General features: G+C 39.7%; 1 protein-coding gene and 1 long non-coding RNA gene across 10 annotated transcripts; one reads left to right on the top strand and one right to left on the bottom strand.

The window, feature by feature from the left end:
* Positions 1 to 4,297: 4,297 nt before the first annotated feature.
* NEO1 (neogenin 1) lies at positions 4,298 to 215,202 on the bottom strand. 9 transcript variants are annotated; one of them, XM_074837258.1, is made up of 29 exons: positions 214,808 to 215,202; positions 150,141 to 150,458; positions 129,414 to 129,689; positions 125,389 to 125,542; positions 118,149 to 118,285; positions 81,915 to 82,069; positions 80,960 to 81,080; positions 56,857 to 57,076; positions 50,661 to 50,815; positions 49,965 to 50,113; positions 48,848 to 48,986; positions 44,492 to 44,541; positions 43,498 to 43,642; positions 41,987 to 42,097; positions 38,194 to 38,388; positions 37,298 to 37,393; positions 35,919 to 36,142; positions 32,094 to 32,232; positions 29,228 to 29,335; positions 26,106 to 26,300; positions 25,398 to 25,430; positions 21,143 to 21,211; positions 20,153 to 20,300; positions 18,127 to 18,365; positions 17,327 to 17,419; positions 11,676 to 11,834; positions 10,070 to 10,324; positions 9,602 to 9,742; positions 4,298 to 7,141 (listed from the first exon to the last, which is right to left on the bottom strand). In XM_074837258.1, exons 1-29 carry the CDS (start codon positions 214,920 to 214,922, stop codon positions 7,125 to 7,127), a joined length of 4,356 nt encoding a protein of 1,451 aa, XP_074693359.1. In that variant the 5' UTR covers positions 214,923 to 215,202; the 3' UTR covers positions 4,298 to 7,124. The 9 variants fall into 9 exon arrangements, with proteins under 9 accessions (XP_074693359.1, XP_074693354.1, XP_074693356.1 ...); XM_074837253.1 differs by having other exon boundaries at positions 9,606 to 9,742; positions 214,808 to 215,201; XM_074837255.1 differs by having other exon boundaries at positions 9,606 to 9,742; positions 35,919 to 36,094; positions 214,808 to 215,201.
* On the top strand, positions 32,212 to 38,558 carry LOC141928664 (uncharacterized). The gene is made up of 3 exons (XR_012624824.1): positions 32,212 to 32,305; positions 35,939 to 36,101; positions 38,311 to 38,558. It is a non-coding gene; the product is annotated as an uncharacterized LOC141928664 (long non-coding RNA).
* Positions 215,203 to 226,190: the final 10,988 nt, after the last annotated feature.

Below are 226,190 nucleotides of genomic sequence, written 5' to 3'. Positions count from 1 at the left end.
TCAGTGTTGGCAGCCCTGTGTCTGTGGGTACCTTGTCCTTTTGGCTCCATCACGTTCCCTGCACACCCAGCCCCACTCTGCAGGCACCAGCAGGTTTTTTTTCCCCTTCCAGCTCTGGCTGATCCTGCATGGGGCTGAGGTGGCCTCAGCTCAGTAACCCTGCGTGTCGCTGAGCCTGTCACAGCATTTGGCTGCTGGAGCTCACTGGAAGGGCAGCACTAGGGACTAGGGAAATGCTGCAAGCCAGGTAGTACCTGCTCAGGGAGCCCAGGCAGGTTGGGCTGGGAAGAACCACCCTGGTTATTTGTGCTGGTGCCTAGAGCTGGGCGGGGGAGGACAGCAAATGCTGTAGGGGTTTGGGAGGGAATGCAGCCAAGGGAGCCCCTGTGAAGCACCTCCTCATGCAGCTGTGCCTCTAGCCTTGTCTCCGGGCCATGGGGATGTTGTGAGGGCTACGTGTCTCTTCAGAAGAGGATGGAAAAATACCATAACCTTTGGTTTGCTCCAGAGGAGCAAGAGCAGCCAGGCAGAGACAGGGAGATGAAAGGGGGAGGGTGAGATCCTGAGGATCCTGCTCCCTGGGCTTGGCAGTGTGGCTTTTCCTGGGGCACAGCAGTGACACCCCCGGCCAGGATAACACAGGGGCAGCCCTCGAGGTTGAGGGGAGCCAGCAGAGGTTTTATGGATGGCACTGGGAAGTTGTGTAGAGCCCCGGGGGAAGGCTTCCCTGGAAGCTGCTCACTGCCAATATCTCAGTGCCCTTCTCCAGTGACAGGGGTTTTTTTGTCATAAGGCTCCAAATCCTCACCGCAGACAGTGAGGAGATCGATAGGAGCAGTGCAGGACCCGGGCTGTGCCTCATAAAACAGCAGCAGCTGCCAGGGAAACCCCTGTGCAGGCAGGAAGCTGCCCCGGCCTCGCCATCCTCAGCGCAGAGCTTGGTCAGATTAAGTGGATGCTGTTGCCATGGTGACGGTGCCCACAGAGGAGAAATGGGGTCTGGTGTTTTCCTTGCGTACAAGGATGCTGGGATCTGGGAGGATGCTGGCTGGGACGGGGTTGTCAGGCACGCAGCCACCCCTGGTTTCTCGTTCCACCAGGGAAACACCTCCCTGGGCTCCCAGGGCATCTGTCTGATAACAGCTGGGCTCTAGGGAGCCCAAGGACAAACCTCTGTGCCCTGCAACCCCCCCGGATGGTGCTGTGGCCCCAGAGCTGGGTGCCCCCACCCCAGTCCCCCTGTCCTGCTGCAAGATGGGACCTGGGTGTCTCCGTTAGCCGTGCCATTGGGACGGTAGTGGTCTTATGCTCCCTGTGACAGGGTCCTAAGGGGGGCCTGAGGTAAGGTCAGGGCTTTCCAAAACATCCCAGTTCTGTCTGCAGAGGCCCTGCCAGCCAGGGACACTGACTGAGGTTACAAATGGGGGGATGCTCTTTCTTTTCTCCTCAGGTTTGCAGCCCAGGACAGAAGACCTCACGCCCTCATTACAGAATGATGAAATCCTAGGAGATGGAGGCACTGACAGCCAGCATAAAAGGAAAGACGGGAAAAAGGGACATGGCAAAACCTCCAGGTAGAGGAGCCTGCGACAGTCCAGGGTTTTGTTGCCCAGCACCCGCTAAGGGTGAGTGCTACTGATTTGGATTAAGTTAATGTGTGATGACTTTATTGGTACATCTCTAGCACGTCTCATTTAATTCTCCCAGCCTTTGCAGTGATGGGGTTGCAGCAGGATATTGTAACCAGCGCTATCCTGTGTCTGGTTCGGGTGGATTTGCAGATACTAGAGCAGCACTACATCATGTTTCTAAGGCTGGCAGTGGTGTTACTGGTGCATTTGTGTGTCGAACAAAAAGGCTGTGGTCAAACTGCCACCATGACCAAATCCCTGTGGGCAGAACACCCTGTAGAATCCCCTCAGCCGGCTTGGCAGCTGACTGAGGGTGGGGTGTCCCAAGACAGCTGGGTTGGGGAACTGAATTTCCTCCTAAGAAATTACCAAGGATAACTAGCCTTTGCTCTAAATTGCATCCCTATAGGAACCAGCTGTCTTGGCCCCTGTCCCTACAGAGAGGAAAGACAGTGTGTGCTGGAAGAAGGTTGGGAAACAGGAGCTGAAATTGGAAAGTAACTGGAAAAAGTTGATTCTTAATTACTAAAGGACAGGGAATAGGTCATTGTCCTTGTGCAATTGCTACCAGCCCTGCCTGTGCATGTAGGGAGCCCTGGTCAGAGCCTCCCTCAGCTGGTGGAGAACACTTTCCCCCACAGCAAGGTGGCCCAGCAGCACTCAGAGGGGGCTGAATCCTCCTTTGCTCCCCCCCCCCCCCACTGCATTTTAGTGTGTTTCCCTGGCACTCTGGCACATTGAGGCTTTTCCTGCCTTTTGAAAAGGCAGGTGTACAGGCTGGATCTGTGGGAGTTTGCCACCCCTTCACTCTCACGCTCGTGTTCTCATTGCCACTTTTCTACATCGCCCCTGCCAAGGGTTGGCTTTCATTTTCCAGACCTGCTGGCCCTGTCTGCTGCCTCTGCCCCTGTCAGATCTGCATGCCTGCCTGCTTGGATGATTGTACCCTTGACTTTCAGGCTGTCCATCACACTGGAGAGCTGGCAAGCGTTTTTGGAGGCAAGAGTTTTGCTGTGTTTGCTGTGTGAGGCTCTAGAGGAGTCACACCACAGCTCAGCATTTGGCTTTTAAGAGTCACAGGGGCTCTCTGTGTTCACACCCCTGTGGAGTAAAGGGAGATGTGGAACCTGGCTGAAGCCTGTGTTGGGTTAGGAGAGACCTGGCCCCACAGAAAAGTTGTCGTACTTTAACATTTCAGGTCAAAGGTGGTTTAGTTAAATCATGTTGAGCCCCTACTGGAATGCTTTTATTTGAGATGAACTGTGATTTGCTGTGAGATAGCTGAAATCCAGTCTCAAGTCATCTGAAGACAGGCGGCTGTTCTTAACGGGGAAAAGCCTGCAAGTGTTGTACCAATTTATCCAAGGTGTTTGAGGCAACCCCTTGCTTCTGTGTTGGAAGCCAAAGGGCTACCAAGGAAAACCACAGCTAGCAGTGAAAAAAAAGTAGTTTGCAGCTTGAGTTCTTTACTGAACTGCTACTAAGAAGACAGCACCACTAATGTTAGTCCCCTTAATCTAGGCTGAAGAGAAGCAATTTATTCTCTACTAGGTGGATGCAAAACTGGTGTGGGCGGTGGGTTTGCTGTGCAACTTTATTTACCAGCGAGTCACCGCTGCCCTCTAGTGTCCCCGGCGGCGCAGGAGGTGGCAACTCCCCGCAGGTATTTTCTGTTACTTCTACCAGCCTGAAAAGCGGCTGCACACCTCCTAGAGAACTGCCACGCTTTCGGCTGGCTTGAGGTGCAAAGCAAGTAGCACAGCAAATTATCCGCACTAACTTAGCAAGAAATACTCTTAAAGCTGGAGATTAGTAAGTAGAGGGCAGGGTGTTTTGTGTTGTGGTTGGTTTTTTTTTTTTCCTTCTGTATCTACTCTGCCTGTCTCTGTCATGGATGTGCCTTGTGACACTCAACTTGATTAATGCCTTTGGTCCCCATTTCTCCTGTCCTGTACACGTATACATGAGAAGCCCCTGACCAGCTAGAGGGTCCTGGCATCCCCTCAGGAGAATTTCAGGGTCCAGTTCCCACCTGAGGCCTCAGTGTGGAGTAACCAGAAGGATCTGACTAGCAAAATAGGGGGTCAGGGGGTGTAAAACAAGGCAGTAGCCTGTAGTCCTGTTTGCAGAGGTGAGGATGAGGAATGGGCTAATGATCCCAAGAACATGAGACACACAACTGGGGAGGGGCTGGCTTGCAGAGAAGAGGCTGATCAGTGGGAGTCTTGAGTAGTGACAGGAGTCTGGACTTAGCATAACAATAAGGATATCAGTTACTGCACTCTAAAATCTATAGCCAGAAAGTGCTATATTCAAAGAATTATAGTATTATATTTCTGTGATTTGTGGGTTTACTGTTAGATGTTCTTTCACTGATTTGAAACCCTTTGTTCTGATGCTTGTTTGTTAGAAGGTGATACTTCTGCTACTGAGCTCTGAGATGGAGGGGAGTTAACCAGAAAGACACTATGAGCTCAGTATCTGCACAAAGATGGGGCAGGGTAGAACAACAGTTCCTCTTCTTTCTCTAGAGGGCACAACCTACCAAACCACAACAAAAAAAAAAGAGGCGAGTAAAACTCCAAACCTGGTCACCATACTAATTAAGGAAAAAAAAAGATATAGGAATAATTAAAAAGAGAACAAACTCTTCAAGCAGACCAGAATTTGATTGGATTAAAAAAAGTGTATTGGACGTCCAATACAAAATAATAAACATGAAGTTATTAAAAAAAGCCATAGAGTATACAGCAAATACTACAGAAAAGCAAAAAAATTGTACAGAAAGGTAGACGTCTACAGCAGTCCTCAAAATTATTCTACATGAGAATCATAAAACAATATACAGGTTTGGTTTTTTCCCCAAATGTCGCTGAGGGAAGCTGTCACTTAACAGCTTGACTATGACACTACAAGGATACACAATGTTCCAAATTTAAAATCACAGGATATGTAAGAAAACGTAGCATTAAAATGTGAAAAAGTGCAATACAGATTGTACACTGAATTGAATAAATGTTTTTTTTTAGTTTAACCTTAAAAAACCAACTTTGAACAGTTGTTTTATCATTAAAAATATTCCCCCTCCCCAAATTCAATGACAATATTAACATTCATGGTGTTATACATAAGTAATATTCACAAAGACCCACCAGCTAAGAATACTGTGTATGTATGATGGTATTTCTTTGGGTATAGGTAAAAAATAGGCAAAGGAAAACATACACCCTCTCTTTCAGGACGGGGGGTGTGTATTTTATTATTTAAATACTTATTCTGTAGCTTATTTTGCCCTGAATTGTATTAAGAATCCAAATGTCAATTATCTGAGTGGCCCACGGTGCTCCAATTTAATTTGATTCCCTCTCCCCCTCAAATAATAAATAAACCCAGCAAATGTCCTAGAAATGGCAACACAAGGAGTCCAGGAAAAGGAAGTAAAACTACACCCCAACCCCCTGCTGCTCCCCAGGATGATTCATTGGCTTGCCCTTCTCTTGGTGACAGGGACTGTGAAAATGGGCCCAGAGCTTTAGTCAAATGGATGAAAGAAGGTAAATGAAGCAAATATAGTGTTGTCTGGGTTGTTTTTTTTTTTTTTTAAATTTAAGCAGGTTACAGTTTCCTCTTAATGTTCCAAGAGGTGCAGCCGTGCAGCAGAGGCACTGCGGACTGGAGCAGCGGCGCCCCGCACCTGAAACGCCTGTTACCTGCGTGTCCTCCACTGTCACCACCGAGATCACTGATTGCTGGGGAGGAACAGATTCTCTATCTGAATCACCAGTAAGTTTTGAGTTTCCTTTCATCTTGAAAGTGAAATGGCACGAGTTTGTTAGGCAGCTGGATATTGGCTTTTTTTTTTTTTTTACTAAAATACAGTCCTTCTTTTTATGCCATTCCTCCTCACAGAACAGGGCAGAGGCAGGCAATCATACAAGGAGAGAAGAAAAAACCCTTTTCCTTCCCTTCATATAGGAATTCCCTTTTAACTTTCCTTCCTTTGCAGACAGATATGTGAACAGCACCTGAGTCGCTAATACTGTCTTTCTTTCCAAATGGTTTCAAAAGTGTAAAAAAATACATTTTTGCCTTGCTTATGTCTCTGAAGAATCCCCAAGAGAAGGATTCTTGTTTAAATGGCCTGGGATAGAGAAATTGCACTGGGGTTGGACTTGCTGCTGAAGGATCCTGTGGACATGTAGTGTGATGGGGTTCGTTGGTGATGAGAAGAGGTCCACAGTTCTCTGCCTCTGGGAGGTCCAGGTAGCTCAAACCTAAGCCCCGCCAGCAGAGAAGCGCCGTGCGCTGCTGCCTGTGCTAAGCTCTCCGTGCTGAACAAACTAACAACAACAAAACAGAGCACTGTTGCCAAAATAAGCTGTAGTGTCATCTAAACATAAGGAACCCTACTTTACAGGAGGAATTTTTTTTTTTAATGTTTCTAAATGAGACTCCCACTGTAATTCGGTAACCAGAGACACAGTATGCTGAAGTTACAAGGAAGGACGTTACAGAAGATGCTTTCATTTTCTTCAGTCTTTTGAGTCAATGTAGAAAGACAGGAAAACAACAATAATGAAACCTCCCACTGGATCCCCTCCCCTTCCCCATCTACTTTTCCCCACTCAAAATATTGAAACTGCACAAAAAGCGACAAACAAGCCTTTCAAATTACATTTCAATTCAAACAGACCGGTAATCTCACAGTGATGAGAGGAGAAAGTCAGGCTTTTAATAATTATAATATAAAAATAATAAAAAAGCTTACAAATAGCAGTGCAGCATCCCAAAAGGCCATGGATTAACTGCCAGAAGGGGACATAATTATACGCAGAATAAAAAACAAAACAGAACAACCCACGCTGGCAATGAATTTTCATACACAATAGAACAAGCAGTCAAACGTCAGTCTAGGCTGTGGAAAACAACAGTTTCTCCTTTTTTTTTTTTTATTACAGTATTTTTTCCTTTTTATAAAAAAAGATAAAATAAAAACACAAATAAAATTGTACATAAATGCGAATGTCCAACACTGAAAAGGCAGGGCAATCACACCACTGAGACAAAACCTGACCAGAAAAAAAAATAAAATATGTGAAGTCCACTTTTTTTCCTTTTGTCTGGATGCTAGATTTCAGCCTGATGCGTCCCATCCTGAACGGTCTCAGCAGGTAAAAGGAATTCAACTTGGCAATGACTTCATTGCAGGACGATGACAGGAAAGGTCAGCTCTTTTTGACCAGCTGTAGCACAAATGCACTGGTTGGTTCGTTTGCTTTCTGTGTATGCTCTCATGTGCTGTCCCTCTTTTCTTTTTTTTTTTTCCTTTTTAAAATTTTTTTTCTTCCTCTGTACAATTCCTTGTGTTCCAAGGCTGAGTCCCAAGACTTGTGAAATTGTTTGGAGTCATGTCCTGGTGAAGGTGGTCATGCTGTAGTGATGGCATTAAGGTCCTTCATAAGTCCTTCCAGGTGGGCCATCTCTTTGGTCAGCTCATCCGGTTCGTAATTCTGTGGGAGATGTAAAGAGTTACTGACAAGGTGACTTGCTCTTTTTAGAGGAGAACAGAAGAAGAACGGGGAAGAAATGGTCAGTGATTCTGGTGTAGACTGTGACCCTGACACATGAATAAGCAGAAGCAGATTTACTGACAGTTACCGGAATTAATAACTTGAAACAACTTTCTATTTTAAGTGCAGATCTTTTTGCAATAGTGATTCATAGTTTCACATTTTTAAGGCTGTGATCATCTTATCTGTTTTTCTTGTATCAATTCCTGCTTCAAGATAACAGCTTCCTTTGAACCAAAGTAGATATTTTAGAAAAATCTTCCCAGCTTAATTGGAAAAAAAGGTCAAAGGAATCACTTCAATAAAACTGTTTTGAGAATAATTATGCTTGCTAAAAACACAGTCCATTTTTAGCCTCAATTGTCTAGCTTCAGCTATATTGAACAGCTATCCTCACTCTTGTTACCAGTGCAGGTATGTAGATAGATAGATACCATGAACTAGTTAGAAAAGGTTTTGAGATGAAGCTGACCAAGTCGTTCCCAGTACTGTGCCATTTTCAACCCCTTGTGTTCTTGGAGCATTCTCCAACCCCTCTCTGCGCTCTCAACGTCATTTTCACAGAAGGCAAGCCAGGCTGCACGTGGTACTGCAATACCAGCTCTGCTACTGCCAGATTAGAAGCAACAGAACTCCCATTTGATAGTTTCTGCTCTATATATTTAAGGTCCATTATTAGACCTTCTGGCTAGAGTCTAATATTAAAGCTGCTGCTCAGCTGACTGTGTACCATAAAACTGAAGGCCTTCCCAGAGTGGAACCCTCAACCCTGACTGTGATCTCACTTCTTTGCTTCCAGATACAAACCTTTTCTTTCATTTAAATAGAAATGAATGCAGCAGGCACTTTCCAGTTTACCAAGCAATCTAGATTGTACCAGAAAAGTCATCTCTGTCCAACACATTATCTGCCAACTGCTGACAATGTTAAAGAGCAGCAAGCTGGAAGTACTCAGACTCATTCCTCCGGGCTCTCATAAAAAAGCTGAATCAATTCAAATCACTACCTAATCCTCATTTTTAGAACTCATAATTTAACCAGTATTTAGTGTGCTGTAGTGACTTTATGTTGTACTAATTTATTAATGAAGAAATTTAAATATGATAAACTTGTTGATGAACAAACTAATGAGTATATTTTTGGTACCAACCAAAAAAAAAAAAAAAAAAAAAAAGTAGTAGTGACAACTTGGCAGAAGGGCAGAAGCATGCATACAGTTTCTGGACCAGTGCATACAGAAATAAAATCAAGAGGGTGACAAAAGGAAACGACAATAAGGAAACAAGGAAAAAAAAGAAAAGTTCTTCATACTGCAGCAGTAATACAATGGCTAATACAATAACTTCTTGGCTTGCAATCTGAAAGGAAAACAGCTCTTCCAGTGCCTGACACCCAAGACATCCTCACTTCTTAAAAGCTGTTTCCAAAGAAGCCCAACAGTTGGTTGCATTTTTCCCTGAAAGTGTTCTGACTTTCCTATGAGTTTAGATAACATATTAGGGATGATGACTTTAAACATTTTGGCATTAATGCTACATTTTCCATTTGCAATGACACTTTGGATGCTCTGCAGCAGCACAGGAAGCTGCAGCTGCATGACTTTAATAGGATCCAGGCACAGTACGCTTGCAAACCAGACAGAAATAAATGACATCTCAAAGCGAGCATGAGAACACAACATCTTAAGCTGTACAGAAGAGCACACGGCACTGTTGGAGGCCTCAGCTCTGTGAACAGAGCTGCTCTTTACATCGAGATAAGCAGGCAAAACACAGATGTGCAGGGCCCTTCTACAGCTCCCGTACAGAAGCCTGCGTATAGAAGCCCAAGTCATAAACCAGAGCTCCATTAGGCACTACGTACTGTAAAGAAAAGACTAGCACTATAGATGGTATCTGTCTTTACTCTCCTCCTCTTGTAATTGTGGTAGGCTAGCAGAAACCAGAAGCACTGAGCATGAGTCGAGAAAGGAAATCTCAGAGAACGTTACTCTATGTTCAGCTAACAGCCTCGGTTCAGCTAAAATGCTGTGGAAGGTTTTTGACTGAGTGGGCCTTGTGGTGGGACTGGAATAGATGGAAGCACTGCATCTGTTTATAGTGTCGTGTAATTAGGAATGAAGGTATGCTCTTAAGAAATTTTCAGATTTAGAAAGCATTACTTGTACTTGCAATTTAAGTGCTTTTTCTCTGAACTTACTGCCTTGCATAGAAGGTATTTGCACTACATTTTTTATGTGGGTTAACAGGCACTTGGTGGAAGTCAGAAGCCTCATTATCCTCTGCCTTTGAAAGTCTCGGTGCAAACATTACTAAAGAGGTTTACAAGTATCATATAAAGAGAGGTTCACCACAGTTTGATAAGCACTGCCAAAGCAAGCCACTGGCAGTGTAAGAGTACCTACGCTTTCCGAGTCCTCAAGCATCCTGGTGGTCTCCTGCACGTCAGGGGCACTGGGAACTACCACTGGCATTGGAGGCCGGGTTCTTCCTAAAGTCCCAATTGACGCAGTCTTCACCGAGTGAACTGGATGGTTAGGAGCTTAAAATAAGTTGTTATATAGTTATGGCTCAGTTAATTAGTTCTTTTGCCTGTCAGAAAACTCTTGAAAGTAGGAGAATAAAAAGGATTCTAGTAGAGGAAAATGAACACTTCAAATTATGGCGTGCTGAATTTGAATTTCTGTCTAGTTTATCTATGTACGTAAGAGAAAAGAGCCTTGAAAATTATACCAACCAAATTCACTCCAGCCTCTGACATATTTGCTTTGATGCCCAACTCTACCCCCCACCCCTTAAGGAGCTTCTCTCATTTTCTTCTTAAAATCTCCTTTTTCCCAAGCGTGTCTTGCCACCCTTCCCCGCTCACCTTGCTGAGTCAGCAGTGGCGTGCTGGGCAATGCAGGGTCGTAGGTGGAGCCAGCGGGTGGAACTGCTGGCACCGCAAAGCTCTTCAGCGGGTGGGAAGGACGGACGTGCGCCGTCGGGAGGTTCTGAGCCGAGTCCTCCTCTTGGGCATTAGCCAGGTAAGCCCCTGGGGTGCTTTCAGGATCCTGGTGGTCAGCACACGTCTGAGACGAGGAAGCCGGCATGGTGTCCGTGCTAGGTGTGTTTCGAACAGATTCTACAACGGACCAAAAGAACCAAAAAGTTTATCTTCTTTAACAGAAATGTCCTCTGGTCAGATGGAAACAAAACTGGTTGCAAGCACCTTTTCCAAGATCACTGTTACAAGCCAAGAAGTGAATTCACAGATTCACTACCTGTGTAGCAAATAACACCAATTCTGTGTAACTGTGCTGTTTTAAGGTGAATGGCAATGGCTGTCTAATAACAAAATAAGCTTGAGAACTGAATGATTCCACAGGCATAATGCCAAATCAAGAGTTCTGCACTGAAACAGCTACGTGTCACGAGACCTCAGATAAACAGCATGGAACACAAATCTTCATTCTCATTTTACCCTTGAGTGTTTCACAGTATTGGCATTCTTAAATAGGTATAGATTAAGCATGTATCACTGCAGTGCACGCAGAAGAGCCAATTTTTTTTTTCTGAGATAGACTTGAAAACCCTTTGCTTGCTGAAAGCTAAAATGAAATCAGAGGCTTCATGTGTTTGTCTGCAGCAGGCTCCACCCTGATCCAGGAGAACAATGAGATGGTACCTTGAATTTAGGGCATCGTGATCCTACTCAGAGACCACATGCAGGAAAAGATGTGGATTGTGAGAGCTGTCACTTCAGCAGTATAAACAGAACAAGAGAAACCTCTGCCTCTAACATACCAACTGCCTGTACATTTGCAGCCTCACGAATTGTTTTCATAAGGAAACAGCGCTGTTGGCTGTAGGACCTTAATTAAAATGTAGACCTTAAACTAGAGAAGCTCAGAATTCACTACAAGATGTCACCTACGTGCAATTTAGCAATGCTTTGCTTCAGAATTTTTCAGGGCACTGGAGACATTACAAAAACTATTGCAAATGATTGTGCTTCAAGCCTGAAAATGCTGCACAGAACTCACCACAGTTTTCCAAGTGCTTCAGGAAGATTAACTGATGTCAGCTCTCAGTAGCAAAGTCTAGAATTTTGTCCTCACTGTTTTAAATACAACTAATTAGGAAAGAAGTTATCACATTAAGTAGCTCAAATTAGATTTAATCTAAATGTTTCAGACTCCAGGGCTGGCGCCTTTAGAATAAGGAATCTTCCTAGTTGAAGTTGTATATAAAACATTAAGCCTCCTTTTCCAAGGACATCATCACATATCTTGAGGATCGATATCTGATCTACATAAGAAACTGTTTACAGAAAACTCAACCTATCAAGGATTTTGTCTGTACTTAAACCCACCGCTCTGCCTCTCATGGAACACCACAATGGAGACTGACCAAGTTAAGTTTCAGGCTCTGATTTCCACGTTTCACTCATTGTTCCATTACAAGCACAATCTACCTGATTGTTTATATCTCACCTGTGGAATTGGCCCTGTCTGAATGGGACATGGATGTGCCAATCGGCCACGGGCTGACCTGGTGATGGAGATAGCTGCGAGTTGGAGAAGCGAGGCTGCCGGAGTGGAAATGATGGTGAGGGTTATCGAGTGAATGGATGGGATGAGCACTAATCACAGCTGTGAATGAACATAAGACAGAAAAATGCTTAACATACAGACAAGCATGCACATGTACTGAAATGCACCATATCCCTCCCGTCTCCCACAAAGCCACTGAACGGGGGAGCAGGTTTACAACACCACCAAGATGACGTGTTTCAATACCAACTTTCCAACTCTGCTTCAGCACTTTAGCTCCCTCCATGCCAAGAGACAAGACCCCCAAAAGAAGCAGAGCTCTCCATTTTCCTGTGCAGAAAGCGCATCTCTCTTGGCTGTATCTGTCAAGAACTTTCTGTTACGCTTGAGAAAAACTTAAGTTCAGCTCCCTTTAGAACTTCCATGTACTTCAGGCTGTGCTATAAATGTCAGACCTGATACGGAGACACATGAGCTTGAATTCCAAAATAATTTCTGGCTGTCGTTGAATTTCTTAACATTTTCACGAAACGTGGCATCTTTGGTTAATTAAATAATGCAAGACCAATGATAACAGCAGGGCAAGAGACCAAAGGCTCCATTCATTCCCTCTGTGCAGACTTAGTAAAGCTCTGCTCTGGCACACTCAAACCAAAAGCCTGTTTTTCCCCTCTTTTTATATCTTGCTTTTTTCTTTTTCCTGTTTGAGACACATGAATGTTATACTTAACATAAATCATCCTTTGCCCTCACCCTTTTGTGGTGACAGCAAAACAAACTCACTACTCGCCAGCTGACAGGAAAGGTGTGTGCAGAATTTAGTTCTTACAGCAGAATAAAATACTGAATTGCTTAAAATCATCCAAAAGAAAGAGTCTCAACACAAAAACCAGGAGAGAAATGCTACCACTAACACCATAAGGAAGAAAAAAGGTTGTGGTTGGTTATTTTCTTTTGAACCTTTTCTGGAAATTCTCCAGATGTGCTGCATGTGAAAGTTACTTTCTAGGAATGACATGATGCAGAAATCCATCATTATAATGGTGAGTTAAGACTTCTTGCATTGATGCATGTGGTTTGACCTCAGAGGCTGCCTAAAGAAATCTGAACCCTCTGACTTCCTCATTTCCTGGAAAACTGCCTGTCAGCAGGACAGGATATGTGAATTGATCAGTGGAGGCAATATACCAAGAGACTTTCAGCTATTGCTAATAAACAATTTCTCTCTCCCATTGAGTTATGTCAACAGAAAGCTAGTGTCATTATCAACCTCTTGTAAATGAAGAGTAACTAAACTCTAATACTGAGCAATCAGCAGGTTCTAGATTTAAGTCCTGGGAGACAGCTGTCAAGGGGATGTGCAAAGTCAGATATTCTCACTAAGAGCTTCAAGCAAGATTAAAATGCCACTTTGTCTTGCAGGGAACTGGCAAATGGGGGAATAACAACAAAAGCTTGGCAATCAGAAATCTGGGCAGAGGCAACAGTCATCAGAGACACCAGGAGTTCTCTTATGTGTCAGCAAGGTAGGAGGCAAAGATTTTAAGGCATAAAATTTTACAGGCATAAACATTTAAATTACTTCTATTTATAGAAACCACTGTCTACACCTGTGTTTCAGCAAGCATCTCAATCACTATCAAGCATAATGCACGTTAGTGTAAGAGACTGCCTATATGTTTTTGCAACCACAATAAAAAAATCATGCACATATCCTACACCTCTCAAGACATTTCCTAAAAGCTTAGAGACAAGAAGAACACAAAATCATAGTGGCTCTGAAACACTATCCAAAGCAGAATCCAGTGAGCAAGTGGGGAAAACCTGACCCAGTGAAAAGCCACGTCCCCAGAAAGTTTACCCTGCCACCTAGCCATCCAGCTTAAACTGCTGGGGTTTTGCTGGGTTATCAGACCTAAACCACATATAGCTTTACAGGTCTAAAAGCAGTACGTCGTGCCACCAGCTCTTAATGAAGATCATGATGCACTGTTTAATTTCAAGGAAGATAAAAGTTCAGATGAAGAACTGGATAAAGAAAAATGTGATGCATTGAGAAAGAACTAGTCCTTTGCTTCCTAATATCCGTTCAGGGTTTTTGTATTCCAGTTGTCAAAGAAGAACTAACTAGGCACACACCATTATTGTAAATTACACTAAAATGGCACATATGGAATTATCCTAATTTAGTATTTAAGAGCTTAATAACTACATTTGAATGCTACAGGGCTGGGGGGAAATCATAGGAAGGTATCTGCAGGCACAGACTCAAGCACACTAAATGGTCCTGCCCTCTGTATTGCTTTCAGAGAAAGGGCCTCACGTACCAGTGTCAGTTTTCTGTGTAGCTTCTGCAAAAACATATCTAAAGACATTACATTAATGTGTCCACTTACTATAAAATAGAAACCTACAGCTGGAAGCCCTTAGAGCTTTGGCAAACAAGATAAAAAGTCAAAGTCACAAAACCAATCTCAAGCCCTAAGGCACCAGAAGACCTTACATATCCTTCCTGACATTTAGTGCAGGATGCTAACCTGTCCCACCGAGCCAGCTGCGTCTGTCTCTGGTTGGTTCTTTCTGGGCAAGGCAGTTTCTAATAAAGGGGGGGAAACAGACAGGCCTTTCAAGCAAACACAGCAGGACTGGTATCAAAAAGGGATGTCACAGCTGGGTTTAGAGCTGCAAGGAAAAATCATACCCACAACTACATCTGCCAGCATTAGCACATCAGCTTGAATACAATCAAAAGGTAGAACTGGAACATACTACCTCCCTCAAATATGTATCACCACTGTATCACTGGTGTCAACTGTACAGCTTTTCATCCTGTGTGGGACTGACCACGCATCTTTCTCACTGAATAACACAGTATGAGGGGTACTTTGCTACGCTGCTTCTGTGGAGCACTCGGCACACTCCAGCACGGGCTCCTACACGAGTTTGTCTTATACTCCATACATCTAATGCTGCATCCCATTTAGAGGAAAAAAAAAACCTGTAACAGTGCAAGGTAAAACTTACTGCAGTCTGAATTTGTTATGGGGTCACACAAGCCTGAAATTCATCATGTTCTAGCACCTGGCATGGGACAGGACATCAGAATCCAACAGCTGCAATGTCCATTGTCAGACACCCATATTTGACAGCAGACAAACTAATCAGAGTAAAGATTATTAGTGTAAAACTGCATCCTCCACTCCTTCCTCACACATGTAAAACCGGGATAAAACAAGGAGTGTCAGATTACTTTTTTTAAAAACCAAGAAAAAAGATACTACTCTTGTAAAAAGGTTGTAAAACAAGGAAATAGTCAAAAATTCACAAAGTCAGCTGATCAGGTCATCAGGACACTTGAAAAGAATGCAGAGGCCAAGAAAACCAAGCACTCCCTTCAGGTAAATAAAGCAAAAAGTTAGAAAGTTGAAATGTAATGGACTGGCCTGAAATCATTCCATAAAACACAAGAGATTGTGGTAGCAATTACTTGGCTATGGTGCTCAGGGAAGTCTAAAGCTCAGACCAGATAAGCACTGTATAATTTTGCCTCACAGTTCTGTCACTGCATGTTAACTTTTGTACTTTTTACTTGTGTGCTCAAGTCAGGGTTTCAGTCTAGTTGTCAGAGGTTTAGCCAAGTCCCATTCCATCTCAGAGTCATAACTTGAAAACTAGATACATTGTTTAAATTCTTAAAATATTTCATAATAATAATTAAAATATATTTCTACTGCCGCAACGAAAGTTCAGTTCAGCACTTTTGCTCAAATCATTAACTGACAAGGAAATGACAAACCAGACATCCTCCTCGTTTGAAGAGTCTGCTCTGCCAGACTTGCAAAACCTCAGCCCGTATCAGTGCTCTATCCACGTTCTAATAAATTTGTATAATAGACACAGTGTAAAGTAAAGCTGCTGTACATATTTTGCAGGTTTTTGGTATCTTTTGCAAAAGATGAGCAGCGTTACTCCTTCAGAGCCTTTTCTTCTGCTCAGTAAATTAGGGGACAGCTCACAAGTGGGGATGTCTTGCCCCAGCTCTCTAATCCTCTCCTACTGGATAAGCAGCTGATTCGTTCCTGAAGCTGCTCCTGAGCCACTATCACATTTTAGCATAAATCCATAACGAGTATGGTTTGCTGTAGAAGGGTGGACTGTAAGCTGCAGCTGGTCAAGAACCGCTTCACAAATAGCTGTCCATGCAGTTATGTTTAATGTTTCGGTATAAGAGTAAGGTCACTGCAGAAATGGGTAAACGTGGTCATTTTAAAAAGAGCAAGCATGACTTCTGTAAAAGTAAATCCTGCTTCACTAATCTGTTTCAAGGCAGTAAATATGTCAATAAAGGGAACCGGCAAATATGATAGAGCTAAATTTTCAAAAAGGCTCTGACAAGACTCCACTCCAAAGTTAAAACACTAAGTTGCTGCTGAGGGAAAGCTCTTTTATGGATGGAAAGCTGCTTACAGATACGAAGCCAAGGGAGGGACTTGATGATCAATTTTCGAGACAGATGAGAGTAAGCAGGAGATTCCCCAGGTATCAGCGCTGGGACTGGTTTCAATCAATTATCTTTCTCAGTGACCCAGACATGGAAGCCATCAGAGAAATCTTCAAGTTTGTCAATAACATTAAGGTCTCTGGGGTAGTTAAATGCTATTCTGATGGCAAGAAAGTCCAGAAGGGCCTCACAAGACCGAGCAAGCGGGTAAAGAGATGGCAGGTGAAGTTCAGCATCGCTTCAATGTACAGTAATACACTGAGGGAAGAATAATCCAAACAGTACTTATATGATGCTGAACTTGGAGCTGGTAGTTACAATTCAGCAAAGAGTTTCTGGAGATATGGTTGTCAGATCTCTGGTATCATTAGCTCAATATGCAATGGCAGCCAAAAAAGCCAACAGAATGTTGTACCTCGTGCAGCAAGGAGGGTGTTGAGAACAAGGCAGAGGACTGTTTCTTGCTCTGTAAGACCCTGGTGGTACTATGTGCAGCTCTGGCCTCTGTGAATCTCAAGCAGCATGTAGTAAAATTAAAGAAGGTTCTGAGAATGGCAACTAAAGTGATAAAGGGGTGGAACACCTGCCTCATGAGGGGAGGCTAAAAAGGCCACGACTGTTTGGTCTGGGGAGGAGAAAACTAACCGAGGAGAACCACTTGACAGAGATTTACCAACTCGCTACAGTTCCTACGTAACAGCTGGATACTGGCAGAGCACAACGGGAGTGGACTATAAAAAGCAGCCAGGCTCGTAGGCTCTCCCTAAAAAGCACCTGCAGTTGCTGCTGCTGGAGACTGGGACAGACAGACTGTTGGACACATTCCTAACTCTTCCCACTTTTGCAGCATGCCTCCTGCTCACTGAAATACAGCTATTCGGTTTCTCTCCTTTTAACTTGATCTGTCTTCAGGATAAGGGATTCAGGATGCTGCCTTTGATCTGTTCCCGTGGCAGATATGACAGAATTACTTGGGAGAAGTAAGTAGGAGAGCAGTATGTGAGGGTGTGTGCCTGTGCATACAGTATCAACACGGCTTGTTTGGGTGCTCCCAATTTCACACCAGCTGGTAGGTGGGCTGTTGACTTACGCTGAGGTGGTTGAGAATCAAAAGGCATCATCATCTTGGGCCTCATCCCCCTTCTTCCTGCCAGTGTGGACATGCTATCCTCTGACTCATGCCCTGAAGGAAAAATACTGAAGGTTATTTACCATTGCAGCAAGGTTTCTGTGATACCGTACCAGATGATTTCAATCCTCCTCTATTTCTGGGCTGTCCTGTTTGTAAGCAGTTCTGTGACTCATAATTGATAAAAACAGCTCTTTCATCCTTTGCTAGAAGGGAGAAAAGAGGACAGTTAGGGTAAAGATTACTGGGCACCACAGAAACTCCCCAGGCCATAATGCAAACACAAAGTTCTGGCAGTGCAGCTCTGGGCAGTGAGTGGCAGCACAACGAGTCACGTGTGTGGGTAAGAGATGCTGGATTAACAAGTTAACCACTCACCAAGTGAAAACTCTCCCTCAAGAGCTGAGCAGTAGCTGGTTAAAGCACCAACACCTGATTGTGTGTTTGACTGCTGAAAGAACACACGTCTCTCAGCAGTTTAGTATGAAACACTTGCTAGATAATCTTCTGATTACTAACCGGTATTTGCCAAGGGAAAGTCATGATTTAACTCTTGGGCACGCATTTTCTCACTACAACATGTGATCCATCCTTTTCAGAGAGTCTTATAAACTAGGCACAAAACCAATTCACTAGTTGGAAAAGAACAACCAAAAAAGATAAGGGTAACTGAATAATATGACAATAAAGTGATTTCACCAGATACAGTAAAGTGTATTTAATTTTAAACATCAGGGTCAAAGTACCCATTGAAACCTCACCTCTGTAGGAATTCCGTCTTTGATGGATATTGCTGTCCATGGAATTATCAACTGGGGTGATGTCTTGGGAGTTGCGAGGGATTGGGGTATCTGTCATGATTGGATTGGGATCTGGAGATTTATCAATGGGTTTTAGCTCCAGCCTTTCATGATGGATCCAAAGGTCGGGAGGTTTGACATCTTTGGAGTTTCCTTTGTACTTATGGGACCCATTCACTGATTTGCAGGCAGCTCGTTTCCTTGGGAATGAAAACAAATGAAATGTTCTCAGATGCAGGCTTCCTTTCACTTGTTGAAAAAGGCAAATTTGCACTGAGATTTCCTTTAGATCTTGTATCCAGCTGAGCAAAAACTACCCACTGAGCAGGACGCTTTGAATTCTACATATAAGCACATCTGACATCTCAAAGCATATTCTGCAGCTCCGATGCCATGAAATTTGTCTCAAATGCTACCACATGCTGCAGAACCGTGCTCTACAGTCTAAGCTTTCATTAACAAAAATTAAGTTTCCAGTACTTATGGTTATTAAGAGAATATTCTAAACGTGAAGTGTATGTACATCATGCTGTGTCTGTACTCCAGGGCTTACAAACAACCTCAAACAACAGCTGTAGAAGGAGTCTGCAAATAGCCGATTATCCCTATAGGATGGTTAACTCTTAAGATTAATGACAGGAACATTCATTTTACCACTGCTCAGGTTAGACACATCTAACTGATGTGCTTTTTCATCACTGTTGAACAGCAGCAAACTGATTGTGAGGCAGACATTTGACATGATGGAATTTTTGAGAAGTAAAATGTAGAGTTTCAGCAGTGTCCTCCACACACACCCCTCACTTTGGACCCTGGCAATGATGGAGGAAGGTGTCCCTTCTGGGTAGCACACTTCCTAGAAAGGGATAAGATATGAATAAATACAATTTTGAAAATATCAATGAACAGAGCCTCTGGTGTAGGTGATTTGCAGCCAGAGGTGCTCCCGGCACCCTGCTTTGAGCACTGTAGCTGAATGAGTAAAACAGAACAGAAGGTTATTCACTGGTTGTGGGCTGCTGCAGGTAAGAGAGGTGACATTTAGAAACTGGGAAAACAAAGGCAAGATTTCACAGGGTTATTTCCGCTCTTGCAAAATAAAATACGTCTCTTGGGCACAGGCCCATGAATTTTGCCCTCTCCCAAGCATATCCCCCAGTTGTTAGACCATTGCTCATACATCCTTGCTCTCCTCTCCTCAATAACTTGCATTTTTGTAGGATGGTTCAGCTTCAACAAAGCAAGTGGAGATTATCTTCTAACTCTGGCTTTTAATCACTTTCTTAAAACTATTTTGCATAACAGTCTGTTCAAACGTAAAAAAAGGCTTTCAGCTCTGTTCAGTTCTTTCAAAGAACATGCAGAAACAGCCTTCAGGAGCCTATAAACGGAAGCATCGCTGCTGTAGTCTTAATCCAGATGCTCTAAATGAGCGAAGAATTGAGATGCACACCTATATTTTGGATTTTGGAGCACTCTTCTAAGGAGTCCAGCACCAGACTCAGATTACACTCCAGTAATCTATCTCCAAATTGGATATTATCATGCACAGCTTATAAACCCACTCCACGCAGTGAAGTACACGCTAGGAACAGAAGCGAGAATCTGCCTGAGCTGTTGAGCTCTCACAGCTCTAACCAGATGTATTGGCTCGAGCTTGGAAATAGTATGTTAAATAATTTCTCCTCAGAGAGGGCCAAGCGTAGGTATGCACGAAAGCACTGCCCCAGTTTGCCTGTAAACTCTTGATGGTTTGTAAACTCTGAAACACTAATTAGGAAAAACAGATCATCATCATCATCACATGCATGATAGCTGTATGGATGCGTGTTATCTTCTGAACACAAGAATTCAAACTGCATTACTGATCTGTTGTCAGAGGAGAATTTCTACTTAAAAGTAATAAACTCTAAAGCATCATAAAGATTAAATAACAGAATTAAGTAAGACTGGTAGGACAGGGCAAGGTGCCACCCAGACATCTTACTTTTTTTGGTGAGAAGTTGTACGACGGGTGCAGAAGACAGCGACTATCACCACTATCACAATGGTGATCACTCCAACAGACACTATGATTACAAGGAGCATGTTGCTGTCCAAGGGAGAAGTAGGGCTTCCATGGGGGCTGTTACTGCCTGAAAGAGTTTGAGATGGGAGAAACGCGTTATTTATTACACAGAAAAAAATCGCCATCAAAAGCAAGCAGTGCCCATCAAAGACTTCCAGAACCACACAAATTAGCAGAATGAGAAAGATGGTTTGTCTGCCAGGATTTCAAGGGGAGTGCTGCTTGCTTATATTTTTGTTATTTGCCAATTGTGTTTCTGTACAATTGTTAAATCTGTAAGATGCTTTATAGATCCATTTCCAACTAACAGTCTATAAAAATTTATGCTCACCCTACTCAAATAGTTATCATAAAAAAATTCAATAGTTTTAAGAGTCTAAGGAGAGTTAACCTGGGACCTTGCTAAAACTAAAGCACTACAGGCATCCCCTTGGACCCAACAATCAGATGAATCGGTATCAGTATTCTACAGTGGTCACTTTCCTCTGAAAGAAACACATTTTATGTAACAGTAATGAGTGTTACCTTAGGGCAAGGCTTCCGCAGTGCACAGTGCTAATAACGAAAAGGAGTTAGGATTATTTTTTTTTCCTCCTAGTATGTTCTTACTGAATTAATTTCACACTTGTGCACTATAGCAGCCATTTAAAACTGAACTGGGAACAAGATCTGCTTATCAAGACTGAAATGTAAATGCATGCGGTGGTATTTTTTCCATATACCCCACGCATTAGGCACACAGAACACTATGACAGAAGTATGATACAATTTCTTAAGTGGGAACAACTATCATCATGGAGAGAAAGTTACTGGAACAGATGTAATCAGTATTTTCAGTCGGATATAGCATCACTTGGTGAAACACCAAGACACTGCATTCAAATTGAGAAGCTTTAAAACAAGACTTACCACCAAGTGGTGGTTTGTAATCTGGTCCTATGTCCACTGGGCGGCTTCCTTTCCCTGCGGATCCTGAAGCTGAAAAGGTTGTATATGTGGTGATTTTATATATATATATGTACACACAGAACACACACTTTATCATTTCTAAGGTAGCTCTTTCGGAACTTCTCTGAACCACTGTGAGCATTTTTTTTTCTCTCCTTTTCTCTCCCATACAACATGATTTGGCTTTGAACAGCAACTGTGTTTCTCCAAGAAGAGAACTGCTTCTCCAAAAGAGCTGTTTAAAAATTTGTTTCCTGCGTTACTATTTTCCTAAGTAAGCTACTAGTATTCGTTTTAAAAAATATAAAAATTATTTGCAGTAATACACAGGTATATATTGAAGCAAATGGCTTTGCCACACTTGTGCAGACAGTTAACCACCTTGAAACAGTAATTATACAGGTTTCTTTTCCTAATACCTAATTACAGTAAGTGTGGAAGACTGTGGAGGATCAAAATCACAGTAAACATAATATTCAGTCCCTGCCTATCCATAAAAACTTGCTTTCAGCTTCTCCCCACTCTTGTCTGTTTGTTCCACCTTCGCCACAAGTGACAATGAGATATCACAAAAATTGTTTTTTTGTGAAACCTGGGAAAACAAATTAATTAATTCCCAAGCTTTACATTTATAGGCTGACAATGGAAGTAAACGTATCTGTACCTCAGTTATTACAAACTGAGGCAAATTACCCAGCCCCTCCTGAACCTTAGCTACTGCTAGTGGGCTCCTAGGGGCTAACTGCAAGAGCTGCCCTACCGACTGAAATCCCGTCATCTTTTCACTCTAGCATGTACTTCTCCTTGCATAATTCAGGTCTCATTTAGATCACTTGCTGCCACAGCAAGACGCATGAAGTCACAAGTTCACCTCTAATGTTAAGACCTCTCCTGAGTTAGCAGAATGCTTCCCGCAGATAAAGATATCCAAAACCCTGGTTCTGTCACTTCTCTTTTCATTAAAATAGACTAATGCAAAATTACTGTGAATGATAAACATACTGTAGTAAGGGAAACATAGCAAGATGCAAAGAACAACATTCCTCTCGCTATAGGAATCCATAATACTTTGCACATTTTTACACTGTTACGTGCAAAAAGCCAAAACCACAAAAACCCAAAAGTCTGCATAACTGGCAGTTTCACGATCAGAAGGAGGATTTTCTCAGTTAAAAATTCACTCCAATCGAGAAGTAATAAGTGTTAAAGGATGTGTAACAAATGGAAATTGTGAACCTAATGTGAACCTAATGTTAAAGCCTGTAAATTAGTCACTGTGAAATAAAGACAACTGGTAAAACCAGCAAAAGGTACCAGCCAGAATGCCGACTAAACCCTGAGAAGGGTAAGAAGGAATGTTATGCTTATACAGTGAGGAGTTAGACGTAGTCTAAAATAATGGAAAAGATGTATTGCAGGACAAATCTATAACGAAAAAGACATACTGCACCTGCCAGTCTAAAGAGAACACTGAATTCAGTGAAAATGTCTCTTTTTGAAGTACTGGACTAATAATTTTGCAGCAGCAGTGAAATAATTTAACAGAATTTTAAACAGCTTGTATTTAATATATTGACATCTGTATGACCAGATAACTTCACTGAGAAGACGTGAAAAAACCCCAGATCACTGAACCTGGCGCTGAAGATATGTTGGAGCACCAGAGAAGCTGCAGGAGAAGGAGGGAATAAAAATAACTGACAATACTGTAAAAGGGCAAATAGACACCCTATGCTTTTTTAGTGCAGCAGTTGGAGCCTTAACATAGGCAAGATCATGGGAAAGGTGATAGCCAGATAGGAAATGGTGGCCCATCTTTCCGCTTTATTGAAAACAAGTATTTTCAAACAAACTAAATGTCAGACTATAAATTTGGTTGGTAACAGTAACTATGCAGACATACTATATTTAACTTCCATAAAACATTTTACTGAGTACTGTACGATGCTTTGTTAAAAAGACCATAATAAAAAAGCAATGTGGCACATATTAACAAGATTAACAACTAATTAACTGATAAGAATAAGAATTATAATTGCAGGCTCATTATTCACAAGGGGTATTTCTAATGAGTTCTGCAAAGACCCGTGCCAGGCCAAGTGTAATTCAATATCCTTAATAACACCGTGAGAGAAAATTAAAATAATTGCTACTGAAGTTAACAGATGACATAAAATAATGGAGTAGATAATACGATATACACAGTCACCTGCACAGACCAACAGGGATCATGTGGTACGTGTGGGTGTAACACACGGAGTTGGTGTGGTTTATCATGGGGTCTGCACTCCCTCAACAACATATATACTCACACAGCCAACTGCAGATTTTATATACATGTGTGCATGTGACAAAGCAGATAAATCAAATTTAGATGATAAAAATGTTGAAAGGCAGCAATAGGGAGGAAGCAGCATTCTGGCAAGCAGTCATATTTCCAAAGGGTTTAGACATCCTTGGGAATAACTACCTGCACATGATCCTCGTGGAGCTCAGGGACGCCTGGTGCTGGCACTGACTGCGTGGTGCCAGTGTCTGTACATTTCCAAAAATGCAAAGGTAACTACAAGATGTAAAGTCTGGTTTTCAAAATATGATGAAATTTAGGTACCTCAGCAAGATGCTTCTCAGTATCTAATTCTTGAAACCAAGGATCAAGTTTAGCCTTTTGGGCATTTAGCTTTGTGTTACTTTAGGATAGTTTTAGTAGGATTAGATATCTTAACCTTTTCTTTTGTACTTGACCAGTGCAACTCCTTGAAGCCTGACAGCAACAGCCACTAACTCCTCCTAATACAAGCTCTGTGCTAGAGAAGTGTGTGGAAGAACAATACAGTGTACTTAATACAGAAGAGAAACATTAAAGTAGGGGGGAGAAAAAAAAGACAGAACCACTAAGGCCAGAGAGTCAATCCCATTGTAGCTTTGTTCCTTCCCAGTCTCAAATAACTTGCCTAGTATTTCCTGAAAGACACAATTCTGCAATTCAGTGATATTGTCACAGAGCAGGCTCTTCTGCTCTTCAGCTTGTCTTCTCCTTTTCTACATTTAACCTACTGCCATGATTTATAATCTCCGAGTATTCTTATAGGAATTCTGAAACAAAACTCTCTTGGATTTTATGTAGGGTTTTATGATTTATAAGTTATATAATTTGATTAAAATGAATCAAATTGTTACCAGAAGAACATGTTACTTTAGGATGAGAAGATTTAGTTATCTGCTGATATGAGGTTAGAATAATGCAGAACAGAAAAGAGCAACTTTTACATAAACCCTTTTAATCTTCCCCTATTCCCTTCCACTTGCATTGAGCACTAATGGTGACACGCTGAGCATCTGCTTCCCTGCAGACAAGCCTGAATCTCAGCTAGCATCTTGCTTACACAAGTCTGGATATGAATTTACTCCATAACCACCAAGTATCAGCGTTATTTGGTACACAAAAGGTAAAAGCATTTTTAATAAATTACTTCAAAGTAACAAGTTGAAAAGCAAGTAAAAAAAAGCTGATCCCTTTAGGATCTATTTAATCGAATGTCTGATCTGCTTGCCAATGTCCTTTAGACTAATTCTTCCCCTTTTTATTGGGCTTGTAGGTTATTTGGAAGAAAGCAAAAATAGCCCTGGGACATTCAGCTTATAATTCAATGTAGTAAATTCAAAGCTACTATTTTTCAAGCTAGCATTTTAAAACCTTAAGGCTTTTAGTAGCTAATGCTGTGCTCTTCAGGAGAGTCTGGGGTCTAAATGAGCTGACAAGCAGAATCTCTCTTGCAAAAAAGCCTTCTAGAGCAGGCATACTTTCCTTTATTATGAAAATAATTATAGATATAGAGATCACAAAACAGCACTTGTGCTAATTAGATAACTGTTGGATCTTCCACCTCTACATACTGAGATCTTGCATCAGTGGTCAGAGCCTGGCTGGAGTATCACTTAATCCAAATTCATTTTGACAGAATGATTCAGCTCTGGCACAACCCACTTGTTCCTGCATGTGACATCTGACTACAGAGATCACTTTATATTCCTAGCACCCAAACCACAAATAGGACTTTCAGTTCTTTCACTATTAAAAGCACAACAGGAACTTGCTCATTTACAGTTAGAGCAGCAGATACTTGTTTCATTTAGGAAATGCAACAGCACATGGACAGGAAAAACAAAACGTGTGGAGGATGGAATGAAGGAGAAAGCGTGGCTATTCATTTACCTTGATCATTAGGCATTTTATCTGAGGATTCGGCTAGTGGGACAAGCACAGGGAAGGAAAAAACAAGAGAGAGATCACAAGGCTTGAAGGAGCGAGAGACAGAATTCAAAGTTTCACACAGCGTAAGCAGACTAGCTTGAGCTCTCATTTCTAACCACCAATACTCAAATGGAAAAAGTACTGTTAAAAAATCTACTCATAACTTTATTTGTCACCTCTCCTTAGGGTACTTTTTTCCCAAGCTATCATGCATTCGTACTATTTCACTAGTTACCCATTACCCAGCAGTTCTTGATTTAAGAGCCTGTTGTGTCACACTAGTTCCCATTATATCATCCAAGTCACTAGCGAGCAGCCTGCTGCTGCTTTCATCGGGAGTAGACGTGACACACAAGACCTAGAATCTTAAAGCAACTAAAACCTTCTTTTCTAAAAGTACATTTAGGACACAGACCCTCAGCATTAACAACTTAAGTGCCCACCAGTAATTTTGAAACAACACAATTAATCAAACAGCTGAGCGACATCTGCATATGTCTTAACTACATGCAAAAGCAATCCAATAGAAAATTTCATTCTAGTCAAACTCCATTGTCTTCCTGTCTCTTCCAGTCTAAGATACCAGTAGCATACATTTTATATTTAACCTTACAGAGGTTGTATTCAGAAAACGAGGAGGAAGATACTGAGATATACACGATAGTTCACCTTTTGGGGTTCTGAACTGAACTGCCTCAGACATCGGCCCCATGCCCTTCGAGTTGCGGGCCTGAATCTTGAAATAATACGGCGTATCAAGGGTCAATTCTTGTATCTGATGGGTCAGTCTGTTTCCCACAACAGGTTCAATAACCCAATCATGTATTTCAGCATTCACATCCGTACTGTAGTAAATGATGTATCCTATTCAAAGGGAAAAGCAAAAGAACTTTATGCATAAAACAACAGGATAGTGTAAGATCTCACAGAAAATGTTCTATTGACTTTTAATGATACTTGCACAGCTAAATGGGTTTTCTGAAAGAGTATTCTTATTTTTTCAAAGACTAAGAATGCATTCAAATATTAGACAGCCTTCCCATCTTAAATTTTTAAACTGTTCAAAAGTATACATTAAGAGGAAAAAAGCCATTTAAAATATCAAAATTCTTTTTGATCACTGTTCATTGAATATGGAGAAATTCCTCACTTCCATCTCATTACCTGTTTATAGACCAAATAATATAAAATAACATAAAGCTGTTATTATCAAAACATCCTCAAAGTATTAATATTTATAGAAAGCAGTTAACGTTAAAACAGCAAAACATCTTCATGCACAGCTAAAGAATGCGTGTTCAGTGGTTTAGTTTATTATTTTTCAGTTTATTAACAAAGATGACAACAATCTGAAGAGAACTGAAGTTATCCTGCATGTCACAGAAAAAAAATGTATGGGAAGAGTTTATGTTCTGTTACTAAAATACACTTCAATTACAACCAATACAAAGTAAAAGCTTTCTAACCTTTTATCGAAGAAACACGGAGCCCCAGCCTAAAATAAATACTTGCACCAGCATAGGGTTGGGTTATCAGCCCTTGTCCCACAGCCCACCCACCTGGGGATCACGGTAGGGAAGGGGAGACGTTCTCCAGAGTGACTTCTGGTTCTTAAAGAACCCCGATACCCCAAATTCACATAATTCACAGTAACCAGTACGGCACAGAGCGTAGCGCTTCAGATGCCAGTTGTAGGTCTGGCGTGCTTAATTTCTTCCCTCAGTGGCATTAACTACCAGGGAGTAGATTTAATACTTTGCTATTTGTACAGGTCACAAAGCAACATAACTGTAACTTGTCTAAGAAGGGGCAACATATAGTGACAGTTAAAAGCACTATATAAAGTATAGTGACACAAGACTACTGAGTTAACTTATGACTGTACTAATTAGTCAGCAACTATAATGATGCACAAGCATCTGGAATCCAGACTAGCACAGTTCAGTATTTCACATCCACCCTACCCACATCAAAAGGAGATTAGAGCTGAAAGGACGAGTACTCCACAGACATGCTACCCAGTGCGTGGAATGACATCATCACTTAGTTTTTACTTAATGCACAGAAAGAACCGAGCTGAGTTAATGAGTAGTTACGGGAGTAATGAGCTGCTTCTCCCGCTGTTGGTGGCTCTTCCCACCAGAGGGCACTCAGCCCACACCCTGCTCCCCTGTCAAATGGAATCTAATGTTTGGTGGACTCAGACTTAACCACAGAAGGATTTATTTTATTTTTCAGCTGTTAACTACCGCTTAAGCAAAAATTAATAAATACTATACGTTTTCATTCTACACGTATGAATAAATGTAAAGCACTCCTTCACAGTACAGACCCTGCAAGGAGATTTTTCATCCGGAAAATTGAATGTGTGTGGTAATTTTGCTAACCACATTGTGCAAGTAAATGCTGATCTCTTCGTACATTGTCTTCCCTTTCTCATGTATGCACTTGATGTAAGATGATAGGCTTATCTTTTCAGGACCGTATATAACCTGGGGATACTTGTGCCTGAACATTTCACACCTGTCTGAATGACCCTCACTGACGCTAGCAAGTAAGTGCTTTAACCTGCAGCTAAGATAAAGGCTCTTCTTTCTTCAGTCAAACCTTCTTTCCCATAAAGAAGAAACATCTTGCTGATAATAAAACAACACAGAATTGGCTTTATAGCCAATATAAAAAAATACATATACAACATATAAACAGCTATATGCATGCAGAGACACACCAACAGCTCCAACAGGCGTTGTGGTGCAGAACAAGCTGCCGTCTGTCAGAGCTGCATCCTTACAGCTCCACTTGTGAGACACCCTGGGCACCCGACCGGACAGAAAAGCCGCGCACTGGTGTTTCACAGCCCCTCCTGCCCTCTTGTTTTAGCACTGACACCAGCAAGACAGACCTGTTACAGCCACGCCGTCTGACCTGCAGCCTTTGCTTAGTGCCTCTTTGCCTTTTAGGGGTCTGTCTTAGGGCTTACTTAAAAGTTTCCTGTAATTACTCAAGAGTCTCCAGTATTCTGTCTTTAGTTTTCGTCTCCTGTCTAGAAACTGGGCTACAGTATTGCCTCATCAGATGCCTGTTGGTGACAGGTTTCAAAGGTTTGATTCTCCACCATAGTTAATTCTGAGAACAAAAGCAAAATCATACACTGCAAACTACGTGCCAATAAAATCAGCTTAAAGCCTGAGGTAAAAAAAAAGGAAAACTGAAGTGAATTGTTTCAGAACGCCTTTAGAAATGGGAATCCAAACAGAAATTATGGAAGAGAAACAGCAACTATTATTTTCTGTAAAATGATTTATCCTGCGTGGAAGTGATGCAGTTACAAAGGCAAATAACAGTTTACTCCTAATGGTTATGTCAGGGGACTAATAAACAGACTTGAAGTCTGTTCCGTGCCACAAAAATGACAAAGAGCACTGGGATGGATTCTTCTAAATAAAATACTGATGGGCCAGAGGCATTACAGATGTATTTCTGGAGGCACGCTATTAGAATAGCACAAGCTGATGAAGGCAAAGGTTATTGAGATATTTAAACTTTCAATTATATTTCTGGTTATACTCCAATTTCACACTGCAGTTAATTTATATCTTAATATATTTTTACTAGGTACAAAAGTAAATAATTAATCTGAGCTACTAAAAAGATTGACAAAGAAGATACGAGTCCTCTTGGCTAGCTCTAGGCTAAATGAAGTATGGAACACATTCACACAGTTATGCAGATCACATTTTGCTGTTAACCAGGCGTCTTATATCTGCCTTTATTGCTCATGCAAACTGCACCTGTAATTTTGCCATTGGCTTCGGATGGAGGCTGCCAGTTAACAATTATTGTCCGAGGTTTTCCCTCTTTGCTCACCACAGTCACGTCTTTGGGAGGAGAAGTAGGAACTGCAAACAAACAAAAACCAGACTATCAGAAACAGCTTGCCCAATTTCACTGGATATAAACAAGTAACCTCAGCACCTTCGCTTTTTGTTTGTTCTACCATTGAAAAAAGGCACGTACAATAATAACTCTGAATGTTCGATCTTCAAATAAATCTACCAGCCTAGTGTAGTGGTCTTACTGATTTACTCCATTCAACTGGCAAATGCCATCTGGCGTGCAGCGTCTCCTTTCTGTACGGAGTTACCCGTCTCTAAAGCACTTCTGTCAACAGATGCTGTGATTCATGACTGAGTGAGCCCATGTGTCTTCAAAGCCATGGCATCTTTGTACAACTAACAGTTGGGGGTCAATGACTTCTAACCTGAATTTCTTCAGGCATCAGAAAAATTACACAAACTTGTGAAAGAAATACTTTTTATATGCACAGGCATATGAAATATCTCCATATTTACAGGTTTATGGTGGGACCAAGACCTAGTAATGCTATTTCGCCAGCAAACAGCAAATCAGCAAAGTAAATTCACCAGAGATTTACAATTATTATCTGTAATTACTGATTTACTTTATTGAAGACTGATTTGTGATTTGCAGGGAAATCTGCACCACAGAAGCATTTGAAATCAAGAAATATTTGCTGAACACAAGCATCCAATCATTTTTCCTGGGTTGCCAGAGAGTAAGATTGAGAGAGAGGGGGAGAGCACTTCCTTCTGCCATCAGCCTCCTCCTGCCTAAAGTTCAGGAAATGGCACAAGTTGCTCCAGCAAAAGACTGAAATCCGAGACCCTTCTTGCTGTGAAGTAAAATATCCAGCTGGGGCCTAGATTAATGGCTTTCAAATGCACAGAGCCAATGTCTCCAAAGGTGCATTAACCAGCCACAGTTTGCAATGCCACATTATGAAAAACATGAGACTTCTAATTAGGTAACTTTTAGCAAAGTAAATCCGCCTTGGATATTTAATACCATAATAGTAACATTTAGTGCTTACACAGTGCTTTCTGCATTTAAAGAGCTTTATGTATATTACCTATTAGAAATTAATCTGTCCATCCTCTGAGACAGCCTGCCTGTTATTCCTGTGCAGAATAACAGTTGGAAACCAGGGACAGCAAAAGCTCAAAAGTTACTGTAACTATTACCCCAAATACTTAAAAACAACAGAATACTCAAAACAACAGAAACATAGAGATGTAAAGCACGATTCAAGGCCCTACAGTAAGGTTCAGAGAAGAAAAAATAAAAATCAGGACTAGCCCACAAGAGATTACAAATTCACAGACCAACACTGAACCCAGTATCCTGTATTTTTCTTCAGCATTAGTTGAGGAGCAAGTCCTATACAACGCTGCTACTCAGGATTATTCAAAAATAATGAGTCACACACTCAGGAATTTGGCGAGTAATATAAATCACAAGATCTGTTATGAGAAAATATATTTTTGTTTTGGGTTTGTTTTTTTTTTTTTTTCATTTGCTTCTCAGTTCCCAAGCTTTTAGGTCATATTTGCAAATACTCTTTACAACCACCCCAACTAGAAATTTACTTTCTATTTAAATGAAATGAGACCTCCTGTATCTCACCCTCGCTCCTGTACTTTTTTGAGTTTCAAATTCTCTTTTAAGAACTGTATTTGTGAAACTTTCACAGTGCCTGCTCTTCAAGTTACGGATGAGAACTGCACGTGTGTCAGCAAAAATGAAGTGTTTTACATGGGATGGGCATAGTAATTGGAATGGGAAAAGAGCCTCAGTCCAGACCTGTGCTGTCAGAACGGTAGCTGGCTCCACATCACGGAATTCCCACCAAAATCTAAGACAATGTTTTCAAAAGCAACTGAAGCTCGCTAAGGGTTTATGGGACTTCAAAGTTAGGAGATTCCTGATTTTATCCTGGTTTTGTTTTTTTGCTTTTCCTTGCTCCTTGTTATAGAATATTTGGATGATCTCACTAATTCTTTGCATGCTTGATTTTTTTTGCTGTGTTTTTATTTAGCATGAGAACTCCAGGGTAATTTGGATAGGCTCTTTTTTTGTCCTTACAGTTTATATGAAGAGAAACCTAAGCATAATAAGCAGTAAATTTAATTGCACAAAGATCATTTGATACTGCAGGATAAAAAGAGCTAATGAGGGACAGGTCAGGGGAGAAAGAGGTTCTGGACCTCATGGTCACTCAGTGGGCCCAAGTTCCTCCTGGCAGCTACAAACCCTCTTCTGTCTGTACTTTGAGAGCACGTCATTTCTACAGCACTGAGGACTGCAATGGCAACTCCTGTGGAAGAACAAGAATTAAGGGCTGATTTGGATGTCTTAATTTCTACTGAGATTTTTTTTAAGTTCATTGGCCTCATACACTTCCTCACTCTAATAATTATCATCATAATTATAGTAAATTTTAATTATTATTTGCTAAAGTATTTTCTTTGTATTTGCTATTAACGTGCTCTTTCTTAGATGCTTCAAGCATATGCTTCTTTATTCTCTCCTGTCCATGAACTGTGGTACATTATTCATTACTTCTCTGTAATTTGATGTAAATTCTTTTGCATGCAATCATCCCTTTGAATTTTGAAGTATGTTGTTGTTTTTTAATCAGAATTTCTGACTAAACTGTAAAGAAAAGAACCCCCCAGCAAGTATTCATCAGCATAATAATTTTAAATACATGCTTTCCCTCCTCCAGAATTCTGGCAGGCTTGACTTTATTCATCTCATCAGGAATGTTGGCCCTTCCAGAAAGACACGAAGGAGTACCTAATTCAAAAGTTGTTCCATGTGCTGTCATACTCCAAGTACTTGATCTTCGACCTTTAGTCACCATCACGGAGAATTCATACAAGGTATTTGGTTTCAACCCAGTCACTAAATAGCTCAAAGTGGTTGCATTTGCAGTCTGAAAGAAAAACAAAAAAGTCAGTAACTTCTGAACTGAAAACCATCAATCACCAGCTCTCAAACACTCTCAGGTAAGTGTTTAAAACATTTTAGCATCGCTACGTTTTCATAACCACAGTCATTAATTCTGTAGCGTTTTCGCTCTGTCATGCAAATTCATTAATCAAGTATTAATGTGCAGTTGTTTTATCCTAAACTAGAAATTCATTCTGCAATTGGCAAGAGCATTTAATAGCAGTCAATTATAAATTAAAAAAAAAAAAAAAGGCAATAGAAGGTCCAGGGCACACTTGTTATGCAGCAGGCTAAATCACTGTCTACTTGGGGGGTTTAATTTACAGCATTTCATTAACTGATCTGGCTAGGGAAAACAATGAAGTACAGCTAACAGTAACAGTCCTTCTTGAAATCTATTATCTGCCTTCCAAACTCCTGTTAGAATTTTCAGTAAATTTTTAACATCCTTAAAAAAAACCAAAACCAGCTGAAGGTACAGGTACTGAAACTTGAAGCTCTACTAATATGTAGATTTTTTTCAGAAAAAACAGTTATCTAGGATTGCACACTGAGACTACACATGGTTTATAGAGGAATTTGTAACTCAGCCATTTAGCTAGAATTTCCGACCTTTTGGTTAACATAGCTGATATTTGTTATACATGACTTGAACACGAACAGAATGTACTTGAGGCCTATAAAAAAAAAAGATGTATCTACACACATGTATATTCCTTACCTTGACCTACAGCGATCTAAACACAGAATTAAAGAGTTATGTCAATATTTGACAGGGCCATACAACAACTGTATGCAACTACTGTCTTCAGAAAACAACTGTTTTCAGCTAATAAATTTTCAAGGAAAAGGGACATTTCTTGAAGACTCTATGAATAACATAGTCCAAATTCTGCAAAGAAAACCCTTATTTCTCAAGTATTAGCGACAGCTTTTTTTCTTACACCAGGTGGAAGTTCAGAAAACTGTTAGCCAAGTGATAGATTTGTACAAAGTATGTTGCTGTTCACAGATACGCGTTTTGCCAGTTAGACATCACAGGGGTGGACAGACAACAAAGACATCATTAAACTAATTAAAATAAAATCCTCTATTAACTTTAAACCTTCACTTGATACAAACTCAGTGTAGTCTCAAAGAAAATGTGATTGTGGCTGAATGGTTCAAACAGTTAAGTGGAGAGCAGGACATTTCTTACATTAGTTCAGTGACAAAGCTTGATTGAGCACAATCTCCCTAGTAAAGGAGGACCTTTGGCCAGGACAATTATATAATGGCAAGTCCAAAGGAGAAATCTTTTCCTAGCATCTTGCATCACGAGCTGAGTTACCCCAAGAAGCACACCATTTCTTCCTCTTTAGAACACCTATGGAAATCCTAAACAGCGTTTAAGCCTTCGACTCTGTTTATAGTCTTTTCACTCCTAGCTGCAGTCACGTGTGGCAGACGGAGCCCTTTTTACAGGTTAAAGTTGTATTTTTCATCTATGGCTTTGAAACTTGGTATCTTTTAGCTTCACTGCATATCATGTTGAATGTAAATGACACACGAAAGGCTGTATTGGAGTGTTGGACTTCCCTTCATTTTCATTTTTTAACACCACTTACTGGTTTTAAGATCACAACATATCCCATGGTACCAAACCCTGCTCACCGACTAGAAATAGACTTCATAAATATCACCCTGTAAAATTTATTTTCCTTTTATACAGTCCTAAAAGATCTAAGTTAAGATTTAATATTTTAGCTTATGCTTGAGAGCACACTGGTAAATCACAGGTAGCCTGTGAGTAGGACAACTCTGCTCCACCAACAAAGATCCTTTGAAAAATGCTCTCCGATCCACATTAGTGAAACTACATGGTTCAAAGCACAGTGGAGTCTTTTAGCTCCAGGAACTGTATCACATCTGTTCCTGTGTTTATATGCTCTAGATTGACATGACTCCTCTACAAATTTAAGAAAATAAGGCTCCTTAAGGTGGAAGCATGTAGCCTCTTCTTTAATAATAGTTTGCGAATGTCAGCGTAGAAGCGGGGAGCAAATGTAGAAAATATGAATGAACTGTATCAACAACCAATTTACTGACGAGAGGGATGGATGAAACAACACTGTGTGAAACAGATGTAGCTTTGGATACTAGAGAGCTGACACAAAGATAAAATTTCTGTGTGCAAGGCTGCGTAACAGAGAAGCACTGATGCAACTGGATGAACGGCCTCAAAACACACAATAAATAACAAAGCTTCTAGAGACGGCCATGACAAACTACATACTAACTCATAATAAAGTTATCAAAGACCTGACTGAAATGAAGCAGCTCATTGAACAGCACTGCTGAAAAGAGGTTTTGCCTTTCTTAGAATTAGCAATTGCTGTTGTTCAGAGTAGTACAGAATTAACGATTGAAACAAAGAAAGAAAGGATGCGAGTTCTCCAAACATCATGGGTTAAAAATGATTAGAGCAAATGTTCTCAAACTTATGTCCTTTCAGGCAAATGCTTTTTACAATGAGTAATTTTGAACTATATTCCATCATTACATGTTATTTTTGGTCCACAGTAAAACTTCTTGACCACTGGCCACCAGCACTGAGAACAGTGGGAGTATTTCATTTACCACCGAGGGTGGTTTTTTCTAAGCATTTAACTAATGAAACTGCAGCATTATATAAATCACTCCCAAGATATCCTCTGCACATGACTCAGGAATGTGGGTTCATAAATAACTTGCCTTTAGAGGAAGAACATACAAGTATACATCTTTTCATTTCAATAAAAAAAGAAAAATCTGGTTTGTAACAAGATTGCTCTGCAAGAGCATAAAGGGAGCTCCACTAGCAGGGTATTTTAACAACCATTTCCTCTGAGTCTCATTTCAAATGTGAAATTTGCAGTCAGCATTTTTGAGGCCTCCAGATAACTCTGAAAATTAAAAAAATCCAACCAACCAACTAAACAAATACAAACCAACAAACCAAACCCTGAATCTAGTCTCCAAATCAAAACAGCAGATGAAAATCAAGAAAGGCAGGGATATCATGAAGTTATTGTTATATATTGTGCACACATTCAGTTCCCAAAGGAAAGGTTCATTATCAACTTCATATGAACAGAAAAGGTTGTAAAAGGAAACTGAAAACTGTCAGGGTAAATATTTTCCCTGCATGACTCACCGCACAAATTCAGGTTCTTCTGCTAAGTGGAGAGAAGCCATTAGTGACACATACCTTATTACTGCATTATTGGCTCCTCTAAAGGTAAGCCCACATCTGTCGTACAAAGCCATCATGTTAGGGTGAAGTAGAAAGGATAAAATTGTCAGCGTGTCCACGGTTCCACAGCAGAACGGCCTTCGCCTTCCTTCCCCGAGCCAGCTCTTCCACTCGCTCACACACGACACCCCACCGCAATCTCTTTCACACAAATACACAAAACACCACAAAACTAACTACTTCCACTAAATCTAGGAGCATCTTTGAAGTGATGATTTAATTGAGCAGCACTGATATGAACTCAGTCCAGGCCTCTCAAATAAAAGTGAGCACACCTCTATACCATTTTCTAAGTGCTTGTCTTTACTCTCATTTTCACTGAACCCTGACTTGAACATAAAACTTCTTCTCACTGAAATAACACAGCTGTGTTAGTGTTGTTGAAACTCCAATACCTTGTACTTTGTATTTGCAGGAATATTGGTTTTCCAGCGAACTGTGTAGTAGCGAGCATCTGTGATCTTCTGGTTCTTTGGCAGAGAGTTGTCTGCCCAAGTGATCCGTATGGTGTCATGACTCAGGATGGAAGCCTGAACTCCCACCGGTGGCATCATGGGAGACGGATCTGGCACTGGAGTGTATGGAGCATTAATAACAAACAAATCAACCTCGGAAGTGTCTAGGGAATTGATGGGTAAAAAGTAGTGTATTATAATTAAAAAGGGAGAAGGTGGCATTTTAATGTAAACAAAAACAAAAAAGGGGAAATGCAGGGTAGTACAATGAAATGAAAGGTGAGAAATGGAGAAAAAGAGAGAAAATCCAGAGTTAATAGGTGACATAAGACTGGCTAATAAAATTACTTTTGCATCGTGTTCCCTTCTTAAGACAGTAAGATAACATATATACACACCTAATTATCTTAGTGTTCAGTACATTCAGCCATGGCCTAAGAACCCCAAACACACAGTAATTTTTAACTTTGACTTTATTTGCCTCAGAATGTCCACTGATTCCTCTTCCAGAAAACAATAAGGAGGAAAGAGAGCTGGACATCGAGATGGGTAAATGTCACTTCATAAAAATTACAGGCAACTCCCATCACCTTTTAAAGAGTATTAATGGCAGTCAAGTTCCAATTGTCATATAAATTTGCAGTAACTGAAGAAACTGCAGTCCCAGTGTCCTCTATAAAATCTATAAGAATTCCTGCTCTTCAGAAGACTAGAACAAACAGAAGTGTTAACATCTACATAAAATAACTACATCATGTCAACAGTCTAGGAGGGAACACAGTGAACCATAGCATAGTAATAGCTCACTTACAAACAAATTTCTGTGCTGAAAATCTTTTATTAATGTATTACAGGACAAAAAAAAAAAAAAAAAGCCAAGAATTTGTTTAGTGTGACAGAAGACCGAGACTTAGACAAAGAAAATGCAGGCAGCATATTCAAAATCTCAGTGTAAAAGACCAAAAAAAAAAAAATCCATACTTGTCCCTAAAAAACAGAATAAGGGACATGCCTTTAGAACTGCACCCACACACACTTGTGCTAATGTGATGGTAACTTTGAATAAGAACATCTATAAGTAGTTGAAAGGTAAGTTTTGTAATTTAATGACACCAATTTTAGGTGGTTTAATAAATGGATGGAACATGCGAGGCAATCACTGAACTAGTAAGGCCAATCAGTTAAAGAAATGGAGTGTCCTTGATGGCACTGATAAGCAACACTCTTATAGGACATATCATCACATTTCCAGCTGCTGTGCAGAGGTGTGTTAACAATTTTCAGCTGTGCAGAACTTAAAAGCAGCCCCTTGCATTTACCTGAGTGAGGCCTGGTCACTGCGCTCTCATAGAGAGGGATTCCTTCACCAACATTGTTAAAGGCTTTCAGAGTTATGACATAGTGGGAGCTTGGGTCTAAAGGGGAAAAAAAATTAAATAGAATTTTAGTGCAAACTGTTAATGAATCCTATTTTCTGCTTCTCCATTTTCTCTTTGTTCAGTAATTTTTTTTTAACTGAAATACATGACTAGACTAAATTTGAGTTGAGAATGGGTCCGTACAGACCTCGTGTTCAAGAGTTCTCATACAGCAGGAGTTTATAGTCACAGCAAACCCACCTTAAGTACAGTCAAAATAGCAGGAAGGAAAAACATTTTTAAATGAACATTTTAACTCGCTCTACTATAATATTACTCCAATTTAATGGAACTTTTCAACAGTTCAGAATACTAATATTTATTTTGCTTTCAGGATATCTTACCTACCACAGAGAATTCTGTGGAGGAACGATTCTATATTTTTCTTTTAAAGTAGATGCCACTGTATCTTGGTGACATTTCAGTTTCTTTTTTGCCTGAAGCCACCTGTTCTGCAGCTCCAGAAGGAGAATAAGGGAATGCTGCTGAGCACGAAACATTTTGTAATAAGCGTTGAAGGCAAAGCATCAAATCAAAATGCACTATGCTTCAAACTCAGTGCATTTAGGATTCTGGGTTTGGGTATTTTTATTCCTCTGCCTCTTTCTCTGTCATCAGAAAATTGGGTTTATTTGAAATTTAGCAACAGTTTGGCATCTGTTATAATACCTGAATAAGGAAAAGGATCCTCTTAAAACCATGCATGTAGTTTTATTTATTTATAATACCACAATTAGGAAACAGTAACATAAATGAGAGGTAAAACTTGGGGACTGACGTTAACTCCCTTTCCTTACCTAAGTTTTCAATGGTATAGTATCTCTGTTTATAGTCCACCTTGATGGTCTGTGCGTGAGGACTGCCAATGCCATACCCTATAGCGTAGCCTCTCACCACGATGTTCTGGTTTTCAGGCGGAGTCCAGCTTACTACGATACTGGTGACAAGTGGACGGACATGTAAGGAACTTGGAACTTCAGGAACACGAGTTTCTAGTAAAGAAAAATGATGGATTTAAAGGATTTTGCTAAAATAAAACTAATTACATGAAGAGTTATGAGCTAGTAAAGTCAAGTGTAGCACTTCTACTCTGCATCTGTATTGACATGAGTACGCTCCAAAGGAGAGCGCCTTGTTGGACAAGAGAGAGTAAAGAACTCTAATAAGCAGAAGAAAATCAACCTAGTTTCGTATACTAATGTATTTTAATAGATACTCTCTTTAAAGAGAGGACAGTCGCACTGAAGAAAAGCATCAGGTCTGTTTCAAGGCAGACTTTTTTGATGTTTGTGCATGTTCTTTCCAATTTGTAATTGTTCAAAATATGCATTAAATTTATCACATCCTTCCTCTCCACAAAGCAATCTACTTCTAGTTCCATCATATTACTTGTAGGCATTAAAATAATTATATTGAAAACAGACTGAGGATGAAAGGTTCCCGAGCTTGTTGTAGGATTAAATACAATATTCCAAAGCACTAAAAATTGTCAGTAAACTGGATATTGCACATGCTGCAAAGGTTTCTTCTGATTTGTCCAATGCTTATCGCTGTTTAAATCCTTGGGTCTCTTTAGCATAACTCACAAAATATATGCAGGGACTACACAGCCAGATCAAAAAATACTCATAGATTCCGTATCAAATGTTCAAACCCTACCCGCACAAGCAACACGAATCTCATCACAACCCAACAGAGAGATGGAACGTGGATCCTTAAAAACAGGACTTCCCCAATATGTCACTGTAATCCCCTAATATTTTTAATAAAAGGTTTTTTCCCCCCACTGTTGATCAGAACTTAAAAGCAATCTAAAAGCACAACACTACTAGTGTCCATACCTTTGTTTTAACTTCTCAAAAATTAAATAAGTACTTTTGTCAGGCCACAGGAGCCTGCTGTATGTTGATGGATTATAAATAATTCTGTGCAATAGTAGGCTGAGTTCCCCACTCTATAATAAAATCAGTTCAGAGAGTTCTGCTTCCTGCAGGGATTTCATTTTAATGAAACATGCTGCATTTATCTAAAAACATTTAATAAAGCACCACAACAGGATTATTTGGATCATAATATGCCATTGGCCTGCTAGCCCAGGGAGTTTATGGTCTCCAGCTGACACAGCTGATCAATTAAAGTTCACAACTATTAAATACAGAAAAGCTACAGAATTGCAATATAAGAGATGACATTTTTAACTGCACAGAAGTTAGTGCACTGGGGATAAACTTTGCAGAACGGTTTAACACCTCTTGCATATGCACTCCTGGTGGGACTTGCACCAACTCTGCAAAATTACACAGCCCTACTAACACAAAATTGCAACAGTCTGGCTCTCATTACATTGATGACACTATAAAGTGAATTATTTTCCATTTAAATTCAAAATGCAGCCATGGAATAAAAAGGAATTATGCCTTCCATATCTATTGAACCTGAGAAATTAAAGATTAGCTGTAAATACATTTGCATGGTATTAAAATTATCCACATGAGCTTACCAAAGAACAAAAAGCAAAAAATACACATCTTCTTTCCAGTATGCACATAGACAAACCTCTCGCACAGGTATACAGAATATGAATACCATGTTACATTGTCTTAACTGTGAATTTTTATTACTTCATTCATTGTAAAGCCTATGCATAAAGGTAGATTTCCTGCAAGATTCCAATTTGAAAAAAATTAAAATTATAAAATCAACACAGAATGAAGAGTTCTTTTCTTCTCCCTCCTTCTGCCCTATTTGAATTTAATCCTGATGCTATCCTCTGGCAAAGTATTGTTAACTCTAATTCCAAAGCAGAGTACATTTTCACCACCTTGTCCAAGTGCTGCCCACTTACAGAGCTCTAGTTCAGCCCAGGGAACTAGTGGTTTCTCAAAGCTGCAAGGTTGTGTCATACCCAGTTAGAGGAAGACAGACACACAGATGAAAGCAATTTCAACTCTAAAAAGCAATTTTAAATAACTACAAAACTGAACTCTACTGTTAACATTGGGTTTTGCACTGTTCTTGATTAAGCGAAGGAGACCAAGCAGTAAGAGGACAAGTATTAAGTTGGAGCATCAACTTTGCATAACACAAAGACCGAAGCACGGGCTCTCAAGGGCTTTAAGCGGCCGACTGTTGAAGCAATCTTCCAGCGGTGTAGAGCAAATATTGAAGCTCCCTTATTATTCTGTCTTCCAGCTGCCAGTATAACTGAAGCTCAAGCCACACAGATGTGAGGGACGTTACTGGATCCTGCAGCATTAAGCTAGATTGACCCTCCAGCTACTTTAACAAAGCCAAGAGGGAGACTGGCCCGCAAGGAGCGCAAGGTAACTTGTGTGAAAGAGCACTAATTAAACGCTTTTCTGAAAATCACCAGCTCCAGAGAGATCCGCCCCAGCCATCCTTTTAAAAATGGCACTTCTTCAACTTCAATTGCTTTTAGTCTGATTCTGAGAGATGCTCCCAAATCTGCTCATTTGAATTCTGCAAGAATCAGGTTCCCACTTGCAAATTATTCTAGCACAGTAAATACCAATCATCTGGACCAACTATCAAAGGTCAAAATTTTTTGCAGAACGTTTCTACTTGTATTGTTAAACTCTACACTGGAAAAACAAGAGGTTAACATGGTTCTGTACACCACCGATCATGAATACATGGCTTTGGTGGAAACGACTTCGTTTTTGATGGGAGATACGGTCTATACTCATCTATCAGTATGGCAAATATAATCAATCTCCCTTTTCTACTAAGGTGGCAAAATAACAATTACTGGGGGTCAAATGTTCTTTTTAGAAAATGAATCTAAGCAAAACATAATAAATTCAGGAAAAATCTTTTAAGAGAGCATGGTACCAATGAAGCATACTGGTAAGACTGCAAAGGTCTATGGGTGACAACAACGTTTTCCACCATTTCTTTCCTACTGTGGCGCATCTCCCACATTCAACAAAGTTTACAACTCCGAGTGTGCAACCACAGCACAGGCACTAGTACTACAGACTGCAGCCAACAGGACTACACCTAGTTGCTCAGCACACGGTATCTCCGAACATCAAATCACCGCTCTGAACGCTTTGAGGTATACTTCAACGGTTTCATTAGCATAACTTCGGCACTACAGAAGTGCATAACCACTATTTTACTTCCCTCGAGGAAAACAGTCCTCCTACCTCTGTTTCATAGCATATAAACCCCTGCATAATTAACAAGATGAATTTTATTATAATAAAAAAATCGAGCCATCATTACATAAATCTTATAACATATTATTATTTAAATATTGAAACATTGACATTTTAATTCATAATTAGGTATTTCTTAGTAGCAAAAAAAATAGTGCCAACACACAGCACTGAAAAGTGTAGAAGCAGGGTTTAATTTCAAGCCATTTAATTGACTTGGCAAGAATTTTGTGTTAAAACAGAAATTAATTTCACTTAATAATACAGTGCATTGTATAAGTAGAATACAGTAAAAACAATTGAACAAAATCAAGTTTGCCTTTAAAAAAGGCAATCAAACTTTACTGTGCCCTCTCCACAAATTCTAATGTTTCTGAGGTCACAACTACGTTCACAATTATGATCTTACCATCTAGATCACTCTCAAACGTTTCTGCTGATATCCAGTCAGTAGCTGGTCCAGTACCATTAACAGTCAAGGCTGCTACTCGGAAGCTGTATTCTGTACCTCGTTCAAGACCTAAGAGACAAAGAGTATCCAAGATATCAATATAGGAATTCCAGCTGTGAGCACAGGAATCACAGTTCCTAATTAAAATACAGGTATAACCTGACAGTAAAAAGCTTTTCACCCCTCTGCTGCCACTTGAGCACAATGTGAGGTCAGGAATGGAAACAGCACTACCCACAGTGCAGGTCCGGTAAGGAAGCTGACACCAATTAGGATGTAAGAGCTAAACTGTGACCGGAGTCACCCAGGGCTGACACACACTACAGACTGTCCCTGCAGGCCACTGGGAGAGACTGTCTTTGCAGCCAGCTTGAATTTCTGGCTATTAATTAGTTTTACATACAGAACCACCCACATCCATAACTAAATCTAGGTGTAGAGTACAGACAGCGAGGGACTAAACTGGGCAAACAGTTTGTCTACTGTATATAAGAGTGTATAATCAAAACAGTACGAAAACGCACTCAAAGGTTGATATATGGAACTTCTTAAACAGGCTTTGTTGGTGGCAAAAATATACTCGAGTTACAGGCACATATCAACTCCTACTCTGTGAAAGTTTCAGTTTTCTCACGGTTTCTCACTTTGAGTCATAGCTGGAGTTTCTGAGAACAAATCAAAACATCTTGTTAAAAGTGCATATTCATTTTTTAGAGGGGCACAATTTCTTCTCTTTAGACCAACTGTTCATTTACAGAGATTTAAAAAAATGAACAAAATGTAGTCTTGCTCCTGTTCTCATGTACTGTTTCTTTCTGCTAAACAATATTCTAGTTCTGGTAACAATATATAACTTACACTAAGTCATGCAAGAATGGATTTTTTAAGAACAAAATAAGGAGAGGATACATTACATTCATGCCAGAAAGAGGAAAAAGGCTGATGTCAGTGAAATTAGGTGGGATGATCTGCACAGATGCCTGAGGTAAGAAGTTCATAGGACTCTGAGCTGGGCTTGTTGGTGAGTGTTGTGAGCCAGAGCACACCTACATTACATCCACATGCAAACAGGCGAGTCTGCCAAACACCCAGCCAGACTGCACTTCTTTGGCATCCTCCTTCTTCTCCATACGTTTATTTCTGGCATTCAGGCAGACACAATGAGCTCAGGACCATCTTCTCCATGCAACCCTTATGTCTTTTATAAAGGTGTAAAAAGGACTCGTCCAGTCCACTTAGAAAATCAATGGAAAATGTAGGGCTAGAAAACAGGTCGCTAGACTTTGGTTATGAACAGCCAGCCCACACTACCTTTTCAAAACCTACAAACACTCATTTTAAGTGTTTCCTTTTTTTTTTTTTTTTCCCCCCAAGGCAAGAACCCTACATAAACATGTGTCTCAGCCTCAGCCTCCTAAAAGCATCTAAAAACCCCCTTCTGATAATAAAGCTTGCAAATAATAGCTCACCTTCAATTAGTTGGAAAAGCTGGGTCCCACCAATGCTCTCTGTTACATCACTCTTGCGGGACATTTTACGGTAGCGAATTTTGTAGCCGGTGATTTGTCCGCTGTGCGTCCCTGCAGGAGGCGGCTGCCAGTGCAGCATGATGCTCTGTGGAAGGCAGGTCATTACAAAGTCATTGCCTCCCACACAGCCAGAGAAAATAATCTAGTGCTCATACTTCATGAAACAAGACAAAAACATGCATACAGAAAATACTGCATTTTCATATAGTACCCCATAGGCTATATTGAAAAGCAAAGAACCTATGACTCAGCAGCAGCCCAGGTCACCTCAAAGCACTCTGATCCTATTAGACCTTCTGATTCCAATTTCACAAATGGCTTCTTAGGTTTCCCTTTCATTTTCTTCAGGTTATCTTGAGATATGGTTTACTTGAGGATCTATCTTTAAGAACTGGTATTTCCTCTAAAAGGTACATGCTGTCTGAACTATCACTTACGTGCATGAAGTTACTTATTTTTAATCATACAGGCAGTAGAAGGTGATATTTGGAAAACAGTTTTTAAAAAAGGCTTTTTAAAAAATATCCAATCATAACCACTAAAGTCATAATGACTAAGTACATAATTTTCTCTTGTGAAGTGTCCAGGACACTATAAATGGGTGTATGTGTGCACACACTGTAAATAGCAGTTATTCAACAGGAACACATTCAAGCTCCGGTGCTTCGGGCTTCTGTGCCTGATTAAGCCTCTTTCATAATTAGCCTCCATGCTTTGGTGCATTGTTACTGCCTTCACTGCATTCCATTATGTACAATCCACAACTGTATCGGAGTTTCTAATGCTTCGAGCCCCAGTTGGGCAACTCATACACAAATAGCTGAAAAGCAGCCCAGTAGAAAAAAAGACCCAAAGCAGCTCTAAAATTTGGTCGATCTAACACCCACCAACCTTTTATTTACCCATTACGAAGAGGAAATTCTCAACATCTTACCTTGGAATTCCGTACCTCCAGTGTTAGATTCTGCGGTGGAGCACTGGGGACTAGAGACATTAAAGGCATTACAACTCCAAAATGTCCATATACTGCATCAAATACTGTATTTCCATACACAACTACTCTCTGTTATCGTTCATTATGAAAGTACAAACCATTCTGGGTTAAGACATGTTATAAAGTAACTACAAAATTCTACCAGAGGTACCTTATGACATACAGTGACGGGCTTAGGAAGTTTATGTATTTCCATCACAAAGAACATACTTGCTTTTTATTCAGGTCTTTACTTATCACAGGTATCTAACCAAAAATGTTTTATATTTAAAGGTAGTTCCCATAAATTCTAAGGAAAAAGATCACATTCAATACTTTTCAAAATCAATCCTTTAATTTACATGCTTGATTCTGGGAACCCACATTTAGAATTCTAGCCATGGTTTCTGTTATCGTGATTTTCTCTAACAGGAAAACCTCAACAGTCAACACATCTCTGAAGAGCAAAGATAGTTTTTGCTTTTAAACTTCCACTTGTTGTTAGTTCTTTACTAGCTGTAGCAACTTGCTGGTCATGACCATGAAACTCCATTAGGCAAAAAGACAACGTAAGAGAGAACCTGAGACCCAGGAAAATCCTCACTGGGGCACTTCAGACTCACAAACATTATCTCAAAGGCAGAGATAAGGGTTCCCTGACAGGAAGGTGAGGCTCCAGCAAAGCACAAGGACAGGGAAATAGCACAACAGCAGTAAAGATTGTTCCGGCCTGAATAACGTATTTTTCAAATAACTCACACCAGCCACCACAATACCTAAGAAAACACTCCTGAGTGCATAAAGTGAAAGTAGCCCTGTGATAAGTGAAAGGTACACTGGGGTGTGGTTAAAAAAATACCCCTCTTCCACTATCCCACAATGGAGACAACAAGGATTTGTTTTTTCTTCTCTCTTGCCAACTGAACTGAGTCTGAAATCACCAGCATTTGGGATTAAGTGCTATGTCTTTTAAAAGCAACACAGGTTAAGAGGAGGAAATGAAATGAAATGAAACTAAGCTTTTTTTGCTGTTTGTTTTATGCAGTTGGTGTCTACTTGCAGAACAACCTTAAAAAAAGTCATGGGTTTCACAAGAAGTGATTAATAATTAATGCATATATATTGCAAACTTGGTGAGAGAGAGACAATCAGCAGGACACAGGAAAGGATACATGCATGTAAATATATACACATATCTCACCACGTGCACAGTTCATTTTCACAGAATCACAGAATCATCTCGGTTGGAAGGGACCTTGAAGATCATCTAGTCCAACCGTTAACCCAGCTCTGACAGATCCCAACTACACCAGATCCCTCAGCGCTATGTCGACCCGCCTCTTGATCACCTCCAGGGATGGGGACTCCACCACCTCCCTGGGCAGCCCATTCCAATGCCTGACTACCCGTTCTGTAAAGAAATACTTCCTAATATCTAGTCTAAGATTTTATGTCAAAGCAAGCTTAGACTCAGACCAGATTAAGAATTTAACCAGGCCAACAAATAAAATGGATTTCTATATGGACCAATACTCCACACTTCGACAGGAAAGGCACAGCCTAGTCTGGTAAGTTGTGCAGTGACCACCCAGGCAGGAGGAGCACAACATGCTGCTGGTTCAGAGCCTGCAAGGACCAGCTGGGAAGGGAAATGCCCTCGATCGGGGTGTGATGCAGAGATTACATTTCTAGCTGTGACACATGATCGCTTCCTGTAGATCAGGAATACCATGAGAGAGAAGTAACCCTTATGAGCAGCACTTAAACCTTGGTTCAAATTGTAATACCTGAAGAGATATCCTGCAACAAACCACCGTAACAGATTCGGAGCAGAAACCTACATAAAAATGCAGAAGCTTGTTAAATAGAAGCTAAAGGAAGCTTAGAAAGAAATCCCTACAAGAAACATGGAGATTGCTTACAGACACCACAATAAGAAAATACAAGAAGAAAATGTGCATCATTCATGTGGAAGGATTTGAGAGATTGAAGGGGGAGAAGAGCATGGTTAAGCAGCAGGGTTATAAAACGGTAAGAAGCAAGATGACATCCTTCAGGAAGTTTTAGAAAATAAATTTCTGTAGGTTAAATGTGAAAATGTAAGGTGGGCCAGAAAGAACTTCAGGAAAACTTGAAAATGACATTGCAACTAATAATAAATTCTTCTTCAAACAAATAAGGAACTGGAAGCCCTTTAGAGAAACTGTAGAGTTAGCAAATGGTCAGGGTATGACACACAACTATCTTCTTTGCATTTGACTGAGTGAAAGGAAGAGGAGAGGTTTCCGTGACACCCTTTACAAGGGACTTACAGGATCTCTCAAACTGAAACGTCAATATAAGGGATTACGGAAGAGTCAGACATAATGAACAGCAGCATGTTGCCAGGGTTAGATGCTATTCATCCAGGATTTCTCAAGGAATTTGGGAATGAAATGGTTGCATGACTTGTATGTAACCTCTCACAAGCTAGCTTGATACTGGGAGATGGCAAATTTGGCGCCAGTATTTCAAAGGGGTTCCACTTGAGAAACGTCAAGTAGTAAGTCAGAAACCTGTATTAGGCAAATAAACTGAAGCTACAATAAAGCATGAAATTAATAGATACATGGAGTAATAATACTTATTTATCACTTTTTAAAGGGAAATCCTGCATTGCAAACCTGCTGGAGAGCTCTTAAGAAACAAAGCAACAAGCAGATAGAAGTTCTCATCTGAGTGAACAACTGGTTAAAAGAAAGGGAAGAGAAGGTAGGAACATACATGGTGGGAGATGACCTGCGGAGCTCCACATGGTACGTGCCGAGACCCCTGTTGCTCAACACATTCACAAGTGATGAGAGGGGGATGAGCAGCAAGGTGACAAATATTAGTAGGGACAAGATCTGATGGTAAAGAACTGCAGAAAGGCCTCAGGTCATTTTGCACCTGGATATTAAAGTGGCAGATGAAATTCACGGTAGATAAAGTTACACACATGGGAAAAATGATCCTACCTCTACATGCAAAATGTTGGCTCTAAGCAGATCGATTCCACCAAGATCCATTTACCCCCAAAATGTCACCTCAGTGCTCAGAATGAGCCAAAAACATCAGTCAAATGCTAGTAATTACATACTTGCACCTTGATAAAATTTTAGTCTCCTCTATCTCCATTTTTGAAAGCACGTAGGAGAAAAGAAACCTAGAAAAAAGTTCAGAAAAGGGCACTGATGGTTGAAACAGCTTCCACAAAAGAAAAGGCTAACTATTTATGTGACTCTGGAATCTGGAAAAGAGATGAGTGAGTAAGAATACAGCAAAGGTCTGCAAAATGAGGACTGGGACAGACACCACTGGAAGACACCGACTATCCACTCTTTCAGGCAGTATGGCTACAGGCAACAAATGATGCTAACGTATGACAGGTTCAAAATAGACAAAAAGGGGTGATTTTTCACAGAAAATTTATTTGTAGAATCTTTGCCCACTTGATGTTGTGGATGATAAAAGCCTGATGTGCGTCAAAGAGGATGCTGACAGGGTTTGATGGAAGAGAAACTGACTTAGTAAATACACAGAAACCACTGCAGAATCAAGAAGTCCCCCAGAAACACTTTTGGACACAGAGAATTTGGGCTAGTACTCCTCTCTGCTCGTCTATTCTGCTTTTGGTCACTCCTGGAAAGAGGATTCCAGACTAGGCTCACTTTTGCTCTGACTGTTCTAATATATAAGCAAATTTCTCTATTAAAAAAAAGTTAACATTAATCATTCTACAATGTGCTTCCATTACCTCTTTGTTCGACTTATAGAAAATACTGTCACCAACTCCTGCTTTCATTATTACATGCAAGTGATTTAATAGTATCTGTGCTGGCAAAGAAAGACATGCAACATTCTCCCACAGGACCACAATTAAAATAAAAACACTCCAAAAGCAGAAAGAAGCAGAAAGTCTTGCTCATATGTAAAAATATTACAGAACCTAAAAACTAATTTAGAGTTGCTGCATTCAACATAGTTGTTTTCCTGTTTGCTTTTAATACTTTGTAGACTCAATAACCCATGAAATAAACTACTGATGTTGAAATGAAGGACACTGTTATTTCATAATCAGAATACCAGATACTTTTGCAGGTACAGTAATTTTCTTTCATCCAATTTGGAAAGCCTCCAGGGGAACTTTCACCATGTATGGCCATTCGCAACAATGACATTATTAATAAAACAGGGCAACAATGAACAAAAAATGGTAGAAGTCTGGTTAAAAATTCACTTAAAGGAAGTTACCAGATAATTCCTGGGGCGGGGGGGGGAAGGAATAAAGCAGCTTACCATCTGACAACGTTTGTACAACAACATCTTGGGTTGAGACTCCAGGACCGTGTTTATTGTAAGCTACCACTCGGAAACTATACTCTGTGTATTTCTTTAATCCGTTAATGGTGTAGGAGAGTCCTCCTACATCAACATCCTGTTCATAAAGAAACATATATACAAGTCAAGTTCAGTATCAGGTGTGCAACTATTATAAATGTCTTAAGAATTTCAGTACAGTAATACTGTCAAAAGCAGGAAAACACCTTTCTGTAGCACCTGCAGATCAAACTCACAGTTTATGTACAGCCAGGACATGTAAAGATGCTAATGACAAGCTTGCAAGAGAAAATTCTACTGATCTGATTTAAATTATAACATGGATGCTGCTTCTGTAAATGAAAAGGGATCTGGCAAACTTGCCCATTAGTAAAAATTATTACTATATTTTGAATAGTGGGAGGCAGTAGTAGAAAAAGATCATTTTATCTGAGGAATACAATATTCCTATTTAAAAACAGATGTAAAAAAATATTTTAGAAGCTAACAAAAATATTCTTCCCTTAGCTTTTTAAAGTTGGCATCATACCCACATGCAATCAGATGGGAAATTAAATGACTGGGATTAATCCAGAACATACTGGATTCTTCCAGTAGAAAATATAATCAATTAGACACTCAGCAGTATCAAAAAATATCAATCACCGGATCAAAGAACTCCAGAAGTAAAACCAAATCAAGGATCATACTAAATTCAGTAGTTAGCTTACTTTACAAAAAACCAGACAGCCTAGAAAAGCTATGCAAACATCCTTTGCACTATCTGAACCAGAACTGTTAACTGATGATATAGCTATTATTTGCGTTCTCCTCTCGTGATACAGACTTCCCCAAAAGCTACTTGATGCTGATGAATATCTAAATAAATCATCACAAAAAAACCCCTGGTTTAATTCCAAGACATATATATTTCATGATGGAATTTTTATTTTAAGTATTTCTGTTAGGCTAAAGGATCCAGTCTACCAGAAAAATGAACACAAGGTGTTTCTAGAAATTTAAGGTAAAAACATAATAAAAGAAAAAAGGCTGTTAATGGCATTGCATGTCACACAGGAAGAGCCAGGCTCTGTACCTGTTCGGTGTCCTGCCCCTTCTCCATGTAATAGAGCTTGTAGTTCTGGATCTCTCCATTGCCAGACAACGGCGTTTCCCAGGTGACAGTAACGGAGGTGGGTGAACTGGCGTACGCTCGGATATTGGGTGCTGGACCAGGGAGCTGAACTGAAATGGAAGCATGAAACTCTGCTAGTCACCAAGCCTAACCATTAACATTCTCCGTAGCTAATTATTTTGGCGTCAACTTCACTATCAATCAACTCCAGGTAAAAGATGGATATTTTCTCACATTTCAGCATTTCACGTGGATTCATTGGGGGGTGTAAAGGTGAGACCAAATTTCTGAAAGATGTCAGATATCCTGCTCCCTGGGTCAGATTCTTTTTGTCCTGAATGATCCTAACAAGTGACAGACTTTGTATTTTCTTAAAGTTTTCCTTTTTTTTCTTTCAGTTAATGACAATTTAGAAGTATTCCTCATACAACAGAAGGTTTTGAGAATTTAATGAGGAATGTATTATCAGTTCTTCTGAACTGTGAAAAAAATATCATAAAGCACATCAACTTGGAAAATAATTTTGAAACTATGGTCTGCAAGTGCGACTTTGAAGAGTATCAACTTATTCTGGGAAAAGTCATGGATAGGGAAAACAAAAACAAACAAACAAAATGGATCCCAAAGACAAGAAGACTCAAAACATCCACAGCTTACCCTCAGGCTGAGTTGCCACCTTCAGTGGTACTGAGCTCTCTCCAGGGCCATGCTTGTTCTGAGCCACAACTCGAAAGACATAAACCGTTTCTGGCATCAGGTTTTGGATCGTCACTTGTGTCTCTCCGGGACGACTCGTATTTTCAACGCGTTCCCTTTAGGAAACAAAAAGGTTTGGGCACAGAAACAATCCCTGATTAGTAAGAGGGTTTTTGAGGGGTAAATAAAGGAATAGTTGCTACTGAGATGTATCCTGTATTAATGTATCTAACGTGTTAATGGTGTGGTTATTTATACTGCATTGGCTACACAATAAAACAATTACATGGCAAAATTGCCGGTGACTAACAGCTTCTAAATTTGTAACTTCTTTGAAAAAAATATGCACTGAAGTAAAAGAATAAATTATACTCCACATCACAAAATCCTAAGTAGTTTCTTTGTTATTCTTCTAACAGCATTCAATAATTCATAGTGACAGTTTATCCTACTACTCTGAAGCCAGAAGAAAAAATATTTAAGCAGCATATGTAGAGTCTGGTGAGATTTAAGACATTATTGTTAATATTGTGAGCTGCTTTTTGTGTGTTTTTCAAAGCAGCTGTTCTAATGTATTCTTCTACCTCCAAACTTTACTTAGTTCCTCCCTAATATTTAGATTTTTTTTAACATCCCCAGGCTCTGACTCGCATACACCCAGGCAGACAGCTGTGGCATTTACGCTATTACCACACAAGTAGTGGAGTCAACAAAAGGCAGCGTCTGCCCGTGTCTCCGCTGCTCTCATTCAGCCTGACATGCCAGCAGTAACCATCCCTCAGCAGCACTTTACACTCGTATGGTGCAGAAGCCATCCCTCAGCAGCCATCTCTGCCCGTGCTGTGCACCGGGAATCAGGCAGGTGAGAGGGCCTTCTATCTGCCTGGTGTGAAGATGCTCACCTCCAGCAATGCCGAGGAGGCACCTCCGGGCTGCTGGACCCCCCAGTTTATCTGCCAGCGCCCGAAGAAAGAGTGTGCTGTGTGGGAACGAGCATTTATGTTAGGCTCAGGACAAAGGCTGATGTTTTGCACGCTGAAAGCCCTAATCCGGTTGGGAGAATACACTTGGTGTAGCGAGGCAGCCAGAAGGATTATTGTCTGCATTTAGTGAACCTCCACTGCACCCCCCAGGCATGGGGAAACCTGCTGCCTCACCCCGGTGGAAGCACGGTCTTGTGCTGGACATAGCTCAGGAAACTTGATCGCTTCTTATCAAGCTCAGGATTGAGGGGAAGATTAAAAGATTAATCATCAACTAACTACAGCCTTTATTTCCAACACACTGCTGTTGCCATGTGAACTTTCACAGAGCTACGTTTGGGTAACAACATCTACATACCGTCCTTTGAAAAGAAGCTACCTAGTCCCTGTAAATACAAATAAAAGCTATTACAAAAGAAGAAATAAAAACCTTCCCCACTGAGAAAATAAAGGTAAAATGTGACTGCTTTGAATATAATTCTTTCCCTTTTGTCTGCTAGACTTTGTTTAGCTCTACAGTAGAGGGCAGACAATTCTCATCCCGATGATAAGCTGCTATTAAATCATTTTTAATGCAGAAGCCCAGGCAAAATTATTTCAGAGTCTCTCCTCTCCTACCTTCCAGCCATTATGCTTTAGTTTATATCATGGAAATACGATGCCAAAATCCCCGGTTTTTATTTATTTATTTTACAATCCACTGGTACAGTTGATTTAACGTAACTTGGTTGAAAACATATTGAAATCCCAGTTGATTTCTGCACTATTACACTGTACTTACAGAGGGAAACAATACACTTACTGTAACTAAAGATCTATTTAGACACATTTTCCAGAATATTCTCCTTCATGAAAGTTGAGCTAAAATGGCATTGCATGAACATCTTAATTTATTTCAGGTTTTTATTATTTTCCATTGTTTCATTGATTGTTGACTGAGCAGTGTTATTACAGCATATCTGAATTAAAAATATTTACAGAAGATTTTTCTTCTTTTAATGTTTATAAAGTATTTTTTGCAAGAAAGAAGCTGACAATGAAGTGAGACACACACACTAAAGAAATACCATACCCACCACAGAATGAAACTGGGGGGACACGATAAAAGAGAAATATTTTCCCTCACTAACTTTTCCAGTTATAGCCAGTGCAAAATGTTTGCTTGAAAATGCATTTTCAAATGGATAGTTTCCTTTAAGACGTGTCTTAGATACAATGATGGTATTTGAAAACCCAGAATAAGTGCCAACTGATTCACAGCTGTAGAATAACAGTTGTCTCCCACCGACATGCAAAATATATTGTATTTTCTGCCTCAAGTGTAAATTCACACACTGATTTTATCTAGAAAAAAAAAATTAGCAATCTAAGGTTATTATTTAAAATTACAAAAAAGTAAAAATTATTTTAATAGAACAACAACGGTTATCACAAAATAAATAGACACGTCAAAGTACTGCAGTTTTCAGTAATGACTAGGAACTGTGCCTTCCCTCACAATAGTTTCTTAAAAATATGTTGAGATTAATCTAATTAAGTGCTACATGAATCTCTCATTTATGTCCTTTCTTAGGGAGCCTTGAGCACCTTTTACGAGCTCTGATGTGTTTAGGTAGGCATAATAGGTAACAAAACAGATGGTCTATATGAATAACTATATTACCCTACAGAACATTATGACTATTCTAACTCATTCCAGTTTAATCCCCAATTAAAGAGCTTTGTAAACTAGAGTTAAGGTTTAAAATAGCTATCAAGTACCTAAGGGAAAAAGCCTACAGTTCAAAACCAGAAATAAGTGTTAATCTGGAAATGTGAAGTTTAAAGTTACATTTATATTTAAAAAACAACCTTCAGGGAATTAAAAAGCGGATATAGTCTGTGCCAGCCATGTCAGCTGTAGAGCCTGGCAGTGAGCTCAGAGAGACATTTTGACAGTGTGATTACACACAATTAAACTCCATTTTCTGTGTTTGAAGCACACTACACTGAACCATGGGTTTAATATAATTCGAATATCTCACACGTGTAATTTACCATCTTGTACCAGCAACATACTAGCTATTTCTTTTATTTTTGTCCAAATCTTGAAAGTTTGGAGTTCTTCTGCCTGAGTGCTCATCTGAAGTTTCATAGACTCAAACCTCCCTTTGCCCCGCCAACACATTTGGACTTTCATACCCTTTTCAGGGGGACTGTCTTCAGTTTTGCATACCTAGCACAAGGATGAAACAACCGTGGAACTATACAATCCATAAGGAAGACAGTAATTTCTACCTGATCAGATTGCTTCAGTTCTTCTAGAGGTGTGACAATAAAGCCACAAGACACCCACTTCATTCATATATAACTGCCTCGATAAAAGCCTCTCTGACATCATCAAGCCAACGCGAAGACATGCCACCAGCTGGTGACATTCTGCAGCCAGTGAAACAAGCTGCCTTCACAGCTGACTTCCATGCTTTGAAATGCTCCTCTTCCATGGATAGCTTCAGTTTCTCTGTTAAGAGTGACCTCCAAGTCTTACAGATCTTTATTCTCTCTCACTTACTCCCCCTCAGCAGACACTACATACTATCAAACGTAGCTTTAATCATTCACAAGTGATAAAAGCAACCACTACAACTTTGGCAGCAGTTGCATTTTTGCTGTAATTGCTTGTTTGCTGCTGCTTACAAATCTTCTGTAACATTCAACTTAGGGGCCAACATTTTTCTGCAAGCAGACATTGAGTTTAAAACATGAAACACAATTTCTCTGGGGGCAGGGGCAGAAGGCACCTCTTGGCAGCTGAAGCAGTTGGTGGCATAAAGCTGACATGGGGCACAGGAAGAGACTTTCCCAGGAGCACCCCATGATTTTGGGGGGAAACCACGTTCCAGTCATCTTGCAGTCCTCTAAATAAGTTCAAAGGGCAAAGTTAAGGAACACCTCACCACGATTCTGTGTGTATCTCCTTTCACTGAACAGATAAAAATAAAAGCAACGTAAATCAGCAGTGGTTGAGGCAGCTGATACCTCAGGAACCACACACCTCACGTACTGCAGAGAGATTTAAGTGCTCCTACAACTCACAATATGAAGATGACTCTCTACAGCCCTTTAAAGATGGTTTAGAGATTTCAGAATATCTAGCTAACCTATTCCACGTTACACATAATTTCTTCATTTTTCACAAGCCTGATTTAAAAGGTAAATAAATCAAATACTAGTTTGATCACTGCTCAAATACAAGCAAGGAAGAGACAACACTTAGGTTACTAAAAGGATCCAGTAAATGCATGCAATGAAAATGGCACATGTAGGCAAAAATGTAATAGTATGAGGAGATGGTACATATGCACTTAAAACTGCAGCAAAGATATCGGATCATGTATAATTCAAGGACTACAAAGCTATCATTTAAGTAACAAAAAATGAGATTGCACATCTAAACTTGACTTCAAAATTTTCTGATTTCCAACTGCTTAGGTGTGTGTGTGTCACAACCATCTATTTTTTTACTCAATAACCAACCAACGTTTCCACAAGGCCCAACCAACTGGTCAAAAAGTGCCATGTAACATTAAAATGGTAAAGAGAACTTTTTTTTTTTTTTTTTAAATTTTATAATTCTCATTCTCTAAATCCAGGTTGAAAGGCAGGATTTCACAGTATTTTCATGCCAACTGTCTTTAGGAGGCATAAGAAAAAAACACTTCCAAAAAGCAAAGGAGTAGTAAAGTTGAGAAAATTGTGAGTATGTGCTAATAAAACGCTTTCAGAGCCTACTTTGAACCCTGATCCAGAAGGACACTTAAGCAAACAAAGATGTCATTGAAGTCAGTGAAACCACCTGCTTGCATATAAGCACCAGCTTAAGTACTTTGCTGTGTAAACTTTCTATGGACTACATTAACTCAAGCCTGGAGGGTTGCTGTGCAAGAACTGGAAACAGCAGTTTCTGCAGATTGTCCTGTGATTTCCTAATTTATTCACCGCAAATTATGAGATTCCTCTTACTCTTTGTTCTACAAATGCTTTTGGCCCAAGAGGAATATTTTCTATATTTCTATAGTCTTGTATGTAGTGGAAGGGGATGCATTTTGTTTTCTCAAAAACAGTACAGGGAGAAGCATGAAGCCCTCTCCAGCAAATTACTTTCTAAAAACCCAGCAGGTAGAGCAGTTAAACCAGGAATGTGAAGGTGGAGAGGCATGAAGCAAGAATGGCTGGCAAGATCCCACCTTTAATCCCGCCTCACTTAAAATATCTCCAGTATAGTAAAGAGAGTAAGGAAGTAGTAGAAAAACAACATTTGTGAGGCAAAGAAAATTTTACTAATGGCCTCAATCATCATGAGACTGGACAAGATGTCTAATCCACAGAATTAGGAGTGGCAATTCACTGTGAGTAGTAGTGCATTTTATATTCTCTTCAAATTACCTTCTTGAGTCTCACGCTCCAGTCAGTAAGTAGACAGATAATTTTCTCTTAAGTAATAAATCTATTAATCAAGCTAATTTGCAATTAATTCACTATTGCTCAAAATGATTGTTAGCTTCAACTTCTTCAAACTTATCACGATTTGACACTGTAATTCTGAGCAGTAGACCCCATCAGGAAGAAAAACAGGTAGATTGAACTAAATCATTGGAGGAACAGGTCAAACTCACAAATGCCTCACATTGATGAAGTTTCTACTTACAGGGATTACTAGGAGAGAATGAACAATTAACCAACACCTACCACACAGCCCTCTCTAGAATCAGACTACATTTACAGCATTTTAAAGCATGAAGAGACCGCTCGCTCTCAATAGCACACTGGAGGATGTTTCTGTGCCTGCTATGGATGGTATTTATAGCAGTGTCAGTGTTCCTGAAGAGGTGTTACAGTCTATGCTTGCTCTCAGCTTCTAAGCAGTCTGCTAAAAGCAGGTAGCAACTGTTTGCAGTCAATCAAAAACATGCACAAGCACTGCCCAGAAGAATACGTATATGCAGCAATGAAGCAAATGAAAATGCACTTTCTCTAATCAGGGTGCAGGAGGGAAGGGAACACACCCCCTCAGACTCCGCAGCCTGTAAGACTTGGAGCATTGAAGACTTAAGGTTTATAGTGCTTCTAAGCAAAGCTAGCAGGAGGAAGAGTCATGAAAGAGCACACCCCATTTTACACGTCGAGATCTTTACCTGTTTATACCTTCCTTGGTATAGAAGATTGAATAGGTGAGGTTGTCTCCTTGAGGGTCCGATACAGGCGTCCGCCACGTCAGTCTGATGAAGCGAGTGGAGACGAGGGTGGCCACGACATCCCGTGGGGCTGAAGGCAATGGTCCTGTTGTAGCTGGTGCTAGATGGTCATTAGTGGCACTGGTCAGTGAAGTGGGAGGTAATGTTGGGATGGCAACATCTTGTCATGTGCAAACATTGGGGAATATGAAGGGCAAACATCACCACGGTTTAAAAAAAGAAAACAGAAAAAAAACACAAAAGAAATAAACAAAACCACGATGGGAAACAAAAGAAAATGAACACACACAAAAAAGGCCATTAAACTGAAGGCTGACATGCAGGCAAAGGTAACTACTGAAAACTAATGGGAAATATTAAAGGACACATCACTGTCGTGCAAGCAGACCAAATCTCCATTGTAATGGAAGTGGCAAGGGAAAGGGAAGGGTGAAAACTGAGGATAAAATATGACCTCCTAAGAGGACGTACCAGCGGTAAACAATATTTTCATTTCTTTGCGAACCAGATGTAATACCAAACGTTTACCAATAAAAACCCCCAACTTGTATAATTTAATCAAGAATACATCCAGACCAAATTTTCTACTTTATTTCATTAACATGCAGAATTAACTTATACTATTCTCAACCATTTAAAAAAAAAAAAAAAAGGACAGATGAATACACAAAATTCATTTAAGAAGTGCAAACTCATCCATGTTGTGCAATTAAACGCTGAAGTCAATTCACATGATAACTGCTTTCTGAACTGGTTGGGTTCTACTACTGCCAATGGTAAGATGTGGTGACGAACTTGGTATGGCAGTGGAAATACAGACTTCTTCCTAACTTGCACTAAGGTCACCGTTTTCTTTCCATTGATGCTCTTCCTCCCTCTCATAACATATATTACATCATTTTACAAAGATACCAACAAGCATAAACAACTCTTGCTTCATATTATACGAAGACTTTACAAAATTTTTTGTGGTAAGTCATGTACATCTTCCTGTATTACTACTTTAAAGCTAGGATAAATCTCTGGGATTATTGTATTAAAAGGTTGGCAAGTTAACAGCACAAGCTGTAACGTACAAATAGCTGTTCTCCAAATCCTATTAAAGCAATCCATCCAGTAAATCTAACAGTAATATTCTGAGCAGCTGGACCCCAATTACCACAGAGTATTACAGGAAGCACAATTAGTAACAAAACCCTAAAGCTCAGGATACTCTGAATTTTTCTGGATTCTTAACTATTTACCAAGCTTAAGTCACCCGATGACATTTCCCACATGGGAATCCATGCTGCCAAATACATTTATTCACTTGTTAATTATGGAAACGAACTAAAATGGCTCAGATTTTCCCCAGAAAGAAGTTCAGGACTAGTACAGCTTCTGTTGAGAATAACAGACTACGTGGACTTGTATCTCAATAGACACGGAGAAAACTGCACACAAAAAGCCTAAACCAGAAAATCTTATCTGAACAATCAAACCTTCAGGCAGACACACTGAGAACGTCTATCACCAACAACAACCTGATTCTAAATTCTAAAAAAACCTCGTCAACAAAAGCATCATCTCACACACAGGTCTCAAATTGGCAGAACTCTCATTTTGTCACTTCTAGTTCTTAGGCAACTACTGACAAGGGTGGAAGACCATTTGCTTGTATCACATTTGCACAATAATAGAATTACGTGGGTACAACTAAGAGACACTTCATGGTTTCACATGAAACACTACTGTACACAACACCACAAAGACAGGGGTGTACTTCTTGGGACCAACGACCACCACAAACGAGGCCCAGCTCCATGGGGACACTGGCAATGGCTTCCCTCCCTTCCCACGTGCCAGTGTGCCTGTTACCACCCCATCGCGGCTTCCACCTTTCCTGAAGCTCTCATTCATGTTTTACCTCCTCTCTCAGATACTGCCCATCCTGTCAACTGGGAAAAGTTTCACTCCCCCAACAAGTACTGGTGTAAATACCATCACCAATTTAATTACATTTCAATTACATGTTTCTTCTTGATTTCATGCTAAAATCAAAACCTTTCAGTTCAATACCTGTATCTTTACAGGACTCTGCAAGACCCCGAGAGCCTGGAACATACATATTTTGGTATTGAAGATACAGATCACAGAAAGCCAAGTACTCAGAAATATCTTCTTAATTATCCTTTCAACACTGTAATAGCTACAGATCACAATTAAGTATTCTTCAGCATCCCCCTCCCGATCAATAGATTAGACCATTAATTTCACATTCATTGCAAAATCTAAACTATTTTTATGTCCCCATAATTAGATTTCTTACAGAAATGCACCACGTTTTAGCTCTTCTTCCGGACTCAGACAGGGCCCCTATGCCCCCAAGGATAACTCTGCTATTGCAGACTACAGCATATTTCATTACACAGCTTCACCCCTTGCTCGATGGTACAGCACAATATGCCAAGGAGCAACAGCAGCATCTCAGGGCACAAAAGGTTCCAGCTAAAGTTATCAGCACTTACCTCTATAACCTTATTCCAACCTACAACATCACCATTTCTCAAAGCAGTGAACACCCAAGTGTGTTGTGGACAACTCGACCCAGCAGGAGAGATGCTCTCCCTACATTTGCTATTTATAAATAAGGAAAATTGGTTCAGAGGTTTGACAGTCGTGCGTTCTTAGCTGGAATGACCCTCAGATGGCAGAATTTAAGATTCTGAGGAAACTGAGGAAGGCGTTTGGCATAATCAAGACACTCAACTACAGGAGAAGAAACTTGAGCATGGTCACAGGACACATGCAATCCCACGGACAGCTGCCCTTATGGGCAATTGGGAGCAGGAGAGCTTGCTGATCTTCAGGGACAAACTGCTCACAACCCCAGAACAATCCATTTTCCTACATGCAAGAAAACAAATGGGCATGGCAAGAAGGCAGCTTGGCCGAACAGGGAACTCCTGGCCCAGCTTAAGCACAGAAAGTGTAAAGGAAGCAAGACCAGAGACTAAAATGTGTAACCAAAAGAAACAGAGAAACACCATCCAGTCATGCAGAGGTGGAACCAGGAATGCCAGATCTGGATTGCACACAGGGGTGGTGGGGTGTGTGGGGAGCTGGCTGGCCCAGCAGGCTCCCAGCATCGTGGTCAATGGGGTGAAGACTAACCGGTAGCCCAGGTAATGAGTGGCGTTACCCGGGGCTTGACACTGGGACAGAGAGGGTTTCGTATCTGCACCGGTGACCTGGATGACAGGACAGAGAGCATCCGTAGCGGGTTTGCAGGTTATACTGGGTTGGAAGGAGCAGCAGATACGCTGGTAGAGAGAGGGACCCGACAGGCTGGAGAAAGGGGGTTGGTGGGAACCTCTAGAGTTCAACACTGACAAATGAGGAGACCTGCAACGGGGTCAGGAGATCCTCCCACCTACCATCTCTCTGCTCCTAAATGACAATTAGAGTGCCAATTCAGTGTCACATTTATGGCCCTGGATACATCAGTCAGACTTCTCCCCATGTTTAAATTTGAGCCCATGTTAATAGTGCCCTTGGACTGGAGACTCACTCACTGCACCTATATTTACTCCTTCCACATCATGTTGCCACTGTGAAACAAGGTACAGTACTCTGCAAAAACCTCCACGGTGCCCACAGTTTTCAGCAACTTTCCCAGAGTGCCTACTTGACTGACTCCCATTTCATTTCAAATTTCACTTTACACTTCAATTGAATATTTTTCTCTTGCAGAGAGCTTTAATTTCCTACCCTTGTATTAGCTAATTACATTAATAATATTATTTAAAACCATGAAACAGTTTGAGGAATAATCTGTAGGGAAACTGCAGCAGCCAAATGCCTTCTGAAGTAGCATCTTCTGAACCATTCTGGTAAACTCTTCGACTGATTGCTTCACACATTTATTTAAACTACTTAACATATGAAGCGCCTCCATTTTTTAAAAAGAAAGTTAAAAACTTCATATCCAGCACAACAGGCAGTTGCTACATCAACACAGAAATTCCATATAACCACCATTTCAGTTGTTTATTTTAACTCTAGGAAGACTGCAGGAGATGAATTTCTACTGTATGAACTTAGAAAGAACAAAACTCCAAAGAAGAGTATGAGACTGCCATTGTCCAGTACAGCAGTTGTTTTTATAAAGCTGGGATACCTATTCACACTAGAAACGCAAACCATGTGTCTTCCACTACCTTACATTAACACTTTGGTTTTTCTTACGTGTCTTGGTAATATTGTCGGGTGATCTGCTTCAAATTACACGCTCTTGACACAAAGGATGCATTCTGCCTATCTTTAAAAATCATTCTATTTAATTAAAATGTAATACAAATATTTTCTAAATAATTAAATTGAAACAAAATGCTGAAATTTCTCTAAGGAAAATTATTCCCGATAAATTTTTAAAATTCATCTGCTTAATCCAAAACACATCTCACATACTTATGTATTTGTCTTCCTATATCATGTAAAAGATCCATCTTTTACTTAAGTGATCTGCACACAGTGCTTGAAGAACCTGCAGGCCTCAAGATGAAGACTCTGGGAGAGCTGCCAAGATTTCCTAGATTAACAGAAACCCAGTTTTATCCTTGTGCAAGACTCAAACCCAGAAATATTTCTTCTGACAGCATTATAGGTAGATCGGTCAAACACAACAAAAAACTAGTGGCGTCTGAAAAATAAACTGTGAACAAAATAAAAGCACAAAGGACTTGTAAATTGTACAAGTAAGGTAAGCAATGAATAGGCAAGAAAACTCACCCACCGAAAGCTGCAATTAAATACCAGCTTGGTAGCAATTTGGTACTGTTGATAGCTGTGGAACGTATTTAGAAGACTAGGTTATTTCCTTCCCTTTTTTCCCCCATCCTTCCTCAGAAGCCTTGAGTGCCATTACAAACTGATTTGTACACAGCCATGTGAGCAGAATGCTCAGCAGTGCCGAGCTGTGTTAATGAGTAATTACACTAAAATTGGTTTTAATGCCAATGAGGGAGCAGCTTTATTACTTCAAGCTTTTAAGCATGGTCTAACAAGTAACATGCAAAACAAGTCTCTTCTTTCTAACATATATTTAATCACTTTTTAAAAAGTAACTATGCTCTGGAACATTCTTTGCAGGCCTATTCCTACACAGTTTCACATTAACCTAATTTAAAAAAAAAAAAAGCATATTCAGCGTGACATGCTAAGAACATTGAAAAAGAATGTTGCTGTTGCATGCCAAACATACATACAACAGATTTATCTTTTCAACCACTGCTGATATATCAGTTTTTCTGAGATTATGTTTTTCTAAGGGATCAAGAATAAGCCTTTGCTCAATTTGGCATCACACAAAGGCTGTACAGTTTCGTATAGAACGTTGTCTTGAACAGTATTTGAAAGAAATCATTCAACAAAACAGACGACATAAAACAAATCACTCCTTAAACAGTGGTTCCACTGCAGTCAGAGGCTGAGAGGGGGAGACCGAGGTTAAACAAATGCTGCTGATAGGACAAACTAAAACTGTCGCAATACAATTTTAATTCTGGATCAATAGACAAGGAAAGTCAGTTGATTTATGTGTCTGCATCTAACGAAGTTAAAAGATAATGAACATAAGTTATAAACAAAGCAAAATATTTCAAGTAGTCCTTTTTTTGCTTCGCACAATAATTTTTCTAATGCTTCTGTAGTAACCTGGGCAACAGAACGATGTCTAAACTACTAAACAAATACAGATAATGTTCCACTGCTGAAACCCAGACACTGCAGGACATCCAGCAATTCACCAACAGGGGGGCAGAAAAAGGAGGGAGTAGGATTTTCTTAACTTTCCACTAGAAATTATTTCTATGCACAGTACATATACGGGATTCCAACAGGTAGTGTTGTGCATTTGTGCTGCCCAGGTGCCACACCAAGACTTCCAGCTAAGACAACCCTAGCACGAATCCCACTGTCCCAGCAGAGAAAATTCCTCTTCTCTCTCCCTACAGACCCACATTTTGCAAACCATACGGTTCCCAGCTCGTTTTGTTGTGCAGAAAGAAGATGTGGGGACATGCATCTGGATTGCTAATTGCTCAAGTCCCTTCTGTCGAGTTGCTTTTTCTGAGGGTTTCTTCTGAGCAGGCATCACCTGTTGCAGCTATTTTATCAAAATGTTCTGGGGAGCACACAAATACCCATAAGGAGATGGACTCAAACAAACGAATAACCAGCAGTAACTTCTAGAACTCAAATCCTTCATCGGCAAAAGCACAATATTTTAATTTTACCAACATTAGGCAAAAGCTACGAGCATCTATCAGTTTGCTACACTAAAGTGGTATCCAGCTTTTAATCATGTACAAAAAATGACCCCCACTGCTATTAGTGTAATTCACTGCAGCAAGGTAACAAACAATCTGAACGCCTGCCTGTGGTGCTATTGTATTATCATCATTTCAGGATGCTGATGAGATCTTTTAAAAACAACTCTGTCAAACATGCCACACCTGAAAACTAGTAATTGAAATGCTCTACTTGTTAGCTAATTATTAGAAATATTTTCCACATTGTCCAGCCCCTCCGGTTTGGATTTCCTCCTTCTGCTCTTTTTACTCCTGTGGCACATTATTGGCATATTCATGGCTTCCTCCTGCTTTGGGCAATAACATTCCAATTATACCATCGGATATACTACACAAAGGAAAGGTGGAATAGGAACGTTATCTGCTTCAGCTTTGCTGCTGTTATCTGAATGACCTGGGACAAGTCCAATTCCCTTGGCTACCCCAATCGTATAATGAGTACGCCACTGCTACAACCTACCTCATGAAGGTAATATTGAAATTTATGAAATTAAGATACATAAAGACTTTAAGAACTAGTTAGTGGCCATTTTCTTGGCCATATTTAACTGCTCACAAAGTCACAGTTACAGTGCCTGCCAAATGAGAGCGACAGGGATTTCTGATCCATGTTTGAGGCCACATCTACATCGGAAGGCCGGAGGAGAGGCACCAGAGTATGAACCAGCTGCTTCTGAGAACCCAGCACCCACACTGTATGGACTCTCTAGGTTTCACTTTGGATTAGCTCTTACCCTGAACACCCAACAGGGACCAGAGTGCATCTTTCAGTTCCATTTCATTCCAAAGACACTGAGATCCAAGATTACTCTGAGATGTAATTCAATGGGCAAGAAGAAGGCATGGATGGGAAATTTCATGAGTGCTCTCCTGATGGAAATGAAAACTTTCAGGTGGATGCACCCTCAGAGGACAGAGGTAATGCAGCAAGTGGACAACAAGACAGACCTGGCCAACAGGAATCAGTTACGGGGACAACTGAGGAATCTGGGGCATCAGAGGGTAGTTAATATATACTACTCCAGAAGAAAATAAAGTCCTCTTTATAAGGACCTCAGAGTGGATTTTATAGCTTTTAAATGTAAATAAATCTTTGGTTTCAGCAACAGAGACCTACTACAACTAAAAAAGGCAAATTACTCTTTTGCCAAAAAGCCTGTTGGAAAAAACATGACCTAGGACATTCAGATATCTAAACACCTTTAATACTTTAACTGTGTAAGAAAAAAATACCCCAGATGTACCAATATCTTTAATTTTGACTTGGGTATTCAGATAACACTGTTTACTTGATAAATAATATTTTTCACACAAATCACTGTTTAACTGATTCCGGAAAGGTAATCAAGACTTTCAAACATTTTTCTTTCTTTTACCTAATGCACTGTTTTCCTAAATTTGAGCGTTAGTATATACCACTCCTTCTGCTTTGGAACAGGAAGATTCAACTCTGATCAGGAATAAGAAGCTGTGATACTTCAAAGGGTCATAGTCAAAACCCATTGATTTTCTTCTGTAAACTTTTGCTCATAGTATTCAAAAAATACAGCAGTAACTAGTTGCAACATAGTAAGTATGAAATAATAAAATGAGTAAGTCTATGCTATACAACTATCCCTTAAAATTTTGCTTTCTCTCCTATTTTTTTTCCCCTGTGTTTTTACTCATATCAAATTGTCATCCTTCTTCAAATGCTTAATTCATAAATTTATGACAGAAGGGACATCATCTTGTAATTCCTAGTAGTTCCCTGCATGATACCATAATCAAAGAAAAAGATGTTAACTGGCCCTAATAAGTTCTTTTAGGACAAATGGCCACAATGCTGAAGTTGGTACTTCGTCTCAGTAGATCAGTTATTATAACTGAATTACTTCCTTCCTTTGGAAAAATTAATTAAAAGAAATCTGTCAGACTCCTGCTCTTCTACTTGGAAGTGCTTTCATGCAAAACTGAAAAAGTGAATAAACACACATGGAGAGAAGAGGGTATTAAACTAATTTCTGCTGTATATAATGAACATACATTTCCTGAATCTCCTGGATTTCATAACAACCATCAGCACCTCCGTCTACCAGGTGTAAGACACAGATCTATGTCTGCTTGATGTGACCATAAATAATTCAGTATTTCAGAGACAATTCAAAATTATATCAATAGTTGTATACAAAGTTGTGCTTAGTGACATAATTTAAACTGCAGAACTTTGTGTGTGATTTCACCATATAAAGAAATTTGTCAGAAAAAGAAAATACACGAGAACAGTCAGACCAACACCTACAAGAAAGCACAACTGTGGCCAGCTGGACATAAAGTCTACTAACCTTGAAATTACTTCTAGAATTAAAATTGCACGAATCATTCAGAAACGCGAAGCACATCTGCTGAGGAACTGACCCCATAAAGGCTGCCTCATGCCTGCACGACTGTGTAACAGTGGTGTATTAGAGATCAGGGACAACGGGCTCAGAAATTAAAACATACAGAGTTTTTATGGTTTATATTGCAATGTTTTATACATTAGCTGCTGTGATTCACCAAAAACCCATCAGTGATGCTTACCATCGCATGTGAAAGATGTGTGGTACTAAAGTGAACAGAAAGATAGTAGAATCTTTGATAAAGGTATTTTTCCAGTGATTTTTTTTTTTTTTTTTAAACAACATGTTCACATGGCAACAGCATCTTAGTGTCTCTTTGTTTCACCACTCTACCTGGCCAAAGAAACCTCCAAGTTGCCAGCAATTTTCAAGCCCAGGCATTTTTTCAATGCACATATACGCTGGTCTTACTAAGGCCAATGCTTTTAAGTTCTGTAGTATTTTAACTACTTTTAGTAGTACTTTAGTAGTACTTTTAGTTAATATACAATCAGTGACTGATGGGAAATCGAGGTGATGTTGTCTGGCAGTTTACATCTGCTGAATGGGAGAGATTCCCCTCTCCCACTTGCCCCTCGCACGTTGTAGAACTGTCTGTACTTACATACATAAAGCCCCTTATTGGCTTTAAGACCAGACCCCCAAGCCAATTTGCCTCGTTAGTCCAGAAAAAAAAGAGCATACAACTTTCTGTGCAGGCTACAAGAGAGCTGAAGGTGTTGAAAGGGAATGACAGACACCAGAACTGGTTCAAAGGAGGTGGCAGAAATACAGACTTTCCTTTTGGGATGTAAAGAGCCATTAGATGGTCTCAGCTGCAAATGAAACTGTTGCCTGAAACAAAGAAGAGTTTAAAGTGAGCTGCCCAAGGGGACACAGACAACATCAACCACTGTGGGTGCAGCCAGAGGACTGAGCTCAGCTGAGGAGCACACAGGTCCCACCAGAGCGTCTCCCACTCCCACCCTGGGAGGTGGGTATTGACCTGAACCTGTGGGGAAGCCACTTCAAGGAGTTAAACCTGGACATAATTACCCTCTTCTTTTCAGTACTATAAAACATCTTGCTGCTTTATCATCCTGAATCAACTAACTACTTTTTCACACAGGAATTTCCCTAGATCATCTCAAAGAAGGAAGAGGACTGAGAACAAGAACCCAACACAGCTCTCAATCAACTGTCTCTAGCAGACTTAAGACGACATGCAATCCCCCATCCTGAGGAACAGACCCTCCCCCAAGCAAAAGCAACCCTCATTTTCTTCATAAAATGAAATGGAGATGCTCGCTTACTTATTTCTCTTATGCTGACATTTTTTGCCTAAAGCAGGCAGGCAAAATGCCTTTTTTTTTTTTTTTTAATTGCCTTAGCTTAATTTACATTACCACTGGGAACGAGAACTGTTATTTACTCTTCACTCAATGCATACTACTTGCAAAAAGCCCACCAAAAATACATAACAAGCAAATTCCTAAATAATACCCACTGATTGTGATTTTTAAGCATTCATTTGGTTCTATGTTGTAATGTAAAATGGACACTGATGGGCACTGAATAAATTGTGACTATATAAATATACTGATAAACACATTCTGACCACGAGCCTGTTTTTTAAAGGAAGTCATAAAATCCATTCTGATAAAAAACACTCCTCCCATTTGCATTTCACAATGAAATGCTCTGGTGTAGAGGAAACAATTTGATTTTTTTCCTGTCTCATAAAACAAGCATTAAAAAGGTGTGACAGACCTTATTGACGCATTACACGCAGCGGTGAGTCCGCAGAGGAAGGCAGCCGCTCCTACAGACCTAAGCAGGAGCCCCACGGTTTAGATCAGATACCAGTGTTTCAGGGGAGGAGGTAAAGAAAAAACCACCCTGCATGCATTTTGATCATGAGACTCACACCATAAAAAAAGGAGGAAAAAAGCCAAACATATCTCTACCTATCCCTGAGGAGTTTAAAGCTAACTAATTCTAAACAGATTTTGTTATTGGAAAGCAATTCAAACCATAACTACCTATTGCAAAATGATGGACATAATCTTAAAATTCAGTAGTGAATATTTCATTTTTTAAGAAGATTTTTAAACCACTCCTTGAGAAAAGAGTCAGAAACCCTAAACAGAATGCACATATAGAATTCACGGCAGTAAAAATGCACATAAATGCGCCAGAAGAACCTTGTACAGGTGATCCTCTTAATGTAAATATTCATAAACTGAACTCTTACGCAGAATAAAAATCTCTCAAGAACAATAGAGCCTGCAACAATATGTTGTAATTTGACTTTAATAATAACAGGAAAGCAATAACTTTGTTTCAAAAGCAGATGTGCTACATTTGAGCAAAGCTCTTTATGGAATAGTCACTAATAAAAATACTGTGTATTTTTGGAAAGTGTTAGTTTTCACAGGATGTGGAGCCATTTGCATATTTGAGGAGTTAGGCAAGATTGCTCCCTCAGTCTAAAGTTTCACTGGGACTCCGCCAATAACTCATTTTATCACCTTGAGCAAATCACTTCCCCATGCCTTTATTTCCAATCTCACCTTTTGTGGGTTTTGCAGTGTTTTTCAGTTTTCACCCACTGTTTGCACATCTAAGGTAACAGAGCCACAGATGCTGTCAGTTCTGTAAACACTACAAATAATTAACAAAACCAATTTCAGCCAGCCAGGTTTAGGATTAAATCACTGCTTTGATAGCAGTGCAGTACCAGTTCACCCGTACCATGATCAAACCACACTACTTGACTATTTAAGGATGTATTTTCAAAGAAACACCACAGGGTAATTGCTCCTTTTCTCTCTTTTCTCAGCAACAGCCTAAACTGAAATAAATTAACCCATCCTTGAGCTGCAGTTAATCCACCAGGTGCAATTCCTGCTACTGTCCAATGCTGCTTCTTGTAGATAATTTTGATAACCCTTGATTTTAAACCAAAATACTTTATTTAAATGACCGTAAGGCTCCTCAAAGTTCCCGCTGGATTAAATGTGCATCTTCTCATTTAGGATATCTGCAGGTGTTGTGCGCCAAGCCAGAGGTGGCTGCAGTACACACAGGATTTATCTGAATGTTAGCCTACATAGTCTTCTCTGAGAAATAATTTGGAAGTGAAAGCTAATTTCCCTCTGTCTGGGATCTGCTGACACTTCAAACAATGCCGCAGCAACAACTCTGGCAAGCTGAAGCTGCAACAGATGAGACTGAACAAGCTGTTTGTGGTTCAAAATTGTACTCATTTCTGCTAATATCTTTATCAAACATCTACTCATTTAGCTACTTGTTTCTTATACATATCTAGTGCATTCTTATTTTTCTTTCATTTAGGTTGATACATACAATTTCTTTATTTTTTAAAGGGAGAGAAGATAGCAAGCAAACCCCACCTTTCCTCTTTTAGGCTATAACTATGTCTACAGCAACACTATCAGATGTAGTATTGGGTTTTTATACTCATTTCCACTGGACTTCTCAGTTAAAGACCATACACATCTGCTGTTTGCTGAGTGCTGACAGGCTACCTCAGACCCACTGTGTTTACAGAAACTAGATGAGACATCAGGATGTTTGGGAATTCACAGAAAGGACACAAAAGCCCATCTTATGAACGCTTAAGATTTTTTTTTTTACTTTCCGTTTTTAGAGTCGGGTAATGTTCTTTTGCATCTTCACATTTCTGATTCTAAAAGAAATAGCAAACCTCATCAGCATTTTAAAATATAACTTTTTTGACCAGCACAGAGGCTTGGGAATTTGGTATGCAGATCACAGCACACAAGAATGTGAAGTTATTCCCCAAATGTACATGATGGAGTCTATAACAACAGATGCAGCATTTTAAATATGGATCACTCAGGTCATTGACCACTGTTAAAACCTCCCGACCAATGAGATTAAAAAGCAGTTATATGTAAAACAGTGCTGACGAAGAGAATGAGAGAGGACACTGACTCTAGTCCCAAGGTGAAATGTCCTTTGCTGAGACACCGTAGCCCCCATTAGCTCTGACCTGGACTCAGAAAAGCAGACCCAGATACAACTTTCCTATTTTTCCTTATTTTCCTTTAGCACCTTCAATAATAATGTGTCAAAAGGAAAAACCATGCAGAATCCATTTGTCTTTTAAAGACTTTGGCTCCACAATTATTCATTTCTTTTTTGGGGGAAGAGAGGTGATATGAGAGGGGAAACAATCATGAAAATCAGAAAATAGCACACCAGGATATTTCTAATGCAGTGAGAACAGTGATAATTTGCAGTTAGTTTCAATACTGAAACTAGGCAAATGCGAATGCACATTATTAAAAATGAGTATTAGATTAGTTAGATTGATTTGATTTCTTTATGATATAAAACCCATAAGCCTATTTAGGTTATCTTCTCAAGACTGCTGGAAAAATACCTGACATCAGAGGTAAGAGAGTGTCTTCTCCCAGATTCAGATACTCAATTGTACGAATCCTATTACATATGCAACCAAACTGTAAACCAATCCTTCTTCTTTTTCTCCAAATGGCATTCAGCTGTCTCTGATATTACTGTATAATTTAGCAACTTTGAAATATAAGCAACCAATTAAGACCATATCCACACGTTTGTTCCCCCCTCTGGTGCGAGACTGACAAAATATGATATTTTCCTTTACAACATGAGGCTAGGATCAATTACAAATTAAGGCCACTTCTGTCAATCTTCACAACCGTGTTTATGAATAATAAAAGCAGAGGAAATGCCTTCGGTAGTCATGACAGATATCAAGCTAAAGCTAATCCTGCCATTATACTCTTCATCTAAACAAGAAACCAACAAAAACCACTACAAACACCCATTGTGACACAACGAATGCATCCTATACTTACAGCTGATGTTCTTCACCCTGATTATTTTTATTTTCACCTGTAACTAGAAGCCATATATAGGCAGAGGAACAATCAACCATCACTCAACAACTGGAGCTGGTCACACTGAACGCACTCGCATTTGCTTAATATCGTTACAGAGATGGACAGCTTTGGTTCCTTGTAATAACCATTGCTGACAATATATTATCTAGTAAGGCAGTAGTCAAGTTGCCAGAAACAACAATTATATAAAATGTAATAGGATAAATGGAAAATTATATTGGTGGATTTAGTAAGTGATACTATGGTAAGCATATTTGCTTTCATTAGACTTTCTGGTGGCAAAGAGACTTTCATTGGGCTGAGAAACTCTATGGGGAGCTCAGGATAACCCAGAAGAGATGATGTAAAACAGGGACTCAAAGCCTTTGAACTTGTTTCACAATCGTCATGCAGTGTATACACATCCTATTCCATTTTTGCTTTGGTACAATAAATCTAGAATAAATACAGGTGAAGGACAGAAAGCATGTATTAATGTGTTGCATGTTTCTCAAAATACACTGAAGTTTCTTGCTCCTACAAGTTCTTTCCCTACCTCCACTTAACATTCATTACGTATTATTCCTCTTTACAACATGACATATAATTTCTTTAAATACAAATACCTTTCAACCATGAATTTCACTCATGAAAACCAAAATTAAACAGGTGACACAGTCCAACTGTTTCCAAGTATAACTGCATAAGTAGCAATCACCGTAACTCGTATTTGCGCTGAGCAGACTTAAATTTAAGTCATGGTGCACACAATCCGATGAGTACCTTCATGAGGTTTCAGATTTCTTTGGCAAGTCAACTGTAAATACAGTCATAAAACAAGAAATGAAAACTAATAAGCACAATCAAAGCATCCTATAAATTTTGTTATGCCTTCCTGCAATTCACTGCGCACTGGCAAACATTAATCTATTACTAATTTAATCTAAATTAGAGCAATTTATTTAAAGCGCATGCCAACTTCAAACATGAATAGTCTATTGAACGCAGAATATGAGAACAGTTTAGCTCCCAATCTCATGAAGTTAAAATTCAAGAACTTTTGAGATCTAGTGTGGTTTAGTTTAATCAGTTTGACTTCTCAGTAAGACTCTATATAAGCAGGGCCATGAAGAGGGAATAACTAAAGGCCATTTTTTAAACAGGGACTGAGTCAAGAAATGAAGCTAACTGAATTAAAAGAGCCTTCTGGCAATTTTGAACATACATGAAGCCCTGAGAAACACAAATGCTGACTTTCACTGAGTAATAATAGCTAAGTAATGTAAATTAAAATCAAAATTAAATCAAAAAAAGAAGTCTTTCAGCATTAAAGAGGAGAACATACTGTTATGTTTACAGAAAATTAGCAATGAAGTGTACACAACCAGTAACAAAATATTCTGAGAGTTTGGCTTTGGTTTTACAAAACACTGTTTGAAGTCAGTTTGTGATTTCAGATTCTGTTTATGTTCCTAAAACACAACTTTGAGAATGAGACTTACAAGCTGTTCATCTATCATTCATATGAAGCCATTTTGATAGTATAAGACAGTGATTGAGGCAGCGAGTTTGGAAAAGCTTTCGCCTACATATGACACAAGTGCTGTCATTATTTTTTAAAAACTTCATTATGCCATCAGTATTGAGGCTGTAGTTGTTACATTCGTTGCTTTTAAAGTTTTTCACAGAACTGTAGTATCTACAGCATCCTAGAACTCTTTTATTTTAAAAGATGAGTATTTATGCATGCACATCTTTTTATACATGTGAATATGTGTGTGCACGCAGAAGAGCAGAAAGCTTATGTGAGTGTAGTGGTGAATGAGGAAATTACTTGGATTTTATAATACAGTAACTGCTCCAAATAGCCAAACTATTTTAAATGGCATGTATCATATAGAAAATATTTGGCTCAAATATCACAGTCCCATAACCTTCAGCATCATTCTAAATTTGAGAAACAGTTTTGACAAACTGTGACAAACACTGCATGAGTAGCATGTTTTAATAAGGCAACTGGTTGCTTACATTAAACAAAGCCTTAAGTCTGTGAGTTAAAAACCCACATGGATATATGTTGATATATGATAGACAAAAGGGGGGACACTTCTCACAGGGAGAGGAAATTCTGCTGCTAGTCTTGTCTCTGAAGACACTCATCATAGGGGATTTTCCATCCTCCTACTTTTGGATCTTCTCCCCATATGAGACCAGACGGGATCTCTCACATCTCACCAGGTTTCCAATCCCAGCAGAGTCGGGTGCCCTTTGCACAGACCTGCTGTCAGGTTCATTACTATTTCCTGCTCCCCTGAGATTCACAATTCATTTCTTTTGAGTACTTTTTCTTCTTTACAGAAAATTTGAATTCTTGGCTGCAAGGGTTTGTAGCCTTACTATTCAGTTCTAATCTACAAATCATTTCTTCTCTGGTGGACACTAAGACTTCTGAAAGCCACTCACGTAAAACACAGGGACCTCTTTCGATTTTCCTTGCATTAAGATATATAAAATTGTGTAAGACAGAAGAAACATGAAGACACTTTTGTTTGAGTGAAGAAACAGAACAGTCTTCAGGAGGAATACCCAACAGAGTCCTTCTCTTTTATTCAGTGAACATTTTTTCATCGTGCTCTGACATTTCAACCACAATACCCCGCATATTTTTCAAGTACTTCCGTAGTCTCCAAGAGCTCTACAGGATTCCATGGACTAAGAAAATATTCACTGTACTAGCTTGACAACAACACAAAACGTTCTTGATTCACAGTTATGTGACTGCATACAAAATACTCTAAAAAATTACCTTTGTAAGATGCGAGAGCGCCTTACATTTGCTATCTGTGAAATCATCCAAAATAGGTCCTGAAGTAACATGCAAATTGTCTGCCTCAGGGCTTGAACCAGACAAGGGTAGGAGTTAAATTTATGCAAATTTTTTACATACGGAAAATACCCCAAAGTGCAACAGTTTTTCAAATCAGAGCACAAGCCTGTTAGTGCCAACTTTTGTATTTCTTTCGTCAGAAGCCAAAATTTGTCAAAAGGAACTTGTATGTTCCTCCTACAACACAATAGTGGAACTTCAGATATGGAAAACACAGAGTATTTCATGTATCTTGATTTAAATAAGGCTTTTGATATTGCCTTGCATGACATTTCCAAAAGCAAACATGTATCTTCTAGATAAGGCTACTACAAAAGTGGGTTCATAACTGGCTGGAAAATCACATGCAGAGTAGTTCAGTGCTTCGGTGTCAGAAACAAAGGCGATATTGAAGTGGGGTATACAGGAGGAGATGCCGAGTTCCATATGATTCAATATATTTTTTAACAATCCAGACGATGAAGCAGAGAAAAGGCTCATAAGGTTTAATCAAATGCAAAGTCAGGAGGGCTGCAAGCGCAACAAAGGGTGCATTCAGAATTTCAAAGTGTGTTGTCAAAGTGGAGAAACAGCCTGAAGGGCCAAGGTTCGACAGACTATAAGTTAAGCAAAAAGGGTCCAAGGTCTGAGTAACAAGAAATTGGAAATCCAAATATAGCTGGGAATGTTTTTGATTGGCATCAGTCTGGGGGAGCTGAAATAGCTTCTAAGAGTGGAACAGGATCCACTGAAATCTCCGGGTCTGTGTCAGCCTGAAGTAACCTCAAACAATCGAATACCACTTGCAGTATAGAAACGCCAGATTTTCAGCACAATCTTAGCTGAAATGTGCTGTCTCCAGAAAACTTTCATCAGACTTCTGATGTTCTCCACCCTGCTGCGGGTCAGGGAAGCCCCCACCCTACCCTACCAGGAGTCCTGTCCACCTCACTTCACTGCTATAAGACGTGAGATAGCTCATGGCCAAACTCCGGCAGAGAAGCACCAACATAAAATGAAATTATTCATGCAGCAATAGTCCTGGACAGAATTCAATTACACAAAGAAATCACCAATTTAGGTCAATAAATGATGTCTTTAAAACTCTCTCGGAATTAGGCTTCACATAATGCAATTCAGCAGAGGAATTAATATCATACAGTGCAACTGAAGTGGTGTTATACTTTAATCAAATTTGGTTTGTAATGTCAAACTGTCACCAATACCAGACATTTATGTTTCTCCCAAGGAGATCAGCAGGGAAATACATACCACAAAATTGTCGTAATTTGGCTATTACATTAAGACTGCACAAAGAGATAAATGGGGTCCACTCACACCTCTCAGACAGACAGTCTTTCTGAATTATACAATACTACTAGTTAGGAGGGATCTCAGGTCATCTATAAAACCCCTCGTTTGAGCAGAGCCACCTTTGACCAGGTTGCTCAGGGCCTTGTCTAGGTGTGTCTTGACAATCTCCAAAACCAGAGATTTCATAACCTCCTTGGGCAACCTGTTCTGACTGCAACTATCCTCACTGTGAAACTGTTTTCTCTTATCTGATCAGAAATTCCCTTTTTGCAGGCTTTTCCTGTTATCTCCATCTGCTCTATGACCTCCATCAGCTGGTTCAGCAATAACATGTTGTTAGGCTTCCATTCTTCAGGATTAATCAAATTCATTTCTCTCAGAGTCACAGTACATCTCAGTATACCACATGCTCCACCTCCCTAATTATCTTGGTAGGTCTCCACTGGGGCTCCACTATGTCAATGTCTGTCTTGTGTTGGGAAGCTCAAAACTGTCCTAATGTGGTCAAGCCAGCAGCCAAGTAGGGGGAAGCAATCACATCCCTTGACCTCTTGCCTATCCCACCAAATCCTTTTCTGCAAAGCTGCTTGCTTAGCCGGTGCCCAGCCTCTAGTGCATGGAGGCACTCTGGCTCTGATGCAGGACTCCACACTCGTCAGTGTTGAACTCTAGAGGTTCCCACCAACCCCCTTTCTCCAGCCCGTCGGGTCCCTCTCTCTACCAGCGTATCTGCTGCTCCTCCCAACCCAGTATAACCTGCAAACCCGCTACGGATGCTCTCTGTCCTGTCATCCAGGTCACCGGTGCAGATACGAAACCCTCTCTGTCCCAGTGTCAAGCCCCGGGTAACGCCACTCATTACCTGGGCTACCGGTTAGTCTTCACCCCATTGACCACGATGCTGGGAGCCTGCTGGGCCAGCCAGCTCCCCACACACCCCACCACCCACCTGTCCAGTCTGTATTTCCCCAGTTAAACTTCAGGGATACTACTGGAGATGGTATCAAAGGCCTTGCTAAAGGCAAAGTAAACAGTATTCACTTCTCTCCTCTTGACCAAGGGGCCAACCATTTAATCTCAGAAGGCTACTGGGATAGCTGGGCACAATTTGTCCTTGGTAAACCCATGCTTGATTTTCCCAGTCATCATCATCTCTTTCATGTACCTATAACATGGATTCCAGAGGGATTTGCTCCATAACCTTCCTTGAAATGGTTCCAGCTCCAGCTGAGCTTTGATCCTGGTTCCATCCCTGCACATCCAGGCAATATCCATCACTTTTCAGCATTTGCTTCCAAATTCTATGTACTTGCTTTCTGTGTTGGAGCCAAGTCAGGAGCTCCTTCTTTATCCCTACTGGTCTCCTGGACACGCATGCTCAAATTCCTGCACTTTGAAATAGACCATTCTTGTGCTTTGAGAAGACTGTCCTTCAGGATCAAACAGTTTGCCTCTTGGCCATCAACACAATCTCCCATAGGAACCTGTCAAAAAGATCCCTGAACAAGTCAAAATCTCCTCTCTTGAAGTTCAAGGCTGTAATTCTCTTATTTGTTTTGCTCAGTTCTCTTAGAAGCCTAAATTCAAGCATCTCATGACCACTGCTGCCAAGGCTGCTCTGACCTTTATATATCTGATCAGTTCTTTTCTATTCCTGTATAGCAGGTCCAACACACCACCTCCACTGGTATCCAGCAGCATACTCAATTCATTCACTTGAAGATCTCACTCCTATACAACTCACAAATACGGCACAGAATGGCAAACATTAACTTTTGCAGCATAAAAGTACAAGAATCATGCAGTATACTATACTACACTTTGGAATTTTGAAGGTGATACAGTGCGTCTCAAATAATGTTTTGAAACTGTTCTCTAAATAACATGACATATTTGTTTACAGTCTATGATTTTTCTTTATACAGCATTCAAGAATCACTCCTTTTTTTTTTGTGCCTGAGTACTTGTCAAATGCCTATCACACAGGGGTGACAGGGAACCATCTGCCTCCCTCCCCCAAAGGCACCTCCTTTTACTTATTACCACCTGTTCTTTTTTCAGTCCCCAAATGGCAATTCTGAGCAATGCCAGATAAACTGGAAAAGGCCGGGCCTTTTACAGGTCCTGGCTGAATTTTTCAGTCTTGTCACTAGCATTTAACCTCCATGAAGAAAACCCAAATGTATCCATTACTGAGGTCTTCACAGACCACACAAAATAATGATGTAAAAACAATGACAAGAAATAGCTTTGTTATAATTGACCATACTAGTATATCTGATCTGTAATTGAGATGGTCAGAGGCTGACCCATCAGGATCTAATTGTGAATAAAAAAGATTGGTTTTGTGTAAAAAAGGAGGGGGAGAGATTTTGAGGTTGCTGAGAAAGTAATTTGCAAGGCACAACTAAGGTCCCTCCTTCTCACTGGGCTATGCAGGAGTCCTCTGTGGTGGCATTTGCAGGATATAAGAAAAGATCACCTATCTTCTAACCAACGAGGCACAGAGAGGAGCATGGAGACTGCCAAACGCTGGCAGAGGGCAAGGGCAGAGCAATGCCATTTAGGTAGTTCTTCAAGTCTCCCTAAAAGGCAGACCAGGCAGCAGAGCCACAACCCCAGTGAAATTCCCAAAGGTACTTAACCTCCAGGGGTAGGACACTACCTGAGAAATAGGGACACAATTTCAAATCTCGAAGTATTTGGAAAGCAGATGGGATGCTTTTCAACTCTGTTGCAGAATTCTACACCTGAAGAGAAGTACAATGGAAATTGGTAGAAGAGTATTTAACTCAGACCATTTACTGGAACCCCACTCCCTCTCCTCCCCCTTTCAACCTTCTCAATTATGAACACTTGTCCTAAAAATCTCCTCTCTCAATGCCACAATTCTTTTATAAATTCCACAAAAAGCAAAAGTTGTGGACTCTGTACAGCCAATCCATTTCCAAGTACAGTCTTCTTTTCTAAATTATTAACAGAGAATTACACAATTTGAAAATAAAAAGCTACTCCAATAAGCCTTCAAATGATTCTAACTTTTTTAGCCAGTCAATTTTTTAATATTTTCCACAAATAACTTCTGTATATACCGCAAGCTTTTCAGAATTCACCCCAAATACAAAGAAGACCAAGCCAAAAGAAACTTATGTCTGATCAACAATTATATTAAGCTTATTCTAGCAGATGAGAGTCTACAAATACACCGGTCTGTGTGGCTATGCACAACTTACACTCACGCGCAACATACACTCACACACATTCACACACCAAAACTGTCACTGTGCAGAAGACAAGGTGAATCACCAAACTACTGCTTCCTGTGAAGTCAAAAATCTATGTTCAAATACAGAAAACCTTTTGTTGCAGCAGACAGTCACACCATATACTCTATGCCTATTGTATTTAAAAATCATGCCACCTTCTAAGACAGAAGAAAATACAGATGTGGTGTTTTACTTCTAGACCATTCAGAAACCCTTACAGTACACCTTAATAAAGCTATGGATAAAGCAGCAATGTTCTAGGCAGCAAACCCCAACCCACTGGAAGATTTCCATATGAAGGGTTTAGATTGAAACAAGCTAATGTACAGAAGAGGCAACTAAGTTCTGATCTAATATGCAAAGTACCAACAGTTTTATTGGTTTATTTCTATTCAACCTTTTTCAGCATATCTCCCTCAAAGTCTGAGTAACTCTGCCTTTTCCAGCTACTCAAACTTGCCTCTGATGTCAGCCAACTACCTCCTTCCTTGTTGTGAGTTATATCACAATCAATGCTGCAGCCCATTTACAGATGCCCACAGAATAGTCTTGATCCATTTCTTCCATACTGGCCCATAAAGAATGTGTGCAGCCTCTCTGAGAAACTCCATCAGGCTCCTGCTTTCTAATTTAAATTTAATTTATTAAAGATCAATTTGATATGATAAGCAAAAGGGCTAATGGGAAATAGTTTGTAAATAGCCAGATGTTTGCCAATTCCATTTAGGAAGGAGAAAACAGAACAGCAATGAAAGGGACACACTGCTAATTGGGAAGAACTTTGATGAACATGTAATCAACATTTCTTCACTGAAATTACTTTTCAAATTGGCAAAGGAGGTATTTCTCATCATCAGGTATGAAAAAAAATAAAAGGTCTCTGAATTATTGACCAAAGTGTTCAGAATAGTTTTTGCTCAAATTAGTGTTTTTAATTTTCATACCAAGATAGCGGTCACGAAAGAACTACTATATATGATACCTTCACCCTCTTTCCCTGAATATTGTTTCCTTCTTTGCTGTTCATATGTTGTGAGAAGGTATTAAAATACCAAACATCTGTATTTTCTTCGACTGTGTATACCAGTTTTCATATATCACAACTAAGACATAGTACATTCATTCCTAATTGCACTACCTGTTATGCCACTACTCAACAACAACAAAATGTACTTCCAGTGATGTACCATGTGGTTATCTCTACTGCTGGAAAACAACAACTAAAATGCATCAGCGTTACACAGGGAGTGCATTGTTAAAAACACTGCAGGCCATGTAACAGAATGATACGACTTCGGGAGTGTATCTTTACACCCGAAATGAGACTCCATCAACACTGCATCCATAATCCTTTGGCAGCATGCAAAAGAAAAAGGACAGCATTATAAGGCAAAGTCCTTTAGTATAACAGGACAGGTTGCCAGAGTAGAACAGGAAAGAGAAACCACTGGGCAAACAACAGGAGAGGGAAAGGAAGAAGAGTGAGACCACAGGAACTAAAATAATAACAGTAATAGTAATTTATAAACCACTACTGGGAACTGGGTGAAAGTACAAACTCGGGCAGGGCTTCAAAACCCAAGTACATTAATTATTCAGTATTTTTCAAATGTGGAAAATATGGAATAATGCTTCCGCTCGAAAGATTTGGAAACTACTCAGGTGATTCATGCATATAGCAGAAATAAAATTACTTCTAATAGTTTTTCTGGCAACCTGATGACAGTAAGCCATTGCTGGATCCAGATGCCTAACACAACTTGGAGGTTGAAATCCCACGGCTCTATAGCATTAAAGCTGCTGAATCCAGTAGAGGGCACCTTTCATTCCCCAAATAATTGTGGAAAGTACATGCAGCTCTTCAGCCAGCAATGAAACATACCCATATCCAAACGAGAATTCAGAAGTTAAGCACACAACTACTCTACAAAACAATCAGAAAATAAATGGAAAATCTCTCTCTTTATGGCACGCTCATAACAGTTTTCTCTCTGTATGTTGAACACCAAAACCATGTCTAGCAGATTCACATCTGTTAAAATTGTAAGTGTGAAGTTACATCATGCCTCTGACCATACATAAGACTGTTTCTCCTAAATCCTCTCTATCCAAATAAAACAGAAATTAGAATTCTGATCAATACCCCAAAAAGACAGTCAACACAAAAGCCCCCAAAAGTACAGAGTTAATATTTTCTGGTCTGACTTATCTGTCCCCTCATCCCTCTTACTATTGGTTTTCTTCCTTGTGCTCTTAGAAATTATTTTTAAGAACTGTGTGACCTGAAAAAGCAAAACAAGCTGATGTCTTAGCAATGACATTTATACTACCTTTTTTTCTGGAAGATAGTAGGTCTTTAATCGTAACAGCGATTATTCTCTTTTAACATCCAAAATATGTAGTGCAGGACATTGCAAGAAAGTGAGCACTGTTAGTAATTCCACTGACTAGAGCACAATAACAAATATTTATCTTAAACTGCAGCTGTAACAAAAAAAAATGTTGCAACTGCAGTTTGCAGAAATGACAAATCTTACTACTTTTTAAACTAATAGAAAAAAAGCTTCTGACACTGGAATGAATGACTTGGGTGTAAAATACTTCATTTGCAGTGTGCTCCATAATTGCTTATTTTTCACTTTTGTAATTTCAGTGATTGCTTTCATTTCGGCTATCCTGTTATTTTTTTAAAATCTCACAGCATGCAACATTTCAGATTTCTGGCTGTGGTTTATTATTGCACTAAATATTTTCTACATAATTTCCAAAATACAAGGTGAATCCTACAGAACTCCTTAACTTCTCTTAAGTAACTTTAAGTGTACAGAAGACAACACTGAACCACTCATATGATTTTAAAAGAACATCCTACTCTAGCTATATCTAACTATAGATATAACACATCATCTGGAAATGGTCCCTCGAAATTGTTCCTCCCCATCTTCTGGCACTCTACTGTCATGGTTTATCTTACCAAGGTCAAGTATTATCAGCTGGGCTCCAGCCTGTGCATTTCCAACATCATTTTCTGCAATGCACTGATAGAATCCTTCATCTGATTTCACCAGACCCAAAACTTGCAGATTATGTTCTTTCTGAAGAGTAAAGGAAAAATGCAACACTTAAAAATGGGTTGCAATTGCAAAAACAATGGTATTATTATGGCACGTTACGATGACAGGAGAAACTTCTGAACAGTAACATGGAAAAATGTATTTGGAGTTCCCGTCAGATTTCATCTCTCTTGCACTGAATCCTCAAATTATACAGTATCAAAAAGCAGCAGAAGCTCTTACTAATGGCTATCATTTTCTAGCATCACATATCAGTGGCAAGTCATAACATCTCCACAGCCATTTTTACGATATTTTAAGCACTGAATATAACCGTGTAGCTCACTGTTACAATCCTACAACCTCAGGTATACCCAATTATACAACCATTAAGTTCTCAACCATGCCTCAATAATGACTTTCACTTACATCTAAAATTTCCCACTAGAAGTACCGGTTTGCCAAAACTCATGATCCACAACTCAGTTATATTTATATTTAAACTCCTGTTTGAAATTGTAATTTTCATTGATCACAGACGGCTGCAGAAAACAGTCAGTCAGTGTTCACGGTGAGCCTGCACTCTAACAGGTTCAGCAAATACAGTGCGTTTTGTCATTGTGTGTGCATCTGTCTCTCATGGAAAATCTAGGCTACAAAGAAATCAATTCATACAATATAAGCAACGTGCCTTAGTGGTTCAGTAAAACAACTGAATTACAGAGCATTAAAGGTTTCAAGAAACCATTTCTCTTCCAGACCCCCAACATCAATAGTACAAAACCAGGAAGCTGGTCCTATAAAAGAACTTAGCTTCCATGCTATGTGTTAGAGGACCAACAGCTTAAAAATCTGCAAAATGGACAATATACTTACAACAATTTTGAAATAGTCACTCGGGATCACCATGTCGCCATTCTTGATCCATTTCACAGTTGGAGTGGGTTTTCCAGTCACCTCACACTCAAACACAATGTCCATAGATTCATGAGCATAAATATTTGCAGGCCGCTTCAGGAATTCAGGAGGAACTTCAAATAAAATGGAAAAAAGACAAAAGATGGTGTTAGCGTCCACAAAAACATACCAATTGTGCTTGAACTCAAAACTACAGTAAGATTCAACACACAAAAAGATGGCTTCAGGGACTCCAGCACGAACAGTAGCAATATTGGCAGAAATTTTCAGATCAGGGTTTGACAGAAGCTGATGCAAGCTCTGTGTTATTTCAAAATTACATCTGGGCCAGTTAAACAGCCAGCCATTTTAATTTGAAACGACCTCTTGAGGATACATGAAAGAACAAATCGAACCAAGATATAAAAAGTGTAAAGTTAAAAAGTATTTTAAAATCAAGACACATATATGCCATTTGGAAAGAAATATTTCTGTGGTTGAAGAACACGCTGCAGTCTCTTATCTGCCGTAGGCATGTTGCTGCATGCTAAAAAGACCACAGCAGGCAGTGGTTTGCAGACATTATTCACACTCTTCCTTTACCAACTCAGAGTTCATCTGGGCAAATCATTCAGTGCTTAATTGTTCAACAGTTTGATGCCCCTTTCACAAATAAAAGAATCTTGTGGGATAGGCTGCCCAGCAAGACAATGAAAGGTTATACAAAAGCCTTCACCCCCTCCTGCAGCAAAGTTTATTAAATTATAAAATGGAAAGATAGTAAGTTAGATCTGAAATTTAAAAGTCAGGCTATGATGAAAATGGCTGTCTAGAACTTTTTCAGTAATCTACACTTTGATGCCCGGTAAGTCCATCTGAGGCTCCATAAAGCACAGACCAGTGGGAAGTGCAGTCAGGCAACGTTATACAAAGGCATATCGTGATTAGCAATAATTTGTTTATTCACAAAAACTCTGCAGTTTATACAACAGAAATTTTTCAGAGAGTTCTCTGTATTCAATACTTGAAGTCAGCAGGTAACCAAAAGCTAAAATTACATAAAAAAAGACTTTTTAAAATGAATGGACATAAAACTAAGAGGAAACTTTCCTACGGTACCATTGTCTTGTGTTTCTGCGAAGAAACTCAGCTTACCAAGGAGGCAGGGCTGTACTGATCCAAAGATTTTCTTTTCTGGTTTGTGGAAGCCCAAGAAACACTACGTACAGCACTACACACACACCCCTTTGCATCACAGTGATACTGTATTACAGGTATGTATGACCGAAGATGGGTACTGCACAACACAGCAAAACAGACAGGTTCTTCATTTAAGACATGTACCAAAGTTGTTATTGCTGGCTCTTGGCTGCTTTTTTAAATGTCCTTATATACTCAGAGTAAGATTAATTAAAGATATTTAAAATCCACAAAATTTCAGAGACGTAGAATTTTTTGGCAATACAAGCCCTAAACTGTCTAACATACAGACATGTCAAAAATCTTCTGTCAACAGATGGGCCACTAAGAAGCATCCAGCTGCGTACTAAGACTCTCTGCTTCTTTAGCTCAGCAGCAGAAAGCGCCGCTGTTTGCAGGTACATACAATTTGACTGTCATCTATTATGAAGAACATTCAGCTATTTATTTGTTTTTACTACACTCACCGACACAAGGGCGATTTGCTTACTTATGTTGGCAGTTCTGATTGTTCAAGTTCCAGGAAAGTCAAAAGTGACCTTCTGCCCTTTAATATTTATCAAAAAGTCAATATGGAAGGGCTACAGAGTTTAGGCAAACATTTTACACGCTTCACCTATCAATGAGATTTATTTCATGCTAGGGAATAAGGAATACTAGATTATGTTTTCCTTCTTCCTGTGAAATGATTGTAAATGTTTGTAGGTGGATTTGACGCTTTTAAAAACAGATAGCTGCAGACAAGCAGCTCTCCAAAAACTCCTCAAGTTTCAGATTATAAATTAGAGAATATTAACATATGGAAATATTTATTTATAGAGTAAGAAGATGGCTTAACTCTCAGACAAGCACGTAAACCTATACCACAAAGTACATGAAGATGTACCTATATATTCACTTTTCGAACTCATGTAGGAGAAAAATCTGGATGGGGCTGAGTCCAGCTGCCTACAACTTCAGACATCCACTTCATATAAACTTTCCATAAATTTACAAAACATGCCATGACCTCCACCTTAAAATGATTTAGATATTTTTGTATTTACTATCTGTATCAGATGGCTGTTATAACTGTACATAACTCTGACATCTAAAAACTGTCTTCTGAATTTATTTGTGACCAAATTGCCATTACTTATACTTTATGAAAACGGTGCCTTTTATTTTAAATTTTTGTTCCTCCCTGTCATTTATCATCAGCATTTTTATTTATTGTGAGCTGCACTATTTCTCCACTCCCTTCCCATCTCCCAGCTTTTACTGTGGCACGCTCAACAAGTCACGTTTGCTTAGTTCTAGTGTGACAAGTCACCCACACCCTCCTCACAGACCCTCTGTATTTACTCTAGTTTGAATTAATCTTTGTAGCCTGTAGACTTTCAATTATTTGCATGCAATTTCAGATTTCTCACCAGTGACTTGAAAAATGGCATAAATACAGTGTTATCACTACAGCAAATATCTTGCCCGATTCATTCTACTACTGTATTTGCCCTTTCCCAGATGCATCATACTGATGTCAGCCTGTGATAGATCATTGCTCTCTCATCGTTAGCCATTTTTAACTAATGAGTAATTTTGTTCCAGTCTGCTTGATCAATAGTTTATGTTCTCATTTCCTTTCAATCTCTTTCTCCATATGTATAGACACACACACATATCGATTCCTGAAATGCTTACATAGTTGAAAAAAGGGACCATAAAAATTGGAAACATGAAAAGTTTTTTCCGTGAATGTACAATTTTCCATGAATGTACAATTTTCCATGAATGTACGATTTTCATAACATTTGTCACAGGCTAACATTTAATTCCTTAGCCACATATTAAACTTGTCACAGGAATCCTAATAAACACAAGCCAATAACATTCACTGTCAAAAGCACAAAACTTGTGTAAAAAAATTCATCTGATGGCATCAAAATACAGGCAAATTGCTACACTGAGTAGCTACGCTGTAAAACTCAAGGATGAGAAATGGGATAGATAAGAGAAATTCAATAAAATCAGGAGTGGCTCAATGCAAAAAATACCTGCTCGGGGTTCAAGACTGTCTTTGCCAAAGGTAGTTACTTTATCAAAAGAAAGGTAAATTTTATCATAATAATTAAACCACATTTTTACACAGTTTTCCATTTACTTCTACATGTTTAATGTTTACCTCTTTCAAAAGCCTATTTAGACACCCTTTTATTTCAGAAATGATGAGCATAAACATCACAGAGGAGACACAGCAGACCCTCCCTCAATCACAGAAGCATCAGCAAGGGCAAGTCACTACTCCTCGGTATAGACACCTTGTCTGCCCAGCACAGACTGTACGATGGGAGGATCCTATCACTAATTCTTGAAGACAGATGTCTCTAGCAGTGTTCTGCATATTTCCCTCCTGGAATATGCTGCCAGCAGTTTAGACTTCCCTCAACATCCACCTACTGGGTAAGAGACTTCCATGATGCCTAGCAGAAAATAGGTAGCTTTTTAAAAGCAAACCCAAAATTGAACCACAGAAGATCGAGCAGAAGTAGCTTGGGAATGGCCATTGCTAATCTGAAAGGTTGAGGGATGAGTAAAGGGTGACAAGGAGGGAGGAGCATCACAAGGGACCTGATGGACCATCACATTTGAAGCAAAATTAGTGCAAGGTAAAGTTTGGGGATTATTTCTATTTTCTACACTAATGTTTAACTTGTAATCACAGAATCACAGATTGGAAAAGACCTTGAAGATCATCCAGTCCAACCATTGACCTAACACTGACAGTTTCCAACTACAGCATATCCCTAAGCGCTAAGTCAACTTTACTCTTAAACACCTCCAGGGATGGGGACTCCACCACCTCCCTGGGCAGCCCATTCCAACGCCCAATGACCTGTTCTGTAAAGAAATGCTTCCTAATATCTAGTCTATTGTAATTGCAATGAAGACATTTGGAAAGTACTCAAATATCTTTAGCAACCGTTACAGCTTTAACTTAGGGCATTGTCCACAAGCAAGCAGTAATATTGAAACATTCAGTATTTTTTTTCCACAAAAATGAAAGTTGAACTAGATATCCTGTTACCTGCTCTCAGATATTTTTGATTTAGGAGACTGAGAATTTGAAACATTATTTTTTCCAAGTGACTTTGCTTTTCTGGCTTATGGAGCAAATGTCAAGCTGCCTACCAAGGGATAATAATACGAGAAGTGCTCGCTTTATTATCAATTACTTTCCACTTAATGAATTAAAAAACGCTTTTAAAATACACTTTTATACTTTAACTATGTCAACGTTTAGCATTCACACAGATTAACACAATTCAAGTACAGATGTTTGTGACAGAGAAGTTAAATTGATAACCAGAGAGCAAATGAGCCAATTACCATATAAAATAAGATTTGTAACGGAAGATTATGTGTTCTGTTACCAAATAGACAATTAAACTTCAAAGAAGACTCAGCAGCTCAGCCCACTCTTCTATCCCTCTTAATGTTAGCACACAAACAACAACTATTTAAATTGCAAGATGCTTGCACAGGATTTCACATGCACTGTGGTACCCTTAGAGAGTCCCTATCCAAAAGTATCTTCCACCCATTTGTAGATTTAAATGACAAAATATTTTGATCACAACAGTGATCAAAAAAAGAAAAGAAAAAACCCTAAACTACATCAGCAGTTGATTCAAATGCCTAAGCTAAACCCCAGTAAAGGTGAAATATTTCAAAACCAGTATGTTTTTTTAAGCCAACAGTTGTAAAATGATGGGAAGAGCCAAGGAACTGCACATACGCAAAAGAATCTGCACCCAAGTTGAAGTGGAAACAGGAACGGATGCTGGGCATGGATCCCATTCCACGAGTACAGGGGATCAGAAGAAAATGGAAACAAGTTGTCCCAACTCTCTGCTCCTCCATCTCTTCAGGTGTAAGAGCAGTGAAGCCAACACACTGGCACACAGGACTGAAGCTCTGGTCATCTTCATCCCTGTGCACCAGCACGAGCCAACAGGGTGAACTCACAAAGAAAACCGTTGGCTTAGGAACACTTGTCTGTGTGTTGGGTTTTAAATGCTCAAGGATTAGAAACATTTGAATAGCTATGTGGAGAGTATTAAAGCAGCATCATTTATTCTGAACTTTACAGAACAACAGTTTCTTCAAATGTCTTTTCAGTGGTCAGTAGCTCTTGCCTGTTCTCTCTCATTAAGAGAGAAATTTTGTGGCCTTCAGGGCATAGTTGAAAGAATCTACTTTCAATTCAGCCATCTGTACTGCTTCAAATGAGAGAGAAATTAATTACATTCTGTCCTCCTCTCCATCTCTTGAAGAGCTTTTCTTTCAGGCTTACATTCCCTGATGAAGAACAAAGGTTTCTGATTTTGCAATCCCATTTCAAACCTGAAACATCAAGCCGAGCTGTAACTACACAAGGAAAGGAAAAATTCAAGTTCTGCACAATTAAATAATCAGAACTTTCAACTTCCTTAGTTACAAACACAACAAACCTTCTCCTACAATAATCAAATCAAAATGCTGCTATTCCAGATAACATCTCATTTTTATGCATGTTAACCTTTCCCAAAAGTCAAATCCCCTCCATGTTGCTCCCCAAAAGGAGGAATAAAACCCTAATGGTGGCAAAGCAGCGATTCCTGATAATCAGACTTGAACAACAAAGAAAACCCTGCAGAGGCAGAGAAGTGACCTCAAGCAGGCAGACCATTTAGACCACCATAATAAGAAAAAAAAATCTGAAAGTCTCAAATCTTTTTTAAAAAAGTATTCAAAAGACAACTAGGTGTTATATATCTAGTACTCCTCAAAGGACAGGCAGCTGCAGCTGCACCATTATCTCACTTCTTCATATATTTAAAAGTCTGTTGTACATGAATCACATAATAGTCTCATTTTAACACAACAGAAACACAGATCGCAAACTATACTTTAAAAAGACTTATTCTCTTTTTTAAAAGCGTTAATAAATATGCTGTTGGCCCAAGCATAGCATCAGACAAAATCAACATTCTCATGATTACTTCTAAAAGGTAGATATCATCTCTATTACACTGTTTTGCTGTTTCCCCACGTCCTCTATCAGCTTCCCTGTTCCGTGCAGATGAATTACTCTCCTTGCTCCCATCAATTCACCACACTCCTGCAGACATGACTCCACTGCTCACTCCAAGTCCCTCAAAAGCTATGTGACTATATAAGCATCTTGTATGGATAACATGCTGGCTCACAGCACAGGTGCAACCCTCACTTTGTGGTCCTCCCTAACCTCAAGTTAAAACTCATTAGCACCATTAACCAAAGGAACTTTTGACTAGTCTAAACAGGTCTCTGGTACGTCTGGAGTGGTGAAAAGCATCATCTCTAAGTCAGCAGAACTTCTTCTACCTGTGACTGCTGTCCTAGCAATGACCAGCTTGAAGCAAAACCCAGGATCTCACTCAGCATCGCAGTATCACAAACTGACAACTCATACCAGGATTAAATTTCCTGATTAAGTATGATGCATATGTTTTGTCACCTGCTGTCTTCTATAGCATGAGCAAAGAATATGCATTAACCCCGCTGCAGGACTATTCCCTTTGCACACTGAAGTAGCATGATAACTTCTTCAACTGTCTAAGGCAGCCCAAGGACTGAAATGCAACAACTGAATTTCCAAATAGAATTTGTCAAGGACAAGACTGAAGTAGCCATTTCTGCTTCCTCAGCCACCTGTAAATGACCTCAATCCCTCCTCAAAGTTAGGAGTGTGTTTTCCAAAGTCACACAATTAAATCACAGGTCTTGTCAACATCTCTTCATCCTCTTCCTTCGATACGTTTGTCCATGACAAATATTTCTTCAGCAATCAATGCTTATCGTTCAAATATAAAAGCATTTTCTAATTCCAAAAGTTTTTGCATACTTCAAATAGCAGATACAAAAACTAAGCAGACTGGATGAATTTTCATAGTATATCTCCGATTGATCACGACTTTAGCATTCTTGGCCAAATGACTTCCATTTTATAACTACATTTCTGATAGATGCTGTGTTGGGTTTGTGTGTGGTGGGAGGAGGGCTACAATGAGAAGCCTGTGAGAAGCCCCTCCAGCTCCAAGTCGGACCCACCTCTGGTCCAGGCTAAGCCAATTAGTGATGGTGGCTGTGCCTCTACAATGAAGTATTCAAGAAGGGAAACGTGGGAGGAGAAGGAGGAGCAAGGGAAATACCTTTGCAAACACCGAGGTCAGAAGGAGGGGAGGTGTGCTGGAGCAGAGACCCCCTCAGCCCGTGGGGAGAGTGCCCTGCGCCCATGGAGGTCACCGGGGGAGCAGATGCCCTCCTGCAGCCCATGGAGGACCCCACGCCGGAGGCTGTGCCTGAAGCGGGACTCTGAGGGCAGCCTGCGCTGGAGCAGTCTGCTGCTGGGAGGGCGCCATGCTGGAGCAGGTTGGGAAGAGCTGCAGGCAGTGGGAAGGACTCGTGTCTGAGAAGTTTGTTGAGGACTGTCTCCTGTGAGAGGGACCCCACACTGGAGAAAGGGAAGAGTGTGAGGACTCCTCCCCCTGAGGAGGAAACAGCGGCAGAGACAACAGGTGATGGACTGACCGCAACCCCCATCCCCTGTGCTGCTGGCAGGGAGGAGGGAGAGAAATCGGGAGCAAAGCTGAGCCCAGGAAGAAGGGAGGGGAGGGCGAAGGTGTTTAGAGGATGTGGTTGTATTTCTCACTGTCCTACTCTGATTTGATTGATAAATTGCTGGTGGCGGTGTCGCATTAAACTGATGTTCTTTCTTCGCAATCGAGTCTGTCTTTTGCCTGTGGACCACGACTGGTAAGTCATCCCTCCCTGTCCTTGTCTCGATCCCCAAGCCTTCTGCTATATTTTCTCCTCCCCACCCCCCTGGTGGGAAGCAGTGAGCAAGTGGCAGCGTGGTGCTCAGTTGCCCTCTGGGCTTAAACCAGGACAGGTGCTGTGGGCAGAATCCTTGTCTTGTATTTCAGTTAACAATCAGGATTACCAATAGTATTTAAACTGGACATTTTACTATAAAACCCATTTCATGAGAGCCTGAAATGGTAAACCCAGAGGAATTTTATTTTCTCCTCCAGGGAGAACAAGATATTCCATTAGGATATGTTACAAATCCTACCAGAATCCTTGTAAAATTAAATTTCATTTTAACAACTGCAAGTTTGTTTCTCAGAAGGATGCAATGCTGCAATATGATGACCACCCTGTTAATCCATCCAGTCACACCTTGAGCCGGTATTAAGACATGCAGTGGTATCACTGCAGTACATAAAACCTTCTCCAAAGCTACATGTCAAGTGACAAACCCTTCTATTTTAATATGATGTTTGACAGGATTTAAAAATATTTGAATTTTTTTGTAAATTTGCTAAACTGGAGGGTGTTATAGTGGATAGTTCCATCTCCAAATCAGGTCCCAGGACATCATTTCCTTGCCTGGGATAAGCTTGCTTTTCAGTGCTAACCCCAGAGAAAAGACTGCATTACATCCAGAGCGCATTTTATTTAAACTAATAGCAATTTCCTTGGTCAGTTAGCTGAAACCAACTAATTTGTCAGCCAGCTAGCACAACACATAGGGCAGACTGATGAAAATGTTTTAAATTATTTGTATTATCATAGTGCTTGGGAGCACCCATGGAGCAGACCCACTATGTTAAAAATAAAGGCAAAGTGTTTAAGTATCGCAAGGGAAACAAAGAAATTAAACAAATTCATGATAAATTAGAACATTAAATCATTAAGGTAAGAGCAATAGCTGTCAAACATCTCAGTTATATTTTATATTCACTTAAGTCTACAAAAAGGGTTTCTGCTTCATGGTATCAAAGTGCAATTACAACCTAGTTAGCAAGCCCACCGGCCTTCTAAATATGTTTTTCCGAAATTTTGATTCTGCTCCAAAATGACATGACATCCTTCACCTCCTGCCATTCTCACCAAAACACAGATAAAATGCATAGATTGATGTACGACAGCAGAACTTTCAATTATCTTTTAATTCTACGCTATATTTTTTTCCCCAGCACTGGACACTTTAAAGATTCAGCTGGACAGGGTACTGGGCCATCTTGTCTAGACTGTGGTTTTGCCAAGAAGGGTTGGACTAGATGATCCTTCAGGTCCTTTCCAACCAGGCCCTTTCCAACCTATGATTCTGTGATAGTTGTACAAATCAGCTGGTTTTCAAGTGTATCCTGAAAAAGGAAATTATACTTTAAATGGAAATGGGGAATTATAATGTTCTTCCTTAAAAATTGCAAAGGTATATGAATAAGTACTCTGGAAAAAAGATTTAAAACCCAAAACTATGTCACAGGCAAGTCAATAGTCTTCCCAACCTCTGAGCAGGGCTGTCATGTCCTTAAAACACACTTAATATGCAGCTGGAAAATTTGCAGAGCAAACAAAAGCTGACAAAAAGGAATCTTTTCAGAGGAATATCCACAGCATAGAACACTGTCAAATAAATATAAAAAACCCCCAGTGCACCAAGACACAAAAAGGTTATAAAAATGTAGACTACTATATGCACAGCATTTTTTCATTGCACAAAACCCAAAGTTCCAGTTTATGAAGAGAAACTGCAGATGGAAGTTTCTGTGGTAGTGACACTATATTGTTTTTCTTACCTAGTAAGATAATGACTGCATGTGTCTGTTTTTAACAAGTAAACAATTGACTTATTTTATATTTCAGAAAATTAAAGCTAACATACTTATAAATAGTTCTCTGTCTATGGCATCCTGACCACTATGAATTCTTCCCCACTTCTTGAACAGATGAAGCAGAGAAAAAAAAAAGGGGGGGGATTATTTTTTTGTTCTGCTAATGGTATGTCTGGTAGACTATGTTAGGCCCTGCTGCTCAGCTGAAAAGGCCCAAACGAGCACTTAATCTTCTTCCATGTTTTTGCTCACGTGGACGGTCTGGTGCTTTACAGGTTCCTCCACAAATGATGAAACATCTACTACATGGAGATATGATTTCAGTGGTGGGAGAAGGGCAAGGGATGACCAGAGTGCATTTGAATTAATTTGAAAACAAATATCTTACATTTACAGTGAAAATTTTTCATTCAGAAATCGCTGAGGTATGAACTATTCTTCAGAGGCCAGCCCCTAAATAAACATTTCAGAAGCAGAAACTAAAATAAAATTCAATGATATTACAACTACAAAGAAACCATATGAGTAGTACAGAACAATAATAAAGTAAAATTATATTGATTAATTAGAAAGGTAGAATAAAAACATCAGGATAGAATTCAATAAATGTGTATTTCTTTTTCAGGGAGAAATAATAAAAGGTACATTTACAGACTAGGAAGTAATAGCAACAAACTTTGCACAAAAAGGTCTGAGAAACAAGGACTTTATCACAGATCAGAAATACGATCGTGAACTAAACCGGACTCTCAATATCACACTGGTATGAAAAGAAGTGATCATACAAGGAGGTATAACAGCAGCCCCTGCGGCTCCTCTGCCATCCAACACGCACTAATGCCTCAGCTGACCGTGTTATCTAGCATCACATTTCAAGGAAAAAATGAACTCTGATTTACAAGAAAACAATAAAAAAGATCAATGTCTCAGAAAATTGGCTCCAAAAGGAAAACGGATTCAGTTATTTGAGCAAAGGCACGATTAAACAGTTATGTAATTGGACACTTCAAATAGGTAAGAGAGCTTAATACATAAATATTCACTGAAATAGAAAGAAAAATCATGTACGTGTATATATATTTGTATCATTATTGCACAGGAAGAACTACATAGGAACATCTAGATTCTTGCCCAGTTCTAGAAAACATAATGCTCCAAATTAATTGTTCACTCTTCTACTTTGGTATGAAAATGAGTTGTTCTTTTCAGCACGAGCTTTAGTAAAATCAAAAAGCTGTCTTTTAAAGCAATTGCTGTGAACTTCTAAATAAGCAGGAGACTACATACACAGCAAAAACTCTCATTAAAAGCTGTGAGCTGTTAGCTTGGCACATGGATTTGGATTGTAGACAATTAGAGGTCATGGACACATACCCACCAATGGAATTTTCTGGGAAGTTTTCCAGGTGCAGAAACATACAGTGAGTTTTCCGAGCACCCTATATACTAGCAGTATTTCTCTTTTCATTTTTCACTTGTGGAGCACCTGAGCAGTTGCAACCCAATTCAGTACACTAATTGCATGCTGGCATTAAACCTGTGGCAAGATTGCAACATCATCCACACCTCCCTTAATCCTATCTATACAGAGGTAAGCGTAAATAATGTCCATTATTGTCAGCTGATCTGTTCAGCAACAGTGAGAAGTGTTTAGAGAACCTACCTTATCTAACCAGTATCTGCTGAAGATGTAGCCTCTGCTTTCACAGTAACAATACCCTGATAACTGGTGAACAAAGGTTGCTTATCAGCAGGACACATCCAGGAACATAAAAACACAGTGAAGCTTGCACAGTGCCACACAGCAGCCAGTTGCAGGTGTCAAGGATAGAAGGAAAGCACAAAAGCAATACATCTCTATATATTCGCTCAGCATCGAGCAATCCCTGGACAAGGGAATTCCTGAGAAAGAGGAGATACCTTTGTGTTTGCCAGTCCTGCCTAGATTTTGCCTTTAAAGAACTGTTCTCATTGCTTTCTGGATCCAGGTAAACCTTCCGCAGCCCTAATGCTCACAGCAGTGAGTCCCACGTGATGCTCCCTGAGAAAATTTACCATGTTTTTGCATGTCTTTGAGTCAATCAACCACGTGATGTCTCTTGGTTCTTGCAAATGAAGAGAAACAAGCATTCATTTCCTATTTGCTGTCCCCATAGCACTCATGATTTTACAGAAAAGAACAGTTTTGAACACTCCGCGTGTCTTTGATCTTCCTTGTTACATTTTACACCTTCTTCAGCTTTACTAGATCTGAGAGCTTTGCTACATGTAAGAGGGGAGGGAACAAGAACTGCTCACAGCATTTGATATATAGGACCATCACAGATTTAGACAGTGCCATAATGATTTTTCTGTTTAGGTCCCTATTCCTTTCCTAACAATTCCTAACATTTAATTTGGGTTGGTTTTTTTGTTTTTTTTTTGGTTTGGGGTTTTTTTGGTTGTTTTTTTTTTTTTTTTAAAAGATCTTGCATTTTCCAAAGACCTGCATGTTACAACTCCAACATTTTATGTCCATGCAAAACCCAGCAGTTCAGAGACCAGTGCTACATAAATTTCTAGAACTATGTTTAACTGCATATACCACTTCATAGTACATTGAGCTTCACCTGTCATTTAATTGCTTAATTGATTCTTACACAACAAGGTGTTTCTGAGGCTCTTCAGTCAGCACTCATTCTCACAACCCCCATCAACTCAGAAGCAACAGCAAAGTTTATCACCTTACAATGCCCTTTTCCAGATCACTTACAAAAATGCTTAACAGTGCAGACTCAGCTCCACTGATGAAACTAACTTCTCAGTCCCACTCTAATTTTCTATCTGTTAAACAATTTATTTATTCTCTTTTATCTACATGAGGCCATTCCCTCTGACTCCACAGCACCAATCATGTTTGAGGCTCTTAAGAGAGACTGTTAGAAGTGTTCTGGGAATGGAAGAGCCATCAACACCCTTCAAAAGGTTCTCAACAGTAAAGCATGGCTTCTCCCCCACAAAATATACACAAATGAATTCAGTACAGTATTTCCAAGTGTCTAACAACTCTACATTTTATTATAATTTTTATCATTTTAACCGGTCCAGACATCAGATTAACTCATCCACAGTTTCCCAGATTTCCCCCAAAAAAACCTCATGTCACATTGACCAAGTATCTTTAGTCTGATTTTTTTTTTTTTTAAGACAGATTAGCCAATTTAAGTGATAGGTTACACACCACACTTGGTAACTCAGGATTTCACACTTAAACTCGTTGAGAAATTTTGAGTGAATACCATCTGGTCATGATGATTACTTACTGTTCACTTTATGGATTTGTTTTGAAATACATTTTACTAGCTCTACAATTTCAGGTAGCCCTCCCCCCCCAAGCTCCCTCCATTTAAAAAAAAAAAAAAAAGCTTCAAATTTTGCAGAGAACATGTGTATCAAGATTTCACCTCTCTGCTTCAGGCCATCTTCTCACCCTTTCTCTTTACATTCAATCACCTGCTGACCCCACACTTTCTTTTTTTACCTTTTTGTCTGTGCCGTCTCACATTGGTTTTAGTAAGCTCCCTTGACATTATGTAGATCCACCTTTTTCTAAGACTAAATGCTGACAGCGATGATCAATATCACCACCCCAAAGAAGCAATCAGTTGTACAGCCCTAACACTGTGGTTTTCAAATTTAAGTCTGGCATCTCAATTTGAAGAGATTCTGTGTTAAAAATTTCAAACATACCCACTGTATCACCACCTTCATGAAATCACAGCATCACATCTCCTCTGATCTGTGCGAACTTCTGGCATTTGGACATTAGTTGATCAGGTCATGGGGGGAGGAATGAACACTCAGCAACACAACACAGCTAAGCTGAATTTATTAAGCAGACCAAAAGCAAGAGAGAGGCTGTGGCTAGGAAACTTCTATGCTCATGCACATTATCAACCCCAACCCACCCAAGTACCACCGTGGTGAGTGGGTGCAGTAGAGCTCAAGGGAAACTCAGCTCTCCCTCTGACCTGTTTGTCTTGGATTCTTCAGCAGCAGCTCAGCTCCAACACATAATGGTTCCTCCTTGGGCACTCTGCTCCTGCGTAACACCTTCCCAGGGGCAACTCTTAGACTAGATATTAGGAAGTATTTCTTTACAGAACTGGTTGTTAGGCATTGGAATGGGCTGCCCAGGGAGGTGGTGGAGTCCCCATCCCTGGAGGTGATCAAGAGGCAGGTTGACATGGCACTTGGGGATATGGTGTAGTTGGGATCTGTCAGTGCTAGGTTAATGCTTGGACTAGATGATCTTCAAGGTCCTTTCCAACCTAGATGATTCTGTGATTCTGTGTACCAATGCACTAGACTGATATTTGGGGTATGTCTCAGTTTGAGGAGACATGCATGAAAATGCAAGTTAAACGCTTCCCCCAACATGGTCAGCTTAATAAACTGAGCATAGCAGTATCACATCGTCTGGTGTTGGTTCCCCATCACCCTCCACAATACAAAGCGGTGAAGAACACAGGCAAGCCCGTGTACAGACAGTTTTTGGGACAGCCCATGTGGAAGAATTTGAGTTACATGTGCTGTGTGATGTCACGCTATCTTCCATACAGAAAGAAGCCACCCTCAAGGAGCCTCATCCCACCTCACTGCAATAAACAGTTGGGGCCCTGGGAGGTGTGGCTCAATCGCTGGTCACGCAGCAGACACCAATACTGTAGCAGGTCGGTGTGCATATAAAAATCTGAAGCAATGCAACTGGGATCACAAGGCAGCTGGTGAAGGCTTCCTTCAGACAGCAAAGCAGCAGCATGTGAGCACACTACAGTGCCTGGCATTGTGTTTGCAAGATGGTGCATATGAATATGGTAGAAAATTAAATGCACAGAATCAAAGAATCATCTAGGTTGGAAGGGACCTTGAAGATCATCTAGTCCAACCGTTAACCCAGCACTGACAGATCCCAACTCCACCAGATCCCTCAGCGCTATGTCAACCCGCCTCTTGAACCCCTCCAGGGATGGGGACTCCACCACCTCCCTGGGCAGCCCATTCCAACACCCAACAACCCCTTCTGCAAAGAAATCCTTCCTAATATCCAGTCTAAACCTTCCCTGGCACAACTTGAGGCCATTCCCTCTTGGCCTGGCGCTGGTTCCTTGGCTCAAGAGACTCATCCCCCCTCTCTGCACCCTCCTTTCAGGGAGTTGTAGAGGGCCAGGAGGTCTCCCCTCAGCCTCCTCTTCTCCACACTAAACCCCCCCAGTTCCCTCAGCCGCTCCCCATCAGACCTGTGCTCCAGACCCTGCACCAGCTCCGTTGCCCTTCTCTGGACACGCTCGAGTCATTCAATGGCCTTTTTGGAGTGAGGGGCCCAAAACTGAACCCAGTCACCGACGTGTGGCCTCACCAGTGCTGAGTACAGGGGTAAGATCCCTTCCCTGTCCCTGCTGGCCACGCTATTGCTGATACAAGCCAGGATGCCATTGGCCTTCTTGGCCACCTGGGCACACTGCTGGCTCCTGTTCTAGTGGCTGTTAATCAACCCCCCCAGGTCCCTCTCTGACTGGCAGCTCTCCAGCCACTCCTCTCCAAGCCTGTAGCACTGCTGGGGGTTGTTGTGGCCCAAGGGCAGCACCTGGCATTTGGCCTTATTGAAACTCCTCCAGTTGGCCTTAGCCCATCGCTCCAGCCTGTCCAGGTCCCTCTGCAGAGCCTCCCTACCCTCGAGCAGATCAACACTCCCACCCAACTTGGTGTCATTTGCAAATTGACTGAGGGTGCAAATCCCTGCAAACATTAGTCAGAAGGATATATATTGGTAGACGCTTTTTCCCTTATTTTACGAATCACCTGTATTCCCTAGATTTCCCTGAAAAAATCAGTGTGGCTGTCTCTGCAGCTGGCAAGCCCCTGGTGACAAAGCTATCCTCAAACACACTAGCTGGCTTGTGGGGTGACACTCTGGGCAATGGTCAAAGCCTGGGATTTGTTATTGGTTGGAATTTGTATCTGGCTTTTCCTATACTGCCATAGTCTGCAAACTGCCCTGGTCTGGAAGGACTGTTGCTGTGAGTGAACCACAACTAGAGCCCAACAGAGATGCAAGAGCAGGTGCAGTAACAGCACAGCCCTCTTGTAGTTTTATTTCCAATGTGTCTTGGGATGACGGACATAAGGTGTGTGCTGTACAGCCACTGCTCTCTGATCCACAGCATCCCTAACAGATCAGGGGGTGGAAAATGGCAATAACTCGTACACTTTGAGCTAGGGGAGATGTGCCAGAATCTCCCCAGCTAGTCTCTGCATGGATGAAACACTGAACTTTGTACAAGGATCAGTGAAAAGCTGCTTTCATAAGACTTAAGAGTATTAGGACCCACTAGCGAGCGTTTGTTCTATACTAACCTAAATTGTAGTTGTTTTGCACACAACAGGTGAATGCACACATGAAGGCTTAAACTATTTGTAGACTAACGATGTACAATGTAAGTCAATGAAGAATTGTGCACACGTACAAACCTGTACGTACCGGATGTCAGCAAGAGCAACACATGGAATGACGCGAGACTATTACAGCTTCACTCTGGACAACAGGTAAGTAAAGCACAGAGGCTGAGTGTGGTGAACCACAGCCGGGAGGACAAGGCAAACAAGAACCAAGTGCCATGAGCCTTGATGCAGGCCACAGATCAACAATGGAGAGGAGAACTTCCCCAGAAACAGCAGGAAAGGCACCTCATGCTACCGTCATGGCCTGACATGATGAACTGCACCTGCTGAGAAAGACCCTCGGGCAGACATCCAGCCCCACACAGCCAAGGCAGAGCTGCTGGGCTTTGCAGCTGAGCTACTGCTCAAAAGCTTGACCCACGGGCTGGTGAGGGGCATGCTGTGTCCCCCAGGCTCACTATCACAGGCTCCCTGGAGTGATAACTGTGGCAGGTCTCAGCTGCTGGTGTCAGTGGGTGTCAACATGTAGCACTCCCTGACATGCCTTATCCCTTGCTTGGCCCACTTAATAAATTCAGGCTAGCAATGGCATGTTCTTTGGTGTTCCTTCTTCCGACACAAAACTTGTTTCCACCTCTGCATCTGCTTCAGTCCAACACTGACTAGTTAGGTTTTGGGGTTTTTTGTCCTTCCTATTCCTGTGCTAATGTCTGTTGCCTTTTATGTGAAGACATGAAGTTTTTGCCCCAATACCTTTTGCCCTTGTTACCTCCCCTCCAATGCTTCTAGTAAAACCCCTCTGGAAGCATTTTTAATTTTAGATACCAAAGCTTTATTTCCTTTTTTTAAGACTGAGCCCGCCCTTTTGTGTACAGACACCCTCTGTGAAAAGTGGTGAGTGGGTGGAAAGAGGCACAGTCTGGGATTAACATGCTGCTATCAGGGTGAACTTCTCAATTAAGGAAGAACTCATGACAAAGAACAGATGACAAAATAGATTTCTCTATTAAAATGAGATAACCAGTTCATATGTAAAAGCTTATCAATCACAATAAACTAAAACAGATCTCACTCACACTGTTTATCAGTGGATATTACTATTATTCAAAGGAAGCCTTCTAAGCAACTTCTAGGATGACTTTTAGAAGTAAAAACCTTAATCTAAGCATCAGTAATGTAAAAACGTTACATTCATTATTTGTGTTTTACTAAGCCCTCCTTCCCCAGTCCTTCTAGGAGAAATCAAGCCTGTTTGACCCTGAATCTACTTCGAGTACCATGGAAACATCGGAATAACAAGAACGCTCATCAAAATTTAAACTTCTTACAGCAGCGCCAAAGGCAATGAAAATTTTATTGAATTCCAGAGCCCTGATTTTCTACACAAAGAACACATGGTGAAGAGGCAGCAGAGACAGCCCTCTGCAAGACAGAGACCTATAGGCTTTAAGGCCCTTGTTTCCAATTTTCAGTGCAAAGCTACTTCCAACTGAAAGCCTCAGCTTCAGTTACTATCCTGACACCTCTCATAGCAAGGCTGCAAGAGAAACTTGGGAGACGATTCTGTTTAGATTTTCCCCTGCCCCTTCTAAAATGCCACTCTCTAAAACAACTAACATGGATCCTCCATCTATACTGAGACTATTTAATGAAAGAATCTGCAGCACTTCTTCAATCACTGAAAGATAAAAAACATTAATTCTGGCATTTATGGATATTTATTCTGGATATTCCTGAAAGGTATGTTTAAAGCAATTGCCAGCATAGCAGGTACATGTCGTGACATTCAAGTTCAAACACATCCACCAAAAAGTTTTAGTTCTCAGTAAAATGCGTTACCACATTGTTTATCATTACTGATTCATTATTGTATAAAGCCTTCTTAAATATGTTTACCACACTTAATGCATTTGTAAACACTGCAGTGTTATCATAAAGCTAGTAAATAGTTATGACAGCTAAGGATGAGCCTTCCCAGCAGACTGTAAAACAAAGGTTTGGTTATTTTCGGAATTATTGTTATAGGTAAAGCTGAGTCCTCCATCTACAGTGGATGACACCCGAGTGCCTTGGTAAGAACAAGTTTATAACTTGCCAAAATGGGAATGTGGCAAATTTTCCACAGGTATTTTCTTCCTTGAATTGCATTTTTCAAAACCTGAAGTCTTAAGTTTACAATTGTTCAAATCTTTTTGATCAGTAAAGGAAAAAAATCGGACTTTATTTTTAAATTTTTTATTTTGTCAAAGATGCACAAGAGAAGGAAGATGCCTGGAGAAAGGAGAATGGACTGGAGAACAGAAGGATGGGATGAGAAAGCTGGGACAAGCAGGATAAATTCAGGCACAGACAGGTACAAGGTGGAGGGAAACGGCACAGTAAGAGACATGGCCTGGCTGGACAAAAAAGGAAAGAGCAATGGGAGTGCTGATAGCACTATGATTTGTAAAAGATCTCAGGAAGGTAGAGGAACTAACGGAGACAGACAAAGAGGAAAGAGGTGATGAAGGAAAAAGGGTACAAAGCCATGAACTGACTGAAGAGTCAGAGTAATAGGGATCAACTGAGCAAAGAGCAGGCATCTGAAGGGATCCAAAAACTGAAGAGTAGGATTTAGCAGAACACTAGAGAAAGTTCAGTAGAAAAAGACATTGATGAGTGTGGCATACGAGAAAGGTCAGGACAGGCTGGGCCATCAGAGGAAGAAGAGGACAACACTAGAAGAAATTCTGCAAGCATTGCCCCCTTTAGAGGCTGGAGGTGCCCAGGAAGGCCAGCCTGATCCCTCCTGTATCCTCAGAAAATGGACATAAACCTCCCACTTCATCTGCCTCTCCAGCCCAGCAAAGAGCCCCTTCCCAGCTGGGCACACAAAAGAAGGGTGGCTCTTGCCCTCCCGGCTCGAGTGGCAGAGATCAGTGAAAGCTTCTGACTCGAACTCATTCACTGCCGGAGGTGAGCAGAGGCTGGAGAAGACACCACAAAATGGGAATGGATAGTTCAGTATCTAACAGGGCCCTAGAAAATCAGATGCCTTCCCTGTCTCTGCCTCACTGGTGGGTTGGGGTGGATGTTTAAAAAGCAAATCCCATTTTTGACAGGTGACTGCAACCTGTCAGCTTTGTGATCTGGGTCAGCAGCGGGACAGAGCAGCAGAGCCACTCACGCTTCTCCACTGCATATCACCAATCACAGCTCTAAAGGGACATATTAAGAGATGCATATTCTGAAAAATCAATGTTTAAGTGTCTCACACTGGGCACTAAAACAGCTGGATACATTTCATCTTAATTTTTCTGTGTCTCAGTCAATTTTTAAAATGGATTCAATACCACTTCATTTCAGCCGAGTGCAAAAATACATTCATTAGTGTTTATGAATGATTCAGATCCCATGGTGCTGAATACAAAACCAGAAATAAATATGGATTTGAACTAAGCATAATAAATAAATCATAGTACTATCCCCTAAATAAGAAAAAAATCAAATACTGAATATTTTCTCAATAAATTAGTACTATTAAGTTTCTGCACTGCACAAGACAGTAAGATCCTATGGAGAAATAACAGGAGAACATGTATTTTAAGATTTTCATAACTTCATCTCATAACAAGGGGGAAGGAAGAGGCGACAAATTAAAGACAGCTAGCCTTGAAACGTCTTATTTTTCAATATTTGCCTTCGTAGCCTTCACAGTGGGGCCGTGTATTTGCATGTCAGAGACTGAGAAGCTGACAAAGGCCAAAAAATATTAAACTGTTTGTTCACTGCATACAGATTGCCTCAGACCACTTTGGAAAAAAAACCAAATTAGCTCTGCAAACAGTAAAATACTTGATTGGATCCACTGCTCCATTAAGCCTAAATCTTTACGAAAGCATGATGTGAACTTCCAACAGGACGCTACTGTGGGAACCAGGCATATCCCTACAGTAATCACCCACTAGGAAGTGTACTTTTTTTTCTGATCAAGTCAAAAAAAAGATGGAGAGTTTATGCTTTTCCATTTTTTTTTTGGCTTGTGACAACAAGTTGTGTACGCTTGCTTTACACATCAATTAAGAGTTATCCAATCGCTTTCATTTCCAGATCAATGAATGCAGGCCTATCTTTACAAAGTCTCTTCTAATTTACAAATCCCCAAAATAACCTTAATTACCATCCACTTCAATAATAGCTTCCATATAAGGAACAAGCTAAGACTTCAGTCTGAAAAGAAACAACTAAAAAGGATACAATAAAGGCCTATAAAATTATGGCTGCTGGGGGGGGGGGAATAAGGACAGACTGCTTCAGCCTTTTCCCAGGCAAGCTAGGAAAAGAAAAATCAAGTCATCAACAGAGATTAGGTTCAAAAGAAACAAAAAGAAGGTGCTGTTCCTCCCAGAGTCATGGGATGCTGTGAATACAAGATGTTTACACAGGGCGGAGGGGGACAGGAGCAGTAGACAGATTCATAGAAATCTACTGAGGATTGCTAAATAATGTAGAACTACATGTAGCTCAGAAAATCCCCAATCTGCAAATGGCCAGAGAATGAGACATTACTCAAGGGAAGCAACAAATATTCTTGCCCTTAAAATTGTCTCAGCCATCTGCTTTTGGACACTGTTAGGAACAAGACACCGAATACACAAGCCTTTCGTTTGGTCTAGCACAGCTACTGTTGCATTTCTGCACTCAAACAAATGTGCACATAATAAAACTGAAGTGCCACACACCTTTGTTTGCACAGTGCTGTTATTAAAATACGATGACTTCAAATGCATGGGCATCCTCCAGCCCTGACAGCAGGCAGTTGTTCAGCATCCAGAGCCCTGTGTTGAAAAGTCCCCATTCCTATCCATCCCACGGGTTGCTCACTGCTTTTACTTTCCCATTTCCTGGCCCCGTGTCGGCCACACTCCTCTTCATTGAAGCAAACAGGAGGACAACTCAGGCATCAGATCTGGAAGTGGCCATATCTTGCAATAAGAGGTTTAACACATATATATGATACTGATGAGTGTCAGGTAAGGTGAAGTGGGTAAGGTGAAGACTCTGATGCCTCTATCAGCAGGGGTTTTTTTTGCCAAGGGAGTGCACTAGGAGAGCTCTTCAAGTAGCACTGAGGTAACTGCTCTCCTGAAGCACTGTCTGCAACTAAGGGGAGTAGACCCACTCACATCTTGGATAATCTGCATTACATCTGAGCCTGTACAGCAAACCTTAAAAAACATTTCACTGTGCTGAAAGATCAAAAGTCTTACAAACTTAAATATGAGCTGAGTTAGAGGCAGGATGGATTTGGAGTATCTTTCAACTTCTCTATGGCTGAACAGAAATACCATGCCACTAGAGCACTGTGCTGCACCAAAATATTATGTTCTAATTTCCCTTTTAAATTTTTTTTTTTAAAATTGGATCCTAACAACTGAAATACATAAAGATACAAGATAAACTTAAGGCAATCTTTGTAAAGTGTATGATTAGTTGCACAAAAGCACATCTAATTAATCTTTCAGCTTTCTAGAATTACTAAAGTTGGAATCTAGGGATGTGTTTCTCATCACACTGCAAGAATCAATCTCAAATTGGCATCTTATGTGAATACAGAGAAGTCTTGCTTGTGTTATGGTGCTTTCCCCTCTGGCAGGGGCTAGCTGAGAGATGGCCACAACTTAGATGAAGTCCTCTGCCAAGCCTGCAGTCTGTTAGGTTTAAACTTAAACCAAAATAACTAAGTCCCTGGCTCTATTTCTGCAGTCTAAAGGGAAAAAAACCCCACAAAAGTAAAACAGAAAACTAGCATGATTTCAAAGCACCATTATAAATTTGCCAGGCTCTTTTGCCTTTACAGTTTGCTTATCTTGAAACACTACCTAGTGCAAGAGTCATTGCTTTTCAGTTATAGTAGTTCACAGGAAGTAACTGGAATTCAGGAAAGCACATACCTCAGTCTTTTTTCTTAAATAAAATCCACTAAAAGTTGTGGGTTTCTTAAGGTAGATAAATCAAGGCAGATATTATACTTGAGGAGTATAAGAAACTTTGTAAGTTTGCAATATTTTAGAAAACAATTCTTCCCAGCAAACAGAAACAGTAGACTGTGGAGCATTCACACAACACTGACACAAACTAGTAACTGTTAATGGATTAGGAAGAGATGATTTAAGAGTCTCAGTTACTCATATTTCAATTTAGTAAATTAAACAGTGACCACTAAAGTAAAGCACTGGAGCCTCCCTAGAAAAAAGCTGGCATATAATTCTAAAGAGTATTTTATAACACTTAGTAATTTTTTAAGGTGGTACAATAATGGATCACTATTTTAATAAATAGGGAAGAGTGCTCTTTCAAATAAACTTTTACATATCTGAGCTATTCTAGGCAAACAAAAAAATTAAGTATTCCCCTACACCTGTAACATTTTTCTTCACTTTAAAGAAATTTCTCTTTTATTTAGAAAACAATGATCAACAACTATAATCCAATATGAAACTAAAGATATCAAGTTTAAGTTTTGCAAGCTTAAGATTTGAAGTCACCATATTTTGCCCAAGTACTCAAACTACTGATTTAATGTTACTGTACGATTAATATGATGATGCAGAGCTTTACTAACAGTAATACAGCGAAAACAGTCAATGGCAACCACCTAAGAGGCTTCATAAAACCTTTATTACTTGTATTCTATTGCACTTGCTCACAATCCAGCTGAATTTTACATAAATTAAGAGGTTAATTGTTTAAATCCTCAGTTCTCTTGTAATCCTCCAAGTTGATGCCTATACTATTCCAGTTATAATCAAAAGTAGCAGCAGGGAGATTAGCAACTCTGAACATCACTCCTATAATGGTTAATCACACTAATGATAATTTAAGCAAATTAGTAGAGCAATAACGACGCAACATTCAGATTAAGTATATGACTGGAAGGAAATCTACAGTCAGTGCCAAGGATACACACACTATGGTTCATGAAACCTCAGAAGCCTGATCTTATACAACAAAACCTCCTTTTTCCTCTCCACAAAGCCTCCAGTGGTTATTTTCCCTTCCCACTCCATGCAAATTCTCGGATAGCTGTCCAATGCAAAGTTTCGGCTAATTATTTAAAGCACAATGATTTGGGCCTTATGGTTTTTTCTGCATCAAAGAGTTTTAACACAATAGTGCTCATGCACTCTGTTTTTCTATGATCTTCTCACTAGAACCACCTCCCTAAAATACTGTTTGTTCTGTCTGTGGCATTTCATGATGTGCTAGAGAGGAAGCAAACAGGCAAAAGATAAATGCTATAAATCAGAGCTATGTTATTGTTGACATTGTCAGTAAACAAAGTTATTAATTATACATGTACTGGAAAAGCTGAAGAAAAACCTATTTGCCCAAAGGGGATAGGAGTGGCAAAATTGTATTTTTAAAATTCTCTCCAATGTGTCACACACAGCTTATAATAAAACATTTGAATTTACTAAAATGCATGCTTAACAGCATTAACTCTCAGAAGCTATGAACTGCTAAACTCATCTCAAAAGAGATTTTCATTACAGAAGACTGACATATTTTAAATTGCAATTCTAGCCTCTTAACTTCATCGCTATGCATAAAGCCTGCCTTCAGCTTCTCAAAAGACAGCGTGCAGACTTGCAGACGTGAAGTGCGTCATCCATTTCATAAAAGATATTCCATTAGACTAAACAAAGAAAATTTGAAGATGGAGCTCCAAAATACTATTGAGCTTGACGAGTTTATAGAGCACGAAGCACAATTATTACTAAAATTTTCTTATCTCCAAGCACAATTCCACTCTGCAACATGCCTATGCCAAAAATGCATTGACCCACTTAAGTGAGCTGCTCCTTGTGTTTACAGATCCAGGTCTTTACTGATAAAAAGTACTTTGGGGAAGATTCTGCAAGTTGCACGTCTATCACCACTGCAGGCAATACACATATTCTTTTATAAAAAGAAATCCTTAGTAAGCCTACATTCTGTGTATTCACCTACCAATGATGGTAAGGTTACAGTAGGCCTTTCAAGTATTGTAACTTATTATGAACACAGAAAACCACTTGTACTTAAGTTGTATTTACAGAACAAAATACTTTACTGAAACTAAAGCCACCTGATGTGAGAGGCACATAACCCGTGGAATGCCACTTGTAGAGCACAAGGGTGCTTTGAATTGCCATACAGCATAGCAATTTATGTCCTCGCTTGTAAAATGCTTTGTTTAACAGTATACTGAGACTATACCTAACCTCATAAGAATGCAAAAAAGGAAGACCATAGAAGAAATCTTTGAGTCAGCACTTGAAAATAAACAAGACTAGCAACGCTGCCAGAAGTCAGGACTGTTCAGAAAAATATTCAATATAAAAATATCCTTCTGCCATTTACCAACCATTAACTAGCCTGCTGTGAGCCTAGTTTCCTTCTATCTAGTATCTTGGATCCTGTTCACATTTCCTTATAGTCCTCCTTCCAGCACCTTCCTAAAGGGAGAGCCTCAGAAGTGTCACTGCAGAGCATGGAACAACTTTATTACGCAGATCACACCTGCCTCAAAGGTCTTCACATCTACTACAAAACAGTATGTTTCACTTAAATTGACACTAACTAAAGAAACTGTGTTTACTTAAGGAATCAAAACTCCATGGTGTTTTTCTTTTAAATTATTCTCATCATGAAGACAAACTAATTAACTGCAAGACTGTAGGGAGTAAGTCACCACAGATAACAGCCCGCCTACTTATAACAAATTACTGAATTGTTTCATCTTTGTAACTTTGGGATAAACTTTCCTGCCAAGGACTATAGTTTTTCTAATGAGACATCTAGTAACTGCAATAATCTAGCTCCCATTAGAGAAATAAATTATCCGGTGGTATGAGAGTCAGCTTAACTACCATAAAAATTTAACTTGAAAGAAAGTATATGGATACTTTATGGCATGGCGTCTCTCAAGACTTATTTAAGTAATGCATGGTGCTCTTCAGAATTTCCATTTTAACATCACCCTCAGATTTCGTCATGAAATTTTGAGGTGCAAAAACAATGCAAAAGTCTCTGTTGGAATGGAAAAAACTTAAAACCCATAAATCCAAGAATCAAACTTAAAGCTTGATTCAACCAATTAAACATGGAAGGATGACCCTGATATACAGAGAAAAATACTTGCCATTTAGGGCACGATTTCTATAAAAAGAGTTCTCACTTAAGAGGAAGAAGGCATTTTAATGAGCTTCTTAGTTCACACATTCAAAATTCTTCGAAGTCTTTGGCATATGCAACTTAAAAATTACTACTAAATCTTTCAGCTTTTATTTTTTAATTTAAATTCTGTCACCTCTTTTTGATAGGGAATAAAACCAGTAATAAAACCCCTATAGTCTATCTCTAGTTTATGGTTATATTTGCTATATCCTTCAATCCTTTACAAGTATTCAAGAGCACTTGGAACAATAACCAGTTGGGCTACCTGACTGGCTGACCTTTCCTACATCACTGTATGAAAAACATGCGCCATTTACAGTATCACGTCAGTTGTGCAGAGGATGAACTTTCCACCCAGTATTAATTATTCCTCCTGCCTAACTCACAAGAAACCTAATGGCATGCTTCATATAGAGTACCACGCATAGTCATGCATGACATACATATGACATGACAAAATTAATGGAATTAGCACTTTTTGTACCAAGCAATCTAAAGGAAAACACATAATCCAGAAACAAGCTGACACTAGATATAGAAAATAGAGATGGCAGACTTCACTGCAGGTGTCCCCAAAATTAAAAAGTCATCTCAACAGTATCATTTTAGATGGGTATTTTAGTGCAAGGAAGCAGCATAATTAATGAAAACCTGGGAAGGGGAGTGGAAGACCGACCCTAACACAGCACTGAGCGCCCTGTACTGCAGCACGCATCTCTTGTCTAATTTGCAGTGTTACATCATCATGTAACTGACTTCAGAATCAAGTACGTACATGCTGTGTCAGGTAAGTCCTGCTCCAGACTAAAAAGTACATTTTTAATTTCGAGACTACACAAACATATCTAAACAAGAAGCTCAGGCAAAACCGTGTGTTTTCTGTAACTGATTGTCTAGGCCAAAGGTTTCGATAGCAACCTTAGCTTATTTTTTTAAAAGCCATTTTGCAGCAAAAAAGTATTTCTTTCCATAAAGCAGCAGCTGGTTCAAACCTCCATTAATATGATCTGAATTTATTAGAAATTCTAGCCGAAAGAGAAACCCGCTTTTACAATTCCCTTAGTTCAATATCAGTTTCTACATTGTAGATATTTAAGAGACTGCTGCTTAATTTAGTAACATTTTCATTATCCCCAAGGATTACTCAAGAACATTTACAAGGAAAACCATTTGTGTGAAATGTATGGGTTACTGATAATTTGGTTTTGTCTATCTTAATGGTATTTTATTTTTTTTATATATACACAAAAATCCCAAAGCTTTTTTTTTTTTTTTGCTTTTTTTTTTTTTTTTTTTTTTTTTTAAACGATTCACAGTGTACCTCACCTTCCTTGCATGTGCAGTTCTGAAGGCATTCCCTCCCACTCCCCATGCAATTCAGTTATGGGCACTTAGACAAAAGGATCTCATCTTTGTCCTCCTTAACACTTAACCACTTTGGGCTGTTTTGCAAATGTTTTTTGGGCACCACAAACATCTGTTTGAAAACTATGCACTGCCTACCTAACACACATTTTTCTAAATATAATTGTCTAGGGAATTGCAGATGTTTCATGTAGAAGAACCTCATGACTAATGGTTATCAGGTACTCAGAAAAGATAACTCTTAAGAGAAAAAGGCAACCTTGCCCCACTATTGCTACCTACAGCCCACTGTGGCTCCACCTGCACTGCCCTGTCACCACTGCTGGGTTGCTTCAGAGAGCTCCTCCCCAGGCCGGTGTCCAAGTCCAGAGAACTGCCACATCCACGGTCCTTCCTGCCGGTCAGTGGGAAGTGACTGCTGCTGGGAAGAGCACGTGCTGCCAGCTGATGTTTTTGGGTGCAGCAGGGGCATGACATTCCCAGCCACAGCATGATCAAAGAGTGGGATGAATGTCAGGTTGACAAACGTTGCTTTTCACATCCTGAGCCAGAAGCTTCAGAGAGACGGTACACCCATTTCCAGTTCCTCATCCTGGTCTGTCGGTGGACATTATGCTCTGATAGTTGAGCATATCACACTCATACCTCCACAGCACAACAGTTTAAACCAAAACACACCTATTATTGTAATGAGTGCCTAGTCTGTGAAGCCTCTGCAGCACCTCATCGACCGTGAATGGTTCAGAGCAGATGGGATGCCCCTCTACAAGGCACACGCATAACCCCCATCTCCACTATCAGGTTTCAATAATCTTCCTGTGGGTTTCGGTACTTGCCCTGACCACAGGAGCTAAGACTCTGCTCACATGCACAGCACAAGGCACTGACGGCAGCTGTCTCTGCTCAACCCTGACCCCAGGTAAGGTCAGAAAAACCACCCCAGCCCTAAGTTTCATGGAGGGTTTGCACCATTTGAATACTGGAAAACAGGAGGAAGCAGCAGGGCAGAGATCACTGCTTGTGAAGGCTGCCCAGTGCAGTTCAGTTCTTGTTCTGTAACACCACCAGCAAATTTTAAACATTTGCACTGCTACAAGGCAATCCTTCAAAACGCCAGCAAAGCTCATTCATTATTTTTGGAAATATGATTAAAGAAAACACATTTTTGTGCCCCTATTAACAACCATGCCAAGCTCTCTTCAACAAGCTTTATTGTCCTATGCTGCTGAAATATGGCGAGAACTGGACAAATGTTCTGCCTGCTCTTAGTAAAACATTTAAGACATACCAAAAAAATTTACACCGGTTCACCAACTACAGAGCAAGATTTAGAAACTGAGCAGCTACAGGCAGAGGCAATCAGAGGTTCTGCTGAACTCAAGTCCTGAATAATAGTAGTGGGCAACAGAAATCAGATCATAGTATCTTTAAACACCACAAAGTGTGATGTTTTGCATAATGCAAAGTATTACTTAACTTTGTGAAAGTTTGCATTTAGTATGAAAAAATCATGCACCTCATGTAGATGGACATTTCTGGTCTCTAAGCAAAGCCTGAGCAAGTGATGTAGTCTTAAAATAATGCTACAATCTCCTTCCTCCCCATTCCATGTATGTTTCTGAATATTTATAACTTATCCTTGAACATGAATGCGATAGAGGCAAAAATTACTCCAAAAGTATCTATATTCATATTTAATTGAATTCACAAATGAACTATACAACCCCATAAACATTAAACTATACTTAAGAAGAGCAGCATGGACTATTAGAAAGCCTCCTGACCAAGATTACAGCGAGTTCAGCTTATACACCTTCCCCATGTTAGACTCCTCTGACTTACTGTGTTTCTTTTGTACCACCCTGGGACAAAGATCATTAATGAAAGTCACATTACAGTTTCAAGGGAAAGAAATTACGTGTACAAAGCTGATGTGTTATTTTTACCATTATCATCTTACCCCAAGTTCTGAGATAACCAGAGAAGACAATACTTTGTCCCAAGTACGAGCCCTTGACAGCATCAGGTTTAGGGTAGTATCTTCTGAATCTATAATTGAAGTGCAGCCTATTATCAAGATACAGCACTGAGCTTAATTAGAAACAGAAATCGATAAAGATCATCTAGAAGATATGAGAAAGGTTTTGGCAATTTTCCGTGTTGGTTCAAATTTCTTCCCTAGAATTGTTTCCAATAATAATGAAAGCTTAATGCAAAAATAAGAGTTACCCTGACATATTATTCTGTTGCTACAGGATTTAATGCGTTTTTCAAACATCTACAATTTCCTGATAAGGACTGCAATCCCTTTTCTCAAAGCACCTCCCGCAGATGAAGATGTGATCAGATGTTCTTTTGAAAGACGACATAGGACTCTTTATGTTAAGGCTCTTCCTTCTATGGCTGTTTTGTTTTGATTTTAAAGAAAGCCTTAATAAGTTTAACTCAGGTTGGTTAGTAAATAAAACTGAATAAAACTGCTCTTTGTGCAATACAAGGAAACTAAATGGACAGGCTTGAATCTTCCCCCTCTTTGCAACCTCTACAGCAAATAAGGCAACTGTGACTGATACAGATTATAATGATGCAACAAAGAAGTCAGCCTGTTTCCCATGAAGTTTAGAAACAGTTCTTTTTCAACATTTTTTGGGATTTTAAAAATATGTTTAGAAATATGTTTAAAATCTGCTTAAAATAAAGCTACAGGGAAAGGGCCACACATTTTGACTTACCTCACACTTCCTGATACATTTTCACCTTATTTTAGTGACAGGAGGGGAGCATTTGACTCAAGTCCTGTCTCTCAATAATACTGTAATGGGGAGCCATTTTTCAAACTAGTTTTAAAGCCTCATCAACAGCTTTAGACTATCTCATCCCAGAGTATAAACCACAGTAATCAAACCCATAAATAAAAAGGAATTCATATATTAATAGAGGCATAATCACAACTAGTTTTAAAGCCAAGATCTTAAAATAAAAAACTTAAAATAATTACCTGATATGAATAACCAAAGTGTTCTGTGTGCTAGAAACACCCACTACTCCATCAGCAAATAGAATGGCTAAATGAAAAGTACAGTGGAAGGACTACAAAGGTTACAGAGTGCTTCCCAGAAAGTCAGACCCACAGATACCTTTCATAGACTTGGGAAAACTAAGTTACTTTCCTCTTTCGGGTGTGTCAAACCTTGCTTCAAGTGTTAGAGAACATAAATTTCACCAGCTCAGCTGGTGGTGTATGTGACAATGCATTAGGTACGCTACACTGACAGAGGAATGTTTCAGCTGGTGTAGTCTAGACCACCAACCAACTATGGTTCCGCTGCATTGTAATAACATCATCTTTTCAAATCTGATTTGTGTTGCTGACTATTAATTTAAAACCTATTCACTAGACAAAATGTGGACTTCATCTCCCTTATTATCTAAATTACTACCCCACCCTTGCATAGAAAGCACAAAAAATGTTTTGTACACTGCACAACACTACAATGCATATATTTTTTGCTAGAATAAGCATTTACCATTAGCATAAGGCTTTTCAGGTATACTGGGAATATTTCCAGCATTTCCTTTCAAAGCACAAAATTGATAATTCATCAAAACACTTCTTCTGCGTTGGTTTTTTCCATACAATTTGCTCTGGCAACACAAACGAGGTAGTGATCAGCCTACTGCTATGTGCAACCTCTTATTTATCACTACAGATACACCAAAATAAAGCTTTCCTTTTTAAATTTTAATTTTAGCCTGTTAACACAGCAAGGCATTTAATGCATAGTATTTAAGATATGCTATCAGCCACTGGATGATGTCCTAGATGACTCAAGAACCAACCTTCTGCAATTCCAAAAAACTTTGAAAGGTAGTAACGTAGACAACAAAAAAGGGCAATTCTGACTCTTTTCACACAAATGCAGCGATTCATTTATTTTAAAGACTTCAGACCTGCCATATCAATTTATAAAGAAAATGAAAATGGAAATTTTTTTTGTTTATTATTTTCAGGTTCAGTATTAGCTGCAGTAAATATTTCAACAGAAAGAGAAAACTCCCTCTAAACTCATTATCTACAACGTAAGTACCAAGACAGGCGACAGGAAGCGCATGCAGTGATCTAACCCGCGTCACAGTATTTGCAGAAATCCCAGGGGCGCAGGGCACAGTAATAAATTTGAAATATTTCCCAGATGAAGAATGAACTTACAACCTTCTCAGTGTTTAACTGCCACTATGGCTCTTCCAGGCCACAGGTTTTAGACTGAACAGAAGCCAGCCGACTACATTTTAAATACATTTACTACTTGTTTCCCCAGATTTTCTTTCATCACTTTCCACTCTTATCTAACGGAAATACTACAGATTCTTTCATTGCTGGTGAGAGCAAAACAAATTTTTCCAGTGCTCTCAATTTATTACATGTGTTGTAAATAAATGTGGTACCCAGCACCATTCCTCCTGCTGACAGCACGGGTAAGGAACACTGTCAACACAGCTTATAGAAATGGGACTTTGTACTGAAGATTTTCAGACACCAAATTACTGCCCCCCTTCACGGGAAGTAACCTGCCCTGGCAAAGGTTCCTTCAAAGTGCTTGGCCTGAGACCATGATGGCATACGCTTTTTGCATCCAGGATTAACTCAAGGAAAAGCGAGTAGGTACAAAGCTGTACACAGATTTATCCATTTGATAGCTGTCCCTAAAGACTATCTCAAATGTGGATGGGATTCAGAAATGTCGAGCTTTAAGGGTCCGGACTCTCTCAGCCACAGATCTTCCTCCAGCACATTTTATGTTATCTTCCATATTCAAACCACTTCACAAATGTGCAAGTCAAAAATTTGGTGTGTGACACATGGGTACATGAAATCTCCAATTTGCACACACATAGCTAGAAACTTTTATTTTCTATAATTCTTTGATGCAGAATAGTCTTCTGAATTTGCTTCAAGGTGTCTCCTCGCTTTGTGGCAATGTGCATCTTCCCCTTTTCAAGGAAAAGGCCTGAAAATTGTACTTCCAATAGATCCATCACTAAGCTGTTCAGTCAGTTGCTTCCTCACCCATTTTAATCAAAATGATCTGAGAGCTCAAACCAGCCCATAACAGTCTGGTTTAAGTTAACTGAAGTGCCTTAGAGCTCACAAAGAGCAGCTGAGCCAAGAGATGACAGAGGGGGTGTGGGGAGGAGAGATGTGGAGATCGTGCCCACCTTTTCAGTGGGCAGAGCCACGCTGAGGAGGTCAGAACAGTTTGCGTCACCCGGCAGGAACTACAGAATTAATTCCAGGTGGTTGATAGAAGCTATACCAAAAACCATCATCTTCCAAGATGTACTTTAAATTTTTAGTATTTTGAATTCCCTGTGCATTTTTCAAAAAATCTTTTCGTACCATATCAAAGAATAACCAGGTTTAACAAAGGGTTGAAATTCAAATATGTTTCAAAGGTAAAGGTGTAAAGAATGTTACTAATGACAAAAACAGGTGCTCACTTATGATTCTTTCTTTTGTCCTCCTTAAAAGCATAGGCTATATAAAAAAAACATACTCTTTCTTCTTTCCAAACCCACCTAAAATTTAAATTCTTTCTCAACTAAAACCACTTTCAATACCACTATTTACTTTCACCAGTAGTGAAATACTATTTTACCCTGTAATCTAGGAACGCCTGGACTGCATACCTTTTGCATATTCTTAGAACAGTCTTCACCAAAATATTGCATTAATTTTCCATCATCCTCTGAATAAAATTAAATTCTCGTAACTCTAGCTCCCAGATACATTTTGTAGATAAAGAGATAGAGGAAACAAGACCCTTAAGTACCTTTCTAATTAAGTACACCTCTCTAGTTAAAGCCATTTTTCCAGATTCAGTCCTTCTGCAATGTATGTAGGGAAATTAAATCAAGTAATTTTTTTTTTTTTTAAACCAAACATTAGGGCAATAGAAAGCTCCTCTAACACCTTTTTTTTTAAAAAAAAAAAATAATGACGCAAGGTAGCTTGTTCAGCGGACTATCTCCAGGTATGTGAGACAGATGATGTCCTCGAAGTGTCACCAACAGGATCCGAGTAAACAGCATTAGTTTAACATTCATCTGAATTCAAAATGGTGCCAAATTTAACAGAAAAAAACCATGAACTCCCAGGGCTGATCACTTCACATACTTGTATAAAGTTGGAAATAAGCAATCTCTCATTTACCTTATGCAAACACACAAGCAGCACAGCAAAAGGTACCTACTCCTCGAAGGCTGAGCACAGAACACACTCGATTGTGAGACACTTCACAGTACCCTACCCTTCAGTGATGAAGGTCAGCGATTTCATCCTTACCACCACACAGGTAATCGGTCCAACGCAGCGGATGCACAGCAGCTTGCTGCCACTGGTACCACATCAAAGAGAAAGCCCGTTAGCTTCCAGGTTTTTACATCCTTGTTGATGCAGAAAAGCTGGTCTTGGAACGAACTAACAGCTAACATTGAATAAGCATTCTTTTTAGTCAGTGCACAATTCAAGCTTATAACTGGATCAAGCAGGTTGTTTCTAACTACCTGCAAATTTCAGTCAATCTGTACCTGGCACTGCAGGGAAATCTCAGTTAAAAGGCATCAACAGGAATGCCGTTTCACTTTAACTGTCCTAACATTGTCAAACAATGCCATCGTACCACACTCAGGTAGATTCACAAATGTCTCACTGAATTGCCATCATGAAATGTTAATAGAAGGAAAAAAAAAAGATTGCCTTAGTACAACTTCTAGTATGCTATTGAAATCTCCAAACAAAAAACCCTAGGTGCTTCAAGAAAAGAGATGCAGAAAAACAGATGAGACAAGGGAATTCAAACCTCAAAAAATGCATTTCTTGTATGAACTTCTGCCAGACTAATTTCTAAAAATGACAGAAGAAGCTTAAATTAAACAAAATCATGCAGTTATTAGGTGGGAAGAGATGAAATTTCTTCTAGTCCAGAAGAAAATGATACAGTGATCAGATAACAGGTACTCAAACTATTCAACCCTTCACCAAATTACAGTAATGCAGAAATACAATTACTCTCTACAGTGACCTATCAAAGGAAAGTAGAATTAAGATTAGAACTAAGCAGTAATATCAGAAATGCAACCTTCCAAAATTCGTTCTGTGTAATCTTTAATATATTGTAATACTCAAGCATTAAAAGAAATCTTTTTTTGTGTGTGTGTGCTAGGCATATAAGAAAAATTCAGCATAAAAGTACTGACAAAACATATTCTAAATCTTTACAACCAAATAAAGAAATCACTTACATTAGTTTAGATAAGGAGCAAAGAGTGCTCTCCAGATCACTTTCATCCCCCAAGTGACCTGGCTGTATATCCTACATTAAGGCTATAATCTCAGTCTTATCTATCACTTGCTTAGCTTAATTGCATCATATCATTAATATTATTAATTTCTGCCATTGCCCATAAAACTCGAAGCCTCATGCCAATTCTGTAAAATATATAGGTTGGAACTGAATTAAACACAGCACACAGTGAGTTGCATAAGACCATCAAAGTGCTACGAAGCATAAAGGATCTAAGTATTTTAAAAGACAAGGCACCTATCTTTCTTCTTTTGACCCAAGAAACAAGGTAAGAAAAACACATGACCACAATTTGTGGGCTTTCAAAATGCTTTGAGTCAAAGTAGAGCTGTGTTGCATTTGAACAGGCCTCGCAGAGAATGGATTCTTCAGATATTCTTCCCCAACTTTTAAAGAAGGGCAGAGCTAGCTAAAATGTTTCTGTACCAATAACCTACAGAAAGCAAAAGACATGCTCAGAAAGCTAGTCCCAAAACCAGGGGGGGATAAAATACAAGGTGCAGCTTAAGGTACAGGTAGAAAGTAACAGTGCAAAGCGAGCACTGACAATGTACTCTCAGGAGAATATTCCCCCAATATGTCAGTAAACAAACGCTGCACCTTGTTAATGTTTTACACAGGCATGGTTAAATATAGCTGTGATGTAACGCAGAAGCGCTGTGGATGCTAATATAAACCTTCCTTCATGCTCCACTTTCCTAAGGAGGAAGACTTTAGCTGTTCAATACTGAGCAGCTCAATGATAAACTTGCTTTGAAAACCAGTTCTCCCTTCTTCGTAATTTTCTTTTAAACCCAACTGACCTTCTCCAGTTGTTCTGCACCAGAAACATACCTGGAACTTCACGTCTCTTAGCTGTATTTCAGAAGCATCACCTTCAGTATTTATGCCCGGAGTACTAAAATTTGTCAAACTGTCATACATTGTGTTGATAGAGAAATAAGAACTCTGCTAAGACACCTTTACATAACTATTCTTATACCATGAAGTGTTATCACACGATGTAAACTAATACCTTATTTTTTTGTCATAAAGGTTTTGCCTATAGATAAGCCTTCCTTTATGGTTGTTGAGTGATTAAATTTATCCCTTCAGACCTACTTTTAAGACAAACCTTCCAGTACCACAATCCGTTCTAAAACAAGTCAGTTAAGCTCTTACAAGGATACTGCATGTAAGAACCACTCTTACATGCCCGTAAATTCTAGCTGAAGAATTTTAAACCAATATTAAGACCCAATTAATAAAAAGTGTGACAGATTTCCTCATGAAATGTAAGAAAGGTCAAGAAGCCAAACTTTTACCTTTATTTTTTCTGGCTCCTTAACAGTTCTACTTTATTTGCACAGGTTATGGAAGATATTTTAAAGTCAATGTTATCAACATTTCAGTGCTTTTTCTAGTGAAAATAGGTTTCAAGAATAAACGAGACAGTCATACATACAATAAATCAGGGTATTACTAAAGTACTCAGCGTTTGTCTTCTGTCAAGCTCCTCAAAAACAACAGTGTATTTAAGGACTATAAAAAACACTTTATATATGTCCTTTTCAAGGAAGACCTAAGCGGTAGTAGTATAGGTCAATTTTCAGATGTGATTAGCCATGCTGTGACCTTTGTCCTCATTTAGAAAAGTGAATGGCATTGACCATATTTAATATGAGCACAGCAGCTTTTAACCATGCCCAAGATGTATTATATAAGCAAATTCCTCATTTGAATATTTATTAAATTATAAGTAGTTTGAATAATAAGTCAGAGTAGCACATAACACAATATAACAGAATTGGGGAGTTGGGGGTTTTTGGGGGGCTTTTTTTGTTTGGTTGGTTGTTTTTTTGTTTTCTGTTTTAAACGGGGCACAAAACCAACAGGGTCTTTAACGGATCACACAATAAAACTCTTGTGAAAAGTCATCTGGAGATCTGTTCTCTCTGAAAATGAAATATTCGACCTACCTTGAACCGTAAGCTCTGCTTGAGCTTCGATGGTCTCATTTCCGTTATCTGCTATGCAGGTGTATGTCCCGACATCCGCTTCCGTAACGTCACTGATCTCCAGGCTGCCTCCCGCAAGCAGAAGGTATCTTTCATAGCTGTGCAAAAAAGGACATACGGGTGATCTGATGGACAAACTGACTTAAATAAAGTGTTACCAGAGAAGCACACACAAGTTCTCTGCTTGAAATGTCTACATAAACTGAAGAAGTGTTTACATATAGTTATTTCTGAGCATCATTGACAAGGAGCCCCGTTAGAGAGGAGTTTTTAACTAGATGGTCAAATTCCATACTTTGGCTTCACACTTAAAATTAAGTTCAACTATATCAATCCCACAAGAGTAGCTCATCTTTTTGCACTTTCTGCTTCAGTTCTTCTTAATTAAATGCGATCCAAGCTATTTAGACAATAGGAACTAAAACTTAAGAAAGATAAACCAACACTACATCATGAAAACAACCCAAACATTTTGCAGGTACAGCTGGAATGACTTATTGCTTGAAAAGCTAAGTAGACTATAACATGCCAGACTTATGCCTGTACAACATAAGGAACAGCAATGTCCATCGTATAACGTATAGTAATTGAATTTTTGTAAAAATATAGCCATTTCAGTAAAACGTAAGATTTCAGAATAAGATATAGGTTAAAAAAATTTCAAAAGAAATTCAACAAGTTGGCAAAGTTTCTGTATAGAATCTTCTCCCTCTGACTTGTAAAGGGTGAGGGGTTTATAATTCAGCCCTCAAACTATCTCCTTTTTATGCTAAATGTAGTAACTAAATGTAGCATTTTGTGCTACATGTAGTACCCTCAGCATTCTTCTCCCATTGCAACCCTTTTCATGATACAAAACCATACAAGAATTTTCCAAGATTCTTCATCCCTCCAAGCATTCACAATAAAATGCCAGTAACATCACCAAGCTGAGACAATAATCACAACCAGATGCTGATCCAGAACCACTCTTATTTGTATCTGAAATAAAATGAAAGAGTCTACCTGATGGCTTCCTTTCTGGCATTATCAAGCAACGGCAAGAATGGATTGGATTCTTCCAAAAATATTAACTGAACAGAAGGCTACAACAATTAACTCTTTTGGTCTCTATAGAGTGGCCAATGTACAGAAATCAACCTAATCGCTTTCTTTATTTGAAATTTTACTAGAATTGTATTAGTAGAACCAATGCTCTTACCTGCTTGGAAAGGTAAATTGTTAGGACACAAAGACTTTTGACTCATCTAATTAATTACTACATTAATGTCGATTTATGATACGATTATAATTATTGATCAAATTTCCTGATTCAATACATGTGAAAACTGAACAAACAAAATCATTATTGGAATTAAGCGAAAGAAACCAGTCTTAAAAACTTCCAAGGAGATGTCCCACCCAGGTATACTACAAGGAAGAGAATCCCATTTCTGTGACCTAGTAACAGGAGGACTACAATGAGTTTGTTTTGTAAGAAGTGCAGGAATTTCAGTGAAGATATAAATAAGTTTGAAAAAACGTATTAGGAGCTTTGAAAAGAAGAATGTCTGAAGAAACAGTAGAGGAGTATATGAACAGGACTGCAAACAGCTTCTACCTATGAGGAAAAGAGTAAGAAGTTTGTCATTAAACATTTTTTTTGGAACTGTTCAACAGTGGTTCAAGGACAGAAAGTAAGACGATGAGAAAATACATCTTGGATTATTTTCATAGTATTTTTATTGTCATTGCTGACAAAAAAAAGGCAGAAATATCCTATCATGGATCAGATGAAAAACTAATATGTAGAAAAAAAATAGGAGCTTTAGTGATAATCAGATAGTGAAGGCTGATCTGTCTTATGTGTCAAGTAAGAAAAATCTGTACAAAGGATATGTGAACAGGAGCTGCCAAAACTGTATCACCACTCCCCCCCCCCTCCCCCTTAACTGTATTCTATTTATTTAAGTTAGCACCAAAAAAATGAACCTAGAAGTCTTGGACTACACCGCCTCCAAGGCAAATCTGACCATCTAAGAAATTTCTAACTATATAAAAAGATCTAAGAAAACAGCGCTTTTCACAATTCTCCAACCTCTTTGTTTACATTTGGACACTGTCAGTCCACAAACACAGAAAAGCTTTGAATGTTGTTACAGCGAACAGAAACAATGCTACTGAAGCTTATTTGTGAGAATGGCATGTTAGACATGTTAAGGCTGCACTAAAACCATGCCTAAAGAAAAATAAATTAAGACAAGTCGGGACCTTGACACATCCAAATATGCAGCTTTGTATCTCCTTTTATTATGTAAAATAGCTTCTTTAATTATTTGTTCTAGCACTCACGGTGAATCAAATTAATGTGAGTAGCATATAATCTGCTGAAGGCAAAGATGAAAGCAGAATGGAATGGAAGCCGATTGGTAAAAGCTAGATCCATCAGTGACAGGATACAGAACAGGAAGGAAGGCCATGCAAAAAGAACTGACTGGATGAGAGAAGCTGAGACTAACAAAATTGCAAAGGAATGATAACAGGCCATACAGAATGTGAGTGTAATTTTGATGACATATAGTGCCCTTTTCTGGATATCCACCAACTTCCATCGTTATCCATCTAAAAGCGACACGTGCCGTATGACGGTCATCTTCGCACTGCCAGCTGCTGGGAAGTGAAGCAGCATGCATGGTGAGGCAGCAGACTATTATGGTTACCAACCAGCAATTAAGAAGTTATTAGAACTATTAAAAATTACTAGATGTTGTCACGTTAGGCAACAAAAGTTTGTCTTATAGGATCTCAAACTACTTGTAACATGGCAGCATTTACATGAGTTCTCCCTTTGGTCAAGAAACAAGGTTATAATTTAGATGGCCAAAAACTGTATATGTTATGCTTCTATTCTCTTTGATTATTTGCCTCAAGAAAACCTAGAGGAGAGTCCAGAATTTACCAATATGAGATCCAAAACAAGTTCACTGCTGTTAAAAACATGGAAGAAAATTCATCTGTCAGCCTCCTCAGTGATTCCTTCTGTATGCACTAGATGTGGAAGAATTCTGGACTTAAAGCAAAACTGCCTTCGTAATAAAGTAAAAACATCTTAACTTTGTAAGGATAATAAAGCATTTCCACACAAGAGTGAAGCAATCAGATTTCAGACACTGGAGACAGAGAATCACCTTAATATAAAAGTGATAACATAATTTAAATTGTCATTAAAAACAACAAAGATTGATCATTCAAATGTCAGGGAACAGCAAAATCAAATTCAAGCCTTTTATATGCATTCCATACAGCCCTCAGTTACACACTCACAATACACAATTACTTGAGCTACTTTGGATACCTAACTCACATGCTTTTTTGTGTTTCATTATCACAAAATATAGTGAGCCTTTATTAATTTATTGTATTCAAACAGCCAGTTATACCCTGAGGTTTGGGCTTTTTTTTTTTCCCCTCTCAAATTACTATTCCCAAAACATCTTATAATCTATTTGCAGTCTTGGTAAAGTACAGCAGATAAAATTAGACAGTAAATTAGATTATTTTGTGGAATCTACTACCAGAAAAATCTCCATAATTACTCTGCTATGTTTAACCTTTGCTGAGTTGGGCAAGTGTAATTCACTTAACACAAATCACTCAGAGTGCCTGGCAAACAATAATATGCAATAATTTAAAATATCACACATTTGTGTGAAGTATTAAGGAAAAAACCCTGCATTAAGAATATGTATATGATCATACAATTAAAGACTTCATTCGAACACATACAGCAACAGCATAAAATTAATGCTGCACATGCAACCTCAGCTTTGTAATCTCTTTACTTTAGGAAATTCTTAGTCATACAACCATTTTACAGTTTTCTGTAGACATTTTTCAATGACAAAGTTTTACTAAATTGAACAGCCCCAAACCATCAAAGTTAGCTGTACTTCAACAGCCTTATTAAAATATAATGTCATTGTCCAGGGTCCTTTCAACTGTTTATTTTCAGATGAACTATCTCATTTACTGTATCTTTTTAAAGTGGTAATGGTACATGCATTTGTAATTTCTTTCATATAAGTGTCCAAATATAAATCAAGATACACAATATATGCTGTTTGAATACTGATCCACACACTGGAAAGGCTTCCAAGAAGAACATCATCTTCCAAACATCTGAAACTCTGTGCCCATTTTCCAAGCTCTGAAACATCCATCTTGGCAGACACCTCACCTGAAACTTCACTTTTCAACTTCAGATTCCTCAAAAGCACAAAATTACTCCCGCATTTGCTAAAAAACAGACCCTCACACAGTAGAATCCTTAGCCAGACGCAACATTTAAAAGTAAAAACTCTGAAAGGCTCAAAGTTGGCAAAATCTGAAAACCTGTTCAACCTGTACACAACACTTCTATTATAGCCTTTTACATCAGGTAATACTGCCAATATGGCAGATTTTACTTTCTAAAGTTTTCTGTAAAGGACATAACTTTTAATCAAATAGCTGTATACTTCAGTGGCTTTTCCTGCTTCCTTCCATTTCTCTCAATATTTTCTATGTTCCTGGCAGAGACATTACTCATTCTGAGTTTCAGAGGAAATCCATCTGAAAAAGTAGGATCTATATTCACGTTACTGAATCACATGTATGGCAGGGTGGGCGTGCATTCTGTAGTACCAGTCTTATAGAACTATGAGCACTATACCCCATATCACAGGATTATAAACACAGGAATTCACAGAAGTCTAAAGGCTTGCTTCTTACCCTGAAGCTCCGGTTTGGAGCTACAAGCACCAGCACCATAAATCTAGAAAAGCCTTTTCCTTTCTTTTCAAGCAATGTAGTTTTGAGAGAATTATTACATATTATCAAGATTACTAGCTTGACTAGTAAGCCAATTCAATGAAAAGCTTTCATCACAAGTCAAATGTTTTTCCCAGTGACAGGCTATCAGGTCCAATTTGTGATTTTATCTCTGAAATTGTGAATACAGTAAGAAGGGCCTCAACGGAGCAGACCAAAGCCAGACAGCAATGCCCAGAGAAGGGCATACAGATGGTGCAAGCCTACAGAGACCCTTCCTCCAAACAGTCTCTTACTCTTCAGCTTCTGAGGACTGAGACTTCCCCAAGACCCAGGCAGAACTTGGGTATTTCATAGTCTTTGATGGACTTCTTTATGAGGAACCAGAAAGCAGCAATAACTATTACTGATGTTTCTTTAAAATCTTTAAGTTAATTTCTGAAAGGATTCCCTGAAGTTGTTAACCGTTGTACTACAATGGAAACTTTTAGCATTGTGTCACCTCCACCAGTTCCTCACTCAACACTCAAAGCCTCCTTCTCTTTCACTCAAATTAGTTTAGAAAATACTGTATCACAGCAAACTAATTTCACAATACACTGCATTAAAGGTTGCTTGTTTGAACAAGTACCAAGACTGCCATCATTAAAGTTTACTTATATTTATCCATTAACATAAATCTCAATGCAGTCTTCGACAAATACACCGTCAAAATTACACACCTTCTCTTTTTTCTGGTCTTAAGTAACAAATATTTATTTCCCAAACCCATCACACTCACCCCTTAAAAATAACCTATTTTTCTTATAAATACAGGCTTCTGTACATATTCTCCTTAGCGATACAGCTTGAAAGGAAAACATTTAATCTTGTGTTAGATTAATACAAAGACAACTTGACACACAGTTCAGAGAGTGATCTGTACTTGCAGCAAAAGTCAAACAGAATCCATTCTTGTAACAAAGGGACATAATGCTAAAAACTAATACTAAATATTCTGAAATATCAGGTCATACATGGTTCAAATTGTGCGTATATAAAGATCAAATATGTTTACTGATGTTATGCCTCAGCTCTCCAATAAACTTTCTCACTCTGAATTTTGAAAAGAAAAAAATATTTGTGAAGCCATCAGAAGTTATTGTGACAACCTGCATAGAAAAGCTCATAAGGGAATTACTAGCACTGTATTCAGAGCAGGATTTGAAAATTTGGGCTTTCTATCAAAAAACAAGGAAGGAGAGCTCTTCAGTAAGTGAGCTTGTAACCTCCTTGTGCACTGAATGGACATAACCTAAAGAATGATGGGGCAGGGGGCAGCAAAAATTTATAAAGATATGACATGACATCATTTTACATACAAGAAAAACTAATTCAGATCTTACCAGGCACATACATTCTGACATTTCACCACATTTGATTGTGCAACTCTAATGAGCTTGTAGCATCCTTTGTACATGAATGATTTCTTGTATTTACGAAAAAAATGAATCTAAATCATGTGCTATCAGACTGACATCAACACAATTTCTCAGCGGTATTAGAATTGTTAGTCATTATCCCTCAGAAGCTAGCACTTTCCAGATAAAGACACTTCAAATTACAAGCCCCCGGATTTTTTTAATTTAGGAGTTGACAAAAAAGAGATGTATTACTATCACTGGTACTGTAGAGTGACTGGAATATTCCTTTAGCTGCTTTCTGTGTCAGCCATGCCACAATATAACTATACCTCTCGTTGTTTCACAATTAACTTGCCTCTACATTAATCTCACCACCAACTGTGAGGGACATTGAGAACATTCAAGTATCTGTTTGCAATTTCCTTGTTGTAGTAAGTATGATCGTTAGATGGAGAAAAATTTTCTTGATAAGATTTGCTCTGCTTCCTTATATGTATTTTCTACCACATTATTTTTTTTAATCATGTCAGAATCAAGCCAGAATAATATTCTGTTTTAATGAGAAATTAGGAAATTCTGCTTTAAACACTTATTCTTAAATTCTTATGGAACATTTAGACGTATACTGGACATTTCCACTGTAGGAAGAGTAATGCGAGTGCGGGGCTTCACATACATAATATGTCAACATGAAGAAGTCTTAGCTTTTCTACAGTGTCCTTATTCTCTTAATTGCTGCTTTTACTCCAGTGGCAATCTACAAGTAATATATTCTTAATAACCTTCTTGTTTCAAGTAAGATTTCTTTGTTTCAGATGTCTGCAAAAAAAATACTATGATATTGTTCCACAGTCTCATGAACTACTTTACTTGTCCTAACACTCAGCCTAGAAAACTAGCTTCTGTTCTGCTTTAAAATTAAGCAGAAAGCAAGTTGCGCGCTAATCTAAAATCGTAACTCTGGCGGGATTCCTACCATTATATAAAAATATATGTTAGCTGTTACTCACCCTTCTGTGATAAGCTCTTCTTCATTTCTTGTCCACCTGATAGATGGAGTTGGAAATCCTACGGCAACACATGGAAAAACCACACTTTGCCCAGTAATTTTAGTAAGTGAAGAGGGCTGCCTCACAAACATCAAGTTCTGTGACACCTCGGGATCTGCAAATATTTTGTAAATGACAAAGTTACCAAATGGAGAATCAGAAAATGTTCATATTAAAAAAAAAAACCAAATGAAACATCTAATTCCTTCCTGCATCTTTACCAGATTCAATCATCATACCTACATAAACCGTTTTCTCCAAGAGACTCTCCCAGCCTCCCACGTGAACAGCTCTTTACCATTTCCTCCAGACATGCAAACTGATTTGCCACCACTGGGATTCTGACTCTTCAAACTCCCTGGGAAACAATTTCAGCTAAAAGCTACAGCCCTGAAACGGCAACTTTCACCAGCTAGTAGAGATTTCGTAAACAAAGGACTTTGTCCAGCCATCCTCAGGCAATCACCTGACTTCATCAGGTAGCTGTCTGAGAAAGTGCTTTTACTGGGAAATTAAATTACTGCAGCAGAGTCAACCCTAAGCAAAATAAAGTAACTAGATAATTTGCACACTGAAGTAACACAAGCTTTATACTGAAACAATAACATACCATGGTTTTCCATCCTTATGGAAATAGTGAATCCTCTGAATTAGTTTTGGTTTTGCTTTGAACTGTGCTGGAGAAGGTTTTGTTTCTTCCCCCACCCAAGAACAAGCACAAGCGAAGTGCCTATTTACTCAATTTTTTACTACAGGAAAAGGCCACTTTGACTGTGAGAGCTGAAAACATACCCACCAATAAAGGTTGTCCAGCAGTGTACTCTGGACTAAACTACAACAAATAAATACTAAGAACAAAAGGCTACTTTTCTACTTTACTAAAAATATCCATGACTTCTCAAAGTGTAACCTTAGGAGAAAGGTATTAAAAATCAATTTTAACTAGAAGTGTCACCAATTCATCAAGGCACCCCAGTAACACCTTGACAAAAGATGCAGTTTGCACCCTTTGCCTCTGCAGTAACTTTAGCATGTGCCTCGCACCATTAGAGCAAATGAGTTCCTACATACCAGCTACGGCACTTCTGCCGTGTTAGCTATCCTAACTCTTTCTACCAAGTGCTCAAAAACCCCCAGCATTTATACTGCATTAATTGCTCTATTCTCAATACTCAGATGTGCACTTAGAAGTTTGATGACAGGTAAGCTCCAGAACTGGACAAGCCCTCAAATTATTTTTGGCCACCTAAATGGGGGCAGACTATTCTGTACCTACACTACTTTTGCTTTCTGAAGTACATTCTGTGTCTTATCACACACATATTAGGCCCCTGTCTTAGCTGGGACCTATGTGATATTCACAGGGATTTCTGGAAGTTGTTGGTTTGGGTGTTCTTCAGCTCAAAGTGCTAAAAATAATAACCGAGCGTTTCGAGCACTAAGCTAAGGACATGCACGTGCTCCAAGGTATAACATGATGAGGCTGCCAGCGAGAGAACCAGGCCCAATGGAAATCCTGTTTCAGACTCGTCCCAGGCAGAGGCAGCCAAACTTGGAGCAATCATGGATCACACCATCTGTCTCAGGCCCACACACAAACGATCGTAGCAGCTCTGCCCACACTCCCTGTTAGAGGGAACTAGTCTGCTTGCTCCAGAAATAAGACCATGTGTGAACAGGCGGGTAACACAGTGAGAGTGACCTGGAGTGGCATATGGAGCAAGCCAAGTTGCAAAAAATGGATGTAACAGATTGCCAGCAAGCAATCATTACACTAGGGAGAAGAGTTGGTATGACTCACTGGAGACAGAACTCATTAATGCTCCAAGCTCACAAAAAGAAGTTCAGTTCTCGTGTTAGTGAAAAGTGGATTCAAAAATTTTGGTTTAGTTTGGTTTTTGTTTTTTTTCTTTCCCCTTGCATTCCTATATCTGAAAGCACCTGCTGTCAAGTAGCAGAGCTCGGAAATGTACTCTCCTGCATGCTCACTGAACGCTCTAACGAAGCTCACTATCAGAAAAAGTAGAACACTGTCCATGGATGCAAATCTGTATGATGCAAGTATGTGTTGGGTGTATTTCCAAGATTTAGAAGCAGAGCAGTGAGGCTGCTGTCAAGCACAGATCAGATAACCATTTAAAAATGGAATAAAACGAATGAAGAACAGATTAATTCAAATCCTTCTTTCAAATACATCTCAGACCAAACAATCAATTATGGGGCCACTCAAGATTTAAGAGAGCTTTCTGTGCAACAGTTTAATCCCACTTCAAAAAAAAAAAGTCTGCTGGGAGGGATTTCACAAAACTTTGCTATCAACACTTTCAGACTCATCGCTAAGCAAGGAAACAGCTCTATTTGTATTCCCTAATAAAGTTATCTTTAATCACCTTCAGCAAAACATTACAAAAGCAAGTAAACTGTATCTGAAGCCAAAAGAATTCAGAAGATCAACACAATATGGAAGTTTATCAGGAAATCCTCACTGACAAAAATGAGAGAAGTCTTAAGCATTCATGTGAGGGGCTAGGCTCACATGAAAGGTGAAGGCAAACCAAATTAAAATAGTTAAATTAAGCATCTTTTCCGAAAGTGCTCCTCTTCAAAAACTGTATCCTTAGTTGATGGAGAGGTAAGCCTTTCTTTTCAGAAAGTCTAAAGAACTTAATGAAACAAATTCTTACTTTAAGCATGATTAGTTTCCAAAGCTTAGCAAACACGTCAATTTTAAAAGAGGGAAGGTTGCAATTGTAAAACTGGGGTATTTTAAAGTACATGTTAGCATTTTAAACATAAAAGCGGCATAGTCAAGAGAAACAGAAGTATTTATTGAAAGGGACCTTTGAAGACGCCTAGTGCAACCACCTGCTTGAAGTCCACCTGTTGCCAACACTAGGTCAGGCCAACCATGACATTGCTCAGCCTAGCTCTGAAAGCCTCCAAAGATGGAAATCTAGCAACCATCTCTGGCAGTTCTCCAAGGAGTAAAAATTGAATCAGAATTCCAATAAGAAGACTAACTCAGAAGAGACAGCATAAAGTTCTGGAAATAATTAAGAAAACCCATACAAAACACCACCCGTATTTGCCTAGTTTGGGAAAGTGTGATTCACATTCCTGTCTTGTTCTTGGTCAATTTTCAAAACTTTGTGTTAGAACACCTGGTGACACACAGCTCTGTGCCATAGTGTCATTTGAAAGAGAACACACTAAATGTAGAAACAGTTTACATCAGGACTGGAGTTTTGTTCTTATAAAAAAAAAATCTAAACATTTCAGCACAACAGGCATAGCTAAACTTTTCAAAAGAAAAAGTCATCCCCCTCTTTTTGGGATCTGGAGACTTCCCAAAAGGGTCCAACGGTTAAAGAATCAGAACTGCCTAAATATTGGGGCAATTAAAAGAGCCTCAGCTTAAGCATCCCAAGAGCAAGGGACTAAGCACCAATTTCTTTTGGAAACTTCAACAGTATTTTAAACATGGGATTGAAGCCTGAGCAACTCAGAAATCCCCAAACATTTATGCTCAAAGAAACCGTCAATCCCCTCTTTGTAACATGTCATAATGGAAGTCTATTACTAGTGACTTTTTTAAAGAAGTCTTTTCCAAAAAGCTAAACCATTAAATATGGCAAAAAAGTACATGTGTATGTCTGGCCTATCTCCAACCACTGCAAAGCACTCAGTGGTAACTGATTTTGATTTTGTTTCCCAACTGCAAGATACAGGTTAGTCTTCCCCAGGACCAAAATCCTGCAGCTTAAGTGCCCACACTCATTTGAAGATACACAGAAAAAAATAAAACCAACCCAACCACCAGCTTTCACAACACACATTACACTTAGTTCAACTTAAAATATACTGAAAAACTTAAAAAATGCAACAGAGCAGATTGTCATTTGTAAGTATTCTTGTTAGGTCTTTTCCGCCTATTGCTTGACTAATGTTTTAATTATTAGTTCTTTAAAAGAAAAACAGATCAATACCTGGAAGAATTTTGAGTTCTGCTTCGTCACTGTATTTGGGGGTTCCACCACTTTCAATGATGCAGCGATAGACTCCTCCATCCGTATCAGTAGCATTGCTAATAATTAGAGCTCCACTTGGTAATTTGAACACACGATCATCCAGAAAGACTGGCTGGCGATCCTGCTCCCACCTCACAAACGGTGCAAGGTCAACATTGACTTCACAGTTAAGGATTGCACTGTTTCCTTTATAGACAGATGATGATTCTGGCTGGCTGGCGAACCTGGGAAGGCCTGCAAATAGGAAAGTTAAAAAAGCAACAAATTAGAGGTAATTTGAAGATGACACCAAAGCTTTGAAAGTCCAAGTCAAGATTTATGAATGTAGTTTTTAAAAAATTAAGCTGCTCTTCCAACTCTTTAACAATCTTAACATTTGATAGCACAATGCTAAACATAGCTGGTGTAAAGGCAAATAAAACCAATAATAAAAGTACCTATTTAAAGAAAAAAGTAGTTTTAGAAACTAGCAAATGCTGACAACAAAATAGAAATCTTTCAAGTCCTCAAAAATGGGAGGAAACATGCAAGGAAACTGCTCACCTCTCCAGCATTGGTGCTATGCTTCAGGAGTATGTAGCACTGAAGTGGCAAAAATCAAGACAGTGTCTCTGCCTGGTACATCTGAATAAATACAGTTTGAACGGCATTCTGTAAGAGCTACTGATTTACTTGCAGTGGAACACAGATGCCCCCTAGTACTCACTAAGGAGATAGTAACAAGGAGAGAAGTTCTATGCCTTCCACTCTCAAGTTTATAACCTACACAACATCTTAATTTACCGCCTACAGCTACAAAAAGCCTTCTGTATAGCGCCATAAGGTAAAAACTGCATTTGTTCCCATGCAAGTATTTATCTTTCTCATGTTAGTGGACCTGAGAACCGAGTTTCTCCACAGCATAACACAAAGCTACCACTGCCACGCTGACATGGCAGCACTGCACAATGAACGTGTCACCTTTTGAGTGAAAATGTTCTCCAGAAATACCCAAAGTCCGCTGAATGGCTTCACATTTTGGGCAGCCATGTCCCGGTGCTCAGTGGGGGAGCTGCCAAGGTGGCCTCTGTGACAAGAGGTTGAGGACTCCCAGTGCTGGACACGGTTGGGGCTGGTTCCAGCCATTTCCACGTTGTCCCCCAGAGGCCACGGCTGAGCCAGCCAGCGAAGCTGGTGGCACCTCTGTGAAAGCATATCCAAGAAAGGGGAAACCACTGCACAGCAGCGAGGAAAGTGTTGAGAAACAGCCCTGCAATAGGCAGGTCAGAACACAAGGGGGGAGAGGAAGAAGGGCAGCTCCAGGTGCTGCCATGGGGAGACCAGGGTAGAGCAGGAGGCAGAAGAATTGGGAATGAAGGTGGGAAGTTGAGCCTAGGAAATGGGAAGAGGGCAGGGAGAGGTGTTTTAGTTTTTGTCTTTGTTTTCTTACCACCCAACTTTATTTTAATTGGCAAGAAATTAAAGTCATTTTCCCCAAGTCAAGGTTGTTTTGCTCATTACAATAACTGGTGAGTGATCTCCCTGTCTTGACCCACCAACTTTTTAATCTTCTTTTCTCCCCCTCCATCCTGTTGAGAGGCAGAGTGAGAGAGCAGCTGGGTGGGCAGCCAGCAGCCAGCCAAGGTCAACCCACCACAAACATTTTGCACAACAACTTCCCATAAGAGGGAAGGATCAGATCTTCCAACTGAAATACCCTGTCCACCATTACTGGTATAAGCAAATGGTTCAGTAAAGGCAACAGAATACAGTATGAGGGAAGAAGGACAAAGCAGAGGGCAGGAAAAAGCCTCCTCACTCTCCATTTTCCATGGTGGTTAGCTATCTTATCAGCCCTCCCTTTTGCAGCTTGCACAGAGGCAGTTGTGCAGCCAACACTGACACGGGGCAAGGCACAGCTTGCTCACTGCAATAACAGTCTCAAAGTAAAATTTTAATTCTTTTTTTATGCTTGCACTTAAAAACTAACATTGTTATAGAAACAGCTCCAGTACTCTTGACATCTTACCTTTCCCTCTCAACAGCGCACAGCTTCAAGTACATATTATGAATTTTGTCTTTAAAGTCAGTACACTGTGTGCCTTCCATATAAAAGAGGAAAAGTGGGACTCCGTGTTGCACAAATTAAACCATCCTAGTACAATTATTCAAGCACGAGAACAGAGCCTGCTGGCAAGCAGCAGGTTCTTGTAACCTCTAATTCAATGCTACTGCACACAGCCAAGACCCCAGATCAGAAAACACAAACACAAGCTCTCTTTGCAGGTGATACCTCATAGTCACGATTATATGAGGCTGGGACAGTTTAGGTCAGCTTTCACCTTTTCCACCTCTTTTAGCAAGCCTAAGGGTGAAACCCCTTATTTATTATCTTCTGTTTTCAAAAGTTTAACCTAATTGGAAAGTTTCTCATTTATCTCTTGTGAAGATGATTCTTTGGACATCAAGTCACTCATTTCCAAGCAGTTCAACCCAGCATTTTTACAAGTCTTACTACCTATCAAAAACACACTGAGAATTTAACAATAGTAGGACAAATTTTTCTATATTTTTAAACTTATTTATTGACACCTAGTTCAGTGCTTTGCAATTCTTTCTTCCTTTGAGAAGGGATAATAAGCAATCACTCAGATCAAGGACTTAAACTTGACGTTGAAGCATGCAAAATACACATGGACAAAAAATACTGCATGGCTCTTTAACGTGAAGGGGTGGAAAAGGGATGGGCAAGTTATTTATCTCTTGTGCCTCAGCTTCCTAACGAGGTATATTACCACATGCTGCTTATCATATACTGATGCCGAAATTCCATGACCTGTAGTTTTCTCTGTCCATATTCACTATATTTGACTGCCTAAGAAAGATTCTACAACACGTATTCCTTTAGTTAAATGGTACGTTCTACCATTTTCAGCTTGAATCCCTATTTACTTTCAAGAAAATCCCACGGGGTTTTTGTTTATTTTTTAAACTGTCTGATTGCTCTCCAATTTTTGTAGATCTTTGGAGAAGCAGCAAGAAGCAACATCTGATGTCACATGTTCAGGCTTTTCTTACTTGAATGAAAAACTTCTTTACTTGGACTGTAGAATTGTTCATTATTAGCATCTATATAAGTATAAATTTTAATACATACATTCCATAAAACTTTTATATATTTTTCACCCATAGAAAAGTAAGTGTGAACCAGACCAATGGCACCAACTCTGGTGCTCTGCAATCAAAGCCAACCACATAAGAGATTTATTTGAGCAAACCCACAAAACACCATCTTCACATCCTATATTAAACATAAAAGACCAAATCCACAAATTATCATGTGCCACCATGTGAGAGATCAAAAAAGTTAATGCAATGAGAAGCAGCAGCATACTTGCTCTCTTGTTGTGGCTAACCTCTGATGCTATAGAGAGAAAACTAATGGAATGTAAAACACATATATAATTGGGGAGGAGGTACAAGACTGTAGAGACCTCCCCAATCCTTCAGAACAGCTGGACTGAATTCTAACACGTTATTTTTCTAACATATAGATCACTTCAGTTTTGCCAAGCAATTTCTTACATTACCTCGTACAGGTCCATCTCCAACCATTACATACTTTCTCCCCTCTTGGAATACTATCTGGAGGCTCCTTCCACAACTTCATTCCTCTGAGAAGAAAGTTTCTAGCTTCCCCTCCCTCTTTCTTAGTTTCTTTTCCTCATTTCCCTAGCCACCCTATCCATCTTTAAAGACTCAGAATCACAGAATCATTTGGGTAAGAATGGACCCACTCAGAGCACAGAGTCAGCTACAAGGTCAGAGCAGGTTACTCTGGGATTTGTCCAGTCAGATCTCGAAAATCCCCATGGATGGAGACTGCACCACCTCTTGGGCAACCTGCCCTACCACACGACTGTCTTCACAGTGAAGAACTTCCTCCTTAAACCCAGTCAGAACCTCTTTTGCTTCAACTGATATCCACTGCCTCTTAACTCTCCCACCATGCACCACTGGCAGAACAACAAAGAGACAACAGACAAACTGAAGTGCCTATTGTAATTTAGGATCACAAACATCCGTGGAAATATAACAATATTGCTTCTCTGTGTCCACTGAAAAGATCTTCCAAAAAAAATGTAACCATCACATCAGTTCTCTGGACACTGGCACGTTACAATCAACCCTATAATCCACCAACTAGTCTTCTTTTCTCTTGCAAATTCACCAGTCCCTCTGTCCCCACTACATAAAATACCAAGTATCTGCTTAACTTTACACACTGTGCTAATAAGTTTCATCATTATTCAGTCTAGAGCATCATTTAATTCTTCCTGTAAGACCACTGAGGCCACAGCAAGAGTAACAAGGTCTCCTAAATTTGCCACACTTGCTAATTTTGTACGTGAGTACTCTGTTCTTATAGCAAAATGACTGATGAGGCTGTTAAACATGATCTTTCTAAACTCTAGTCTCTGAGGCATCTTTCCATTCTGAAAATCCCCCTCTCAATACAACCCATTAAATTTTCATACTTACCTCAGATTCTTATCTATCTCAATATTCTCGTTTAAATTTCTATCATTTTGACCTTTAATAATTTCTAACAGGACAGTGTATCGAAAGGCTGTGCTGCAGCATGCCCATCGTATTATTGTGCTCCAAGACATCAATTGCTTCATCAAGAAGCTCAGATGCAAACCGCAGACAAAAGTCATGTTACAGTTTAGCCTTCTTTACACTTTCCTCTGTCTTAATTACCTTCTCCTTCAAACTCCTTTTAAAAAGGGCACAGTGTTGGGATCAGACTAATTGGTCTATGATCACCCCGTGTCTTTTCAGACACACATTCTACAACAGTTATTCTTCAAGAAAAGTGTACTAGCCCTTGAATTCACAACTCATTCGAAATCTTTATTAAGACACCTGCATATTAAGCCAATTCCTTCACCAGCCTGGAAGGGAGTCCTGGATCTCCCTCATTTTATCAGATGAGCACTATGACTTCTGTTTCACCTCAGCTGTTGCAATCTCTTTACCCTATACAACTACAACTTGTACAGTCATTGTATCAGCAACTTTAGCATAAGTGAGACTGTTATTGGAGGACTAAAGCCCTGCAATTTCTAACATAAATCTCAACTATGCTTGATTTTAAATCCCTTACTAGTACTATTCACTTTTGGGGCAAGAGAGGCATTGTATATCTGTTGTGTGCAGGTGCTCCATTAAGGTTAAATAACCTTTATTTAAGACTGTTTCATTACTCACTAGCAATAAAATTACAGTTCATTTTCCAGGTCATCTTAAATGCTAGTAAAACCTTTACTTGATCATAGTTCTGTGTGTTTTTATATTATATATATTTTAACCTAGGCTATAATTTTGTCCTAAAGAGTAATTTTCTCCTATTCTACAATTATTTGCAATTTGCACTGCTTAAAAGCCTCCGCTGTGAAGGAGGACCCTTTTGCTTTAGCCAACAGACAACCACAAAACAATAATGATGTATTACAAAAGGCACCCTAAATATAAGCCTTAATTACTATTAATTGAGACCTGTTTATAAATACAGCAACAGGTCCCAGAGTGCTCACATACCTCCTGCAGCAGTATACTACTAGGAAATACCCCTTCACCTACGAGTTCAGAATCTTTCCATTACAGAGCTTCTCTTTTCCTCTTCAAAATATCAACCGATCACCTTGTAAGCTTGCATTTCCTTAACTTTCTGTATTGTTTTCGAATGCATTACCATGTAAGCAAATTCAGTCTTTTTATTTAAAGCACATTTAAAACTATTTTTTTAAGTTAAAATTTTAAAACATTGATACTTTTTTCTCAATGGTTTGTATTTCCCAGTCACTTCAATCAACAAGATCTAATGAAAACTAGTTACCTTTCTAATGAGCAAGTAGCACCCACTCTTCACCCACATGTTGCAGGGCATTCAGTTGAAGATATTACCTCATCTTTTGCTAAATGAATGTAATGATAAATTATACTTTGGGGTTCTAATATCAAAGACTATTTTTTGATGTCTGTATATACATTAATCATTCTGTGGCAGCACACATACATTATGTATTGATTTTAGGACACTGCAGGAAAATACTACTGACCTAGCAGGAACGTAGGTTAATAAACTTAATTTAGGAAGGATGATTTTTCCACTTGGGAAGTTCTCTAAACACTGGTAGGAGAACACATAAGCAACACTGCAATTCTCACACGCATACACAACAGGAATTAGATGCACCACAAATGTCAAATTTACTGCTAGGACAATGCAAATGGGGGAGGTGTGGGCATGCGTGTGTGTGGGTCAATTCTGTCCCTATTCTCTCCTTCCCTTTTGTCTCTCCACTCCCCTCATCAAAAGACCAGAGCAATGGTAAGAATGCGAATGAACAGTCTACTTAATGCAAATTTGTCCATTCAGCCAGCATTCCCAGTCTAAGCATTACTGAGATTTGTGGTCCATTGTCTCGATTTCTGAAAAAGATGTGCCTAGAAGAGCAATAATTCCCATGCTCCTGGAAAACACAGATGGTAAAAATTCTGGCTGTAGTCTCCTGCCTTCAATGGAGCCAGTATTTCATCTCCTGTACTCTCCAGAAGAAGAGGAATTCATTGCACTGAGCCAGATGCTAATCTAGCTCAGCAGTCCCTCTGCGACCATGGCCAGTGCCAGTCATTTTCAAGGAGGCTGAAAAAACACACTTCCATAATCAACAATTACTAAATAACTCGCTCATATGACAATATTCTAACTAACTTCAGAGTAAATGCTTGCCTTCTGCTCTAAATACAGACTGTCAGCAGCAACTGTAAATGCTCAATTTTATTTAACATGGATGCTATTTACACATTTAATCCTCTTTAGAATCCTACTGACCTTTTGGCATCAATCTTGCCAAATCAAGACTGAAAGAAAAAAAAAAATAAGAGAATAACTTCCTCGTCTCTAGGGCAACAGAAGGCTGCACAGGAATTCACTTTTCCCCTGCCTATGGCAGGGTTGTGTACCTTTACTACATGATCACAAGCCTGTCAGATAAAGTCTTTGTGAGCATTTTTGTCATGCACCTGAGTCTCCTCTATTTCTACTCCACAGACTGGTATTTAACATAATACTTCATATAAGCATTAAACAGCTCTAAACACACACACACATATTTACTATATGTTTATGCAATTATCTCTTTCCCAAAGCAGGTTTCAGGGGTTTTCGTGGCATCTTGGTGTGCTCAGCAAATGTTTTCCTTATTTTTTCGCCTGATTATTTCTATGGCAGTACAGAAAAAGTAAAACACAGGAGTAGCTGACGCTTTTTCCAAAACTGTTACCTCCTGTATTGCTCAATGTTACACAAGTTTCTCATAACTTACCCAAGTCCACACTAACTTTAGTAGTATCATCTACAAACATTGCCATCCTACAGCTTTCACCTTACAATCCCTCTGGCATTAAACTGTTCTGATCAAACACAGTCAAAAGAGACTGAATGATTACACAAACTGCTGATAGTTTCAAGACACTTTAATTTTTTTTTCCCCATTCTTGTTTGCCTAATCAAATTTGAACTTATAACAAATCCATAACTCTATTACTACTTTATTAAAATAGCCTCTTGGGAAGTGTGAAGATTTTAGCAATGCAAGTAGGTAAAGGAGTATAGAAACATGATACCCTATTGTTAAAATAGCTACAACATCTGTTATCCTTCAGTGAAGCAGCAGATCTCAAAGATGCTGCATATTTTGTTAGCACATCAGCTTCTCACCCGAACCCTGTTAAAAAATTAATAAGTCCAGCCATCTGTGGACACTTCATTAAATTATCACAGCTCCTTTTCTTCTCCTTCGCTTGAACATTATTCAGCATCATTTGTCTGAGTGGCAGAGGTGTGAAACATGTTTTAAAATACAATTTTGTTAATAAGACATATTTCATGAATCTCACTAGTGAATAGATTACACTTCGTAATTACAAAACATTCATGGAGAACAGAAGCCCAGCATTACCTGAATTAAGATAAAGGCCAGATGCTTCTAGTCCTTTCTACAAAGAAGAAACACCAACTATCACAATTTTTTCCCCTCTTGCTTAGGCAAACTAGACAGGAGAGGATGCAACCTGGCCTAAAATCTGGGCAGGAGACAACTAGTCAAGGGAAGATACGTTTTCTTAGAAGGATTATTACATGAAGAGTGAAAAATTTACCAGATGTCCTTGTTGGCTAAAGCAGGAAGTATGTGGAGTACACAACATGAATGAGAAATTTCAGTACGTAATCACAATCCTGACTTTGTTAAACACAGCCTTGGTAGCATAATTAACATGGCATATACTGTTTTTAAAAGGTATCCCTTAATCAGAATTAAGAAAGAGGAAAAGGGAGAGGATGTCATTGTACATATCAGTAGCATTACTGACATATCTACCTATATGCATATAATTAATACACACAGAGTCAAAACAAGCTTCTAACAGAGAAAGAGAAAAACTGATCATGTTCTGGAGCATAGAGTTAGATTACATGAATTTGAGGTTGCCATCATCCCCTCTCAGACTTGGATCTGAGCTTTGCCACAGAACCACAAACTAAAAACAAAACTAAGAAACCACACATATAAGAACTTAAGGAGGTGTTTGGACTAGTAAATCACATCAGAATATTCTAAAGTTTCACCTAAAAAGGCAAAAAAGTTTCTCTCAGTATTTATTCTAAACAAAAAGTGTTTATATAGTTGTCCTTTACGTACCAGTGGTAAACTTTGCAAAGCCTAATATCCTGAAAGCCCAAACTGAAATACGATGGCATAAGAACACAGCCATGTAGATGTCAGAAAAAACTCACAAATTGATGTGATCAAATCTGATACAGTAATACAGATCAATGCTGATTTTGAACCAGGACACAGAAAGCTCAGAGTACCTGTTGGACTCAGTCCGTCAACTGAAAAAAATATAGAGATCCTGACTTCTGAAGACACTTTGCTTAGCTTGGAACAACTCTTTACACCCAAACCAGGACACAGTAATCCCACGTGAGCCTCTCTCGCAAAAGCCTGACGAAAAGAAATTAGACAAAAGTCAGCGAGATAATCCTGGGGAAATCACTAGACTCCTGACTGACAGCACAGTATTGAGTACAGGAAGTCAAACATCTAGAAATAACTTTATGATGCCACTTTGCCAAACACTACCTTTGACAGAAGTCCTGGGAATAAGGAAGTTCTAAATCAGACCAAGAAATAAAGAGCAGACATGATGTACATTCTGATATTGTATCAATTGGGGTACGGGTTCCTAACCGAAAAAAATGAAACAGCCGAGTGTATGCTTGCTATACTCCATGACATTCCAGGTTTGTAGTGATGATCCAGGCTCACAGCCTGACCAGCTGTGGCTCCAGGAGAAGCGGTAGAGGAATTTCATGAATGAATTAGATTGGCTCCAAGAAGGGATGAATGGCTGGTGCCTGGTAACTTCAAAATGAAAGATAGTTGCCCTGCAACCACAGAATGTGTCCTGGCAGAGTTTCCAACAAAGATAACTGAGTATGTGTAGCTGCTCAAGAGGAGTGAAGCAGTTAAGGAAACCTCTAGCATCATAAAGTTCAGCTGTATCTAAAAAAAAAAAAAATTACAGAAAAAAGAAATGCTAAGCCAAAAATTAATCCAGCCTTCCTTGACGGACGCAGCTCAGAAACCCTTTGGAGGAAAAAACAAAAGGAGAACTGATCTTTGATAAGGTATGGAAAATGTTGAAAAACAAGGACAACAAGACTAGAGAATAGACCAAGGCTAAACAAACAAATCCCAATTCTAGTCAGGTGATATCAACAAGATCAATAAATTATTCCAGGAAAAAAATGGTAACAAGAAAGGCGATTCAAGGAACATCTTCAAAAATACACATGACAAGAAAGGTAACAAGGGGTCAGGTGGGGAATGTCAGTCTGTGGGGGACGTCAGTCCATGGCACAGCAGAAGGTCAGGCTCAGAAAGTGCTGCAAGAAATGGCACAGGAATACAAAAAAAAAAAATAATTCTGCTAATGGAGCAGGTGAAATAATAGCACCATTAAAATCAGAGACAAGACTTTCAATTAAAGGGCCAAAGAACAGAAAAGCTCCAGCAGCAGTTCAAGACAGCAGGAAGAGCTGCAGTAGCCACAATGAATCTGATCTATACAGACACTGAGAAACATGGTAAGTAGACATTTCTAATACCACAGAAAAATGAACTGAGGGCCTGCAAACTATGGAATAATTTATTTGGTACTGTTGAAGATCATTCTAACAGTGAGGACAATGAAGAAAGCACTGTGGGATTTTAAGAGAAAACCTTAAGATAAGGTATGCAGATTGCCTCAACATTTAAGAAACCTCAGGTCTTGATCAACACTCTGAAAAAAAAAAAGTACAGGCTCACAATTACTCTTTCTAAAACAAAATCAATAGCCATAACAAAAGAAGAATAAGATCCAAGTGTTCTGGTGAAAGAAAAGAGCTTGACAGGTTAAATAATTTTAGATCCAGGCGAGGCTATCAATTACGAAAGCTCATGTGAACAAGCTATTCAAAGAAGATTAATGCACAGAGAGGACTGTCATGATAAATTTACCAAGAAACTGGAAGAAAGGAAAGATCAGAAAAACTTTTGCAGGCAACTCTATTGACAGTGACAAAGACAGCTGGTACCTGACAACAGACATTTAGAGACAGGAAATAACCTAAACAGTTTCACAGAGAAATACTCAGAATCTGTGAATAGCAGAGAAACACACACACACACCCCAAAATAGAGTACTTGAAGACAGAAGAGACAAATACAAAGGAGAAAGAACTTCTACAGATACAAACATCTAGCTAAAAAAGATGATGCCTAGAGCCAACAAGGATGCATGGCAGAAAGAAGGAGAAACACTAAAAGGAGCGTAACTAGCAAATTATTTGACAAAACTGTTGAAAGGCGTCTGGAGAATAACAGCTAAACTGGGATTATCACACCACTGACCCTTGAATCACGGACAGTTGCTAGCAATTAAGCTCATCATATCAGAGTGTGTTTTAAAAGTCCCTCCATATTGAAGCCCGTCTTTGCTTTATTTTTAATGTGTTCAATTTAAAAACAAGTCACAAAAAGCAAACGGACAGTGCATCTAATCCAGGAATGTGACTTCAGAAGCTATTAGAGAAGGAAAAGCAACACCTTTATGGAAACCTATACATTATCTAGAGACATTTCCCCATGCTCCCCCCCAAACAGGGGTTTATATATGCAAATAAATAGGAGTCGCAGGGGGTTAAAAATAATTTTTAACATTTATTTCTAGTCTACTTATGTGAATGATGAGACATATACTATGCTTTTAAGAATGTTACCAAGAACTAACCTCACTGAAATCAACCACAGCAAGTTTCGTAACCTTTTTCCTTATTAAAAATATTTTTTCTCCGTTTTGTTTCCTTTTCAGTGTCCTTAAACTTCCTCCTGAATTTCTATTATGAAAAAAATAAATCATTAATCATACACACACTTCTGCCATGATACTTCTTACCCTTATTGCTTTTGTGTCATCTTTCATTTGGGTAGGTGTGATGGTACAAGTTCTAACCCTTTTCAAAATGCAATATTCAGTTGATCAAAAATCTGAACAATACCAGCACGAAGACCCTTCACTTTTACACTGTCTAACTAAAGCTGAAATGTCTTGTTGAATCCCACACTAGCAAATGCAGCGAGTTAAGAATACAGGCTGCATATGTAACTATCACTTGCCTGACAGTTTGGGATTTAGTGAGCAAACTATGTGAAAACTTGTCAAACAAAATTACAAAAGGGATTGCTGGTGCTGCCATGCAGAACGTAAATAAGGAAAAACACATATTTGAGTGAAAATAGTAACAAATGAGAAAGCTAATCTAAACAAAGTTCACCCAATTTTCTTGTTTAGGGGTGTTGATGCATAATCAATATGCTCTCACTTTCTACTTCTGTATCACAATCTAGAATCACCCATCAACAGATCATCTACTATAAACCCAAGTGATTTTAGAAATTTGGCACTGAAGCTCCGCTTTCACAGAATTCATGCTTCTCTAGAGATTATATTGCCTTCTACGTTTTCAAAAACCAAAGGTCAAGGTTTGAAAGTATACTGCAAAGAGCTTTAATTTTTTATGATTTACAGTAAGTTTGTATTTTTTTCAAGTACATTAACTTAAAGACAACTTTGTCCATTAACCAGACGCATAAAGAATACTTTCCTTGCTAATTATAAGACTTAATAATTTAAGTTGCAAGCTGGTAAACTGATAAAACCTAATCTTTTTGGTTTATAATGGCATGTAATGTTGCACCTAAGATAATGCCTTATTAAGAAAAAACTCAACTTAATGAATGACCACAGGATTTAAACAGTTCTGTGCTGTGTGTTTAAGAATCAAGAAGATTAGCTACCACAACCATCTTAAGATATCACAGCAAGAAGGGAGATTTCCACTACATGTAAATGGGATAGCTGCTAATGGACATCTGAGATTTCACCAATTTGGATTTTTTTTTTTCTGCATCTACCCACCTGAGAAAAAGATCCATAATCATCCCTCCCACCTTTTCTGACTGGGTTCAGTGGAGTATTTCTCATTGCACTAAACATTAACTCCATTCTAGAAAATACAGACTATTTTGGTTTTTTCTGAACAGTAATATAAAGCAGAAAGTTCAGGCACAAGTGTTACAGAGCTACTGCTGCCCCCTCTCCTATAGCTACATGAGAGGATTCGTTACCCTCCAATGAGCACAAATAAGCTTTAACTAGCTCACTGACCCACGCAATTAGGGACAGGGATAGTATTAGTCAAAATAGACTGTTTGGTTTTATTTGATATGAGGTGTAATAAACTTTAAACAAAAAAGCTTAAGAAGACCTGAATGTTAAATAGGAACAGTGGTTTTAATATCATTCAACTGGCAAATTAGAATCTCTTCACCTAGGCTATGACTTGATCATTAGATATCAATGAAGAGTTTAAAAACAAGCAGGTCTAAAAGTCTCCTGCTGTGGGCTTTCACCCAGGATTAGAATAATCAATTCAGCTGCAGACAAACTGCACAGCTATCTGCTTTGGATGTGGCAAGAAGCTGTCTGATACTAAATCACAACTTGGTAGACTGCTTTCATATGAGTTGTGGAGAGAACACAGCACTCTGAAAAACAGGATAATTTAACTGCATGGACAAGGACTTGAAATCAGGCTTGAGAAATTACAGAAAGCAATTCCTGGCATACGCACTACAAAAATAAGGGAGACGGACCAATTGCTGCCCAAGAGGGAACAGATCTTGGATCAGAAGCAACGCTTCTTCCCCTCCTAAATTTTGAGAAGTTACTATGTTGATATTCTACTGATCCCCCCAACACTTTCAGTTCATGTATGAAACAACACTGATTCAGTCTTGTTAGATTTCTACAGATTCATGTTAAAAGATTTATTTCAGTCATGACCAATTTCAAGTCCTCTCCTGCATCACCTCCTTAAAAAGCATTTAAGTTCAACCAAATTCTGGAAGAAAAATTGTACCCTAACTCTCTACAATCCTGTAAGAGGTGTACAGGTCATTCAAGATCAGAGTAACACATCAACATCATTTTGTTTTGGCATTTGGATTTTATTGGAAAGGAAGGAGGAAAGGATGGTATACCAGCAGCCTCTCAAAGGCAAGCCTTTTCAGGTTGCATACCCAAAAAGTGAAATGCTCAACATCACAAATTACCTCAGCCACTTCTGTTTCCATTTCCCAAATTTATGCAGTTACTGTTCAAAAGAAAAGTAAATGACGACAAAGTCTACGAATTCTTTTTTTCTAAACTTACAGTGAAAATATTTATAATAGTTCTGAATCTGGACCTTTGCTTTCAGTCCACATACTAATACAGGTCAGTCCAAGGGCTCTCACAGATTTTTTCCTACTTTAACTGGACAAATGTGGACTCTAAGAATTTAGAATGTCATATAAAAGGTAGAATGTTTGTTATCTTAAATGGCTAAACTCTCATGTTTTTAGTAACAGTTGACAAACTTCAGGTTTTTTTAAAACCACCCTTCCACTTACCTGTCATTGACAAGAAATGCATTTTTATCTAAGCCAATTTATGAAAAATGCAGATGTTCTTTTCATAGAAAATTTATTTTTGCAAGGAAAATTTATCACCCATGTCACTTAGTTTTACTGGCTAAGTGCTCTTAAGTACCTTCCACTGAAGTATCTACGCTCTTAGGGTTTTTCCAATTCCAAGGTACAGAAAGTTCTTTATTCCTGAATATCAGATCAAGATTTTTCTTCCTCTTGCTCTTAAAGGAAATACGTAATACTGAGTAAAAACATGCTGTTATTTCTAACCTAACTGCATCTCCAAGGAGCTGGTATATGCACATAGTTTGTTCTGCTCAGCCACCGAGCTAAGCTTCTCTCTTACCCTTTCGGGATGGCACAGACACACAGTCCAGTAAGAAAGAAAATGCTGTTCAGCTGTAATCTTCGACGTTAGGCAAACTTTGCAGGAGACATGCAATTCCAGGACGGTACAACTTGACTACTTTTATGCAGTTCTTAGTAGTTATGGTAAAAATCGGAGATAAAGTTTCAACCTGAAGTGATATTTGAGCAAAATTCTTAACTGTTCACCATTGTTTACTCGTAAAGAAGTGATTTTGATATTAAATAGCTAAATACTATAACATACCAGAAATTAAGCTCTCACAACCACAATGTACCTCTTTGATGGCGTGCCTTACAGAGATCTAGCTTTAATTGCAAGAACACATCCATCCAAGTCCTCCTCACTCCCACAAGCTGCGCTCAGGGAATGTCCTGGATAATCATTTCTTGGCCACAACTTCACCGACTGCATATCATCCAAAAAGTGTAATGGATGTGGAATTACTTATTTCTACATGGTCTTCTCTCAGCATACTCATTTACAGCATCTTTGTACATTATAGAAAGTAATACTCTAAATTTATTGAAGAGAAAAATCTTTATTAGCCCATTGAGAAAAGGCAAATCATGGAGATCTTCTTGAGACCATATAATGAGCCTGCAATAGAAGCAGGATTAGACACCAGCACCTCCTGGCTCATAACTCAATTAATTCCTCCAAGCCACATTACATTAAGTACAACAGTAGTTGCTCATTCAGACATGCTGTAATTTCAGTGGCAGTTATACAGACAGCTCTTCTAGTCATCAATTTGGAAGCCTAAAGCCAGATATATTCAAGATACAAATACACCCTGAAAAGGCAATCTAGTCCGCTAAAAATTGGACCAATTTCTCAAGTGAAGTTCATTCTCTACATCTGATGTAGAGACACCAAGTAAATCACATTGGTCAAGCACAACTCAAGGGCCTGAGTTCCTCGTTATTGAGAGGTTCTGTTTAATGCTATGCAGCAGGTTAGAGAATACACTTCACAGCTTTCCTCCTCTGGTCTTAAGTCTCCTGCTCACTAAGGAATCATCTTCACTTTCTGCAATCCCCTGACAAAGGGGTTATGTATCTTCCAAGCTGTACAAGACCCGAGGGAGCAATATCACGGAGCATTTCTTTCACCACACAACCCTATCGCATTTCCTGGGCCCTGAGTTTGATTCTGTACGTGGATGGAGACAGGTCAGCAGAAGGAATGAAAGTGATTATGTACTGCATACGTGTGGATACGACCATACCATATACAAAGGGACAGGTAATTGCATAGTCAACGCATTCTGACATTTAGCCTTCAGATACTTCACTTTAGACAAATATATTACTACAAAGGTTTTAAGTGAAGTTCTGAAAAAAAAAAACCCAACCAACCAGCAAAGACAAATTTTATTAATGAAACTGCAACAACCCCTCCACCATGCCACAGCAGCAGGATCCAAAGCCAGAGGCTTCAGCAGCCCAGAGGAGTCTGAGTTACGCGATTAACTGAATGAACTAGCAGAAGGAGGAGGATTTATTCACATCAAAAAAAGCAATGAGCTACACAGAACATCATGCCGAGGAGCACAAAGTGCTAGAGCATACTTGGAATTAAGCTCCAAATCTCTCTTCCAAGTACATACATGATGTGCCTCAACCCACACAAGTCACTCAAGCATTTCTGGTTGTAAAAACAGGAAGTGTATCAAGGTTTCAGTGTTTGTGTTTTCAACACAAAACAACAATTAAAGCTTCACCATGATGGTTTTCAGAATTACTATTCAGGAAGAAACAGTGCTCATTCTGGACAGTGCTGCACTTACAAAATTCTCAGATGGTTCTGAAAGAAATATTACATCTTTACTAAATACAAACCTGCCTTTTCTGATTATTGAGCCCTTTTAGATTTTGATAGTACATGGTAGGAATATTTCTTAGGAAAAGTGATTTGCCTGTACTTTTTCTAAAAGTAATTACAAAATGAAAGTTTGAAAATAAAATTTCTATTAACATTTAAATGAGAATAAGGAGATTATTTAATCAAGATGGGAGAAAAAAGGGATATCATAAGTTATCACCAATTGCTTTCTGAATTAATGAAACTCAGACATACCTAGCAACACAGCTAACCTCATCACAACCAAGCAAATTACATACAGAGCTCCAAGCCAAGTATTATCACATGCAGAGACAAGTTGAAGAGGAAGAAAAACAGATGGATTCACTTGGGGAAAAAAGACAACAGGTGAAATAAATAATTTAGTGAACAGTCTTTAAATGGATGTATAGAACTGATAAATCCGTATGAAGAAATTCAGTGCCACTGTCACTCCTCAAACCTTTTAGATATTTGTATGTCTGTTCTCTCAATAAAAGCTTTATGAAAGCTTTAACTAAGTAATAGTAAATAGTGACTGGAAAAAGAGATCATCTCAGGAATATTTTAAAGCTAGTATCACTAGACTTTTTACTAATACTTACAAATTTATTTTTCCAAGATGAATTAGACACAGTTCCCCAAAATTTTCTAAATTTTTTTTTAATCCATGTTTTGTAAGAGCTATTCCAACCCTTCACCCTTCTTAAGATCTAACTGGCACTTAAGTATCAAAGACAGATTTGCATTTCAAAAGCCAATTATAAAAAACATACTGTACTAAGGCACTGATTAAGGAGTGTTGTGGCTTTACATAAATTAGGCAGTTCCTCTGACTTTCCCTAGTTCAAATCTATCGTGATAATGGCAAAAACGTATACATTATACAGACTATATGACCACCATACCATCTCCCTCCACTACCCTGATGTTTGTATGGTCATATTCTGGTTTCAAAGCAAGCAAACAAAACCACTGTTAAAAATGAGTTATTTCACAAATCCAGTTTAGAGCATGATAACATGCTTAAATTTGCACAGCAAGAGGACGTAAAGAAGAAGGAAACACTGGCAATGACAATCTCAACCTTCATTTGCTAGAACGAACCAAAATGTGGAAGCACACACTTAACAGGTAAAAGAAATACATGTATCCTGAAACTAGTGATCATTAAAGAAAGCTAACAAATTTCCTGCTGTTTGCAATTTCTAGAAATCAAAGATTACTACTAGAAGTCTGGTAGAACAATAACCAACGTACTATCAAGGTGCAGTAGCATACAATTTCAAGTTACAGACCAATCATGCTACTTTAAACTATTCTTCATAATGTAATACTTTATTATAACTTCTGACTTGTTTTTTTAAATCACATGAGAAACTAGATTACAGATGGAAAAGATCAATTTCTATAGGAGTCTCAGTTGCCACAGAAACTTTGATTCTCACCCCTCAGAAAACCTGAAGAGTAAAGGCTTCTCATGTATTATCACATATGGAAAAGGTTCTTTATAAGCCCATTGTCAAATGCACTACAAACTTGCCAATCCACAGCTATCATCAATTTTCCCCTGCCATGACACGTTTATAGCACGGTGTCAAAAACATAAATTGAAGCAAGAAGCCAAGAAAGTAGGTCTCTAACATAGCATTCAGTCACTGTCTGAACAGTCCGCACTCAGGTATTGAGAGTGTGTGTTTTGGTTTGATTTTTTCATACAACGGTTGACTAAGCCCCTCTGTCACCTTGCAGCACCTTGCATTATCAATATCTGTCACCCTATGGCAATAAAAGAGCTTCAGTCTCTCACATTCAAAAATTTTAGATCCATCAAACTGTAATATGTGAGAAGTCCTTTAAATAATTTGAGAGGTTTATCAAAATTTAGCAGCCTGTTAGATCTTTATGCAAGACTCACGACAGGTAGATTGTTCAGCATTACCTATCAGCTGGTAGGGAAAACGGTGCAGTTAGACTAAAAAACTCAAAACCTGTATTCATTCATATATATGATGGAACACAGCATCTATGTACTGGATTTTCTTTGCCCTGGCCTACATTACTCACCAGAATTTGTCACTTTCAGGCAATGAAGTTATTTAATTAATAAGAAGCAGTTAAAACATGCAAGCTATGCTTCATAATATTCTCTTTAAAGAGATCAGGTGCATTGCAGTACAACATTCACACACCCCATACGAATTCAACATACGACTGCTCAATTAAGAAGGGAATTAGCTTCCTCTCACTGTTATCTTGAGGCTGAGGAGAGACCTTACTATGCCAACTATCCCCACACTTATCGCAGCCTGAAAGCTTCCAATTAAAAGAAAGATGGGAGAGGAAGAAGTATTAAAAACCACTGATAAAACTGAGGGATTCAAATAAGGTCAAGAAAAGCAATATAGTTAAACCAGAATTTAAATATTCCATCTCTTCTTCCAAAGCCTTCAGCAACCAAAGCTACCCTTCCCCCCAACTAGAGGACTAAACTCTGTGTAGTCTTGCACAGCTCTTGGCAGTTAACTGAGTTAGGTTTTCACACACCTACATTTGACAAATCTTTTTGAGCAGCAGAACAACTTATGCACACTGAAGCCAGAGGATGCTCTTCTGCAGGTTTCTAACTTAACAGGGTGGCATAAGGCAATGCAGAACACATGTCATGAGCATCTCCTCTAGTTCTGAACAAAAAAAATTACGATTTTTATTACATGGAATTGATTAATAATCTCTTAATACAGCTGTTAGGTCAACATGAGACAAAGGGGCAACTATTTATGTGGTAAATGTTCATATTGGCTTGGGTTAGACTATATTTGTTGAGCAAAGATTTTTTGAAAACAAAACTCACCAGAACTGCATTTTAGGGGGTTTTATTTTAAATAGTAAAAAGGCTCTAAGATTCCATTGTTTTAAAAACTATCAATTAAAATAGTATCTTCTATACTGATACAGGAATATTGAACTGGAAATTTTGAAGACATTTTGGATTACCTTCATTTTTAACCCCATTAACCTTACCTAACGATCATATAGACCAGAAAGATAACGGAAGCAAGATGCTGAATGATCTCATGTGGAAAGCAGCAGAATTAATCGTGACAGCAGCACTGTACTAAGGTGGTAATTGCCTGAGATAAGTGTGTGAGAACTGCTTTTATTGTCCTCATTGCCAAGAAACTTAGAAATGTATTTCTCAGAGACTCAGAAAGTCACTCCTTTACGGTATAAAACCCCGATTTTTTTATTTCTGATGTTTCACAACAATGCTACAAGCTAACTTAATTGAAACAACATCAGAATATAAATGACAGTAAGCAGCAGCTCTGGGAAATGCTGTAGCACTAGTCAGGAAGAATTCATTACCTCAAGACATTTATTAAGCAAAGAAAAAAAAAAATGTTTGAAAGAGGCTGGCAAACATCATTAGAGAAACAGAAGAAAATTGCTTTATAGGCTTTTTTCCTGGTTACATTGCCTTAGTTTACCTTGGGTTTTTTTTCCCCCGTTAGTTTTCTCACTCTAAGTAATTATAAGTCTCTTCCAGCTATACTTTTACAAGACACACACAATCTGACACTCCCAAGCCCTAAGATACAAGCAAATGACATTCTGAAAACAGATCACTTTCCCCAGCCTTATTCTTTATTTTTACATGCCAACTTCACTTACTGCTTTCTACCCCTACATAAAAGCTATTGCTAAGTCATATCTAAAGGTTACTCAAAATACCAACGGTGAGGTTATGACTTGGGTTTCTTAATGTCTGTCAGGGAAGTTTTAAGCACTCCGTTGGTTGTTACTTCTCAAACTTCCTTGTTCACACCTGATACTCAAGAAACAGAAAAATACAAAACCCCAGCACTTCTGCTTTCTCTACCGCTCTTCTAGTTCTTTAGGGATTGTACACTTCACTAGCTTTTAGGAGCTTCCCAAATGTTTCATGACAGAGGGCAGATAAATCTCAGCATATAAGCAGGCAGCAAAAGTTCTTTTCAAGGGTATTTACACATAAAGAAAGTAGAATCCTGCTTTTTTTTTTTCCCCTTCTAAGCTGTGGTAAATCTTTACTCTGATTACATGCACCTGATCTTTTTTTTTTTAATCCATTCATTTCAGTTTTCCTGATCTTCAGCATTTCCTGAGAAATACCCACACATTAAGCCACTTAGATGAATAGAATATATGACAAGTTTCAGCTAGTAAAATGAGAGATACTGTTCCAGTTTCACTGATAAAACAATCTTTTCCTTTCTTGGAATGCACCTTCTTTTTGCAAGGGCAGAGTATACATCTACATTATCATGCTGTTAGTTATACTTCACTACAAAAGAGACTTACCTGCTACCGTGAGCTTTGCTGTTCTGCTGACAATGGTCCCCAGGCTTTCCACAGTTGCCACACATTGATAATATCCTTCATCAGGTTTATTATGCTTGGAATGCACCACACTGTTTATTAATAAAGATCCATCTGGTAGCAACTGGCGACGATCATCTGACACCAAGTTTAGAAAAGTTCCATCTTTTTTCCATTCAATTTTTGGAGAAGTTTCACAATAAGCTGAACAGTTCATTATAACAGAAGCTCCACGAACTGACAGAATGTCCATTGGCTCCACCAGAAAGTAAAAAGGAGTGAAGGTTCTCACAAGGGATCCTATAAAACACAAATCACATGACAATTTTTGGGTTAGCCTTTACATTTTTTAAAACATAAAATGCATCCTCATGTCAAAATATTGTAATGTGCACAAGAGCTACCACTACTCACAGTATTGTCTCTCTGAACGTATTAGAACTAGCTTGGTCTATATGACAGCATAATCTGCTTTGACTATTTACATCAATGCACTCTAAAATTCAAAGAAGTTTTCATTCCTAAAACATATTTGTCTGCTCATATGGGAATCAATATGGTTAATAGTCCCGAGTAATCCATTGCAGACAAAAGTCTGCCTCATCAAAACTTATGGGAATGAATATATGTGCTTGAGTACCACCCTTGTAACAAATGATACGTACTCTCTTAAGGCTCTTTTCTTGGCCTTTTGTGGTGCAGATGCCATACCACAGCAGTGCAGTGATTTGTTTTGTATAACAGAGATTAAAGAATAATTCAGCCCTCAAGAAAAAAAGGATCTCCAATTCTGAGCTTAACTCATCTTGGAAATACCATAAAACATTTTTCTACTTACATTCTGGTTCAGGATAAACATGATTACTTTTCCATTTTAAGTATTCCCAAAAGAGTTCTATAATTAACATTTACTTTGCATTAAGAAGTGAATTTTAATTGCTGTATTTCTGGTGTATTTGGTCAAGCAGAAAGATGCATGTCAGTATCACTTTGACTTGTCTTAATAATCATCCATAGAAAACAGAAAGAAGAAAAATTCTTCTAGGGGAGAACACTTTTCCAAATCAGCAAAATGTTGGGTTGAGAGAAAACGGGGTCATTGTTTCTAAAGCCAACCTTACATTAAGGCTCCCCACCTACACTCTGACAAGCTCCACCTCGGCACTAGGAACCAAATACATGTACAAAACAACATGACAATATAAATTGAAATCCTACTAGCTGTCTACCAGCAAACAAAAAATGGAAGTGCACAAACTAGAAGGTTAATAAGGCTTTTGAAGCACATCACTTCAACCCTGAGCTGCAAGGATTCCTCCTTTCTTATATAAAGAAAGCAAGCTGCAAAAAACAAACACTTAAAAATACCAGCTGAAAACACACAGTCAAACTTACAAGGTCTTTTCACAAGGCCTAGAAAATAACTATTTTCCAAAGACACTACAGCTAAATGACAGGAAAATGACTGAAAAAAACCAGTCTTTAAAAGCCTCTAACACGTCCTTAATGATGGGGGAGAGGGGGGAAGGGTCTTGAACTTGGGAGGAGTGGACGTTGCCCCCCAGTTACATATAGTCTTTAAGATGAATGTTCAGACAACATAGAACAGTGAAGCCAGACCTGTTCTCCATCGTACTGCATGGGTAGATGCTCCACTGTTTTTATCTGACACTGGTAGCAAACCTACCCATGAACCAGTTCACCTGGCAGTAAGCAACACATGATACAGTAAGAATGTGGTCTTCCTTTCAGGCACTTTTAAGAATTTCAAGGTAATCCACAACACTTGTGAAAGTAATTGTTAGAAAAGGGTTAAAATGCATTCACAAATACAAAATTAAACTTCTACTGCACACACTAAACCGTTCAGAAAGGGTCATAAAAATACTCATCTCAAAACTATTTAATCTTTCACAGCAAGGTCAATAATGAAATGCTGAAGTATGTTAAGACCACCTTGAAGAATATGCATTTAATAACCAGATTTGTTCCATTAAGCCAGAGTAATTATGAAGCGTGTGTTTTTAGAAAAAGTATGAACATGAAGCAGACCTTTACTTGTAAAGAAAGTCTATCCTGTAAGCAGTCTAGCTTCTTCAATTGCTTGGTTAGTAGTTGGTTTTTCATTTCTGGTTTTTTGGGTTTGTTTTGTTTTGTTTTTTTTAATCAGATTTACCTTCTAAAATAGAGTTAATTAACAAATTGATATGATTCCCTCTATCACTGAATTGCACAGAAAGTCTGTCTCCAAAGAGACTCCAGCTTTCCCCTGGAGAGGGTCTCCAGCCTTCCTGCAGAAAGCCTATTGTTTTTGCTACTCAGAATTCACAGAAACTTGAAGATAAGGCAGAAAGAGTGGTGTGAAAGAAACAATAGATAAAATATGCTTTTGTAGGTTATATCATTCCAATATTCTTCTACCTTCAAGAATTCAAAGAGAAAATAAGGAAAAAAAAGTGTAGAAAGACTAAAGTCTTTCCCTAGTGATCCTGACAGTTTCAGACTGAAGACTCATTACACTGGTATCCAAATCCTTGAGATTATGTATTTCCTGGGGATAAAACAGACAAAAAAACCCAAACAAAATGACAAAAGTTCTATGTGCTGTTTATGTTACTTTGGTTTGTATAATCACACCTATGCGCAGATGTACTTGAGTCTCTGTGTGTGGAGTACCAAGTTTCAGCTCTAACACACCAAATGGCAGAAAAGAAACAAGAGTCATGAGCAGCATGTTTATTAGTATAATCTCTTCCATCACTCCTGAAACCTAAAGGTCTTCTCTAAAAATCAAAGATTCAGCTTTATTATCCCTGTGTTTTCCAAAAGAAAGCATTCTAGCCCAAGCTCTCAACCTTTTCACCCTCATTTACAAGCTCTGTAAGTCTTTCCAATATAGATCCAGACCCCTACCAGAACAAAATACAAACACTCTTGAGTTGTGTTTTTCTCTGCACTTCTTCTCTGTCTTTTCAAATAAAACCTAGGAAACCCTTGAAAAGGGGAGGCCAGCTTCTTGTCTTCCTTATCTGGTTTTGGTGCAGATTGGAGCAGATCAAATCCACTGACAGGCTAAGATTGTTCTTATCCTGGAAGCAGCAAGGTGCCCAAGGAAATAACATTGCAGAGTATAGAGCAGAGGATGCCAAGAGAGAGTACACCAAGAAGAAACAGCAGCACAGAAGGGATTAGAGACTTTCAGGAAGAATGGGAAGCAGATTCTCAGCCACGTTGCAGAGGTAACATAAAAAAAGGTCTTGCCAAGAGCCCTGTGAAGACACAGGACAGCCTGCTTCGACTCGGATACTACCACGCTCCTGAACAGAAAGCAGTGGATAAAAGAAGATGAAAGGGTTGGTAAACAACTATGTCCCATCTTGAAGGAAGTTAAACTAGAATTGAAACCCCTCTAGCCTACAGTCTCAGAGAAGTTTTGCAATTTAGAGTTAGGGTCACTCCAGAAAAGTGCTGGTGGGCTGCACCCACACTCCAGCCAGCTGAGTTCAGACATCATTTAAGCCTTGATTTAGCACAAAAAGGCTTTGTACACACAACACCTTAATAAACTTCTATTTCTGTCAACAAGCCATTTCTCCCACTCCATCAACCTATTGATTATTCAGTTAAATGACACCGCATTACTGAGGACAGAACTGGTGTATTTTGTGAAGGGAGTCCTTCCTCTTTCCACATACTTCTCTTTGTGGGGGTGTGTACATGGGTACATACACATCAGTGGCTTGATTTGTGTTAATATTGGCGCAAGAAGCTGATATAAAGACAAGTCTGTCTTCCTGCTCAGAAACAGAAGTTGAATCTTGCTCATTCCCAACAGATATTCCACCCTCCTCCACAACTCTGCTCTTGATGACCAGTGATAGGGACCCGGCAATTCTTACAGGCCTTCGGTTCCGGTGCTTCACACTCTCTAGGACTATCAAACAGTACTGCTGTGATTTAAGCACATTTCTTTTGCCACTATGGGCATGGAGAACAGGCTGTTCATCTTGCCCAACAGTCTTCTACATATTTGAGGACTTATATCTTTCTCTAGCCTTTTCTTTAAACTTAGCATTTCTAGTTTAGTACTAGGTAGATAGTAGGGCTCTGATAATCAACGCTCTGAATCCCCTCCAGCTGGCCCATATTCTTCCTGAAGCGCTGTGCCCAAGACCAAATGGAGTGCTCCAGCAGAGACAAGAGCAGTGTTAAGTGCAGGTACAGTGTCATTTCACATGTTTTGGAAGATCTACAACTCCTTTCTTCACCTCTCCCAACATACAGGCATTAGCTTTTAGCACAGAAGTAGAACACTACAGACTACATTGATCTGTAATCCCTTCTCTACCGTAATCCCTAGATCCTTTTCTCGGAAACTGCTGTAAGGCTTGTTCTTTTCCATTTAATGTTTGACTAGCTGATTACTTCTGCCTAACTGTATTAACTTTCACTTGGCTCCTCCAAATTTTTCCTCCTTCCAAAAAAGTTTACCAATTCCAAACTCTAACCTCATCCTCCCTCTTCCAGCTTTAAATCGTGTGAAAACTTAACAGATAGAGCTTACTCTGTCATTCAGGCTATGAAAGACATCTAATAGAAGTTTACTCAGAACACACAAGTGCAAAATCCCACACAGAGCAGCTTTCAATAGCATTGTCTTGTCTTCTCTCAACATTTACCCATCCCTTTCTGTAGCCATCCTATGTCAGTTAAGACCACAGTTTCCTTGTTTCCTTGTAAGAATGTAACAGGATGGTAGTGGTTGAAGAAACAATAAGGAAAATTTGGGGGTTTTTTTCTATGAAACTTTTAAAACTACTAAGGCAATTAGAATGGTCTGAAAAATATTTCCTTGACAATTCCGTATCAATTAACACTCCCACCCACATTACCTTCTAGAAGAAATTAGGAAAAAAAAAAAAGCTTGTTCCCTCACTCCTCAACTTTTCCAGGAACTGAAGCCAAGTTGACTACTTTTATACATCCCTAGCTCCTCCTCTCCTTCCATTTAAAACATTTTGGGTTTTTGTAGTCCTCCTCGTAGCTCATCTCTCCTCAAATTCTCAAAATTAACCAACAGTTCTGAAACTGTTTCAGCCAAGATAAAACTCATCACACAGAACTGATGTGAAGCTATTTAACAACCAAGTACTTTTAGCCTGTCCTTCGCTTAAGCCTAGCTGATCTCTTTCCTCTCAGGATTAGGACAAAGGACCAGAAGCAGGCAACTCTTCTCACTGAGAAAGGACCAAAAAGAGCACATTTGAGATATGACAAATTGACTGCCCAAACCTCTCTCCTTACAGCACGCCTCCCCAAAGACCATGAAAATGCTTTTAAACCTGAAAGAAGGCAGTTTTAACACAACCCTTTCCAGCTATAGGAAATCTGAAAGCAGCTAGGTAAGACAGAAAGAGCTCATCAGTCGCTCCTTCCAAAGGCTACATTTTCAAAGGGTGGTATACCTCAGTGGAAAAAAGAAATCCAAGCCTTCCTTTAGCCTTCTTTTCACTGCTACCATGCCTACAAGAAGGATTACTTTCATTTTCTGTACCTTCTGCTAGTTGCATCACATTTTGGGCAGTGGTACATCCTTAATAAGGCTTCAGGTGAAGAAATGCCTAGAATAGTAAATGCAAAGCAGCTGCACAAGTGGGAAGAAGCTTCCCTCTGTTATCCAGTTAATTTCTGAAAGAAACAAGCATTCCAGTATCAAGCTTAAATCATTTAAATGTGTGCTTTAACAACTGCCTGACAAATTATGGCATTTAGGAAAATAACTACAGACAAAACCACTCTGATCTCACTTCTACTTAGTACACATAAATTACCTCAAATTGGCGCATAGCAATATGTGTCAGAAGATTTCCCTACTACCCGTGCTATAAATTCAACTTTAACCCACTGTTGCCACCAGAACTATTGGGTAGCGATCCTGACAACAACCATCAACTGCATTCAAAGCAGAGGCCTTTAATACCAGATTCATATAACTTTTGGAAGGAAACTGCATTCCATTTTACAAGGGCCAAATGCGATAACTGTCCACAAAGAAAATGTGAAGCACAAGTATAATTTCAGAACCACTTTTTCCAAACAGAATGATAAATTAAGGCAACCAAACCCATCTTTCATTAAAAGTACCTGACTTCAGATTAGTAGTACACAAGATTTCAGTCACTGGAAGGAGTCATACAGGGCTTTGATGAAGAAAGATTACTTACTTGAACGTGTTGAGGAAAGATGTGTCAATGGGGGGGAAGAGATGATACTCATCCTTTTAAGTTAGACTCCAACGCAATTTAAGAATACACATAAAACACCACTGAAAACTGACATTTAAAATAAAAGCATTTGACAAAATCCTAATCAGACAGGCAGGAACTATTATAAAGCCCTTTTTATGTATTGCAAGTCAATGATAAAAGATCCAAGCTCTCTTGCTGCAGGATTGAACTTTTAAAAGGCTTTTCACCAGAATTTAATTAACATTCCCAATGGCCCTTGTAATCCTAAAAACAGTATGTCATGCCCTTCCTAACCTAGATCATTAAAAAAAAAAAGCTGTCTTCAAGAATTAGCCAAATGTATTTTAATTGAAGATGTTACAACGGCTATTGCAAGCTGCCAGCAAGAGCTCCAGCGAACTTGTTTTTGTGGTTTTGTTAAAATATTCATTGCTAAGGAGCACATTATCTATATGGATAAACTGCTACATGCATTAATCTCTAAATAAAATGTAAGTATTAGAAGGCTGGTAATTTTTTTTTCCTTGACAACACTGGAAACATTCTGTACTATGAAATAAGCAAAATTTATATATATCACATCACAATATACCACAGCAGAACATGTTTAGACAAAGATATATTTTCTGCTTAATATTACATTTTTCCCTTATAGGGGATATAGACTGTAGACCACCTGACTAAATTAAACTGCACATGACAGCAAAACACATCAGCCAACTGAAAGACCTTTAGGATTTTTTTTTTTCAAGTATATCCAAAGCTGAATCATATACATGGTGGCTGGCAAGTCCACTCATACTCAAAAACCAAAGCCAAATTCTCTAAACTGCATTCTCTAAACGCCACTGAATTTCTTTCTTTGCAAAGAGTCTACAATCTGTAAATTATGAGACAAAAGTGATATTGCACTTAAGCATCAAGACAAAAAAGGAAAATGTGTAAGAGCTATCCCTGACTGTGGATGTACAATATAAATCTTGCTAGTACTTTAATAATTCCAGCGGTAGGCTGACAGTGGAACCTACGAGAGCAAGTGATGTAACATTATACGATAAGTAATGCCATGTATAAATCCAGACTTTCCCAGACTTAGTAGATTCCTTTCTCCTTCAGCACAAGCAGATTTCCTCTTTTTTATGATTTAATACACTATAACAAAGATATTCATCAAAAAGAGTATCTCATCTTCACCCCAGCGTCATTAAGCGTTGTCGATGAGCAATGATGTCTGACGAACAATAAGGCGTTTCGGATTCATCCTGGCCCACAAGGGAAGGGGCTGTGTTCTGAAATCCGTAAGGGAGACACACCTTTTTCTTTGTGATATGGGAAAACAACCCATAGAGAGCCCCTTTCCCCCTTTACTAAAAAGGGGTTGCTTCTGTGCTGAGAGAGATAGGAAGAAAACTGCTTGTTCAGGCAAATTCTCCTGAAAGAGCAGCGTAAAGACGGATGCTTTTGTCCGTCTCTAGTTGTCAATGCTGTGCGCAGGTGCCTTCTTACAATACAGGCCAAGCAGACAATACTGAGTCAATATTGACAGCCTAGGATACCACCAGAAAACCTGTACCCTTAATCATGCTCCTCAATAAAATGGTAAGTTGACAGAAATTATTCTTTACGGTCCATTGTGAAGAGCACCTATCTGAATACCAGCAGGCCTACGTGCAGGCTGCCATCAGCACACAGATGGCAGCTTCTAGTTATAAGGAACTCTGCTCTGCTTTTTTTGCTCCCATGTTTTTCAAAAGGCAGCTATCTATAAATATTAAGTTGTGAAAAAGCCACGTATTTTTGCATATTACTCTCTAATGGTTTAACGTAACTGAGCTGAGAAGGTTTTTGAGACCATGTACTAAGAATAACACAAAAGTCAAGATACTCATCATGATCATAGGTATTACTATAACACAGAAAGAAATAATATTTTTTTTCAAGACTTTGCCTTAGGAGTACCCTTGCCTTTCAGGCAGCACAGTCAATAAACAAAGAACAAATTCAAGCAAAGCAAGCTACATTTTGCAACAATGCTTTTCGAGCTTTGTCTATACTTCCAATTACCTTCCACGTGTTAATAACAAATTACTGTTGGCTTAATCTTAACTGACCTTGCTGACAGACTTCAAGCACAAAATTCTATTAAAAAAATTAGCCCATTAAAAAAAAAAGTATGCAGAAATATAATTAAGAAAGAAGTATCCATATAGCGTACAGTGTGCCTGCAGCATACCACTGAAAAGTAAGCATCCGTGCATTTACTCTAACCACTCTTTCTGTAAGTGATACCATCTCCTCATATATTATTAAATAATGGGAAGGAAAACAAGATAATGATCAACAGCAAAATCCAAACACAGATTGTAATCTCAAATATCAAACATCTTAGGAGATGCATTTCTGTCTGGTGTTCAGTTGCATGGCCTTTCTAACACCTCTAGGGAGTTAGAAATTTTTACCTGAATTTTGAACGCATGGAAACAACTTCATTATTTGCTGCTTAATTGTCAAAAGTTCTGTGACGATGGCTCCCTTAAACAGCCAGCTAACAAGCACTGCCATGCTGAGTCACAACCCTTATGCCTCTTTACTAAGGGGCTGCAGTTCCACTAAGCTTGGAAAACTTAAGGAGAAAAGATGGCACGAACTCCTCTTGCAGCAGTTTCCCCTAAAGTACAACTCATTATAACCATTTCTCATGGTACGCTTGTGTAACTTGTCCTGCAAGTAATCCCCACCAAGGAGATGTTCCCTTGTCTGGTCCAGAGTCCCACTGTTAGACAGTCACCTTCTTGCAAGGATTTCTTCACCTGCCTTAAACCTACACTCAAACCTAGAAAACTCAACCAGACGTCCTTCAAAAACAAGTTCTATTGGACTTCTTATTCCTCCTGGTGTGCAAGAAAAAAGAATCCTTTATACCACTAAAACTAAAAAATTGGGATTTCTTTCAGGTTGCTTAAAAACAATGCTTGTGATAGAACTCATAACTAGGAACCAAGTCCCACAAACCTCACCTTCTGCAAGGATCATCCTTTCAAAGAGATTTTGCTTTTAGAAATCAAAAGGAAAAGCAAGTCAGAACATTTAATGCCATTCAAGTTAAGCCAATGAAGGAACTATTCTGAATATCCTAACTGCAAAATTTCTTTTCATAGCCATTTCAGAAAGAGAGTTTAAAGGATTTTATACACCTTTTCCTTTTTTTGTGGAATTACCAAAGCCATTTCTCTCATTTCAGAAAACTACCCATTTTCATTCAAATAGCCAATCTCTTTAACTGACAGATCTCTTTAAGCTTGCACAGGATTTAAAAATGGTACCGTGTTTTACTTGATACAAAGGACAAAACATTCTTGCACATGATATCCCCTTTCTATTGCTACTAATGGCAGAAATAAGCTAGAATGATAATAAGGTAAAACCTTTTTGATTTAAACTCCGGACACAGAAGTTACTTTAATCAAAATCTCTTGGGATTAGTTGTTCAATATATGATCTAACAGCAGAGGTAAGATGCTTCCAGGGTGATGACTGTCATCAGGGTAGCAAGCACCACAAACACAGATGTGTACTACACCCCCAACAAAGCCTTCGTCCAGTGTCAAACTTCTCTTTTCTGTCAAAATAAGCCAAAGTGATTACCTTTCATATGAAATTAACAGTATGCCAGCAGATTTTTTTTGCCCATTCCAGTCCATTTTTGAAAGCTTAGTATGGCTCTTAGTCCCCTGCAATTTTCTTCCTCATACTTAAAGCACAAAGATAAAATTAGTTTCTTTGCTTGTAACTTCACAGCCCTGGCTGAAACCCATTACTGGAGTACCCAATTTACAGTTGTCAGCTCTAGTAGCTTTGATAGCAATCTGACTTCAGAGTGCTTATAGTTTCCATATTCTTCCTGATCAAGTATGAGTAAGAAAAGAATAGCAAGTAATTGTTACTTATTTTTAATATCAGCACTGCTTCCTTTGGAACGCACATCAGTTACAGGGACCAGAGTCCAATTATTATTTAATTCTCCCAGTGACCATTTTCATTACTTTATCAAATTGTTCTGAGAAAAGATACATCTAGCATTTCTACAAAAGATTACTAGAGGGCACTGTAAAGACACCTAGAAAAAGAAGAAAATTTATTTCTGTTCATCGTGAACAATAGTACTTTGACTTTTCCATGGGAATAGGTACCATATGTTACGCAGTATTGTCCCTAGCTTTGTTATAGCAGGTAAAGAGGAATTTCCATTTTTTTCCTGGAGTAATGGATTTCCATTCCTAGAGTTCCAGTCTTCTGGGCAGTCAGACACATAATTTACCTCTTCAGTATGTACAACAGTAAAAACAAACAGTGGCTTTCAAAGGATTAAAAACCAGAAAACCCATTTGTAAGACTCCAAATACATATTGCACACAATGCAGGCAAGACATCTAGCAAAAGATTCCTCCGTCCTCCCCTACTTACACCCTGTTTGGGGTTTGGTCAAACCACCCCATGCTCACCCAGGGCTCCGGGTGCTCAGACTTGAGTAACTGGTTTGCCCAAACCCTCACCAGGACTAGACAAGCGGTTTAGCTCCCTACGGAGATTCCCTGTTGGCTTGCAAACCAAGCCAAGATAATCAGGGTGCAGATTCCTTGATTTCTTGCCTCAGTCTTTTTTTTTTTTTTTTTTTTTTTTTTGCCAGACTGGTACTTCAAAAATGGTTTAGAATATAAATGCAGAAAAAAATCCCCACACATCACAAGAGAATTATTTGCTGAAACCAATTACTTAAATATTTTCCAAGCAGTAAGCACACTGCGGTATCCAAGAACTCTGCATGAAGGGTAAAGTAATATTACTATTTCTCAGATGCCAACAAGGTTACGGGGCACCCAACAGAACATATCTGATGCAGCAAATTCATTTAAAGATGCACTTTAAGTGAGACAAGAGTTGCACTTCCATGAGCACGATCTCCTTGTGTGCTGTGGATTTCCTTCCAGCCCACCCATTCAATTCACCGCTTCAGGGTGATTACAGAGATTACACAAAGGATGCTTGCAGGAGAAGCGTGCAAGGGCAAGGGGGAATGCTGTTACAAAGTCAGTGGTGCTCCAATCACAAGCAACGGTCAAAAACGGCATACAGGAAAATGTATGAGGAGGAAAAGAAGAAACCTGGTTTCTATGGGAAGCTTAAAGTGAAAAAAGGGTTGAACATTAAAAAAAAAAGCTGCAAGGAAGAACTAAACTGAAAGTCGCTGAACATCGTTTTCAGTGTCTTTCTAATGAGGGAGACCTCTGTCATGCTTCATAAAAGAGGACAAAATTCTTCACAAATACCTTTAATGTTAGATCAAGCAAGGACTATCTAAGAGGACCTGGAAACAGAAGAACAGCCGCATCAGATCAGAGCAAAAAGAATCCTTTTAACTCAGTGTCTTGTCACAGTAGTCACAAGCAGATGCTAGGGAGCACCTAAGAGCAGAACAAACATACAGGAAAAACTTCCTCAAATTCAGCCTCTGAGCATCTTGCCACTTGCAACCGAAGGACTTCCGCAGCCAGAGTTTTTTTAAGGTTTTGTTCCTTGGCTCAATAGCTCTTGGAGAAACAATAACTACCAGCAACCTCTCCTGGCACCTCCGAGCTGCCTTGGAGGGGCGAGAGGAAAGAAGGAAGAGGAGAGGGCAAAAGAACACCAGTTTCAGCATTCAATTTGAGGGCCCCTAATTTAGGGGACTAATGCTGGAAGATCAAGGCAGCCGGTTAATTCTGTACACACAGCATAGCTAACTGTACAGCCTCTTTCACTCCTCTGGTTTCCTTCATTAGTAAAGCAACCACTGTCCAATCACACTATTTTGATCCACAATATATAAAAATGTAATAATAACCTTTGCAATTTATAAATGAAGATTTTATTGATCTTTCAGGATACTAGTGAAAAAATGAGAATAGTAGAAAGGTTAGGAAAAGATGCACATGACAAACACTACTATAAGCATACTGCAATGTTTTTAAGAACCTTATTTTAAAAACTTATTTACACTAGCTTTTCTATCCCATAAAATTCAACATTTGTGGCAGCGTTGATTACATGGGTAAATTAAGTTGTAATAAAACTGACCTTTCATAGATTTAAGTCATAATGCTACTCTTGTAAAAGCAGGCTAACTGACTATACAGTTCAAAATCAAGACTTTTTAGCAGAAAGGTATATAGCCACACGACAGGCTATGGAAAGGACGGAGATGCAGCACATGACATGGAAAGCCGTGGCCCATTCTAGCTACACCAGCACCAAGATAAATAATGCATCAGGAAACTGGAGGAAATAACAGGTAACCAGAAGTATCACCAATTTGTTTAGACTTGCTACTGAGTGGAAGGGTTTGCTGTATTTGGTGTTTGAGAAGCCCAAAATAAAAGCTGTACAGTCTAAAGATAAAACCCTTAAGAGATGCCCACTTTTGTTCCAGTTAGTGAAACGCAAGTGTCTGATACAGAGAGTGTCTCTGTCGGCCACTGCACAGCATCAGCACATCCACACTAACTGAACACTACGCAAAGCCTTCATCTGAGTCTGCGTAGTCCGAGTTCTCAATGTTTTTACGCCCCCATCCATCTCTCTTGTTTGTTTTTAAATTGAGGGTTGACTGTTCATGTTTGAAGACCCTGCTAGCGTTGTAATAACTGAGGTAGACAAATGCCTTGGGGTAGAGCATTTGATGGTCACTGAGGAAAAGCTACTGTAATTAGAGTTAAATTCCTCTCTAGCAAGAGCAAAAAAAAGAAGTCACACTCAACACTAACTGAACTACAGAAAAATAAGCAAGGCACTTTACACTAGACAAACAGAAGATTAGAAGTTTGCCTAGTTTTGACCCCTTGGAAAACGTAAGAATAAACCTTGTGATTTAACAAGTTGTCTTTCAATCAAATGGAGAAGAGAGGCAAAAAATATCTGGATTCTATATCTCAGTAACATGCCTCTACGTCCACGCACACCCACTCACAGATTGAAGCCTGTGGTTGCATCGACAAATCACACAAGTGAGAAGAGCCTGCCACACATGAAACATTGCTCAGAGAAAACACTAAATTGGCAAAGAGAAGAAAGGGCTGCTCTAATATCACAACCAATGTGTCTCAACTTCACAGTGAGTAGTAGCAATATTTTTGAAATAAGTAGTTATGCTTAATTTTTGTATTACTACTAAGAGCACTGTACAGAAGACAACAGGTAAACATACTAAACAGCCATACTATCCCCTTGCACTTTACAGTGTTATGTATGTGGTCGTAGGGTACGACTGCACCATCACGCAAACGTGAATCTTCTGGGGATACGATCTTTGGCAAAGATGTAGTAGCAACCATCTAGAAGTCTGAATAAAATACCTTGGTGAATTTTAAGCAACAAATCATTAAGTCATGTACCCCATGCCTTTTAATTTATATTTCCATATCCCCCTCATATATATAAAAGCTTTATCCATTCACACAACTTTTATATGTTATATATATATACAGACAACTCTACAGTCATGTACACTTACCACTGACCTCTACAACTGATTATTTTTCAAACCTCAATTATTTTTTCAAGGCATTTAAAAATTATAAAAACCATCAAAAACATCAAACACATCTTATTAGCACCATTGATGAATTAGCCATATTAACATAAATAATATGGCTTATAAAAACAGAATGTTACTGAACAAGATTTCAGGAAAACTTAGCAGATCCAGAATGGGTAAAAAAAAAAATGCAGAGATATATGCAGATGCAGAAAAATAAGATCTGATATCCAGATCAGCTCCAGTATTTAAAAAAGAGGGTAAGTAGTCACAGAATGAACAGCATTTTAACTGTGGCCAATAAGCAAAGAAACAACACTCAGCTATGTCACAGACCAGTGCCCACCAGGAAAACAGTTCAAGCAGTAACTCAAACACATGTCATTGAGTTAACAACTCCTTCATTTTTATTTTTTTTTTTTTTTACTCTGAGCAGTGGATAAAACTCTCCGTTTGTGTCATCTCAACAATACACCAGTTTTACAAGTTTCAAACATTTTTTTCATCCTCTCAATTGTGAATTCGGCGTATTGATCCTGGAAACATTTAATGCCTTTTATACAGTTTGGCTGGGTCAAGATCAATAACGCTCAGAGAATGTCATTGTGTTTGAAAACTGGAATAAGGCTTTGGCTGGCCTAGCACTCCCTTCCCAATAGGGAATATCTGTCTATGACAAAATTGCTCTACAGCAAACTTGAGTTACAGCTTTGCACCAGTGACTCTGGACTACATTCATGCATCACACAAGCTGTCCCAGGAACAGTACAGCTTACCTCAGAAACTTCATCATTATAAATTCACCTCGCTTCATTCCTCAAGCCAATACATGACAGAAATATTTGCAAATCTTACTGATCCTTTATAATGAAATGCACAAACATGATCTGGAATTAAAAAAAAAAATCCCCAGGTCTTACTGCAACTTAATTATTTTAAGTGCACTGAACTTACATGGAGTAGAGGAAATTACTGGATTTTTGTTTATTACTTTTTTATATATGAAATCAAACAGCTATACTTCAGGAAGGCAACTGCAGACTATTAACAACATATTTGTATTCAAAACAGATCTATGAAAAAAAATCTAATTGCACAAATCTTTTACTGTAACTTTGCAGCCATGTTATTTTACCCAGTTGACATTTTTCTATAACAGATTCCTACTAAGCTGTTAGTGAGCTCTTAATAACCTAAAAGAAAAGCTAAAAGAAAAATAGCCAAATGCCTCAACTTAACTCTGTATTCTTGACATCTTTTTCAGAAGGGGAGCAGGAGGGATACGGCCATCTCCACTTCTCTACTAGGGAAAGGGCAGAAGGAAAGCACCAGGGTTAACACTGACATTCCTGCACCTTCCCGGAAAGCTGTGGAGTTGTACGTCTAACTCGAACTGAGAATATAAACCATGGGATGTTAATGGAGCATGTCTAACTGCCATGGCTTTCCCTATTTGATCTCAGTTGAAAGTACAGTAAAATGAACTGAAAGACCAGTTTTAAAAGCTTTACACAGATTCTTGTCTCTTCTGAAAGTGTATTAATGAAACAGCTTCCTGCTTCATTTTCTAAAGACAAACAAAAGCTTTCATCTAGCTTGTTTACTGACTTAACCTCCTAAATTCCCATGAAGAACTGTAGCTTTAATTGGTGCTGTTTTTGTCAGAATAACATAAAAAGCATAACTGTAGCTTTGCAAATATATTAGCAAAAATATTTGCAAGTCTTAGCTTTGCAAATGTTATATAGATGTGCAAGGAAAAAACAGATTTATCTGTTCATTTATAATACAGATTATTTCAAAGTGGGAAAGTAAGCGTGTTTAAAAAGAACTTACATAAGAGTGGAAATACAAGTATTGCATATATTAACTAAATTATCATATAGATATGGGTATTACCTGAATTACTAAGTTAGTCAGAAATGCTTAAGAAAAGCAAAATTGTAGGTCATCATTAGAAGGAATTTGCTTATATCCCCCTTTTATCCTGATTTCCCCATAACTGTAAAAGTTCTCATCTCACTCTCACTTAATATGTAAAGGCTCCTAAACAATAATTTGACTAGGGAGTGCAAGATGGGTTTAGTGCACAACTTCTCCTTCAATTCAGCTGAGAGATGTCTCCCTTTAGTTATAGCCAAGCTGCCCACGAAAAAAAGGCCAAAAAAAGAAAAGTCAGCATAGGTCATCTGCTGTTATAGATGCTACAGACTACTGGCAGGATCAGACTGTTCATAAACAGCTGACAGTTCACTTCCAAGGTTTCAATTTGGGTTGCTGTCACTTGTCCTTCTGCCACGCATCCTTGTGAGAAGCCTGACCACATCTCCTCGATAACCTCCTTTTAGGTACCAGCTGGCTGCCAGAAGGTCCATCCCCTCACCCCGAGACTTCTTTGGGCCAAACAAGCCTCTCCTAAGGCACATGCATCAGCTCCCAGCCACGCTGGTAGAGGGCCAAGCAAGCTCGCTCCAGTTTAATAAAGGCTTTGACATTGACATACTGGGGAGCCCAACACTGGATGCAGTATTCTGGGAGCAGCCTACTGAGCATCCAGCTCGCTTCCCTCAACCTGCTGGCTCTGCTCCGGCTAATCCTGTTTGCGCTATGAATTGGCACGCGCAGACCGTGTTCGACAGTCTGACAGCTACCTGGTTGGCTATTTGAAAGGTTCCAGTCCAAGATTTTACTCTGCTTAATATGAAGCAGAATTTTTCAGCTCAAATAATAACAAAACAGGACCCAGATCTGAACTCTGCATATCACATTGGAGGACAGTACACAATTCACACAACTTCCTTTTTAAGCTGTTAAACAAACAGACAGACCTGATGAAATATTAATTTGACTAATTATGGCAACAGAACCCCAGAAGGAACTAACAGCTCCACAGAAACAGAGCAATACCTGTTTCCAGCATTGACAACTGCACAAATTTCAGACATGTAACAGATGGCTCAAAAAACCTGTGCAGACTGTGTTGATATCAGCCTTGGCTTTGGCTCTGCCTCCTAACTTTTTAAGATGCAAAGCTTACCTGACTAGGGAAAGCTAAAGTGGGAGTTACTGAACAGAACTTTTAAGCCAAGACAGGACACAAAGTATTTATATTTAACCTTTCTTCCAATTCATAGACTGTAACCAAATGTAAAGTGTTCTCACAAGAGAAACATTTACCTTCATATGACAAAAAGCTCTTCAACCTGCTTGGACAGCAGAATCAAACTACCTGACAACTTACTGCCCAAAATAAAATGTCACCTGATAAAGCATAATGTGGATGCAGTTCTTTGTGGAAGGGACCTCTGGAGGTCATCTAGCCTGGCCACCTGTTCCAAGCAGGTCTGTTTAGATCGAGTTGCTCAGAGATTGAGCCAGCCAAGCTTTAAGCTTCTCCAAGGACATACAACAATAGGAGGCAAGCAAGAAGCATACAAATATCCAAAGCAGGAAAGCATGGCAAGAGGTACGCCCCCAAGCTGGCTTTCCCTTATTTCATTTCTGACATATCACAACAGTGAGCTATGGCTAAATATCTTCCAATTACAAGCACAGAAATCACAGGAAGCAGCACATAAAGCCACAATAATGGCAACATTAGGAAAGGTCTTTTCTGAGGAATCCAGCAATAAAAGCTCACCAAGTGCCTGATCCATCTGTTACCATACACAGAAACAAGGAAGAGGACTTAATATACCAATACACTCAGAAAAATCACACCTTCTAGGTATTCAGCTTGGCAACAGGAAGGACAGCTCTGATTCTCAGCAGAATACCACTCAAAACTGCACCTGCCATTCATCCCAAAAGCAGGATTTTGCAAAACCTGTTAGAAAAAAGCAACACATTCTTGGAGGAACCATGAGGCTGTAACACAACCTCACCTAATCTGAACACAACTACTTGACTGTTGAGCTTGCTGACACTGTAATTAGGGTTTTGCTTATACTACACCAGTGATGTTAAGAGCATTGTTTTGGTACTAAGCACAAAGCGCAGAAGCCCAACGACCAAGACTCAGCGAAGACTTCAACCTTGACACAGAGCTATTAACTACTATAACGACCTTCAGCGTCCCCAAACGCATCTTTACATCCGTTCTTGACTGCAGGTAAGCTCCAAACTGCAGAAGTGGATTCATTCTTCTGCAGCGTAAACTGGTTCAGATGTTTGTGGCTCTGTCCCTGTCAGCTGCACTGCACTTACCATAACCAAAGCGCAGAGCAAGCTCTCGCCCCTCAACAGCTGCAGATCTGTAAGGACAGCGTGCTACAACTTCTCAGATGTGACTGCTGCCTCCAAGGTCAGCAGTGATTATCACCACCAACATGAGCAAGGAACACAGGGACCTAAACACCCTTCAACTGCAGTCTCTTCTTCATTCCCTTTCAATTATAACCTACTATACATCAACAGGCATAGTTTTCTCTATTTTAGCCTTCTAGCTAGCATTAAGGTAAGGTTTTTGGCATATCTTTCACATTTGCATCATGGTCGATGCCTGCTGCAACAAGCTTTCCATTTTAAATAATACATGTTGACAGAACTGCATTAAAATATAAAGCAATTTACACAAATAAGTCAGCTCAAGCATCACAGCATAAAACAAGTTCCAAAGGATGTTATAGCAAAACTTTTCCCAGATTCTTTAAGAATTTCTGCTGTAATTTGTCCCAGTCACCAAAATACTACCTTTAAGATAAAACCACAAACATTTTCAGTTGAAGGGCAAATCTGCTCCCCACAGGCATCCATCACTGACCACCGTCACACACTCTTATAAAGCTAAAAATTCCTTTAGTCTCATTTTCCCTGTCCATTCTGAGGTTTTATGCAAATCGCCTGTACAACCTTCTCCTGAGAAACTTTCTTAACTCAAACATACCTTAATCACAGTATAATCAGTTAATTAGATTGCAGTTCCTGGGAAGCCTACTATTAAGAAAAGCTATGTTTGGGGGGGGGGGGGGGGGGGGGGGAAGCTTTATTTCAATCAATTCACAGCACATGATGACTATCACAAATGGGAAGCTCTATTTTCTAGCAGAGTAATTTACACTTTTTAAACAAAAAATTCCAAGAACAAAAATGTTGAATAATGTGTGGCAGGGGGTTTCTGTTTAGAATATTTTTTTTTTTTTTTTTTTTTTTTTTTAAGAACTACAACCAGAAAACAGAACTACTGAACCACCTCCTTTCAGTCATGCAAGGGATGAAATACAGCTTTCCAGGAAAACCAAGCACTCATGTCACTGCTAACCATGAAAAAGTCCCAGACAAGAGCATGTAAAATCGTTGCATCAGCTCCATAACAGAAACATCCACGGCTACAGATAGGATTATAAGAGGAAGTGGGCAAGCTGAAGTCGGGAACTGACCAAGAGAAGCAGCATCTATGAGGTGATGCACTTGAAGAACAGCACCATTCTGCATTTACAAGTAAAACATTAATATGTTCACTTTTTTTTAAAAAAAAAAAAAAAAAACCCTGTTATGTTTCTGTAAAACATTATCTTAGATTTTCTGCCTTTGAATCACCCAATAACGTGCACTACTGAGCTCCTCCCTCACCGCACTATCATTTTGCTTGCACATGAGAAGGGATATAAATCACAGAATATTAAGATCCTTTGCCCTTATTTCATTAGGGCTTCTATGCAGCAGAGATTTCCTACAGCCAATATTAAAATGTAATTACTCTGTCTCCCAAAGTTTTAAAATACATAGCTTGCATATATTAAAAGTGGTTTTCATCTTTGTAAACATGAAGTAAAAAAAGGGAGGGGCAAGTTATTCCCATTTTCACACTTGACAGTTTTGGTTCTAACAGTATTTCCTTCCCAGACCAGTACATCCAGCCACAGCAATCCGTGCACGGTTTCCTCTCTGCTTCAGCTGAAGATGAGAGAAGAGTCAGGAGATGAGAGGACTGTTAAAATATCTGGCAGAAGAGTTTGTGTCAATAACAAAATCCTGCAAGAGTGCCCAGTGCGACTCAGCTGCTGGAGGAACCGCAACCAGGGCAGGCAGATGGGCAGGGCTCAGGGAGCCACAGGCTAAAGTGTGTCAGGAATCCTGTGAAATAAGACATTATATAACAATACCTACTCTGAGCACCCAGAGCTAGGTCACCTTCATTTTACCCTCTGCACACAATACTCACGGCTCAAATACAAGCATATAGAAGTCTTCTTATACAGAGTTATATACTGACTTATTTTATATATTCTTACATACATAACCATACACATCAGCACAGCTGTACAAATGTATATACACAATGATTTCTAAGCTAGAACTACCAATGGGGCAGATGATAAATGCATGGGTTTTGACAAAGCATACAATAGATCATTTAAGACCTAACCAATAATGGCATTAGAGCTACCTCAGCATTCAAATTCATTTTATTGCTAAAGTGGCCTGGGTGTTCTTCATAAATATGTTCAGTGAAGCAGGCGGTGTGCTGGCCAAGGGCATCTCTTACACAAGGTATGACTTCTTGCTTATTTTCAGTCCCACGCAATTTGGGGCAATGAACTGGGGCTTCCTCTCACCAGTTTAACTGTTCAAATATACAGAGAAAAAGGTAACCCTGGATGCTAGGGCCACCTATTTTAAATTGATCATTTCAGTGAATTATTTTTACCAGAATGTATTTAATCAGGGAGATCTTGGAAACTACAATGATCTAGAGACTTTAGAAAATACGGGGCTATGCTGCAGGACCCCATGGTGGAAAAAGACCCCAAAACATAAAAGGACACTGTCCAACAAGAGCTCTGTCTGGAACAGGTGAGTGAAAAAAAGCAAGGCAAAGCAAGGTCTCACAGCCACAAAGCACAACAAAAACAAAGGGGCAATGATGACACTGGAAGGAGAGCATCTTTTGGTGAGCAGTTAGGATTCTTTGCACAGATCCAAGTCAGTTGTTCAACAAGAAATGATTGTGTATTTGGTTTTCTACACTCTAGAAAGCACCAGTTAAACTGAAGCTTTACAACTTGACTGGAACTCCAGGTAAACGTAATGGCTGGAGAAACCTGCAGTGCCACCTCCCAGGTCTGCAGTACAAAGCACTGGCTGTCACAAGTACAGTCAGCACCAAAAGCAAATGCCTAAAAACCAAAAATGCCGAAAAATACCCCACCGAACCAAAAGCGTATCAGAGCAAAGGTCACATCCAAACAGCAAGCTGAGGAAAACATTACAAGAAGAGCTCATTAAGTCTGCATAAGTTGCTTTTAGTTCATAGGGAAAAAAAAAAAAAAATCAGTATCAACATGGTCAAAACTTACTACTAGACTAAGGTGTCTGTGGTATCTCATCGATTAAATCAAATATCATTAATTTTGCATGCAACTCAGATCATTCTCTAAATGCTATGCCAAAAATATAACTGGGTCTTCATTAAGTGATCAGGTGGGAAACGGGAGCTCTTTCCCCACTCTACAATCCAAGGTTAAGCATTAGCTCACTAAGGATTGTTCAGAACTGCCACAGACCCTCACCTTCAGTAACCACGCAAAAAAAAAGGTCTGTATTTTATTCACTCCAGATTTCCCCCTCTTATTATCCAGCTCCTCCTTCCAGCTTACTGGTAACCTTGAAAGAATGAGATAGGTGGAGCTACTAAATAAAGACAGACTTTTCAGTGTAGGCAAAGGGTCTTAAGAAAAAGAAAATTATTTCAAGCTACAATTAGAGTATACTATCAGCCTACACTACACTATTTTGAAGTTTAAATCTGAGTTAAAGTCAAAATAAAACAAGCTGCATTTTCAGCCATCTGCTTGTCATTTCATCTTCGTGGTATCAGCGTTAGGACAAAAAAAATTCCTAGCCTTACCTTAACAACCTAGTACCACAGCTATATTTGGCCACCCTTCTGTTATTTGTCTGTGGCGTTGGAATAAACGTACTTTCTAGTATTTCACAGCTAACAACTAGACTTACAAAAAAAGTGGGTAAGTTAATACAGAAAAGACAACACCACTGGTATAAAACAGAAATTAGAAGAGGCACTGGAGTGCCTCTGCAAAGAGGGTACACTACTACTTGCAAAGTAAATCTGGAAGGCCATTCTGCTTACAGTCATGATCTAAAGTTAATTTTTCTAACATACAGCACCGAAAAAGCCTTCAGCTAATATCAGGCAACAGAACGATATCGCCAGGTGATGCAAGAGGACAGGAATACAGCCAGGCTCCCGACTGGCAGAGGGATGCTGCTGGCTGCCTGCCACAAAGATCCAAGTGGCAAGGACTGGGGCAGGTGGAACAAGAGTGACTGGGCACAGCACTCAAGGTTTTGTCAAGGCTTTTAAAAATTAATCTGGTGCTTTGGCTGAATGAGATCACTGCTCTGGGGCATGGACAAGTGATGTCTCACACGTGGTCATTCCTGGTGGTTAATGGCATGCTTTTTTATTTTATTTAAACGTTAAGTTCAAGAAATGAACACCTGTCCTTCAAAACTCTCCAGAATTCTACAGACGCTTACAAATTGTATCTTTGTCTTCACAGCTACACTGTCTCCTTGGTTCAACCTTTTTAAGTACAACCTTGGATTTTTGTACCAGTTGCAAACTGCGTTCTCTTTTGTCTTATACTACAGGAGAAGGAATATTAAGAAAAATCTAAGTCATCACTCCAACGTACATTAAGATTCAGCTTTCTTCATCCTGTCCTGCAATTATGCCTCTAGTTCACAGGTTTCTTATTAAATCATTTCTTCAGCATAATTGGTTCAGCCATAAATACGTTTTTTCCATAAGAAATGTTTTGTACAGGTGATATTTTGAATCTCCCCAAATCATTGATCCATTAATGATCTAAGCTGAAAATACACTATCAATTTTTCACTGAACTATTGATCAAGCTAGGTCAACCCTAGCAAGATACCCAGAGTACTAGAAATCCACAAGTAAACAGCTGGAATGAGCTATGATATATCTGTTCCCATATAAGGAAAGGAACTTAGAAAATAATATTTAAACAGCTTGCTGGACTGTAGACTACTTGTACTTCAGCAGATCATGGACTGATTACAGTGAAAGAATGTGATTCCCATTTGCAGAAAATAATGATTTTTTGAAAACTGTTTCTAGCAAAGCAGGCAACCTCCCCCAGCTTCTGCAAACAAACAGCCTTTGACTCAGGTACCTCCATCTGATGACACTTTCTATTCCGATACACCTACCAAAAAAAAGTTGGTTAGGGCTGACTGATGAAATCTAGGGTTTTTTTAAACAGCTCCGAATACGCAATATTATTTTCTTCAATAATTACTAGAGCTTATTGTCCCACAATTTCTTTTAATTCCAAGTACCCCAGCAAAACTGCTTGCTAGATATGAAAGCAAGCCAGAAAGATTAGCACAAGATTTCCAGCACACTGCACCACCCAGCCTAACCACAGCTGACAAAGTAGGAAGCACTGATTTTCTATTTTTTTGCCTGTACCTAGAGGTCAAAGAAATTGCTTTACTTGGAAGCCTTCTAATGACAAGGGCAGGTTTCCCGGGAGCAGTCCCAATCCCCCCGCCCAACCAGCCCTGGACCAGCAGCCCCCGGCCACAAAGCCCGGTAGGGCGGGCGAGGGGGATGGGGCGCCCTGGGAATCCCATCCTGCCGTTTCCATGGCTACACCAGTTGAGCAGGGAGCCTTCTGCAATAACCAGGCTGCGGATGCTCCGTGGTCACTCTCAGAAAGAAGTGCTGAGAGAGCAGGGGAAGATGCCCAAACAGGGGTAAATGTGGAGAGGGTCACGCAAACCCCCACTTAAGCTGAAAGAAGCTTAGAGCCTTGCAGTTGTTCTTCCATCACATGAATACAAAAGAAAAAAAATAAACACAGGTTATCTCAATTAAGGTGAGCCACGGAGAGTGGTGCAAATCGCAGGAAGTCAGAGGAATTTAAATATTAAGGGTAAGTGTCAAATATCAACTTCTGCTTTGCCAGTGAGGCATTTTCATTTGCTATGGCAGGAGTGGAAAAGAGAACCATTTTATACGCACTTGTACTCTCCTAAAAACTGGTTTTCACCATTGTTACAGTCAAGTTTTAAAGGGCACACGTACAAAGTTTAAATAAAGAGCACACGTACGGGCATGCTGATCACTAACTGCCGTGCACAGAGCCATCTCTGGCTCCAGCCCGTGCTGTGTAGTATTTGAATTACCCAGTCGCTCTCTGAAAAAGCTTCTAGTTTGTTTAGTCTAGTTTCTGAAATTAAAATAAAAACAAGAATAACTCACCCTCATAAAAATCTTGGTGATACAACTTTGGATATTAGTTACCTTTTGAAATGCTGGTATCTGACTATTTTAAAGAAGTGTAGCAGAAAACTAGACTATTATGAGATTTGTATTGAAAAATCAATTGCTAAGAGCTGCAGGTAGTCCTGGCCTCCTTTTGTGTTACAAGGCACATCAGTCAATCTGAAATAAAGCATTATCATTTGACTTGCAGCCTGCGCCATGTAAATTCTGGATGCATTGTGCTGCAAGTCCCAAAGACAATAACATCACTCGTCTCCGTGTGGGATTTGTTGAAGGTAAAAGCGCTATGATTCCTTTTAACTATTATTTCAGAAACTACAGCTAAAATGTGAGTGTTGTCCTCACAGCAATGGTGAAATAAAAAGAATGACGGGAAGAATAGTTTTTCAGTCATGCCACTCTAGCGGAATGTTTTTTCCAACTAAGCTTTCAGCAGTCAAAAATGGGAAAGATTATAGACACAGAGCCTGCAATTCAATTCAAAAAGATCTTTGTTAACAGCAGCAATGAAAAGAAGAAAAAAGCCCACAAAATTCCTCCACTTAAAGCACAATCTCAAAACATATGCTTACAATCCTGGAAATCTTTGAGAGATTCAGTGTGTTAAACAGCTGCAGCTGAGCTTAGAATGAACATTGCAAATAAATGCTAATGAGATGCTTATAGATCCTGAACAAATTGATTTACTGAGATCTTGTTGAGTGTCTCCTATCAAGGGTTTGTCAGAGTAAACAACCAAATCCTTATAAACAGAAGTGACTCATTCATTACAACTGGAAAAAGAAAGAAATAATAATCCGAGCTTTAGTTCAGGAAGACAATAAACAAGCTACATACACATATATTGCACATGTTATTTTAAAAAAAAAATAATTATACTTTTGAAACCACAATTAAATTTCCATGCCTCTGAAGAAATTTGTCAGCAAAGGAAGTAGTGAAGGGTATCAGTAAAAACACACACATAGTTTAAGCTCACCAGAAAGTTACAGATCCATTTGCAATGCCATGACTACATTTAAACACTCAAGAAACAGTTATCAATATAAGAACTGCCCATACTAAAAAAATACTCACATAAAGCTTTAGAATAAACCCATGTAAACCAGATGTACGAGTTCGTATTCATGTGTTGAACTGTTTTATTACACGTTGTTTTAGTACAACCTGTGTGTAACCAACGCCTTGGAAATCAAATAGATAGTAAATCCATTCTCTTAAAAAGGATCTTATCATTCATAAGATTGCATACAATTATGAACGATAAGTTATGGAGAAGTGAGGTAAAACTTCAGCAGCTACATAACAGAGTAAGAAAAAATGTTTCTAGTTCAGTAAAAAGCTTAGATGATTGCATAGTATTGTAACTGTTCAGCATGGAAAACCAGGATTTCTTTTTGGCCAGACACTTATAAAATATGAAATGTTTAATAATTTTATAACGGTATGCACAGAAGGTGGTAACATGTATCCTCTGATGAGTACAGCCCAAGAGTTTCTCTTACAAAACGTAAGACTGAGAAAGTGAAATTCTCCAAACTGGGATAAAAAGTAAGGGACAGTTTTAGTAACGCTAACGCAAGAAAAAATTAATCCCTTCACCCCTTCATTCTCCACAACTCCACGAAATCCTGGCAGCTTTTAAGGAAAATCAAATTCACCAGTCTCAACCTCCTACTCAAGCAGAAGCAGCCCCAGCCCTACATCCCATGGCTGCCTCTGGAAAGTGATTTGCAGAAGATCCTCATGAAAGGCTGCTGTACTCTACTATTAGTAGATACTCCACAGCTGCCTGAAGTTATTCACAGAACAATGTACTCACAGGGAAGCATCCTCTTCCTACTAGAGGAACTGCAGGACTGTGGGGGGTATTTTTCCACAGATCTCCATCGCTGACATCTCTCTTTGTCACTTGCACAAAGCAGAACAACATCAGTTGACATTCAGAGAGCAAATTCCCTTTGAACTAAACAAAACCAACTCCTCCAAGGTTTCAGATTCTCCATTAGGACCAGGAGAACACACCCAAATTAAAGTACAAGTCTCCAGATTTTCTATGCTCCTCATTTTAAGCAACGTAAAGTGATTTCAACGTTTCTTGTAGCAACATTAGGAGAAACAAACTCAAGGTTTTCCCCAAAGAGACCCAAACCTCCCAAGTGAATGACAAATGCAGTTCTAGAAACTGCAAGCTGTAAAAAGGGGGGGCGGGATCTATCATAGGAATTCTCTTCTAGGGAAAATATAAAGTTCCTACTTTTCTGTGTGAATTCTTGTCAGGAAAGTTCCTGTTCACGCTCAATCACGTTCGCATGAAGGTGCATCACTGGCACGTTATGACTTGCTTCTGCATCTCCTATTCTCCTTTTTGCTAGTTTTTAAGTACAGTAAGTCAGTAACAGCCTGCCCTCTTACAGAGGTAGTGATCAATGGAAAATAAACAAATCTTTTTAAACCTGAGTCATTTACAGAATCAGTGCAAGGATGTGGAAGTAATCAGGAAGCTATTCTAGCTTCCTTCAACCACTTCACAAGCCAAAAGTACAATACAGCAATACAACGCAATAGGAGGTGCCCTCTGTGAGAAACACTCATATTGCTGCAAAACAGCTCTTCTGGGGAAAAAAAAAAAGATCATAACTGACTCCCCACCCCTGAACTGTGGAGCTTAAAACCAAATCAACTCACTGTTTCAGACACAGGGTCACCTACAATTTCTGTGTACTATGCCTTGACCAGATTGATGATGTTTTGCTATTTTTTTGACTCTTATAAGCTGAAAAACACATATGGAAAAGGGGTTTATACAGCTATGCACTTCCCAAGACAACAAAAACCCCCAACTATCTTCAGGCAGTGGCTCTCATCTCTTGCCAGGCAGGTCTCCCAGAAGTAATCCTATTTGAGAAAGGCAAGAATAAGAGAACAAGGAGAGAGAGGGTAGTGTCAAAACAGGACAAAGTATTTAAGTAGTTTACCAAATCCCTGTCTCTCAACCTGCAGGTAGTAGTCAAAATTAAAACCAACTTACTCAGAGTTTTAGAAAATGTCAAAGGAAACCCAAAACCACATACTCTAACAAAATTACAGTCCTCCATATGAAAACTGACACCGTTCAGAGCAGTACTCCACCTCCAAGAAAGGAAACAAAATAAGGCCCACAACATGAAGAGGATGCATTCAGATAGTAAGATAGTAAGGGCTAAGAGCAAAGTTTGCTGTATGAAATCAAGGTATCCACAAAACCATTTAATTTTAGAACCAATTTTTTTCTCTCCCTCATGCTTCTTGGCTGAGAGTTGTCTCAGCATGTACCAGTAAGATATAATACAAACTCACGAGATGCATCCCAATTACTATTAGAAAAGGCTACTACTGCGAGTTGTTTAAAATAATCAATCTTCCCTTCCTAATGCTGGACAATAATCTCTTTTTTCTCCAAGGTGTGAACAGAAATAGAAAAGGCTGTGAAGAGAGGCAGAACTTTTATTCATTGTTAACACAGTCACCTTTCTGCAGCTACCAACCTAAAATGTCCATGTTTGCTTGTATTAGTTCTTCCACTTCACCTGCTTTATTTGGTTAATTTATCTGTTCCTCTTCCATCACATTTTCACTGTCCAGATGGAATGGACCAGACTTGAAGGTATGCAGCACGAGCAAGCAACAGCTGGAACACTGCAACTGCCTTAAGTCTCTCTTCAACTGTGATCAAAGACGAGAAGTAAGAGGTGGTGGCTCGGAAAACAGAAGTGTCAAACACGTTAAAAGTAAGTCTACTTTCTTCTTTCAACAATCCATACGTTATTAACTGTAATAACTATCCAAAAAGGCACCGACTAGTTTTTCAAATGTAGTTTTTATGCTCTGGAAAAACGGTAGAGCACTAACAGTGAAGAAAGACCAGAGGAAATTGTAAGATCATTGAAACCAAATAACTGGGTTTGGCTATTTTAAAAAAAAAAAAAAAAAAAAAAAAGGCAATTCTGGGAAAGAGACAGATTAAAACATAAACAGGTATTGACTACAGTAAGAAGACATTCTGGAAGAAAAGATAAAGCTTAGAGTTTTCCATTTGAAGTTACAAACATTCACAATGATATCTAGCAAGTTGAACAGGTTTTTATAGCTTAAATAGTATTTTATAAAATGGGGTTAAAGTGTACAATTTCAAAAAAAGAAAGAACATACAGATTAGGAGATATCAGCAGTAACCTTCTGGTGGTAGAAGTTTAGTAATAGTGGTCTGGATACTTTACTTTCACCCTCCCCAGAACAGTAATGGCATTTTAACTGTATACAAAAGAGAACTACCAGCTCTGGATTAACAATGCCACAACACACTTAAAGGAAAACTATCTCTTAAATTCCTGGATGCAAACTGAAGGCTGCTGTGAGCTGCTCATTTCCCCAGGATGCCCCTTTGCCTTTAAAAAAGTCCCACTGAAAAAGCTGAAGCTCTTATTTAACCAATTGTAACAAAAATAAAAATGAACCAAACATGCAAGTGTTTCTAAACAAGCAAGCAATCTGGAAAGATGGGATCACTAATACAAACAGCATTAGTTTTCCACATTCAGGAAATAAGTATTCTTGAACGTTGAGCATTTTGCAAAATAAAAGTAGCTTTGCAATGCTGCAGTTGAAAAGTTAATCCAGTATCAGTTAGAAAGACACTGCTGGAAGTCATGTATTTTCAGCAGTTTCCAAAGCCAAGCCTTCCTTCCCCAGGAGAAAACCCGTTCTCTACACTCAGCTAAATGTGTACCTGAAAGATATGCTTGCATTAGAGTGCCTCAGACCAAAGCAGAACTTAACTCCACTGAACTTATAACTCCTTTTCTATCATTTGAACCACTTCAGTATGTTGCTTTGTCCTTTAAGTAGCCCAGAATAAATACCGTCCCACACCAGAATCTAAGCGTTTGATATTGGAAGTACACTTCCAAACCACGAGTCTATTTCTTTTCTTAGAAGTACAGTGCAGTCGCATACAGCTCCAACTTTCTCTCATGCATTTCAGACTTTCCCATTCTTTTGTTCCTGCAAGAAAAGAATTCACAAAAGCCTCATAACTAGCTCTTCAAGAGCAGTGCTCCACAGCTATATGCAGCATAGAAATGGTTCGAAGTTTGTGTTTTTCTTCATTTTAATTTGCGTCTTTAGGGAAAATTTAAATAAAAGCAACAAATGCAGTATCTATGAAACTGCAACAGCAAAGAGAGAACATCCAGATGTTTAGTCATCCCACAAAAACACGGGCATTTTTCTAAATATAAAAGGAAAAGATTTTGGGGTTTAGCCTACGCTAAAACTCTTATTATAGAACTGCAGTGCCTTGCCTGTGCCCTATCCTTTCCATATTTAACTCTTTAAAAGTTAACCATAAGCTCTTTGGCAAAGATATGATATGTGGGTATACAGGGCCATACTTTACACAACACAAGCTTAATTGCAATTCTTACACCTTACTTCGAAACAAGTACATTATTTGGTTTTCCTGAAAAGGAGACCCCACAAACATCAAAGCAGTGGTATTTCAGTAAGGTTAGACAATGGGTAATTCTGACGTTCAGACTCACATTTTCTCCCTTATAAAATGCACTGAGCTTCAGAGGGTTTACAGCTGCAGTGTGTGCAAGGGGTAATGCACTGCCCATCATTCAGTTACTTTGTAAAGCATTTGCCTACCTAGCACACTAAACACAAGGTACTTCCAGAAAACAAGTTTCTTTTCATCCTAGTCTAGATTTAGAAGCTCCATTTCAAATCCACCATATCATTATCACCAATCACTTGAAACTTATCTTATGCTTCTAAAGTGAACTAAGCACTGTTTCAAGCCTGAAAGGTCCAGATGAAACAGCATCATTTCAGATCTACCCAACGCCAACCTCCTGTGATATGTATTTGACACCACTGCCACACCTTCCCACCTCCTCAGAAAAAAATGTTACAACAGGCACTTCAGCCTAAGGAAATATGCAATCTGCTGGCAAGAGAGGTGACCACGTACTCTGATGCCAGTGTTTCCACTAACTTCAGTTGATAACTTTACTCATTTTAGAGCTCTTGCTAATCAATTTCTCATTCCTTACAGATGGGAGTTATCTCTCATCCATTTGGCCGTGAGAGACTTCAGTGACTTTAGCCACCTTACAAAGGGCACAAAAAAAATCTGCAATTAAAACAAATACACATTTCAAAATTTTTAATGAAAAACATGGCAAACATATTCCATGTCTCTCCTACAACGTTGAGAACACTGGCATTATGCTGCTAGGGCTCAAGAAAACTCAAACCCTGAGCAATCATAGCATCATTTAAGTTGGAAAAGGTGTTTAAGATCATCGAGTTCAACTGTAAACCTAACACTGCCAAGTCCATCGCTAAACCACGTCCCCAAGTGCCACATACTCCAGCGCTGCCAGTACAAATGGAAAAGTGTATGCCAGAACTCCCTCTACAGTCAGAACATCACATAAATTTAACATGAACTATGAATTCTGCCATTGATACGGGTAAGAACTTATTAGAAACGTATATCCAGATCCAACACCCACAGCATAAGCCAAACCTACAAACTGAGAAGACAACTACAGCAGAAGCCTACAAAAGTAAATATAGAAAGTCCCTCCAGAAGACCTAATTTTTATTGAGGAAATTAAGAAGGCAACTCAAAAGCACAAAATGCACAAAAACATTAGAATGTATTTCAATTCCTTGTGTTGCCTCTGTCCACAAGCTTTAATTAGAGATGTCATGTTTTTAAGACAAGCAACTGACCACTTGACTGGATGACCAATAGTGTGGAAGGCTCCCCATCACTTAGATTCTTCTGATCAAACTTAGAAAATTCTCAAGGATATATCTGCCATCACAGAACACCCTGCATTGTAGAGACACACTTACTTGAATTTTTTTAGGAAGCAGTCATATATAAATCCTGTAATTGTTTGTTAACAGCTACTGAATGTAAAAAGATTGTAAATCTGGTAGCGTATCAACAGTTCACATTTCTAGTCATGAAAATGAAGGAGTGACACTCCTGTTTTCTTACTGATATGGCACAGCAGTGCACTAATAAGAAAGAAAACATTCCTTGCAGCCTGAACCTGCACAGTGTGTCACAACAGCTCCAGGATTTGCAAAATACAAAACTCCATGAATGGAGAGATGTAGAAGCAGTGTCATAAAAGGAAGCAGAGAAATTCATGACAACCAGCTGGAAGCTTAATTTTTGTTTAAGTAGGATGCCTTTCCTAAGTTGTCTCCACTTTGGTTAAGAAAACATACATAATACCACATTGGGTGAGACCTACAGTTCTGTTTTCAGCAATAGCAACAGCAGCAATTTTATTTATTTTTTAAATGAAAATACCAAAGCCTGACCATTCTCTCTAGTCCATTCCCCTTACATTCCTCCAGTATCTACAGCTGTTACAAAGGAACTGCAGGGGGTAAATGGCTGCTTAGACTTTTACTGTCCCGTTATTGACCTGTCATTCATCAACAAGCCTAACTTCTTCCTCAATTTGCTGCCTGCCTCCAGCCTCCTGTGGCAGCAAGTTCCAGAAGTTCAATCCCCACTGTGTAGCGTCGTTCTTCCTATTATCTAACTAAGCTATTGCTTTCACCAAATGACTCATGGTTGTAGTGCTTCAGGGTTTGGTGAAGAGCACTGTGCACTTGCCTCACCCACTGCCTTCCCCAGTGGGCAAACCTCAGACTCATTCTCCAGCCTCAGCCTCCTCTGCCCCAGACCAAATGCTCATAGCTTTAAACCTTCTCTAAAGCTCCCTACTTTGCTGAGATGCAGAGAGACTAGAACTGCACGCACCACCAGCTATTTTACATAGCAGCAAACAATGTTCTCAATACCCTCTCCCCGCTGAATGAGGTACTGCACTCCATGGACTTTGGCTGCCACCGCATCCTGGGCTAACGCCATCCGAGAACTGCCACCCACGACTCCACGAGCTGGAACTGCCAGCGCTGAGCACAGCAGCAGGTAGGTTCAGTTCGGATTATTTCTCCCCTCAAAGCTTTATGTACGCTGAAGCTACACTGATGTTCACCTGCCGCCTTTTCCTCGCTTGCTCGATGCTGTGAGGTCCTTCTGAAGCTCCTCACCACCAGCACAGACAGCAACTACCCTCATCCACAACCTGGCACGTTTCACTACGCAGGACACAGCAGAAGAAAACACTTAACTGTATTTTCCTTTACCACATTTTTACAGCAGCTAAAAATACCCATCTCAAAATACTTACATTGGTTTACACTGGATTCTGCACAGTAAAAGAAATACAACAAAGTTTTACATAAGAGATTATGCACAACACTGATACCCACTGTCACCATGTTTTCTGCTTCTCAGTCACTAAGGAAATAGGTTTCAAAAAGCAACAGTGAATTACATGTTATGCCCAAGGCAAAAAACCTTAAGACAAACTAACAGGGCAAATGCTTTCAAATCACAGCAACTACCTTTTAGGACCATCACAGCAATTAAATATTTTCTTTCATATAATTCAAAGCAAACTACAACGACAAGTCGTAGCAACACTAAAAAGTAAAAGCGATATTGAGATGACTGAGATGTTGCAAAGTGCTTATTTAATAACTATCCAGGAAAGCCTCATACTTCGTTATTCCTTCCCATAAGCAAGGCTAATACTGCTTCTCTTAATTCGCTGTCCTTGCAAAAGGGTGGATGCTTTTAAACATCTTTACTATCTGCTCAAAGACATACATTTCCCATCTACCCTGACAGTGTGTTCTTCTTGGTGTTTTAGTGCCTGACAAAGTGTCTGTGCAATAAATTTGGACATTTTCATGAACTAAATCTGTGACCTAAAGAAAAGTGCTTATTTCCCATAACAAGTCCAGAAGCATGGTCCAAGAATTAAAAAAAAAAAAAAACAAAAACCAAACAAAACAACTCACCAATCAAAAAACAAACACACAAAGACCAAGACAGACAAGGTGAAGAGTAACAGCATTACAGAATTAACCTACTTATATACATATATATGCACCTTTGCTTCTCTGATAATTGCTAAAATGAGAGAAAGAACATAACATAATTTCACACTTTCTTCAAATTACAAAGAAAACACGTTCTTGAAAAATAACATGACATAAATGTGATAGAAGCAATCAACACCACAGGCTTGGGGGATTTAGAGAGGGTTAGGTATTTGACTTGTGGAGTTTGTTTTGTTCTTTAATGAAACCAAGATCTTGTAACTTCGAAATTACTTAGTTTGAAGATACTGCTCATAAGCATATTAAAGTATCACAAATTATATCTTATAGACAGCATAAAACTACAATTTATAAAAGTGACTGTCTAAAAAGCAGCCTGCATTAACAAAGTACACACCATGAATTCTTTTAAATAGGGCCTACCCACACTATTTAACATTACAGTGGGAGTTTTTAAGCAATTTTCAATTGTTTTTGAAACCACTGGTTCTAAAATGCAAAATAATTTATTGAGAATTAGAATGTAACTTAGTATGCAGCAATTTTACTCAATTTCAGCCATGGAAGAGAATTTTTAAGTGAAGCTGCATTAATTCCTAAACATAGAAAATGAACAGCATATGAATAATTTATTGATAGCTTTTGCTTCATGTCAGCAGCTTTGCTGGAGGAAGTGATATTTATGAAGTCCCCCAGGACACCAAGAAGTTAAAGATGGGCAAAGAAACTGTAGGATAACGTTACTACCTCTGCAGAATGATACTTCAGGTGTGTAGGTGTCACGGGTGGTTTCGAACATGAGAGTTACACAATGGAGCTACGAGAGGAAGATCAATGAGCTTACCCCAAGAAAGTTGGTACCTTTCAAACCACCGATAAGTAGAAATGGGATCTTTTATGCATAACGGGTATTACAGGATGGCATTACAATTTTGAGTGGCTTTCAAGCTCTGCTTTAAGCACACTCCTGCAAGACGTGTATCATCATAACCCAGATTTGGGAGCTTCTGAAAACAGGCGGAACATGCTGCTGTGAAATGCATCTTGGGGTCTGGAAGTCCAGAAAGGTGCTGGGTGAAGATGAGAAAATGTGGTCAGAGGAAAGTAGCTAGGACAGAGCTAGGAAACGGGATGGAACAAGAGAAAAAAAGGTAACCAGGGATGAAGACTGAGTATTAAGAGCTCATGGGTTAAGAAATGCATCACCAAATCTTCAGCAGGATCACGGAGTAGCACATAATCACAATATGAAGAGAGGCAGCAGCAGTTCCCAGCATCCATTCATCTCCTCTTTATACCTCCTGGTAGAAACTCATCATCAGTATTTTTCTTCCATCACATCTTCATCCCTAAGCAACTTCTCCCCACAGTATTCCCTGTGGAACCAGCAGCATCTCCTCAGCACCACACCTCCTACCAAGTTCTTCACCCTTTTGAGTTTGAGGATGTAAGAACCTATTCAGTGATCTGCAAACAATAACCCAGTCTTTTCCTTAAGGCACCTACCACTTTTACATTATGCGTTTAACTTTACAAAGAACTTAAATAATGGAAAGATTGCTAAGACCAAAAATCAGTTTACCCTAATTTATTCAAATCCTTTAAAAAGCTCTAATAAAGAATATGGAGTATGCTTTTCATGACAGCCTCTATAATTAAAAAAAAAAAATTTCCAGAAGTGGATCAGATGCTAAGAAAGATTTTAAATGAAACAAGGGAGCTCTGTGAAATTCATATGTAACAAGAAACGCCCTGCTGTTGGTCAAAAACAATAGGTGCAAGTTCTGTAGCAACTCTTACGACTGAAATGACTGACCAGTTTATTTTGTATCCTGTACTGGTAGCAACTCTATTTAAAATGAAGGGCCACATTAGCAATGAACCTAGAAGGATGAAGTAAATTTAAAAGTCAGTGAGAGGGTAACTGACTCAGTGATGCAAGTTAAATGTTTTAGAGCTACTGAGACTCTGGAACATAGCAGAAGCTCAACAGAAAAAAAAGAAAGGCAATGCAACCTTCGGAACATAATTAACCATTTTTCTTGAAACCAAAGACTCAAAATACCAAACTATCTTAACTATGACTGCTGAACACTCAAAATTTGGGTGCTGCTAGAACAATTTACGAATAACCACTACATAATTTAATTTCAAATCTACTCTGCAGTAGATTCTCTAAACTTCTTCACCATGTCTTAAGCAAAATGGCTGTCGGCCATAAAGATGGCTCTTCAGTAATCACAAAGTAGTTCTCTGCCAGAGGCAAGACACTGAGAACATATGAACAAATGGAGCCACAGAAACACAAATTTCATCTCCTACCTAAACATCAGAAACTATGAAAGTCAGTTCTATATGCAGAGCTTTACCACTGTTTCCAGAATGAGAGTTTTCATTTAAAAGAAAACCTACATTTATAGCCGAACTTCGCTGTGAACACAACACTTCATCATATGCTTAGCCTACCACCCTCATCTATTTTACACAAAACACTACATCAAGCAATGTTTCTGGCTTCAAAAATATGGTTCACATATATAGAAGGAATCCTTTTTTTTTTTTTTTCTATTCACACCAGGCTATGAGGTAAATTAATGCCTCAGACTGCAGTGACTTTGGATTAGGCTAGTCTTGTCAATAATTAATACAGCTCTGTAGTGCAAAAGCATAGCAACAAGCTAGATTAACCAAAATCCCTTCCGCTATGACACCAGCTTTTTTTACCCATGCTGAATGTGCATACACAAGACTTAAAAAAGGACAAGATTATTTATGACCTTAATGTAAGAGTTCTGGAACATGAGGGGTTTTTTTTTTTTCCTCCTTTGATTTAAAGAAATACTTTACAAAAACATTTTTATTGTAACAATTCAATAAACTAAAGTCATAACAAATATTATCATCTTTAAACTGGCCTCAAAAATTTATCCAACATCTTTGTCAAGTCTTGGGGATTTCAGAATCCTAATGCAACAAATAAAAATAACAAAGAGAGCAACAATGCTGTTCCATCAGCTCAGACACTGTGATCCGTCACCCTCAAAAACACCAGATGAAGCAGTAACAGACCCTCTGTATATAAGCTTTAGCAGTCATCCTCCATGGATAGATTATCTATTCCACTAAAACAGTTATGAATTACAAAACTTGCATTAAAGTTTGAATTGTGACTCGTTCGAGATAGACATGGCGAGCCACAGACAGCATTTTTATACTCACACTGTCCTCTCTGTATTTTCATACTGCTTTAACTGCAAAACTAACGTACTGAAGTTATTAAATCTGTAAATGGCTTGAGTGAAAAAGTTCGCAAATTATCAGATCATTAAGAAAAATGTTTTAACAATTTTAAGTATCAAACAATGAAATAAAATACAGAAACCTAATCAGGGGTAGCCTAAATTAATTTCTTTGTAAGAACATTTTTCTTAAATAAAAACCTCCCGTAGATAATCCTGGATTTCAGCTGTTTTGTTCATGATGCAATCTTAACAAGGCCACTGTTACTGAAGGACGTGACCTGATTTCTTCTGAGGTCAATGGCTATCAGAATTTGAACACTACAGATTTCTATCCTGAAACTCAAGAAAAGCACTCAATCTGCATACTTTTTGTGAATTTTCAAATCCAACACTTCGTTTTGTCAGGAAGTTCTTCAACTGACACAGACCTCCATTTTTGCATTATGGTAAGCAGCTGCATTTGGTCTATGTCCACACTGATTTTTGAAAAGCTGCTTGTAGCTTCAAGGAATATAAGACATGCTGCATGTCAGCCATGAATCATGCAACCATTAATACATAAAAGTCCAGTTTTTTGTCTTCTTCAAAACAGGTGTTCAGAGTGTTTGTTTTTATTTTCCTAGACAAAGGCGGCCTTTTTGTGAAGAGTGGAACAAATTTAGGTAATGATAGGGTTCTGGTACTTGTGGCTGAGCAACAAAAGTAGTAACTTTATTACTCAACTCACATATTTAAATAAACACCAGTTTAAACACATTTATATTACAATCCCTAAAGCTGTGAAGTGACAGATGACTTCACTCTAGCTGTCCTAAACGTGTTAACCATTCCTTCACTCAGCGACTGCTCCATCACCACTCTAAGCTAAGGTCTTCTTCCCCTTAGCAACATCTACAAGAGCAAGGTGCAAGCTTGGACCTCTCTGTACATCGTGCACCTGGCAATAATAAAGGATGAACCAATTTGCTCAATTATTCTCAGGTGAACTGAACTCAGACAGCAAGGAGGGTGGTGAATTGTTAAAGACAGTTAAAGGCAAATAAATCATGTTCTTCACTCAAGTAACTGTCTACACTTCCATTCAAAATAAGGGTGGTTAAAAACAGTACCTATGAATAAGTACTATTTGTATATGACCTGAAGGAAAGCCAATATTTCAAAGACAATCACAGGACAGATTCTTTAAAAAAGCTGCATCACTTACAGACATTTTAGTCAGTGAATTATGCTGTAAATAAACAGTTCAGAGTAACTGAATGCATCTGCCTTTGGTACAGCTCAGAGGAAGCCACCGCTGTTGCTCGAGGTTTCACAAAACACACAGTTAAAAAGGAAAGGGTTTCCTGCCGATCCCAACACACGCATGTGATGAAATACTACTGTCTGAGGAGGCACTCTCTTGGACCTTTCTGACACGGAGATAAAAAAAGCATGAGGTCCTAATGAGAATCCCTAATACTTTGAAACACAAATGATAACAAGCATTAAGAGGGGCTTCCAGAGAAACAGCATAGAGCTTGGAGAAAAACAGCAGGCTAAGCTCTTACACAGAAACAGGTAGAAATTAGAAGCTATTCTGGGTAAAAATTTTGGAAACCTACCAAAGTTTACCTCATCCTTGTGGAAAATCTTCCATAAAAATCACCGATGCTGGCACTGTTGGGAACTCAATGCGTGGCAAGCCTTAAGCACAGCGGTAATTTATAATAAATCTTGCATAGCAGCTAGTCCTATCCATTTACCACTGGAGACTTTGTTTAAACACACATAGATCCTACATTTAAAGTTTCCCTTTAGGCTGAAATTTGTCTTTTCATTCAAAAGACTTATCCCTGCTCCAAACTACATTTAGTCAATATTTACTAGACTAACATGCAGTTTAATAAATCAAAATCCTTTTTCTTGTCCATTTGCTTACACATACAGAGGTTTTACCAACAAAATCTGCTACAACATTGGTCCGTGCAGGTGTTAAGCTAGAGGAGCCAGTATGCTGCAAAAAAATTCAATACATAACCACAAGGGCCACATCAAAGTAATTCACCATAACCAGAAAGCACGCTAAATCAAATTAAACCCCAATCCTTTCATTAGTGGATAGGGAAGTCTACTTATGTTCAGGCATTCTCTACTTTACAATTACCAAAAATAGTCCTTAAAAAGTTTGCTGCCCATTTCCTTAGACCTTGACTAGCATTAGCACTGTTGTTACAGTACCCAATATATCTTGTGTCTGTAATACAGCCAAGATGCAAGTCATGTAAGGACACCAGAACCAGCATGGACCAACAGTTTGCACTGCTGGGATCAAGAGAAAAAGTGTTTTCATGAAGCATGGATGACATCAAGGTCAGTATGTCCTAGGAGTCTTTGCTGTGATTCAGCAATTTCTCAAGTGTTTGAGTGATCATCTTGGCTAGCACAAGCTAGTCTCCCTCAACTTACTGACTTAACAGGTTCTTCCGGACATGGAATTTTCTTTTCCTTTCCAAATCTGTAGATATGGATACCAGCTCTTGAATTCTACAACCCCAGGCTCAACACACTGCAAGTTTGATTCAAACAGATGGCAACTCCCCAGATACTGGGTAATCCAAAGGAAACCGTGGATTAAGGTGTAGTACTCTCCCATGCCCCCCACGCCTGCTTATGGCTGTCAGATGAGTTTAGGAGAGTTGAAGTCCCAACAGCAGACCCTCTATTGCCTTCTGCCCCAGCACCCCTCCTCTTTGAGCAGGTTTCACAGACCTACATTCATTAATACAAGAAATTTCAACCCTGCACAGAATGTGGGTGGACTACGCTTTTGCTTATAAAGTTATTACAAACATATAGTTTTTTCCTTAAAATCCAGTGTTTCAGGGAGTGAAGTGGAAAATGCTTAGCACATTACAATTGTGAGAACATTGTTATCTCCCAAGCACCAGTTTGGGGATTGGGTGAGGATTCTCACAATAGCCAATCCTTGACTAAAAAACAGATCCATACCAAGAGGAATCCACACTTCAGCTGAAAACAGACTGATCGTTCATTTGCAGGCTTTTTACACAAGTTCTCCTCAAGAGACTTAACAAGCACTTATCAGCTCCTATAAAACACACAAGTAAAATATTTCAAGAAACAATTATAGTTAAGATACATTAGAACTTTCTCGCTATGGTGGTATCAACACATCAGCAGTGACAGGAGTGCCCAGCATTTGTAATCAATGAAGCTAACACAGCAGCTGGATAAAACCCATAGTTGCCCTCAAGAAGGCAGCTAAGCAAGAGACATCAATACATGATATGAATTAAAAGAAAGGGCAGAAGGGTTTTGATAAGTACAAGAGTTCACAGCTAAAAGTCTCACCTGTTCTGGAACACCACAGTTGCCTTCTCTGAGGATTATGTTGCAGGAATAATAGCAAAACTCTGAAGACAACAAGTATTTTCAGCAGTAACAGAAAGTAGAACAACTGGAGCATTGCAGAACTCTTCCTAATTGAAATATTTTCAAAACTCTTCTTGAGGACTCCACAATTCTTTCAGCTTTAAGAGATAATTAAAAATGTGAATTTTAAACTGACCTCATGAGGCTGTTCTAACTCTTGTACAGCAGAAATCTATAAATATTGGATCAAATTCTAGCACCACTTCTTACATTATTAATTCTGGAATAAAATCGCTTTCAAAGTTCTTTTCCCTTATCAAATTACTTTCTAAACCCAGGAGCAGGGCAGGGAAGGACAAGATGAACCCTGCACATTCATGCTTAAGTACTACTTACACTGCACTGTGACAGAAGTTCTCAAAAGTCTGGATATCACTGAATTTGGTGCCGAAACATACTTTACTGCAAGTCCTGCAAATTTTCCAGTTTACACGGGAAGATGTGCAGAAGGAAGGAAAAGAAACAAGTTAAATTACTTTCTAGAGTTCATTAGTGATGTAGATTTCTGTTCTCTTCAGAAGCAAATCAGTTTAATCACACCCCAGTTAGTTCAGTTCAAGCAAGCATGGTCAGCTACTATGAAACCGCATAGAAAAAGAGACTTCAGTTTTGCTAACTGATTCTACAAGCTGCTGAAACATCTAAACCCACTGAGAGGCCAAAGCTAAAAAAGAACACAAAAAGCCATGCTCAAACTGTAATTTAGCCAAGCAGTGAAAACTATTATGTCAGAGACAAAAATAGCAAGAAAGTCAAAAATCCTTCTGTCCATCAAACATCAGCCATACTCATATCATCACTTCTAGCTGGTTTTAAGAAAACAAGGCTCATTTTGCATGTGTGCATATATATATATACACACACACACGGGCACACACTGACCCTGCTTGCAGAAACTCCCAAATCTGTATTTGCAAATTTTAGGCAAATTTGAGAGATTATTTCAAATAGGTCCCCCAAAATTAATAAAAACAATAAAATCAAGAAGGAAAATTTACTGCTCTCGAGGAAAAAAGGCCACAAACTCAAACATCTTAGACCATCAAAAATGCACACAGTACTTCAATACTAATTACAAATATATTGAAAGAATTAGTCATTACATTGGTTGCAGAATTATCATTTCCCTCCTTCCTCCCAGATTTCTGTTACAGAAACAAAAGCAAGCAATAGAAACACTGACTACTAGTCTCTGAAACTGTGAAAACCCAGCTGTAGTTACACAGCAGCAGTGCTGTTACAAGTGTACAGTACATGGAGATATGGTGCTGATGTGAAGCGTATCATCTAATTTCCTGACGAGTTGGGCAGCACGTCTGCAGTCTGCAACTTGCTAGGACAGCTTCTCCCCTTTCCTTCAGATAAGGACTTAACCACAGCACCCTCCCATATTCCTGTTTAGGGTGTCACCTACAGCTCGCTGTATTTACAGCTGAACTTGAAGAAAATCTTTAATAAACACCAAACACAGCTGTCCTCTCCCTCACAAGGCAGAAGGTGACAAAGGAACAGCAACTCAGTGCAACTTCTTTCACCAGCTCGGCCAGCTTCCAGCATCAGTCTATGAACTGGTTCTGATTTTCAAAGCAACCACTGGATAAAGCCCTTGCTACAAAGACAGAATTTCAATTTGCGAAGCACCATTACAGCGGCATTCCTCTGGGATAACACAGATCTCACAGCATGAGTGCACCAGAGGCAGTATCATCTTCTCTCCAAGAGCAGTTACGAATTACTTCTAGGAGGAGACTCTGCAAACTAACTCTGACCACATTTAAAGATAGTCGGTCTGTCTTACTTCATGTGGCCCACCACAGATTTTGCTCCTTCTGTATAATGGTGTTTCATCGAGCCAGGCTAAGCTTTAGGGAAAAGAAAGAGAAGACGAAGCAGCTGGATAGGGCTCTTAGTAACGTGGTCTGTGCAGCAGCGGTGGGCAGCAGTAAACAACCCTGAAGCAGACTACAAAATTAACGTGACAAGTATGGCACTTCGCAGCTTCAAAAATATATTTCAGCTCCCTCAATAAACCTTCTGCTGGAGTCTTTTAGTGAAACAAGTTAACAGCATCTGTGCCAAATGGTAAAAGTACCGCCACAAAATATACATTGCACGTTAACGTTTTTCCTTCACACCCTGAAATTTCTCAAATTTTTCAGTTCTCCTGACGAACGTTCAAGAGACACTCAAACTTGCTCAAGATTCAAAATGGTCATGGTCAAATACAAAAAAAAAGCGCTATTCCTCATCTACATTATCCCAAGAAAGGAGGACAGACTGACTTTATACTTCTGTAACACTTGCAGTTAGCTAACCAATCATTATTCCATCTGAGACTGCATACTTACATGCTGACAGTTCTGACTTACATTAATAAGAAAAAAACAAAGAAATCACACCTATTATAGCAGCCAAAGAACACACTTAATCACCTAAAATTTTCTTTATCCTCACAGACTTCAATTCTCATTGAGAAAAACCATAAAGGGTGTTCAATCCCATGAAAAGATACTCCTTTCTTTTAAAATCAGTCTAATCTAGTGAGGATAAAACACACAGAAATGGCAGTGCAGCAGCACAGTGACTCCCATCCTGCATCAGCCCAACCAGGTCTGGCTGGTGGGCGAGAGCCAGGGCGGGGAAGGAACCAAACAAAAAACACATTATGTCACTCTGCCACTAATAAAAAGTGTTACTAGAGAAAGCAGGATACAGGCTGCAACTCTAAGGCTGTTTTCAGACGAGGTAAAGTTCAAACAAGGAAAACCAGGAGGGCCCCTATAAAGCTACATGCTAACATACAGAAATTCATCTTCTCTTATGCCTCCCTTTTCAGGCCTGCCTTTCTTGTTACACTTTCCCTAACTATTTTTTCTATTCTGCCTATTTTTCCCAGATAGAAGTACAGTGAAGTCAACAAGCTAGTATTCAAAAATAAAATTGGATCAACATGAAAAATAATGAAAATTAGATCCACTTCTATCAGCCGTGCCAAGTACTGTACATTGCAAAGAACTGCCACAAACCATTTTTCTCAGGCTGGTTAAGAAACTTTTTAAAAGCCTGTGCTTTAACAGTACTTGATGTCACGTTTCTGACACCTAGTCTATAAAAAAAGTTTCCTGTTACTGAAGATCAAATCCATTTTTTTCAAGCTCTATGGTGTGCAGCTTGGTGCTATTAAAGTCTGAACACTTCATATAGTTCGCAGACAGGAGCAGAAGTTTGCATTTCCTAATAACTTCCTGGATATTTTACAATTGCTTCCTTTCAGGAAGTTTATTCAGTCTGCAGCTCCAACACCAACAATTCTTGTTGAGAGGTAAGTTGTCCAAGAATATTAAAAGCACATTCCTAAAACGCAGACACAGACCTGATTCTGGCTCACTAACAATAGGTTTTTCTTCTGGCCAAACCTGTCACCATAAGGAAGGAGAGTAAGAATGAACTGATAGGTAATGCCCAAAGTCTCAGGCTTTTTATAATTCATGTGTAAGCAGCATGGTCTCCAATCACAAATGGAAAAGCAAGGCGGGGGACAAGTCTGAAAGAAGGAAAATAATAGGTAGTAAATCACCACAAACACGGCAGACGGAAGAAAAGGATTTCTTTCACGATGCATTTAACCTGATGCTTCTTCATGCTCCAAATTCCTAATTTTCCCTCATCATTAAGGTAACAAATAATTCCTTCCAAAACAGTAATGTGTCTGCATGTGCAACAACATAACAGAATTTTACCTGCAACTGATCTTAATGTGCAATATATTAGTTAGTTACTAGAATTCCATCAGACTTATTTTCCATAGAAGTGCTGTACTCAAAAAAAAATTAGGTCACCAGAACTTTTAAGTTAGGATTTTGTCAAGTGGTAGCCTCTCAGTGCTTAGTCAGACCAAGGGAAAATAAAAAAACCACACCAACCTAACAGATACACAATCTATTAATTCTATTACTCTGAAGAACAAGAAAAGTTTTATTGCGTCATCCCATACCCTGATTGTTCTAAAAATAATGATTTTATTCTTATAAACCTTCTCCCCCAAAGCTAGGCTGATAATTTTCAAGACGTTACCCTGTAATCACAACACCAAACCTTAATTTTTGGACCAAGAAAGATATTTTATGTATATCAGCAGGCAATCATACTGCTCAAAACCCACCTCTATTACTTTTTACATGTTATTACATTAGAAAGAAATATTTATCACATGAAATTACTTAATATCAGTGCCAAGCTGCTTTTCTAGAGAATTAACTTGAATGCTGTAAACACATGGAAAAGTTGCCTGGGTGTTGTTTGTTGGGGTTTTTTTTAAACAATAGACATTAAATGCTCACCTTACAAGTTTACCATGTTCCACACATTTAAGATCTATCTGTTGAACAGAAGTCTCTACAGTAGGTGAGCTGAACAGCTTTGATCACAAGGTCCTATGACTTCTGCTTCTTACCCGCGCTTCTTAATTTACAGACTGGATCAGAGGACACAGTTGCCCTGATTTTCCTGTTCCTTATTAATATTGTAAGATTGCATGAAGTATCTATGGAACTTTCATCGAAGTGACTGTTTCTTGCACTAGCATAAAGCCTGGTATCTGTCAGAATCCAGCTGATTAAACTTTACTTCCAGTGCTTATCTAGTGACTTCCCCCTCCTACTAATATGAATTTCTTTTAAATGTCAGGCTTGTACTGCCAGACTATTTAGTTATGCGTTAATATAAATGTTGATTTTAAAGTAGGCAAAACTTTAAATATTTACTTTTTTAAAATAAAACTTCTTTAAATGATACCCTGTGTTTCAATAATATTTTAACCACCTTGCCAGAAAATATTCAGATAGGATTAAACAAAATTTACAGGAGTTAATGGGTCAAGAATTACTTGAAAATGAGATTTCAGATTTTGTAAAAAGGGAAAACAGTGATAATTTCTAATAACTTCTTTTCCACCTTGTTATTAGTAACCAAATCCACTAGGGAAAAACATCATAAGTATTTCAGCAAATACCTATAAACTATTTTGCCATAAATGTTAACCATATCTGCCTTCTCCTTTACACGTTCATCAGTTTGATTAATGCTGCCTCAGGATGAAGACTGTGTATCACTTCTGCAGCACCTGACATCTTCAGAGCTCTGTAACAACCTTCACTAGTTAGCAGTTACAAGATTATCCTCTAGTCCCAAATCTGAGTAATACAAATGTGGTAATTTCACCATCAGCTTTTCACAAAACAGAATTTATTGTAAATGTGAACAGCAGAAAGACTCTGCTACAGCATTAGGAAGGATACACGTTATTACTACATCCTACTTGCAATTATGAAACAGCAGAGACACACTAATTTATATCCCTGTTCTCCACTCAAAATAATTAAGAAATGGGTCTTGATGCAGCTAACTGAACGGAACACACCAAGAACAAGAAACTGGAGAAACCAGACAGAGGCAACTAGGAGAAAATGAGATTTTAAGAGAACGCACAGGCAAAAGTTCTGCACCCAGAGCTCTTAACGTTAAATAGATTAATGGAAACTACCTAAGTTGCACTATAAGCCTGAAAGTGGCTAAGTAGGGAGCAGAGGGAACATTAGTGCCAAGTTTCAGTAATTGATTGTGTATGCTTGCACGCTGTATCTTTCCCCTCAAACTACATTTTGCCTGCATATGGTTTCTCTTTCTGTCACTTTTAAAGTGATTTATTCGCTTCAGAAGGGGAATTAGTTTTATTTTGATCAAATATTTAGGACCTTTTAAACATTAAAAGCCACAGATTAGAAAGAAGGAAGGTCAAAACAGTAAAGTAAGATTAAAATTGAAGATAAGCCACAAATACTAAAGTAAGGAATGAACAAACAACTAGCAAAACAAGATTCAAAGAACTAAAAGGCTTATCCACCCTCCTTGCAATGTCTGGCTCCTTACTGCTAACTAACTACTACAAAGATCTTCACCACATAGGAGCTGATGAAAGGGGTCTGAATATAGGTCAGCAAAAGGCTTTTGGATCCAGCTACAGAGACTAATTAGATCACTTTCAGTTATTAAAATAAAAGAGAAAAAAAACTCCAAAACAGAGGGTTTACCCCTCAAAACATTTTGAATTTTTTTCTTTTTTCTTTTCTCTAATTGCCAGTGGCCTTTGGTTTAAAAGCAGCTGATTGCTGCCCCAGATCTGAAATTGTCACCAGAACACAGAAAACACAGTGACCATACTAACTAAGCATGAAACCTCCAGCAAAAGTAAGACTGAACAACATGTGCAGCAATGCACAAAGACCAGGGGGTCTTTAAATATGTTTTCAAGATATAAAAGAATTCTTTAGTTTTTCTAGGAGAACATTGACTGTTTTGTTTGACATTGCCAAAACCCACAAGGCCCAAAAAAAATTCTTACTTTTTTTTTTTTTTCCCCTGAAGTATACAGTATAGCTCAGTTCATACAGGGTTCCTTGTACCAGCTTGTTTATGCCTTCTCTTCTGTGAAACAAGCCTTTATGTCTCCATAGTGGAAAAACCCACTGGTTTATATCCTTTTCGAGATGTATGCAGCCAATTAAATTGTAAAGTAATACCTGTTTCAAAGTCTAACTCAAAGAAACGATACATTCCTGGACTGGGACCAGAGCCAAGGAGGTCACCTTACACCCTGCGGTCACGTGAGAATATTCACGTTTTGGAATTTGGTATTTTGATTACCATATAAAGTAAAATTGGAGGGTGAAAGGATGAAATATTGTGTATTCTTTGCACACAAATTGCACTCGTTTCTCAAGCGATAAAGCTAATACTCTGAGGAACAAGAAAAGACAGTTCAAGAGTTCACAGTGATTTCAAACCATTCAGAAAGACTCAGGAAAGTGTCAACTGCTAGTAGCTCTGCACTTCTCCAAAATAATTTTTAGTCATGAATAAACTATTATGTGACCAGACTATATGCATAAGAATGGTATAATCTGCACAAACCAACAGTGAAACAACACATTATGATAAAATCCGTTTGTCGAAGTAACAAGCCAAGTAGATGTATTTCCACATGAAAACTGTTATGAAAAGACTGACACATTTTATTTTAATTTCTAGTTTTCTTCAAAATAAACAGCATGCATGCAAAGTGCCTAGTGCCACTAGAAACAGCTACTGGAGAGGGGGTGCACACTGTGGAGTATAGTGCCCAACCGATTGCTAATGCAGTTTCATGTCTACAGAATTCCTTTTAGTTGACACAGCACCAAAAATATGTAAAGATCTACAGGAAAAATATACTACAAAAGGTAGCAAAAACTTGCTAAAGAAAACATGAAGTGCATACAAGTATAAATCGATTAAGATTTGCAGTGTGACAGAAAGTGCAGCTCCATCCCACCATCAGGTCCTCATTAACGGGGACCAGCTCCCTGAATAAAGCAGTACTGAAGCCCGGACAGGCAGCCACTGCTTCCACTTCCATCACCCGTGTCAGACACCTGCAGACACCACTCAACAACCACACCTTTACACAAAATTCAAAGAACCCAATAATGCCTCAAATAACTTCTGTATTTTGGAAAGTAAGCAAGCAGTACAGCAGAAACAGTGAAATGCAATTGCTATTACCAGCACGCAACACCTTCACAATGCACAGGCCTATGAAACAGTGCAACGAAGGAATTGGAATAGCACCCTTTTACCCCCCCTGTATCAGTTGCTTCAGTACAATGATCGTATTTTAATAATTTAAGTGGTGCTGCACTAGCCAGTAAGAGCCATCAACCTTTCAGCACCCTGGGCCCCCGATCCACACGCCCTTCCAGTACACCTTTACTTCATCGGGACAACCGCCTTTGCGATTATGAGGGGTTTTGCTAGTTGCTGAGTCCCCACAAGGTGAGCTTGTCTGTACTGCTCTACAGCAAGAGACAAGTACACTTTTTAAACTATTTTTAAGTAGGTGTTTGAGCTAATATTATGCTTTATGTCTAAATTTAGCAGCATAAATCTGTATGCATGGTACCCTCTATCTACAACTGATGCAAATTAGCAATGTATCCTAAAGTTCTCATGCTGTGGAGACTTTTGGATGGATACTAGAAGTCATGTCAATTCACCAAAACAAGTACTTACATATTTTTGTGACATCTGTGTATGATGGGAGCCACTGAATCAAAGTCACAGATTGTATTCTTCTGAATTAGTGAACATAATTACAGTGCTTTCGTCGGAGCTTTCAAGACACAAGGCAGCTAGCTGCGTTGTATTCCCACAAACCTCTCTGTTTTAATGTATTAAGAACTATATTGTTTAGCCCACATGAAAAATCCTTGCAATGACTATATACATTTCATAAATTTAATTCCTGTCAGATCTGTACCATGCCACAAAACCAATACTAATGTAAAAGACACTTCTCTAAACATTTCTTAAAATAATGTCCCAAGAACCCAGGAAAGCTAGGGACACATAAGTATTAAAATCAATTTTTGGCACAAAAAAATGTGCATATGGATTAGCTACTCAGTTTTCACAGAAAGAATTGACTTAATATTGGCATCATTAAGATCTAATGGTGAGAATCATAATGCTTTTCAAGCAAAGTATACATCTAAGGGCTACACCATTGACTAATGTTTAGATAAACAACATCAAAAAGGCACAGCTACATTTCAATGTAATCATCCACACCCCATTGCAACGTTACAGAATAATATTTTAATTGTTTAACCTCAGATATCAAAAAAAGTAAATTTTTATGTTTAAGTCACATGCTTTCCTGCATTTGTCTTTGTAGTAATGAAATTCACTTAGCTCTCAGAGTAGGTGTATTTTTCTTGCTCTTCACCATGAAAATGTTGCCAGTGCAAGTGTGAATTAAGAACAACCACCTAGAAAAACTGCCACAACAGATTATGAAAAGCTTTGTCTTTGATAGACATCACACTGGAAGTAGTGGTTTACGTTCTTAGTCTTTCTAAAATTTATCACCACTAAAATTTGTTATCATTTTGATAAAACCATTAGCCAAAACTGGTATCAGAGAGGTACAGCAGGGCAAGAGTCGCTTCAGGTATAAAGTAATGAGTTGTAATTCTGGTCCTCAGTGCCCATAGTTACAGAAAGGCATTTAATTTCTTGAGTAAATAAAGCTGCATAAATTCTGCCTTCATCTCTTCCCACACCACAAGACAAGCGTGCTGCGCCGTGTGTAAATTACTCCTCCTCATCCTGGGAAGGAAAATCTGCTGGGCTGTAGCCACTTCTTTTCAAATGCAGGGGAGTGCAGCAGCCCTTCCCCAATCACAGCTCAATTCTTGCTGCCATTGATGGCGAACAGCTTTCTCCAGCCCCCTGCTGCGGCCTCAGACATTCCTCTGCTCTGTCAAGCAATGAAAATATCAGCAACAGGATTAGAGCAAGCCTCGGAAAGACCGGACTAGCGCTCTAACATCCAAAGCCCAGGAAAGAACACGGACGTCTTTTGGGGTTCACAATACTGGCAATGACTCGAAATTACAACCATTAATGGCTGTTTTTTTGAGCTTCAGACAAATTAAGACCTCTCAAAATTCTGTAAATTTTGCGTCATTAAAAGGCCTTACACTCCTGCAAGATACAACCAAAGTTTGTACATGTTCATTAAGCAAGGCAGACTTCTGCTCTTGCACTAAAATATACTAGAAAAAAAAAGAACAAGCAAAATTAGAAAGCAAGATTTCTCTTCCTATTTCAAACCTCGGTACAGGCACAGCCAGCTACTCTATTCTTCTTCTATTCAACTTCAGACCAGAGTGGTCAAGGGTTAAAGTGATTTTTAAAAAGCATTAAGAAAGGAAAAATATTTTTTCTACAATGAGGAACAAGAGGAGCACTTGAGAAAGGCTCTGAGCACCACGCTAATTGAAAGAAAACAATTCCGAGGAAGGAGGCCCTCACTACGGTATTCAGGTTTGGATTTTACATTCACCTACTTAGCCAAGTAAATATATCTCAATAAAATTATTCAATCAGTGTGGCTTCCAGGCCACATTAAGGTAGAAAGATTCTCATAATTATATTCCTCTTCACATATTTAAAAATCCTTTCAATGTTTACTTGAAAAGCTAATTGCTGACAGCTAGAAAGGGTGTAAACGCTACCTTTTCCAATTCTGGGGTGGGGGAAAGTATTCTCCCCCTCCCCACCCCAATTCTCAGGAGCCCTATTCACCTCGTAGCTCTGCTGAGCAGCTTCAACATCCTTACAGAGCCTCACGGCTTTATAGCAAGTCACAAAGTAAATACAACCATCTCCCTACAAAACCAAATTATATTTCTGCAACTTTATCAAGTGAAATCCTACTTCTACAAAGTATGTAGGTGTTTATGCATTATATTAGCATTAAAGATACATAAATTTCACACTTTTAAAAATGTAGATAACTACCTCAGTCTGAAAATCCAGCGAAGGTTAAGGAACTTGTATAAAAACATATTACTCACCCATGTAAAATCCAAAGCTCAGAATGACATGCTACTCACTCCCACTCCAAGGTGAATTTGCACAGAAAAGATGAAGACACTAAAAGATCTGTCAAACTCTTTTACTACCATCATGTGATAGACTAGTGCTGTTGCCTAACATGATGGGTTTGTGATAGCAGGGGAGGCAGACACAGCGGTGGCCACTGTAAGAAGCTTCTCGAAGCTCCCCCAGCTCCAGGTCAAACCTGCCTCTGGCCCAGGCCGAGCCAATTAGCGATGGTGGATGAAGTATTTAAGAAGGGAAACCTGGGAGGGGGGAGCTGGAGTTGTGAGGGAGACACCTCTGAAAACACTGAGGTTGGTGGAAGAAAGGTGCGTGGGTGTGCCAGAGCAGAGACCCCCTCAGCCTGTGGGGAGAGGGCCGGCTGTGCCCTGTGCCCATGGAGGTCACCAGGGGAGCAGATGCCCTCCTGCAGCCCATGGAGGACCCCATGCCGGAGCAGGGGGCTGAGCCCGAAGAAGGCCGGGACTCTGAGAGAAGCAGCCCCTGCTGTTGTAGTTCAGTGCTGGAAGGGCTGCAACACATGGCAGTGACCCGCACCAGAGCCACCTTGGGAAGGGCTGTGGGTAGGACTCACGCCAGAGGAAGTTCAGGGAGGACTGTCTCCTGTGAGAAAGGAACCACACGGAGCAGGGGAAGAACGCGAGGAGTCCTCCCCCGAGGAGGAAGGAGCGGTGGACTGACCGCAACCCCCATTCCCTGCCCCCTGCGCCGCTGGAGGGGAAGAGATAGAGAAATTGGGAGCAAAGCTGAGCCCCAGAAGAAAGGAAGGGGTGGGTGGAGGCGTTTTTAAGATGTGATAATACTTCTCACTGTCCTACTCTGTTAAGTGTTGCTGTTGTCAGTGTTTGAATTAAATTCATGTTCTTCTCCTTCCCCTAACAAGTTTGTGCTTTGCCCTGACCATAATGGGTGAGTCATCCGTCCCTGTCTCTGTCTTGATTCCTGAGCCTTTTGCTTCATCTTCTTCCTATTCCTGAGTGGAAAGGGGTGAGCTAGCAGCTACGTGGTGCTCAATTGCCGTCTGGACTCAAACCAAGACACCTAACAAGCATCTGTGGCACTTTATAGCTCAGCTCACCACCTCTCTGCTTCCCTTACACATCCAGATTGCATCCAACTCTGTCCTTTTTTCTTGTATTGTGTGTTTCTCCCTTATCTATATTTGTGTGTACATTATCCATCTTACACAACTTCCCACAGACACTATGGGGTGGGGGGATGCAAAAGGAAGCCTAGGGTTTTCTCAGGGTTGAAAAATTCATCAGCAGATTCATACGTACAGTTTCCTAATTGTTCTTTAAGTTTAGCCTTGTGAACGACACAAACCAGGTTATGCCCACATTCCAGAAGTACAGTCTAAAAATCCTTACTTTTGTACACCAAAAATCGTGAAGCAACTTCAGAAAGATCTTACATGATATTACAGATGTGCTGAAAAATATCTCCAAGCTATCAGGACAGTTTCTCAAAACTTTAAAAGCTTAAATTAAAGTGACTATCATATTGACCACAGCAGTTTAGATTTTCTCTGATAGTTCTGATCACCAAATTTCTTTTTTGGTAAGATAAAGAATTATGCCAGATGTCACGAACAGTTTTAAACAGACTTCCATGATAAACATTTTTTATTGATCGTTTTCTGTAAAGCAAAGTTTGAAAGTGCAAAACGTATGTAGAGAAATTAGATCAGGTACAGTTCTACCTTTACAGAGACAAAAAAGCTAAACATAGGGATGACAAAGCCACAGCAACTGAACACTTATCACAGAAATGTGTTTCTAATTTTATCAAAAGTTGTGAAATCCAGCTCAGTAATAGCTTCAGAGGCAAATACTGAGAAAATGCACCACAGTTTACACAAAGGGGAGGGGTGGGAGGAGCTGACCTAAAAGAAACAGCAACCAACTCCCCCAGAAGTTTATTAGAGCAAGAAGTCCAGCATCAAATTGTACAATAAATAATTAACATGTAATGCCTTTGTGATAAGTTACTGAACTTAAGCTTTCCGGTAAGCTAAATGAGTTGTAAATGCAAAGTTGTCCAGTTGCTCTTTTCCTGCATCAAAAGCCTGATAAGGAAAGGAACACTCAGAGACGACTTTTATGAGCTATTTTTGCCAAATATTTACACCATTTCAATTTGGCTCTGAGTCATGTATATACCCATTAGTATACTAAAATGCAGGTCAGTTACAATTACAAAAATTAGAGGTTTTGTGGGGGTTTTTTGAAGTTGATTTTTGCCCAACTGGTTTATTCAAGCTCATGCTTTTATTTTCACCTCATTGATAGTGAGCAGTAAGGCACCTGCAGAGTACATTACAGCTTCCTTCTGCAATCAATCTTTCCCCCTACATGCAAATCAGAAGACTTGCAAACAAGTATGCTATTTTTTTATTCTAAAAACATTTAGGAAATGGCACCTGAAAATGAAATTACTTCTACACAGACACCACTGAAGGCTGTGTTATAGCCTTGGAAGATTACATAAGCAATTACAGAACAAGCATGGATGTTTCTGATTCAAACTGCTGTAAGAGACTGCATAAATGTAACAGTTATCGTAAGAGGTAGAAGAATGAATTAAAGGTGGATCTGCCTTTACAGTGATACCCAGATATCATTTGGTCAACATCTAAAGCCCTTCTATCAATCTCTTCGAAAATTACCTGAAGAGAAATTTTCCAAATGATGAAGCAAAAGATGTTCTTGTTTCTAGAATTCCAAAATGCTACCTAAAAAACTGTAACAGCTTCCACAATTAAAAAAACTGCACTGCACTAACAACAGAAATATTTCTCCTTATTTGCAGAGAATTCAGCACCCACAGAGCACCTTTAGAAGCCCTCAAAGATAAAGTCCTGTTTCTGAAACCACTGATAAGGAAGTTATAGAACAAATCAGCAATAACACCCATGGCAATTGCCTGGCCACTAGGGACCGGATTATTACCCCATTCTACCACCCCTTCCAGATGTTTCAAGCAATGGCATGACCTTTACCCTTCAGTTTTCCAAAGATCTGTGGTAGCAAGTAACACCAGACAATAACCATACAGCTACGAGAAAGGAATTATAACACATGCATCAACCTCTCCTCGCTGAAACCAAACTCCACCTTTTTTCTGACACCGTAGTACAAAGTTAAATCTGCCTGAACTCCTTGAGTGCACTTCATATCTTAAAACCATTTCTTGATTTTGTTCTGTGACAAGAGACACACATTTTCTAAAGATACATGTATTTTCAATGTTCGCGCTACTGATACAAACCATCAACTCAACCACAATCCACTTTCCCTTCTTAATACAACCGACATACAGCAAGCCTGGACAAGTTACAAGCAATCAGATGCTAGTGACATAGGTAGTTCACTGGATGTGTTGTGTTTTGAGGTTCAGTTTACCAATTCAATCCAGCTGCTTTGTATCCCAGGGGAATCACAGTCAAGACAGGCCAGTGAATCTAGCTTTGCATGTGGTAATAATTCAACAAGGCACTTGATACCCCTAGTAGCTGTAAGGCAGAATCTACAAAGGCCAATTATTATTTTCCCTTTTTTTTTTTTTCTCTAAATGACCACCATCACCCCCATCACACCCTCTCCTCCACTCAGTGCACTCACAATAACCAACAGCCCTTCAGCGTGCAAGTTAAGAATGATAAAGTTACATTACAGGAGCTAAACTAGATTTAAGCAATCAATATGCTCCATATAGTGCTTCTGTTATGATTACAGATGCATCAGTTGTTAATCTTTCAAAGCCTTCCGCAGAAACAGGAGTGACGTGTGTATAGGCTGAACTTGGGCAAAATGTTTCTTTAAGATCACACAAGATAAAAATAAGGGCAAAAATCTATTTCTTACAGGTCCTTTTAATTTTAATAAATAAGCAAAGGACATGCCTGAAAATGCCCTGAAAAAGTAATAAAGCCTGTGCATGATGAATGTGAATGCAAAGGCGGTGAAACTCCAAAGCGTAGGTTCAATCTCTGCTATGGAGTCATGACCAGCCGTGCCTCCACAGTAAGTTCCAGAGAGAACAAAAAATAGGGCTGATTGAAATGCACGCAGATCAGATCTAGTATAGACAGATACTTTCCGCTACCGTGAATGCTGTCTTTTTTCCTTTAGATTGATTTCCTCAGTAAAACGAAAAGCTGACAACAACAGTAAATAAAGAAAACAACTGAAAAACACTACTTTAGAAAAATAACACTTCAGATTTTGGGCTGATAATGCTGTTACCATGAGCGCAAGATATTCCACTCGAGCTGAACCAGAAAAAGCCTTTAACTAGCACTACCTAGAAGTCAGAATGTACCAGATTCTGCTTGGGATGCATTTGATGCCTGACTTCTCCTCCTTCCACATTCAGAAACCAACTTTTCACCCCTCCAAAAGCCTCAAATTTGAAATATGAAAATCTCTATTTACATGCTGTGAACATTGCAGATTCTGCCTCCTTATTTGAGGCTAGCCCTACAATATTTACATCACCTATAAGGAATACTACTTATCTGTACTCAATGACAACAAATTGAAAGGTGAAGAATACCGATTTGTACTCAATAACACAACTGAGAAAACTTCAATAGTTCCAATATGACACTACGTTTCCTGTAGCTATGGTTTGTGCATGTTTTCTTTCATCTGCATCTCAAAAAAGTTACATAAAATCACAACATAGAAATGGTTACCAAATCACTGCAGATATCTAAGCCGTTTCTGACCTCTCGGTATTCAGATATTTTTCAAAAACTACATAACTTCAAATAAGGAGATCAGTACAAAGAGACCATAGCAACAAAAGAAAAACTACAGAACCTAAAATTAAGGCTCCAAAGACCTGAACTAGGTATAAGCAAAAAACTACATGTGAAGATCAGGATAAATAAGCTATTTAACACTTCAAAGAGAAGACAAGCCACGTCAGATTCTAGAAATGGAAGCAACCTGGGAAAATCACAAAGGAGGGCTGTCACACCCAAAATTTGCAGTATACTCTCTAATAGCTCTTAATGCTACTAAAAATACTGTGTCCCATTAAAATGTATTTAAATTTGCCCCTGCAAATGAATAATAATATACTCCTGTAATTTCAGATGTAATCCCTGAGACTGTCACTTTACCAGCACCTAAACAAGATGCACTGCACCGTTACATGGCTCGGTAGAGGCAGGTTATCAGCATAGTAACAACTTCTACCTCTGTATTACTATTATCTCCTCAAGCAAAAAGGAGTAACTAAGTCATTTCAAAAAGCCCTCCCCTGAACTGCTTTGCAGAACCACCAAAAACATACCGAGGTAAGCCACAGTGCAGGAAGGGAGTAGTTTTCTGTCCCGCCACTTGCCCCCAGCTATACAGCCTGAGTACACCTCACCTTCATGCCAGCCTCCCAGGGTGGGCACATCCCTGGCACTTAATTTCAGCATTAACTTTTAAAAGCTGAGCAATGTCATCCTTAGGCATTAAATTGGCTGGAAGTCTCCCCATACCGGCACTTGGTTTGGCTGCCAAGTTTGCTTCCCATGCACCTTCACTGGCACGCTGTCACATAGATGACATCTCTAAGCTTTTCTTACACTCCCAACCAGGTTTCAGTTTGGTGTTACCCTTACAGGTTTTCATTAGTGGGACACGGACGATTTTGAAAGTCCCAGCCTCAAGCTACAAACACAACTGTTAGTACGTGACAGATTCAAAGCAACACCTGAAATTATATGGTACACAAGGTAATCATCATTAAATGAAGTTTCCTCTGGACTTTAAGTGCCTAGAGCATTCAAAGAATACCAGGCCACTATGCTTTTCTGAAAGCATAACCTATTTGGTAGTTTTACATTTCTTTTCCTGAAGGCTAAGTGCTTTAAGGGGAACCTTGTAGCTTTATTCCCACTTTGGAATCAAACAAATGAGATTTCAGTGAGGGGGGAAAAAAAGTAACAAACCAAAACAGTAATCAAAGCTAAATTGAAAACTCACTACCAGTCTAAAGATGAACTTTTATGAAACATTTCATTAGCAAATTCATTTAAAAACAATAATGCATCCTGACAAAATTTTAATCTATAGATCTGATATGCTATAATACATCATAACATTAAAGATTAATATGGTGACGTAAGACACACGATATGTTTTGTTCACAGTGCTTTTCATATTCAAATACTAAGCCAATCTTCACCCCTACCAGAAAAAGCAATCTCGCTTTCCCATGACACTGTTCCCATGTGCTCATGTCACCCCCTCGCTTCTGCTAATACAAGTATTCATGCAGGCACATGGCACAGCAGATCGGGGAACCGATCCAATCCTCTACATCCTCCACAAATGCTTGTGAAAGCAAATGGAAGGGCAGAGTACGCAGGTCCTCCCCCTTTCAGTGGCACTGCCAGCTTGAGATGCTGAAACGAAACACATGAAAATAGGATGAACGTTTGGCAACGACTGCATATCTGCTGTTTCGTATCTGCCCAGACACATTCCTAATAAAAGATTCACAAGCTGATAGCAAAGTACCTGGATTTTCTGCAACATGAGCACTGACAGCCCAACACCAAAAATGCCAGTTCCAACCGCGCAGGAGTATACTACAAGTTGTTTAGGTGTCCTACCACATCAAAAAACATTCCTGGATGCAATTTTCGTTTATTTCCAGTTCTCTTACACTTCCTTCTTTGCCTGTTTTCAAACAGGAACATTTGGCTTTATAAATTACTTTTGGAGATTTTTCATCTGCTCGTCAACATCCAGCTTTCCTCCCTGCTACATACAACACTGCAACAGCCACTGGTTTCAAGCAATTATTCATTTTTTAACCAAATGTGACAGTAACACCTTAAAATTCAGAAAGCAAGCTATACTCCACTTCTCAGTATACACTCAAAAGATCTTAAAAGTCATGACAGGTCTAATGACTTAAATGACTTTTGGCAGCCTGTTCTACTTTTAGAAAGAATATCCAAATGCCTCTATTTGTGGCTCCCTTTCTCACTACAGTTACATTATAAGGTTTCAATGCATGAACCGCAGAGCGGCGTGAAGAAGAGATGTACAGGTTCATTAACTACAGAGGAAAACTGAGAAAGATGAAGCTTATACAGAAGGACTTGACTCCACCTCAGCCCAAGTAGAAGGAAGCTACCGGACCCTTACACTGAAAACCACGAGCTGAAAAAAAAGCTGGAAGTTGCCTCCAAGTGCTCAAGTCTGTTAGTGATGTCAGTAATACAAAGGCGTGTCTGCCAAAAGTAAGATAAAAGAGAAATCAATGGGGCCAAAACGATCAGAGATAGAGCTTTTACTTCCAAGACAATGTAGTGGGAAGTGCTATGTTATAGACATAAACATATTATATGTATTCATAGATTCACATAAATATGAAGACAAACTTAGACTTTCCGTGGCTCAAAATATCATAGTAAACACTAAATAAAGCAAAATTCTTACAGAAAAACACTCATTAATGCCCTGCTGTAAACTACATGCAGAACATTAAATAGATGGAAGCTGTAGAAAAGTCTCTTCAAAACCATATGAAGTCTAACCTAAATATTTTAATAGGCAAGAAACACCAGTTAAACCTAGATTGGCACAAATCTCACACTACAGAATACCAGACACATACTAGCAGCACTGCACTGACCTCCAAGTCAACATCAACATTAGACACGTGTCAAAAAACCTAAAGCACAGACAAGATAAATTTATCGAAGTATAATAATAATGGAAGACCCAGTGTCACAAAACGTGATGGCTTCAAGACACGTAAAAAAGACATGAAATAAAACCAAAGGCAAAATATTAAGAGCCCACAAACATGTAAGGGCAGAAAGCTAGAATCAAAACAACTCAAGACATTGTCCATGATTCTAAGCGAAAGATAAAAAAAAAACATAAATAGGTGGCAAAGTTCAACACAGCTATACCAATCAAGCAGAAATACAGCCCCACTGAAACCCACAAGGACGTGAAGTACACAGGCAATTAGAAAAGTAGGAGAGATGGAGTGAAATTCTAAGGGCGCAGGGGGCAGAAGTACAAAAACACAGGAATTACTAATCATACTAAACAAGACAACACTAAACAACACTCAGGCCTCCAGCGGCAGCCAAGCACACGCAAGGGATTTCTTGAGGACATCTCTCCCACCATCACCAAGTAAAAACACAGCACACTATCTGAAGGGCCAAAACATCCGATGGACCTATAAGTAGTGGCGCAGCTACTTCTGAAAACTAAGCTTCTGTAGTAGATAAATGAAAAAAACAGCAAGTACACAGTTTGGGGTTTTTTAAGGCAACAGGAAAACACAAATTAACAAAAACATGGTAAGATTCACTCCAGTATGGGTAACTTAATTAAAATCTTACCTAACTTGGCTACAAAGGACAGTAGTATATTCAAATTCTTTGAACAGATGAATGAAGTAGTGGGCAATTTAATCACAGAACAGTTTCTCCACTTTTAAGAGACCTCTGGACAAAACTGGATGGTGAGAGGATACCAAAAATTACCAAATTGCTACACTTTGCTGAGACACAAACTAACCAATTTGTCAAAATTCATACTATCAAAAAAAAGTCATGCATTGAGCCAACACCTACCCAATGCACTAAGAAGATGAACAGATTAAACTTTGCAAATGAAGAAATTTCACATAAGCAGACCATCTGAATTTCTTCAATGGTAACCAGTACCAAGTCAGCTGCACAAACTACTTCACAGCAAAGAAAATTCACTGCTAATGTATGCAGAATGACGCGTTTAGGAAAAAAGCTCTAATGTGCAATTTACTGTTTCTAGACCAACTTACCAACTCAAGATAAGATTTCTTCCTGAATAACTATGAAAACTAGAATGCAAGAGGAATAGGAAGAATAAAACATCGTCACATCACAGATTACCAGTGCACTCCTTTCCTAAAAATGCCACATTCAGTCCTGGTCATGTCCCAACAGCAAACCAAAGGTGAACCAGGAAAGTTCAACGAGTGGCAATGAGAATCAGTGAATGCCATAGGAAAAAAAAAAGTTAACATTTTTGGAGCCCAGTCATTTCCCAAGTTGGACAGCCCCTTCTGGACAGCACCCTTAGAGATCTGCTTGTGATTTTTTTCCTACTAACATGTCCAACCACTTTCCGGTATTCTAGAACATCCAGAAGCAATGAGTGGAGTGATACTGTTTAGTCACAGTGTAAAAAAAAAGAAAACAAACCTCCTTTTACTTCGTAGTAATTTACTTCTTAATCAGATTGTTAAAGGGACATTAAATAGTTTTCATTAAAATTAAACATTAAATCTCTTCACTTTCTACACCACACAATCATCTCATGGTTGTTACATACTCCAGGGAATCACCCAAACTCCAGACAAAGTTTAGCAGCAGAACATTGCCAACTCCTTCACTCCCCTTGGTAAGGGCAGCTTCAATTAAAAAAAAAAAAAGCTATTTAACTGATGCAAAAAGGATTTATCATAATTGATACTCTGCTTATTTTGTAAAATTAAAATACTCTCTTCAGCATGAATACTAAATGGTAAAAATAACCTTACAATTAAAGCACCTAATAGGCCATATAAAGCTAGGGTTTCAGTTTTTCTAAAGAACTCTGCAACTATACACATACAGATTGTGCTTATCTATTTATATGGAATTAATCAGGATTACCACTTTCATCTTGGCAATTTAACTGGAGAATGAAATCAATAGAATCCAATCAGTAAAATATGACTGTTGTTTCCACAGTGCTGAGACATTTTCTCTATTAAGAACTGTTTTGTCTTTTTATAAGATCAATAGCCTCAGAGCATTATATTTAACTATTCAAGGAACGGAGACCTATTTCAGCACAATAATCTGAAGCAGCACCCCTCTGAATATCTGGGGCAGTATCTCTCCACCCAGAACCCAGCACACAGGCTAAGCAAAACACAGGATCACTGCCTCAGCTGCCATTTCCAAACACTAAGACTTTGGATTTTTCAGGGGTTGAACACCCAGTTTTTAACATTCATAGGAAAGTAAATAAACCCATTCTGTAACAGCGTTGAACGCATGAGAAGCTGCGAACTTGGCCTTGCAGCCACTGAAATCCCTACAAACTGGTTAAATGGGGGTGGAGTGAAGCCTCCCTTCCACTGACAGACATCTTGATACTAGGACAGGTTCCTTACGGAAAACAAGCATTAATTAGTTATTAGCAACAATTTCAGTTAAACCTCCCCACGGACAATGCAAAGTGAAACTTTTAAAACCCTGCACGTTTAGAAGAGTTAGCTACAAATGTATCAGCATACATTTTACACATGAAATTATTTCCGTGCCAAACTAGTGATGGTACAAAAATTTGCCTTCAAACCCTGTACCATACTCAGGCTGATGCTGCACAAGTTAAATGTTTATATAGCTTGAAATCAAAGGTTAAGAAACATATTGTATTGCTCTTTGTGTAGTTTTCTTAAACTCCCACTCCATTTCCGTGCTCACTTCTTACCACCCTCCTCTTCTTGGCAACACAGCAAACTTGAGTTAGGTGCCTACACAGTTTTCAGATTTCTCTGAAAATCTATGGTTGAAGGTTAGTGTTTTGTAAATCACAAGGACATTTCCTCATCAGGAATAACCAAATACTCTTATTTATATAAAGAAAAATCTAGCATATGTAATTTCCTTGCTTAAATTGCACTGATAAGTTAGCAGGAGGTAACTAAGCCAAGCGATTTTTTTTTTTAATTTTTTTTTTTAAAAAAGATGACAATTTTTGTTTGCTGCTTTTCAGTGTGATAAATATTAGGCACAGGTGTGTACGCACCTCTTGCAATTTTTAAATTGAAATGTTAGTTTATTAGGCTTGCTTCATAAGCAAGTCAAATCATTTTCTTAGATGACTAATAAATAAACACACGCTGCTTGGGCACTTACAGCCGAGGGCAAGCGACGGCGCATCACCACAACCCCAGCAAGAGGTGTCTTGATTCACTGACTATTAGAACAATAGTTCACCCTCGCAAGAAATATGCTCCAGCATCAACAGACCTTTTCCCTGTTAGCTGTTTATAAATGTGTATAAGCAACGGCGCTGGTCTCTGCACATCACAGGAGCCATAAGCAATCAAACTGCTTCTATCAGACCCTATGCAACACCCAGACTGCACGGGGCTGACACATACCACATTTATACGAAACGGGAATATCAACTGGAGACCTGTGCGTAAGTGACTTGGGATGTAATCGAGACCTGAATATTTCTACTCTATTTTTAACTTGTGATATTTTTAGATATAATCAAGAAGTGCATACAAAACAGCAACAAATCATGACCTTATGTTTCTAAGGAACGCAGATGATGTATGCTCCCATCTTCTTTAGCTTTCAATACACAACTGTCACACCCTGGAAGGAGCATCCTATACAGCTGCCCATGCTGCACCAGCGATCTGTTATCAACACGTTGCTAAAACGACCTGTTCAGTTCTGGGAGTCCTGTGCAGCTTTCATGCCCACCAATTTCTAACTGCACTTGATTACAGACTGCCAAAACTGCCAGTTTGTCCTTTAACAACAACATACCCATTGATGCCAAGGACTTTGAGAATACCAGGGAGAGAGAGAACAAATTTCCTGCTTCTGAATAATCTAATTTGCAGTCTTAGTGGTGTATATAGGTTATCACAGCTTTTCTATTAAAAATTAAAAGTGACACCAACTTCAATTTTATTCTTAATAATGCAGTCCTGTATAGATCAAAGTCTTTACATTAATCTCAAATCAGCTTCAAACAGTTACAAGAGGCACGATTTGGCTTAATTTGATGCTCATTCCTTACTACTGACTTTTTTCGGGTTTATTCCCTTAGTTAAGTGCAATATTGTCCTAATTCTCAAAGCTGTAGCTCATTTTACCTTATTTGCAAAGCAACCAAATAGACTAGGAAACACACTAAAGTTTACAGATACACAAATAAATGAAGTTAATGAAGTTAAACATTTTTTTTCCTGAAACAATTCAGCTACACTCTTTTCTTCTTCAGAGAGCAATGACTGGCTATTTATAGATGGGATCAAATGTCACTCAAACATACATGGCTACACACGAAGAATACGGGCTTCCAAATCTAACAACTTCTGCTCATTTGTGCCATCTTTATCAACACCAAAATGCCAGGATTTTGCTGGTGAGCGGTTGGGGGGGTTTTTTGCATTAAAAACCTACTGTTTTGGACATAGCAAGAAGCACTTCCATCTTGACAAGCAGAGCCACGAGTCTCACAGCTAAACCTCCACCTGGACCTAGAAATTAGGTGTCCCTCTGTCTCCCTGGCCCTTTAGGCCAACCTAACAAGACTCTTGAGCACACTAAAGAGGTCAAGCTTCACACAAAACATGGGACAGAAGACAGCACTGTCACATCACCCTTGCATCTAAAACACAAAGGGGAGCGCTTTCATGCATGACATGGAACATCTGTACCCGACTCTCTCTCCTACGAGCAAAGATGGACTTGAATGCCCCTCTCCCACCTGCCAAATATGAATGTATGTGGAACATCTTCTAGTTAAAAAATAGTACTAATCAGGTGGAAAACAGTGTGAATTAAGATGAAACTCATCCATTATGCATGAAGTAACTCATCTTAATTTGAGACAGAGAATCAAGAAAGCCTCTTCCTCCTCAGTTCCTCACCCCCTCTAAATAAGAGGTACAACCACCCTCAAGGTTAGGGAAAGCCCAGCTCCCAGTCCTTACCGGGGATGAAACGGGACAGTACCCATCAATATGGCATAAAGACACTCTCCAGAAAAGAGAAGGAGGAGAGAGCAGGGGTTCACCAGAACTTCCAAGATTTCCACAACACTTCCAAATTCCTGCTCCAGTGAACAGTCAGCTTCAAGGAAGGTTTTATTTTGCATGTTTCAGCACATCACTCCCCCTTTTCTGACTTAATTCACGTATTTGGTTTCAACAGATAAAACTTCACCTATCAATTTGATTTTCTCAAATAAAGGATTTTTTTTTAAAGTAGCAAAGAGCAACCAACACAACCGTAACTACAGTGAGCTGTCAGTAGAGCAGTAAATACCAAAAAAGAATAGTCACGTGGCAAGATTTCTCACATAAAAAAACTAATTTATCTATTACACATACTCTGAAGGTCTTTGAGACCAAGTATATTTTTCAAAAGGAAAAGAGTATCTGCTTCAGACCTGGGATCTGCAAAGCTTGTACTGTAGAATAGATAAAAATATCCCCATCAACAGGAGTCAGCACACATCAGTAGTATCTAAGATGAGAACTACCACGGACGTTTATGCCTAATGTGATTTACAATAGGGCAATTACACCATATAATATTAATTTAACCACTCTCACTTCTCCAAGTTGCTAAAAACCACTCCTTTAATCAGCAGGGTTTTTTCCAAATTTCACTTGCACAGAGTTTTCTTTTAAAATATCAAGATTCAATCTACAGGGGAGTATTTTAGAAAAAATCCCAGCATTCAAGACTGTATTTTCTCTCAAGCTTTCTACTAGTTCGTTGCTGACGAGGAGGAAGAAAGAAGTTACTTTTTAAAGCCAGTATTTTGCAAAACGAGCAGATAACATTACTGCAAAACTAGGGAGCCTTCTACAGTGTTAACTGCAATTAAAGGCAAGGGCCTTTTTCGCAAGCCTTCTCATTTGCACACCATGCTTCATCTGGATGAGATTACGTTTTTCGTAGCCTGTAAAGAAGCAGGATTCAACACTGGATCGTTAAAGGTAACAATGGTAAAAGGTGTGAGAACTACAGCGACTGAAATGCTGCCAGATCGCTCATTTCTGGGCTACTGCGGCACAGTTTTCAGGCAAGTTCCCCTCTCTCCACAGGTTGCCTGTCACCTCCCCTCCGGTAAGAGTCCCTGCCGGTTGCAGCAAGGCTGGCCGGGTCTTCCAGCTCGGATAGAGCCCGTTCGCGCCCCTCCTCGCTGCACGGGCGCTCTCGCCCGCAGCCGGCACACAGGTGACTCGCTGAGGCGTTTCCGCTGCAGAAGGGGATTCAGGTGCCTCTCGTTTGCCTCCCCGCGCCCGGCGCCGGCAGGGACGCCCGCCCGCTTCGGGAGGCGCGCAGTGGCCTCTGCTGGTGCGCGCACCGCCGCCCACACCGTCCCGCTCGCAGCAGCGCGGCGGAGCCCCCGCGGCACCGGCAGCCCCCGCCGTTCGCCTCTCCCGGGCCGCCGGCCCCGCCGCGCCGAGGGCGCCCGCTGCCGCCCGCCTCGACGGCTCCCGCAGCCCCCGGGGGCCGCGCGCCCGCCCCGACCGCCGCCCGCCGCCGCCGCCGCTCCCGCACAGCCCCGGACCCGCCGCCGCTGTCAGGGTCTCGCCCGGGTCCCTACCTGTGAGGAGGCTCTGGGAGCCGCTCCGAGCGGCGGCGCCGGCCGGGTCCGGCTGCCCGAGGAGAAGGGCGATCCAGAGGGAGCCGAGGAGCCGCCGGGCTCTCCCCGCCGCCATCTCTCCGCTCCCCTCGCCCGGCAGCCGGGCACCCAGCGCCAGCCCCTCCCCCGGGGGGGCTCCTCCTGCCTGCCTGCCTGCCGGCCGGGGCGCGCTCCCCGCTCGTCCGCCCCTGCGGCACCCCGAGGAGGCGGCCCTCAGCCGGGCGGCGGGGCTCGCGCAGCCACCCCGGAGAGCGGCCAGCGAGGAGGGCGGGCGGGAGCGGCCGGGCTCACTCCATCGCGGGCCGGTCCCAGCGCCGGGCTCCGCCGCTCCCTCACACGGAGCCAGAGGGGCGCTCGCCGCGCGCTCCTCCCCTCCCTCACTCCCTCCCGCCCGCCCGCCCCCCTCACTCCGCGCGCATGCGCACGCGCGCGCCTCCCCTCCCGCCGCCGACCCCCGCGCCAGGTGTGCGCGCGCCCGCCCGCCCGCCACCGCGCCTGCGCAGCGCCCCCGCCCGCGGGGAAGGGCGGCACGAGCGGGGCGGGGCGCGGCGCCGGCCGCTCCCCTCAGGCCGGGGCCGCTCTGCCGCGGCTGACGCCGTCCCCGTTCCCCCCCGCTCCCCGGCCCCGAGGGGAGCTCCGCGGGAGGCGGCACCGACCGCACCCCACCGCGCAGGCTGCGCGGCCACAGCCCGCCTTTCGCCTTGTGGCAGCGGCGCGTCGCTCCCGACGCTCGGTGCCGCGGACGGCAGCAACCAGAGCGGCGTAAGAAAGTTCCCGCCTTTCCGTCAAAGCGACTTTTTTTTCATTTCCCCGCTCTTAGCCCGAGCCCAGCGCGGCTGCACAGGCTGCGTGTGTCGCCACGCACGGAGGCGGCCAACCCCAAATCCGGTTGCCCGTGGCGAGTCGGGCGAGTAGCCGCGGGGCGAGGAGTCGTCGTTGCGGGGGCCTCCACAGCCCCCCCCCCCCCCCCCCCAGCGCCGCGCCAGCCGCCCGAAAATAACCTGCAGAAACTTGTTTTCTTGGGGGGGGCGGCGGGGGGGAAATCTCTGCTGCTTAATTTGGGATGTCGGCTTTCGTAATAACTATGTTTCTCAACAAACAAAAGGATAAATAGATGTGAAGAAAAGACCAAACATACTTTGAAAAGGCGAATTCATCCTCCTGGGGGTAATTAGTTTTATACAGCATTTGCCATTCAAATCCAAATCGTTTGAATGCGGCGTCGTTACCAGCCAGTTTTAGTCTGTTGGATCCCATATCCTTACAAAGGACACAATAAGAGCTATAAATATACATTCCTCCTTCATTAATCATATGAAGTGTACCCTTATATTTTTTTTCCATCTCAGCTTGTTGCCCACTAAATTATATTTTTACAATGTGCACGCTATCCTTGCTCATTGTATTATTGACTAATTGAATTGTCTCTTTCAGTACATAAATTATGTAGCACCGGGGCTCAAGAAGTGGTAACTGTGAGATAACCGTACCCCTGGGGCACTGCAAGACATGAAACATGGGTACATCCCCCCGAAATGTGTGTTTGTGCTGCAAAATGTTTAAAATCATTTGTTCCAGAAAGAAACAGGCTTTTACACTGGCAGTGACACTCCTGCTAAGGAACTGAGGGCTAATTTCAGGGCAGTTTACCTTGATAACCTTTGTGCACGTGGCGAGGGCATCCCTCTTGATGCAGGCACCTCTATATTCCGTGAAATTATCCCTGATCCAGCAGGATTTGCATATTTGTTTATTTAGAGGCTTTTCAGCGAGGCAGACGCGGACGCGTTTTGCAGCACACCAAAACGCAGGTGTGCATTTTGCCATACACAGGGATGCGGAGATGTGCACAACTAATTAAACCTTAACGTGACTACAAAGTATCAGCTCATACAGGTGTCTGAAGTGTTTCTCATTGTGAAACATGCTTCATTATTTTATAATTTTGTTCAGTGTTTCTGTCGGGAAACAGGGGTTTTGTCCTCCACTAAAAATATCCTGGAGCATTTTCACAATGATGAATAATTACCTCCTCAGAAGGATGTTTGGGTTTCTCCATATTACGCTTGCTGAGTTACGCTGATATCTGATATGCCAGAAGGATTACCAGCAACGAACTGTAATTTATACTGAAAATGGAAGCACTGATTAAAAGGCAGGACTGGCAGCATAACTCCTATTAAAGCTGGTTAGCAATTCCCATCATAAAATCCTACCTTCAGCCACTTTTAATAGTGCCAGACTAACCACCCTGCTGCAATTTAAGCATCTTAAGTTCATACCTCAGGTTAAATCATAAACATTTTTTCTTTCGTTCTGTCTGTCAGGGATCTCCGAGTCTGAAAACGAGAATGGTCACTTTGTCAGAGGTGCTCCCTCAAAACCCACCATGAAAAACCTACTGAAAATCCCGTTTGTGCCTGGCGGGGGCTCACCAGCGCCTGGCAGTGCGGTTCGCCAGCAGCTGGGTGCTCACCCAGCACATCACAGCCCAAGGCTGTGGGAGTCGGAGCTGGACCTGCAGTTCCAGTTCCCGGCTGCTCTGGACCATGCCAAGTCTGAAGGTAGGAAGGGCGAGCGGGGAACCTGTCCTTCCAGTCCTCTCTCGGGAAATGCGGAGCAGGAAGCTCCTTCAATAACACGCGGTGGGGACGAGGACTGGATCAGGGACAAGTTGGCAAGCACAGAGGATCTGGAGAAGAGACAGGTTCTCCAGGGCACTGGAAGGGAACGGGGAGTTGGAAGGGGAAACTGGGTCTGCCTGGAGGGAAGGCTAAAGCAAAGCTCATGAGCCAGAATCTGGAAGCCAGCCTGCTGGGAGAAGGCTTGAAAACAGACTGGGAACGGGAGAAAATTTCCAGGAGAAGGACACACAACCCAGGAGGGATGGGGCTATCAAGACCAGTACCTGATCTGCCAAGGGCTGAAGCAGACCTTGCTGGGCAGAAGCGATCAACGGGAGAGCTGGAGCGGGGCGAGGGAGGAGGCCGAGGCTGGGTATGGGATGCAGCGAGGACAACGGGAAGAGGGAATTCACCAGAGACAGTGTTGTAGAAATGAGCGTGACAGACACTTAGGAAGGGAGGCAGAGCACAAGGGTGAGGATTTAGGAACGGGAACGAAGACCACCTGGAGAACTGCCATGTCACTACTGGCAGCAAGTCTCTGAAACACTGAGAATGTACCTTGTCCCCTTCGAGTGCTGGACCACGTGCAAACTACTACGCTCCTCATACAGGGTAAGTTTCCGCATTGCTGATGGCCTGCATCGATGTCGACACAGGATTAAACTGTTGGGGTTTTGTCAGATTATCTCTACATGGAAGAGAAATACACATGTATTAAAACAACAGCAGTTAGTCTGCAAAGTAAAACACTCCCGAGTTATGAAATACCAGAATAAAGGCTGCCAGTGCAAAAGGATAAGCCTGGCTCCGACGCTGAACCAAGGCCAAAGAACCAAGGTAAGTGCCTAAACAACTTCCACTTAATTTACTACAAAAATCAGATGTAGGTATTTGATGTACCTTGCAAGGAACCGCAGGGAAAGCAGGGACAATGCTGTGGCTAAGGTGGGTGACTGCCACTCCAGGACAGGGCTTCAGCCTCAGGATTCCTCTGGGATGCAAAGCACAATGCTTGAAACAGAGACTTCACAGCGATGCACTAATTGTGCAGTGTTCACTTCCTAGGTGCTTGATTTGACATTTTGAAGTCTGATTTGCAGAATTGAAGAGCACTTCCAGATATATCTGCAGTAAATGAGAATTTATTCAACTTTTGACTAAATTAGATGCTTTGCCATGTTATATTTTCTGACAAAATCAGGCCATGAGTACTTCTAATTGGTTATCTAAATTGAAAAGATATTTTTTACTATTCTGTCTGTATGCCTAAGTTCCTCATCTGTAAAATAAGGGTAGCACCAGTTCTCGCAACAGTGTTGAGAAAATGAATTAGAGTTTGCGAAGCACTTGGATACCATAGTGATGAGTACCATGGAAAAGCCCAGGAGGAAATGAATAAATCTGTCTTCAGAACAATATTTGAATAGTGTGCAGTAAATAAAGCATGGGCCACATAGTGAACAGCAAGGAGAAAATAGAATTATTACTTAGTGAGCACAGTCTATTCTGTACAATGAGCGAGGCCGGGAACCTGTCGAAAGAACAGCGTGTGATCTAATTACAATTAAATAGTGTATCATAATGCAAATGCACAAAAGGGACAAATTACAGTTGCACGGGCCACTTTAATGTCGGAATTTCTAAACTTTTAAACTCGAGTTAAAAAAAAAAAAAAACCCTTTATGCTGCTAGCGTGTAATATACGTGTATAAATGATTCCCTCACCCCTTAATAGTTGGAGACAATACCTTTACCTCATCTACCCCAGCCACTGCTACATGGTTGAGTGGAAAAAGTGTTTTTCTTCTCTTGGAGATATCTCAGCCTTACAGCCAAGATTTAATGCTGTCATTCACACATTGACATACAGTTTTAAATTCAAAATTTACCTTCTTTGAGAGTCTGTGCATGATCATCGGAGACAGACAGTGTTCTCCAGAGAGGGATCCAGAGGAGAACCTTAATTTCAGTGATTAAAATTTTGTCTTTTGCTTGAGGTGCTTCATATTTCAAACCAGCCTACTGTATTTTGGCACAGAAGCAAGGTTATGGGAACAACGACAACTTCACTGATCTTTTGCGACTCCTCAGTCCCGAGGCTAGCACTGAGCCTTTCTGACTCCTGCTGAGATTTGGAGCCGCTTCAGAGCTGCTGTAAATTGCACTGGGTTATCTGTTGCCCACAAGAAGGGTGATGAAATTAGGATTCGACCGTTCAGTGGTGCTCTGGTTGTATCCATTTTTCTGATCATGATTTCTCTATTGCTTAGCAGCATGTGAGGTGACACTGAATCGTTACACCTATTTATTGTTATCCAGAGAATTTTCCGTTACTGGGCATCCTCTAGCAGCTGGTTAAGGCAATTTTGGGATAAGGAGATGCAGCACAAATAAAGATGTGGCTCATTAAGTTTAAGACTTACAGCTATGAGATCCTCACCTTCAGTTTAATCTGCTGTGCTGCCTCCCTTGTGTACGAGGCATCAGCTACATCCACAGGTGACTTCTAGCAATGAGGACCCGTCTGATTATTCCTGCACAGGTCTCCATACCGATTCCAGCACCATAGTGCCCAGGGAGGTATGTGGTAATTCAGTAGGGACTAGATTTTTTTTTTTTTTTTCACATGTTTATTGGTCACAGATGTGGTTTTGCAAACTGCTCAGAGGTTAAAAGTCATCCTCCTGACTTTGCAGAGCAAATTCTAGGTTAGCGGGCCATTTGCCAGAAACCCTCTAACCCCAGCACATATTTATGTCATTCCTGATGTCAACAGCTAAACAATTCCAACTCCTCGCTGGAGTCAGGGAGGGTCATAAATGGAGGCAGACCTTCCAATAACTAAGGTTAGTTTCCTGGGACGTTTGAGAGGAAGATGGAGCTCCTTCACTTGAGTCGGTGTTTAACAGTCTGAAATACAAGCAGAGCAGTTGGTGTGAAATGCTTTCAAAGGCCTCAGTTGCTGAGCAGGGGGAGCTGTTGAGGTCTAATCCAGTGTTTGTTTATTTAGGGATTTCAGATGTAGATAGAGGGAACCTAGAATCCAAAACGCCGAGTTTACCGAGTCCAATCCACACTTTAAAGGAAAAGAATAATTTATTTGTTATTGGAATGTGCATAACGATGTGGGATGTGGCTGTCTGGGCATTTAGAAGGAGAGAAATCCAGGTAACCCCCAAGGGGAAAGCCTGATGTTATTACAGTTAACAGGATTTTTGCCATCCATTTAACCAGAGGGAGATTTCATCTCCGGAAGCCTGTCATGGGATGACACTGTGCCACAGGCATTCACAATGTTATCAGTGACACTTAGTTTGGTAATTTTCTCTGTTTTGGTGGTTGTCATATAGTCTTTGTTCTCAGGTGAGATCGTTACTGGAGACACACTGATAATCGAGTCTCCATTCTTGACCCCCCTGGCAATGCCCTCACTTTTCCAGCGTCCTGCTTCTCACTGAGGTACTGTAACTCCTCTTTGGACTGCAAGAGTCTTTGCAGATCCAGTAAGAGAAGAGACAGATGGTCCATGCCCTCTTGTGTGAACAGGATCAGCCTCCTCTGCAGCTTAAAAACCACATAAGCCAGACGAGGATTCCAGGTGGTGTTTATCCCAAAGCATTTCCAACAATGCCACAAGAATGTTAATTACTGACACCAACAATCTTGTTCTCATTCATATAATGGGAGTGCCTAAAGGTCTTACCTGAGGTTGGGTCCTATTGTATTAGACACACAATAAAAGCAAGTCCTTTCCCCAGAGAGGTTATAGTCTAGAAGGTTAGCCTGGCAGGAAGTTAGAAGGAAAGCAGAACCACGGGAAGGTGGTGTGAGTCACCAAAGGTAGTGCAGCAGGTCCACATTTCACATCTCCCGAGCCCTAGTGCTTCAGTGCTATGTAAACACTATCCCATTTTCTCCTGGTGTCTGTGCCAGCGCAGGCAGGAAAGTGAGACTGCAGCAGACTGAGAGCAATTCAAAACGGAGAGGAAAAATGTGGAGAGGAGAAAAGCTAAAAACAGAAGGAAAAGAATCGATACCTACCACATAGAAACAGTCATTTGCCTCTGGGCTTGGGAAATCAAAGAACCAATCTTAGACAAAGGATGCCTGGAAAATGTCCAGTCCATTGCTCCTGGTGATCTCAGCAGACTTTACAGATATTAATTAAACCGCACCTCTGCCCAGTGTGGAAAGTTACCAACAGAAGCATCACCCTGTCACTTCTTTGTGCCTTATCTGATAGATACAGCTGATGTGTTGGGTCATATGGCTGGAATCCTTCATTCCCTTGTTCTTTGTCCTTGACAGTTGCTCCTCATTAGCACCCCCCTTTCCCCTGCCCACACAGCCTGCACTCACACAACAGAAGAGGCAGAGGAACGCTTCCCAAGGGAAACACAGCACCGTCATCTCTCTCCAGCTCTGGGACACATCCACTGGCCAGGGGGCTGATCAGCTGCGTTTGGGAAGGCCTGCAAGTGGAAAGAAAAAGCCACGTTACCTGCATGAGATACAAATGGATCAGCCAGAGTTAGACGAGCAAATCCCAGGCATAAAACTTGAGACTAGATAGATTCGACACTTGTGTCAACACCTACAACTCCCACAAGTGTCCTCTGCTGCTGGCGGTCAGTCGTGGCTGGCTTCTATCTCAGACTACTACGTTCTGTGTTTAAAACCGAATATACATATAGCATGATTCCAGGAGCCACTGTTGGAAAACAGTGGCTAAGGTATCCCTCTGCTTTAAATGGCAGAAACTGGAGGCACAGAGTAGTTTTAGAACCTTGTAACAGAATAATAAATATTAATAAAATGACCTTAGTCCGCTAATTTAACAGCTCAAAAACAGTGGCACCCGTCATTACTATGATGTAGCGAAGACAGGGACGATGATCTGCAGAAACAGGAAACAATACTGACGTTGGACAACAGCTTGAGACAGGGACAGGGTCCTGTTTGCTGTAATGAGCAACTATCTTGTTCATACATTTCTCAGACAGCCCTTTAAAGTTAAGAGTTTTGGGTCTGCTTCCTCCTACTGGAATGCTCCTGAAAACCTCATCACCCTTTCAAATGCTATGAAGGAATTTCCTATAAATATAGTGGATTTTTCATGGAAGAAATATTGGACTTCTTCATTTTTACCACATCATGTGAAAAAGGGACAAGCTCAAACAGTTGTAAAATTAAACTTCTCAGAACAGATCTTCAGGTTCACGTGTCAGATGCTTTGAAGATCTTACTGTGCAGTTTTAGATATAAATTCATCTATGCATAAAAGTGCAGAGATCTAATTTGACTCTATGCAGTAAGTTAAACATCTTGTTGCCAATGCCATAAAGCAACAGATCCAAGGCCTCGTTCAGACAGGGTTTCCACTCCCCAAGCTCATAAGGTGACACTGAAGGACGCCCGGAGTCCTGGAGGACTTGTCTTTGCCAGTGACTCCCTGCCACGTGATCTGTGCACCCTGATTGTGTCTCAGAGCACCTTCCTGCCAAGAAAGGCAGGGGGTCACGCTGCAGCACTGGGGCGTGCTGCAAAAGTCCGGACAAGACCTCGGTTACGTAGCTGTCAGAGGGGAGCATGGAGGTCTCTTTCCAGAGAGCAACAACAGTGACACAGCCCTGATTTGCTGAGGAGAGGAACAAGCTTCTGTTCCCAGCAGTTTCTAGTTTCAAAGCAGAGCTACGCCTTGAATCATTCTGCATAAATTTTATTTTTAAATCATTTCTAGCCTCTTGCAAATTTGAAGCATCTCCAAAACCAGGGCAAATTTGCCAACATTTCTTCCTAGTTTTCAGCAGTCCAACTTCTTACCCCCATTAGTGCTGTCTGAATCTTTCTCAGATGCCAGGACTGAGCAATTTGGAGACACTAGGACAGTTTTAAAAGAAAAGAATACATCTCGTGCTGAGGAATGGTACTGCACTGACAGCTCTAGCATATAAAACGTGGGTAGCCTTCAAATAGGTAGAGTGTTTTACTTGCTAAAGCTGTCAATCTGGCACTTTTCACAGACATTAATTTTACTTTCTTTTTTGTTTAAACATCCCTTCAGGGCAACAGTTCTGGAAAAACACCACCATTCTCCCACCTTTCCATGCTCCTCCCAGGGGACCCATGATCAAAGCCAGGAGAGCAAAACATGCAACTCCAATGGGTTATGAAATGTGGGTGATCATGCCGTGAACCTTTGTATCTTCCTGACAGGTACGCTGCACATTAAGGGTATCAGGATCTATATGTCTGCTGTCACAATGTGGTTTTACCACATATTTTTATTTCCTTAGTACCTGAATGGCAGCTTTAGAAATCAAATTACAGTCTGAGTGCTACAGGCTGCAGCCCCCTGACTGAGCCACTAAATCAGACTAATTGAAACAACAAATATGCCTGAATAGCAGTTCCTTAAGAAAACGTTGCCCTTACAACACACTGCTTTTACTTCTAACATAACTTGACTGGACTTATTGACTGCTTGGTATTTCTGCTACTGCATTTGAAGTTTATTGATTCTAAGAAATATGAAATGAGTTTCAAAGAGGTCAGAATGTGACTTTGTCCAAGTGAGACACGAAGACATTCAGGGATACTAACGGGACAGAGGGAACTGCAGGATGCTAAAGGTTGCTAGTTTGTCCCAACAGAAATCAGTGCTTTTTGAACAGCCTGGCCCAAAAAAGAGGTGAAGGTGCTAATCCACCTTCTAGTCAACAGGTACCACCACATTCTAACTGTTGCCGAGGCTGTTGCTCCACCTACCTCCCCCTCCACTAATACACATTTTTTGGGGGACGCTCTTAGAAGGACCAAAGGTTGAAATGGCAGATCCTCCTTCAGTGCAGTGGGAGGTATGTGCTGGCAGGGAAAGCTGGGAGGAAAATACTCTTATGCTATGCAGGCAATGAACATTTTGCGTAAAAGCAAGATGCCTTCACATTCCCAAAGGAATTCAGCTAAAAAGGATCCCTACCAAAAACTGGAGAGAATTGAGATGCTTGGAACAAATTTACATTGCTAAAAAAGGGGAATTGGTAGAGGAAGAAGTTACGGCTATCAGAAGTAGTCTTCATTTCTGAAAGTACAGAAGTGTATGTATTCAACAAGAAATCCATTTCTCAAAAAGACTCTCATTCTGTGTTCAAAAACCTACAGTGAGGGCTAAGAAGAAATTGATGTTTATGTCTATATCATCTGGAATGAACATTTACATTCTATGAAGAAAAGAAATGGCATTTTTCGGATGCGAGCCCTCTGAGGCAGGTAACAAATAAGATATATTTGACAGAGGAAGAAAAGCTTTCTCACAAATATAATGTTCTTCTAGCCCCAAATGGCTGCAATCTGCCTCTAAAACCTTCTTTCAGACTGATGCTTGCTTCACGATCTGTTAGTTTTGTCTAAACCATCATTTCAAATGGTAGTCCAGCTTTTTCCTTCTGACCTCTAGCCCACTCAGTAGGTATCAGGTAGCACTCATCTGGTCCTTCTGGGGCTCTCATCGCAGTATCCGCAGCGAGTCACTACTTCTCAGGCTGCTAGGTCATTCTACGAAGTACTACTTTTGGAGAAGGCAGCATAGGGGAAGACAAGGAATAATATTCCTGACGTGCTTTTGATGTTTACTGCTGCTACTGCTGTTAATACGTGTTTTTACTAAGGAGCAGAGCTCATGGATTATGCTTAGCTTAAAAAGAAAGCTGTAAAATTGTACCAGTGAAAGACATAAGGAAGAAAAACCTCACATAACATTCCTATTCTCTTAATCTCTCTTTCGTTTTTCTTTTTTCAAGTATTGCATCCAATTTCTGGCAAATGTAGTAGTCCATGGGGTATGGTGCCTCCAGAAGACTCCCAAAGCAGCACATGCTGTGCACAGGCGCCTGCTGCAGGAAGTGAGCAGTGAGAACTGACACTGAGCAAGGCAAGTACCTCACTGTGAGCCATTTCCAAACCAGAAAGATGAAGAAGTTAGTCTTGTTCCTGGCTACAGTCAGTTCCAACGCATGAAAGGTTTTACTGATTTTCAGTTGATGCAGGTGAACGATGCCTACCATGTTAGAAGTGACAAAGCTAAGAAATCTTGCACTTCACCTAAAGATGATGGATATGATGTATGTAAGGAAGGACTAAGCACAGAAGGCTTTGTGATTCTGTCACCTGAATAGCTTATTTGCAGTGTTGAAAGGCTAACCTAGCTCAGATAAGAGATCAGATCCTGATTGGATTTTGGAATAAACCACTCAAAGGTAATTTTTTTTACTCACAACTAACATGGGCATCAATGAGTCCAGCACTGGATCTGCTGCACTGCAGCAGCTGACTTGGAGACCACCTTTCAGACAGCGGGTCTGAGGTCGGTGAACTCATCTTTTAAAACAGCACTGGAAAGTCAACATGTCTATACTAAAGCTGACTGAGCTGACAATCCAAAAGTCTACAACAGAAGGGTAGAGATCTGTAGTGTTCAGAAGCAGTCTGCAAAAAACCTGCACAATGGAACTGAACAGTGGGGTGAGCAACAGAAACCAGTCCCCACCTTTGGGAAAAGATGAGGGAACTCTGTATAAGAATATCAAGAACATATGAATGCCAACGCAACAGTCACTGTGGACAAAATCCCCACTCAGAGTACTTCATGGGCCAGGGTGGGTGGGGAGACACTGCGGCAGAAGGTTAGCAAACCACGGCCTGAAAGATAAATGGATATT

This window comes from Strix aluco, chromosome 12 (assembly GCF_031877795.1).
Source record: "Strix aluco isolate bStrAlu1 chromosome 12, bStrAlu1.hap1, whole genome shotgun sequence".
Taxonomy (NCBI): Eukaryota; Metazoa; Chordata; class Aves; order Strigiformes; family Strigidae; genus Strix; species Strix aluco.
This window is presented reverse-complemented; position numbering and strand designations above follow the sequence as displayed.

Bases quoted from the DNA above. Each gene is read 5' to 3' on its own strand.
- NEO1 (XM_074837253.1), bottom strand. From the start codon at position 214,922: ATGGCGGCGGGGAGAGCCCGGCGGCTCCTCGGCTCCCTCTGGATCGCC. The intron at 37,394-38,193 runs GTAAGGAAAGGG...TTTCCCCTTTAG, and splicing joins CTATACCATTGAAAACTTAG to ACCCAAGCTCCCACTATGTC. The intron at 9,743-10,069 runs GTGAGCGGGGAA...ACTTATTTTAAG, and splicing joins GCCACTGCTGACTCAGCAAG to CTCCTAACCATCCAGTTCAC.